Below are 288,358 nucleotides of genomic sequence, written 5' to 3' on the forward strand. Positions count from 1 at the left end.
TTGACATAATTGATTTTCAATCTAGCTGTATAAGTTTGCACTCCCACCAGCATTGGAGGGATGTTCCTCCTATTGTACATCTTCTCCTGCATGAGCTGTCAGTTGTGTCTTTGATCTTAGTCTTTCTGACAGGTGTAGGATACAATCTCAAGAATCATTTTGATTTGCATTTCTCTGATGACTAAGAATATTGAACAGCCCCTTAAAGTGTATTTGGGCCATTTCAGATTTTTTTTCTGGTGAGCATTCTCTGTTTATATCTATGCAACATTTTTAATTGGATTATTTGGTTTGTTATATATTTTGGGAACCAGCCCTCTATCAGATGTGGGAATGGTGAAGATCTTTTTCCATTCTGTATGTTGACATCTTGTCTTATTGATGGTGTCCTTTGCCTTACAGAAACTTTTCACTTCTGTAAGTCCTCATTTAATAACTGTCAAGCTTAGTGTATATACTATTCAGGCCAGGTAGGGGACATTATTACCTCAGGTTCAGGATGTTGGCCTGGCCTCTGGATATTGGAAGACTTCCTCCACAGGTGTGGGCCCAGATCATATATCAAGGAAAAGTAAGGTACTTGGGAGTTATGCTGGGTGGGTGGGACAAGTGGGTGTTTGATGGAGTGGGCCTACCTGGCCTGTCCTCGTATGGGATGCAAGGCTTTGGCAAGGGTGTGGGCCAGGATATGGTGATAACAAAAGTTTGAGGCAGTTGGAGTTATGCTGCATGAGCAGAGGCTGGGTGCCTTGCAGTATTACCTAGGATTTAAGACACTAGCTTGGCATTGAGGGATGGGCGGCTTCCTGCAGAGTTGTGGGCCTAGATATGATAATGACAAGAAGAAGAGGCTCAGTTGGAGTATGTTAGTTTCAGAATGCTGGCCTGGCCTCTGATAGAAGGCTCCCTTGTGGCTAATTCTTAACTAGATTCCACTTTCAATAACACATTAGGCTACTGTAATTTACACTTGTTGTTGTTCTATTAATTTAACATATGAAAAACAGGAAGATGGAGCAGAGTTACATAATTGTGATACAGAGCACATGGCATAAGCTGTCTTGTATTTTTCCTAAATACTAGATGTTTGTCAAGGCTTTTGTATAAGCCTGTATATAGTCATTCCTTATTGAGGGAGCTGCAGGCTAGTAGAAAACCCATTATCAGATTTTCCCTCTATTTTTCCCTTTGATTGGAAATAGATTTTCTCATAAAATATATCTTGATTACCCTTTTCCTCCTTCTAATATCCCCTGTTCTTCTCCATTTCCCCTCCCAGATCCACAAATTTTTTATCTCTCATTCGAAAACAAACAGGCTTCTAAGGGATAATAATAAAATAAAACAAAAACTAACACATTGAAATAGGACTACACATAAGCAAATAGAAGTAAAAGATCCCAAGAAAAGGCACAACAAATAGAGATCCACTTGTCCACACACTGAGGGAATATTATATATACATGGTACAATGGTAAAACGTGGGGGAAAGTCCTGATGACATTATGAGACAAGGAACCTACAAATACTTTGAGCTTGTTTACCATTCTCCCTCTACTGCTGGACATGTAGTTTATTTCTGCAATAAGACTCCCTTGTAGAAAACTAAATTTTCATCTTCAAGTGATTATCAACTGGAGATAGCTTCTGCAATAGGGATGAGTCATGTATCCACTCTCCTTTGAGCTCTAGGACCCCTTTATTTCTTAAAGGAATGTTCCTACTTCATCAGAGCTTGAAAAAGTCTTAAATTAATTAAGGAAAGGGATTGTTGACATGTTAGTGAAATATTATAGGATTGACTTTATGACTTTATTCCTACAAACAGAGATAAGAAAGGCTTATCAAATTTATCTGTGAAAAAGTTTCAAGGATATGTGATAGGTTTTCCCTAAGTGATTTAAGTAGCATTCAAATAACTACTAGTACAAATCATCTGAAATAAGTGTTAATGCAGTTAAAAAAGAGTTTGTTTCTTTGTTTTGATTTTTGCTTTTCTTTCTATAGGAATTGATAGGGGTAGTAACATCAACATGAGGCACAGTAGGGAAAAATTAAAAATATTCATCATTTTGCATGTTATCAGCATTTCATGTAATTAAAAGTGCAGAGTGTTGCTTTTTGTGACAATCTTCTTCTGCTTAACTTTGAATTTTAGCCAGCTTGCAGCAATACTATTATTTCATGCCAATTTAGAACCAAATAATATTTTTATGAATTTTATTTAAATTAGAAACAATTGTATTTTGCATATCAATCCCAGTTCCCTCTCCCTCCCATCCTCCTATGTCCCCCACCAACAGCCCCATTCCATCCCCTATCCAAACCCAGGGAGGGTGAGGCCTTCCATCAGAGATAATAAAATCTGTCAAGTCATTTGGCACAGAGCTTAGGCCCTCCCCTGTGTATCTAGGATAAGAGAGTATCCCTCCATGGGAAATGGGCCCCCCGAAATCCATTCCTGTATTAGGGATACTTCCTGATTCCACTGCCAGAGGCCCCAAAGGCTACCCAGTCATCCTTCCTGACACCCACATTCAGGGGGCCTATGTTGGTCCTATGTTGGCTCACCAGCTGACAGACTGGGGTCCTTGAATTCCCATTTTCTCAGTTCAGCTGCTTCTACTGGTTTTCCCAGCATGGTCTTGACCCCATTGTTCATCACTCTTCCCTCTCTGAAACTGGATTCCAGGAGACTGGCTCAGTGTTTAGCTGTATATTTTTGCTTCTGCTTCCATCAGCTACTGGATAAAGGCTCTAGGATGTCATTTAAGGTAGTCATCATTCCCTTTATAGGGGAAGGGCATTTAGCCTCTCCACTGTTGCTTAGGTTCCTAGTTGGGGTCATCCTTGTGGACCTCTATACAATTCCCTAGTGCCAGATTTCTCTTTAAACCTACAGTGGTTCCCTCTATTGATGTGTCCCTTTTCTTGCTCTCCTCTATTCCTCTCCCCACTCAATCTTGGCCCCTTATGTTCACCTTTCCCCTCTTCTCCCCCTCCTCTTTCTTCTCTCTCCCTCCCCATTCTCCCCATGCTCCCAATTTGTCCTGGGGCTCTTGTCTTATCCATTTCACTGGGGTATTGTGTATGTCTCTCTTATAGTCCTTCTTTCCTAGCCTCTCTGGGAGGTTTGGACTGTAGGTTGATAATCCTTTGCTCTATGTCTAATAATCATATATGAGTGAGTACATGCCCTATTTGTCTTTCTGTGACTGAGTAACCTCATTTATGATGGGTTCTTCTAGTACTATCCATTTGCCTGAAAGCTTCAGTATTCATGCTTTTTTGTTTTTTGTTTTTTTTCACTGAGTAGTACTCCATTGTATAAATGCACTACATTTTCTGTATCCATTCTTTCATTGAGGGGCATCTAGATTGATTCCAGGTTCTGGCTATTACCAAAAAATGCTGCTATGAATACAGTTGAACATATTCTCCTTGTTGTATGAATGCGCATTATTTGTGTATATGCACAAGAGTAGAATTGCTGGATCTTGAGGTAGACTAAAATTCATTTACCTGAGAAACCACCATACTTATTTCCAAAGTGGTAGTACTAGTTTGCACTCTCACCAGCAATTGAGGGTGTTCCTCTTTCTCCACATCCTCTCCAGCAAAGACTGTCATTGGTGTTTTTATTTTAGCCATTCTAGCTGGTGAAATAGTTGTTTTGATCTGCATTCCCTGATGGCTGAGGAGGCTGCTGAGTGTCTTTCAGACATTTTAGATTTCTCTATTGATAATTCTCTATTTAGTTCTGTGCCCCACTTTTTAATTGGATTGTGTGCTGTTTTGGAGACTAGCTATTTGAGTTCATTGTGTATTTTGGAAATCAGCCCTCTGTCAGATGTGGGGTTGGTGAAGATTTTTTTACCATTCTTTGGGCTGCCCTTTTGCCTTGTTGACAGTGTCCTTTGCCTTACAGAAGCTTCTTAGTTTCAGGAGGTCCCATTTATTAATTGTTTTATGAGGCTACAATTACTTTGGTACCCAAACCACACAAAGACACAACTAAGATAGAGAACTACATACCAATCTCCCTCATGAGCATTGATGCAAAAATATTCAATAAAATACTGGAAAATTTAATCCAAGAACACATCAGAAAAATCATACACCATAATCAAGTAGGCTTCATGCCAAGGATGCTGGGATGGTTCAACATATGAAAATCAATGAAATTCATCATATATATAAAATGAAAAAGAAAAACCACATGATCATTTCAATAAATGCTGAAAAAATCCTTCAACAAAATTCAACACCCCTTCATGATAAAGGTCCAGGAGAGATCAGGGATAACAGGAACATACCTAAACATAATAAAGGCAATATATAGCAAACTAACAGCCAACATCAAACTAAATGGAGAGAAACTCAATGTGATTCCTCTAAAATCAGGAACAAGACAAGGGTGTCCACTATCTCCATATTTCTTCAGTTTTGTACTTGAAGTTCTTGCTAGAGCAATAAGACAACAAAAGGAGATACAAATTGGAAAGAAAGAAGTCAAACTGCCACAATTTGCAGATGATATAACAGTTTACATAAGTGACATAAAAGATTCTTCCAGGGAACTCCTACAGATGATAAACAGCTTCAACAAATTGGCAGGATACATGGTTAACTAAAAAAAATCAGTAGCCTTATTCTATATAAACAATAAAGGGACTGAGAAAGAAATCAGGGAAACATTGACCTTTACAATAGCCACAAACAACATAAAATATTTTGGGGTAACTCTAACCAAACAGGTGAAAGACCTGTATGACAAGAACTTTGAGTCATTAAAGAAAGAAATTAAAGAAGAAACCAGAAAATGGAAAGATATCCCATACTCTTTGAAAGGTAGGATCAACATAACAAACATGTCAATCTTACCAAAAGCAATCTACAGATTCAATGCAATGCCTATCAAAACCCCAGAACAATTCTTCACAGACCTTGAAAGAACAATAATCAACTTTATATGGAAAAACAGAAGACACAGGATAGCAAAAACAACAATGTACAATAAAGAAACTTCCAGAGGAATCACCATCCATGATTTCATGCTGCACTATAGAACTATAGTAATGAAAACAGCTTGGTATTGGCACAAAAACAGACTGATAGACTAATAGAATCAAATTGAAGATCCTGATATTAACCCACATACCTTTGAACACCTGATTTTTGACAAAGAAGCTAAAACTATACAATGGAAAATAGAAACCATCTTCAACAAATGCTGCTGGAATAACTGTATGTGGACCAGTAGAAGATTGTAGATAGATCTGTATCTATCACTATACACAAAACTTAAGTCCAAATGGATCAAAGACCTCATCATAAATCCAGTCAACTGAAACTCTTAGAAGAGAAAGTGGGAAGTACCTTTGAAAGAACTGGCACAGAAGATTACTTCCTGAACAAAACACCAATAACACAGACAATGAGATTGTTAAATAATATTTTATTATAAAACACAACTTGCTTCTTTCTTTCTTTCAATAGTTCATGAATCCCTGGGTGTTTTTTCACTGCTTTCAAAATGAAATATTTCACTCATTGAGTTAAGGAATGTAATTTTCAAACATTATTCCTTAGAGTCACATATGTTAATTTGGTATAATACGTATGAAGTTGGCAATACTATTATGAGGCTGTAGTTGTTGAAAATCAAGAAAAATGAAAACTGTTTAGCAATAAATTTTAAGTATAAATATATATCTTCAATGTCTCCAGACAAAAGTTCCTTCCAATTAACTTTACACCTATTGATGCCAATCATCATAGGAAAGACTGGAAAGAGAACTGTATGAAAATGATTCTTTGTCTTAAATAGTTCAAATATGGTGTGCTATTTAATTTGGAAAATATTTTAAAAGGCATAAGCTGGACTGCTAGTGTATCTGAAGAAATTATTTTTAGAAGTTATTTAAATTTTTCATTATGTCCAAAATCCAAAGTGATTCTTTATTCCTTTTCAGTATTTATTTTTCTCAAAACCGGCATTAAAAAAACTTTTGAATCCTCATAACTAAAATGATATTTCTAGAAATGTCAATATTTGGCATTATCAAGTAAAATCATTTTCATCATAAACAATATAGTTATAGGAGAGAACAATCACATTTGTTTTCCTAAGGAGACATTGATAAGAATAAAAAGTGTGAGAAGGTGGAGGGGATAGGAGTGCGGTCTGGGACAGGAGGATGGTAGTGAGTGGGAACTGGGATTGATGCATAAAATAATACTGTTTCTAATTTAAATTAAAAATTTTAATTAATCATTACCACAGTTATTGCAGTGACATAGTTTCCCCAAGTGCATAAAGATTAACAACATTAACAAAGAATTAAGCAACTAAACAAACATTTTAATTCAGGTATTTTAAAAACCACAGTTAGGAAGCATTTATAAACTCTGATCGTTAAATGTACCATTCTCTGTAAACCTTGTACAACCCATTCGAACCTCTGTGGCTTATATTTAAGTCTCTATGGTTTTGACCATTTATATTTTTATTTTTAAGGAAAGAAAGCTACCTATTGTATATATGTGAGATTCATCTTTACCTAAATTATCTAAAATTTTATTTGTATTTGTGATATAGCTTTACAATTATGTCCTTTGTAACATTTTGTATTTTATTGTTTTGCATAAATTGACCCAAATAATATTTTAGTTAGTTTGCTCAGGATAGTTAAATGTTTCCTTTGAAAATTATTTAACTTTTCTGTTATTTATTCTTTGTGTCTTTCATATCATGCCTTCAAATCCCTCTTTTCTTTCCCCCAAGAATAAAACAAACTAAAATTTAAGAGAAAAAGGAAAAAAGGGGCAGGGAGGAAAAATCTCATCATGGAAGCTGCAGTGACATTATTAATCATAAAATTTTTGCTATATTTTTAAAAATTTCCATAGCTAATAAAAGTTGTTTACCCTCTTAAAAAGCTAATGTCGGCCATTTGAAACAATAGGGATGCAACAGGAGTACATTAAAGTAAATGAAATATGCTGTTTACAAAACAATCACAATGTCCAATGCAAACAGAAAGGGGAATGTGATTTCCAGGGAACAGGGTTGGGGTAGAACAGTAATTAGATGAATACAGAGGATATAACAGCAGTAAGCTACAAAGAGCAGGTCTTCATGAGCTAATGTAAGACATGAGACCACGGTCAGTCAGACTTTATTGAATAATGGCAATTTGATAAAAGGGTTGTATCTTGAAAGACAAGAAATATAATCCTATGATTTAATATGTATACTTTGTATTTGTATAACCTATTATTCTCACTATAAGCCAAAAAACCATATTGTAATATTAATAAACTATATGAAGGGAAAATTTTCTTCCTTGTAAAAAAAAACCATCATCTTATATTACCTTTCTAATTAAATAATCAATTCATCATTTTACATGATATGTTTGAATGAGGTATCAGGAACTTACTATTTATATATTCAGACATTTGTACACTTATAAAGATTGAACTTTTAGAAATTTTGTCATTAATAGCAAGAAACCAGACCTAACCAAGTACTGAATAACTTGTCTGCCGGTAACGTTGAGGAAGATGGAGGGACAGACACCTGGAAGAGATGGAAACACTGTTTTCAGAAGGACAAATAGGAAAAAGTAAATCTCAGAGGATGAATACGAATGCTTACCACAGTTAAACTGATGTAGAGGAAGAAATAAACTCCCTGAAACTGTGGGACATAGACAAGGACATGTGCAGCAACAGTTCATTTATTTGGACATTTTATTCTGAAAAGAAATGCAAAAACAGAAATTCTAGAAAAAATAGACTATGTTAAACTCAGAAGCACAAGCACATGGCATGTGTCTTAAGAAAGATGTAGAGGCACTGCAGAGTCATCCCTAAGAAACATGCCGCTAAATGTTTAATTTCGTTTTGAATTTCAAGCTACTGATAGTTTTATGTTTAACATGAAAAACAAAATCCTCTTTTATTATGTTCCAAGTACTCTTTAAAAAATCCAGCTAAGTAATATATTAGTAATACTCAAGAACACTGTATCTTGTTATTTTGTAAATTTGCATCAAATTTGTTTTCATTTCACACAATAGAAACATCTACCTCTTTGGAGTGGTAAGAGGGTATCAGATTCATCTCCTTTAAGGCATTTTGTTTTTTTCTCAATATATGTTTTATTTAAATTAGAAATGTGAATATTTCACATGTCAGTCCCAGCTCCCTCTCCCCCTCCTCCCTTGTTCCTCCACCAGTCCTCCAGCCCCCCACCCAATCCCCACATCATTCCCCAGGGAGGGTGAGACCCTCCTTGGGGGGATCTCTAAAGTCTGTCACTTCATCCTGGGCAGGACCTAGGACCTTCCCCTTTTGTCCAGGCTGAGAGAGTATCCCTCTATTTGGAATAGGCTCCCAAAGCTCATTCATAAACCATGGTGAACACTGATCTACTACCCAAGGTCCCGGTGATTTCTGTGGCCTCCTCCCTGGCACTACATTCATGGTGTATAGATCAGTCTCCTGTTGGTCTCTAAGCCATCAGTCTGGGATTCAAGAGCTCCCCCTTATCCAGTCAGCTGTCTTTGTGGGTGTCATCATCATAGTCTGGATCCCTTTGCTCATTACTCCTCAATCTCTGTCACTAGGTTCCAAGAGTTCAGTTCAGTGTTTAGTTGTGGGTATCTGGCATTTTCAGACTTTAAAATATTTTCCACTTCAAAACCATTTTCATAATACTGTGTTTATAAAATGATGTGGACATGTAAATCTGCATGTATAATAGTGACAGCTAACTTTAATAATTTAAGGCTGTTTACCATGAGAATTAGAAAGAGAAAGAATGAAGAGCTTTAAAATATGCAACAATTTTTTCAAATTGAAGTTTGAATTCAGGTATGGAATTTTGTACACACTTCATTCTTGTCCTTCATGCTCTTATTTAAAGTTGGAAATCTGAAGAGACCCTTGTGAACTCATTAAGTGCTTCAAATCGCAAAGCAGCTAAGCATTTTTTACTGATAGCCTTTGTTTGTATTTTAAAGCTGTTGAAAGGTACATTTTAAAGATGTGTAGGGTGTTAAAAGGTACAGGCATGTTTTAGCTTTATTGGGCATCTTAGTGCTCTACTGCTGTGAAGAGGCACCACGATCATGATGACTCTTATAACAGAAAGCATCTGGTCAGAGATTGCTTACAGTTTCACAGATTTAGTCCGATATCAGCATGGCAGTTGGTAGGCAGGCATGGTGTGGGGAAAGAGCTCAGAGTTCTACATCCAGACTCATAGGCAGCAGGAAAAGAGAAAGTAACTGGACCTGGTTTGGGTTTTTTTAAAAGTCAAAGCCCACTCCCAGTGACACACTTCTTCTGGAAAGGTCACATCTACTCCAACAAGGTCAAATCACTTATTAGTGCTCCTTCCTAGTGACCAAGTATTCAACTCTATGAACCTACAGGCTGTTATTATTGAAGACACCACACTGGAAATTTTAATTTTAAACATTTTACTTGGCTTCAGTATTGTGAAACTATAAATATTATTTCAAAGACATTCTAAAAATTCCTGAAAATAAAATATTGTAGAAGAATAATTACATTTAGTAAATTCTACAACTATAAAAATTTCATGTAGTTTTGAAACATTTGTTCCACATTTACTGTGTTAGTCAAAGTTCTCTAGTAAAAAAGAACTTACATCTATGAGTTTTTTTCATTTTTAAATGACTTACAAGCTGTGGTCCAGCTTATTCAACAGTGACTACCTATGAACAGAAGGTTTAATAATCCAATAGTTCCAGTCCATGTGTCTGGATGTCTCAACTGGTGTTCAGTGTAGGCTGCAACCGAAGAAGTTGTCTCTGATGACAGTGATAGTATGGTTTTGATAAAGACAGCAAAAGCAAAAAGGCAGAGAGAGAAAGAGAGAGAAAGAGAGAGAGAGAGAGAGAGAGAGAGAGAGAGAGAGAGAGAGAGAGAGAGAGAGAGATTCTTCCTTCAATATGCTGTATGTAGGCTGCCAGGAGAGGGTGTGCTCCACATTAAATTGAATCTCCCCACATCAAAGATCAAGAATAGAAGTGGACTTCCTATTTCAAATGATTTAATTAAGAAATGAAATCCCTCACAGTTATGTCCAGTTCTTTGGGTTTAGTTATTTCCAGATTTAGTCGAGTTGACAACCAAGAATAGCCATCCCACTTACCTAAATCATCTCCCAAGTCATTCAAGTAGTAAAATTGTTATATCTTACTTTTTTAAAATATCCTCTAAATAATAACCCACACACCTATGAATACCTGATATTTGACAAAGAAGCTAAAGTTATACAATGGAAAAAAGAAAGTATCTTCAACAAATGGTGCTGGCAGAACTAGATGTGGACATGTAGAAGATTGCAGACATATCTATCGCCATGCACAAAACTTAGATCCAAATGGATCAAAAACCTCAATGTAAATCCAGCCACATTGAATCATTTATAAGAGAAAGTGGGAGGTACCCTTGAATGAATTGGTACAGGAGAATGCTTCCTGAACATAACAGCAGTATCACAGACATTGAGCTTGACAATCAATAAATGGGACCTCCTGAAACTGAGAAGCCTCGTTTAAGGAAAGAACACAGTCACTAAGACAAACCGGCAGCCTACAGAATGGGAAAAGATCTTCTCCAACCCCACATCTGACAGATGGCTGATTTCCAAAGTATACAATGAACTCAAGAAGCTAACAACAAAAACACCCAATAAAAAGTGGGGTGAAGAACTAAATAGAGAATTGTCAATAGAGGACTCTAAAGTGGGTGAGAGACACTTAAGAAAGTGTTCAAATTCCTTAGTCATCAGAGAAATGCAACTCAAAACAACTCTGAGATACCATCTTACACCAGCCAGCATAGCTAAAAACAAAAACAAAAAAACACCAATGACAGTCTATGCTGGAGAGCATGTGTAGAGAGAGAGGAACACTCCTCCATTGCTGGTGGGAGTGCAAACTTGTAGGAGACCACTCTGGAAATCAGTGTGGCGCTTTCTCAAGAAAATTGGAATGAGTCTACCTCAAGGTCCAGCAATTCCTCTCCTGGGCATATATCCCAGAAATGCACATTCATGCAACAAGGACATATGTTCAAATATGTTCATAGAAGCGTTGTTTGAAATAGCCAGAACCTGGAAGCAACCTGGATTCCCCTCATAGCTAAACACTGAGCGCAACTCCCTGAATCCAGTTGCTGAAAGGGAGGAGAGATGACAAAATGAACCATGGTGGAAATGGAGATACCCGCAGAAACAGTTGGCGTGAACTAATGAGAGCAAGCAGACCCTAGCTGTAAAGTGGGGGAACCAGCATTGGACTAAACCAAGGCCTCTGAATGCGGGTGCCACCTAGGAGGCTAAGGCAGGATATGGAACCTCTAGCAGTGGAGCCAGGGTTTATTTCTAGGTCACAAATGGACTTTGGAAGCCCTTTACCCATGAAGGGATACTATTGCAGCCCAAATACAGAAAGGAGGGCCAGGGCCCTCTCCAAAATGATGTGATGGACTTTGATGATCCCCCTTGGGAGGGTCTCACTATCCCTAGGTAATGTGGAAATATTAAACTACATAAAATAGGGATGTCCTATGATATTTTATTGAGGGAGAAATCACTTATGTGAGAAGCCAAGAAATCCGGGAACCAAAGGTCTGCAAGCTGCTCTCCAGGCCCCAACCAGAACCCAAAGAGAAAGTGTCTCCTCCCTCTCCTCTTTTATTCCCCTCTATGTTCTAGGAAACTGTGACCACACCCAAATGGTGGGAAGTATGGGGATGTGGATATGTAAATAAGAGTGTTTCTAAAAATAATAAAAAATAAATTAAAAAATATATCCTCTAATTTTTTTTCTACAAACTTATGTAACATGTCAGTAGTTGCCTGTGTTCCAGAGCCTGCAGATCCCCTGGGAACTGCACAGAGCTCCCAATCCCGGCGGGAGCCAAGCACCCCAGACTCCAGATCTTCTCTTCCACCAACAAGACCAGGAAACTAGAGGAGGCTGGGAGTACAGGAAAGTAGCAGTCCCTCCGGCAGCATCAGGTAAACAGGCCAGCTTCCCGGCCTGTGTTCCAGAGCCTGCAGATCGCCTGGGAACTGCACAGAGCTCCCAATCCCGGCAGGAGCCAAGCACCCCAGACTCCAGATCTTCTCTCCCACCAACGAGACCAGGAAACTAGAGGTGCCAGGGAGACCAGGGGAGTAGCTGTTCCGGATCAGGTACAACAGGACCCAGCATAGGGTCCAGGGGACCAGGTAGGAGGCTAAGCGCCCCAGATTCCTGTTCTTCTTCTCCACCCACGGACCACCATTTGGACAAGGTATAGAAGAACCAACAGATTATTGGACTTGCTAGCACCCACCAAAAGGGAACTCTGGTCCCCAGACCAGTAAGGGGCTCTTTCTGCACCCACTAGAAGAAGAGATGGGAAAGAGACAATACAAAAACACAGTCAGCAACAGAAAAACAAATATGACACCGCCAGATTCTAGAGACTCCACACCAGCAAGACCCCAACATTCCAATGGGAAGGAAGCAGAAGAGAACGACCTTAAAAGCACTTTCATGACAATGATAGAGGCCCTAAAAGAGGATATTGGAAAATCCCTCAAAGAAATGGAAGAAAAAACAAACCAAAAAATGCAAGAAATGGAAGAAAAAACAAACCAAAAAATGCAAGAATTGGAAGAAAAAACAAACCAAAAAAGGCACGAAATGGAAGAAGAAATGAAGCAAAAAATGCAAGAAATGGAAGAAAAAACAAAGCAAAAAATTCAAGAATTAGAAGAAGAAACATACCAAAAAGGCAGGAAATGGAAGAAGAAACAAAGCAAAAAATGCAAGAAATGGTAGAAAAAACAAAGCAAAAAATGAAAAAAATGGAAGAAGAAACAAACCAAAAAAGGCAGGAAATGGAAGAAGAAACAAAGCACAAAATCCAAGAAATGGAACATAAAGCAAACCAAAAAATGCAAGAAATGGAAGAAAGAACAAACCAAAAAGTTCATAAAAGGCAACAAACAGACAAACAGATAAACAGAAAATTGCAAGAAGCAATGCAAACGCTGCAAGGGTTGAAAACTGAAATAGAGACATTAAAAAAACACAATCTGAAGAAAGGCAGAAAATAGAAAAGCTGGACAAGCAGTCAGGCACTACCAATACAAGCATTACCAACAGACTAGAAGAGATGGAAGAGAGAATCTCAAGTGTTGAAGATACACTAGGAGAAATGGATTTATCAACCAAAGAAAACCTTAAATCCAACAAATCCTTAACACAAAACATCCAGGAATTATGGGACACCATGAAAAGACCAAACCTAAGAATAATAGGTATAGAAGAAGGAGAAGAAATCCACCTCAAAGGGGCAGAAGGCATATTCAACAAAATCATAGAAGAAAACTTTCCCAACCTTAAGAAAGACATGCCAATGAAGGTACAAGAAGCCTACAGAACACCAAATAGAGTGGACCACAAAAAAAAATCCCCTCGCCACATAATAATCAAGACCCCAAACATACAGAATAAAGAAAGAATATTAAGAGCAGCTAAGGAAAAAGGTCAAGTAACATATAAAGGCAGACCTATCAGAATTACACCTGATTTCTCCATGGAATCTCTGAAAGCAAGAAGGTCCTGGATAGATGTTCTACCAACACTAATAGACCATGGATGCCAGCCCAGACTACTATACCCAGCAAAGCTCTCAATCACTATAGATGGAGAAAACAAGATATTCCATGACAAAACTAGATTCAAGCAATATGTGTCCACTAACCCAGCCCTACAGAAAATTTTGGAAGGAAAACTCCAACCCATGGAAGCTAACTACAACCAGAAAAACATAAGCATTAGAGAATCCCTCTCTACCAACAGCCAAAAGAACAAAGGGGTGAAATTCCACCCATAATTCCACCAACAACAACCATCGCAAATCGAAGAAGGATGAGCAATCAATGGTCATTAATATCCCTCAATATTAACGGCCTTAACTCACCCATAAAAAGACACAGACTAGCAGAATGGATTCGAAGACAGAACCCTTCCTTCTGCTGCATACAAGAAACACACCTCACCCTCAAAGACAGACATTACCTGAGAGTTAAAGGTTGGGAAAAAATTTTTCAATCAAATGGACCCAAGAAACAAGCAGGGGTAGCAATCCTAATATCTAACAAACTAGACTTTAAAATAAAATCAATCAAAAGAGATGAAGGAGGTCATTACATACTCATCACAGGTGAAACCCACCAAGATGAAGTGTCTATCCTGAACATCTATGCCCCAAATACAAAGGCATCCACATTCGTTAAAGAAACATTATTAGAACTTAAATCTCATATAGTGGGAGATTTCAACACAACACTCTCACCACTAGACAAGAATACCAGACAGAAACTCAACAAAGAAGCAAAGGGTCTAATAGAAGTAATGACCCAACTGGGATTAACAGATATCTATAGAACATTTCATCCACATAAAAAAGAATATACCTTCTTCTCACCACCACTTGGAACCTTCTCAAAAATCGACCACATACTTGGCAACATACCAAACCTCAGCAGCTACAAAAAAATTGAAATAACTCCATGCATCTTATCAGACCACCATGCCTTAAAATTAGAATTCAACAACAACACAAACTGCAGAAAACCTACAAACTCATGGAAATTGAATAATGCTCAACTGCACCATCCCTGGGTCAAAGAGGAAATAAAAAAAGAAATTAAAGACTTCCTCGAATTCAATGAGAATGAAGACACAACATACCCAAACCTATGGGACACTTTGAAAGCAGTGCTACGGGGAAGTTCATAGCAACTAAGTGCCACAAGAAGAAACAGGAAAACAGTTATACCAGAGAATTAACATCACAGCTAAAAGCTCTAGAACACAAAGAAGCAAACTCCCCCAGGAGGAGTAGACGCCAGGAAATAATCAAATTGAGGGCTGAAATCAACAAAGTAGAAACCAGGAAAACAATACAAAGAATCAATGCAACGAAGAGTTGGTTCTTTGAGAAAATCAACAAGATAGACAAACCTTTGTCCAAACTTACCAAACAGCAGAGAGTGAACATGCAAATTAACAAAATCAGAAATGAAAAGGGGGACATAACAATAGACTCTGAGGAAATCCAGAGAATCATTAGGTCATACTTTGAAAACCTGTACTCCACAAAATTCGAAAATTTAAAGGAAATGGATGACTTCCTGGACAGCTATCATTTGCCAAAACTAAATCAAGAACGAACAGATAAGCAATTTAAATAGACCTATAACCCCTATGGAAATAGAAGCTGTCATCAAAACTCTCCCAACCAAAAAAAGTCCAGGTCCAGATGGCCTCAGTGCAGAATTCTACCACAAATCCAAAGAACAGCTTATACCAATTCTTCTCAAAGTGTTCCACACAATAGAAGCACAAGGGTCTTTGCCAAACTCTTTATATGAGGCTTCAATAACCTTGATCCCCAAGCCACACAAAGATACAACCAAGAAAGAGAACTTCAGACCAATATCCCTCATGAACATTGATGCAAAAATACTCAATAAAATACTGGCAAATCGGATCCAAGAACACATCAAAACAATCATTCACCACGATCAAGTAGGTTTCATCCCAGGGATGCAGGGATGGTTCAACATACGAAAATCCATCAACGTAATCCACCATATAAACAAGCTGAAAAACAAAAATCACATGATCATCTCACTAGATGCTGAAAAAGCCTTTGACAAAATCCAACACCCCTTCATGATAAAGGTCTTGGAGAGATCTGGGATAACAAGGACATACTTAAACATAATAAAAGCCATATACAGTAAACCAACAGCCAACATCAAACTAAATGGACAGAAACTCAACGCAATTCCTCTAAAATCAGGAACAAAACAAGGCTGTCCACTCTCTCCATACCTTTTCAACATGGTACTTGAAGTTCTAGCTATTGCCATATGACAACAAAGGGGGATCAAGGGGATACAAATTGGGAAGGAAGAGGTCAAACTTTCACTGTTTGCAGACGATATGATAGTTTACATCAATGACCCAAAGAACTCTACCAGGGAACTCTTACAGCTGATTAACACCTTCAGCAAAGTGGCAGGCTACAAGATCAACTCAAGAAAGTCAGTAGCCCTATTATATACAGATGATAAAAGGGCTGAAAGAGAAATCAGAGAAACATCACCCTTTACAATTGCCACAAACAACATAAAATACCTTGGGGTAACGCTAACCAAACAAGTGAAAGACCTGTATCGTAAGAACTTTGAATCTCTAAAGAAAAAAATTAAAGAAGCCCTCAGAAAATGGAAAGATCTCCCATGCTCTGGGATAGGTAGGATCAATGTAGTAAAAATGGCAATCCTGCCAAAAGCAATCTACAGATTCAATGCTTTCCCCATTAAAATCCCAGCACAATTCTTCACAGACCTTGAAAGAACAATAATCAATTTTGTATGGAAAAACAAAAGACCCAGGATAGCCAAAACAACCCTGTTCAACAAGGCAACGTCCGGAGGCATCACCATCCCTGACCTCAAGCTCTATTATAGAGCTATAGTCCTGAACACAGCTTGGTATTGGCACAAAAATAGACAGGTAGACCAATGGAATCGAATTGAAAATCCGGGTATTAACCCACACACGTACGAACATCTGATCTTTGACAAAGAAGCTAAAAATATACAATGGAATAAAGAAAGCATCTTCAACAAATGGTGCTGGCATAATTGGAGACTGGCATGTAGAAGAATGCGGATCGGTCCATGTTTATCGCCATGCACAAAACTTAAGTCCAAATGGATCAAAGACCTCAACATAAATCTAGCCACACTGAACCTCATAGAAGAGAAAGTGGGTGGTACCCTTGAACGAATTGGTACAGGAGACAGCTTCCTGAACATAACACCAGTAGCACAGACAGTGAGATCAACAATTAATAAATGGGACCTACTGAAACTGAGAAGCTTCTGTAAGGCAAAGGACACAGTCAGCAAGACAAAAAGGCAGCCCACAGAATGGGAAAAATATTCACTAATCCCACATCTGACAGAGGGTTGATCTCCAAAATTTACAAAGAACTCAAGAAGCAAGTCTCCAAAACAGCAAAGGACCCAATTAAAAAGTGGGCTGCAGAACTAAATAGAGAGTTTTCAATAGAGGAGTCTAAAATGGCTGAGAGGCACTTGAGAAAGTGCTCAACATCCTTAGCCATCCGGGAAATGCAAATCAAAACAACTCTGAGATACCATCTCACTCCTGTCAGAATGGCTAAAATCAAAAACACCAATGACAATTTATGCTGGAGAGGATGTGGTGAAAGGGGGACACTCCTCCATTGCTGGTGGGAGTGCCAACTGGTTCAGCCACTTTGGAAAGCAGTATGGAGATTCCTCAGAAAAATGGGAATAAACCTACCACAAGACCCAGCAACTCCACTCTTAGGCATATACCCAAAAGATGCCCATTCATACAACAAAGATGTCTGTTCCACTATGTTCATAGCAGCTTTATTTGTAATAGCCAGAACTTGGAAGCAACCTAATTGTCCCTCACCCGAAGAGTGGATAGAGAAAATGTGGTACATCTACACAATGGAGTACTATTCAGCAGAAAAAAATAATGGAATCATGAGATTCGCAGGCAAATGGATGACACTAGAAGAAACCATCCTGAGTGAGGTAACCCAGTCACAAAAAGAGAAACATGGCATGTACTCTCTCATATATGGATTTTAGACATAGATCTGGGGAGTGCCAGCCTACAATCCTATGGCCAGACAGTCTGGGAAACAGAAACTACATTTAGTGGCTGGTTAAGTACTGAGCTGAACTCAAGAAAGCCAGTATCAGAGAGGGAGGACTGATGATCAAAGGGATTAAGACTGGGCTGGTTTAACCCCCAGAAACAGCTGACCAGACAAAGGTTAACTCTTGAATCCCAGGCATCAGCCTGGGAATCCAGCATGGAACTGATCAAGACCCCCTGAATCTGGGTGTCAGTGAGGAGGCCTAGGTAATCTATTGAGCCTTGGGCAGCAGATCAGTACCCATCCCAAGTATACACACAGACTTTGGACTCCCATAGAACAATGTGAGGTGCACTCTCACCCTGAACTCTTGGGGAAGGGTCTAGGCCCTGCCCTATATGAAATGACAGACTATGGACACCCCCATGGAGAGCCTCACCCTCCCTGGGGGAATGAGGGGATAACGGGGGGGGGGGGGGATGGTGGGAGGGCATGGGAGGAGGGGAGGGAAATGGAGAGGGACCTGGAACTGACTTGTGAAGCAACCTTGTTTCTTATCTAAATTTTAAAAAAAAAGAATAAAAAAAAAAGAAAAAAACATAATTTTTTTATTTCTTAAATGATTTTGCTGAGGAAAAAATTAAATGTATTGCAACTGCTAAGAACTCAATGTGATGCGAAGGAAGGCCAAATTGGTATGTTTCCCTAAATTTAAGCCTACTATATTTGGATAGAACTCATCTTTCTCAAGGTTCTACATCCTTAGCTTTGTGAATTTCAATGTGACAGAAATATGTACAAGGCAAGAAGCAGATCAATGACACTAAATGTCGATTTCAGTTGTGAACTTTAGACCTAGAAAAGTCTCAAAATGGGCTTCTGGGAAAGTATGATGGGAATTATCTTGATTACGTTAATTAAGTTTGAAGACCTGTAGTCTGTTGTGGCACTGTTTATTGGGCTGGAATCATCCTGAATTACATATGTAAAAAAATAAATAAATAAAAAAGAAACACAAGAACCTAAGAAACAAGAAAAAAAGAAGCTCCTTCTTTCCTTCTTCTCCAACACCTCTTCATTCTTCCTGGGAGTCATGGTGTGTCTGCATCACACATATACCCTTTTGTCCAATCAGCTTTAGAAGCAAATGCCCATTGCAATGGTTCAAGGCTTCTGATTTCCGGATTAACATAATCACTGGATCCTACCTCCTCTAGGATATCTCTCTGCCACCCCAGTCATGCTAACACTTTTGTTGTTGTTGTTTGGTTTCTTTTCTTTTCTTTTTTCTTTTTTTTTTTTTTTTTTGCTGTATTTTGGCTTATTTGTGGGGGGCAGGGGACTTGTTTTCTTCATTTTTGTTTGTTTACATGCTTGCTTGCTTTGTTTTTTCTTGATTTTTAGACTTTCTTTGGGGGTGATGGGAGGATAGGGAGGAGACCAGGAGGTGATGAGCACAATGAGTGTATGATGTGAAATTCCCAAAGAATCGACAAGGAAATTATGCTTTAATAAAAGGAGAGGATTGGATGAAAAGAGAGGAATATAAAGACAATGGCTTGAAACAAAGAAACCCCTGAAAAGCAGTTGTCAGTATTTGAAAGTAAGGATATGCTTCCAACTGTTCTTTAAATTCTAACCTTGAGATAAGCATAATAAATATTACCCAGAAGGGAGCTATTGAAACATTTTTTAAAGATAGGACAGCTGACCACAAACATTTATGTTTGCTTATTGATCGTAGGTGTGATCTGCCTCAGTCTTTTCATACTAAGACTTCTCTACCACATCACATTATACCCAGGAAGTATGTGTCAAAGAATCCAGAACACATGTAAGCCATGTATGGTGTCATGCATCTGTAATCTGTGTCCCTCCAGGGACATGGGAGTGAGACTGGGAATCACCAGGCAATTCTGAGAAATGCATGGGCTAGCTTCCCTGGTGTTTGCAGTTGTAAGCAATATGAAGGTCTGCCTCAAATAACATGAAAAGTGAAGTCTAACACTGGAGGTTGTCCATAGACTATTACGTACGCTATGTGGTGTGTTGCTCCATATACACATATATGAATCCATGTACAAACACATACATAACACTCATTTTTTGGCAAAATTCAGTGTCCTAGAAGAAAGTAAAATTTAAAGAGGAAATGTTGAGAAAAGGCAAAATATTTTTCTTTCCAAAATTTCCATGTGGGGACCTTGCTAAAATTTTGACAGTAGCTAACCTATAAACACAAGTGAAGGTTGAGTTCCACCCAGATCCTTGTGTAACTTTGTAGAACAACTGTATACTAGCAATGAGTCTTGTTTCAGGAGGTAAAGCATTGTTACTTTGAGATTTGCATCTAATATATATTGTTTTAACAAAATATGTAATGTAAATGATGCTTTTCAAGGAGAGAGGAAAGCATACCAGACTTCTTCCGAATACATGTATCTGTCAGGACCTGTCAGGCCCCCATCGGAGTATCAGGGTATCTCTGAGTATTATCCTTTCTTGGGAAAAATGTGAGGTGTGTCTGGGAAGTTCTTTAGAACAAGGAGTACAGTAATCTCAGGTCCAGCTCAAAAATCATAGTTACTGCTATTATGATGGACCCTTTGGAGGTAAGAAAGTACTGGATGAATATGGGTGTTCCTAAGAAACTAATGCATGGGGAGAGGGTTAAGAAGTACATGACTAGCTCATATGTAAATATAGTGTGTGTTACTGTCCTAAGGTTATTTTCATAATCTTATTCTTTATGATTTTTTTCTCACAATAATTTAAGAACACTTGTAATAAATAACTATGATTTCATTTAATTTTCAAAATGGTTTTATGAAGAACTGAAAGTTTTGCTGAATGGTCAAATGTCATCTTATCATGTTTCAGACCCTGGGTTTGCTCTGGGACACCCTCAAAACTGTCCCGTATTACAGTATCACTACCATTTTATATCACAGGGAAACACATTTTGAGTTGTTTATCTCACCTGAATCCAAAATGGCAATAACAGAAAGATATCTGGGATGTAAAACACTTTATCTGGGTCCATGGGCATTTTATTCATGTATAGTGAGGCAAAGAACATAAACTCTACTACATTTATACATTAACAATTGAGATTTAGGCCCTTAAAGTAGTATGGTCAATGTAATACTCTTGGCTTCACACAATAATTTATATGTGAGACACAGGATTCATTTTAAACATTGGTAACAGGAAAAACATCCAGACTTTGAAATGTTTGTAAAATTCATGTTTTGAGAAAATAGAAACAATTACTGTGCTTAGGGTGACTTTGATCACCACAGTTTTTAGGGAAGAATGATAATAAATTCTGAACTTTGACATATATTTTATAAATAATTTAGTGTCTATCTTTAAAATTTCTTAAGTAACTAGCTTCCCCAAGGAATACAAATCTTTACAATTATTTTCAAGCGAAAATCAATCAATGGGGGAATTGATTTTATGCCTCTTTAGGGATGTACACTTTAATTTAGTGACAAACTGTAAGGCGCAATGCAAACACATGGAAGTGGATGCCTTTCAGTCCCCAGAAAGCTGGGGAAGAAGAACAAATTCTGACCTTGTAACACACTCACTGGACGAAGCTAGAACCACACTAAAGAGTGAATGATAGCTGATTTGAGTAACCACATGGGAGTCAGAAAAGGTGCTATGTGTGCTAACAAACCAAATAAATCAAGTAAACATGGAGGAACCTCAGTCCATGAATGGCTTAGCTGTGCTGAGTGAATTGGATGGTACCTAGTATGGTTTGGAGCTGGAACTTTATCCATGAGCTGCATTTGCTTTTATTTCTTCACCTAATAACTTAGGAAATTCAGGAAATTGGCTTGAGGTTAAGAGGACGATGGACAGAAGGATGTGCATGGAGGTAGTATGAAGACATACCAAGTCTACAGTAGTGTTCATAGATGTTGGGAGGGTCTTTGATGGCCAGATAAACAGCATTTGGAGGTGGAATGGATAGGAATGGCAGAGAGCTGTGATTTAACTGGGCAGTAGAATATTTTTTACCATGTGTAAGATTCCAGTCCTATCTCCCACACTCTAAAAATGAAGGAGGGAAATGAGGAGGTCAGAGTAAAAGTACTTTGTTCTTTTTCTTTATTTAATTTTAATCAAAGCACAATTACCTAATACAATGTAAGCAGTAAGAACACTGAGAAAATCATAAATACACAGCCCATACACTAGGCGCACCAATGCATCTCTAGATCCTTTCTTTCTCTAACTCCCTTCTCATCCTGTTATGTCAGTTTTTCATCTCATATTCATGATCAGAATTTCCATGTCTCTCCAAGGATTGCTTCTATTTCTTAACTTTACAATTGTATGTGATACCCTTATCTCCTCATGTTTTGATTCTCAGTGTTAAATGTTCATATGGTCTACTCCCTTTTCTCTTTGAGTACTTAGATTATTTATTTATTTATTTATATGACCATTCATTTTATATTTAATTGAGATTTACTCTGTGATTCACAGATTTAGAAGTAGGGTTTTTAGTCTCCAAGTTTTTTGAGTTCTCTGCCTTCATATTAATGTCTGGTATGATTCTGATGTAGCCATAGAACACTATATAATCATTTCTGTTAAATTTATTGACTTTTGCTCTAGGCTGTAGAAGATCTACTGACAATTCTTTCAGGAGCATTTGAAAAAAAAGTGTGCTTTTTGGAGTTTTTGAATAGAGAATTCTATGAATATTGATTAGCTCTGTTATTGATAACGCTGAGTTCTGTGTTCTTTCCAATGCCCTGGCCAGTCATTCTATAAATTATTGAAAAGGAGTTATTTATATCTGTAGTTGTAACTATAGATTTACCAATTTTATTTCCATCATTTTGGTTGATTTCACTGTGTGAAATTTTTGCTTGCTTGCAGCTCTTTTTTATTATAAAATAAATACATTTATTTAAAGATTTTAAATTTTAAATGAAAGAATGTATTATCTTAAGCTTTTTTAACCTTCTTCCTTTCTCATTTGTTGTGAACATCTGCTTAAGAGTGCCATTTCTTTATTCTTTTCTTTTTCCTTTCCTCTTTTCTGTTTTTCTCTTGGAGATAGAGTCTCTGTATGGTCCTGGATGTTCTGGACCTTGTTATATAGACCTATCTACATCACACAGGCATTCAATGGTCATTTCCTTAGAAGTGTTGAGGTTAAAAGTGTGTGCCAGTGTTGTGTGGGAGACTTTTCTTGTGGATATACAACACACACATACACACACAGAGAGAAAGAGAGAGGTGGGGAGAAAGAGAGAGAGAGAGAGAGAGAGAGAGAGAGAGAGAGAGAGAGAGAGAGAGAGAGAGAGAGAGAGAGAGAGAGAGAGAGAAAGGGAGAGAGAGAATACAACTACTCACTCCAAAAAGACCAAAGTATGGACACCATCAAAGTCTGATTTGGTGATCCAGTGAGTTTAATTGAGGTTACTTACAGAAGCATGGGTCAGGGGTCATTTACAGGAACACAACTGACAGAAAAATAGCAACAGCACCAAGGTTCATGCTGAGTGACAGCTCACAAAATCTGGAAACCTAGAGCATAGAGCACAGCCTCCAGGAAGCTCTGTTCCTCTTAAAGTGTCATTTACAGTTGTGTCAGCCAATCTAAGCCTCTTCTACACAGTTTTACAGATTTCTACTTTTTCAGGATAGCTAGGCTCTGCGAGTTTTCTCTATAGCTGGGTTTGTCTGAGATTAACTCACAGAAGTCTTTACTCTTTACTCTCAGAAAAGGCCAAATGAATATAGTCAGTTTCAGGGACTTCCAGGAGCAATGTTGGCTTGTTTACTTTCTGGGTTAACAATCATTCCTGCCAGATAGGACAGTTCAGTCTTGGAGGAACCTGCTATACAAGAGTCAACATATAATATAAATCTTTCTTCCTGATAGATTTATTTCTTTCAGATACAATCCATATCTTAATATAACTTTGTAAGTAAACCTTATTATATCAATAGTTACCAGATTCCTTTGATTAACAACTACTATTTATATATTACATGCTTATGCATAGAATATAATAAACCTAATCATATTTCAGTTTATATTTGTCATTGTATTTTAAGAGAAGTTGTTTTACACTGCTTAGAACTTTTCAAATATTTTGTCCATTTTATGAATTTACTTCTTCAAATGTATACAATTAATGTAATTTAGGATATCATAGCATTTGATTCTAACATTTAAGATTCTTCTTTATTTTATTGATTTACTTTTATTTTATTGATTTACTTTTTATTTGTGTGTCTTTTTATCAGTATGATTTATTTTATTGATTTACTTTTTATTTGTATGTCTTTTTATCAGTATGAGTAATACTTGTATGCAGGGCATACTGAGGTCAGAAGAGGGCTTCAGATTATCCGGAATTGAAATTACAGGTGGTTGTGGATCTCTTTATCTTTTGTAATTTCAGCAATGCTGCATCCAGTCTCTGAACCCTGTGTTTTAGTTTTTACATGGTTATGTCTGTCGCTGGGTTATAATGATGCTGTCAAGGACTAATTTGATGTATTTTCTTTCCAAGTTTTGTCATTTTGTAACTTTTATGGTGACTGTTGATACAGTTAGATAGATGGATAGAGAAACAGATTATAGAAAGATAAACAAAGATATATATAGATACATATATATGTACATATATACATACATACATAGATATTAGATACCTAGATGATAGAAAGGTATTGATAGATAAAAATTGTCACTTTCATTGTAGTATTATTTTTGTTTGCATTAGTTAACAACATAACTGAAGCTGAATGAAGTTAAAGTCAACAGAATCATTTGAGATTAGAGTTATGGTGCAAAATGTGTAACCACATTTAGGTATTTAATCAGGATATATACTCAATGACATATTTTAAACCAATAACGATGACACCTGTCCTCATGTAGTCAGACACTAGTAACATCCGATATCTTCAACATATGATTGTTCATATGCATATGGCTTCTAGTCAGAAAAGAAATATGCATGTCAGTAGTGATTGTACTTTCAAATCTCAAGGAATGATTTTCTACCAGTGAGTCACATGGAGATAGAGACTAATTGTCAGTGAAGTTTCCAGTGAGGAGTAATGTTGCCATCTTCATCTTAACCCATGACAACTATGGCAGAGTTCATATGTTGTTGTTCTTTAATCTCCTTAATTAGGCCTGTTGAGATGTGTTAACCTTTAAAAATGCTTGTTCCTCTTCCACAGGACCTGAGTTCAGTTTGTAGCACCCATGTTAAATGGCTCACAAACACCTCCAACTCTGCTAAAGGGAACCTGACATCCACTTCTAGCTTTTCCTTAGTAACTTTCACACATTATATGTAAACCAAGAAGCATATAAATGCACATAAGAAGTAATAAAAGTTAACTGTTTACAATCACCAGGTTTGCAGCAACTGATTTCAAGAGCAATGATTCTAATGCATTCATTTTGACCTTTCTGATACTTCTTCAACCTCGGTGGTTTCAATATCTTTTGAGCTAAAACTCATATCTTTCTTTTATTCTTAGGATGATATTTCTCATCCATATTTTCTACTGAGATTTAAAGACTCATTTAATCTACAATGTTTAACAAAAATGTTTTTCTGCTTTTATTAACCCCGCTAATTTCTCAGGCTTTCATCGTCCAGAGAGCTTTAACCACAGGGTGATGTTGTTCACTATAACTCCCCTGCATCAGGACTGCCTGAGACAGAGACTGTGTCTCATTCCTTATCTTTAACAATTGCTGGCATCATGTGGAGTCTTCTTAAATGAGGGAAATAAAGTTATTACCAATTATATTTCAACTTTGTTTATACAATTAATACTTCATAAATTTTATACACACCTTGTTATTTTAAAATTTATCAGTTGATTTGGTCAGACATATGGAAAACTATTTATAGAACAAATACATCTATTTTTCTCGCTACCTAGGCATCTAGGCAGACATTTATCATCCTATCATCCAAATCTCAATTGCTATTGCTGTGAGTTAACGTGATTAATATATGATGTAAGCTCTCTTGAAAACATAGTCTAGCTATTACATAACTTCTAAAATTATCAGTATCATCCAGAATAGCTGATTGTTAATTTTCCTCTTGAAGACCTTTTTTGTCAAATTTGTTTACATAAAGAATGACCCAGTGTCTTACAACATAGAACTGAATAGAAGGCCCATTTTAGATGAGTGTCATACTGAAGAAAGCAGTTGCAAATTGTTCTGGATAAAAAGTTACTAGACCTCAAGTACAGTATTGAACAGATATGGAGAAAGTGGACATCCTTGTCTTGTCCTTGGTTTTAGTGGAAATACTTTTAGTTTCTCTCCACTTAAAATGATGTTGTCTTGGGGATTGTCAGAAATTGCTTTGTTGATGTGTCTCTGTCCTGCCTGGTCTCTCCAGAACCTTTGTCTTGAAGGGACATGCTGTTTCTTTCTGTCTGTTTATGTGGTGGATTATATGTACTTATTTACATGTGTTGAGTTATCCTTGCATTTCTGGGAATTAAACAAATTGGATCGTGGTAGATAATATTTTTGATGTCTTCTTGAATCAGGTTGCAAGTATTTCATTGAGAATTTTTGCATCTATGTTCATAAGGGATATTAGTCTATTCTTTTTTTTTGAGTCTTTGTGTGGTTTTGGTGTCAGTAACAGTAGTCTCATAAAAACAATTTGAGAATGTTTCCTCAGTCTCTATTATGCAGAATAATATTTTCCCTTTTGATCATTATTCACATGTTCTAATTGTGAGTTTCATTCTATGATATCTAGATTGTTTCAGATTAATTTGATTTACCTTATACTAATATGTGGAAATAAAACCCATCTAAGGGTAATAGAGATGGCTTAGTGGATAAAGGCACCTGCCATTAAGCCTGACAACCTAAGTTCATGGTGGGAGAAGACCAACTGCCCTCCCAAAGGTTGTCTTCTAACTTGCCTGCCATGACACACACTACCCCCCCACAAAATTAATACAAATAAAAATGTTTTAAAAAGATATCTTAATGAGAAAAAATGAAGCTTATTTAGCTGATGAGAGCAAAAGAGTGTCCAGTATCACAATCAAAGGCAAGCAGAGGACCACAGAAGCTTTAGCACAGAGCAAAGGAAGCCTCAATGTGGAGGCTGTTGGCACAAGTTAGCTTAGCCTGGGCTTACCAGACACAGGAGATCTTATTTGTTTGATTTGGAAGCATTTGGTCTTGTATGATTGGTTCTGAGTTTGGAAGCAGGAACTGAAGAAAAAGTATGTAATCTGACGAAAAAAAAAGTTACTAGAGCAGCGCTCTCTAATGCCACAAATGACTCAAAGAGATTCAAATTACCATACTGAAATAGGTAAGCCATTGGAATCACTGCTTTGTGGATGTGGGATTTTTTAAGACCTTTGAATATAGTTTAGACATCAGAGTGAAGAGCTGGCAATGTAAATTTAAATTCCAAATGCAAGCCTACGTCTCTGGTAAGTTTTATAAAATAGTATTAATTATATTAGAAGTTGTTTCTGTAACCATTCCGGAATGTATCTGGGTATGTCAGAACTTCAGTACATTTTATGAATTTCATCTCTAGTAATACTAATTTTTTATATCTGCAAGTTCTAGAGGGAGTTATTTCATAAAATGTCCAACTGACATAGTGGAAAATACTTCAGGAAGAATGAACTTAACCTTTTATTTTAAAATAAATAGCCTTCAGGGTATAAAACACATTCATATAAAGTATGATAAAGTAATTTTATGATGATTTTAAACATAATAAATAACTCATTCTTTTTCTTATACACACTAAAATATTATTGGGTAAAACTTTTAGGTTTTATATGCTCTGTTTTCTTTACTCTTCAGTGATATAACTAATAATGTAATCACACTCTAAAATACAAAGTATCTTCTCCCCACCAGTTAACAAGTAATATGTCTTTACAATGACTTTCAGAGAAGGGTATTAGAAAATGACATTTTTGTTACCGTGGTAAAGTTTCGTTGATGTTTTTGACCCCAATTTAGGGATTTATGCTCTCAGGCACTGTAAGTCATTACCCTGATGCCTTTCAGAAGACTGCATTGGATTTGCTGCCTTTATAGGCAATGTGGAGTAAAGGCTTCCTTGAAAAATGCATATGCATGCTCCTGTGTAGTGTGGTGTGGTGTGTGTGTGTGTGTGTGTGTGTGTGTGTGTGCGCGCGCGCGTGTGCACACTAGAGGAGAGTCTCAGTTATCACTCTCAGTAACACCAACTATTTTCTTGAGACAAGATCTCTTCAAATGGCCTGGAGCTCTTCAACTAGGCTGTATTGGCTATCCAGTGAACCCTAGGGATTCTCCTGTCCCTCCCTCCCAAGTTCTCCATTTCAAGTGTGTGGCAACCTGCCCAACACTTTCAGATGGGTTCTGTGGACCAAATGTGAATCTGTAGGCTTGCTAGGCATTCTCTCTACTGACAGAGCTATATGCTCAACTGTAGACCTCCTTATCAATGACACAGAAATGCAGAGCGCCATTACCTCTTTAAAAGTGTTCTGCTTGCATGTGGAAGAAAGTGAAATAGAATTTTATCAGAGGGCAGATTGTTTAAAAGTACATCTTTAGATTTAGCAATCTAAATCTTAATAAAAAATTGCATCAAAAGAATTCAATCATGTCTACTAAAAAGATAGCATCACTTGGTGAAATTAAAATGAACACAACCACATTCCTGTTATAAAGAAAAATGCTTATCAGATAAAGATGGTATTACAGAAATGAAATAAGTAGAGGTCAGTAAACAGCCTAAATAATCATTGTATCATATTATTTGTTATGAAGATAAACCAAATAAATGTATAATCTTATGACCAGAAAACTAAGATTAGATATTTATGTATGTGAATTTGGGCAAATGAAATATCATACCTAAGCCACACTTAGTTAGAAATAGTATATCTACATCATGAATAATTTTAGTAAGATTTAAATTAAACTTATGGAGTTTGTTATATAGCATATTACACTATAACATCTAATTAATGAAAGCAATTATTAACAATAATAATGAGGACAAAAAGCTCTCTTGCTACTTCTCATGTATCTATATCTTTACTTTCAAACAGAGACAAATCTGGAGCAATAGTAACAGAACAGTCTACAGTTTGATATTCACACTTTTTCTTGGTAGAGGAAACTTTATAAGCTCATACCTCACTAATCCATGGATGAGTGTCCCTAATGGTGTGTGTCTTCAGGGATAAGTCACCAACAGGGGGACATAAGATCACCCAGAAAGACAGTCATGTTTGGAAAGCTTTCTTGCAGCAGAAACACGTAATTATTTATGCATGGGCATAGGTGAGTAACTGAACATTTCTAGGGTTACCATAATGTCCTTTCTCTGTACAGTTCTACCCATATTTGAGCCCGATGCTCTTGAGATTTACTACAAAGTAAGATAGACTAAGTAATACTTATCTCCAATAATCTATATAGCCCAAATATTTTGCAAATTAGTAATACCCAAAAAATTCTTCATTTGAGGTAGAGCCTCTGTTTACAATGTGCAGCCCTGTTTCAGATAACTTTGAACACTCTGTCAAAGGAATCACTGTAGTGATTTCTACCCCAAGATACCTCCTTCTCCAAAGTATACAGTGGGAATCTCCTGTACTATGTGCTCAGTCTCAAATGCAGCATTTGTCTTTCCATCTTTGTTCTTCTGAAAACACCAACTTAATACAAACATTGCCACTTACATTTGAGTAACATAGACTGAGTCCAATGATATAGTTTCTCTTTTTCCCATTGTCATCTAAGTACTGTAGCTCCTGATTGATAGCACAGTTTACATATGTTCAGATCTGCCAAAGCCTCTCTGACTTGGCTAAGAACAATCCCCACCATGAGACGAGGTGAAGCCTGAAAAACATCACACCAGAACCATTGTGCCTCATGAAACACCATTCTAGCCCAGGGGCACTGAGAATCAACCTGCCTTAACTCCTCAGTGTACACAGTACTATATAGGTGAGTGAACTAGGTAGCCAATACTACCCCAGTTATCCTGTATTGTCTCTGCCATGCCTGTGCTTCCTCTGTTGCCTTCTAGTCCCAGATATTTACACTGACTCCAGCTGGTGACAACTGGGTCTTCTTCACAGTGATTCAAAGAAAGTAGCTCACAGGGGACAGATTTTCCTCATATCGTCTCAAATTATGCAGCCTTGTCTCAAAGACAGATATGTTGTACTATTATGTTTTTTTCTGAAAAATAACTCTTCAGAGACTAAATTTACAAGACCTTACAACCAAGTTAATAATATACCTTGAGATGATTTATTACAAGGTATTCAGTCTACTATCCTACTGTGTGCTTAGTCTGTTTAACTTTAGCTTGCCTTTAAGAGAACAGTGTAACCAAACATACTATGACCTGCCTTTATCATGTATTTAAATTTTACAATCTAAACTAAATGTGTAGCTTCATTTGTAAGTTGGATGCTCTTATTTACCCATGATCCAGAATATATATATATATGTGTGTGTGTGTGTGTGTGTGTATGTGTGTGTGTGTGTGTGTGTGTGTGTGTGTCTTGGGGTAATCATTTGATGAATGCAACCAACAGATTGAAAACTACCTTAGCCAAGTACAAATTCTATAAATGCAGGTAGCAATATGTAGATACAGTTTGATAATATGTTTGTGATTTTGATTGCCATCCTGGATCAGTCAAGCATCTCCTCCCCTGAAATCTTTGTTCCTTTCCCGTACTATGCTTTCTGTGCAGTTCAATAAGTAGAAAGCAGAGCCCCTCATCCAGAACACGTACTGAGGAAACACATGCAACACACAACTCACAGACCTGTAACCACAGAAGATGTTGGGAGAGAAATGGAGAATTCAAATTAGGGCTGCTCTTAGTCAAAATAATTCATGGAGAATTTTCCATCTTCAATATTGACTGTGACATTCACACAATGGTCTTTGTATCACTCGGTTTCTCTATTTCCATTACTCTCAGACTGCCCCCATTTTCCTGCTCTTCCTGCAAGTTCACAAGCCAAGCTGAGAAAGACTCTTTCATTGCATTTTAAAAATGGTCTCAATTCAAAGAGTTCAAAGTGAAGTTCCTGCATATAACAGTTCCTTCCTCTCTTCCTCTTTCTTTTTCTCTTTTATTTTAATATTTTTTAATAGTGGATCCTTGCTAAGACTTCATCTGCATCCTCAAGCTTGAAATTTTCTTTCCTCTGTGTTGAAGGTCAGAACCAAGAGATCATCTTCCCTCACTCTAGCATGTGGTTTTTATCTTCAGTGCCTGATTCTGCTTCCCGTGTGCTTCAAGTTTTGGTATTGTAGGGAGGGTTTCTTAGCTCAGATCTAACTTCCACATCCATTTTCTTTCATCTCGATCACTGTAAGAATTTGCTAACTAACATCCCCATCTCATCCTCTCCTTCTTCCTCTTTACTACTATATCAGAGCCAATGCAGTGGATATTCTCTCTCTCTCTCTCCCTCCCTCTCTCTCTCTCTCTCTCTCTCTCTCTCTCTCTCTCTCTCTCTCTCTGTGTGTGTGTGTGTGTATGTGTGTGTGTAAATTCTCTTTGGGGAAATCAGTTGTACAATGGCTGTACAACTGTTGGAATTGATTTATAGAGAAAACATAGCATCATATATGAAAAATAGGAATATAGTCATCCTGGAATTCCTACCAAGGGAATTTCCATTTCAGATATATAAGCCTTGGTTGCATGTCTTATCAACCATTGCAGCAAGGAGACATGCTATCCAATACTACACAGAGATACTCATATACTGATTGCCCCAATATATGCTGCACCCTCACATGGGTCAGTCTGCATTGCATAAATCAAGACCAATTGCAGAGGCTATAGAACTACTCTTATCGAATTAATTCTTGATTCTCAGTTTCTGCCCTATGTGTGTCATGACTTTTCATGCAGAGATGTGAAAAACAATGTCTATTTATGCCAGGTAGGACATCAATGACAAACCAAATGAACAATTCCACACAAACTTGCTGATTCAGTAACGTCATTGAGGTGTTTACAGAAGTCTAAGTAGCATGTTACTTACACGAGTATGGGTGGTGTGAAGGCAGCCATATGACCAAATTTCCCACTCCAGCCTGAGTGATGACCACAAACAGCTGTATCCCTCCCTGCTGGTTGCTCGATGTCCTTGCTGCAGCCATCATTAATTTCTGCATAGCCTGGGGGAGTGTTCTTGTGAATTCTGTAAGTTTCAGTACTTTTCTGAAGCTTAGGAATTTTGTTTGCGTCCTGAATCTTGTAGAATCCATTTACCATCCTTCTATGCCTTCATATTCCTTCCAGGAGAAATGGTGAATTCCAAGAAAATAGCTAAACAAAATGCAGGGGTTTAAATAAAAGGGTAAAAGTAAAACAGAGGAAAGAAGAGAGAGCGCTACCGTTTAAAAGTAATCTTATTCTGAATATATGTTGAAAAGCACTTAAATCAATTCCAGACACAGGAAGCCTGAAATTGCATGATTTCATTTCGATAAAATTTACCATGCTGAACTCTTGGAAGTTTGAAGCCATAATAATTGTTACCAGAGGCTGGAAGTGAGGAAAGAGGAAATGGATAGTTTTTATCAAAGGTTAAGAAAGTTTCAACAGAAAATAGAACCGAGTCCTGAAATCTTTGAACAAAAGGGTGAATATATTTAATAACAACATCTGTATGTTTCAAAATAAGTAAGACAGTATATTTCAAATGTTCCACAACAAAAACAGAGAGATAAAAGGGGCTACTATATGTTGATAATATTATTTTAATCATCCAAAACTTGTTTGCATATATAAAATTTATGTTGTATTGAAGTATTTTAAATATATTGCTAGGGATTTATATAAGATAATATAAATATTAGTGGAAAATAAATTGTACCCTTCTGTCGGACAGCTGACTTATGCTACTAGAAAAGTTTAAATTCCAAGATAAAAACAAATAAAGTTCTTCTCTGAAGAGAAGGCATACCTAAAATTCTTCAAAACTCCTTTTCCCTTTCAGAGGATATCATTGTGATTATGGGATTATTAGATAATGATTTTTAATGTGTTATGAGTTCAAAGACACATATTGGCCACTTCCATGCATTATGACTTGATATCCTCATAACAGACCAAGACAATTGTGTACATTACAATCATTAAAACTGCTGTATCATACTCTTGTAATTAAGACTGCATTGTATTAATGGAGACACACATATATTTAAATATATGAACTATTTCCCTACATAGAGTAAACTGAGTTAAAAGAGACACTTTATAATAAAATCAGCTCAAGATGAATCATTAACAGAAATGTAAAACAAAATCTCATAAAAGACAGATTAAAAACAAGTGAAATTCTACATAATTAATGGATAGGTTAAATTTTATTAGATTTTACAAAGTATAATATATATAAGACACAATTTGTATATAGAGGTTTGTTGAAAGAGGACATTTTTATTCTCAGGAAACTTAATAAACAAAGGGAATAAAAGAAAAGATAAAGAGTGGAAGAAAATACAAGGAGAACAAGTGTACAATAAAGAATGATTACTTGGAATATGTAAAGAGTTTTCTAAAGCTTCAAACTAAACCAGAGAACTATAAACTGATCCAAGACTTCCAAAAGAGCTGCCTAAGAGCAGAGTGCATGCTAATGGCAGGTAGACACATGTAAAGTTACTTAGTGCCATTGACAGGTGAAGGAAATGAAGACTGTAGTATACTGATGGAAATCTTCTGTTTCTTCAATGTGTGAATCCACATTTACTTATTGTGATATTGAATTATTTATTTTCTCATATTTATTTTATCAAATTGATACAACAAATGATCTATACTATCTATCCCAAATGCATGTTAATGTAGTATCTCAAAGTAAATTGTTTATTTACAGCTCCTTAGGGATGTTTACTTAATATATCAAGTGTTATAAACACATTTCAATATGAAAAGTTTAAGTGGATATATAAGCACTCTTCAAAATACAACTAAACATTGGAAAACTGCAAAATGCTTTGATCATCTCATTTAAAACTTTATTAAGCTCTTCCTCTCCCCATCAGACTTATGGCATTGTGATATGCACATTAGGCAGTGTGTTCATTTTTAAATATCTCCAACAGTTACTGTTTCCCCAAATATCCTAATGTGAAAAAGCTTTGGTCATTTTATAACCAGATCTTTTTATTATTTCATTTTCAGGGAGATATTGTGGGGTTTGAATTCTGACCCTAGTTCAGTATCTGATCCCTGATGAAATGATAATGAACTGATAGATGAATCAATGAATTCTACATTAATACAAATACCTGATAACTTAGATAACATTTGGAAGAATAATCTTCATTTTCCACTTACAACTGAAGAGAAAAGAAAGACTTTATATTCGCACCTACTATCCAGAATTTTTGTTTGTGCTATCAGTCTTTCCAATCCCACAGGGCTGACTGTCAGAGAGCCAGAGTTTCTCATTCTATCAGAAGCTACTTTTTTAATGGAAAACAAAATTTGAAATCCTACATATATACAGTTAATATTTATATTTGTCTAGGTTTTAACCACATGATTTTATTCCAAATATTATGGGCATTTTTTTGACTCAAGAGAAAGTGTAACTAGTTTTGACATATGTGATATAAATGTGGGGACGCAATGGCTCTATTGTAAAATTCAAGAGAAATATCTCCAGCGTTTAGATGGTCCTAACGAACAGACATTTATAATTTCCTGAGGCAGGATTGATAGTAGTTGGCAGAGCTTGAAGCCTACTGCCCATCCCAGCTACTGTGGGTTTTTTATAAGCAGCTCCTGTCGGGAGACCTTTTTCTTTGCTTGGTTCCACACATGCATTCATTCTAGGCAGTAGCTCTCAATAGAGCATCCAGAGTGTAGATTGCTGGGCTTCTGTCCTTTATGGTGGGCCCCAGCCATGTGCATTTTCTAGTTTGCAGAAGATATTGGGACTGCTGGCCTAGTCATTGTGATTTTCAGAATCTCTACTCCAGAGTTATTGCTTTTTTTCCATATTTTTCAGACTAGTATTTTCTAAGAGTGAAACACACATTGATATTATTCAAGTTCAAAGACTTACTGCCTATAAACACTTAATCTAGTGATATTTCTTACAGAATTTATTATAATTATTTAAGCAAAAGCTTTTGTACATCATTTATTATAATGTAAATATCTTTTCAAACATTTTTATAACCATAAACCCAGGATACTGAAAATACTGGAATCTAGCTTTCATAATGTCAAATTACCTAGAAAATATATACCTTTACTACTTAATATTTTGTTATGACTGTCAATGTTATATAGTCTACACATAATGCCCTTAGCAAATAATTATTATTTAATGTATTATGAAATAGAAAATTCTGTTATTTATACGTAAATCATTTTGACATAGCAAATCTACTTAAAGTTTTTGTCTTTCAAATATCAGAACCCAGTGGATATCCCAGCATTACGCTATTATTTGGAATGTGTTCTGCAATTGCATCTCCCTGAAAAAATCAGTTTATACACTCTTTCTTATTCTGGACCTCTTATATGGGGTAATCTTTTATCTATGAATATAAACTTGAAGACCTCAGTGTATCCAGTGTATCCAGAAACCACTGATAATTGAGGCCTAAACATTCTGCAGTTTTCGTGTGCTCCATGAACTCTTCCACTTACAGAAGAATTGCTAGAGTTGATCATTTCTTCCATGTTCTAGACTCTGCTATATCTTTTGAGTAATAACTCTTAAACTGGAGGACCCTGTAAAGTAGGGTAAGAGTTATCAAAAACAAATTCTGATAGAGGAAGACGGTTTTGTTTCAAATGACTACTAGAGCTCTATTCAAATACAATAGGCAAGGAGTAATTCCTTTTTTAAAATTTATTTAAGTTAGAAAAAAGCTTGCTTCACATGTCAATATCAGCTCCTTCTCCCTCTCCTCCTCCTCTGTGACCACCCCCAACCCGTCCAACTCCCAGCCCCCATCCATTCCCCACTCTACACTCCACGGAGGTTGAGGCTCTTCATGGGGGATCTGCAAGGTCTGTCATATCATCCAGGGCAGGGCCTAGGCCCTCCACCATGTTTCCAGGCTGAGAGAGTATCCCTCCATGGGGAATGGGCTCCCAAAGTCCATTCAGATGCAAGGGATAAATATTGATCTATTACCAGAGGTCCCAAAGATTGCTGAGGCCTCCTCATTGATACCCACAGTTAGGGGGTATGGATCAGTCCCATGATGGCCTCTAAGCCATTAATCTGGGGTCCTTGAGCTCCCCCTTGTTCATGTCAGCTGTTTCTGTAGGTTTCATCCACCTGTTCATGACCCCTTTGCTTATCACTCCTCCCTCTCTGCAACTGGTTTCCTGGAGTTCAGTTCAGGGTTTAACTGTGGGTGTCTGCCTCTGCTTCCATTAGCCACTGAATAAAGACTCTAGGATGGCATACAAGATATGTCAATTTCATTATCGGGGAAGGGCATTTAAGGTAGCTTCTCCACTATTGCTTAGATTGCCAGTTGGTGTCATCCCTGTAGATCTCTGGACATCTCACTAGTGCCAGATCTCTCCTCAAACCTATGGCTACTCCCTCTATTATGTTATTTCTCATCCAGCTCTCCTCTATTCTTCCCCCAGCTCAAATTTTCTGTTCTCCCATGTCCTCCTCTCCCATTCTCTTCTCCCTCTCACTTTACCCCAGTTCCGTGTCCCCTCCCCCCAAGCTCCCAGTCCACTCAGGAGATCCTGTCCCATTCCCCTTCTCTGGGGTACCATGCATATCTCTCTTAGGGTCCTCTGTGTTTCCCAGACTTTCTGGCAGTGGGGTTGTAGGCTGGCACTCCCCTGCTTCATGTATAAAATCCATATATGAGTGAGTACATACCATGTTTGTCTTTTTGTGACTGAGTTACCTAACTCAGGATGGTTTCTTCTAGTGCCATCCATTTGCCTGCATATTTCAAGATTCCTTTTTTTTTGCCCTTCACTCTTGACATGAGAATTTTAATTACTGGGCTCACAAACCCAGAGGCATACTGCTCTGGGAACTAATACCTAGCTATTTATAGCTCCAGACCAGAGAGACCAGAAGCTCACAGTACTAAAATACAAGCTTTGCATGTTTAAAGCCAGAGTCTTAAACAGTTCCAGGCTCTGAGCAATGGAGGTTTATGTCTCCAAATAACTAGAGACATGTGGCATTAAGATCACTTGTCAAAGCTTATTTCATTCATTTTACTTTGAATGTCAGTAACCCAGTACATAAGAGCTAGTGCCCCAGTCACTGGGTTTGGGGAGCTGAAGGCTCAGTTCTTTAGAACAACTGCTTTAGCTTCTGGGTGTTAGGACCTTAAACCATCGTGCCTGCTCTTACATCTTAGCAGTTGTTTGAAAGAATCTTTGCACCTACCAGGCTCACCACCACTTCGCTGCCCACTGAACAATCTTGACTGATGCTTTGCTTTTGATTTTAAAGGAACGTTTATGATTAAATAAATGGCTTGTACAGAATACAGCAATGCCTTTAAATGTATGGGGGTATTTATCTCCAGCACTACAGACTTCCCAAAAGGCTGAATTCTGAATCAAGTCTGGGACAGATATGTATAAATTTTCTTCTATACTTCATAAACTAAAATGGGGTTGTTTGATTTGTGAATAATTGTCCCAAAAAAGGATAGCACAATCTAGTTTGTCCATATCTGTTCCTTGTTCTTAATAGGATCTTTATCAAAATCTCAGTATTTTATTTGACTTTGGTAGATGTACAAGCGACATCATTTGGTATAACTAAAATATCCCTTTAAGGATATAACAGTTGTCTGAGAAAAACATACCATGTTATTCAGTTTGGCAAAATGAAAACATCTGGACAGATATGTGTAACCTTTTGGTACATATAATCTTGAATTTGAAGAATGACTCATCCTTTCCCTGGTGAAATTGTCCCTCATTTTACAGGTTGACAATACTTTGTAGTGTAAGATTAAAATGATTGTTAGAATTTCAGAACCTGGAGGAAAAGGAAAGAAAAAAAAGCGAGAAAGCCAAGACGGGGCTTGTGAGAGGGCTCAATGAGCAAGAGCACAAGTTATGTGCGTATCAGCACTTTCAGCACTCACATGCAAAGCTGGGCATGACTACTTTTGTCTTCAAACACACTGCTCAGGGATTGTGGGGCATTCTCAGTTGCCTGTTTGATCCAAGTTCAGAGAGAGAACATGTCTCAAAGAATCAGGGCAGGAAGTGATCACTCAGGACATCTGCCCCATACACACACACACACACACACACACACACAAACGCACACACACACACGCACGCACGCACGCACGCACACGCACACACACAGGCATGCATATAAGCACATAAATGTATATAAAAGAGAAAAACATAAAAAAGGAAAAAAAAAGAGAAATTGTTTACTCTGTTACACTTTGATGTAAAAAATGCCCCCCCCAAGCTAGGCAGTGGTGGCACACGCCTTTAATCCCAGCACTTTGGAGGCAGAGACAGGCAGATTTCATTAAGTTTGAGACCATCCTGGTCTTCAGAGCAAGTTCCAGGACAAGCTCCAAAGCTACACAGAAAAGCCCTGTCTTGGAAAACCAAAAAGTAAAATGTATCCCCCAGGTTCAAATATTTGTACTCTTGTTCTCCTACTGGTCAGTCTCATTTGGAGAGGTTATAGAACCTTTTAAAAGAGAAACTTAAATGAGGAAGTATATTATGAGGGCACTCTATGAAGTTTATAGCCAAGACTCACTGCATGACTTTTCTTTCTACTAATGTTGCACTGAGATGGAAGACATACGCATACCCTTCCACACCTAGCCAATGCTATGAGATTAATGCAGTTATGCCTTGCCTGCCATAATGGACTGAATCAACAAAACTTTGATTCAGATTGAACTTTTCATTCCTTAAGTTTCTTCTTGACAAGCAATTGGCTACAGCAATGAGAAAAATAATTATCAAAGAGAATAGAAAGAACACAGAGTGTGTTTTTTTTACAGAACGTGGTTGTATCCAAAGATATGAGATATTTCAATAAACCACACATTATCCAAACACAAAAGGAGGGTTTCTATAGAGGCTACTGCAGTAAGGATGCAAGACAAGGACTAGGTCAGAATCTACCTCTGTCTGAGCAAAGTGTGGAAACATTGCTAAGTGTCAGGTATGAGATAGGAGAAAAGCCCCAAAGGAAGTGGAGAGAGAAGGGTCCATGGCATTGTGCAAGTATACTGTTCATGTGTGAGCATGGGATCCTCTATATGACCGGCTGCACTGTACTGTACTTGATCATTCATGACACAAAGTGGTTAGACTCTCCTGCCTTCCTAAGAGATAAGGCTTTATCATCCTTGATGATGAGTAAAAGGCATGGGTCCAGGGTTTCTAATAATGACACCCTTACATTGCTCATCCAACAAGAGGCAATTAAAAGGGCTTATATGAATCTTTACATCTCAAGATGCAGAGGAAATATTAGCAATTGAGAAATTTTTAAAGGAAAGTTCCTCAGAAAATAGAGGTCAAAGTCCTAGAGCCAAGAAGAAACCTACCTACATTTTGTTAAAAGGGGAAAAGAGTTGTTAAGACCACCAGGAGGGTGGTTTTATACTTGGCATGGTTTTATACTTCTTTAAAAATGAAATGAATGCATCAAAGATCTTTACTCCCCAGACTTTCCAAAGGGGAAACTCAGTGAAGAATACCTTAAAGTGTAGAGATAATGGCAGATGCCTTCCCTGAAATGTGCCTCTATTTCAAGTTCTCCATTTCTGTGAGCTCCTTTTGTAGGCTGACAGCCACTACTGCACTACAGGGCTACTGACCTAACCTGGGGCTTGAACATGCTACCAAACTCTATCATGACTGATGATATCCACAGTCCCATACATTTTTATATGAAAATCATCACATCCTGCCTCACTGCTCATAGTCATATAGAATGCTGCCACTTGGATGGAAATATGAGTGGCAGGAGACCCTTGCAGTCTTGAGTTATTTACAGTTCTGTTTCTTCCGAATTTGTTAGATCCTCAAAGTTATCTCCCAAGTCCGGAATTCTACTTTCTTACTAACTTGTGACAATGACTGCAAGAGGAACTTTGGTTTCACCAGAGCTTTCAGTTGTCCCTATACTTGAGAATTACACTTAATTCAGCAATGTGCTGAATTCATCCTCATTTGCTGTGTATTTGGCAGAACCCATGCTCTGTTTTTTAAATTATTTTTCTACATTTAATAACTTTATATGTCCATTCTCCCCCACCCCTGTGCATTATACAGCAGATAGTGCCTAAGTTGGATAACATCACACATTTGTATTATTGTCGTGGGTCCTTTAAATATATATGTCAAATTTTTACCACAATATCATATTGTATAGCCTAATTATAACTCACTGTTAAATTAAGAATGAATAAAATGGATTAACTTTTATAATAGTGCCTAGAACTGTACTTGAAAAATTCTAGGTCAGTAGTAGATACCAAATATGTGTATGTGTGTGTGAGTGTGTGTGTGTATGTGTGTGTGTGTATTCTGTCTCTTTAGTACTGAGGGAGTGATACTTGCAGGATGCTAAGGAGGATGCACACAAATCATTAGAGGTATTGCAAGGTAAAGTAAAGCTCTGCCTACTCTGGTTAGCATTTTGCTTTACCAATATATAATAGAAAACATTATTATCAGAAGAGCATGCCAACTATGATGGCCGGCAACATAATCAACCAAATCTCACAACAAAAATAAAAAAAACTTTGTGAGACAAAATCAGCGTTTCTGATTACATCAGCCTTTGTTGCTTTGCAAACAATAAATAGCATTTGTCCTTTCCCTTAAATAGGTATTAGCATAAGCTACTCATTAATTCTATTAGCCTCAATTTGGATGTCATAATGTCTGGCATAAGAATTTAAAGGAAGAAAGATTTGTCTTGAATGCAACACTTTGGGAAACCCAACCTGTCATGGTAGGGAGGACCTGGAAAAGGAGCTTATATCATGACATGCAGAAAACAGAAAGTAGATGTACAGGAGGGAGCTGAGCAAGATGTGACCTTCAAGGACACTCCTTAGAGTCCTACTTATTCAGTACATCCTGCCTCACACTTTCCACCACCCTCTAATAAAGCCACCATATCATGGAACCATCAGGTTTAAAACTAGTGACTAACACAGTGTCCTGTAATCTAGTCATCATTGGAAATGCTGCTGCAGACACATCAATTATTTGTGTCATGAATTTCTTAGGTGTTTCCTCGTCCAATAACCTAGAAACATGTAACTGTCACACCTCCATCAGTATAAACCTTGTAACACATACAAACAGAAACACACAAGAGGATGGAATAATTCTGCTTTCCTAAACTGTGTGCAGCAACATTATAAATCATATACTCTTTCCCTTGATTACAAGCATGCTTTGTGATGGTGTAGACAAAAAGAACAACGTCGATCTCTAAAATTTAATTCTTTCTGTTATTAAAAATACTATATAAAAGGAGCATTTTTCCAAGGTAGATAATATGGTATTCTAATAAGAAAGGCAATGATTTAAATGGACACATTTGGTGACACTGGTTGAGATCCTAAGTGTCCAGGACTCTGAAAGACGTGAGAAACCAGGTAACTTAACTTGGTCCCTGTATCTGTACTATCACTAAAGTTATTTGTATGTTTGTTTCTCTATGCTCTAAGCGATGCCAGTGCTGAGAAATGTACACTAGTTGGGATTAAATTTATTGAATTCTTACAAAGTTCAAATGAATCTTACTCAATGGTATATAGCCTCAGTAAAAAGATTGGGGGAAAGTTAGTCAAACATTACATACCTAAATATAGGACCCTCAAAACCTGAAGAGGGGATACATTTAAAGAAACAAAAAACAAAAACAGAAAGAAAGAAATAATACAGTATGTTTTCTAAGAAAAAAAACTTGTTTTTACATCTTCATATAATATATCTCACCCTATACTGACTCATTTGCTCATTCTGACGTTTTCATTTCTAAAACATAATTAGAGACTCTTAAGTTCAATAAAGTAAGTACATGGCATAGGTGTCATTGCAAAATAGTAAGAGGGCCTTTGTCCTTACTTATACTTGGGAGCAGTTCCTATTGTGTGGCACCCAGATGCTTGGAAAGACTATGTAAATGCACTCAGACAGCTACCATCTATTATTTCCCTTGGGACTCTCTGCTGTATGTTGTTACTGGTCTCCTGTGTTTATATTATATAATTTGACCCTAGTTCTTACTTGCCCTTACATATACAAACAACCAACAACCATACTGTTTTGTTTTTCTCTAACAAACTACCTTCCTCAGATTGTTCTATATTATTGTGATAAGAATATGTTGGTTAGGAAGTCTCCATTTATTTTAGGCCCCAAAAGCATCTAATATTTTAATCTGTTGTGCTAAAGTAATAGTTTATTACAGAAGTTCAGTGTTAATGAAACAGAAATGTGATAATGGCATTAGAATTCATGGTATGACCCTATGTGTGAAGAAAATAAGGAGTGGCATGCTTCCACCTACAAATCCATGCATAAATATTTCTGGAACATATAAAATGAAAATAGCAATGGCAACCTCTTCAAGAGACAGAGTGTGAGTAGAGAAAGAATTAATTTTCTGAAGGCATTTTTGTAATTTTAGTGACATAAGATATCAACTAATAAAGAAATCAATATATCTCAAATCAGTTTATGTTTGGTGTAGATTTTTAAATGTCTGCAATTAAGTGTTAACATGACAATGAATAGTTCACAAAATAAGAAATATTAATGGTTAGCAAACAGCTTTTAAAGTGTTCAGTATCTTTAGATATTATTTAGAGATTCTATTTCATCTCAGTTGGAATAGCTGTAATCAACAAAACAAATAATAAAAAAAAGTTGATCAAAATTTCAGAAAAGGGAAACCAATATCCACTTCTTGTGATAATATAGACTGGTGCAGTCACTATGGAAAACATTTTAGAGTTTAATTTAAAAAATAAAGTATAGTATAGTATTGTATAGCCTAGTTATGTTGCTAATTATCGTACTTTCTATCATTTTTTATTTAAATTATAAACAAGCTTGCTTCACATGTCAATCTCAACTCCTTCTCCCTACGCTCCTCCAACACATCCCACCAACCTTCCCAACTCTCCACCCAATCCCTACTCTTCTTCCTTGGGAAGGTGAGGTCCTCCAAGGGGTGTTGGGGGGATGTCCTGTGGATTTGTCAATAAAGCACTGCTGGCCAATAGGAATCTAGATAGGTGGGACTAGGAATCCAGGAGAACTCTGGGAAGGAGAAACACAAGGGGTCAAGATATAACGCCATGGGGTAGGAAGCCCGGAACTATTCTCCAGTAAGAGAAATACTTAGATTAACAATTATGGGGTAATTACTTAAGTCAGAACTAGCCAGTAAGAAACAAGCAAGGCCAACAGCTTCATAATTAATATAGCCTCCTGTGTGCTTATTTGGGACTGATGCGGCTCTAGAACCAGGCTGGCGGGAAAGCTTCTCTCAAGAAAAAGTTTTCCCTTTACAAATGGTGTCAGAGCAGGATTGAATTTCCACATAGAATGACACAAGATTAAAGGAATTTTAGAAACAGAAGAACGGAGAGAAGCACAGATTTTTGGTAGCAGCATTTTCTAGGTGGGCTCTGTTATTCTAGCGGCAAGCAGAGACTCGCAGCTTGCTTAAGGCAGTCATCCTAACTTAGCATTTAAAAAAAAAACCAGCAAGGTTGTTTTAAGAGGCTTTTCTATCGATTTAAAAGTTGTATGTACAGCTGGAAGTGGCAGTGACCACATCTCCAAGCCGGCAGCTGCAGTCACGCTTACGCCCGCCATCTTGGAAAAAAACGATAGTTTAAACAGCTGCGGTTTTAACAGATAAGACATGTGGCCAGAAAAACATAAAGATTTACAGTAAAGTCAGACTTGGATGAAGAAAAACCTCTAAAGGTTTACAGTGTGTTTAAAAATATACGTAAGATTATAAAAACAAACAAACAAACGGCCAGGCTGTGGTGGCACCCGCCGGTAAGATTTGCTGCAGAGGCAGAGGCAGGCGGATTTCCAAAGAGAAACCCTGTCTCAAAGAAAAAGAAATAAAAGTAAAAGAAATAGAATAATAATAGATAAATAAATATGCCACATAAAGATGGAAAATACACAGAGAGTCTGGATACTGTAAGCTATTATGTTTTTCAGTTTTTTTATTGCTCAGGAAGGAACAACTGCTAAAGTACACTTGATTATAAATGCTGCTGATTATATCCAACTTCTATCTTTTGAAAATGCCTTGACTTCAAAATTTAAGTAAAAGGATATGTTACTTGGGAAAGGAGATTTTGCTTATGTTTCTACAGAAAATGAAAAGCTGGGGATTCCTTCCAGGCTTCTGTGGTTTGGTCAACCAAGACCGCCGGAAGCAGTGGACCAGGTGTTCCAACAATTGAAACAGCTAAGATGATGCAGTCTTACAGACCCCGAAAATACTGACTTATACAGGTTTCTGAGTTTTGTCATGATCCTCATGGTATGAACAGCACCCCCTTCCAGCACGAAGCAGTTTGGAATGAGCGACGTCCCAATTCCCATCTTGGTTATAAATCTTTGTTTTCATTTAAATGGAATTGTTTATAATTGGTTAATGATCACAACCTATCTCCTTTTAATAGTAAAAAGGGGAATTATGGTATGGGTATGGTTTTTCATTTATTGATACAAATTCAAGGTCAATTTTGTGATGTGTATATTTCTACTCTTGATTAAGTATTGCGCTTATACAGATCTTTTAAAACGTAATGCATAATTGAATACAGACTATAGATAATTACTTATAATAGAATTTATAGTTAGGTAAGTTAGGTTTTCTAGATATACTTGAGATAGATAAACAGTCTTCAAACCTCTCAAAGACCTTCAGAAAATGGCATTTAAAATGGTTTAGGGTTTTTCTTGACAATGAGAAATGTCTGCTCCTGGCAGCACCAATTATGTATGAGAGGAAGATGGGCATTGAAGAAACTTGTTATGGAATTTGCTTTCAACATGGCAAGATTAGCCATTTGGGCAAGAAACTGCTCTTGCCTGTACTGCTTGACTGTTGTTGTATAATCTGAACATGCAGGACCCACAGGAAAGTGACTGCTGAACTAAGTCTTACAGGGTTCCTGCTTCATGGAAGAGTCTAAGAGACTTTCTGCAGGACACAGAGAAATGACTGACAGACTGCCAATGCAGATGGACAGTTTGAAATTTCCTGCTTTGCTGAGAAATCTTCTGGACACATTGTGGCCTATGGGCTGAAGATGGATGCCCCAACGTTACAGAGGAACTTCGGGTGACTGTCCAGGCAGTAAGATACTTCTGTCAATCCTAGTGTTTATATAATATCCTTCTGTGGTCTTTGATAGAGTTGAAGGTAGATAGTTATAGTTTTCCTTAGTTCTTAGTTATGATAAAAGATATGCTACATATAGAACTTCAGACTCACAAGGATGGGATGGATGATATTTTCTTTAAATCTTGCTAAAATATTGTAACTATGTTCTTATTTGATAACTGTTCTGTTATATATAATTTGACTGTGTTAAAGTTAAGACCTTTCCTTTTGTTTAAATAGAAAAGAGGAGATGTTGGGGGGAAGTCCTGTGCATATGTCAATAAAGCACTGTTGAGCCAATAGGAATCTAGATAGGTGGGACTAGGAGTCCAGGAGGACTCTGGGAAGGAGAAACAGGAGGAGTTGAGATGAAACGCCATCCGGTAGGAAGCCCAGAAAGTTCTCCGGTAAGAGAAATACTTAGATTAACAATTATGGGGTAATTACTTAAGTCAGAGCTAGCCAGTAAGAAACAAGCAAGACCAACAGCTTCATAATTAATATAGCCTCCTGTGTGTTTATTTGGGACTGATGCGGCTCTAGGACCAGGCTGGCAGGAAGGCTTCTCTCAAGGAAAAAGCTTCTCTTTACAAATGGTCATCCTTATGTGGTCTTTGATAGAGTTGAAGGCAGATAGTTACAATTATAGATTTTCTTAGTTATGATAAGAGATAAGCTACATATAGAACTTTGGACTCACAAAGATGGGATAGATGATATTTTCTTTAAATCTTGCTAAAATATTGTAACTATGTTCTTATTTGATAACTGTTCTGTTATATATAATTTGACTGTGTTAAAGTTAAGACCTTTCCTTTTGTTTAAACAGAAAAGAGGAGATGTTGGGGGAAAGTCCTGTGATTATGTCAATAAAGCACTATTGAGCCAATAGGAATCTAGATAGGTGGGACTAGGAGTCCAGGAGGACTCTGGGAAGGAGAAACAGGAGGAGTTGAGATGAAACGCCATGGGGTAGGAAGCCCGGAAAGTTCTCTGGTAAGAGGAATACTTAGATTAACAATTATGGGGAAATTACTTAAGTCAGAGCTAGCCAGTAAGAAACAAGCAAGACCAACAGCTTCATAATTAATATAGCCTCCTGTGTGTTTATTTGGGACTGATGCGGCTCTAGGACCAGGCTGGCGGGAAGGCTTCTCTCAAGGAAAAAGCTTCTCTTTACAAATGGTCATCTTTATGTGGTCTTTGATAGAGTTGAAGGCAGATAGTTACAATTATAGATTTCCTTAGTTATGATAAGAGATAAGCTACATATAGAACTTAGGACTCATAAAGATGGGATAGATGATATTTTCTTTAAATCTTACTAAATGTTGATAGACAAAATATTGTAACTGTGTTCTTACTTGATAACTGTCCTGTTATATATATTTTGACTATGTTAAAGTTAAGACCTTTCTTTTTGTTTAGACAGAAAAGAGGAGATGATGTGGGAAGTCCTGTGATTATGTCAATAAAGCACTGTTGGGCCAATAGGAATCTAGATAGATGGGACTAGGAGTCCAGGACGACTCTGGGAAGGAGAAACAGGAGGAGTTAAGATGAAACGCCATGGGGTAGGAAGCCCGGAAAGTTCTCCGGTAAGAGGAATACTTAGATTAACAATTATGGGGAAATTACTTAAGTCAGAGCTAGCCAGTAAGAAACAAGCAAAGCCAACAGCTTCATAGTTAATATAGCCTCCTGTGTGTTTATTTGGGACTGATGTGGCTCTAAAACCAGGCTGGTGGGAAGGTTTTCTCTCAAGGAAAATCTGTTCTTTACAATGGGGAATCTTGAGACTCTGTAATTTTATCCAGGGCAGGGCCTAGTCCCCATCCAATGTGTTCAGGCTGAGATAGCATCTCTTGATGCTGAGTGGGCTCCCAAAGTCCATTTGTTTGCCAGGGATAAATATTGATCTACTACCCAAGGCCCCATAGATTCCTAAGGCCTACTCACTGACACCCAAATTAGGGGGTCTGGATCAGTCCCATGCTGGCCTCTCAGCCATCAGTCTGGGATCCATGAGCTCCCCCTTGTTCAGGTCAGCTGCCTCTGTGGGTTTCACCAGCTGGGTTCTTGACCCCTTTGATCATAACTCCTCCCTCTCCGCAACTTGTTTCCAGGACTTAAATTCAGGGTTTAGCTGTGGGTGTCTTCCTCTGCTTCCATTAGCCACTGGATGAAGGCTCTAGGATGGCATGTAAGGTAGCCCTCAAACTCATTATTAGGGAAGGGCATTTACAGTAGCCACACCAATACTGCTTGGTTTGCCAGTTGATGTCATCCTTTTGGATCTCTGGAAATCTCACTAGTGCCGTATCTCTCCTCAAACCTATAATGACTCCTTTATTATGATATCTCTCATCCTGCTCTCTATTCTTTGCCAAACTCAAACTTCCTGCTCCCCCATGTCCTCCTCTCCCCTACTTTTCTCCCCCTTTCTTTTTCCTACCTTCCTCTGCCCTCTCCCCATGCTTCCAATCCTCTCAGGAGACCCTGTCCTTTTCCCTTTCTCTGCGGTATCATGCATATCGCTCCTAGGGTACTCCCTGTTTCCCAGACTCTCTGACAGTGGGATTGTAGACTGACACTGACCTGAAACATGTCTAAAATCCATATATGAGTGAGTACATACCATGTATATCTTTTGGTGACTGTGTTACCTCACTCAGGATGGTTTCTTCCATTATCATCAATTTGCCTGCAAATTTCAAGGATCCATTGTTTTTGATTTTCAGCTGAGTAGTACTCTATTGTGTAAATGTGCCACATTTCCTTTATCCACTCTTCTGTTGAGAGGCATCTAGGTTGCTTCCAGGTTCTGACTACTATAAATAATGCTGCTATGAACATAGTGGAACAGATGTCCTTGTTGTATGAATGATCATCTTTTGGGTATTTGCTTAAGAGTGGAATTACTGGATAATGTGGTAGACTGATTCCCATTTTCCTGAGGAATCTCCATACTGATTTCCAAAGTGACTGTAGGAGTTGGCACTGGAGGATTGCTCCTCTTTCTCCACATCCACTCCAGCATATACTGTCATTGTGTTTTTGATTTTGCCCATTCTGACAGGAGTAAGATTGCATCTCAGAATTGTTTTGCTTTGTATTTTCCTAATGGCTAAGGATGTTGACTGCTTTCGTAAGTGTCTATCAACCATTTTAGACTCCTCTATTGAGAATTCTCTATTTATTTCTGTACCCCACTTTTTATTTGTATCCTTTTGTGTTTGGAGACTTGCTTCTTGAGTTCTTTGTAAATTTTGGAGATCAGCCCTCTGTCAGATGTGGGGTTAGTGAATGTCTTTTGCCATTCTGTGGACTGCCTTTTTGTCTTGGTGACTGTGTCCTTTGCCTTACAGAAGCTTCTTAGTTTCAGGAAGTCCCATTTACTAATTGTCAATCTCAATGTCTCTGCTGCTGGTGTGATGTTCAGGAAGTATTCTCCTGTATCAATTTCATTCAAGGGTACATCCCACTTTCTCTTCTAAGAGTTTCAGTGTGGTTGGATATATTTGAGGTCTTTTATCCATTTGGACTTAAGTTTTTTCATGGCCACGGACATGGATCAATCTGCAGTCTTCTACATGTGAGCATCCAGTTAACTAATTAGCATAATTTCTACACTATTCACAACAGCTAGAATATGAAAAGTGTGATACAAAAGGAGGAAGTGCTTTAACCAAACACACCAAGGCACAGAAACAGATGGTGCCTTAAAAGCAGACAGAAAAAAATATAAAGGCTGAAGATTGAGCTGCAAAATGTCAACTTCTGGACATGACACATCTATTCAAATCTTGAATTCCCAGCAGCTCTCTGCACTGGGCCTGCCCAAGACCGTCTCTATTGATAATCCTGAATCATGTAAGGACTTGTGAGCCCTGTACCTCACGGTTGAGCCACTGAAAAGTTCAAGGAGAAGGGAAATTTTTCCTTATTGTATACTCAATGGTGATCCCACCAAGTTCAGATGGGTCTAAGTCCATGATTACACAGGTGCTCTTGATTAAACTCAATGGGCTGCAAAATAAAACAAAACCACATTCATGTAGGAGATTTTTAAGGAGGAAGGGAAACTGAAAGAGGTAGGAAGTGATAGAAATTACAATGTAGCTTACATGTGTATGAAAATATCAAAGAAAGTATTTACATAATAAAAATAAAGTAAATAAGATAGTCAATTTTCTATACATAATTTTAAAAAGATGAAAAAAATACACAGGGACAATCACTGTCTGAGAAGGATAGGCAATGACCTAAGTTGGCAAGAGTAGAAAGTATGTTCAAGGGCAGAGAAAAATCCACAGTCTCTACATGAACACTTTATTCAATTTGGTCACCTTAAACAACCTTCACACCAAAGAAACATTTGAAAAAGCATAAAGCAAGTAATATTACTCTCTTCTTTAAAGTCTTTTCAGCGGTGTCCTGCCTCATGAATACCTTTTCACTTCTTGAATAAGCATGTTGCCTTTGTCTTGCTCCAGGATATTAACTCACAATGTTCCTTCCCTTTGTCTCTATTGGTAATTCTGCGATTTTTTTCTAGGCTATTTAATTCTCTTTTTGTTGCTATAAACAAAGAACTACATATAGAAGTGTTTATGAAAACGTAAATGTGTTTGTCCCAGGTATGGAGTCTGGAAAAGTTGAGACCCTCCCTGCATTATGATGGACTCTTTTTTGGGCATCATGCCATGGTGAATGAGCCAAAGTAGCTCTCTGGGATCTCTTTTATTTGAGCATTAATTTCATTTATGCAAATAAGATCACTTCCCAAAGGCTTCATTTCTAATAATCCATTGTCTTTGGATCAGAATCTCAACATATAGATTTAGAGAAGACACAGACACTCAGACCACAGCACCAATAAAGCCAAGTCAAATTCAGATCTCAGTAAAGGCCATTTATCTGACACAACATTCACTAGCTTCCTCAAACAAAGCCAGTGGCCTTTGTTTATGTTCTCTTTCAGCAGTGGAAAAGCATCCATTCAAGGATGCTGTGGAAATTTTAAAGCATTTCTCTTTTTTTCCTCCATCATTTTTATTCTGTCATATTTTATATCCCAGATGACTGCAGTTTCCCCTTCTTCCCCTGCCCCCAAGCTCTTCTTCTACCTCCTCTCTCCCACAGATCCAATCTTCCTTCCCCTGTCTCCCCTCAGAAAAGTGCTGGCCTCCCAGGGATATCAACGAAACACAGTATAATATGCTGCTATAAGACCAGAGAGAGACTATGAATTCAATGCTGAATGAGGCAACCCAGTAGGAGGAAAAGGGTACCAAAAATAGACAAAAGAGTCAATGACTTCTGCTCCCACTGTAAGAATCCCATAGAAACACCAAATTACTCAGCCAGAGCATATAAGCAGAGGACCTCGGTCATACCCCAACAGGCTCCTTGATCTCTACGAGCCTCCATGAGTCCTGGTCAGTTGATTCTGTCAACCATGTACTTATGGTGTCTCTGACCCCTCTGGTTCCTCTAGTTTTCTCTCCTGTTCAAAGTACTCCTGAGCTCTGCCTAATGTTTGGCTGAGGAACTTTGCATCTTCTCCCACCAGTTGCTGGAAGAGGTCTCTCTGGTCCCTTTGAAGAGGATTCTGCTAGACTCTAGACTCTGGTCCCAGAGGCAGGAATGACAAGTAACTGGCATCTTGGGGTAAATCTAGGCAACACTGATTTCCTTATATTTATATTGTCAATAGGAGATTTTTTTTGATGACCATTTAGGCATGCAGATGAAGAATATAGAAAGTAATGGCATTTTAGATTTAAAAGGAGGGATCTTTCCTTGTAAATTCTAATTGAGTATCTATACTTCATTATAAGAAACAAACCACTTCTCAGCAGTTATTTGGATTTTAATTAAATGAAGATTGATGCCAGAAAATGATAAATTTGATACATTGCAGCTTCTCATTTGCTAACTTTATAATCAAAAAGAAAAACAATAAGAGCAACCATCATGTAACACTAAACTGGAGTGGGTGGAAATTGGGGGCTCCCAAGTCACCTACCTTTTGTTTGTTTATTTGTTTCGAGACTGGGTCTTACTATGTAGTCCCAGCTGACCTAGAATTTACAGGGATTCATCCACCCTTGCCTTCTAAATGCTGGGATTAAGAGCACTCTTCACTATGCCCAGCACACTAATTAACTTTCATGCCATAAGTGTCTGCACTTACTTACTCAGCTTATGGGTTAATCTCATTACTTCCTAGATTTTCAACTGATTACTGTCTTACATTGGGAGAGGATTCATTTCTTTGTTCTTTCATGATTTGAAGGAATTCTAAATACATTTACAATAAATACAGCACACAATTACAAATTTTCTATAGATGTCAGTTGTAAAATTGTTTTTTTGTGTGTGTTGGGGGTATTGTTTGAAACTTTATGCTTTGACAGAGTAAGGATGTTTCTATAAGAAGTTTCACTCCATAGAGGAACATGAGGTTCACCTAATTTAGTGATGACCAAGGGTAGAGAGGGAAGAAAGAGAACAAAGGAAATGAAACATCTTGTAATTCACTAAATTATTCCTCTTATTTTTGTCCTTTTAGGTAAAGAAAAAAACCTAACATTCTGATTTTCTTCATAGCCCACTGTGCCCCAGATCACAGTGACCTCATTAAGCTCCCAGGCACATCCTTAATGACTAATGTGGTTGATGGGCTGCTCTGTTGGTTTTTCTCAATGCAGGTGCTGTAAGGATGCAATTTCAATGTCACCCTGTGTTTCCAACTTCTAGTGCCCATCATGTTTTGAAGAGGGCAGGGACTGGAAACTGAAAGGCAGAACTTAGAGCAGCAAGACTTCAGGTCTGTGAATGCACAAGGCTGCTGGCCATCTGGCTCTCCCAGGGCCTGTGAACACTCCTGGGGACACACAGGAGTATAGAATTTCCACAGACATTCACAGTGTTTCAGCTCTGTGTGTAGAAACAGGATTTGCTTTCAACCTTTAAAACGCATTAACCTCAACATAGGAGAAGGTGAGAAATCTTAGTTATGAATGTTCCTGTTATATGTGTCTTTTTAAAATTAGCAATAAAAAAGTTAGAAGTTAAATAACAGTGAAGAGAGATCTGGGATATTGGAAACTTATAGTAAGCAGTAAAAAGAACTTGCTATCATTCGGCTGAGAATCTCTTATTACATGAACAAACACACACACACACACACGGAAATCTTGAGTCCAATGAAGTCATTGAGTCCAAAGATATCAAAATAATTTGTCCAATACATTCAGGACTTTAAGGATTCATAGTTCTGGAGTGAGAATCCAGATCCTGTTACCTCAAACTCAGTCCCATGCCTACCCTATTAGAACCAGATAATTCTGAAAAGAAAAAATGAAAAATTTGAAGGAATATAAGACAATACAATTGTGAAAATTGTTATTAAAGCATATATTCCCACATTAAATTATATGTGCATGATATTCATCAGTGCAAATGAAATAGTCCAATCTAATTTCCTTAATATGCATTGATCTAATATTTAACATGCCTACAATTTTTTAAAATAATGTGAAGTAACAGTAAAGTGTTCTAATTCTATTTAGGAAATTTCAAAATAAAAGCAACTTCAAAATAATAAAATATTTTGTTTTTGTATGGTTTATTTAGTTTATATTAATGATTTTATCTGTAAAATATGGCTTGTTGTTTTGCAAGTAAGACAAACTTTTAGACAAATCTAAATTAGATTGATTTATCTCCTTGCTTTTTTTTAAAGTTTTAAGGATGCATAAATATACCAAATGCACTAGTTAGTAAATGAAAATAAATTCACTTTTCTGTATCTGATTTTATAAATCCTCTGAAACTTTCCACTTTAAGGGCAAAAAAGATAGCATACATTTTATTTTCTTCTGTAATATTCTGACATTACTATTGATCTGAAATTGCAATATAATGTCACTATATTATAAAAAATATAATTTTTTCCCGGGCGGTGGTGGCACATACCTTTAATCCCAGCACTCGGGAGGCAGAGGTAGGCAGATCTCTGTGAGTTCGAAGCCGGCTGGACCGACAGCCTCCAAAACTCTGCAGAGAAACCCTGTCTCCTAAAACCAAAAAAAATGTTCATATGAAACTAAGACTGTTTCCCAATCTTTACTTAGGTAAACTGAGCAAAGAAATGGTGTGATGCATACATCCTTTGACAATCACTGTCAAACTAATGAAACACCCATCATCCACACATATCCTCTGTGTGTGTGTGTGTGTGTGTGTGTGTGTGTGTGTGTGTGTGTGTGTTGAGAACACTGAGAGCTGCTTTCAGCACATTTTAAATACCCAGAGAGTCATTACACCCTGAGCATTGGAACTCTGGAATATCCTTATTCTGTGTGACTGGCTACACACATTCATCAGCACTCCTCTGTACCCCATTTCTCAAACATTAGTAGCAAGGATGCAGCACATATCTTTCTCAATCAAGTTTATGCCACTTAGTATCAGTCCTTTAGGTTCAAGTGTGCTGTCACAAAAACCAGTTTCCCATAAGTGAAACTGAAAAATGTGTAAATATCAATCCATAATGTTTCCAAATACTGAAACATAGAAGATAATGGAATGAATGTATTATGAGGACAAGTGACTTAAGTTTTAAGGTCAGTGTGTTCATAATTAAAATAAAGATGCATTTGGAAGTATGCAGGTCATGCTTTCTGCTATTAATTCTGTAAAATTGACTGCAAACAATCCTCAGAGTCATACACAGTAATATTTTTCTTATTTTTATGTATGTAAAATCTAATGAATTACTATTTCTTTCACTTGCTACAAGTCATACTCCTTGTTCAACTGGGAGACATGGACCATAACAGAGCATATGTTCAGAATTTCACAGGAGAAAGGAAACTGTAAATGAAGTAGTCAGTGTGTAAAAGGAAGCATAAAGAACCATGTGATATATTTTACTTTCACTGAGAGACTAGCTATTTGGGGAGTTTTAGTAACTCATTCCACTTTAAATCATTTAAAAAATTAATTTGTTCGGGCTAATTATTTTCCATTTCCTCTACCTTGTTGAAATAAAAGCTATAAAGCTTCTATCCCCAATATACTAGTGAATTAAAATCTTTTAGAATTCCATATTGAGTACCACATATACTTCTTTTCCATCCTTTTTCTCACCTCTAACTCTCCCATGATCCTTCCACTCCTCAAATTTATGAACTTTTCTTCTAAAATTATAATTTTTACATAGGCGTATGCATGCACACACTGAGCACTTTTAGTGTTCTTTTTATGTACATGTATGAATTCAGGACTGACCACTTAGGACTGGCTCTCAGTTAGGGGGCTCTTCTATGGATAAAAGGCTCACCTTCTTTCTGAAGCCATTAATCAGTTACTCTTCACCTAGGGATAGAGCCTATTGAAATTACCTCTATTGACAATGGATGTCAATCAATGTTGCCATTATATAGGTCTTGTTTAGGCAACACTATTGTTGAGATTTTTTGATGTTTAGAGATCACTGTTTAGCAACAAATATCCTGGTTCTGTGCTGCTAGCAATCATTCTTGCCTTACCCTCTTCTATGATGTTACCTGAGGTTTAAGTATAGGGTTTGCATTATAAGAGTACCAATTGGTGCTGGGAACCCCATGGTCAGTAATTCTCTGCATTTTTACCAGATATTTATTTCTATAAATCCTCCCATCAACTGCAAAAAAGAAGCCTCTTTCATGAGAGAAAAGGTGATACTTATCTGGAGACATATGAATGGATAAATATAAAATGCATATAAAAAGGCATTGGTATATGAAAATTTCAATAGTAGGTTTGCCACTAGGGCCTATGTTCTCACCAACCATGAGCAATTGAGTTTACAGTAAAAAGTGTGAACTCCCTCTTATTCATCAGTCCTCAAGTCCAATTAAAGAGCCAGTGGCTGTTCTCATGTTAGAAGTGCCACTATGGGAAGCTTCTCTGGTTGGTTATCATTGTTTTTCTCGGGCTTCTCAGCTGGGTAATAGTACAGGTTGTTTTTCTCTCTTGGCATCTTGCCTAACACCTTCCAATACTAAGAGTTAGCCTTCAAGGAAGAGTTTCCAGGTCATTTGTACCCTGCTTCTTACAAATAATGTGTCAAAAATGGCATCTTCAGCAACAAGGACTTGCCATCCAGTTCTAGGAGGTCATTGCTGGCAATGGAAGTAGTTTATATTTAATAGAGAGTCTCTTGAAATCCTCTAATCAACTTTTAAATGGAGTTTTCTCAAGGTGATAATGGCATTTTTATAGATAATCTCTTCTCTTTGGTGAGCATTATTGCATACCAAATAGTTAGCCACTACCAAACAGTTATCCTTAAAATCATACATACAAGAAAATTTATTCAGATGAACCCAAGGGAATTATGGGAAGGTTTTCAGGGAGGAAAGGGAATGAAGAAATATTTTAATTGTATATTATAATTCAATACATAATATAAATTGCATAAATATAATGATATTTATAATTCAATCATAATTATATTATAAACTCAGAAAATAAAGTATATATTTAAAAGATGGGCCTGCTCTTCTCCTCTGATAAAGAGGTTCCCAAGAAACATATTACTTTATAATGTTACTTAGAATGCATAATATGTATTTTTTATTTCTCTATGTGTGGGGACATATTATTTATGATATAATAAAGCTTGCCTGAGTGTTCAGAATACAAAGCTAGTCACAAACCATAGAGGTTAGGCAGTGGTTGCAGAGGCACATGATAGTTCAAGGTCATAATGAGCTATATGAAATTGATCCAGTCTAAAAGAGGAACAGTTTACACAAAGGTGATCTCAGCACTTGGGATCACATGCCTTTAATCCCTGCACTAGAGAAGTATATAAGAAAGAAGCAAAGTCAGATCAACAGTTAATAAAGAGGACCTTCTGAAACTGAGAAGCTTCTGTAAGACAAGGATACACTCAATAAGACCAAATGGCAGGCTACAGAATGGGAAAAGATCTTCACAAACACCACATCTCCAAAATCTATACAGGATTCAAGAAACTAGATACCAAACTACCAAACAATCGAATTAAAAATGGGGTACAGATCTAAGCAGATAGTTCTCAGCAGAATAAACATAAATGGTTGAAAAGCATTTAAGGAATTGATCAACATCTTTAACCATCAAAAAAAAGGCAAATCAAAACAACTCTGAGATGCCATCATACACATGCCAGAGTAACTAAGATCAAAATCACTGATGACTGCTTAAATGTTGGAGAGGATGGAGTGTAAGGGGAACATTCCTCCATTGCTGGTGGGAGTGCAAACTTGTGCAGCCACTTTGGAAATCAGTATGACAGTTTCTCAGAAATTTAGGAAACAATCTATCTCAAGACCTGGCAATACCACTCTTGGGCCTAAACCCAAAATAATGCACAATCATAGCACAAGGACATCTGCTCAACTATGCTCATAGTAGGATTATTTGTAATCGGCAGAGTCTGGGAACAACATAGATTTGAGAACATCTTGACCAATGAGTTGTTTTTCTTCTCTGAGATTAGTTTTCCTAAGTTGACATACTTCTTGTTTTTTTTTTTTTAGTAGATGTAAATGATTCTTTTTTTTTTCATTTCTTTTTTTTTAAATTTTAAATAGCTTGTTTTACATGTCAATCCCAGTTCCCTCTCCCTCCCCTCCTCCCGCACTCCCCTTCCACCCTCCCTCCCACCCTATTGCCAAATCCTTCCACATAGGGGATGTCTAGAGTCTATCATTTTACTCTTGGTAGGGTCAAGGCACTCCCCTAAGAGTCCAGGCTGAGAGAGCATCTCTCTTTGTGCTATAGGCACATGAAGACAGATTGTATACCAGGTATAGACACTGATCCACAGCTCAGAGCCCCATAGGTTGTCCAGGCCTTCTCACTGACACTCACATTTGGGGGTCCAGATCAGTCCCATTCTGGCCTCCCCCTGTCGGTCTGGGGTCCAAGAGCACTCCCCTGTTCAGATCAGCTGTCTCTGCTGGTTTTGCCAGCCCATTCTTTGCCAATTTGCTCATCATTCCTCTCTCTCTGTCACTGGGTTCCTTGGGTTCAGTTCAGTGCTTAGTTGTGTGTTTGCCTCTGCTTCCATCAGTCCCAGGATGAAGGCTCCCGGATGGTTATAGACATCAAGTTCATTATCAGGAATGGGCATTCGAGGTGGTCCTTCCACTATTGCTTAGCTTGCCAATTGATGTTATACCTTTAGATCACTCGAGGTCACTCTGGTGCCTGATCTGTCTTCGATCCTATGATTCCCTCTTCCCCCTATTCTACCCCCACCCCCTCAACTTCCTGTTCCCCCATGACCAACTCCCTTCCTCTTTACCCCCTCTATTCTTCCCAGGTCCCACTACCCCGCCCCTCGCCCTGTTCCCCATCCATTCAGAGGATCTTGTCTCCATCCTCTTCTCTTGGGTACTATGCATATATGCATATCTTTTAGGTTCTTTCCTGTTTCCCAGACTCTCTATCTGTGGAAGTGCAGACTGGCACTATCCTGATCCATATCTAAAATCCATATATGAGTGAGTACATACCATGTTTGTCTTTTTGCGACTGGGTTACCTCACTCATGATGGTTTCTTCCAGTGCTATCCATTTCCCTGCGAATTTCAAGATTCCATTGTTTTTTTCTGCTGAGTAATACACCATTGTGTAAATGTACCACATTTTCTCTATCCACTCTTCAGTTGAGGGGCATCTAGGTTGCTTCCAGGTTCTGGCTATTACAAACAATGCTGCTATGAACATTGTGGAGCAGATGCCCTTGTTGTATGAACCTGCCTCATTTGGATAAATGCCTAAGAGTGGAATTGCTGGGTCTAGTGGTAGATTAATTCCCATTTTCCTGAGGAATCTCCATACTGATTTCCAAAGAGGCTGTATGAGTTGGCATTCCCACCAGCAGTGGAGGAGTGTTCCTCTCTCTCCACATCCCCTCCAGCATAAATTGTCTTCGGTGTTTTTGATTCTAGCCATTCTGACAGGAGTAAACTGGGGCAATAGACATGTTGCTGTTTCATGGTGTCCTTGGACAATAACTTCTAGGATGCTCAAGTATCTTATGTAAAACTGAATAGCATTTGCATACAAAGTAGAAATATCCACTGCATACTTTCTGACTCTTCTAGTTTAATTATCGTAACTAGTAAAATTAAATGCTGTGGAATAGCAGTCATATACTGGAAGAAATGAGGCCATGAGTATACATACTGCTTTTATGGATTTTTTTCAAAACATGGCTTCAAATTACAGACTCAAAAATCATAGCAAGAAATGACGTATTGTCAGTTCTTTGTGTGAAATAGTGATTTTTCCTAAAACATCTTTTAATTACAAGAAAGCATTCAGATACTGCCTTATTTTAAAACTGAGATTTGATTAAGAAGTCTTTTAGTCACTGGGCAGGACTGAAATTCTGAGAGAGTACTTTTTAATCAATGAGCTCTAGCCAGCAGAATGAAATGAAACATTTGTCAAAATTCCTGAATTTCTTTCTCCGAGTAAGGCTGCTGAATCAACTCTGAACATGACTACAGAATCTTTCTTGTGGATACTTTTTTATTGAGATGTTCATGCACGGAAACCTGGGTCGAAGACACACTGGAGCATTTTGAGACTTGTTATCACAGAATAAAATAAGATACTTGGGATAATAGAGTGCAAAAATTGATAGTTTAACTTATATAACATTCTCACACCAAAAATATTGGCACTTTCATGTGGCTGAAAATATTGTCTTTTTTTCCTTATCTGAAATTTCACCTTCAAAAAATTGTATGCAGTGTCTCATTACAGTCAAGTGCAGTGACTTGAAGGTATGACTCAGGATTGCAAAGCTGTAGCAGGTGAAACATCTCCTACTTAGTCTTCATTCACAAGTGCACAATGCACAAACACAGGTATGTTGTAGACATCAGACGATCTATTCTGAGGCTCTAAGTGACAACATCATTAGAGACTTGTACTTGTGAAAACTGAGGTTAGCTATTCACAGCTCTAATTAATCACACGCAGGAATTTAATTAAGGATAAAGAAGGAAATAAGGACAATAACAAAAAAGGTGTTGTTTGGAGGCTTCATAAATGATAAGTGTCTGATATTGATGTGATTATACACAACCTGATGCAAAGAAAGTAGAATCAGAGGCATTTTTTTCCTACAGTGCCTATAGAATTTCCTACAAAATGCACATGGAATCAGAGGCATTTTATTTTCCTACAGTGCCAGCATTGAGTCCTCAGTCTCATATCCTGTTCAGTTGTTCAGTTTGTATCAGCTCAACTTCCTCAGTTTTATAAATGTGTATTTAAGATTTTTTAAATGAACCTTCTTAGATATGTTTTCTAAAATCTGTTGATAAGGATTGCATCATATTTAACAGATATTCTGAATGTATCTATGGTCTTACATTGTTTATTGACTTTTCCTTCTTCCTTTCCTTTTTTTTTGGGGGGGGGTATGGGTGGAGGATGGGCAGCATCTTTCTACATTTTCCCGACTGTCCTGGAACTTACTGTGTAAACCAGGCCAACCTCAAAGTCATAGAGATATGCCTGGATTCTGAGTGCTGGGATTAAAATCATGTGGCACTACCCCCTATTTATTGTTTACTGACTAAACATCCCTATAATGGGATCATTCATTGAGGATCTTTGAGGAGTGAAGAACTCTCTGCTAGTGAGCCTTCTGTGGCATGCAGCTGAGGTTTTTATGCAATCTGCCTGCCTTTGTTTTTCAATTGCATCAAAAATTATGCCACTGATAAAATTATTTACTATCTCAGCACTAAGCCATCTTTTTGTAGCTTGAGGGATTATATGCACATGAGAGTATGAAGTATATGTGTCTCTCTGATGAATTACTGTGTATGACTGCTGTTAGATATAATCAGGACTTTGTGAACAGAATTACCTGGAAAGAGAACAAAAAAATCTTATGGTTAATAATCTACAGGGTTGACAAATTAGAATATTGTGACTGTGAAGATATGAAATGCTATATACCCATTTGTTCTCATTATGGCCATACTTTATATATCTCTGTATCTCAGGTACTTTGAGGAGCAAGAGTTCCAAATGAAATCTTAGCACATTGCCATCTTATACCAACTACAAAGCAAACAATCAGATAGTACTGATTCTAATGCTATGGTAGAACAACAAAATAGAGAAATATGATGAATGTGCTCTTAACTGGACTCCCAACATCCCACTGCTTCTGTCTCCCTGGGCATTCTCTGCTCCTAGAGAGGACCCGCCAATCCCGGGAGGATCACTCTGAGTCTGGCCATACCTCAGTCTTCAGTGCCCTCCATTCTCTGCCCTGTGCTTGAGCCCCTGTCCTGTGCTTGGGTCTTCAGTCTCCTCTGGCCTCTGCCCTGCGCTTTAGAGTATCTCAGACCCACATGTATCCATTGAAGTACTGGGCCTGCTTGAACACACTGGAAAGGATCCTTAGACCCAAACCCACCAGGAGAGGATGAGACCCCAGAGCTCCCACTGAAATAAAAGATGGGAAGAAGGCAATATAAAAACACAAGCAAAAACAGAGGAACCAGTATGACACCACCAGTGTCTAGAAACTACACCAGCAAGACATAAAAATACCAACACAGAAGAAACAGAAAAGAATGACCTTCAAAACAACCTTCTGAAAGTGATAGAGACCCTCAAAGAGGATATGAGAAAAATCCCTTAAAGAAATGGAAGAAAACACAAACCAAAAAATGCAAGAAATCAACAAATCTCTTAAAGAAAACAAGGAAAACCAAGAAAAAACAATCAGATGACAGAAACAATTCAAAGATTTCAAGACCGGGCTGATCTGAGCGGGAGAGAGCTCTTGGACCCCGGACCGACGGCGGGGAGGCCAGCGTGGGACTGATCTGGACCCCCCAAATGTGGGTGTCAGCAGGGGGGCCTGGGCAATCTATGGGGCCCTGAGCAGTGGATCAGTGTCTATCCGTGGAATGCAAGCAGTCATCGTGTGCCCATGGCACAGGGAGGGATGCTCTCTCAGCCTGGACTCTTGGGGGAGTGCCTGGACCCTGCCCAGAGTGAAGTGATGGACTCTGGATGTCCCCTATGTGGGGGGAATTGGCGATAGGGTGGGAGGCTGGGGGGAAGGGGAGTGCTGGAGGAGGGGAGGAAGAGGGAACTGGGATTAACATGTAGAACAAGCTATTTAAAATTAAAATAAAAAATGATAAAAAAAAAAGAGTTCAAGACCTAAAAAAAACACAAACTGAGGTAATGCTGGAATTCGAAAGGCTGAATAAATGATCAGGAACAAACATATTCAAGTATAACTAACAAAATACAAGAGATGGAAAACAAAATCTCGTGCACTGAAGATAAACTAGAGGAAACAGATTCATCGATAAAAGAACGTCTGAAATCCAACAAATCCTTAATACAAAATATCTGTGAAATATGGGACACTGTGAAAAGAACAATTCGAAGAATAATAGGTATAGAAAAACGCAAAGAAGCCCAGCTCAATGGTGCAGAAAACATATTCAACAAAGTCATAGAAGAAAACTTTCCCAACCTGTGCTCTCATTTTTAAAGCCATAAATTATATTTTTATTGAAATTATATGCTGTGGTAGTTTAAGTAAGAACAGTCCCTCGAGGCTCATATGTTTGAATGCTTAGTCACCAGAGAATGGTATTTAAAAAGAATTGTTTGTACAAGAAGGATTAGGAGGTGTGGCCTCGTTGGGAATTGTTGGGGGAAGTATGTCACTTTCTCTCTCTCCCTCTCTCTCTCTCTCTCTCTCTCTCTCTCTCTCTCTCTCTCTCTGTCTGTCTCTCTCTCTCTCTTAATCTCTCTTTAACTCTACCTGTGGATCAGGATGTAGAACTCTCAGATCCATCTCCAGTACCATGCCTGCCTGAGAGCCACCATGTTCTTAGTCATGATAATAATGAACTAAACCTCTGAAATTGTAAGCAATCCACCAATGAAATGTTTTCTTTTATAAGAGTTGCATTGACAGTAGTGTGTCTTTATAGCAATAGAACAGTGATTAAGAAACATGCTTAATCCATTTAAGTATAAAATGAAAGCATAGATGTCAGACTTTCAACCCACATGTCTATTATAACATAATTTAAATATTTAATAAATACTCATTTAAATTTGTTGATAAGAACATACAAAAATGGCTTAGGCTGTTAACAAGTTTTGCCATGTCTCTTTTAGAATTTTCTGGATTTCAATTAAATATGAAAAGTTACTAATAAATGCTTTTTCTACATTTTGAAAATAAGTAGAAAAACTATAGAATATAACTGGTAAGTAGCATAAGATATATAAACAGATAAACAGTTCTAAATATATAAAAATATGCTTTTGAATGAGAATGTGAGGAAGGCAAGTTTCATGGTAAAATACGTTTTTGTCCTGTATGATAAAACGAATGATTTTTCCAAAATGAACAAAGAAGTTGCAAAGATAGAACAAGCTTAACATATGCCATAAAAATTTTTGTCCTAGGGGCTGGAAGGATTACACAGAAGTTAAGACTGCTCTTCCAGTGGACCAGTGGTAGCTTCCCAGAATAGTTCACAACCATCTGTAACTATAGTTCCAGAGAATCTATTACCTTCTGGATTACATTGCTACCAGGCTCACATAGGATACACAGGCATACATGAAGGCAAAATACCTATAAGAGAAAAAGAAAATTCCTGATAGAGGGAGATAGTAGGCACAGGTGATATGAAGGGGAAGAGGGCAAAATAGGGACAACTAGAGGAATCAACTGAATATTTGGAAGGAAGAATAGTACAGGGGGGGGAGAAACAAGAAATTAAGGATATATGAAAAAGTCACAGGAAAACATTATTTTCTAAGTTTACCTCAAAATGCATTATAACTAAAGTATATAATATATATCTGTGTATGTGTTTAGGCAGATAAACTGATAGAAATACAGACACAAATGATAGACAGATATAAATACACATTCCTATCTACCTACATACATGTATGTAACCATAAATCTAAAGATGTTATGAATTTAAAAGCCATTAGAGTAGCATAAAAATGATATGCATTTATATCTTTAAAATCTCCATTATCAAAACTGACTAATGTCTTTGATATTCTGAGCTCAAAACTCTCACTAATTCTTCTTAATCAAAGATCTTCTTTTCGTGAATACATCAGTGATTTTACAAAATAATTACTAGACAACTTCTACAGTGGAACCGCATGAGCCACCTATATGGCAAGTCAACATTATACACTAAGTCAAGTGATAAATTAATATTTAAATACGGTTTTTAAAAAACATCTTTCCTCGGTGAATCCTGGGCGGGAAGAACTAATTAAACTAGAGTCCTAGCCAAGTGATGTCATCAATGGGAAAAAGCGGCTCTGATCATTGAAGGTTCTTTTCATTCTGGATGGGACATTCTGTCACATGCTGTCAACTACACCTGTGCTAAATTATCCTTCAGGACATGAGCTCTTGGGTTTGTATTCATGACCTCAAATTATTCAAGAGCTTTTTCTTTTTCATGACAAACACATATGAACTTAAAAAAAATTGAGAGCTATGTGGCTTCACATATTCCCACAACTGAACACACCATATAACACTGCACCATTCTGACAACAGTTATACTAACCCTTATTCTGTCTCACGATACACCTTCATTCCCTTCATAGACAGCATAGATTTTATGTTGTCTGAGGTAATTGGGGTTTGTCTTGGTATATTTTTCTGAATTAATTGAAATAATTTTAGCCTTGGTTTTAATATACTTCAAATGAGGATGTTGTTAGTAGATGTTCTCATGAATCATCCCCTCCATAATGGCTGTTTATTCAAACCTTCTACTCAAGGCAATTTACATCTTTGCTCACTAGCCATGGCTACTCATATTTGGTTCAGAACAAAGTATATCTTCAAGGTGAGCATTCTCCCTTTGCAATGAAATGCTATTGTAACTGCAATATAAAAGTTAAATTCAATTATATGGAATAGTTATACTTCTCTCCTATTACTAGCAATGAGATTATTTTTAGGTGTGAAGAATATCAATAGGTAACCTTTATTTTCAGCTCTTTGTGTGCCTAGCTCACTTCTAAATTTCCATTTATTCACACACTGGAGACTGAAGAATTTTATTAATCCCTTAACCAAATTAAGAATAGCAGAGCTTTCAGAGTTGTTAATCTGGTGCCTGGGCTTTTGCCTGGTGGGCTTTATTTCCTTTCCCACAGCATGGGCAGACTTTGTGTAACAGTATACAAGTAAGCAATTCTGATGTCCAGTTAATTTTGAAAACAACTAAAAGTAATTTAAAGTGTGTTCTTGAAAGAGCCCCCTCTAACTCAATACTGGGTGACATGGTGCATTTAATGGCATTGACCTTTAACTTGCATGCTGCATGCTTTTGCTTCTATTTGTACAAGACAGATTTGGGAGAAGGGCTGGGTAAATGACTCCATGGCTACTAGTACCCTGGTCCAGCAGCTCACAGCTGTATGTAACTCTAGTTATAATGGAACCTGATGCCCTCTTATGACCTCAGCAGGCTCCCTTATGCATATGGCTTGCACACACACACACACTCACATATACACACACATTCTAAAAATGGAATAGAGCAAATTTAAGTTCGCAAGTTAAAAACCATGGAATTCATGAGTGTGAGAAAGGAATGGGAAAAAGTGTTTATATTTTCTGCAGCTCTGAACGGCAACCATATTATTCAGCTTCTGTTTCTGAAAACAGAGCCCAGACCTAAATATAACCTTCCAACAGAGCAGCTGATTAAAGAAAACAATCATTAATGTAAATACAAAACTTATAGCAATTAGAAGATGCATGCTGTGCCACTTTGTTATACATTAGTTAAACCTCTCTAAAATCTGGTTTCCTTGCTGGTAAACTAGGCGCAGTGCTTTGCACAGGAAATAATGGCTAAGACTGAAATCACTCTGAGTTGCTACTATGCCTTATATGAGTCATTTATCACTAGGACAGTAGATGTATATACATTTCCTAGAAAAATATGTATCTTATTCATATTTTTTTCATGAGCTTTTGATATTCACGGCACATTGATCCAAGGCTTGGAGTTGGTTGGCAGGGAGGTTGGAAAAGTCTGGGAGTACTTTCAGAATATGCTGTTTGGGAGAAAAGCTTATTTAAATAAAACAAGACAGAAGAGGTTTTAAGCTTTGGTTGTTATCGAAATTAATTTATTTGGGCACATTTCTTCTAGTCAAGACTAAAGAAAGATCTCAGAATAAAGGCTCTCTCATTTTCATTTTTTCCATTTTCACATTTGGTCAGGCAAACTGTTCGTATTACAAAAAACAATTGTGATTTCGAATGCAGCTAGTGGCAGCCCATTGTCCCTCACCAACCTGCAGTGGGACATATATCATGATTATTAGCAGTTTCAGGTACTTTCAGAAACAGCAACACTTGTCTGAGACTTCATCCAGAATTTGAGTTCATTTCACCATCTAATATCACTAAATGTCTCTAAATAAAAGGTACCATTATGTCTAACTATTGCACAAAAAGCAAGAAGAATGATAAATGTTTCCATAGTTACAAGTCTGTAAGAAAAAAAGCATGCTGAGATGTAAGTCAGCACAAGGATGGCACAGGTGCTGAGGACATTCTAAACAACTCCACATAGAGGGATACTCCCTCAACCTAGACACATGGGCCCTGGTCCAGATGATATGACAGACTTTCAAGATCCCACATAGAAGGCCTCACCCTCCCTGGGGAGCAGAAAGGGGATGAGATAGGAGGTCTGTGGGGGGGCAGGGAAAGAGGGGAGGAGAGGGAACTGGGATTGACATTTAAAACAAGCTTGTGTATAATTTAAATAAAATAAATAACTATAAAAAACTATGCAAAATTACATATGGCTGTGAGATATTCAGGACAATAGTACTTTCACCAGCAGATTCAAGAAAATGTATAAACAATAGAAGTGATGCAGCTCACACACATATATGTGGTGCTTCTCTGACTTCCTGTCTGTCAGCTGTGGACATGGATCAAACTGTAAAGTGCTTGCCATGCATTTGTGAGGCCTTGAATTTGATCCCCAGAATCCATATACCAAAAACTGGGCACAATAGTACCTTTTCATATTCCCAGCACTAGGTATGTGGAGATGGGTAGACTCCAGGGCTTGCTGTGTTATGCCCAAATTCTGAACCCCCAAATCACCAAGAGGCCCATATCGATGCGAAAGCAAAGAGTCTTTTATTGTAGTTGCTTAACGAGCTAACACCATTAACTTGGGCCTTACATCCACTACAGCAGATGGCTGGAGAAAAGACCCGGAGAAACCATAAGGCAGATATCTTATAGAGCAGCTTAAGGGGAGGGTCTAGGGGTATGCAATAGTCTCAGAATTGGTGTGCTTCCAGGCTTGGACAACCTGCCCTGTGTTGATTGGTCAGCTGGTTGTTATGGCCCATAGCCCTTCCCAGGGCAGTTGCTATGCTCTGCAGGTCACTATTGTTCACTTGTCCCTAAAGCACACCCAGAGCCACAAAGCACAGCCCTGCCAGCTAACTTCTGATTGGTTCCTTGCCATGGGTAAGGCATCTGACCTCCTAGTGGCCAGGACAGGAGCAGCAAGGTCAAGAAAGCACATGTTAGTCTGTCATGGTTGCTAAAACATGAGGGAGGGTGTTTGGGAGGGTGCTGGTCCCTTCAACTGGTTAGGCAGCAAAGCTTCCCTGAAGACTTCCAACCCAATTGGAAACTATTTTTCAAGAACAACATTCGAGGTGGACTCTCCACTATTGCTTAGCTTGCCAATTGGTGTTATCCCTTTTGATCACTCGAGGTCACTCTGGTGCCTGATCTGTCTTCTATCCTATTATTCCCTCTTCCCCCTATTCTACCCCCACTCACTCAACTTCCTGTTCCCCCATGACCAACTCTCTTCCGCTTCACCCCCTCTCTTCTTCCCAGCTCCCACTCCCTCCCACCCCTCGCCGTGTTCCCCATCCATTCAGAGGATCTTGTCTCAATCCTCTTCTCTTGGGTACTATGCATATATGCATATCTTTTAGGTTATTTTATATTGCAGTTGTTTAACTCTATGAAATAGTGTGCTGTGCCTGTCTAAAATGGTTGATATGTCTAATAAAGAGCCAAATGGCTAATACCTAGGCAGTAGAAAGGATAGATGGAGCTGGCAGGCAGAGAAATGTATAAAGAGAAAAGGAGAGATAGAGAAGCAAGAAAGATAGGAGGGATTAGAAAAGAAAGAGGAGGACTCCAAGGGCTAGTTATCCAGCTATAAAGAAAGCCACTGAGTAAGAAATGAAGAAAAACAGAAATGGAGAAAGGCAAAAGCCCAGAGGCAAAAGGTAGATGGGATAATTTAAGAAAAGCTGGCTAGAAATAAACTAAGCTAAGGCAGGGCATTGATAAGCAATAATAAGCCTCCATGTGTGATATACTTGAGAGAATAGTGACAGCCCCCTCAAAAGAAGTAAAGAAAACAAACAAACAAACAAAAACAACCAACAGCACATAAGTTACTTAGAAATTAAATGCTGAAGATAACCTGGACCAGGTGAAGACTTCCAAAAGGAAGAAATCATAGTTTTTCTCATTTGACTATTACTGCTGATATAATGAGGTGCCCAGGAGCACAGGGACATCATATGAGAGCTACTCCTGAGAACCAGCTACTGGTTCCACCTGTTTGGAGATCCAGGTTGTTCTTTCTAACATTGACCTACTGAAATTTCGAAAAGTACAAGAGTAAGGTACTGTTCCACTCTGAAGTGGCGTTGTCTGATACTAGCTTTCAGGCTATCATAATGAAAAGTAAAGATGTGAGTGGGCTGCAATGTGTATGCAGACACTTACAGTGATGGAACCTAAGAGGGTACATCTGTGTTTCTATAGAATTTAACCAACCTATTACAGATTAGTTTTTCTTTAAAATCTTTTTCGGAGGTCTTCCTTTTGATTTAAAAGAGGATATCATGTTCTGAAGATCTGAAGGTGAACACAACAGCTTATTTGCAGACAGCCAAGTAGGGAGATGGTCATCTCCCTACATGTGAGCAAGAACACTCACCCCACACACTCATCACCTTCTTGTGGTAAAAGAACTGACTCCTGAAGGCTGCCTTCTGGCCCCACATGCATGCTGTGGCACCATGTGTGCCATATACACACATACATGCATGCCGTACATGTACACAGGAAAAAAAAAAGAGAGACTTCTGAATCTGTCAGACAGTAACAAAAAATAAACCAAATGTAATTGTAGAAATACTTAGAAATATGCATTTAGAACTGCACTGCAGGGAAATTGTGGGACAATATTCTTAGATTCTCTGGAAAATCTAATGCCCGAGGAAAGTTCTGTTGAGACAGATCAGTAGAAAACCACAAGGAAATTAAATTCTCTTGCAAATAAGGGTAGGTAGTTGTCTGTGGATAGAGTTAAAATAAATGAAAATGTTACAAAGAACTCTGAGAAAGCCAGAATTATCATCTAAGCAATACAACGAATCAACACTTGAACTTCTCAGAGAACAAGGACAGACTGAAGAACTGTGAGGTGGATCTCACATGTCATGGCCAGACTCCCCCATGCTAAACAGAGCACTGTTCCCTTGAGGGTAAGTTCACCCAGATTCTGCAATAATAGACTTCAAAGGGCAGGCAGGAAAATTGCAGGCTTGCTTTAGATTCTGTATAAACTACATAAAAATACAAACACAAAATTTATGAAGTGAAGACAAGTGTTAGAAGTAATCAAACAGGACAAAACTCACCATGAAAATAAGGAAAAAATGGGTCACCAAAATAACTACAAACATAAAATAAAATAACAGTAAAGACATTTTGGAATGGTTAAAACACACTTTTAATTAAAAATATCAACAATAACCTTGAGATATAATTTAGATTCCAGATCATGATAGAATTTGGGCACTAAGGATATATGGTAGTTCATTCTAAAGATCGTGTTGGAAATATATTCTTGGAAATTGAGAAAGAACACAGCATACACTTTTATTACTTTTTTATTAATAGAGTTACTGAATTAGAAGATAAAACTTGAGTAACTACTTCAATGATAAAACAAAGAATCAAATATATGAGCATTTGTACATGGTATATTTTAGGAAGAAATACTAAAATTACTCACAGATTTCAAGCATAACATTAGAGATTGCCTAGTGATTTCTGACAACAATGAACAATTTTTATTAAAATTACAAGAAGCAATTAGAATACATACTTTTAAACATGCACTGTATCCCATGTCTATAAAGTACAACCGTGCTAAAAATTTATCTATATTTCTAAAAGTCAGAAAGTTAATCCCACTGTGGGGAGCTATAATAGGGGGGAGTATAGGAAGACCTTGGGTTCCTGGTAAAATTGGTTCTTAGTGTGTTTCTGATAGGTGGGAACCTATTCTAAGCACACAGCATTGTTCCCCATGAACTTTAAAATTAAAGATAAAATTCTGGGGGATAAATGATGGGAAAATAGATTGATAGATATATTTTTAATGAACAAGACTTTCAAATGGCTTGCAAAAAATCATCACTACAATATGTTCATTTTTTCAGGGAACATAGGTTAAATATAAATCCCTATTTAAAAAAAAGAAAAAAGAAAGCTAGTTGGGACTATTATAATCTCTAGAGGTTGGGGCAGGCTAATTAGCAACAGCCTGAGCTACATAGTGAGTTTTAAACCAGTTTTCATTAGAGAGTGGGCCGCTAAATTAACAAAACAAAAGTAATCAGCAGGGTTGTGATGTTCCATGCCTTTAATCCCAGGATTTAGAAGACAGAGGTAGATGGATCTCTGTAAACTAAAGGTTAGCCTGGTCTACAGAGTGAATTCCAGGATGACCAGCGATGTTATGCAGATAAACTGTGTCTTGAAAAAAACTAAACCACCCCTTCAAAACAACTAATAAATCAGTTGAAAATTGAGACTGTTAAAAAATGAACTAATAGAGCCGGGCAGTGGTGGCACACGCCTTTAATCCCAGCACTCGGGAGGCAGATGCAGGCAGATCTCTGTGAGTTCGAGGCTAGGCTGGACCGACAGCCTCCAAAATAATATAGAGAAACCCTGTCTCATAAAACCAAAAAAAAAAAAAGAACTAATAAATCAGTTGAAAACTAAGGATGTGAAAAAATCAACTAATAAATCAGTTTAAAACTAAGAATACATTTATTTTTAAATTTAAATTAGTTTTATTTAGCATAGAGAGCAATGGGCATCAAAATATATCCTTATATTTAAATGTCATCTTATTGTTTTCTAAGAAATTTTATATAGATATCATAGTTGAATAGGACTCAATCAGCTCAATTTTGTGTGTATACTGTGTATATTGGACATTTGTATAGACATAAATTTCAAAACATATGTCACAACTAAACAAAAAGTTGCTGTAAATAATAATTTCCTTATTGAAAGGCTAATCTGCCTTCATCAAACTAGATGTAATTTGTTCAGTGAAAAGAACAACAGCTTCACTAAGATACTGTTTCATAAACAAGCCAGTCACGGTGCCAAACGTGTCAAGTGAGCTTAGTCAGTTCTGGTGATTTCATAGTAGATAATATTCCTCTTAAATTTTGGTGTAATAAAAACTCCTTCTTGTCTTCCAACAGTTATCCACTTCAGGTCAAAAGAGAAACACTGTAAATGCTTTCTTCAGGTCAGTACATGCTCTTGTTTCCACAAGAATATTACTTTAACCTGCTGGCTCAGTCCCTTGTCTTCATTTTTTTAGATAGCCTCATAATGGCTTAGGAACATATCAATGGATTATTTATGGACTAAATTCATAATACATGAACATGATAAAATTATTGTAACAATGTTCTTACTATTCCAACCCTCTGTCTGTGGGTCTGCGTTCTACTATGACAGCAGCCATTGTAATTCTTCTTGTTATATGTCTTTCCTCGTACCTTGTGTGTAATGTGAATACCTAGAAATGGTTGTGACTAAATGTATGTTGGTGTTATGTTTTAATTAATGGTATTGTCTCTGCAACTATGAGGAACTTTTGTTGTTTATGACCACAGAGGTTTGTAACTTGTTGATTTTCATAGTGCAACTTAAGGTATGGAAGTTGAAAGTGGTCCTATTTTAGTAGTGTGGAGATGCACGGGTTAACAGACAACACTGAGATGCCTCACATCAGTGCTAGGAACTGAGCTGAGGTCCTCTGGAAAAACAGCAAGTACTCTCCAATCACTGAGCCAGCTTTTCTTCTGTTGCCTTCCTCATTAATTATTATATCAAATTTTGCTTTGTATTATTCATTTATTCACATAAAATGTATAGTTTTGTATTCTGTTTAAATTTTTTTATTTAGGGGTGGCCCTTTAGCTACATTTTCCCTTTGCTTTCTCCCTCCAAACACTCCCTTTTGTCTTTCAAATTCATGGCCTCTTTTTCCACTATTAGTTTTTGCATGCACATATGTGTATGTGTGTGTGTGTATATATATATATATAACCCCTTTAGTCTCCATAATTCTATCTGTATATATGCTGACCACCTGGCATTGGACAACAAATTGTTGGTTATTCCCTGGGGATGGTTATCTCTCCTGTTCCCATCTATATTTCTTTGTGTAGTATTGATGTCTCATGGGCTTTTCCCACGCAGTTTGGCACCTTCATTAGTGTCGCCCTGTTCAGCTCATGTTTGGGCTACTGTGTCAATGAGACTTTTAGTTTCTGATAATGCTAGAAGACACAATCTCATAGTACTCTCCTTGATGCTCTGCTCCCTCTTCCACAATGTTCACTGAGCTTTTCATCTGGATTCTTATAGATATATGTCACTGGGATTGATGTCCACAACTGTGCATTGTGATTGGTTGTGGTTTTATGTAGATGTCTGTGTCTGTTCCAAAGAGAAGCTTTCTTGATAAGGGGTGAAGACTATACTTATCTGTGTGTGAGGAGGTTACAACTATGGTGTAGGTAGACTCTTCTATTTATTAAAAGATGATTTATGTGCATGTAGGATATTTGTAACAACTTATAGAAAAAGAATATATACTAATAATGGTTAATATAATTTAATTTTGTCATTTTAAAATATCTGTGCGCATGTATGGCGTTCATAACAAATTACATAAATTTTATAAATGCATCTATATTGCTTAATATGATTTGACTTTCTGATTGTCCATTGAAAAATACATAATTTTTCCATAAATTCCTCACAGAATTCTCATTGTATAGAACATCATTTCACAACAGAATTTGGTCAATAGGCAGTCACTTATGTTCAGCGAAATTTTAAAAAATCTATTTGCTTCTTATTTTCATTCTATTTTAAAAGGAACACTATAAAGGTAGACTACAAAGACTGTTCTCCTTTTACTCTGTGAGTAAGGAAAGTCATTGTACCTATGTTTGCTTCAGTTTTTCATTTGTAAAGTATGGATAATAATAAAATCCACACCAAAATAATAATTTTTAAAATACATTATTATTTTATAACTTATTAAAACATATTTAGATCACATTCACCTCCAACTCCTCGTCTTAACTCCTTCCAGATTCAGCTTGAAATGCCTAGCCATCCATTTTTCATTAAAAAACTCATCAACTTCAATTTGTGTTTTTCGTGTATTTTGGAGTTGGGGACATCCAGAGCATGGTCGATCTACCAGGAGTCATGCCCTTTCTCTTCTACAAGTTCTGTCCATAGATCTTCAATTATATGTGAGAACTCTTGAATTTCCTCCCTCTCCACGCTAGAAAGTTTACTGGCTCTATCTTATTCAAACAACCAAAACTTCTGTGAGTTCATGATGTTCAGGAGACACTGTTTTGCACCAGTTCTTTCCTGTCTCATGTTCTCGAGACATCTGGGATGATATAGACGTCCCATTTGTGGATGAGCACTCCATGGTTTGTTACATGTAAAACAAAACTTTTCTGAAGAGGTCTGATGAATTTGGATGGTGGTCTGATGCTGATATTTATTTAGCAAAATAATGGTAGTAGAGGCCTATTTTTTAAAAATAAAAAAGGCCAATACTGCCAGGAGTTGGTGGCATGAACCAACATACCTACACATCTTTAATCCCAGCACTTGGGAGGCAGAGAGAGGCAGATCTCTGTGAGTTCGAGGCCATCCTGGTCTATAGAGCAAGTGCCAGGATAGACAACAAAGCTACATAGAGAAACTCTGACTGGAAAAACCAAAAAAAAAAAGGCCAGTACCATTCATAAAAAAACATATTCACACTAATTTAGATTTAGATCAGTTAGAGAAAAATTAGCAAAAATTCTTTCACAGAAAGATAAGAATGCAGAACACATGGACATTATTAGGCATGAGAATAGCTTTGGGGTTTTCATGAACAAAACTGGAGATTAATTTCAAATGAAATGCCTTACAAGTTCTGAGGGAAAATGTTTTCCTGGTTGGAACTAAGACTTGCACCAATCATTAAACCCATTCACAGATAATAAAAATCACTTTCAACCAATTTCCTAGCTGCTAGTCTTTTTTTAGGAAGTGGTGACAAATTTGCTTCATTAAAATGAGGTCAAAGAAAAATAAAGATAGTAGTAATCCTTAGTCAACATTGGATTTGTCTTATAATGATATAATTGGAAAGAAATGAAGAAAATAAAGGATTCTGAGGGATGCCGAATGTCAGAGACACCTGGTAGTGTGATGTAGGTTTTGTATATTTTATACATTCTGTCATTATTGATCATAATTTAAAGTATTTCAATTTTTCAGATAATGTGTGAATAAAGCATCTACAATTATTAAAAGAAAACATAAAAAACCACTGTATCTTGTAAACAAAGAAAATAGTGAATCACAAATAGAAAGGGATAGATCATGTGTTTTTCTCCTTTCAGGTTGTTTATATGGTGGATTACATTGACATATTTTCATATGTTGAACCATCCTGGCATCTCTGTGATGAAGCCTGCTTGATCATGGTGGATGATCTTTTTCATATGTCCTTGGATTTGGTTTGCCAGTATTTTATTGAGTTTGTTACTCAGATGTTAAAAAACAAAGATATCAAGAAATTCGAAGGCAAATACATGGAACTAGGAAAAAATCATCGTGAGTGAGAAACTGAGACCCAGAAAAACAAATATGGTATCAAGCAGATATTAGCTGTAAAGTAAGGGATAAATCCATGCTACAATCCCCAGCACAGGGAAGCTAGTTAACAAGAAGGGGCCAAAGAGAGATTCATGGATTTCCCTGGGAAGGGAAATAGAAGAGATCTCCTAGGTAAACTGCAAGCAAGTAGCGATGGGAACATGAAGGATCAGTTTGCGGGCTGGACAGAGTGAGGGAATAAAGAGAGATGTCTTGATGGGTGGTATTTAGAGATAAGGTAGAAATTTCATGAAAGGGAAATGCCTCTGAATCCACGAGGATGACTCCAGCTAGGACTCCTAGTAATAGTTGATATAAAGCCTGAAGTGGTTACCTGCTATAAGCAGATTGGTAACAGTGACTACCTTAATTGTTATCAGAGGGCCTTCATCCAGTAACTGATGGAAGCAGACAGATGCCGAACTCTAGAGCCAAGCACTTGACCTGTTGAAGAGAGGGATGAAGGATTGAATGAGCTAGGGGGTCAAAGTCATCACAAGGAAACCCACAGAAACAACTAATTTGGGTTTATAGGAGCTCACAGATTCTGGAATAATGGCTAAGGTACCCACATGCAACCAACCTAGGCCCTCTCCATACGTGTGACAGCAGTATAGCTTGATCTTCTTGTGGGACTCCAAGCTGTGTGGGAGGGTAGAAGTAATATAAAGATGAAAAGTTCAACTAATTTGATTAAGAGCTGAGGAAATGTTAAAATGAATGCAAGTAGAGACACATAGAGAAATCAAAACTCTGTCAAAAGTAAGTAAAACAAAACACATTGTAAAGCTAGTTCATTGAAAGATTTTGTACAGGCATTCATGTTTATGTTTAAACAGAGTCATAATTCTAGGTAGCAATTTTATCATATTCCATAAGTAAAGAACACCTCAACAACTGAAAAAAATCAACAGATACATCTATCAATCATCTATATTATGTTCTGTAAGTAATACTAAAGGTAAGGAAATAGTTGAAGATGAAATTACATTTTGCAGAGACGTTAGGAGTTAAAGGGTTCTCTCCTTATTTTTCATTAGTTGACCTTGAATCACAAATATGTATTATCTTGATAAAAATTCAAAAAGTTACTCAACTAAAATTAAATTTTATATCAATTTTGAAATACATAAAGATATATAACATTGAAATTGACATCTAGGAAAAAGGATACTTTCACAGCTTAGTAGAGGAAACCATACTTCTAGGTAAATTATAAACACATATTAATGAAAGTATGAGCACACAGCAATAGTTCATTCAAACGATGATGTAGACTGACTCAGGAGTATAGCTAGAGAAGGCACATGGTGATAGAAAAAGAATAAAATATGAAGTAAAATCAGTGAGACAAAAATATTCACAATTATCTATTAGTAATTAATATATACATATAATTCATATGGTCTGTTGTGATTTACTTTGTACTATGTCAAAAGCTACATTTCTAAAATTACTTGAGAGAAACTAAGTAATTATCCCTGGCATACAAATGGACTTTGGGAGCTCATTCCAGATCAAGGGATGCTGTCTCATCCTGGATACATGGGCGAGGGCCTAGGCCCTGTCCGGGATGATATAACAGACTTTGAAGATGACCCACGAAGGCCTCACCCTCCCTGGGGAGCAGAGGGGGTTCTTGGGGGAGAGAAGGAGAGGGAGAGTGAGCTGGGATTGACGTGTCAGACAAGCTTGTTTCTAATTTAAATAACAAAAATTTAAAAAGCTTAAAGACAAAATTACAGATCTTTCCATAGAAGTCCTGGTAACACATTTCACTCCCACAGTGTTACACAGTTGAACAAGAGCAGATAAGGAAATCCCAGTGATCTGATTGATTTAGACAATAATCACACATATCTGTTTGAGCAACAGTGCCTAACTCAGTAATACTGTGTTTGCCTGGTTCAATCTTTTAACACCACATATTTTAATAAGGATACAGTTATTGTCATGTATGCAATAGGAGTCATTTGGAAATATACTATTCACATAAAAAACAATCAATTTTGGTATTAGCTACATTTGTATAAGAGACTACATGGAAGGCATGTGAGCAGAACATGTCTTTTCCCCCCAGGTTAACAAACAGTGAGGAAGAAGGGCTGTTTGATGGCAATTTTTCAGACATTCCTGTTATTTTGCATTCTCACCCAGCTATTCTAGTAGATTCATCAAAACTTGTTTCAAGTGTTTTTTTATTGAAGAATTTTACTAATTTGTACAGCAAAAGATGGTTAAAAATCTGAATATACATTTTACAGCAAAGTTTCCTTTCTTCATGTTTCCTTACTAATGTCAAGTCAAAATTTGACCTCTAAGCATTACTTATATGAACTAAACACATATCAAGATAAGTAGGCTCCAATAAAGGAAATTCTTAATGTGGATCCACTCTCTTTGTTAGACTAATGCTTGCTCAGACATTCCCACAGATTCATGATCTTTCTTGGATTGTGAGCACAGAGTGCAAATGTGTCAGTGTCAGCTTTTCTTAAATGTGCATCAGGTACTGGTGGTGCTTTTCCCAGTCTGACAGAGCAGATCCATGCTCAGGAAACCTCGACTAGACTCAGAGGGCATCACTCCCCGATAGACGTTATGCACATCTGTCTCTATGTCTTGGGTGCATACAGGTTTTTGGTACTGTACTGAGACCCTTGCATTAGTTGACCTCAGCTCAACAGAAACTCTCAGAGTAATATTACATTGGGGGATTTAGGAGCTTCAGATTTCCAGGTAAGTACTATATGGAGCCTGTCAGCAAATTTCTATTCAGACAAATATTTAATGAATATTAAGATACTTTCAGTTTTGTACATTAGAAATGCAAGATGTTATTTGTGAACATTAACTTTAGTTAAATTAATTTCGCAATTCATATAGATACATATTAACAATAATGCAAGTTACATTACCAAAATTATCTTCAAAAATAGGGAAAGACATTAAATATCTATTACCCTAAACCTGATCTAGTTCATCTGTTAGTATGGGCTAATTTTCGCTGATGTAACTAAAAAGAGCACTGTTGCTCTGGCTTCACGTAATGCTCCTTGTTTTGTTCATGCCAAATGCTTCTTGCTGATTGGCAAGGGGAACACCTGCATTGTATCATCAGTGACCCAGTTGACATAGTTTCCATTAAGATAAGCATAGGGCTGCAAGGGCTAAGCAAAGAGTATAACTTAAAGTGGCTCTTTAGTAATCGCCAGAAAGTGACAAAATGTTTTATTTTCTCAGTGATTTTCCATTTCCTTCACCAAAGCAAGTGACAAGGTTGCCTCTGATTGAAAGGAAAGATGGCACTGAAATCCTATAATATAAACAGAAGAAAAACATTGAGGTTATGACCAAATCTGATTATTCCTACTCTACTGTAGCCCCACAGCTGCCAGCATGAGCTACAAGAAAAGAAAGCATGGTCTCCAGACATACTTAGGAACCACTGAACACATCATGCTCTGATGAGAGAATGCAGAGAAGATGAGGGGAGATCAACATGAAGGTGTGCTGTGTAAAATACTGTGATACATAGACTGAAGGACAGCCTCTTCCATGGGAAGAAATAAGGATTTACTGCAGATTGTTCCATTACATGGATTTGCTCTCCCATTGGTGAAGAGAAGAAAAATTTGAAGCTATTAGAAAGAATCTCCTTCCTACAAGAAATATAGAATGTGCAAGGCAGATGGTGGTCAGTTTTATGTACTCAGAGATTTGTAAATCTCTTAGGCATTTGTCTTTCAATATGATGATCAACATGTTAACCATTCACTAGCTACTACCACTTTATACATGGTTTGTATTGCATGTCTCACAATAATGCTACTTTAATATTCTTCATATATATAGATATGAGATTAAAAGACTGAGAAAAAAGTACTTCTCTATGTAATGGACGCACAATGGGCAAAGATAGAGTTAAAGTCCCATTCTTTTTTTTTTTTTTTTTTTTTTTTTGGTTTTTTGAGACAGGGTTTCTCTGTGGCTTTGGAGGCTGTCCTGGAACTAGCTCTTGTAGACCAGGCTGGCCTCGAACTCACAGAGATCCGCCTGCCTCTGCCTCCCAAGTGCTGGGATTAAAGGCGTGCGCCACCAATGCCCAGCTAAAGTCCCATGCTTGGCCTTAGGTTGTAGGGAGAACTCTTAGTAGGTACCTGTGGCGCTGACCACGCCCATTTTGGCGTGGCCACGGGTGCATTCAGGACATATGGGGTATAGACCTGAGGAAAGGCAGGTACAGGCACTCTTGAGGTTCTCGTGAGATCTCTGAGGGCGGTTGAGATTGGATGCTCGGAGTGTTGATGCTAGGTTATTGGTTTCTCATCTAAGTGATTTCTCCCCCAATAAATTTAACCTACCACACCCCTATCCCATGTATGGTAATCTTCTTCCAATATTAGGTAATAATGTTTTACCATAAACTGTATTCCAAATATTGGTAATATTTTAGATCTGGAAGTAGCCCAAGGGTTACTGAATTCAATATTTTATGAGACAAATAAATTCAATTTGGCAATAGATAAACTAGGAACACATGCAAAAACTGCCAACTGGCATGGATTTGCTCTCCCACTGGTGAAGTATTGGTGTATTTTGAAGCCATTGGAAAAGGATTGCCTTCCTACTAGGAACCTAGAATGCATAAGTCTATACTACACACTTAAGTGTTTTTCACAAAACACACTATACTACACACTTTAGAGTGTTTCATACTACCCTCTACACAAGAATATATGGATGAATATGAATATCAAGGAGGAACCCAGCCTATATATTTCACAAGATCTACAACCTGAAGTATTAAAGCTGGAGAAAATGTGTATTAAAAACATAATAACCAAACTTTCTATATTTTGGTGATATTAATGTGCTGAACTTTATATTTCCTTATTGTGGATAGTGATCCTACATTTTAGTAGCATCCATAAACTCCATTCAGTAGCTGGTAGCAATGTCTCTCAACCTCTAAATATAGTAAGTGGATACTGTCTCACGCAGTAATATAAGCAGAGCAGCGTAGGCAAGAAGTTAATATGAGATAACCGAGAGAAACTACAGATGCATCTTTGTAAGCATGTCTCTTATAGTCAGAATGCCACCTTTGGACCTAAATATGCTTGAAATATGAGTTAAGTTTTTCCTGCTCTACCAGAAATGTTGGTGCTTGGGCACCTTCTTAGCTGTCTCTCATATATATACATATATATGTATATATATATATGTATATATATACATATTTCTTTTCATGAAACCTACAAGGTTTCTTCAAGATTCAGCAAACTAATGGTCTTCCTTTAAATTTTTGCTGGCTGCCTCTCATCTCCAAGTCAGAACTGGAGATATCTGCAGAAATAGTTGACCTGACCTAATGAGATAGCACAGACCTTAGTCGTAAAGCTCAGGAATCAGCATTGAAGCGAACCAAGCCCTCTGAATGTGAGTGCCAGCTAGGAGGTCAAGTCATTCTAGGGAATCTCTTAACAGTGGATCCAGTGTTAATTCTTAGGTCACAAATGAACTTTGGGAGCCCATTCCCTATGGAGGGATACTATTGCAGCCCAGATATGCAAAGGATAACCTGGGCCCTTCCCCAAATGACGTGACTGACTTTGATGATCCCCTATGAGGGTCTCACTATCCCTGGGGCCTGGGCAGTGGGTGGGGGTGGGTTGGGGTGTTGGGGGGAAGCATGGGAGAATGGGAGGGCAAGGGAATGGGGGGATGGATATGTAAATAAGAGTGTTTTTAAAATCAAATAATAAAAAGATGTGTCTCCTCAGACACAAACAGGCTTCAATTGATTGAAATGATGAATAACACCTTTGAGGAACATTTGAAGACATATGATGCAATTCCCTAGGAATACAGCTGCAGACACATATGAAAAAAATGTCTTCTTTGCCACAACAACCAAACTTAAGAACCAAAAGGCACCCTAAATTTCCAATAATCATAATGTGGTTAAATGAAATACTGTACATTCTTCATGTGTAAAAATGGAGTGTTCACTTAAGGGAACATGAACAAATACATCTGAGACAATGTATTTCATAAGACAGGAAGTCAAAATGCCAAATGCAGAACCATATACTCTGAGTTCACATGCAAGTATACAGGGAAGGGGAAATGGACAAGAGAAAGGTTAAAAGTAAATATATGTAGCTCAGAATGCTTTTCAGTTTGGATTTGTGGATATTTAAAATTAAACAGGAACAGAGTTTTATTTGCCATAATAAAAAAATATCTGTTTTTTGTAGCAGAGGACAAACGGTTCCGCAGGTAACTTAGAAAGATACCTTCATACTTGTGAACTAATTATTGTAATGTGTAATAAACTTTAAATTCCAAATATGCTATTATCAAATGGAAATGGATATTCAATCTATAAATTATCAGCCATTTTCTAAAAATCATTACCTCAGTGGTAGTCTCTGGCAAACTGGAATGTCTTGCAGTGATAATGATGTTTCAAATCAGCATTGTGGAATCCATGACAATTATTGCATTTATTTTACTTGAACAAAATAAATTCAAACTATTATTTCAAAATATGTAACAGGTAAGTCCTAAGTGAAAACACGATGGTAGTCCACAGTTTTCAGATCTAGCACTGACTTCATTTGGTTTTTAAGTATCAAACATGTATATGTTAAACAAAATGTATATAATATCCGTCTGTTAGGTTGTATAGGAATAGACCATCAATAAACTATAGCAGTCTTCTAACTCTATTTCGAACTTTTTCAAGTTACAACAATAATATTCACTTGACAAAGCTTGAGTGAGTGAGCATTTTACCCATGATTAAGTGATTTCAATAGTAACATCTGTCAAGGTTACACGAGTGAAAGCAGATGGAAGAGTATTTCTTCCTGTGCCTGATTTATTTTATCTTTAAATAATAACATAATCATTTTTATTTCAACGTCTTTACATTGTGTGACTGCAAAATGGTTTTATTCACCTGGCCTTTCTCCACACTTGTTAGTGCAGCTCTCTGTGTTCTCACCATTAACAGAAGGCTACAGAAAAGCAGTTCCCTAAGAGTATGTTCTATTCTGTATTGTATTGTCACAGGTTTTGCTACATCGTATGAGAATTGCTAGCTTTGAAAATTCAGTGTGGCTACAGTTATGTGTATATTTGTCTTCCTTGATAACTCAGGCATTCAGAGTATGCAGCTGGGAAAACAAAGTTCGCACTCTCTATTTCTACTTCAATTAACAACTATATTAAAAACTGACAGATAACTAATGAAAAATAAAGCATTATAAAAATGCAATAGCTCAATTGAATGGATTGCAATTAAAAGCTTATCAATGACCACTTTTTAACATCATTCTGTGGTGCTTCAAAACCTCCAGGATGTAATTAATATTTCATACAATTCACAGCATCTAAATGAAGTTGTACATTACATCAATGGGCAAAAATTAATTAACAATAATCAACAGAGTGCATAATAATTCCTTGTTTACACAGAGATTATTGTCCAACTCGACTTTAGAAAAATAATTACCTGCTATACACTGGGGAGAATTTTACATTGCTGTGAAGGCAGCCACATGGATGACTTTCTGAATGAATTATTGTTAAACAAACTCTTGGGGAGTTGGAAAGCCTTGTCCTACATGTAATATCATTTAAGAGAGTTAATGAATATCCTGTTTAGAATCCTAGAGTGTAATACAGTATATAAGGTGCATGTACTACAATCAAAACGTGTGCAAGTCTCCATGTAATAGCCAAACCATGGAACTGTCAGGATTTATAAGTAAATAGTGTTTCTTTTTAAATTGTAATCAGAGAATAATTATTATTCCAAATAAACATCTTAATTACTTAATCTGATCTGTTCTGCTCTGATATTGACTCTGAAAATTGAAAATACTACACTATTAATAAGTACAAACCAGGTCAAATTTATATATTCATAAATTTTTGTGATACATTTATATATATATATATACACACACATATATAATATATATACTTATTATACAGGCCAAGATAAATCATTTTGTGAGCATGGCAGAATGTAAGAAGCTAGGTCAAGAGAGACACATTCTGGCAGTTGAGAGACTGGATAGAAAAATGATGGATATGCCCAGTTTTTTAATGACAGTGCTTCATGATTGAGAAGCAGAACTAAAGTTACAATAAAAAGAAAATCTAGGTTTTTGTCACACAATTGCATTACTTTCTCTGCTATATTTACAGAAACAAAATTCATTGACACATGAAAAGTCATACACTATTCTCTGAAATTTTTAATGTTGTTTTAAATCATAGTTTTAAATTATCATCAAATTCTATATTTGATTATATATGAACTTAATTTGCAACGGTAAATGTCTTCAGTAAGGAAGTTTACACTCATAGAACATTACATTGTTTTTCATAAACATGCTCTTTGTAGTAGTGACTGTAAATCTGATCTTGTGAATTTGCTCTTTCGAGGATGTAAAGTTTTTCCAAGACACTCTTTTGAATATATTTTAATATTTTCTAAGACTTTCCCTTTAAGATATCAAGATTTCTTGTTCCATGTTGTAGTTAGTAGAGTCTATATTAAGCCTTGGCATAAATGGAAGTTGTTATATAGGATTCATAGTATCACTTTAACTTAGCCTAAACTCTGTGTGGCAGAAGAATTAAAAATTAATTCTGACCTAGGCCTAACCAATCAGCTTCTGCTAATTTACATGACAGTTTAATTAGAGGTATTCAGGAGGATTAGCTGTTACAATTACATCAGCATGCAGATGTGCCAAAACTGCCTAGTTTGAGAAAATTACAGAAAAAAAGTCAAAAAAATATTAAGCAAGAAGAACAAGGTGCAGTTGTTTTCCCAAGCTTTACCCCTCTACCTTGTATTGAATATTCATACACAATTTATAATGCCTCAAACTTCATTATTGGAAAACAATTTAAATAAATATGATTGAAACTGTTGAAGACATAGTTAACACAACTTTCTTCTCTCAATTATCTATACTGTATCCTTTGGTTGTGGTTTATTACTGTGTCCTTCTTTTAATGGTGATACAGTCCTTGGCATCTCTCTTCTCTCTCTACCACTTCCTTTCCAACCCCCAATATGTCTCCCTCTCTCTCCTTTTTTATCATTGTGTTCTTTCTCATTATAGCCTATGAGGTAATAATGAAGTGTGAATATGAATACGTCTAATTATTTGCATAGATTATCCTGTAGTATTCATTGAATATTGTCTTAAACTTAATCATTCACAAAATTCTCACTTGACAAAACACTTATTTAAATGTGTTTCATTACCACATAAAATCTAATGAGTAACTGAATATTCAGTGTGCACCCAATATTTATAAGAAATAATTACTAAATAAAACAGATAAGTCAATTAGTAAACGTTTCCTTGAGGGGTGTACAACCTATATAAGGATGAAAAATCAACCTATGTCTGTTAACATATGTAGCGATAGTTGAAAGAAATACATGTTTGGGGGGATTTATTTTTTGATAAATTCCTGTGTTCCTCTATATAATCTTTCTTTTTAAAAAACATTAGTTTTGCTCTCTGTACTTTAATTTGATATGTTATACTATATTGCATAGATAGAATTAGCCTCTTTAGAACTATCATAGGCTGTTATGAGAGCATAACATATATAGATGAGGTTGTAATTGTAAGAAGATTATTAAGTGTATAATTTCCTCCAGATATTTTGGGACTGTGAGCTAAAAAACATGCCCCCCCCAAAAAATATGCTTTGCTAACAGGATTATACTTCTTAGAATTTTACCTTTATTCTATCCTTGACTTATTCTTACAAACATGGAAGTTTTCATACTTTAGAAAACCACAGAACATTGAAGACTATTTTCTTAATGCTAAAACTAGTATTTGACATCTATTGCTTTAATAACTTGATACTAAAATTTAAATGAATTGTTTATCCCAGAAAGTCTAACATTGATTGATAGATTACTTTTGCAATCTCAGAGCTATATGCCATGTCAAGTCCAATTACCTAATTGTGTAATGTACACATGTGTGCCTTGTCAGAATAACAGCCCAAATGGCAGACTGAGTCAGTATAAGCCCTCAATACCCAAATGACCTGCTGTAGAGAAATGGAGATATACCTGCAGGGATGGAGATGTGTAGACCTTATTGTGAGTTAAGAAGTACTCATAGACATCTATAATTTCAAAATCATTTCTCTGGGTCTCTTAGAGAGCTTAATTAGGAGAATGGGACATTTTACTTCATCATAAGATACACTATTTTATTTTTTATATCTCCTATTATAGTCAGATTCAAAGGTTCTCTTACTTTTCCAGGGTGCAGTTGTGTCTCCAATATTTTGGACATCCATACAGGATCTATTATTTAGTTGAAAATAAATCAGCCAGTACTTTAATATTTAAAAATAGTAAGAACTTCTGATCAAAATTAAAGACATTTTGTGCTCCAATGTACCTCACAGCCTTTTAAAAGTACTATCTGCTTAAAATATCTGTAAACATCTGGTTGACATTTCTTCAAGCTCGTGAATTTATGACTTTCTGGTAAAGCCTACTTTATATGTGGAATCTTTCACTACTCCAGTAGGCCTCCTCTGTGCAAGCCTATCTCCTACAATCTTCCATGCTTTTATATTAGAATTTGGAGGCATCCATATTAATTACTAGATGATTCCAGGGAAAATTGGGACTGCTTCTGGGAGTTATAGTATAGGTAATAAAATAATAAAGAATGAGCTAAATGTAAACATAAGGCCAGTTATACCAGAATACAAAAAAAACAACACAGTGAAAAAGTTCTAAGTCTCATCAGCCACTCAGAGAAAGAGAATAGTAAAGAGGAGGAAAAGGAAAGCCAAGACCTTTACAGTAAACCAACATGGAGGTCAGCTGCACGATGTCATGAAGCTTCCAGACTGGGGGGGGAAGAGGAGTGTGCTTTAGTAAATGAGTAAGGAAACCAAATGCACCATGTAGTGCCTATTAGGTTCTAACTAACATCGAAAGGAAAATACAAATAGAACAGAAGAACGATAATAGTTTCACCTTTTAGAATTCAGATAGGCATCAATTCCTTACGGTATCTTGTGCTGTAGAGACTGTGTTGGCTATGCAATTCTGGGGGTCGGAGGAGTCCACTATCTCATTGAAGAATTATTTTTATTCATCCTATCCTTTAGCATAGCTTATGGTAAAGCCATCTTCATCCCTAGAGGGGTAAGACCTTACCTCCCTGAGATGGTCTCTTAGCCAGGTCATTGACTGTGTTCAATTAGAAAGGTGTTAGTCAAAGGGGTCCCATGGGAACCCCAAACAACCCAGGATTTTGCCAAGACTATTGGTTGTTCTCCACAAACTGACAACATTTTCCCTCTTCTGACAATAACTCCTACACAGCTAGTATTTTCAAACTACATTTAATAGAATACCTAAGAAACTAGTCGCAAGTAAATATTAAATCTGTGTCGTAATAATAAACATATTACAGTAGACTATCATCTCTTCACAATATCTTATAGTGAGGCAATTAATAGTTTCTTATTCTCATCTTCATCACAAAAGTAACCCTTGAAATTAGATAGGATGAATGCTGAGCAACCTACATGCTGCTTTCTGAAGTGCTACCTACTAGTTATCCACTCAAGAGAACACCTGAAAACTTGGCCTTTCTGATTAAGTTTTTAAATTAGGATGATACACTGGCATATTGCACATTGCTATTTTCAAAATGACTTAAAATATGGCTATACATTTGACACCTGCTTAATTACATACTCTAGATTTTTTATTAATCATTTTTGTGAAGTCCCTAGAAATGTCTCAATTATATACAAATTGGCTTTCTACCAATAACAATTCAAAAATGTTCTTCAAATTCATTTATAATTGGAGTCAAATGGTTAATTTTATTATTTATTAATTGTACCTCAAACAGAACTAAGTAAGGAGTATTAAGGGAAATATATACATATCATCCCCATCTTCTATAATCTAGGAGCATAAAGAACCATCCACAGTTTCCAAATACAATGGTAGTAACTGGATTCAAAACGCAAGTTTATCACATCATTTTATTTGTATTTGTATTTATTATCATGTTACTCTGATGCCTTCATGGCCTGATTATACTGTAGTGCCTGAGATCCAATATCTTTCTATAAGTCTGACACAAATATTAACTCTATTGTCTTATCAAGTTCTTCCACTTAGCATAATACATATTTTATCTTGTATCTGTGACAAAATACCTGAGAACAGTCACTTAATGTAGAATGATTTGCCTGGAAACAATCACTTTAGGTGGAGTGCTTTATTTGGCAATAGTCACTTAAGGTGGAATGGTCTACTTGCCAAAAGAATTAAAAAGTACAGTCCATTTTGGTAGTGAAAGCATGGCAGTAGTAACAAGAGGCATTTGATCACATTGCATTCCTACTCAGGATGAAGAGAGATAAAGAGCTCCTACTCAGATGGTTTCTTCCTTGTGTTCATCTCTGATACACCAGCCTCTGGGATCCTGCTGCCTCTTTTAGGGTAGACCTCCCTACTTTACTCAACCTAAACTATACACTTCTTCACAGACCTGCACAGAAGTCTGTCTGCTAAGGTTTTCTAGATCCTTCCAAGACATTCCCAATAACATTAACCACACAGCCAACTCATTTCAGTGTTTCAAAATCATTTTCTTCTTGTCTAAGTGGTAACTTTCCTTCACCTTACCTCATTAAGTATCCAAGAATTCTTACTACTTATTTTAGTTAGTTCATTCCAGGAAAGCAGAAGTAGCTAAATAGACAAAAGTTATGCAAGGATTTTCATTTTGAACTCAAAATTCTGGTTATTATTTTAAAATAAGAATGAAAAAGTAAAAACTCATAAATTAATCTTCTACAAGGTTGCCTCAGAAGTTAATATGTGGAACAGTACTCTTAAGCTTGAACAAGAAAGAAGATAGATTTTTGTGAGGAATGGAAAGATGATGGGACAAGTCCTTTTGTGTATATGTTGTCTTACTGGTTGATAAATAAAGCACTGTTGGCCAATAGGTAAGCAAGATATGTGGAAGTAGGAGTTCAGGAGGATTCTGGGAAATGTAGTCAAGAGAAGATGATCACCATGTGATCCCAGGAGGAGAGGATGTAAGTCTGATGTTCTCAGTAAGATAAGACTTTATAACAATATATATTAGTAATTATGGATTAATAATTAAGTCATAGCTAGCCATTAAGAAACCATAGCAAATAGCCAACAGTTTCATAAATAATACAGCATCCTGCATGTTCATTTGGTACTGCTACAGCTCTGGGCCCAGGCTGGCGAGACAAATACATGATGAAGAAAGAAGACTCAACATTGAAAAAAAGAAAGGGTTTTATAAAAAAAAATCTTTAAATATCTTCATATTCTTAAATATTTTCTGTGTTTGAAAGTACAGAGTAGATGATTAAAAACTAAGTAAGTGATATATTATGCACATGCTTCAAATACAGGTACATACAAACATACATGACATATTTGAATATAATGGTAAATAAAAAGCTATGTTTCATTAAAGACTATAGATCTGGTTATTTTAGAACAAAAACTGGAAAAATTCACATTAACCTAATTTTTATATCTGTATTTTATTTAAAATATTAACTGAATGTATATTCAATTAATATTTGATTATAATTTTAATATTTAAAAGTTGTAGAAAAGTTCAGAAATGTTTTAGAGTAAAAAGTCATAGGGAAATAGTGTTTTGCTCCATGTATCTTCCCATGTTTGCATATTTGGACTAATTTTCTCTGATTTGATAAAGCACATGAATTTGTCAGGGGTTTTTCTGATGCCATCACTGTGATTAGGAGATTTGTAGAGGCTGGTACCTCTTGAGCATAGAAGTTACACTATAGGAAATGAGATTGACCAGGTCAAGGGATTTATACTTTAGGACTCTATTGTTTTGTAATGACCAATGAGGTCATTTGGTTTTATAGATAGACCATCAGATATGAAGGAAGTACAAGTCATATTTCTGACTGCTATTTTAAACACTATATTAACTTAATCAGTTTTCAGTGTCAGAGTCATTAAATATACGTGAATTGTTCTGGTTGCTTTAAACTCCTTAGGGACTAAGATTTTGAAACATACTCATGTAAATAATAGTTGCTATTAAGTCTTCTACATTACAAAGATATCAGTAAGTAATGAGTATTAAAGGTCTATTTCAAGTAACTCTCTCTTCCTTGAAACTCTTTGCTGAATATGGATGTATTACATTGATTTCTAGAGTAGATCCTGAGTGCTAATAATGCTTCTAGATGTTTCTAACCATCTCACTTTACAACACCTTACATTTTCTGAAAGATAACAATGTAAATGAGTAGATTCAGTTCAAGTGGTCAATGATTGGTGTCAAGTATGGAAGCTTCCCAACCACCACTCCTCTCTGTACATTTGGAAGAGCATGGTCAAGACCAATCTTAGTCCTTCAGTCAGGGCTGTCTCTTGGACAAAGTGTGAAGCTTTATATTCAAAGAATAGTACATTTCAAATAACAAAATCTTGGAGGGTCTTCATTGAATTTGACATTTCTGAAGTTTAACTTAGTTTAGTCTCACTCTTCTGTAGTATATGAAAATAGACTTAAATTGCAGTGGTCAAGTCACAGTATTTTGCTGCACATTTTTCCTGAGAAAAATCAACTCACCATCTCTTTCAGTAGGGCTTTTGGTGTAGAACTAATCCAATCCCCATTTTTTAAAATTTCTATTTCCCAGGATTTTCCTTTTATGATGTTATGGATCATTGATACTGTTTCTATTGGTATTTGAGTATGGTTTCTTATTGTAGGAAATTTCTAAATAATCTAATATTCCAATTTTTGAAAGTTGGTTTTATGCTTTCTAAAACATTTTGTTACTTTTATTTCAGCATTTGCTGTTTTTGTTTTTTATTTAAAAGTTTATGCAATACTATGAATTATATTTATTCACCCCACCAAATTTCTAATCCTTTCTATCCCATTACAAACCAAACTTTATTGTCTTTCTCTCTCAAAAAATCAAAATAAACAAACAAAAATATCAAAACAAAACACACAAAAAACCCTAAAAGTATGAAACTTTGGAGACTTTTAAGTTGGTCAACTACTCCTGAGCATGGGGAGTATGGTGTATACAGTCACAATTCGCTGAACAAAACATACTTTCTCTTTGTCAGATGATATTAAATGCAAATAGCTTTTGGTTTTTTTTTCATGGTGGGACATTGTGTCCACTTCCTGTTCTCAGTGCTGGTATTTTGTCTGACTAGAACCTATACAGGTCTAATGTGTGTTGTCATCGTCTCTATGGATTCATGTGTATCACTTCTGTCAATTCTGGGAGATCCAATTTCCTTTCAGTTATCCAACATATCTGGCTTTTATGTCTACCACCTTTTATGAGTATATCACTGAGCCTTGAATAGAGGGGTTTGATAAAAACATCTCATCTAGGACTAAGTGTTCTTAAGTCTTTAATGCTATACAAATTTTCCATATGTGGATCTCTGAGTTAATTGACATCTACAATAAGAAGAAGCTAATGAAAGTTGAACGATTCATTGATCCTTTTGTCATTGGGAGTGATTTTATTTCTGTGTTCCTTTATCAGAATAAGAGTAGTAGGTTTTTTCCTCTAGTTCTTGAGTCATCTAGTCTCAGGTTCTTAACCACATTACCAGTGTCATATATTGATATTGTCTCAAATAATGGGCCTCAAATTATATTAAAATATGGCTTTGCAATCCCATAGCATTTGTACCATTATTGCATCAGTTTATCTTGCAGGCAGATTGGTTTTGTAGCTCTCAGGATTTGTAGCTGGGTGATATTGATCATACTTTTCTCATCTGATAACATGCAGGCAAAACACCCATACAGTTTGATTTTATTTTTAGTTAAAAAGTTAAATTATGAAGTATTACTCTCAGCTAAGAAGCTATCGTTAATTTTTAGGTGCTGGGAGAGGAAAAGGCAGTTTTCTTTACGATTATTGCCAATAGTAGGTTAACCTCACAAGTCCCTGAATATATGGACAACACAAATTGAACTTGGTAGGAGAAAAACAGAGCACAAATTTAGATGGGTAGCAAGGAGAGTAGATCTGAGATGAGTTGAGGTAGGGTTGAATATGATCAAATCTCATTGTAAGATTGGTGTTGGTGGCACACGCCTTTAATCCCAGCACTCGGGAGGCAGAGGCAGGCAGATCTCTATGAGTTCGAGGCCAGCCTGGTCTACAGAGCGAGCTCCAGGACAGCCTCCAAACCAATACAGAAAAACCCTGTCTCGAAAAAGCAAAAAAAATTGTATAAAATTTACAAATAGCTGATTAAAAATAAAAGGAAATAAATATAGATAAAGTTCTTTCCTCTGCTGATGACTGATATAAAAACTATTTTACAAACCACCACCCCTTATCAATAAGTTTATATATAGCATTTCAAACAAGTATTAGCCTGATGTGAGTGACCAAATGGAAGTATTAACTCAGTAAATTATTACTTAGCAAAACAGGATCAAATTAGGCAATGGTGATATCAACATTCAATTTCCAAGATTTCCTTCTATGAATATCCATCATTCAGATATAGATTAAGCAATCACCAGGACTCTGTGATTATACTGACTATCCCATCTGCAAGTCCCTCTGAGATGCATATCTTCTCTATGATTTGGCTAACATCAGCTTAGGTTGCCATCTGATTTCCTTCCCCTCTGAGATTCAATTTTCTTTTGTATGCTTCAATGTGTGTCTTTTGATTTAGTTCCTTCCATTTTATTCACTAAATGCATAATGAATCCCACTATTCGCTTTCAGTGAGTCCTTGTCAACAGCAAACAAGGACACCTGGCATATGGTTCTGAGATGCAGTTTTTAGGATCACACAATACCTAAGGGGATACTTAAATCCAGTGAAGAATATTTTGGAAATGATAACATATATCATGTAAATAGTCGTGACTTTGATAGTTCTCAGTGATAATGGTATACTAAATTCAGAAGTTTTATATTTGCCTTGTAACATCAAAGAGAGAGGGACAACATCTCCGAGTGGTGAAAGACCTAGTTGTTAGTTCATTGTGGTAGCAGTATCTTGAGACAATTTGATAAAGAGAATTTTTCAGTTAAAGTTCTACTTTCAGGTGACTTCTTTATTTAAGCAATTCATAAATAATGTCATATTTATAGCCAACTGCTTTTTAACAGCAGGTACGATATCAAGAAATTTGAGGTATGATATTGTGGTACTCATATGGTGCTTACAATTTGGATATTCATAAGCAAAACTGGCGAATTAGATCTTTGTTCATCATCAATTGCAATTTTTAGCTAAAAAGAGATTAAAGATTTAAGGATTATAGAAAAACTCTGAACTACTTGACAAAAATTAAGGAAAATACTCCAGGGTGTGGGTATGCACAAAGTGTGTAAGCAACAGAAACGATAGCTGGAAAATGGATCAAAATCAAGAAAAAAGGAGTCCAGATACCAAAGAAAATAATCAAAAGCCCTAGAAACTTACAGAGCAGAAGAAAGTGTTTAGAATGTTTGCTTCTGCAAAGGTCTTACCTAGCAATCCTCTTCCTTGATTTAGATCCAACAGAAATGGGTGGTAATTATACTAGTTTTATACCATTGTATGATAAACCACTAGGAGCAACATCAACTTATGGGAATAAGCTAACCTTTCAGGTCCATCATTCAGAGATATCTGTGCAGGAACACAAGTATGGACTTCAAGCAGAAATCTTACAGGAATGTTCCCTGCTCTCATGTTCATGCTCAGGTTCAACTGGCTTCCTAATACAATACAGGGACACCTGATATGGAATTTGCCATTTATAGTAAACTGGGCTCTGCATATCAGTCAGCAATTAAGAGAAAACCTCACAGAAATGGAATGTGCTATTTTGATCTAGGGAGCTTCTTGATTGGTACTTTACTCTCAAGTGTTTTCCAAGTTGATAATGCTACCCAAGGAGATCATAAGCATCACAACACTTGTATAATGGCGTTGTGGACACATTGTAAATTTCTTTCTGTAATAAATGTCATTAATATACTGTTCCTGGAATGATGCATTGTACATTAATACAAACATAAGTTCTGCATACATTAAGCTATATAAAACAGCCAGACTCATAGTACATATTATACAATGCCATTTATATAAACTTAAACAATAAGAAAAAAGTGATTTTTAGTTTGTTATACTACAGTGATTATCTCTGAGGTGTAGGTAAAATTTAAAGCCTTTGGATTTGTGAAAGTGCTCAATATATTGATTTGATTAATGATGATATTGATGTATACAAACTTCACTGATATGTTTCACTAAGAAAATATATAATATTATTAGTACAGCTACATCTTGTATATGTGTATCATCAATATAATTGTCTAAGTCATTTATATACATATCTCTCTTTATAGATATATACCTATATGTATATCATCTGTTCAGATCACAACCATGTGAGAAAAGTAATAGAGTTGTCATTTGTCCCTTGTCTTTGTATTTTTTACATAGCTATATTTACCTTCTCACCAAGTAGGTCTGATTTTTCTTTCTTGGCTCTTCCAGTAAATTCTGAGTCTCTGGTTTATTTTACTGCTGATCAGCTTTTTGTATTTGTTTTTCCCAACAGCCTGATCACTGAGTGACTCTGAGAATCAAACAGCATTCCCCATCACCTCCAAAGCCCATATTTTCCTCTGAACTTTCCTAACTTTGTTCCTCATTCCTGAAGAGATTCCCTTTTCCTCTTTGTTTATCCACAGCCTATTTCTTCCAAGTATCCACTGAAATGCCATGGCTAATACTCTTTCTGTGAGGTATGTACCATGATCATATTTGTGCTATATACTGAGTGGGGTTTTTTGATATCTCAGGTACTTTCTGGGCTTACATTTTCATCACATTCGAGTTTTCCTCAAATGTCAAACATTCTGCTGTCTTTAGCTGTCAGCACCTTAATTAAAACTAGTGATGCCTTGCCTTCCCTTATGCTTTTGAATGGCTTTTTTTCTCTGGTATCACACACATGAGCACAAGCACACAAAAACATATACACACACATACACATTACAAAAGCACACTCATACATGAATATACATTGGCTAATGAAAAGTAAATTTAATAAATGGTTTAATTTTATTAAGAACTAAGGTTGTGTACTTTATACTACAACTGATTAGTTTCAATTGCTAGTATTTTCATTTACATACATACTGTATGTGTATTAAATATATTAGCTCGTTTACTGATATTTGTTCCTCTTGATATTTAGGAATTTCAATATAGCATTGTTATAATTTCTGATAATCTTTCCATTAATATGCATCTAATATACATTTAAATTTTTTGATTTCACATTTGGTTTTAAATTTGAGAATTCACTAGAGACACTCAATATCCCTTGAGGTTCAAACTAACTTCCAAAGAAAGGCTGGCTGTCTTTGTGCACAAAAAGAGCCCAGATATGTCACTTATCATGCAGATGTAAACAGTATCACCTACTGGTCCTCATGCAGTGGCTACAGGGGAACTGTAAAAACCTGAGTTGATGTTGAGATGAGGATTCACTGAAGGCCATCTTTAGGTGAGTCGGAAACTAAGCATCTTTGCCTACAATGGGATAAGAGTGATGTGGTGAAATTCAATATAATTCTCAATTCAAGTATTTGTTCAAAATTATTTGGGTAAGATTCTCAGAAAGCTGGTACTAATGTGGTGCTTCATTGTAGAAAAGAAATAGGGTGGCAGATGACAGAAGTATTTGATATAGGAATATGCAGTATTCAGAATAAAAGAACTCATAAGATAATCATACTCTTCCATAAACTTTTTGCTAACTCATGTTGTTTCTAGATCACTTCATCTCCCACTTTTTTTGTTGGAAAAGTATATTCTTGACTACTATTATTACCTTGAAATTTTAAAATAATAATGTTTATGAAACAATCAAAATTCCTATTTTTCTTTAGATAAGGCTCTATTGATTTAAAACCCCGATACTCAAGAAGCTGAAAAGGAGGAACAAAAGTTTAAACCCAACCAAAACAACATAGAAATTTCAGGTCAGTCTAAGCTATCCATAGAAGACTAAAGGGCACTCAGAGCTACATAGTGAGAGAGTAACTTCAAATAGAAAATTATGTGTTTTCAGCATAAGGCAAGATTATATTTTAACAATTGTAAATAATCTGTAGGAATAACTCAGGATTATTCTAAGCATAGGAAGTCGAGGAAACTAGTTGAGAATCAAGCACTGCTCATATTAAACATATTAAGTCGTCCTGTAAATAAACAGTTTGATATAAAAACAAAGCAAAAATTCTCACTGTGAACTTAAGTATTTCTGTCAGCTTTGTGAAAACAATGTGCACTGATATTGTGACAGATATTCTCAGTAGCGATTTTTAAAGTTGCACTGATATTTTAATTAAAATTAAATCTGTTGTTTTAAGTCCCTGCAAATATATAGGAAATTTACAGTCTAAGTGGCACCATAAAGAAAAACTAAGTTATACAACAATAAATATAACTATTGATTGCTGATTAATTAAAATGAAACTTGTGAACACTTTTCTGGGACAGATATCCTAACACAGATTGTAAGCCATATCTACCTTCCTCCCTCATGCTTTACATTTTCAAGTTCTAAGGTTTACTATTGTAAATAAAATGTTATAGTAAATTTGACTGAAAAGTGATGCTAAAACATACCAATATATGTGAGCTTCGAGACCATCTTCCTTTTGTTTCATGAATGTGCTTTTGAATGAAAGCAAACAGCACATCATGGAGGGGAGCAGTCAGAACTGGCAAACGAAAAGATGAATGAATTGGCCACCAAATCAAAAGGAAATGCTTTAAAATGAAATAGTTGGTGCCGTTTAAATTGCAAATGCGTTTTTATCCATGCCTCTTGTGCCTCTTTGGCAGCTTTGGATAAATGATGACAGTAGCGTCCTGTTCTCACCACCACTGTCAACAGTCTGGGCTGTGAGAGAATTCATTTTTGTTCTCTTAAAAATGTTGCAGAGGGGTTTTTTAAGAATATGTTGAGAATCTTTATTCACTTGGGAGTAGAAATAATAATTTTATACAACACATAATACCCATTTCAATACAAAGTACAGAATTCATGAGCATGACACTTAATTCCTAGCTATTGTGACCAAGTTTGAGCTTATATTGAGCATTTTACATTGGCTTACTAAATATTTGAAGGGTATTGTTTCCCAGTCCTGTCATTGCCCTTTCTCTGTGATAGAAAATATCGCATCAGTTATTCAAAGCATATTATTCAATATCTTTGATCTTCGTTTTTGCTAAATTTACACAATCATTGTCACTAATTGATATAAATATGGGGAAAGTTTAATCAAATTTATTCCTAGATCTTTGTTGGGAAAAATGTATAGGTGTTTGACTGTAAAAAAATTACCATTGTGATTTATTGTCAATATTGCTTCACTGACAACTTACTGGGAATTGCTAAGAAGATGCTCCTTAAAGAAAACAGAAAATGGTTAACTTTAGTTACTCACAGAAGTTAATGAAGACTAAAGAGACCTAAGGCATTAAATTCCCTAGTTTCAGGCATGTTTTCTTTTTTCATAAAAAAGTCTCACCTCATCCACATAATACCAACTTTGAAAATGTATGCTAAGTCAAAACTTTTAATCCTCCCTGTGACTCACACACATGTAGCCAGATAGAACTTCATGGTTCATTTCAGTTCTAAGATAGCCATAGCAGTTAATTTGATGTACAGTACTGTGAACAGCAAGCCAAGTCTGCTTCTAACAAGGTTGAAGGTAAGGAACAACACCTGAGATTGTCACCTGAGCTCTCCACCTTACTCATCACACACATGCACATATGCACACAACTCATACACACACACACATTTACATCTGTCAGAGTTTAAAAAAGCAGAAAGAAATTAATGAAGTAAGGAAGGGAAGGAAGGAGGGAAGGAAGGAACAAAGAGAGAAAGAGAAAAAGAGAGAGAAGAAAGAGAAAAAAGAAAAGAAAGAAGGAAAAAAGGAAGGAAGGAAAGCAGGCAGGAAGGAAAGCAAGTAGGAAGAGACCATATCAGCAGCCTGTGTAGACCAAGAAGTTCCATGGGCTCAGAGGGGGACTTTCTGCCTAGCTGTGGCTCTGCTTTCTATTCTTCATTAAGGAGTATGGATTCTAAGACTTAGGATGGGGCTCCCAAAAAGGAGAAAATGATGACTTAGCAGATTATCTTAAAAAGAATGCCATTGCACTTTTTGTTGCCTGTCTAAACTTGTCCCTGAGTCCTTCCAGAGTGGCTGGACAAAGAAAATTAGTTTACAAATTATTTTAAGAATTTTCAAAATATAACATTTCCATTTCTGTGTGTCATAGCACACTAAACTAATTTTCTAGACTGTATTTTATCATAATTTTGGTGTATGTTATTGTATACTCAGTATTTGTGGTAAAATGGAGACTAAAACCTAAAATATAGTTATAAGTAATGTTGTATTTTGGATAGACAATGCCCCACACAGGCTCATATATAGTTATTTGGTCCCCAGTTGAAGAAACTGAGGAGTATATTCGAACCTTTGGGAGGTAGATCCTTGTTGGAAGAAGCATATCACTGTGAGTGTAACATGATATTTTATAGCCTGACCTCCATTTCACATTCTTTCTCTGCCTTCTGATCTTCAGCTTGGTGATCTGATCTTCACTCCTGATGTTATGCCTTCCCTGCCATGATGGAGTATATCTCTGTCTTGCCTTGACATTTATCAAACATTTGAACTGAAGAAATCACTAGAATCTGGAAGCAAGAATGAGTGTTAATGAAACTGACTGTCCTAAGAAACCATGTTGTGGCCATGCCATTTGGGAGAACTCACCAGCCTGGACTCAGTCTTTCCAAAAACTTTCAAAGATCAATTCACCTAACAACTGTAAATTGAGGCATTCTTTAATTTTTGTGTCAACTGTTCAGTAAATGTAATTTTCTTACTATCTAGAAAATATATTTTGAAATGTCAGATGACAGATTTTTGCATACCTTGTGATAACTACATAAGCTTACTCTATGAAACAATTAAAATAAATCTGTGAGTTTAGATCATTAACATCACCTTTCTATAAATGTAAAGTTGGCCAGCACATAGCAAATAACTGAGTTTTCTTAGCCCTAAAGTCTCATATATTGCCCCCAAACAGTCAAATTTTATTTGCAAAAGCACTGAAGCCTCTTTAATACATGATGAATCGAATTTCAAAATCGCTTTTGCATTTTTAACTCTATGAGGAAGAGAGTAGAAAGCTTCTGTCTAAACAAGATGAGTACAACCCAAGAGAACTCAGAGACGTGTAAAGTGTCTCCTCCTCAGCTGTCCTTTTTTTTTTCCATTTTTCCTAAGTCACAGAGACACTGGCCAGTGAGCAGCAAGCTTGTCCAAAGCTTTTCAATACCATTTAAGTTGAATTCCCAGGGCATATTTTTATTGTGTTAGCCTCCTGAAGTAGGCCATTAGTAGATGAATTTATGGAAGAAAGTTCCCTTACAAAGACCACCGTAACAAAGCTTTAACAAGATTTGCTGAGTCCTCATGAGTAATAGATTTAAGGAAACAGACTTTTTGTAATGTGTACTGTGTAGAATTTTATTCCATCAGTACTTTGGTCCCCATGTGGTAACCTTTAAAAACTTTTTTGAGCAATTTCTTAAAACTGCTTATTGAATTTAGATACAATAGAATGTTACAATGCTTTGTGTCATTTTTTCTTTATGATAAAATTCAAAATCTCTGATTAGCATGCTCTGCTAAAACATAATTCAAGTAAAGATCAGAAGAAAAGACCGTGGCATCTTGATGTGGCTTTTTAAAAAATTTCTAAGCATTTATCTAAAAATAAGTTAAGTTTTAATTGTGAATGTTTAATTTGTATTTTTATGTATTTGACCTCGACACAACACCTCTCAAAGGAACAAAAGTTAGTTGTTTTCATGAATGTTAAGCATATGTTGAAGTCTTTTATTTACCTTGTGCCTTAATTGGTTATTAAATTAATCTTCCATTCAATCAACATTTCTAGGTTCTAAAGAGATTTTGCTGAGCAAACTAAGCATGTGTCTTGCTTTACTTGAGTGAGGAAGCTAGCTATATGTCAATGGAAACATAACATCAGTATATAAATCTAAGTGTGATTTATGATATGAATATGAATCAAGACACACAGTATCCATATGTCTTTATAGGAATTGTGTATTGTTTCTTTGGTGGATACGATGTTGGAAGAATAATGATGAACTATAGTTTGCATGAATTTAAGAAAAATAAACTAATGAGCAAAAATACTGTGGCCAGAAGAAGAGTATGGTGAAATTTCCTGAGCTAGGAGGACCTATAAACTTCTAAACACAATGTGAGTACAGCCAGCACAGTAGAAAACTAGACAGTATATATAGAGCTGTAAATGACCATAGGGTGCTTGGAAATGGTCTGATCACAGAAAATATTATAAACCACTGTAAAGATGCTTCTGCTTATTATGAAATAATAAGCCACCAAGGAAATCTTTAACTTGAGCAGAAGATAACTTTACAAATTCATCTTGCAAAGACAATGGAAACCATATCATAAGAATTCCAACTGAGAGTAGATTAAAATTAGACATAGAGATATTTTATTAAGAAATAACAGTAATAATGTAGATGAAGGTGGTGAACTGCAAGCTACAACATCCTCAAAGAAGGAAGGAAAGGAGTAAAAACTGCTTTTAGTTCTTAGGGCATGAACAATGTCTAATTGGAAGTAGCTGACAGACATTTTAAGGATGACTATGATTTCTAGTTTGAGTGACAGGTTACATGGCCAGGACAAATAAAATACAGTCTCAGGGTTAGAGTATTGCAAGAGATTTGTCTAAACATCAAGGTACATCTGAACCTTGAACTAGATAAGATGAAAAGGCATTTACAAATCTGTCTGCTGAGATGGACCCAGGATTTGATAGTAATGGGGAAGTCCTGTATATATGTCAATAAAGCACTGTTGGCCAATTTTGAAGTCAAGGCATTTTCAAAAGATATAAGTTGAATCAATTCAGCAGCATTTATAATCAAGTGTACTTTAGCAGTTGTTCCTTCCTTAGCAATCAAAAAACTGAAAAACACAATAGCATACAGTATCAAGATTCTCTGTGTATTTTCCATCTTTACATGGCTTATTTATTTATCTATTATTATTACTCTATTTCTTTTATTTATCTATTTATTTCTCTGAGACAGGGTTTCTCTGAAAATCTGTCTGCCTCTGCCTCTGGAGCAAATCCTACCAGTGTGTGCCCTGACAACCAACTTCTCTGTTTATCACTATGTCTTTTCTTTTTCTTTCTCAATCTTGTGTATGTTTTTAAACACACTGTAAACCTTTAGAGGTTTTTCTGTATCCAAGTCTGACTTCATTGTAAATCTTTATGTTTTTCTGGCCACATGTCTTATCTGTTAAAAGCACGGATTTTTAAACTGCAGTTCTTCCAAGATGGCGGTCATAAGCATGATTCCAGCACACAGTCTATGTTGACATCCAGCAAAAGCTGCCGGCTTGGAGATGTGGTCACTGCCACTTCCAGCTGTGCATACACACCTTTTGATTGTTAGCAGAGCCTCCTAAAAGAACCTTGTTGGGGTTTTTTTTCTTTTTTCTTTTTCCTCTTATGCTGAGTAAGGAAAACTCCCTGAAGCCAACCATGTGAGTCCCTGCTTGTCACTAGCAAAACAGAGCCCACCTGAGAAAAATGCTGCTACCAAGAACCCATACTTTTCTCCATTCTTTTGTTTCTAAAATTCCTTTAAATCTTTTGTCGTTCTACGTGGAAATTCAATCCTGTCCTGTGTATATGTCAATAAAGCATTGTTGGCCAATAGGGAAGCAAGATAGGTTGGACTAGGAATCGAGGAGGACTCTGGGTAGGAGAAACACAGGGAGTCATCATGTAGCTGTAGCTGCATAGGGGTAGGAAGTCCAGACCTTTTCTCCGGTAAGAGAAATACTTAGAATAGCAATTATGGGGTAAATACTTAAGTCAGACATAGCCAGTAAGAAATCAAGCAAATGGCCAACAGCTTCATAATTAATATGGCGTCTTGTGTGTTATTTGGGGACTACAATGTGTCAGAGCCCAGGCGACTGGTGGGGAAAAACCAAAGCAGCAGACAAGGAAAAGTCTTCACTCAACATGATAGGACTTGAGTCATCTCTGTAACACTGAACCCTTTTTATAAAGAAACTCATAGAAATTCCAACTAGAGGGATTCTAGAACTTCAAAGCTGAGTAAAGGAGTGTGGTTTCTTATCCTCTCAATTCTTTCTCGAATGCATTTCTCTTTATCACCATCATCTAGTCCACTCTCATGCAAATCTTGGTATCTCAGCCTAAGATGATAAAGCCAAATTCTCCTGAAATCCCCACCTCAGGAATGTGTCATTCCATGCTCGTTGTTGTAGGATTCACCATATTTGCTTACATAGCCTTCTGGTTTCTCAATTTCTGAAAAATAAGGATTGACCTCCTAAGTGTAGCATGAGATCTGATTCTACACAATAAATTTGGGCTTTTGAACCTCAGGATTAGTTTTCTGTCAGCAGAATATGGAAAACTCCAGGGATAGAGAAATGGCTAAATATATTGCCTGCTCTCCAGCATCTCACACATAGAGCATCCAAATTCAGGAACATCTAAATTCAGTGACTGTTTACTATACTATGAAGTTGAACTGTAGTTGCATTAGCAAATAATGGTGTTAAAACCACTAAATATTCCCAAAATTCTACAGAAAAAGTCTAGAAATTATCACGACATTCATCCTTTTTTAGTAGATGGAGACTATTACAGAAATCACAAACTGGTCAAATGCCGAAAACAAGTGACTGTGAAATATCCAATCAGAACTTATACATACACAAAACAGCATCCTAAGGCTCAGAAAACCTATGTTAAGGGGGGAGCAGGAACCAGTATTACATGCTATAAGATGGTGTCTTCTATATAAAATGAGGAAGATAAACCCAAGGAATGTCACAAATATTACAGTTGCCTAAACAAGACCTGATCAAGAAAGTCAGTGGACATGCTAACATTGATGGGGGAAATCTCACAAGGCCTTACCCACAGATTAACAGCTATAGGCAATTAATGGATACTGAGAAAGGAACAATCAGTTTCCTCCAGGAATGCATCCCTGGATAGGTTATCCAATCTGAAACCGTCAGCTCAAAACAAATACATATAGGAGCAATACCAAATGGACTCTTCAGCCTCATTCTCTCTCTGTCTCTGTCTTTTTACTGCCATCTCTCTCATTCATGTGTGTGTGTGTGTGTGTGTGTGTGTGTGTGTGTGTGTGTGTGTGTATGTGTGTATGTGTGTATGTGTGTGTGAATAGTTGATGAATTCTAGAGGAATGGTGGCAAACACAGAAGAGTTTGAAGCAGGAGAGGGAGAAAGGAAAATAATGTGGACATAATGCTAATGTACAAAATTCTCAAGAAATTAAATTAAAATTAATATATTGATATTTGACTTAAACTTTAAATAAAACCACAATTCCTAATTTTTCAAATATTTTATTTCATTTCATACCCTCTGTTGTTTTCCAATTGAACACAAAGAGAAGAGTAAAAGTCTCCAAAGTCATTTTTAGCACCAAAATCATCCTAAACACATAGTAAAAATTTCAGTAAGTATATTTCATCAAGTCAGTGTCCAGGATTTTTTAATATAGACAGACTTCCAGAAGGATGCTTTGTCAGTTCTTCTCTTGTGCACTGACATCTTACACTCATTGACATAAACTCAGGTTGATAAATGATCAAAGCTGTGAAGCCAAATTATAAAAGGGGATATCATTTTTTAATGCTGAATAAGAAGGCTTTTAACAGGAACAGCTAAAGAAGGCATACTAGTGTTGTTATATTATCAAGGAAAGCTTCCACAGTTACTTGCTTATTCAAGGGCCACAATGCATATAATTTATGAGTGATTAATGTCTTTGTTGGTACAATGAATCCAGGTTGAAAAACAGACTATAAATTCAGAAACAAACTTTAAAAGTCTATTCAAAGTTGATCAAAGTTAAAAGTGTCACTAGTCTTTGTATGATCAGTGTCTCCTAGCAACTTAGGATCTCATATATTTTATCTGAATGCGTGCTCAGTTGTCTCAGATTGCTTTATGATTGTTTCTTCTCTTGACATTGTTGACAAGCTGTTTTATATTTTATCTTTGCTTCTTTTCCTTAAGAAACAATATCTGTAGATCTTTAAGCTGCTTAAATTCCTACATAGAAATTCATGACCTAGTCTGAGGGTAGCTGGCAATTTCTGTGAAAAACATTTCTGTCAAATTCAAATAAAATGATTAGTTAGCAGAGAATATGTTTTAAAGGCTTGCAAAAAATTAAGGGAGTTTTATTTTTATTTCATTTCCTGAAAACATAATAATCTAAAAATGTTTATGTCTCTATATATGAATGCCTGCTAAGCACCATCAATCTCTGTTCTTAGTCATGACCAATTCTAAATTTCAACTTAATCATCACCCCCCAACCATACTAAGTCTTTATTTTTGAAGTTATCTGAAAATAAAGTCCGTGTTTCATTTATATATATCCCTTGATTTTATATATAATGTTAACAAGACCGTGAACTTATCCTGTCCCTTGATTTTTTTCTGACTCTTTGAATTACTGTTGCTGTTGTCCTTACTTCCAGTCTTTGCAGGATTAATGACCTGAGGCAGAAACAACACTTTACTTCTGGTATTAAAATTGTTGCAGATCTGGAAATTAAAATTGGGGATTTCAATAGCACTCAATCAAGGCATATTTTTATTGCTAGCTATAACAGTAAAATGTTGTGAGTATTTTTGTATATAATATGAAGCAAGTATATGATAGCCTTGAAAATGACATTTCAAAGTTAACTCATGTCCTGGTTCATGCCAATACACAATTGTCACATAAATTATCAGGAACCTACTTATTTAACAAATTTATAGAAATATCTTTGTGCCTTTTAAATCATAATTAGACACTATTTCTTTGTAGCTGTTATCATTGCCATTAGAAAAAATATATTAGGCAATTGGATAGGTGAGACCTGGTTTATATGTGCAACTACTGTGAATTTTAAAATATCATATTAATGAAGAATTATAGAGTAGGTAAAAAATGCCATTGACTTATTGCTGCTCTAGATTTTAGTACAGGTTAATTAATTTCAATATCGCCATGTATGTGTTGGCTCATACTTTTATATGAAAGCCAATTGATGAACTTGATACATGTTCTAAAATACGTGTTTCTTTAAAGTGCTTTATAGAAATCACCTGCATAGGCTGGGCGGTGGTGGCACATGACTTTAATCCCAGCATTTGGAGGCACAGGCAGGAAGGTCTCTGTGAGTTCCAGAACAGGCTCCAAAGCTTCACAGAAAACCTTGTCTCCAAAAACAAACAAAGAATGAGAGAGAGAGAGAGAGAGGAAGAAAGAAAGAAAGAGAAGGAGAAATCTCCTGCACAGATTAAATATAAAAATGAATTTGCATACTATTAATTTTCTCTAATATTTTCAAATACAGATAGAAAAAGTATTTGCTCATTAATTTAAAAATGACATTAAATTAAATGCACTAATATATTTTATTTACTATGAGAATAAAATAATAATTTTCAATTTTATGGTATTCACCCAAGCTATTTGCATATATTAAAATTTCACGTTTTACCACTCAAGTTTGTATATTTTTGAAACATTTTTATGCTTTAATTAAAATATATTTACTTTAAGGAAAGAAAAATATTTTTGAAATTTTATCAGAAATATAATAAATGTTACTTTTAGAATTTTAAAGTATAATAGTGAATTACTGAAATCAAAATTTCTAAAAATGATAATTATGCATCTGGCTTTCAAAATTAACAAAAACTAAAAGTTTACCTCTAATATTTATAATTTTGTTCTTACCAAGAACAGAAATAAAGATAACCAGACTGGTACAAGATGAATTGCATCACATTGTCTTAATATTAAAATGTACTCAAGCAAGATTATGTTAAAATTAAATAAAACAGAAACATATAATATGAGGTCCAGTGCAGTATTCAGGCAACTACAGAGCTTTCAATTTGTAAGAAATGTTCAATGTCAATTTGAATAAGCACATTGAAGGGGGTATCTTTTCCAAATGTCCATTAATGCTTGTAAGTAAAGAAACCAAGACTGTCAGAATTCAACTAATCAGGAGATGTCAGTGGTGGTTCAAGAGAACTAAATGTGAAAGCAAATTTTATACACTTAATAATAAGTAGGAGGTTATTATGTGTGATTTTATCTTAATTAGTTTGAGAATTAATTGGGTGGTAACAAAAGCTGCCATAATGCTGTTCATTTGAACAGGACAATTAAAAACCCTAAAAGATTTGGACTTTATGATAACCACTCTGAAAATTGAGTTAATGGTAATGAGTAAGTAGTATATGCTAGTTAGCTCGGCATATTTAAACTTTTTAAAACACATTTCTTTGGACAAGGTCAAGTCTGTACAAAACTGATATACTAATAAGTGATTCCTGACAATGATTTTGTCTCATTTAAATCAATATTAACAAAGATTCAATGACATAGCATTTATCACCTTCTGTCTCAACAGCTGGATTACCTTCTGTGTGTGTGTGTGTGTGTGTGTGTGTGTGTGTGTGTGTGTAGTGGGTGTGTGTGGGTGGGTGTGGGTGTGTATGGGTGTGTGGGTGTGGGTGTGGGTGGGTGTGGGTGTGTGTGGGTATGTGGGGGTATGTATGGGTGTGTATGGGTGTGTGTGGGTGTGTTTGTGTGTGTGTGTTTTCATTTGAACACTCTGCAATAGTGCTAGAAAATGAGTTCAATTTATGAATAACAATCCTTTCACCAACAGTGAAAAAAAAAGAAGAAGAACAATAAAATGAAGATTTTTCCCATTGATAACATGGGTAAATCTGTTTGTTAAGTGAAATAGCCAGATATAAAAAAGAAAATTCATCTCATTTTTCCTCAATATGTTTTTATTTAAATTATAAACATGCATGCTTCACATGTCAATCCCAGCTCTCTCTCCTACCACTCCTCTCTTGTCTCTCCACCAGCCCCCGGCAGCCCCCCACCTTAAATAGTATTTTAAAAACAGATCTTATATAGTAGAAATTGGCATCATGATTTTTAAAGGGTGAAGGAGTGGGGTTTGAGGTTATTATTGGTCCAAGGGTAGAAATGGCTTTTAAACAGAAGAGTAATGACAAATGTTGTCAACACAGTGATTATAGTTAATAAATCTATAAATTAGCTTTGATATCATATTTATAACATTCTCACAAAAAATTAAGCAGTGAGCTGGTACAAATATTTATGAGCTCAATTTATCAATGTCTAAAATACATACATTTTAAAATGTAATAGCATATGCCATAAATAAACACATTTTTAAATTTGTGACATAGGAAGGAAGGAAATGACAATTATTTTGGGATTTGTATGTCTTATTGGAACAAACATACTTATTGTAACCTAAGGGATTAATTTCTTAATGTTCAAATCAGGCAGTGCCCTACTCTGGGTTAGTTCCTACCCTATACCTTTGGGATTTTAGGCTGTGTCTTCACATGAGAGACTCATTCACAAGCAGCATTTTACTTCATTTTTAGAGTGCAGAACGGTTGTGAGACTGAGCACCTGCAAAGACCACCATTTATGAAGCCCATCCCATGTAGCACAGCCATTTACTGTTGCAGGGAGAAAGAGTGCTTCTACCTAAAGTGATTGAGGTGAACTGAAACTGTACAGAACATAGACGTATTAAAATCATACCAGGGAAACCAGTTCAGAAAACGTAGGAAATTGTGTAACTCGCTTATTAGCACTGTGCCGGCCATGGCCCACACTGACCTGTGAGACCTGGTGCACTCCTAAAGGATGAGCAGGAATAGAGCTCAACACGTCCCTGAGGCTTCAGCTCTCCTCAGACCTTTCCTGGTGATGCAGCCTATTTGAATGCTGTCTTCCTGTTCATCTGTTTACCTTCTTTTGGACATGAGCCCACTGTTTCTACCCTCAACTGGTTATGTGCATTCAAGTCTCAGCTATAGTAAACTTTGTAACTTCATTTCCCAACCCTGTCTTGAGACTACAACTGATGTTTCTTTTTTCAGCTATTTTTGTTTTTGTTGTTGTTGTTTAATTTTGCAGTTTTGTTTTTTTCACTTATCAATATAGACTCTATTTTTATTTCTATCACTCCATGTCTGAAATTTCTTGAATTTTGCTGAAGCCTCTTTAACTTCTATTCCTTCTGTAAAACACACAAAGATTAGATAGACAGAAGATAGATAGATAGATAGATAGATAGATAGATAGATAGATAGATAGATACTAGATGGATGGCAGATAACAGATTCACTATGTGATATATAATTGTTGTTTGTGTTGTGGAATACTTGTTTAATGATGCAAAGATATTCTGCATTCTTTTATGTTGCATTTTTTTAACTCTTTTAAGTTGTGTTACTTTGACTGTCAAAAATACCTGATTGGTCTAATAAAGAACTAAATGGCCAACAGCAAGGCAGGAGAAAGGGTAAGTGGGGCCAGCAGATAGAGAGAATAAATAAAGGAGAAATCGGGGAGGAGAGAATCTAGAAACCAGAAAAGAATAGAGAGGCCTCCAGAGGCAAGCCACCCAGCTTCACAACAAACCACAGAATAAGAAGTAAAGAAAGATATACAGAAATAGAAAAAGGTAAAATCTCAGAGTCAAAATGTAGACTGGGTAGGCTAAGGTAAGAAATGCTGGCTAAAAACAAGTCAAGCTAAGGCTGAGCATTCATTCAAGCCTACATGTGTGGTTTATTTGGAAGCTGGGTGGAGGTTCCCCTGTAGCTGGACATTTCTCTCCCACTCACCAGTTCCTGAATAACCACTCAGAGGCTTATTAATTAAAAACTATTTGGTCTATTAGCTTGGGCTTATTGTTACCTACCCTTTACAACTAAATTAACCTATTTCTATTAGTCTGTATTTTACCAAGAGGCTCGTGGCTTGTTACCTCACAGTGCCTCCTGACATCTCCCTCACTCCTCCCTTTTTCTCCCTGTATCACTGCTTGGATGTCCTGTCTGACTCTACTCTGCTTGACTATTGGCCAAATCAGCTTCTTTATAAACCAATGGTCATAAAACATATTCACAGTGTACATAAATACATCTACATCAGCCCCACCCCCAAAGGGTAAAATGTAAAAAGAGTAAAAGTCATCAGCTAGATGTGACACTATAGTTAACGTTAGTAAGTAAGAGTGGCATAAAAGAACCTGAATCCACCTAATCAAGATAACTAAGGGCGTTGGAATTATCTCACAAATTGCTGCCATTGTAATTGATGCATTTTGTGCATAAATTATGTCATGGTGGAACTACACAAGTGTGTTTATTTTTGTCTCTGCCTTTGCACACTAATATCATTTAGAGTTTCAAGTCATTTTTAATTCTAACAGTTAAATCAAAGAAAGATGAATTCTTGCCCTGCTGTCTGTAAAAGTTAAAATGTTTTGGATGAATTCTAATTTGTCAGGAACAAAAGTTCAATGTTAATCACTCTAGCAATTACACCTATCATTTACTTCTAGAATTCTAAAATGCTTAAGAAGGTGTTTAAGGTATTGATGAAACTATTGAGGGTTTTGGTGTTATTCTCAATCCAATATTAAAAAGAAATTTGAATACTTCTTTTAGTCTGTTCAGCTGATTTTTAGAGATAATTAAAATACAATATGCCTTCATTTTGTCCTTTCAATTTTTAGAAAGGAGTAATGATGCATTGTGTATCACCCGATTGTTATCCAGATAACAAAGGAGTAAGAAAGAAAAATGGTTTCAGCCCTCACATAAATACAATAAATTAGTCTTATTCCACTAATAAATACCCAGTGTGTGTTTCCTGTAAATAAATGAAAATTTTGATAAAGATATTTTAAAATAAAGAATATTTTCCAGTGCAGATTTTCTTCCAATTAAAATAGGTTTATAAGTTTTGTTTTTACATATAACAAAAGAGAATTATATTTGTGATAAATCGTTGCTCAGTTAAGTAACATTTATCTCTCACTCATGGTAACAGAAGTGTCATCCAGTAGAAATTGAGATTATATAAGTAGATAAAAAGATCAAAGTGAATAGGCAGGGGAGATAACTCAGCAGGTAAGCACATTTGCTGAACCTGAATTAATTTCTTACCAGTTACATTGCGTTGTTCACAAGACTTGCAACTCCAACTCCCTGGAATATGCTGCCTTCTGCTGGAATCCACAAACACTGCACTCATATGTGTACACACACCCCAAACATACACACATGTATACAAAACTATTAATTTAAAATGATCCAGAAAAAAGATAACACAGTAGGAGCCATTATAGGTTTAAAGAGAAACCTATAATGTCCAGAGATCTACAAGGATGACCCCCAACTAACAATCTAAGCAATAGTGGAGAGGTTACTTTCAATGCCCTTCCCTGATAATGAGATTGATAAGTACCTTATATGCCATCCTAGAGCCTTCATTCAGTAGCTGATGGAAGCAGAAACAGACACCCAGAGCTAAACGCTGAGCAATACTCTTGGAATTCAGTTGCAGAGACAGGGAGTGACTAGCAAAGGGGTCAAGAAATGGTTGGAGAAACCCACAGAAGCAGCTGACCTGAACAAGGGGGAGCTCATAGACCGTGAACTGATGTCTGGGCCACCATCATAGGACCGATCCAGACCCCTGAAATTGGGGGTCAGTTAGAAGATGTGGGTAACCTATGGGGCCTCTGTTAGTAGAACAGTATTTATCCCTAGTATATAGGAATGGACTTTAGGAACCCATTCCACATAGAGGGATATTCTCTCAGCTTAATCACACAAGGGAGGGTATAGGCCCTAATCCAAATGATATGACAGACTTTGAAGATCCCACATGGAAGGTCTCACCCTAGCAGAAAAGGGATGAGATAGGGGGTCTGTGGGTGACGGGATGGAAGAGTGGGAGAGGGAACTGAGATGGAAGTGTAAAACAAGCTTGTTTCTAGTTTAAATAAAAACAGAAAAAAATCATTAAAATATAACAGTAAAATTTAAATTAATCATTATAATATAATATATTATTATAATATAAAAGCAAGAGTTGACTGCACAAAGGAGCATCATGTGTATCTTCTAAACAAAGAATCTTAGATCTTGTATTTTGAAACTTATTTCATGATAGATTTTTGTGATCACCCACGATGTTTGCTTTCCCATTTTTATTGTCAGTCTGAAATCTCTTGTTGCTTTTTTGTGGTAATGAAATTCAAAACTACCTTGAAATTCTCCTTAGTGAATTTGGTAGTATAGCGATATACTACCAAATATATCGCTATAATAAAGAACAGTAAAGTATTATGCCTTTAAAACTGTGCTAGTAAGCTTGACTAGAGTCTTTCTATCTCATTACCCATCAGACTTCTACAATACATAACCTTCCACAGAACAGTTTGCCAGATTTTTCTCATGCAACCATTTGCAGTAGAAGTTTTTAAACCAGCAAGCCTTTTACTTTTCATATATACAATAGTATATAAAAAAGAATAGCTTTCTGCCTTTAACCTCACTCTAACATCTAGTCTAAACAAGCAAAACAAAAGTGGTTGCTTTTAACCTTCAAATGTAGGAGTTGGTTATGTTGCTGGGGGAAGCCAAGTTTTTACTGAAAAGAACATTACCCCAAATAAGCTGCTAGCTTTCTCTTACCTGTTGAGCCTGTAAAAAGAAACAGTCTTCTAGTACCATGGTATGATGGAAATAGAAAAGGGAGAACACAAAAAGTAGGGGAAAAGAAAGGAGACATTGTCCTTATTTGTTGATTTCCTTTTCTTCAAAGGCAGGGCTTGAAATTCTTTGGGCATATCTCTTACATATCAGGTTTATTCTGTGCTTAGGCACCTCTGACAGGAGGCAACTGTCTAGAGATACATCTCATTTCTCTATAATTTTTGCCTCTAACAGCAAATCTTTCCAACCTAGAGACTGAGCAGATATTAAGTCTTGATACTTCCCCTTCTGTAATCATCTAATTCTGCCCATTCTTGCTATTTCCACTTATGTCTTGGTGGAAGGCTGCTCTTGTCTTGTCCTAAGTGTTTTGCTTACATAAATGTTGCCTTTCCCTAGGAAGGTAACCTCCATTCTAAATCCATCAAGATCCTCTTAAAAGGCATGTCAATTATATCAGTCCATATTTAAGAAAATCCTTCTAGACTACTTTTCACATAAAAGTTAATTCCCCAAATAGTAACATTAGAACTTTTTCCAGTAATAAGAATAGTTTCTGAACTTTCCAATATACTAACTACTAGATCATAAATCTTTTAAAAAAATGCCTGCTTCAACCAAAGAACCGAATCCTTAATTTTAGCTCATTTATACTCAGATTCAAATAACCACAGGACCTCATGGCTTTTACATAGCTCATAGGAAAAAATACCATTAAGTCTGTTTGATAACTCCTCAAGTTATCATTGTTTTGTGTTTATCTAAAATTTATATACATATATATGATTAAGTTAAATGTATATATTTAATTTATTGTCATTATAATAAAGCAATTTATTATCATTTTTTAATTTACCTAAAATGTATATATGAAGTTAATTAAATGCCTAATTAAACTATATATATATATATATATATATATAATCATAGAGTAACAAAAGCACAGTACCAGGCATGTGTAACCTTCCTTTTAAGGCTTAGCTAGAATAGTCAAAGTGATTCCCCAATTAGAGATTATCAGTATAACCCTTGGTTCCTTCAGGTTGAATATTGGTCCCTATTGCTGAAGACATCACACACTTAGAAAACAGAGCGGAGTTAATTTGAGCTGGATGTGTCCAGAAAGGCTGTGGTCTAGCTTCCATGGTTCAAGATCATATGTAAGCTACTGACGAAGTGAAGCAATTAAACAGTCTCACTCAGCTGCAACACCTGTAAACCATGTTTATCAGAATGGCAAAATAGTAGCAAAACTGCAATAAGTGGTGCTCACATGATGTTGGTAACCAATATCTGTCAAAGTGGATTCAAGTCACCCTCCATAGGAGGGAAGTGATGGTGTCTGGAAACCTAGCCAGCTTCCTGGGAATAGAAATGTCATGAGCCTTAGAACAGAATCTACTGCTACCACCTTGCTAGACTAGCGTAATTCCCTACTATGTTTCAAATATCTCTATAGCACAGGAGTTCAGATACATGTAGTAACTGCCCCTTGCACACACACACACACACATGCCAAATTAGACACGATCCAGAGATGAATAAATAGTGAGGATCCAAGTCTCAGTGGCTATATATATGTCAGAGCTTCACTTCTATGGCACATGGGAACATGGTTTAAGAGGGAGCTAGAAGATGCTAAGAGCCAGAATACCAGGAAACCTGCTCTAAAACAGTCTTTCATTGAAATGTTTGAACTGCCTATACAAACAAGACAGAAGCAATGGCAGTGTCAGCATACACAGTAATATGGAAGGAGGGGAAGTATCTGGGACCCCATCCCTAGCCAAAGATTTATAGGCAACTAATGATAGCTGGAAGAAGGAGAATTAGCTGCTCTCAGGAATGAGCCCCTTTTGGGTTGTCCATAATATATGTGTGTGTGTTTATGAATATACATGTATGCATATATAATAATGATAATGAAAGAAACAGTACATTGACTAGAGATATCTGGGAATGGTTTAAGGAGGAGCTGGGGAGGAAAGACAGAAGAAAAAGTGGTATAATTTAATTTCAATTTAAAACATATTAAAAACTGTGTTGAAAGTTCTTGCTGATAATGAAAAGCAACTCTTCATGCAGATCCTCACATTTTTTTCTGTGTAGTGTGCACTCCACTATTTCTTTCTTTTAAAAAACTTATTAATTAGTACACCGTACTTCATTTTAAGCTTTCCTCCTCCTTCAACTTTTGTTCATGTATCATTCTGTTGCTCTAAGTCAGCTATATTCCTTTGTTTGTTTGTTTGTTTGTTTTTGAGACAGGATTTCTCTGCGGCTTTGAAGGCTGTCCTGGAACTAGCTCTTATAGACCAGGTCTCGAACTCACCAAGATCCACCTGCCTCTGCTTCCCTAGTACTGAGATTAAAGGCATGTGCTACCAACGCCCGGCCAGCTAGCTATATCCTTAATCTCTGGTTCAGTTCTATATATTGCAAAATGTTTGTGCATGCTATTCTACAGTGGAAGACCTTCTCTTGCCCTTTTTATTTCCTAGTTAATATCTACTCTTCTTTCTAAAGATTTGCAAGTAAAGTGACTTTCTTTGGGCAAGCCTTATCTGGTCACTCAAAGATTCAAACTTTAGAAGCTCATACCAGCATTACTTATATTTTTCATTGTTCTTCCCACACCTGCTAAATTTACAATGAACAGTCCATAAAGGTATAGATAGGTGCTGCATAGTGATTATTCTTGCATTCAGCATAGTCTCACTAGTGTGTAAATTTCAATTACAGAGGGATTCTTTATCCTTTGTTTTTCCACCATTCAGCAGCCTTAGTTTGATTTGAATTGTTCTTGGAATGTTTTGGTGGAAATCTTTATATAAATGTTAAGCATGCAAAACACCAACAAAAGAAGGCTTATTCGGTTGCCTAACTCTTCTTAGACCAACAAGGAAATGGAAAGCTTCCTTGGCATTTAGTGACATCTAAAGGGAAAGATCAAACAAATAGTGTTTACTACTCCCTCATTTTCCCATAACAGCTGAAACTACATCCAGGCTGACAAATTAGTTAAAATAAAATCTCCCATAATTTCCCCAACAACCAAGTTTCAAAACTCTCTTTGCTCTTTGTGTCTTAATTTAATCCTTTTCAGGTCATTTGTCCCTGTTACTGGCATTTTTATCTTCTTATGTGTTCATGTTTATCCTCATTTCATACTGGCTAGCAGCACACTGTTAACACAGCTTAATGCCTTCAAAGAGCCGTGCATACTTTTACTGTAACTTAGATTCTTAAGCTGCTTTTCGACGGTCTTTAAATTTTAGACTTTTCCCCCCACGGTGACATATTCAATCCTAATTCCATAAGTACATCATTTTTAAAGGGACAGACTTAAGAGAACAATCTGTGTTATCCAGCTTGTCTCCCACCTTGAATCAAAAGCACTCACCCCTGAGTTCCCTGAAGGGCATGGAAGACTGAACAGCGGCTCTTCCTTTGGATATCTGACCACAAAAACGGTTCAGTATCCTACTTGCTTTAATTCCATAGAACACTAAAGACTTTGCTATTCATTTTATAGCACTTCCTTTAGTCAAATGACAAGCATATGAAAGTATATTGAGAATGTTCACCTAAGTCCCTCTTCTATTTAAGCTAGACTAGATATTGTAAACTTAGAGCCAAAAGTGTGAATTTCAAATCCATAGCATACCAATCCTCAGGTAACACCTATGCCACTGCCCAGAAATCAGAATCTTGCTTCCTGTAATTACAATAAAATATTGAAATCATTAATACATGAAGTTAAAAGGTTAATTTAGGCTTCAGGGATTCTGACAGATAAGCAGTTTGGCCCAGCAGTGAGGCAGAACATCGCAACAGAATCATGTGGCAGAGCAAGCCACTTACTTTACACACAGGAAGAGAAGAGGGCCCCAGCCCCTTTCAACAACATGCTCACAATATTCTAATGGTTTCCCATTGGATCCCGCCTATCAAAGATGCCAGTACCTCCCAACAGCACCGAGCAGGAAACCAAGTCTTTCAACATGCCCACCATGAAAAACATTTAGGGTCTACATTAGAGTACATCGCATCAATTATAATACAATCTCGTTTTTCCAAAACTTACTCATATGGAATCAATTAATCAAGATCATATACTTAGAGTGGGTTTGGCAAAATTAGTATTCCCTCTGGCTGAAAGCATTCCATATTGCCTTCCCTGTCAGAATTTTCTCGCGGACCACAGCACAGTCTTCTCGTGAAAGTGGTAATGGCAGGTTCTTTCAGAATCTTCTGACTATCTACTTTTTATGTTGTTTTGGGTTTTTTGAGACAGAGTCTCCCTGTGTAGCCCTGAGTATCCTCGAGCTCACTTTGTAGACCAGACTGGCCTCCAGCTCACAGAGATCTTCCCGCCTCTCTCTCCAGTGCTGTTTGCCAGCAATGCCAGCTCTGACCATCAATTCTTATTAACTAGAAATATAAGTATCAGATACTTTAAAGTGTGGCTAGAGCTTGTGGAACAGCCAACCTGTGAAGCTGTTCAGGCAGTCTCTAAAGCAGTCATGCAAGGCTAACTCTCAGCATTCTGCATTACTATTTCTCATTCCAATTCTCTATTACCTTTGAAGCATGAACATATCCATGACTAGAAAGGTACCTAGGACTTTCACAACTTCTGCCTAGTAATAGTACTAAATCTGCAAATAGTAGTCTTATTTCAGTGGAGGACTGATTTAAGCTATACTCTTTTATTCCATCTGATTTTGTGTCTTCAGTGCCTTTTTGAAATTTTGCTTATACAACACGTTGGGGCTCCTGTTTCCAGATGATGTGCACCTGATGACTATGCTCTGGAATATCTAGCTGCTGTTGCTATTTCTATAATAATTACCCTTGAAGTCTCTCTCTCTCTCTCTCTCTCTATCTATCTATCTATCTATCTATCTATATCTCTCTCTCTATCTATCTATCTATCTATCTATCTATATCTCCTCTCTCTCTATCTATCTATCTCTCTATCTATCTATCTCTATCTCTATCTCTCCCCCCTCTCTCACACACAGACACCTTTTTTTTGAAATGCTCCTATTTCAGAGTTCAGTGCCTCTCTCTGAAACCTATAAGTGTGCCTGTTAGGATGGAAATACTAGGAAAAAAAAGGAATCAAGCTGAAAAAAAATCTAAGAGAAAAAAGCCATCTTTAATAAAATGTCACCATGGAACATCATAATAATCAAATAATAAAAACAGGGCACAATTATCCCAGTAGCAATTGTCGACATGCCATTTTGAAACCAAGGAAAGTAAGTTCATTCACCAGGGAATGTTATTTTAAGAATCTTAAGACTGAACTCTCTCCCCTCCCTCATACTTCACACCCAACTACTTAATCCTCTTGGGCAGACAAAAGGTTTCTTTGGTTTGTGTTAATTTGATAACATTTGAACAACAGCTGACCTGGAAAATCTGGCAGACACAGTCCTCTCAGTCTGATGGCATTTTCAGGTAAAAGGCCTGTGCTCTGGACTGAAGGCAGCATCTCTCAGCTTGGCTGCCTCTGAAATGATTCTCATGCTCTGCACTGCAATTCCTGATTCTAAAAGCAACTTGTTGTGAAACTGTCACTCTCTCAACATACTTTTACATCTCTAATGTTTTAGACCATCATTGTCACCGAAAGGTAGATCCTTTCCATTTGTAAATTCCAAGAATTACTGACAAATTTTACCTGTAAACTATGAAAATTATTAGTTCATTTAGGACCAAAATGGTAAAGGTTAGAGAGAAAGAACTGTTTTTAAATAAATTGAAAATTCTCATTAAAATTTCAAAAGGGACATAATATGCCTTGGTTTAGGCCAACATTCATTAAAATAATTGTAAAAAGCAACTCAAAGGTTAATGCATTATTTAATGCAATCAAATGTTCCAATAGCTGAATTAAATATAATCAAAATTAAGTATTTATGATAAATATTTTATAATTTTTAAATTGTATTTATTTATTTTTGGTATTATAATTACAGCTTTTCAGCCTTTTTTTTTTCCTTCAAGACCTCTTATACACCCTTCATTGCTCTCTTTAACTGGGTGGAGGTGAAAATGTGGTCAGAATGAATGTTTGAGAAAAGAATAAAAATAGATAAAATGTATAAATTTTTCAACATGATGGGCATTACAGTGCATTTGTTATATATACATATTTACATATATACAAAATGCAAGTTTATTCCTAAATACATAAATAACCCTACTCAGTCTGTATAATGTTACTTGCATGTATATTTTCAGTGTCTACTATTTGGTATTGGCTAATTAATTGATGTGTTTCTCCTATAGAAGACTAATTTCTCATAATATTAACATTGTTTACTTGTCTGTAATTTTTTTGGATGTGTATATGTGTGTGTATATGTGTAGGGTTGAGACAATCCACTTTAACATGTCTATTGTCCTTTTTCAGCTCATGCTCAGGCAGTCATGGTGCTAATCAAGATGTAGCTTCAAAAGCTCTAAAAAGAAATACTTTGGAAAAATATCTACTCTAAATATTTTACTAACCTAGTAATAAATCCAAGAATATTTATTGCATGTGAGTAACTTGTTTTTTCTTATAAAATCACCTGCATCATCAGTGCATAGCTGTATTTAGAAAAAGAAAAAGTTTCAATAAATAAAAACTCAGAATTGAGCACATTTTATATTTTTAAACATTCTTCTGTTTATAGGCTGTTTCTTTCGTATTTATTATCTCATTCCATACATTTCCTCTGATATGAAATTTTTTCAACATGACTCTGATGTTAAAAGTTCTTGTTGTTTTACTTCTTACTAGATAACTCAGATATGTTGTCAGTACCCAAATTGTGTGGTTTATGCCAGCCTATTACTAACTCTAGTTCCAGGGGATCTGATGCCCTTAGTCTCTGCAGTTGCCTGAACATGCATTGTGCAAAACTAATGCAAACACACACATACACATACATATAAATAAAAGTGAATAAGTAAACCTTGAAAAACAGATCTTCAGCAACACTATTTTAATGAAATGAATAATATCCTCTCACTAAGCATGTTACAATTCGTATACTTAGGGTATTTATGGTTTATACTTTCCTGTAAAAACAACCAAATGAAAATCCTGCACATAATTCAGAATTACAAAATTCTTCTCTTTTACTGGCTTCTAGAAATGTAGCTACTGTTAAAATTCTTATCAATATTTTTCATTACTCAATATATATGGAAATGTCATTTTGATAATTTTCACAGATATCCATTTTTATGATTGTGTGAGAAAGCTCAGGTCAGTAAGCAATCTTTATCTTTGAGTGTTAGCTTTGAAAAATATCTTTACCAACTTAAAACATTGAAATAAAAGATGCATATGCCGCTATATGTGTGAACCTTAAAAGTAAGGAAACTAATAAACAACATTGTTCCAAACTTCAGCAAGTTTTTATTGAAAATGTATTTTTTACTGTCATATCAGTTGCATATCACCATCAACATTATTTCATCTAGCTGTTCATTTATCTGCACAGAAAACCAAACCTAGTTTGATATAATTTGAAATAAACATTTGCCTAAATATCCATTTCTTTAATTTTATTTTTTTCCATTTTGGGAATTTTACATCATCTTATTGAATTTTTTCCTCTTGTTTTATTTTACTGTCACATTTTTTCACTCTTTATATGTTTTTAGTCTATAAAGAATTTAAGTTAGTGTGAACTGATCTCCAGATTAACATATTTTCCATGCTCTTAATCTTCTACCTACCTCACACCCCCATTTTTTAAGGGGGAGGGTTTAATCTAATTCAATTTTTTAAGCAGGTTCCTGCTTCTTAGGCAAAGGTCAGAACAGTGCAATATTTGGTTAAAGTGTATATTTCTGTACTTCCTACAATGGATGGAACACAAAGAAAGCACTAATAGGCTCATTCATTCGTCCAGTGGCCAACGTCTGCCTCCTGGTCTTGCTGCGAACATCGTGTGTGGAAGCTTGTCAGCATGATGGAGACATACCTGGCTTCAGCATTCATTTTCACCTACTCAATACAATACTAAGATGAGGTCCGATTTGAAAGTCAGGCTCTACTCTCCCTGAAGTGAGGGCAACAGGAACAAGTAGCTTATTGTGTCAATCTGCATTAAATCCATTTAAAAAATAATTACATTTCAGGAATAGTCTACTGCATCTCAGACTGAAATGCTTTAAAGTCAGAAATTAATTTAGCTACAACTGACCTATTTACAATATTCGGTCTTTTCTGTACTACAACATTTTCCTTCACTGATTTTAATTTCATCCTGAAAATTTCAGCTAAGATGAAAATTTTTAAATAAATGTAAAAGAGTATTCATATTAAGCTGTTTACCCAAGATAAGATTTGGCCTTTTAACACAATAATGAATTGAAAATAATTCCAATTATAATTTCAATTGCTTAAATATAATATAAAGAAAAGTCATTTTGGCCGGGCGGTGGTGGTACACGCCTTTAATCCCAGCACTCTGGAGGCAGAAGCAGGCGGTTCTCTGTGAGTAAAAAAAGAAAAGTCATTTTAATGTACTGATATAGGTGCCAATCAGATGGTTGAGTGTGTAACATCTCTTACTATCAAACCTAAGTAAAATCCCCTGGACCCTTATGATAGCAGGAAAGGACTGACATTATTGTGGTGTTCTCTGACCTCCAACAATACACTGTAACATGTGAATATAAACACAAACGTGTTGTGGGATATTTGTACATAGTGTGAAGATGTAGTATTGTGACTGTTGTAATAAAAAGTTGAATGGCCAATAGCTTAGGCAGGAGGTATAGCTGGGACTTCTGGACAGAGAACTTTGGGAAGAAGAAAGACAGATTTTGCCAACAAACTTTCAGCAAGTCAGACAGGCAAAACTGAGGAAAGGGAAAAGGCATGTAGCAAAATGTAGATTGATAGAAGAAGGTTAATTTGAGTTATAAGAGCCTAAGCTATAGTTCAAGCCTTCATAATTAATAGTAAGTCTCTCGGTCATTATAGTGACTGGCACTCCTGATGAGAAAATACTACTACATGTGGTGTCCAATGGGGAACCATGTATATTCACATAGATCTGACAAAGCTAAAAAAAAATTAAGTTTCAAAAACATGGCTTCCTGGAAACCACAGTCTCTTTGTGTATAGAGTCAAGGCTCTTTTTAAGAGACCCTGCTGTGCAGCTGAGCACTTGAGCAGCCTGCACAAGTTAAACTCCTGCTGCAGGTGCCTGCTGAAGTTGGATACAAAAAAATTGCCAGACCTGAGGTTGGTAAATTTCCCTCCAGGTTGGTACCCACCAACATGAGACTAGCGTCCTGCAGAAGTGAGGGGGTTACAAAGCGAGTTTGTAGTCTCACCCACTGAAGAAAACATCTAGAAAGGTACAAATAGTTCAAAAGCTACTTAGGTATTGAAGAAAAGAAAATGGGTATAGACAATTATAAAAAAAGTGTAAAAATCGTGAAGTTTTTAAAGAGAGAGTAAAGTAATAGAAAAGAAAAAAAAGCCGCAGCAATAAGGGAAGTAAACAGGGTGTCTGGATACTATTGACTTTAAAACTTGTAAATGCTAGTAAACATAAACAATCGCTGCTGAGAAGCATTGGATTATGGAAAATGCTAAATTAAATGAACCTATATATTTTAAAGAATGTCTTAACTCCAAAATGGGAGTTAAAACATACATTGCCTTGTAAGGGGAGGTTTTGCTTTTGTTTCCACAGGAAACAAAATCCTAGGGATTTCTTCAAAATTAATAAAGACAAGAATATGATTAGGGAGAACTCCTGAAAAATCTTGGCTACTGATACAAAAAAAATTACGTGACAAGTTATGCTTCTTCTTCCACAAGAGAACAACTCTGAAACTAAATGAGACATGATGAATCTTGTTGGTTACGGAGTCCTCATGACAGTTTAGTTATGCAATCCAAACAGACTTATAAAGTTGACAGAGGCCTTTTGCCTGCTGAAATAGAGAGGGGAAATCATCTTCAGCTGACTTGTCCATAACATACATTCCATCTTGTGTTAATACAGGTATGTGTGTTACCTACAATTTTTAACTAAATAAGTTTGTAACCTCATTAAATAAATACATTAATAAACCTAAGAGCTAATAACTATCATTTAGATAACCTTGTTTTGTGTATAACACATTTCATTAATCTCTTGCTTCATACTTAATGGATTAATCATCACAATAAAATCATTTAGTACAAACCTACTTCAGTTTGAGGAAAATTGGACATATTGAGATTTAACAATTTTCCTAAGGTCACATTAGCAGTATTTAGAGATCAGGTACATGTGGCTGATACTTATTTTAAAGGCCAGATTCTCAATCCTTTACAGAAATAACAATAGAAGTTTCCTAAAGATAAAACACAAAAGTAAAACCTGTGGTTTGTTTGTGAATCTTCAGTGTATGTAAAATCAGAGACTTAGATTTCCTATGTTAGGGCAACAGTTAGTTTTAATTGACTTGCACTGATTGTTCTATGTTCAGAAGAAAAGGAACAGAATTGCAAGAAAATATGTGAGAGTGAATCACTTTATTATTTGAACTGTACACCTGTTTAGTAATTGGACAACTGTGGTAAACACAGACTTTAGCTCCAATCAAAATTTCCAAAAGTAAAAGTATTTATAAAACATATTAATCACACTTATCATTAAGTTGTCCCATTTAAAGAAAGTATTGTCTTTCTTCCCCAATGTTTGCATTAATGACTTTCATAAATATCAAAATTCACAACCTACCTCTGTGTAAAATGTGGTATGGGCCAGCAAAGAGAATTATGTGATTTTTACCTCTTTTAGTTAGGACAATTCATGACATGGTTAATATGTTAAAGTTTCCTTTGGAGTGTTTGTTGCTTCAAAGTACATAATGGGGTCATTTATCTGAAGGTGTTTCACAAGGTGTTTGTCTTCAGAATCAGCTAAACATAAGAATTAACATAGTCAAACTGTGTGTTCTACAAATCAGTATTTGGGGCATATGCCACTTTCTAATGTATGGATATGCCCTAGTTGGTGTTGACAATGCTACCCTGATCATCAATTAACCATTAGGAGCCTCTGTTCATTGGCATGCCCTTAGTTTTCCCCAAAATATGTGCTTATTCCAGGTATCATTTGTCAGAGTTATTTCCCAACTAATTTCAATTCATACCATGCATAGCATTCTTTGTTTATATTGAGTGGCATATATTTAGTTTTCAGAATTGGTTAATGTCATGAGTCATAAGCATAAACAAACACAAACACATGTGCGTGTACAAGTATGCAAGCACACTCACATGATGAAAGAGCAAATGAATGAAGGAATCTTCCCCAAAGTAGAAAATGCTGCTTTTCAATTCTCAGCCGCCAGAGAAATATCAATGCAAGCTACACTGACATTATATCACCCACCATTTAAAATGGCTATCACCAATAAAGGAAACTTCCATGAATGGCTGGTGAGAATGTGTGAAAACAATCTATGCATTCTGGTGAAAATATAAACCAATGTAACCACTATGGACATTAATATGGGTGCTCTCCAATAAACTAACAGTTGAGTTACCATACATGTAGATACTTGTACATTCATGTTTATTGGCATAACTTCTTAATGAAGTTAAGCTATATAATCATTCTAAATCAATAAAGGTATAGACAAAGCAATGTGGCACATAGACACTATACAGTCTAGTCAGCAATAAAGGGTAAAGTTATAATATTTGATAGAAAATGGATAAGGTGGAAATGACTTAGCCCAAACTCAGAAAGAGAGGTGTTATATTTTTCTCCTATATGATTAATGTAAATGAAGAGAGTGGTTGAGGTCTAAGTCAGGGGAGAAGGGTCTGACAGAGGAAATCCTTCTGTGTATATATTGTCTTATTAGTTGTTTAAATAAAGCACTGTTGACCAATTGGGAAGCAATATAGGTGGGAGTAGGAGTTGAGGAGGAGTCTGGGAAACAGAGGCACAGTCAGTCATGATGTGGACACCAGAGAAGTAAGAGGTCCAGACCCTTTCTCCGGTAAGAGAAGACCATGTGCAAATACTGAGATTAGCAGTTGTGGGTTAATAATTAAGTCAGACCAGGCTGATAAGAAACCAAGCAAACAGCTAATAGCTTCATAATTAATATAGTGCCTCGTGTGTTATGTGTGGGGTAAAGCACCAACAGGACCGAGATGGGAATCCCACAATAAGGGTCAAGGGAGGGCAGAGGGACTTTCAGTCATAGATGAACACGATTTTTGTTGTTGTTGTTGTTTCTGCTGCTGCTTTGTTTATTCTCTGTAACTTTGGAGCCTGTTCTGGAACTTGCTCTGTAGAACAGGCTGACCTCGAACTTACAGAGATCTGCCTACCTTTGCCTCCTGAGTGCTAGGATTAAAGGCATGTGCCTCCACTACCCAGAAGAATCTAGTTTTAAATATATGTATATACAGAGATATGAATGCATATGAAAGTATATATAACATGAAATCAGCTTTCCCAACTTTTACATTAAAATATCTTTAAACCCAAAACAACACTTAATCATTTTGTTAACTTGGCCAAATGCCGAGCCATGTACATCCTATCTATACAAAACTAAAGGTGACGAGCAAAGGCACACATTTTCAAGAACACTATTGTTCAAAACATACATACATAAATAGGGTGATCTGACTCCAATTTCTGTCAGCACTGAATTAGGACAGCTCCTGAGTTCTGGAGTGACATGTGGCATCCCCAGATAAGAAACCTGGGGAGCATCAACCCCCAAAGAATTTTAAAGAAAATTATTTGAGAAAAAAATGGTATTTCCAGGAATAATCACATCTGACCCATTTATGATTGACAAAATGAGACTAAAACTACCAAGAAAAACATCTCTATTACTAGAGAGAAGACAGCATGAAGGCCATGTGGTCCCAGCAATACTCTGTACTGTCACGAAGTCCACCGCACTTGTTATGTGAGACTGTGGGCTTTTGCCTCATCTGGAGACCCACTGGACTAGCATTTATATACTAGTCCAAAACAAGACTGTACCTCTCCCAGGAAGAATTCAAGAAGAAAAGTGATTGTTACTACTTAAAAACAAGGGATTAAGCATTTTCAGCATATATCAAAAATTTGTTATCGATGTGACAAAGCAGAACTTTGGACCTTTTCTTCATACCATAACCAAAAATAAATTCTAGCATTGTAGAAAATTTTATTTAAAAGTATAAACTATGAGCTCAAAAGATGGTTTAGCAGTTGATAGAGTATAGTGCTCTTAAAGGAGGCCTGAATCAGTTCGCAGCATCCATTTGGGGTACTTCACAACCACTTTAATTTCAGCTGTAAAAATCTGAAAGCCCCCCTGGCTCTGAAGGCGCCGGAAAACTCATGAGCAGTCATCATGCAGACAAGCATGTGTGACCATGTACACACATGCTCATGCACAAACACCACACATAAATACACTCACACACACACACACACACACACACACACACACACAAAGAACAAGCAGAACTCTTTTTAAAGTATGAAATAAGTTATATTTTTTGCAGTTTGTTTATATGGTGGATTACATTGATAGATTTTCTAATATTGAACCATCCCTGCATTCCTGGGATGAAGCCTACTTGACCATGGTGGATGATTTTTCTAATGTGTTCTTGAATCCGATTTGCTAGTATTTTTGAGTATTTTTACATCAATATTCATGAGGGAAATTGGTCTATAGTTCTATTTCTTAGGTGTGTCTTTGAGTGGCGTGAGTATCAAGGTATTGTAGCCTCGTATAAAGAGTTTGGCAGTGAGCCTCCCACTTCTATTGTGTGGAATACTTTGAGGAGTATTGGAATTAGCTCTTCTTTGAATTTCTGGTAGAATTATGTACTGAAGCCATCTGGGCCTGGACTTTTTTTGGTTGGGAGACTTTTGATAACTGCTTCTAATTCCTTAAGGATTATAGGTCTGTTTAGATTGTTTATCTGTTCTTGATTGAGTTTTGGCAAGTGATATCTATCCAGGAAATTGTCCATTTCCTTTAAATTTTTGAATTTTGTGGAGTACAGATTTTCAAAATATGCCCTGATGATTCTCTGGATTTCCTCGGAGTCCATTGTTATGTCCCCTTTTTCATTCCTGATTTTGTTAATTACCATCCTCTCTCTCTCTGTCTTTTGGTTAGTTTGGACAGACATTGGTCTATTTTGTTGATTTTCTCAAAGAACCAACTCTTTGTTTCATTGATTCTTTGCAATGTTTTCCTGTTTTCTACTTGATTGTTTTCAGACCTCAATTTGATTATTTCCTGGCATCTGCTCCTCTTGGGTGAGTTTGCTTCTTTTTTCCTAGTGCATTCAGCTGTGCTAGTAATTCTGTAGTGTGACTATTCTCCAGTTTCTTCATGTGAGCTCTTAGTGCTATGAACTATCCTCTCAGCACTGCTTTCAGAGTGTCCCATACGTTTGGGTATGTTGTGTCTTCATTCTCATTGAATTCCAGGTAGTCTTCAATTTCTTCCTTTACCCAGGGATGATGCAATTGTGCATTTTTCAATTTCCTTGTGTTTGCAGGGTTTCTGCAATTTGTGTTATTGTTGAATTCTAATTTTAATGCATGGTGATCTGATAAGATTCCAATTTTTTTTGTAACTGTGGAGGTTTGCTATATTTCCTATTATGTGGTCAATTTTAGAGAAGGTTCCATTTGGCACTGAGAAGTAGGTATATCCCATTGTGTTTGGGTGGAATGTTCTATAGATATCTGTTAAACCCAGTTGGGTCATAACTTCTATGAGTTCTTTTGTTTCTTTGTTAAGTTTCTGTCTAGAGGTCCTGTCTAAAGGTGAGAGCAGAGTGTTGAAGTCTCCCACTACTAGTGTGTGAGATTTTATGTGCGATTTGAGCTTTAGTAATGTTTCTTTCACAAATGTGGGTGCCTTTGTATTTGGGGCATAGATGTTCAAAATTGAGACTTCATCTTGATGGAATTTTACTTTGATAAATATAAAATGTCCTTCTTCATCTCTTTTGATTGATTTTAATTTGAAATCTAATTTGTTAGATATTGGGATTGCTACACCCGCTTGTTTTTTGGGTCCGTTTGATTGGAAAATCTTTTCCCAACCCTTTACTCTAAGGTAACGTCTGTTTTGACATTGAGGTGTGTTTCTTGTATGCAGCAGAATGATGGGCTTTGTCTTTGTATCCATTTGGCTACTCTGTGTCTTTTTATAGGCAAGTTGAGACCATTGACATTGAGAGATATTAATGACCATTGATTGATGATTCTTGTTTGTGCTTGATTTATTGGTAGTGGAGTTATTGTGTATAGGTTCTCCTCCCTTTTTATTTTGGTGTTTGGTAAAGTGGGATTACCTATTGCCTATGTCTTTGTGAGTGTTTGGATCATCTCACTAGATGCTGAAAAAGCCTTCGACAAAATCCAGTACCCCTTCATGATAAAAGTCCTAGAGAGATCAGGGATAACAGGAACATACCTGAACATAAGAAAAGCAATATACAGTAAATCAACAGCTAACATCAAACTAAATAGAGAGAATCCCAACACAATTCTTCTAAAATTAGGAACAAGACAAGGTTGTCCACTCTCTCCATATCTCTTCAATATTGTACTTGAAGTTCTAGCTAGAGCAATAAGAAAACAAATGGAGATCAAAAGAATACAAATTTGCAGATGATATGATAGTTTACATAAGTGACCCAAAAAAATAAAGGGAGTCATAGGTTAGAAGAGAGATCTGGCACCAGTGAGACCTCTAGCGATCTAAAGGGATGACACCAACTGGCAAGTTAAGCAATAGTGGAGAGACCGTCTTAAATGCCCATTCCTGATAATGAACTTGATGTCTATAACCATCCGGGAGCCTTCATCCAGTGACTGATGGAAGCAGAGGCAAACACCCACATTTGAAAACTGAACTGAACCCATGACAGAGAGAGAGGAGCGATGAGCAAATTGGCAAGGAATGGGCTGGTGAAACCAGCAGTCACAGGTGTTCTGAACAAGGGGGAGCTCTTTGACCCCAGACTGACAGCTGGGAGGCCAGCATGGGACGGGTCCAGACCCCCTGAGTGTGAAAGTCAGTGAGGAGGCCTGGGCAACCTATGGGGACCTGGGCAGTAGATCATTGTTTATCCCTGACATACAAACAGACATCGCGTGTCCATAACACAAAGAGGGATGCTCTCTCAGCCTGGACTCTTAGGGGAGTGCCTGCACCCTGCCCTGAGTGAAATGACAGACTCTAGATATCCCCTATGTGGAAAGAAATGGCAATAGGGTGGGAGTCTGGAGGGGATGGTGGGGGTGCGGGAGGAGGGGAAGGAGAGGGAACTGGTTTTAACATATGAAGCAAGATATTTAAAATTAAAGTAATAAAAAAAGTTTTAAAAAGTTATATTTTTTATAAGTCTTTTTTTTCCTAATGAGAACCTAAAGGGTAGTAGATATGAATAGAGGAGAAATGGGAAGAGAAACTGTAACTAGGATATATTATGTGAGAAAAAAAATCTAATTTCAATAAAAGGAAAAATAATAAAATCTCTAAGGAAGTTTCAAAGATATGTAGGATTGTACAGAAGTCATCTCTACTTAATGAAGATCAATAAGAAAGCTACAAAACTCATGCTTTTAGAATAACTTAAAATATTACACAATCAATTGTAAGATAAAATATAAACATAATCCAATAGAAAATATTTCCAGGTATTATACAATTTAAAATACAGAACTCACAAATAATAAAATCCAATTAATGGATGAATTCATAAAAGGTATTCTAGCAAATATTTAATAGGTGACAATTCTACATTTTACAATGCAATTATATTTCTTAAACATGAAATTTGATAGTATTAAGAGTGAGAGAAAGCATGTTGATTTTTAGAAATGACACTAGGATGCTCACACACACACTTACTAGAAATATAGATTGCTATCAATATTTTGAAAGTGATCTTTCAATAGTTATTTAAAGCAAAAATAGGATGCAATTTAGTCATACAATTTTATGAGCTAGAAAGTCAATCTCACAGACATAATACCATAATTATGTAAGGGTATTACAATAATCATTGTTTACTTCATATTATAAATGGACAAAGGAGATAAAAAGTAGAAATTTGATTATATGGTCTGATTGAATGTTACATTATATTAATACAATAGGATTATTAAATAATCTTTGTGAAAGGAGTTTTAGCTTTAATAATTCAATCATAGAGTTAGCTGTGGTGTAGGGGAAAAGCATAATGCAGGGGAAAGTATGTGTTATTATTCCATTTATATACAATACAAACTTAGCAAGAAAATACCTAGGCAGCACAAATCATGCGAAACGAAGACCAATCCATATGCAGAGACAAGTTATCATGAGGTGCCCAGCTCCAGCTGATCCATCAACAAAAGAGTTTCTGCACCTAAGGCTCAGGAAACACCACTGGAAGAAGGGGTAATAAAATTGTAAAATGGAAAAAAGAAGGCCGTTTGACAGTGCATCTCCTAGAAGTCTCAGGGAAGCTACACACATGAAGTCTCACTATCATTTCTGCCAACACAAGGCTTGAAGATGGATGAGGGCAGCAGACTTAATAATATGGAAGGGGAAAAATATCCTGAGAACTCGACTGTTTAAAAAGAACTACAGGAAACTAAGGAATGCTGAGTGTATAATAACTAATCTTCCCCAGGGAAGAACACCCTAATTGGCTATCCAAAAAAACATCAAGTAATCAGCCCTGAAATCATAGGTGCATACATATACAAACAATTTATGTGATGAGTAGGGGTTAGAGGGAATAAGAGGAAAGGGAGATTAATGTCATTATGTTTTAATTTCAAAAAATGGTGCAGGATAAACAAGAAATTTTGAGGTATATAATGCTTGGTTTTTCCAATTCTTGACTGATTCTTTTTCATTTTTATTGACCCACAGTCAATTCAAAATTTCCGATGACTAACTTAATGATTTTGAATTTCTAGTTTGAAGTAGTTGATGATACTACTTTCAGTGTCCACCCTGGTCTTTGCTAGCTGCAATAGATATCAAGACCGCAACACTTTATGGCACTACAAATCACAAGTGGAAACAAAATACGTATTCTCTATAACAAGCTATGATAGCAGTCTCAAATAAAATTTCCAGAAACCAGATCATGATGAAAGAACTAAAAAGTGAAATTTTAAGAGATGTAGTGTTTCTGACCAAAAATGAAGTCAAAAAGCGAAAAACTTGTTTTAGTTCCATAGGATGATGTTGCTTCCAAATTTACTTCCCGTGAAGTAGTTAACTGCCTAGTCATTTGCATGAACAATTCCAAAAACATGTGATGAATAATTGCTACTTTAATTGGATGATTAAAGTGAATTTCACACTAATGTTTCCTCTTTTGATAGGTCTACTAGAATCATAAAATAATTATCAGCACTACAACAACACAATAACTTCTGGACCCCAAAGATGCACTTTGGTATTCACAAGAGCCATATTCTCTCTCTGTCTGTCTGTCTCTCACTCTCTTTCTCTCAGTTCTGCTATAATATATTTGACTTTAATCAATGTCATTTTTTCACTAGTAGAAAAGGACACAATCTTCATCTCCCTATATCTTCTTAATTTTAGCTGACTTCAGTGAACTTTTCTAAAAGTTTCCTTTCTTGTTCTTTATTGCTATCTAAACCAGCACTGTGACATAGAAGATTAGATCTATGACAGAATGACAGGTGCTTATCTGGATCCACATCTAAGTCTTGCTAACATGATAACGGGGAAGGAGATTTCTTATGATATTTTAAATACTACTCTCTCTCCACTGTTCCTTCAAGATGTACACAGGCTCATTACTGGTCAAAAATACTTCAGGAGAGTTGCCATATTTAATGTTTGTCTATCTTTTTGGTCATCGGCTATCTAGCTATTTGAGTATAGGTTTTTTGGTTCAATTGTCTTTTGGTTCCTGGATTTGTTTTGGTTTGTTTTGGTTTGGTTTGGTTATTGTTTGTTTTGGTTTTTTTTGTTGTTGTTGTTTTTTATCTTATGTTGATTTTGGCAATCTTTGAATCACTTCCCTCATTAAGTTCAAACAAAAGTGTTATTTTGTCATTCTATTTCTCCTTTACTTTTATCTGCAAATTTTACAAACAGTAAAGACTCCTCTAAAGTACTTAGCTATCTTGAAGTGCATTTCTGAGACAAAGGCTGAATGAATGCTTGATTCTTTCCTTTTACTAGACAAATCCTAGATTAATGTGAAGATTCCCTCAATTCTACATAAATGATCATTCTTTTTGTTTCTTTTCTTCTTCATTTAGTATGAACTTTGAAATATTTGACAGACTTTTGATATCGTCTAATCCATATGGTAGTTGGAATGAGAACTGTCTCCCATAGATGGATGTACTTGAACACTGGTATCTGGGTGATGATGCTATTTAATGAGATTATGGAACTTTTTGGGTGGAGCCTTGCTGGAGGAAGATCATCATTTGGAGTTGGCTTTGTAAATTATAGCCTTGTTCCTCTTCTGGTTCTCTCTCTTCTTCCTCTGTGCATTTGAGATGTGACCCTATAGTTTCATGCTCCTGTTGCCATGCCCTTCTTAGCATTATGACCATTTAGCCCTCTAGATACTAAAGCCAAAAAGGAGTTTTCTTTAAGTTGTTTTGAGTCAAAGTATTTATTACAACAACTAGTTCAATCTGTTATGCTCGTTGATTTTTCAACTGTTAAAACTTGAGCAGTGAAAATTCTTCAAGTTTGTTCCTGTCTTGTGTGAGGGAAGCAAAATATGTCTTTCAAAAAACTCACTACATTTCAGGTAGGTTATCAAATGTGTTGACATAGAATTTCTCAGAAAATTCTCTTCTTGTCCCTCTCTCTCTCTCTCTCTCTCTCTCTCTCTCTCTCTCTCTCTCTCTCTCTCTCTCTCTCTCTCTCTCTCTCTCTCTCTCCCTCTTTCTCTCTTTCTTTCTCTTTAGATAGGGTTTTACTGTTTAGCTTTGCCTGTCCTGGGATTTTCTTTGTAGACCAAGCTGCCCTTAAATTCACAGAGATCTGCCTGTCTCTACCTCCCAAGTGCTATGACTAAGGATTTCTGCCAATACTGCCCAGCACTGCCTTTTATTTCTAATATTAGTTGTTTATGCTATTTTTCTTAATTAAACTGCATAGAGACACATTGATCTTTGTCAATTACAGTTTTGTGTCTTGTTGATTTCCTTGCATCAGCTCCCTATTTTAGCGTACATTAATTTCTACTCCGACTTTCATTATTTCTTTTCTTTTCCTCTGATTAATTTGATTTCCTATTTCCCTTTGCTGAAAGTTTGGAAGATTGATTACAACCTTTCATTTCTAACTTATACATCTCATGTTAGAAATTTCCTACTAAACTTTTCTTTAGTTCCATTTCACAAATTTTGATAAATTGTGTTTTTATTTCCTTTATTTATAAGTATATTTCAGTGGCTCCAAGGATTATTTTGGTTGCCCATGTGATTTATAGATGTGTTTTTAATTCTGTAAGTGTTTTGGAATTCTTTACCTGTCTTTTATTATTGATTTCCTATTTAATTCCATAGTGATCTGGCAGTAAACATTGTACAATTTCTACTCTTTTAAATTTCTTGAGTAGGTTTTATAGTCAGCTTAGGGGTTGTCTTGGTGGTCATTCCAATTGAACTGAAGAAAAAAAATATGTGTCACTTTTGCAAGAATTGTAAGTCAGTAAAATTTCTGCCTGATGGACCCACCTGTAATTTGATCATGTTCAATTGGAAAGCTCCACATCCAAGATTATATAGTTAATACAAATTGGACATGTTTAGATTAAAAATAGAAAGAGAACACAACATTAGACAGTTATAGAAATGGGGGTAGATCTGCAAGAAATTTAGGAAGGGAAGGAGTGAAAATATTCAAAATATGTTATATAAAATTCTCAAGGAAGTAACTAAAAAGACAGAAGTGATTTGTGGTTGGGGTTTTTTGTTTTAATTGTTTTATTAAATTATTTTTTACATTTCAATCCCAGTTCCCCCTTGCCTCCTCTCATCCAAATTCTACCACTCTCCCCTACCTCACATCTGCTCCTCAGAGAGGGTAAGGCCTTTCCTAGGAAGTCTTCTAAGTCTGTTCCATCATCTAGTTGAGGCAGGACCAGGGCACCTCTCCACCCCCACATCCCTGTCTCTAGTCAGAGCAAGGTATGCCTTGATATAGAATGAGCTCCACTAAGTTAGCTTGTGCATTAGTGTTAGATTTTAGACCTACTGCCAGTGGGCTCATATATTGTCCCTGTCACACCATTGTCACCTATATTAAGGGAGTCTAGTTCAGTCTTATGCAGGTTCCCCATTTGTCAGATCTGAGTCAATGATCTCTCAATAGCACTGGTCAACTGATTCTGTGGCTTTCCCCATCATGGTCTTGACTACTTTTTTCATATTATCGCTCTTCCCTCACTCCAATTGTACTCCAGGAGCTTGGCCCATTGATTAGTTGTGGATTTCTGCATCTGTTTCCATCTGTTTCTAGAAGAGGGTTCAAGTTCCTCTGGGGTTGTGGATTTTAGGTTGGGTATCTTTTGCTGTATGTCTGGTATCCACTTATGAGTTAATACATACTATATTGGTCCTTCTGGTTTTGGGTTACCTCACTCAGGATGGTTTTATCTAGTTCTATCCATTTGCCTGTTAATTTTAGGATGTCATGTTTTCTTACTGCTGAGTAGTACTTCATTGTGTAAATATACCGTATTTTCTTAATCTATTCTTCAGTTGAGGTGCATCTAGATTGTTTCCTAGATCTGGCTGTTATGAATAATGCTGCTTTTAACACAGTTGAGCAAATGTCCTTATGGTGTGAATGTGCCTTCTTTGGGTATATGTACAAAAGTAGCATTTCAGGGTCTTGAAGTAGGTTGATCACTAATTTTTTGAAAAATCACCATACTGATTTCCACAGGGGCAATGAAAGTTTGCACTCCCACCAGCAGTGGAGGAATGTTCCCCTTTCTCTACATCCTCTCCAGCATAAGCTTTCATTGATATTTTTATCTTAGTCATTCTGCTTGGTATATGATGGTATCTCAGAGTGGTTTTGATGTGCATTTCCCTGATGACTAAGGATGTTGGGCATATTATTAAGTGTCTTTCCACCATTTGAGATTATTCTGTTGAGAATTCTCACTTTTTAATTGGATTATTTGGTAGATTAATATCTAATTTCTCGAGCTCTTTGTATATTTTGGAGAACAGCCTTCTGTCAGATGTGGGGTAGGTGAAGATTTTTTCCCGTTCTGTAGGGAACCATTTTGTATTGTTGACCATGTTCTTCTCTTTACAGAACCTTCTCAGTTTCAGGAGGTCACATTTGTTTGTTTGTTTATTTGCTTTTTCAAGACAAGGTTTCTCTGTGTAGCTTTGTGACTAGGCTGTTCTCGAGCTCACAGAGATCACCTTGCCTGTGTCTTCTTAGTGTTAGGATTAAAGGCATGCACCACCACTACCTAGCTCAGGAGGTCTCTTTATTAATTGTTGCTCTCAGTGTCTGTGCTACTGGTGTTTTATTTAGGACATAGTCTCCTACCCTTATATGTTCAAATGGCCCAGGTGATTGAATACAACTAGGATGATGCAGCCTTGTAGATTCAGCCAGGAGTTGGCCATTATTATGGGTTTTCTCAGGATCCCCATGGGATTGACAGCACCCACAAACAGCAGGAAGCAATTTGGAAAGACTAACACCCAAATATTGTTTGTTTTCATTTAAATAGGGTTGGTTACAAATGGTTAATGATCACAGTCATTCTCTTTCTAAAAAAAGCATATAGTATGAATACTTTTCATTGGTACATATTTTAGTTTATTGATACACATTTAAGGTAATCTTGTGCTATGTATATCTCTACTCTTGTTTAGATATTATGTCTATATAGCTCATTTAAAAATGCAATGTGTATTTAAATACAGGTTATATAAAGTCACCTATAACAGTTAAAACTTACATTAGTTAGATTTTCTAGATATACAGAGATATATTTCAAATGGATAGGTATTCTTCAAAACCATTCAGAGACTTACAGAATATGGCATTTTAAATGGTTTATCATGGTTTTTCATGACAATGTGCTCTTAGCAACACTAATTACTTAAAGAGGATGATGGGCATCAAGGAAGTCCTTATGGAGTTTGCTTTCAATATGGAAAAACTAGCCATTTAGACAAGAAACTGCTCTTTCCTGGACTATTTGACTGAATGCTGTTTAAACTGGACATGCATTACCCACAGGAAAGTGACTGCTGAGTTTGCCAAAACAAGATGGGACAGTCCATCAGGGTTCCTGTTCATGGAAGTGTCTGCCAGATATTCTGCAGGATACAGATTGACAAACTTCCAGTACAGGTGGGACAGTTTCAAATTTCCTGCTTTGTTAAGAAGTCTGCCCAACACTCTAGGTCTATGGGTTGAAGATGGAAGCCCCAATGTTACAGAGAAAGTTTGGATGACTGTCCAGGCAGAAAATATGTCTGTCAGTTTGAGAGTTCATATATTATCCTTCTGGGATCTTTGATGGAGTTAAAGACAAATAATTATGGTTATGGTTTTTCGTATTTATGATAAAAGACATATAAAACTTGACTCACCAAGATAGGACAGATAACAGAGAATTTTCTTTAAATTTTGCCAAATGTTAGTAGACTAAATATTGTCAATTATAGTTCTTGATTGATAACTGTTTTGTTATATGTAGTTTCACTATGCTAAAGTTAAAACCTTCCTTTTTTAAGACAGAAAAGAGGAGATGATGGGGGATGTCCATGTGCATGCTGTGCATACATGTTTCTCTTATTGGCTTGTAGTCAGGCAGTAAATATAGGAGGGGCTCCAGACTAGAAAAATTTGGGGAGGAGGAACACTGAGAATAGGCCAGGAGAGAGACACCATGTAGCTTGAAAGGCTCAGGCATTACACTAGTCTGCCCTGTTACCTGGCAAGAGGCACTCAGGCAGCACTCTGGCCAGCGCTGAGTCCTGTGAGAACCACACAGGTGCAAAGGACACCTTTAAAGGACTGACCCCTGCCCACTTATGCTCTTTTACTCTTTTACTCTTGTTTTACTCTCATCTCCTCTCTCTCTCTCTCTCTCTCTCTCTCTCTCTCTCTCTCTCTCTCTCTCTCTCTCTCTCTCTCTCGCTATCGTATCTCATCTCTCTCGGCTCTGCACTGGTTGGTTACCTCTCACCCACCTTTCCTTTCCTTTTCTGTACACCAATAAAACTCTATGTGGGATCATTGAGTCACGGTTTGTGTCTCATTACTGGATAAACCTAGATATTTTAGCAACATAGCTGCCAAACATCCTGGAGCATTATGGGAAAGCCACAGTCTCCTGGCAATACATAGTCTAATAGAAATGGAGCTAGCCAATAAGAAGCCTGAGCCATCAGACAAACAGTTTATAATTAATAAAGCCTCTGTGTATTTATTTGGGAGTAAGAGCCGCTGGACCAGGTGAGACAGAAATTTCCATCTACACAATATTCTGTCATTTGAAACTTTATTTAAACCATACAGCTGCTACACTCACAGTTTATAATAACCAAATCTTGAACAATATTGATGGAAGCTGAACATATGAACAGATATGAGAGTGAATTCCCAAAGTTAGAACACTATGCTGGAAAGAGTGAACCCTATCAGAGAGTCCTCTAAGACAGACTGGAGATAGAAAATCTCTATGTGGATTAATTGAACTGGGTCACTTTTATTCCAAATTTTCTGAAGAGTTTCCATTATTTATATAGACTATATTTTTTATCAACTCAGATATTTCTGCTTACCAGTTGCTAAATTATGAGAAGTTTAGATCCAAAACTCATAGGGTCACAGAGAAAGGGAATGAAGGGGAAAACACAGGAAAATGGATCCTTATCAATGCTCTGCATAAGCAGGATACCATGATTTTTATAATAAAATTGTGAACTAATGCATAGATGGAAAACTTAAATAAATGGCATTGACACAGTTCGATCCTAGCAAAGGTCACTTGTGTATTATTAAACTGTAAAGTTTCGTACAAACACAAAATAAAACAATGTAATGTATTGTATTGAAGTCCCGTTCAGGAGCATGAGCTTCTCCAGATGCAGACAAGTTATAGGAAAAGGATCTACTTAGGAAAGCAAATTATTTTCTAGAAACTTTTAGAATATATGTGATTATCTCCTAAACATCAAAATTCCCCTTCATTTTCCCATAACCATTGATTAGCAATGGGAATCCAAGGCTCTGTGAAGGGAACAGACCATTAATAAGACATCACTTACAGGATTTCTATGTAGTCTGAGAATATGTATGTGAATTCCTAAGTAAATCCGAGTTATAAATGTTAGTTATTAATTACACTGATATGAAATGTCAACTATTAAGCATATTATTTCAGATGAAAGGTTTCATAAGCCATGTTCCTACCCCAAAGCCATTTGTTTCATATTGCTGTCTGTCACTGAGCTTCCTAAAACACTAGTAGATTATTCTATATGACCCATTCTCGAAATATACAAATGGGCAATAACTATATGAACAATATATCCTTTCATATATGTTTCTTAAATCATGAAATTTGAAACTTTTACTCTATTAAATAAAGTGTGTCAAATCGATGCAAACTTGTCACCATTTTATTACATTTTTAAAATAAGATTTGAAACTGTACCTACTTAATTTGTTGACAATCCGCAAACTAGATATTTGACAAGAAAAGTGGAGAGAATATGTTTTGCTGTTATGAAATGTGAGCATGATTAGTGTTCCTCTATAGTTATTTGTCTTCCAACAAAGTCTGTCTTTTCAGAAGGTATTACCTTGTTTTACACTGTATTCATAGAGTGTGTGTTGCAATACAAACCATGTTCTTCAGCATGCTGATAGAGAAGGTGATATTGCCCTATTGTGTACAAGACAGCAAAATCATGATTGGTTAGTACCAGATAAAACCCTTTTGACAATACACTTCTTTGTCCAAAGTTATTTGTTGTCAGGACCCATATATGGAAATCCATTCCATCCTGCCAGGAGGTCAGAGAGTTTAAGTCACTCCTATTGTCTTTAAGATATTAGCTTAAGGGTTACATTCACCTGGCCTTGGTGGTGAATGGCTCCTATCTAAATAACAATAGACTTGAGCCCAGGCAAGTTTACTCTTACCCTGAAGGCAGTTATGAAGTGCCTGAAAACCAAGTAGTATGTGAAGCTATGGAGTATCTGTAGGATTAAGGGAAATAATTACTCTTTTCCCTTTATGCATGATAATAGAAGTCTTCTGTCATTGTCCCCACTGTGGATTGGGTACATAAGATCAGGAAAGAATAAACTAGAAGCAGCCTTCAGTAGGGACTGAACCTGCCCTCCTGACAGATATCCTGTCTCTGATTCTTAACTCTTTCTGCTAGCCTTTCCCTCATCCACACTCAGAACAACTGCTGGGATTGCTGCCTTGTCTCGACTGCAGTCTCCAAAATCACAACAAATATTTGTTCTCAATATTTATTCCAAATACTCACATGGTCTCAAATTAAATATCTCATGGGACAGGATGTGGGGGCTGTTCACTTGCCAAGACTCATAATCATACCCAGTTGCAATAAATTCTAGGCCTGTCTTAATCCATTACAATGTGTTTAAAAGATAATTCACAAATAATTAAATTATTCACATTCAGCTTTGAATATCTAGATCATTTACTGAGATTACGCAAAGCAGACATCAGGAAAAATATGCAAATATACTCAAAGTATGGTCAGAAAAATACACATTGAAATTTTTCACGATATGATAAAAATGAGAGTAAAAGTCACCTAAAATACAACTAGAAAAATGTTGCTAATTGTAAAAAGCTACATGTAAGAGGTATTTTGCCTATGTTGATAATTCTATTCTCCATCAAATTTTAACTGTATTTTTAGTAATGCTACCAGAATCTTTGAAAGTTAAGTTCAGATATAATGTCAATCTCTCATACTTGGTATGCATCTCAAAAGTAGCATTTTTAAAATTCTACATCAAAATCACTCCCAAGATGAATACTATTCTTAAATATTATCCAATATCTACTCTACTATAAACTGGACTGGCAAAACTTATTCTTGTGCAGCCAATTCATTCAAAGTGGGCTCCAGGTAAGTCATGATACTATATTTAGCTCTTACCTGGGCTCTTTGCTCTTAATCCAGGAATGTTGGTGTTTTTTCTCAGCTATTGGTAGTTTAGCTTACATATTATATTCTTTTAGTAGCCACAGTAAATATCCAGCAAATAGAAGGTTATTGCTTTCTTGATGAAATAATTTACTGTGTTTCATACTTTGCTGGAGCCTGCGTTAATTAAGATGATTTTCCTCTTTACTGTTTGGCAAAACAAAACTGCATAGGAACCAAAGCCTGTTGTGTACTATGCCTCACCAGTAGGCTCATTCTGTGTATTTATCACACACATGGTAATGATTATGATTTTGCTGAGTGAGTTTAGGTGGTGACAGCATAAATAGTTCCAAGTATGGTTCTTAATAAATCTTTTACCTAATGATTTTACTACCCATTAGCAATTTGTCTAGATTGACTTATTCATTGCTGTGAAAACTGTGACATTTCGCATTTTGTCAGCATTTAGTTTATTAGATGGAATTACTTTCTTTCTTTTTCAGATATATTTATTTTTCATACCAACTACAGTTTCCCTTCCCTCCTCTGCACCTGTTCCATCCCCCTACCTCCCTTTTATCCCCCCATCTACTCCTTCTATCCTCCATCTCCATTCTGAAGGGACTGGGCTCCCATAGGAGTCAACAAAGCATGACATATCAAGTTGAGGCAGGACCATACTCCTCCTGCTTGTATCAAGTCTGGGAGGCATCCCTCCATAAAGACCAGGTTTCAAATACCAGCTTGTGTATCACAGACAGGTCCTGGTCACACTGCTACAGGTCCCACAAATTGACCAAGTTACAAAACTGTCACCCAGATGCCAAGGCTCTAGGTCAGTCCCATACTGGCTCCCCCTGTGGGCAGGAATGTAGAATGGAAGGGATAGGACATAGGAACATGAGAAATATAGATGATCAAGTTGGTAGCAGGACCAAGGGGGAGAATAATGAAAGAGATATATTGACAGAGTGGGTCATTGTAGATTAGGAAGAAAACTGGTGCCATGGAAACTCCCAGGAACCCAAAAGAATGACCCTATTTAAGATTCCTAGCAGTAGTAGAGAGGATGCCTGAACTGGCCTTCCTCTGTAATTAAACAAATGAAATTCTTATGTCTATTTTATAATCCTTCAGGCTATTTGGATAACCCAAGTATATGCTATAGTAGATATTAATTCTTTACCTTAATTGTAGATTTTATACTTGATATTCTTTTATTGTTCTGTTAGTTATAAATCCCAGGTTCTTTCCCATGTCATCATGTTTTTTCATTTTATTGTTGAAACTACCAAGCAAAGCACTTCAAGTTTCCTCTTTCTTTTTGGAGTAACCCCATTAGAATTTACATCTCTTTTTTCATCTAGTGTTGAGGTTCATCTTGTCAACTTCTTGATATTTAGTTATGAGTAAATGTGAATCTAAAGGATTCAATGATATTCACATTCATTAAAAGTAAAAAAAAGTATACACTTACAGGCTGATGACTAAATTGTTAGTTGGTGAAGGTTATTACATATGTGTTTTCCCCTTTTTCTTTTGTATTCATTTTATTTGGTATTAATTTTAATGTTTTTGTTTAAATTTAGTTTTGTTGGCTGATTATATAATCATACAATTTGAAAGACAATTAGGTGTATTCTGAATCTTAGCCCTATCCTTCCTACTCTGTTTTCTCTCCTTTCTATGGCTAATCATTTTTCAATAATGTTTTATATATCTATTTTTTTATTTTACAAATACATATATTCATATCTGTACTATAGCATCTAAAATGTTGTGTTCTTTAAAGTCTATCAATTGACAGATGTCTTCCTAGATTTTCCCATCAGCCTCATGGGAGTCAATTACAGTATTTATTATTATTACACCATTCCTCATAAACATATATATATATGTATATAGCTATTTTCCAATATTATCTTTTAAAACCCTTGAATCTATTTTTGTATGTTTGTGTGTGAGTATTATGTGTGTGTGGTGTATGCGCATGTGATGATATGCTATATATGCTTGAGAATACAGTTGACAATCACATGCATGTACGTATGGAAACCAAAAGAGGATATCCCGTTTTCTCCCATCATTCCTGGACTTATGCTTGATGCAGGGTATCTCACTGAAGCAGAAGCTTACTATTTGGGTTAAGGTGGGTGGACAAAGAGCACTCATGATCCCTTGCCACTTTCTGCAATGGAGGGCTTACAAGAATCATGATTATGCCTGACAGCTTGCATGGACACTGGACATTCAAAACTGTTTCCTCAAACTTGCAAGGACTCTTGTCTTCAGGATATATTCCCAGACCCAATCATTTTAATTAACAAAATATAAAATACTTGTGGTATGCTTACTGTACCTTTGGGATGATTCCTAGGAAAGGGATTATGTTTTCTGAATGTGAATGATTTTAGAAAATCATATCAAAGTAATTTGGGAGTTCATGGATGCTAGACTGACAGCTAAGGGAGTCTTCAGGTGACTGACCTCGGCCCTCTGCATGTGAGTGACAGTTGTCTAGATTGGTCTGTTTGTGGGGCTCCTTAATTTTTGGGAATTATTCCCTACAGTTGGATGCCTTGGTCAGCCTTGATTCAATGGGGAGGAGATTGGTCCTGCCTCAACTTGATATGCCATGCTTTATTGACTTCCATGGAAAACCTAACCTTTCTGAGAAGTAGATTGGGGTGCATAGAAAGGATTTATGGGGAGAGAATGGAGAACAGAAGGGAAGGGAAACTGTAGGTGATATGTAAAATAAATTTAAAAATGTAATAAAAAGGAAACCTTTTTAGATTCCACCTATGAGTGAGATCATACAGCATCTATCTATCTATGCCTGTTTTATTTCACTTAATATAATTACCTCTATTTCCATGTGAGATTTCACAAATGACATCATTCCATTTGATTTAATGGCTAAATTGCATTCCATTATATTTCAATTTATTTAGTCATTTATCAGTTGATAGATACTGGAAGTGTCTCTATCCCTAGGCTGTGGTGAATAGTGTTACAATGATAATGAGACCACAGATATCTCTAAACATGGTCATTTTTTTTCTCCTTTCGATACTACCCAATAGAGAACTTATAGGACCATTAATTCACCTTTGACTTTTGACTTTGAATATCTATTTATTCATATAAAGTGATTTGATCATAGACATGCTTTGTCTAGTGATAGATTGCCTATATGGTAATTAAAAATCCTGCAAAGTTCTGTAAACTAATGATCTTCTTGCTGTCATAATGTTTGTTATAGCAATGTTATGAACAAACTTTATTTATATGGCAGTCATATTAAGTATACCACACATAACCATATGTAATGATGATCATACTATCGCTTCATTTATATGACCATCCTTATTTAGAATATTTTCTATTTATATAACATGTACAGTGAAATGCTCTATCACATCCAGGTTGTGTAAGTACCCTTTACGATGTCTATGAGATGATGGAGTTATCTTTTGTTACATTCATCAAGACATATTCTAATTGTTCAATGATATATGACTACATATTAATCTATTTTCATTACCTCATCTATTTTAAATCTTATCTAGGAAGGTTTTATTACATCTTGTCACAAAATTATTGCCTATTGTTTCCCTGAGAACTTGTTGTGACTTGATTTTTCAATAGTTACATCTCTGATCCATTTAGAACTTACATTTTTCATGCAATAAATGATAATGTGCTTATATCCTAATCAAATTGTTCAAAATATCAACTTGTGTTCTATGTCAACTTTGTTTTAAATTATTAAATTTGCTTGAAATATTTCTTTTTTTCTTTTCATTTTTTAGATTGATCTAGGTAGGATGGCATACAGCTTTTTTGTTAAAATAAATTATGTCTTAGAAACATGCATGCATGCTTCACATGTCAATCCCAGTCCCCTCTTCTATCCCTCCTCCCCTGTCTCTCCACCAGACCTCTCCCAGCCACCCACCCAATCCCCACACCATTCCCCAGGGAGGGTGAGGCCCTCCTTGGGGGAATCTTCAGAGTCTGCCATTTCATTCAGGGCAGGACCTAGGCCCTTCCCCATGTGCCCAGGCTAATAGAGCATCTCTCTATGTGGAATGGGTTCCAAAAGTTCATTCATACACCATGGTAAACACTGATATATTACCCAAGGCCCCAGAGATTTCTGAGGCCTCCACACTGACACTACATTCATGGAGTCTGGATCAGTCCCCTGTTGGCTTCTCAGCCCTCAGTCTGGGGTTCAAGAGCTACCCCTTATCCGGTCAGCTGTCTTTGTGGGTTTCAACAGTAAGGTCTTGACCCCTTTGCTCATCACTCCTCCATTTCTGTCACTGGGTTCCAGGAGTTCAGTTCAGTGTTTAGCTGTGGGTATCTGTCTCTGCTTCCATCCGTCACTGGATGAAGGTTCTAGGATGGCATATAAGGTAGTCATCAACCTTATCATCAGGTAGGGGCTATTAATGCAGTCTTTCCACTATTACTTAGTTTTCCAGTTGGTGTTATCCTTGTAGATCTCTGGAAATCTCACTAGTGTCAGCTCTCTCCTCAAGCCTGTAATAACTCAATCTATTATGGTATCTCTTATCTTGCTCTCCTCGATTCTTACCTCGACTCAACCTTCCTGCTACCCCATGCCTTCTTCTCCCCTCCTCTTATCCCCCTCTATTTTTCCTGGTTCCCTCTCCACTCCACTGATGATCCCAATCTCCTCAGGAGATCTTGCCTTATTCCACTTCTCTGGAGTATCATGCATCTCTCTTGGGAAACTCCCTGTTTCCCAGACTCACTGGCACTGGGATTGTAGGCTGACACTTCCCAGGTCCATATCTAAAATCCACATATGAGTGAGTACGTACCATGTTTGTCTTTTTGTGACTGGGTTACCTCACTCAGGATTGTTTCTTCGAGTGCCATCTATTTGCCTGCAAATTTCAAGATTCCATTGTTTTTTTCAGCTGAGTAGTACTCCAGTGTGTGAATGTACCACATTTTCTCTATTCACTCTTTTGTTGTGGGGCATCAAGCTTGCTTCCAGGGTCTAGCTATTACATATAATGCTGCTATGAACATAGTGGAACAGCCATCCTTGTTATGTGAATGGGCATCTTTTGGGTAAATGCCTACGAGTGGGATTGTAGGCTGACACTTCCCAGGTCCATATCTAAAATCCACATATGAGTGAGTACGTACCATGTTTGTCTTTTTGTGACTGGGTTACCTCACTCAGGATTGTTTCTTCGAGTGCCATCTATTTGCCTGCAAATTTCAAGATTCCATTGTTTTTTTCAGCTGAGTAGTACTCCAGTGTGTGAATGTACCACATTTTCTCTATTCACTCTTTTGTTGTGGGGCATCAAGCTTGCTTCCAGGGTCTAGCTATTACATATAATGCTGCTATGAACATAGTGGAACAGCCATCCTTGTTATGTGAATGGGCATCTTTTGGGTAAATGCCTACGAGTGCAATTGTTGGGTCTTGTAGTAGATTGATTTCCATTTTCCTGAGGAATCTCCATACTGATTTCCAAAGTGGCTGTACAACTTTTCACTCCCACTAGCAATGGATAAGTGTACCCCTTTCTCCCCATCCTCTCCAGCATAAACTGTGATTGGTGTTTTTGATTTTATCCATTCTGACAGGAGTAAGATGATATCTCAGATTTGTTTTGATTTGTATTTCTTAAATATGCTTTTTCTTACATTAGTCTGTCTTCATTCAATATTTTAGCCACAGAAACCTTATGAAGTGTAAATATTTCATTAATATTTTTTGTTTTTGATTATGTATAGCCTAGCTATTTATCTTTATTTTCCACAGAATATTTAACTGTGGTGATATCTTGCTTGTACAAATAAAGCGTATTTGAAAGTTAGAGAATGGAGCTTGCCACTAGCTAACCATAGTGATCTGGAGGTCTGTACAGACAGATAGGAAGTGAGATAGCTGGGCAGAAACAGGATATAGGCAGTGATAAACATAAACTCATTCTTGTCTGCTGAGACACTAAGGAGGTAATGTGTGGCAGTGGCTTGCTCCTTCTCTTTAATATCTCAGCATTTCCCTCTACATCTGATTCCAGGTTTTTATTATCTAGACCAATTAGGAACTCAATTTACATCTAACAAAATACCTCATGTATTAGTTTTACAAAGATAGATTTCTGATATCTTTTGGTTATATAAAATTTAGGTATAAAATTGTATAAGATTATCAACTTGATAATTATTTTTTAAAGACCATGGGTACTTTTTCCACATTAATTTAATCTGAAACATTCAGGATTTCTCCATCAATAAGACAGTTGAATTGGTTGCGGTTATTTGAAATATTCTTCCAATTTTTTACTCTGTTGGCAATTACCTTTAGATAAGAAGTTATTAATTTTTAACATAAAAATCATAGTTTACTTTTTCCAACTAGCTTCATTAAAGAATATTGAATAAGGCAGACGAAGTGAAAGAAACTAAAGCAGAGTTTAACTGCTTGGATGAGGAAATGAGAAGAACTGGTGAGTATTAAAGATTAATGGCCAGTGTTTCAATGGCCAGTCTGCACTGAGGTTTATTTAGGACATCTGGGTTGATAATCAGTGCTAACAGAAGCAAGGCTTCTCTGGCTTAGAGTAGAGGGTCCCTGTCTTTACTAGATGATTATATTTCAGAGGTTGCTTCAATGCCATTTTCAATAACTCTCTTGGGATATGGCTGGCAGAGTCTGGGAGAGAATTTATATTTCCCAAGAGTGGAAGAAGTACAAACTTTGCAAAATATATGCTAGAAAGTAATGAACATCAGATACTAAAGGAAGAAGAAATCCAAAGTTTAATCAAACTTATGTAAGTGCTAAAGTCATCTCATTTATTAAAGTTATTTGTTATCTTTGTCTTCATAACAAAACTTGTTTTGGACAAGAGTATTACATTAATATATGACATCATGTTTACCATCTGATATTTTTTGATCCAGTATTTTTTAAAATTTGTCTTACATTTTTAATCTTTCCTAGATTCTATGCAAGCCTCTATTAGACAGGAAGGTCTAAGGTTATTTTCTTACATGGCAGTTTAAGTATCCTTATTTTGTTATAACCATTAACTATTCAAAAATTGGTTGTGTTTGTATAACTATTATTTATTTCACACCTGAATATGGAAACCCTTCCCCAATCTTTTGTTTTTTCCCTACTCACTGAGTTTCTTTCTGCATTTCTGAGCTTCATTGTGAGTAATGAAATACCTTGGAACTGCAACTTATTCAAACAATTAATGTGCTTCTCTACTTGGTCCTGACAATTGTGTTATGTCTGGAACCAAGAATCACATGTGAATGAGCTACCTGATTTCTTAGAGGTTTTACATCATTGCAATGCAACCAGATTAGTAAGACTGCAGAGTTATTCCCCATCTATTCACAGTGAGTGAATGAATATTTTTCTATCTAGCATCAGAGAAAAATTTAATAAATCCATGTTCAAAGAAGTGGCAAAAAACAATGTACTTTTTAATGTGCTGTTTCCTTTCATTTGTGTCTGCTTCAGTCTTTTTAGTATTTCTTCCCATGTGGCAAATGTTAATAAACGGTGCAATGTTTAGCCACAGTAAAACACATCTAACTGGCATTGCTCTATGTTCTTAGTAAAACTGAGAAACATAAAATTTGTTTTCATACTTCACAAAATACTGGCATTTTTGTATGTGTGTAAGTTCAGGTAAAAGACAAATTTTGTTGATATCTTAAAGCCTAGGCCTATTTCTAGACAAATTCATGGTTATATGACTAATGAGGATGGTATGTTAATTCATCCTTCTATCTGGTTGCTTGGTATCTGATAACCTCATTATTCTGCTCCAGCCTGTTCTCTATCTAATTTAATCACTGGTCATATGGGATGCTATAATTTATAAGCCACATCAGATAAACAACAGGTTACCTGTGTCTTAATTCACAAGCACAAGGTATGATTTTCTAGTCCTTCTAACTTGCTGTGCTTTGATGTGTTTTCCCTATTCTATTCATCATACATATATGTGGGTATGTCTGTGGTGTGCGTGTGTGAACATGATATATGTATTTGTAATATACAAATGATATATGTGTATACACATATATATGTGGATATATGTAAAATATATGTGTATATGTATATTTTGTGTGTGTGTGACTGAGATACAAAGGGACCATAAGTATTTAGTTTTATCAGGTTATTTTCAAATCATGGCTTCAGAAATAATATGTTGTGTGGCCTTGAAGGTTATTCAATTTCTCTGATATTATTTGCTTTTCTGAAAAACTCAATATATATATCTTGCAAGGGTAGTTCTATGAAATTAGATTTACAGTATAGTTCTCATTCCATCTTATTATTATATAGATGTTTGCTTCCTTTCAATCTCTTTATTCTTAAATTTCCTAACATTAATAACATCATTTTGTGGCTTAAGATACTTTTTATTCACTCTTCTATGCAATCCTATAAATATAAACTTCCATTTACCATATGTGTTATGTTTACTATATGTGAAGAGTAGAGAGGGAAATAGTTGATTTATTCATTCAAGTAATTTATTGGTCATATTCTCACTCTGTGTTTCCTTTAGGAATAACAGCTGGTTGATAATGATACAGATTTAGATTCAATCTTCTAAAATAGACTTCCATTCCAGAAGAAGTCCAAATTGAGATTGCTTTGTTTTTATTCTGAAGTCATAAGAAATCTTCCCTTGAGATCTCCATATTCTATATCTAGTACTTTACATATGAAACATAGGGAGGTCAAAGATCAATGGGACACCTGAATGCCTATTTAGCCTGAATGTTTTCTTATATTTCATGGAAATGTCCAACTGCAAAAGAATCTAGCTATCTTGTTGATTTTCTCAGAGAACCAACTCTTTGTTTCATTGATTCTTTGCATTGTTTCTACTTCATTGATTTCACCTCTCAATTTGATTATTTCCTGGTGTGTACTCCTCCTGGGTGAGTTTACTTCATTTTGTTCTAGAACTTTCAGGTGTTCTATTAATTCTTCAGTGTAGCGATTCTCCAATTTCTTCATGTGAGCACTTAATGCTATGAATTTTCCTCTTAGAACTGCTTTCAAAGTATCCCAAAGGTTTGGGTATGTTGTGCCTTCCTTTTCATTCAATTATAGGAGGTCTTTTATTTCTTTCTTTATTTCTTCCTTTACCCACGGGTGATGCAATTGAGCATTGTTCAATTTCCATGAGTTTTTGAGGTTTCTGCCATTTGTGTTGACATTGAATTCTAATTTTAAGCTGTGGTGGTCCGACAGCTTGCAGGGGGTTATTCCATTCTTTTGTATCTGTTGAGGTTTACTTCACTGCCAAGTATATGGTCGATTTTAGAGAAGGTTCCGTGTGGTGCTGAGAAGAAGGTATATTCTTTTTTGTTTGGGTGGAATGTTCTGTAGATGTCTGTTAAACCCAATTGGGTGATAACTTCTGTTAGTTTCATTGTTTCTTTGTTAAGTTTCTGTCTGCTGGACCTGTCCAGTGGTGGAAGTGGGGTGTTAAAGTCTTTCACTATAAGTGTGTGGGGTTTAATGTATGATTTGAGTTGTAGTAATGTTTCTTTTATGAATGTTAGTGCCTTCATATTTGGGGCATATATGTTCAGAATTGAGATTTCTTCCTAATGGATTTTTCCTATGATGAATATGAAATGACATTCTTCATCTCTTTTGATTAATTTTAGTTTGAAGGGAGTTGGTTGTTTGAGAAAATCAACAAAAAGACAGAGAGAGAACATGCTAATTAACAAAATCAGAAAAGAAAAAGGGCACATGACAAGAGACACTGGGGAAATTCAAAGAATCATCAGGTCATACTTTGAAAATCTGTACTCCACTAAATTGGAAAATCTAAAGGAAATGGATGATTTTCTGGATAGATATCACTTGCCAAAATTAAATCAAGAAAAGATAAACAATTTAAACAGATACATATCCCCTAAAGAAACAGAAGCAGCCATAAAAAGTCTTCCAACAAAGAAAAGTCTAGGGCCAGATGGTTTCAGTGCAGAATTCTACCAAAAGTTCAGGGAAGAGCTTATACCAATACTCTTCAAATTATTCCACACAATAGAAGCAGAAGGATCACTGCAAAACTGTTTTTATGAGGCTACAATTACATTAGTAGCCAAACCACACAAAGACACAACCAAGATAGGGAATTGCAGACCAATCTCCCTCATGAACATTGATGCAAAAATACTCAATAAAATACTGACAAATCAAATCCAAGAACACATCAGAAAAATCATACACCATGATCAAGTAGGCTTCATCCCAGGGATGCAGGGATGGTTCAACATTAGAAAATCCATCAATGTAATCCACCATATAAGCAATCTGAAAAAGAAATACTACATAATCATCTCACTAGATGCTGAAAAAGCCTTTGACAAAATCCGACACCCCTTCATGATAAAGGTCTTGGAGAGATCAGGGGTAACAGGAACATACCTAAACATAATAAAAGCTATATACAGCAAACCAACAGCCAGCATCAAACTAAATGGAGAGAAACTAAAGACGATTCCTCTAAAATCAGGAACAAGACAAGGATGTCTACTGTCTCCATATCTCTTCAATATTGTATTTCAAGTTCTAGCTAGAGCAATAGGACAACAAAAGATAAAGGGGATACGAATTGGAAAGTGAGAAGTCAAACTCCAGGAAACTCCTACAGCTGATAAACACCTTCAGCAAAGTGGCAGGATACAATATTAACTAAAAAAAATCAGTAGCCCTATTGTATATAGACAATAAAAGGGATGAGAAGAAATCAGAGAAACATCACCCTTTACAATAGCCACAAACACCTTAAAATATCTTGGGGTAACTAACCAAACAGGTGAAAGACCTGTATAACAAGAAATTTGAGTCTTTAAAGAAAGAAATTAAACAAGATATCAGAAAATGGAAAGACCTCCTATGCTCTTGCATAGGCAGGATCAACGAAGTTAAAAAGGCAATCTTACCAAAAGCAAACTACACATTCAATGAAATCCCTATCAAAATACCAGCACAATTTTTCACCGACCTCGAAAGGACAATCCTCAACTTTATATGGAAAAACAAAAGACCCAGGATAGCAAAGGCAACCCTGTACAATAAAGGAACTTCCGGAGGCATCACCATCCCTGAATTCATGCTCTATTGTAGAGCTATACTCCTGAAAACAGCTTGGTATTGGTACAAAAGCAGATAGGTAGACCAATGGAATCAAATCAAAGACCCTGATATCAACCCACACACCTTTGAACACCTGATCTTTGACAAACAAGCTAAAACTATACAATGGAAAAAAGAAAGCATCTTCAACAAATGGTGCTGGAGTAAGTGGATGCTGGCATATATAAGACAGAAGATAGATCCATATCTGTCACCGTGCACAAAACTTAAGTCCAAATGGATCAAAGTCCTCAACATCAATCCAGCCACACTGAATCTCTTAGAGGAGAAAGTGGAAAATACTCTTGAACAAATTGGTATAGGAGACCGCTTCCTGAACATAACACCAGTGGCACAGACACTGAGATCGACAATAAATGGGACCTCCTGAAACTGAGGAGCTTCTGCAGGGCAAAGGACACAGTCAACAAGACAAAACAACAGTCCACAGAATGGGAAAAATTATTAACAAACCCCACATCTGACAGAGTGCAGATCTCCAGAATTTACAAAGAACTCAAGAAGCAAGTCTCCAAAACACCAAATGATCCAATTAAAAATGGGGTACAGAACTAAATAGAGAATTCTCAAGAGGAGTCCAAAATGGCCAAGAGACACTTAAGAAAGTGCTCAACATCTTTAGCCATTAGGGAAATGCAAATAAAAACAACTCTGAGATATCATCTCACTCCCTTCAGAATGGCTAAAATCAAAAACACCAATGACAGTTTATGCTGGAGAGGATGTGGAGAAAGGGGTACACTCCTCCACTGCTGGTGGGAATGCCAACTAGTGCAGCCACTTTGGAGATCAGTATGGATATTCCTCAGGAAAGTGGAAATCAGTCTACCACAAGATCCAGCAATTCCACTCTTAGGCATATACCCAAAAGATGTACCCTCATACAATAAGGACATCTGCTCAACTATGTTCATAGCAGCATTATTTGTAATTGTTAGGACCTGGAAAGAACCTTCATGCCCCTCAACTGAAGAGTGGATAGAGAAAATGTGGCATATTTACACAATGGAGTACTACTCAGCAAGTAACAGGTCAAGAAGACAAAATAAGATATAGGACAAAATGGTAGCAAAAGAGAACTGCAGGTGTTAAAAGCACTGAGCATACAGTGTTCACAGTGTCACAGGAAATTAGCATATTGCAGTTAATCAGTGAAATCCTGCCATAGGAACCCTTTAGGACAGAACTCAAAAAAAGACGTGAAGGGCCCAAATCTGTATAGATATAAAAAAATATGCTTTTCTCAAACATCAATTGATAGTTTAGTGGGTGATTGTCATGAAAATTTCATCACAGCAAACACATTTAAAAAGTGCTCATAAAGGATTTTCAAAAAATTCAGAGGACTTGATGTCAGGATTTCATAGATTCAAAAATTAAAATCCAAATGCCATATGGCAAAATTCCATTTGAATTCATGACCAAAGAAAGAGAGTGTAGAATAGGGTTGACTTTCTTTTTCTAACAGCAAGTAAACAATAAATGTGGCACCCAAATTGTACAGAAATAGCAAAAAGTCATCTGGTGCAATTTCTTCGAAAATAATGGTGACATATTTGTCAAGTACAGCCCAAATGTCTCTTTTCACCACACATATTTTGTTAATGTTGACCCTGAGAGCATCCCTCTGTTGATAAGGACTTTAAAAATGTCCCAGACTGATGCTTGGGAATCCAGCATGGGATTGATGAAGACCCCCTGAATGTGGGTGTTAGTGAGGAGGCCTAGGTAATCTATTGAGCCTTGGGTAGTAGATCAGTATTTATCCCGGGTATACAAATGGACTTTGGACTCCCATCCAACAATGAGAGATGCACTCTCACCCTGAACTCTTGGGGGAGGGTCTAGGCTCTGCCCTGGATGAATTGACTGACTATGGACACCTCCATGGAGGGCCTCACCCTCCCTGGGGAAATGAGGGGATTTTGGGGGGGTTGGAAGGAGGGCATGGGAGGTAGGGAGGGAAATGGAGAGGGACCTGGAATTGAAATGTGAAGCAACCTTGTTTCTAATTTAACTTTAAATTTAAAAATAAAAAATATAAAAAAATGTGCTTCGGTCATTTTCTGGCAAGACTATCCATAGCATATTAAAGGATAGCTTCAAACTAATGTCAAATGTAAGTGATAAGAGAGGTGTAGTTCATTTGAAGATCTTGAGTGTTAACAAGTTATCTACTCTGAGGATAACATCTGGGAGTAAACTGACTACAGCTAGGGTATAAGCTTGAACAGATGGAAAGTGAATTGTTAGTCATTTTCAAATTATGAAGTTTTACTGGGCACAAGTTGTCTGAAATATTGGCAAATGAAGGCAAATACATTATCCAGAAGACAAATCTACTGATGGTCCTTACATTTTGGACACTCTATAGATGGCAGATCTTTAGCACAACACTGCTGTGTTTTCTTAGGTGCTTTCTTAACTTTGCAACTGAAGGTGATGAGTACAATGTCCCTTTAATTTGCTCCTATGGTACCCATTATTGTCATTTTATCATTGTAATCCTGTTGTGTATATGTATGCCTCTCCCCAAATTCTATTGTCTTGTAGAAACAGTGATATTGAGTTGGTTGCTCTTTTGCCAATGTATTCATCTTAATAACTGATATAAAGTGAAGATCATGTTTAATGAACAGGTGGAAATGAAATAATATGAAGACCTCAAAAATGCGTACACCCCAATTCATGTTCCATTCTCAACCTCATAATTTTCTAATCTTTTCAGAGATACTACAAATTTGGTATGAACTTGGAAAAGTTTCAACATAAAGAAAAACTCAGCAAAGCATAATGACACATGCCTGTGATTATTTACATGTGGCTGAAGCTGGAGGATTAAAGTTGGACATCAGCCTAGACTATATAATGTGGTTTTAAGAAACACACACTAAAAAGAAAGAAGGAAAGAATAAAAGAAATAGAGACAATGGAAAATAATAGAATAAATAATTTTATTTGGAAAATCAAGATAGTTATCTAGCATCAAAAAGGAATAAAAAATGATTCCTTCTGAAATCTACCTGTCTACCCCACACCAGAGTATCAAATTGTCCTGGAATTAGAAAATTCTGTCTGGAAGCACTGAGAATTTATAACAAGACTTTCTCATTAGGTTTGTGTCCTTTTTCACAATTGGCTCTTGAGTGTTTCATCCAAAACTATTGTCCAGCCTAAAGAGTGCACTAGAAACTGAATAACACAGAAAGACATGTATGTAAGAATTAGTGACACAAGCCCCAGAGAAGCTAGGTATCAAGGAGAACCCAAAGAGGCACATGGGCTTTCCTGAGAAGGAGAAATAAAAGAGATTTCTATTTAAACTGAGGTCAGTGGTGGTATCTGTGGAGGTATGGGAACATGAGGGATAGGGTTAGGATGGTTGGGATCAGGAAGTATGGGCAGAATAATGAAAGAGATAAATTTATGGGGGATGGCATTTGAGGGATAGGGAGAAATCAGGTGCCATGGAAACTCCAGGAACCCACAAGGATGACCCCAAATAAGACTTAGCAATAGCGAAGATGGTGACTGAAATCGGATTGGTGATTATCCTAATTGCCTTCAAAGAGCATTCATCCAGTAATTGATAGAAGCAGATGCAGAGATCCACAATCAAGGACTGGACTAAGCTCCAGGAGTCCTGTTGAAGAAAGAGATGAAGGATAGTAGGGGCGGTCAAGATCATTACAGACACAGACACAGCTGATCTAAGCTTGTGGGAGCTCACAAACTCTGCACTTACAGCTAGGGAGTCCACATGGGACCAACCTAGGTATGCTTTCCAACACAATTTTAACAGGAAATAAATAATAATATCCAATTTGTCACAGTCAGTGTTTATATATACAAGGAACATCTCAAACAGAGAAGAAATTACCACAAGAATTTCATGGACCCACATAAAGACTTTAAAACTAATCAGTGCTTTGTGGTTTTGAAAGACTCCAAGTGAATTAATTTAATTTACCCTAATTTCAGGCCTTCAAATTAAAGCCTACGACACCATTTTGGAAAATAGGTGAAATATTAACCAATTGTTTGTTATTTCATAAAATTATGAAGTTTACAAAGAAAAATATTTACAGATATAAGTAGATACTACTGCAAAGGGATAAGCTAGTAGTAGCACCATAGATATTAATAATTGTTAGCTCTTCAAAAAAATCGGTGTTTGTGGCTGAAGAGAAGGCTCAGTCATCAAGAGCAATGGATGCTCTTCCTGAGGACCTGGGTTCAATTCCCAGAACTTGCATGGTGACTTACAACCAACTCTAACTCCAGTTTCAGTGAATTCAATGCCTTGCTTTGACCTCTGAGGGCATCAGACATATAAGTAGTACACAGATATATATGCAAACAAAACATTCATATACCTAAAATAAAATAAATAACTCTAAAATAAATAATTTTATTGATTTATCTTATAATTTCAGATAATTTGATGAATAGTAATACAATAATCCCTACTTTAAATTAATTGGTTCCCACCAGAAAATTATAAATATTATTAGGACAAAATATTTTCATTGTGGTGTGAAACTTACTACTCAGCAGTAGATTGAGCCTGTGTTTTATATAAATACAAATATTATAAAGGGTTCCAGTATCACTGTGAGTTAGGAGACAGCGTAAGATTGTGAATCCCAAATAATGTGGGTTTATGCCTTTTGTTTACAAGAACCAGTGCCTAAAACTTGTTCTTTCTAATTCTTCCCATCTGTTGAGCAAATCCTTTGATAAGATATGTACATAAATCTCATATTTATGAGGAAATTTACAGTGAAAGATATGAGGATGGGATCAAGGGTAGAGTATGGCATGCCTGACATATATGAGATCATAGGTTCAATTCTTATCACTAACAAAAAGTGAAATTCATATACTAGCACCACGCTCTAACCAACTGAGCTAACCAGCTAGCCATGAAATATATATAATCGTTGTGGGCAACAGTATGCTGTTATTTGTTTACATGATGATGTCATCAAATTCTTGTCTAATATTAATAATTGAAGATGTTGCTGAAAACTTGACTATGGAATACCATTTCCTGTTTTTTTATTTAATTTTTATTTTAATTTAAGTGCCTTAATTCCTTTCTACTTAAGTGTTTCTATAAAATCTTTAACTCAATGTGAAGTCAATAATTGATATGTCTGAATGGTCAGTATTTATTGTAAAAATGTATTTGTCAAAATTTGTAACTACTTTATTTTATACCTTAAGAGATACCCCCAACATCATAAATGGAATGATGCTCTGAGTTCAACCGGTTTTAGTCACTATAACTTTAAAGTATGTTTTGTCCCCCTTATACTAAAGTAATAGAACTATAAAATTGAAATTATATTTACTTTATGCAATTGCTATGTACCTTTAGAGTTAATATAGCCTTGTCTTTGAGGGAAATTCTATAAGGTTGTATTTTCCATAATTTCATATAAAATATTGATCCTATGTATTTATTATAAACAGTACAACGGGTCCTTTGGGTGATATATTCTTTATGATTTATTCAAAACCACTGGATATCAAAATAGCAAAGCTGGTACGCCCTAGAAACCAGGCACACACCTTTAATCCCAGGACTCAGGATTACGGGGTAAACAGATCTCTGTTAGTTCAAGGCCACACTGACTACACAAAATTGATCCAGTCCTAAAAGTAACAGCTCACACAAAGATGACCTCAGCACCTGGGGTCACACGCCTTTAATCCCAGAACTAAGGAGGTAAAAAAGTAAAGGGTCTCACACGAGTTTGGTTTTCTAGCCACACTGAGGAAAGGCAGCAGTCTGAGGCTTGGTGAAAGTCTTTAGAAAATCTGAGGATTTGTGGAAACATGATTGCCATTTCACCTGGGTAGAAGTAAGATCTAGTGGCTTGGCTGCTTTGCTTTACTGATCTTCAGCTTGAAGCTTGAACCCCAATATCTGTTTTTTTTTATTGGACTACAGGTACTGTTCTATAAGTGTATGTCCACAGATACAGCAAACAGTATGACAACCCCATTAGTAAATATGTTTAATATTTGTTTCACATAACTAGGATTCTTTTGCATTCAAAAGAGATGTGCTCTGGTGGATACTGATAGGTAAGTTATTTGAATGTCCTTGAAACAAAGCCATTAACTCCCTCTTGTGTTGATAGCATGACAAACACTGAACCTTAATTCCCAGGATGCGAAGGAGATTCTTAAGCCTTTGAAGGGAAGAAGGAGGCATGAGGGGACAAAGATCATGCTGTTAAATTGCATCTTCACTCACAAAATACAGAGATTAAGGATGTCTCAGGATATCAAATGATTATGTACAAAATGTATGGATTTTGACTGAGAAACAGCTCAACACCTTGAAAGTATCTATTATTCATGAAAAGTCTTACCTACTCATATATCTAGAAGATGGCTTTAAATTTACTGAAATGGTGTACATATGTAGCTAATATGTGAATTGATCATGATATTAAAAGCTGTATCTCTGATATGTCAGCTTGTACACAGATGAACAATGATAGAATTTAATTAGTCTGTTCTCAATTTGAAGTCAAATGGATTTCAATCTTAATACCAAAACCACAAAAAATTTCAAACTTATTACTCAAGTATTTTAAACTGCTAATTACAATGTTAAATTAAGGTTCATATATATGGTTCACAAAACTCAATTAAACCTACACTTGTCTTAATAAGCACATAAATTCACACTGTCAGAATCTCTTTTTGTGATGATTTGAATGAGATGACCCCATGGGCTCATATATTTCATACTGGGTCCAATTGGGCCAACTGTTTGGGAGGGAGTAGGAGGTATGGCATTGTTGGAGGAGGCATGTACCTAGTGTCCAGGTTTGAGGTTTAAAAAGTCCACGCCATACCCAATTAACTCTCTCCACCTCTTGCTTGTGGATAAAACATATGTTCTCAGCTAATGCTCCAGCTCTATGCCTGCCTACCTGCCTGCCTGCCTACTGCCATATTACCTGCCATGATGATCATGGATTCATGCTCAGAAACTGAAGCCCCTGGGGTAAATATTTCTCTTATAACTTACCTTTCTAGTTGAATCTTATCAGAACAATAAAAAAATCATTAAGACACCTTATAAATTCAGGATTCCTGGAACTTTAACTTTTTCAGTTAGCTCCAAATTACTTTCCCATAACAAACATTCTTACATGATTATCACATGATTATTATTTGAAATAAAAGCATGTAAAGTGAAATGATCAGACCAAAAGTGTGAAAATTAATATGCATGAGTAGACTAATACAAATTCTTAGATGTTGATGAGAAGCTGAGCACTTTCATGAGTCTACGAATGAAACCCTGACATCTTTGAATCAAACCTCCTGTCACAACACTCTTGTCTAAAACATGTGCTAAATTTCATCCACAAAGATGTGATTGACACAATTTCAAAATTATAGGAAAGGAATCAGAAAATGCCCTTTCTTTCTACTAAAATGTTCCTTTATTGATGCACCATATTCAATCAGATAACTGCACTGCACTCTGGAAATCTACACATTGGCTCATAATCACTGAACTCATTTCAAAATTTGTGATATTGCATGAAAGATTGGTACAAATATATATCAACTGATATGTACCTTTATGCAACTGAGGCTGCTGGATTTTCTATAGCCTTCCAGCATTGTGAAGCTATTTCCCTCCAACTGCTAGTGTCCTCAGTTTGTTTACCTTGAAGAAAATCAGGATTATTTTTAGATGCCCTTATTATACATGATGATCATGTGTGATTTTGGACACTTTTCTAATAATATGACGAATGATACTAGTCTTTACATTTTAAGCCAATTTTGAGTTCAGAAACTAATCCTTTCTTACCAGTGAGTTGTTCTTTTCAGAATGAAGATATTTGCACTTGGAACAGTTTTCTAAATACTTTATTATCAATATCTATGAGAGATATTAATTGTTCATTTTCCTCCTATCTATGAATTAATGATACCAGGGTTGTGATTGTTAAACTAAATAAAAGTGATCTTTTTATCTTTTCTGAAAAAATTTCCACGAATTTTGTATTATTTCTTTCAAATCTCCAAGAGTTCACTACTGAAATAATCCATGCCTAGAGGGTTTTGGATAAAATGATTTTATAATTAATTAAAACTATTTAATGATAGATACTTGGAGTTTTTATTAATGTTTTTGTAATTTTGGCACTATGTCCATGGATTTTTAGTTTTTATCAGTTCTTCAATGAATTACCATAAAATTATATCATAACTGCCTTTGTAATGCCTCAGGTCTGAAGCAATCTATTGTATTGACATTCGTTTCATCAGTCATTCATGTTCTTTTCTATTTTGCTCTGTGTGTATAGCCAAGACTTTCTCTGATATTATTATACATTGAAAAACAAACATTAGTTATTTACTTCTTTCTTGTTTATGTAGCTGCTAGTATTTTATTTCTTCACATTCCTTCATTATATTTCGTTGCATAAAATTTTAATACCCTATTTTTAAAAAGTCGTATCACTAACTTTATTCCTTTATATATTTCAACTTATTAAAAATAAATATATAAATATCCCTTTATAATGTGCTGTTAGTTTTATATTACAGTGAATGACATATTGTCATTTTTGGCAAAAAATAAATCAAGATATTACATCTTAACTATGTGATTATTTCTTTGACTGTGTTTCCTAGAATTTAGAAAGTAACTTGATCAACCAAGAAATTGATTATTAAAATATGCTGCATTAATACAATGGAATATCATTTGGCTGAGAAACATGAAATCATGAACTTCACATGTCAACCCCAGCTCCCTCTCCCTCTTCCTCCCCTCCTCCTAAGCCATCCCACAAACCCACTCTCCTAATCCCCACTCCCTTCCCCAGGGAGGTTGAGGCCCACCATGGGGGATATCCATAGTCTGTCATTTCATTCAGGGCAGGGCCTAGGCCCTCCCTTAATAGTCCAGGCTGAGAGAGCATCCCTCCTTGTGGGATGGGCATCCAAAGTCCATTTGTATGCCAGGGATAAATGATGATCACTACCCAAGGTTCCATAGATTGCCTAGGCCTCCACACTGGCAACCACATTCAGAATGTCTGGATCAGTTCCATGCTAGACTCCCAGCGAACTCTTTGAGGTTCAAGAGCTCCCCTTTTTCAGGTGAGTTGTTTCTGTTGGTTAAATAAGCCCAGTCTTGACCCCTTTACTCATCCGTCCTCCCTCTCTGGGTTCCTTGAGTTCAACGGTGTCTGCCTCTGCTTCCAACAGTCATTGGTTGAAGGTTTTGTTTCCCAGACACTCTGGCAGTGGGATTGTAGGCTGGAACATCTCTGATCTATGTCTAAAATCCATATACGACTGATTACATACCATGTTTGTCTTTTTGTGACTGGGTTACCTCACTCAGGATTGTTTCTTCAAGTGCTGTCCATTAGTTTGCAAATTTCAAGATTCCATTGGTTTTTTTTTTCTGCTGAATAGTACTCCACTGTGTAAATGTACCACATTTTCTCTATCCACTCCTCAGTTGAGGGGCATCTAAGTTGCTTCCAGGCTCTGGTTTTTACAAATAATGCTGCTATAAATACAGTAGAACAGATGTCCTTGTTGTATGAATGTGCATCTTTTGGGTATATGCCCAAGAGTGGAATTGCTGGGTCTTGTGGTAGACTGATTCCCATATTCCTGAGGAATCTCCATACTGATTTCCAAAGTAGATGTAAAAGTTGACACTACCACCAGCAGTGGAGGAGTGTTCCCCTTTCTCCACATCCTCTCCAGCATAAACTGTCATTGGTGTTTTTGGTTTTAGCCATTCTGACAGTAGTAAGATGGTATCTCAGAGTTGTTTTGATTTGCATTTCCATGATGGCTAGGGATGTTGAGCACTTTCTTAAGTGCCTCTCAACCATTTAGAGTCCTCTATTGAGAATTCTCTATTTAGTTCTGTAGCTACTTTTTAATTGGATCCTTTGATGTTTTGGAGACTTGCTTCTTGAGCTCTTCATAAATTTTAGAAATCAGACCTCTGTCAGATGTGGGGTTAGTGAATACCTTTTCACATTCTGTGGGCTGCTTTTTTGTCTTGTTGACTGTGTCCTTTGCCTTACATAAGCTTTTCATTTTCAGTAGGTCCCATATATTAGTTGCTGACTTCAGTGTCTGTGCTACTGGTGGTACATTCCCGAAGCAGCCTCCTGTACCAATTCGTTCAAGGCTACCACACACTTTCTCTTCTAAGAGGTTCAGTGTGGCTGGATTTATGTTGAGGTCTTTGATCCATTTGGACTTAAGTTTTGTACATGGTGATAGACATGGATCTGTCTGCATTCTTCTACATATTAGTATCCACTTCTGCCAGCACCATTTGTTGAAGATGCTTTCTTTTTTCCATTGTAAAATTTTAACTTATTTGTCAAAGATCAGGTGTTCATACATGTATGGGTTAATATCAGGGTGATCAATTTGATTCCAATGGTCTACCTGTCTATTTTTTTTGCTATTACTAAGCTATTTTCAGGACTACAGCTTTACAATAGAGCTTGAAATAAGGAATGGTGATGCCTCCGGACATTGCTTTGTTGAATAAAGTAGTTTTGGCTATCCTGGATCTTTTGTTTTTTCATATAAAGTTGATTATTATTCTTTCGAGGTCTGTGATGAATTGTGCTGGGATTTTAGTGGTAATTGCATTGAATCTGTAGATTGATTTTGGCAAGACTGCCACTTTTACTGCATTGGTCCTACCTATCCAAGAACATGGAAGATCTTTTCATTTTCTGTTGTCTTCTTTAATGTTTTTTAAAGACTCAAAGTTCTTGCAATACAGGTCTTTCACTTGTTTGGCTATCATTACCCTAAGGTATTTTATTTTGTTTTTGTCAAATGTAAAGGGTGATGTTTCTTTGATTTCTTTTTCACCCGTTTTATATAGTCTGTACATAGAGGGCTACTGACTTTTTTAGTTGATCTTGTATCCTGCCAGTTTGGTATAAGCTGTTCTTTGAATTTCTGGTGGAATTCTGCACTGAGGCCATCTGGGCCTGGGCTTTTTTTAGTTGAAAGACTTTTGATGACTGCTTCTATTTCCATAGGGGTTATAGGTCTATTTAAGTTACTTACCTGTCATTGGTTTAATTTTGGCAAGTGATAGCTATCCAGAAAATCATCCATTTCCTTTAAATTTTTGAATTTTGTGGAGTACAGGTTTTCAAACTGTGACCTGATGATCTCTAGATTTCAGTGTCCATTGTTATGCCCCTCTTTTCTTTTTTTTAATTAATTTTTTTAATATATTTTATTTTCCAGTTTAAATTTAGATAAGAAACGAGGTTGCTTCACAAGTCAGTTCCAGGTCCCTCTCCCATTCCCTCCCCTTCTCCCGTGCCCTCCCCCCAACCCCCCCCCCGTTATCCCCTCATTCCCCCAGGGAGGGTGAGGCCCTCCATGGGGGTGTCCATAGTCTGTCATTTCATATAGGGCAGGGCCTAGACCCTTCCCCAAGAGTTCAGAGTGAGAGTGCACCTCACATTGTTCTATGGGAGTCCAAAGTCCCTGTGTATACTTGGGATGGGTACTGATCTGCTGCCCAAGGCTCAATAGATTCCCTAGGCCTCCTCTCTGACACCCAGATTCAGGGGGTCTTGATCAGTCCCATGCTGGATTCCCAGGCTGATGCCTGGGATTCAAGAGTTAACCTTTGTCTGGTCAGCTGTTTCTGGGGGTTAAACCAGCCCAGTCTTAATCCTTTTAATCATCAGTCCTCCCTCTCTGTTACTGGCTTTCTTGAGTTCAGCTCAGTACTTAACCAAGGGAGTCTGCCTCTTCTTCGATCAGCCACTAAATGAAGCTTCTGTTTGCCAGACTCTCTGGCCATAGGATTGTAGGCTGGCACTCCCCAGATCTATGTCTAAAATCCACATATGAGAGAGTACATGCCATGTTTCTCTTTTTGTGACTGGATTACCTCACTCAGGATGGTTTCTTCTAGTGTCATCCATTTGCCTGCGAATCTCCTGATTCCATTATTTTTTTTCTGCTGAATAGTACTCCATTGTGTAGATGTACCACATTTTCTCTATCCACTCTTCGGTTGAGGGACATCTAGGTTGCTTCCAAGTTCTGGCTATTACAAATAATGCTGCTAACCATCCCTGCATCCCTGGGATGAAACCTACTTGATCGTGGTGAATGATTGTTTTGATGTGTTCTTGGATCCGATTTGCCAGTACTTTATTGAGTATTTTTGCCTCAATGTTCATGAGGGATATTGGTCTGAAGTTCTCTTTCTTAGTTGTATCTTTGTGTGGCTTGGGGATCAAGGTTATTGAAGCCTCATAGAAAGAGTTTGGCAAAGACCCTTCTGCTTCTATTGTGTGGAACACTTTGAGAAGAATTGGTATAAGCTGTTCTTTGAATTTCTGGTAGAATTCTGCACTGAGGCCATCTGGACCTGGACTTTTTTTGGTTGGGAGACTTTTGATGACAGCTTCTATTTCCATAGGGGTTGTAGGTCTATTTAAATTGTTTATCTGTTCTTGATTTAGTTTTGGCAAATGATAGCTGTCCAGGAAGTCATCCATTTCCTTTAAATTTTCGAATTTTGTGGAGTACAGGTTTTCAAAGTATGACCTAATGATTCTCTGGATTTCCTCAGAGTCTTTTGTTATGCCCCGCTTTTCATTTCTGATTTTGTTAATTGCGTGTTCACTCTCTGCTGTTTGGTAAGTTTGGACAAAGGTTTGTCTATCTTTGTATTGTTTTCCTGGTTTCTACTTTATTGATTTCAGCCCTCAATTTGATTATTTCCTGGCGTCTACTCCTCCTGGGGGAGTTTGCTTCTTTGTGTTCTAGAGCTTTCAGCTATGATGTTAATTCTCTGGTATAACTGTTCTCCGGTTTCTTCATGTGAGCACTTAGTGCTATGAACTTCCCCTGTAGCACTGCTTTCAAAGTGTCCCACAGGTTTGGGTATGTTGTGTCTTCATTCTCATTGAATTTGAGGAAGTCTTTAATTTCTTTTTTTATTTCCTCTTTGACCCAGGGATGGTGCAGTTGAGCATTATTCAATTTCCATGAGTTTGTAGGTTTTCTGCAATTTGTGTTGTTGTTGAATTCTAACTTTAAAGCATGGTGGTCTGATAAGATGCATGGAGTTATTCCAATTTTTTTGTAGCTGCTGGTTTGATATGTTGCCAAGTATGTGGTCGATTTTTGAGAAGGTTCCATGTGGTGGTGAGAAGAAGGCATATTCTTTTTTATGTGGATGAAATGTTCTATAGATATCTGTTAATCCCAGTTGGCTCATTACTTCTATTAGACCCTTTGCTTCTTTGTTGAGTTTCTGTCTGATATTCCTGTCTAGTGGTGAGAGTGGTGTGTTGAAATCTCCCCCTATAACTGTGTGGGGCTTTAGATGAGATTTAAGTTCTAATAATGTTTTTTTAACGAATCTGGATGCTTTTGTATTTGGGGCATAGATGTTCAGGATAGACACTTCATCTTGGTGGGTTTCACCTGTGATGAGTATGTAATGACCTCCTTCATCTCTTTTGATTGATTTTATTTTAAAGTCTAGTTTGTTAGATATTAGGATTGCTACCCCTGCTTGTTTCTTGGGTCTATTTGATTGAAAAAATTTTCCCAACCTTTAACTCTCAGGTAATGTCTGTCTTTGAGGGTGAGGTGTGTTTCTTGTATGCAGCAGAAGGAAGGGTTCTGTCTTCGAATCCATTCTGCTAGTCTGTGTCTTTTTATGGGTGAGTTAAGGCCGTTAATATTGAGGGATATTAATGACCATTGATTGCTCATCCTTCTTCGATTTGCGATGGTTGTTATTGGTGGAATTATGTGTAGAATTTCATCCCTTTGTTCTTTTGGCTGTTGGTAGAGAGGGATTCTCTAATGCTTATGTTTTTCTGGTTGTAGTTAGCTTCCTTGGGTTGTAGTTTTCCTTCCAAAATTTTCTGTAGGGCTGGGTTAGTGGACACATATTGCTTGAATCTAGTTTTGTCATAGAATATCTTTTTTCTCCGTCTATAGTGATTGAGAGCTTTGCCGGGTATAGTAGTCTGGGCTGGCATCCATGGTCTCTTAGTGTAGGTAGAATATCTATCCAGGACCTTCTGGCTCTCAGAGTTTCCATGGAGAAATCAGGTGTAATTCTGATAGGTCTGCCTTTATATGATACTTGAACTTTTTCCTTAGCTGCTCTTAATATTCTTTCTTTATTCTGTATGTTTGGGGTCTTGATTATTATGTGGCGAGGGGATTTTTTTTGTGGTCCACTCTATTTGGTGTTCTGTAGGCTTCTTGTACCTTCATTGGCATGTCTTTCTTAAGGTTGGGGAAGTTTTCTTCTATGATTTTGTTGAATATGCCTTCTGTCTCTTTGAGGTGGATTTCTTCTCCTTCTTCTATACCTATTATTCTTAGGTTTGGTCTTTTCATGGTGTCCCATATTTCCTGGATGTTTTGTGTTAAGGATTTGTTGGATTTAAGGTTTTCTTTGGTTGATAAATCCATTTCTCCTAGTGTATCTTCAACACTTGAGATTCTCTCTTCCATCTCTTCTACTCTGTTGGTAGTGCTTGTATTGGTAGTGCCTGACTGTTTGTCCAGCTTTTCTATTTTCTTCCTTTCTTCAGATTGTGTTTTTTTTAATGTCTCTATTTCAGTTTTCAACCCTGGCAGTGTTTGCATTGCTTCTTGCAATTTTCTGTTTATCTTTTCATCCGTTTGTTGCCTTTTATGAATTTATTGGTTTGTTCTTTCTTCCATTTCTTGCATTTTTTCGGTTTGCTTTTTGTTCCATTTCTCGCATTTTGTGCTTTGTTTCTTCTTCCATTTCCTGCCTTTTTTGGTTTGTTTCTTCTTCCATTTTTTTTTCATTTTTTGCTTTGTTTTTTCTACCATTTCTTGCCTTTTTTGGTATGTTTCTTCTTCCAATTCTTGCATTTTTTGCTTTGTGTTTTCTTCCCTTTCTTGCATTTTTCGCTTCATTTCTTCTTCCGTTTCCTGCCTTTTTTGGTTTGTTTTTTCTTCCAATTCTTGCATTTTTTGTTTTGTTTTTTTTCCATTTCTTGCATTTTTTGGTTTGTTTTTTCTTCCATTTCTTTGAGGGATTTTCCTATATCCTCTTTTAGGGCCTCTATCATTTTCATGAAAGTGCTTTTAAGGTCATTCTCTTCTGCTTCGTTCGCATTGGAATGTTGGGGCCTTGCTGGTGTGGAGTCTCTAGAATCTGGCGGTGTCATATTTGTTTTTCTGTTGCTGACTGTGTTTTTGTATTATCTCTTTCCCATCTCTTCTTCTAGTGGGTGCAGAAAGAGCCCCTTACTGGTCTGGGGACCAGAGTTCCCTTTTGGTGGGTGTTAGCAAGTCCAATAATCTGGTGGTTCTTCTATTCCTTGTCCAAATGCTGGTCCCGTGGGTGGAGAAGAAGAACAGGAATCTGGGGTGCTTAGCCTCCTACCTGGTCCCCTGGACCCTATGCTGGGTTCTGTTGTACCTGATCTGGAACAGCTACTCCCCTGGTCTCCCTGGCTCCTCTGGTTTCCTGGTCTTGTTGGTGGGAGAGAAGACCTGGAGTCTGGGTGCTTGGCTCCCGCCGGGATTGGGAGCTCTGTGCAGTTCCCAGGCAATCTGCAGGTACTGGAACACAGGCTGGGAAGCTGGCCTGTTTACCTGATGCTGCCAGAGGAACAGCTGCTTCCCTGGACTCCCAGCCTCCTCTGGTTTCCTGGTCTCATTGGTGGGAGAGAAGATCTCTAGTCTGGGGTGCTTGGCTTCCGTCGGGATTGGGAGCTCTGTGCAGTTTCCAGGCGATCTGCAGGCACTGGAACACAGGCCAGGAAGCCAGCCTGTTTACCTGATGCTGCAGGAGGAACAGCTGCTTCCCTGAACTCCCAGCCTCCTCTGATTTCCTGTTTTCGTTGGTGGGAGAGAAGATCTGGAGTCTGGGGTGCTTGGCTCCCGCTGGGATTGGGAGCTCTGTGCAGTTCCCAGGCGATCTGCAGGCACTGGAACACAGGCCGGGAAGCTGGCCTGTTTACCTGATGCTGCCGGAGGAACAGCTGCTTCCCTGGACTCCCAGCCTCCTCTCGTTTTCTCTATGTCCCCCTTTTCATTTCTGATTTTGTTAATGTACATGTTCACACTCTGCTGCTTTGTAAGTTTCGAAAAAGTTTTGTCTGTCTTGTTGATTTTCTCAAGAACCAACTCTTCATTACATTGGTTCTTTGTATTGTTTTCCTTGTTTCTACCCTCAATTTCATTATTTCCTGGTGTCTACTCCTTCTGGGTGAGTTTGCTTCTTTGTGTTCTAGAGCTTTCAGTTGTGCTGTTAATTCTCTAGTGTAACTGTTCTCCAGTTTCATCATGTGGGTACTTAGTACTATGAACTTCCCTCTTATCACTGCTTTCTAAATGTCCCATAAGTTTGGGTATGCTGTGTCTTCATTCTCATTGAATACTAGGAAGTCTTTAATTTCTTTCTTTTTTTAGTTAGCAATCCTAATATCTAACAAATTAGACTTTTAAATAAAATCAATTAAAAGAGATGAATCGGGTCATTTCATACTCATCACAGGAGAAATCCATCAAGATGAAATTTCAATTCTGATCCTCTATGCCCCAAATACAAAGGTATCCACGTTTGTAAAAGAAATATTACTAAAACTCAAATCACACATAAAGACCCACACACTTATAGTGGGAGACTTCAACACCCCACTCTCAGTAATAAACAGGACTACCAGACAGAAACTTAACAAAGAAGCAAAGGAAATAATAGAAGTTATGACATAATTTGGATTAACTGACATCTATAGAACATTCCATCCAAATAAAAAAGAATATACCTTCTTCTCATAGCCACATAGAACCTTTTCAAAAATTGATCACATACTTGGCAACATATCAAACCTCAACTGGTACAAAAAAATTGGAATAATTCCATGCATCTTATCAGACCATAATGGGTTAAAATTAGAATTTAACAAAAACACAAATTTGAGAAACCCTACAAACTCATGGAAATTGAATAATGAACAATTGCACCATTCCTGGGTCATGGAAATTTCTTTTCTTCAAGCTAGATATCTTTGTTTTTAGAAGTTACTACTCATACTACCAGAAGAGAAAATTAACCACCATTTTACAAAGGGTTCTGCAAGCTACAGTAAAGATTGGCTTGGCAAGATGTGCCCACTGGTACAATAGTGATATAACTGTTATAGGAGTAATCTATTACTGTGTTTGGATCTACAACCCATTTCATTCAAAGAAACACATTCCCAGCTCTGTTAATATGATCAAGAATATGTAATGACTCATTGCTATACATGTAGACTAATGCATCTCTCATATCCACATCAGAGAAGCTTCTTGTGGAGTGATCAAACCTGAATGGAAAATACAGGTAATATCCTTCTTTTTCTTTTTTAAATTTATTTTTCAGTTTAAATTTAGATAAGAAACAAGGTTGCTTCACAAGTCAGTTCCAGGTCCCTCTCCCATTCCCTCCCCTCCTCCCGTGCCCTCCCCCCAACCCCCCCCATTATCCCCTCATTTCCCCAGGGAGGGTGAGGCCCTCCATGGGGGTGTCCATAGGCTGTCATTTCATACAGGGCAGGGCCTAGACCCTTCCCCAAGAGTCCAGGGTGAGAGTGCACCTCACATTGTTGGATGGGAGTCCAAAATCCGTGTGTATACTCAGGATGAGTACTAAATCTCACTGAAGAGGTAATTGAAAGACTGAGAGCCAGAGGTAGATGATAAACTCAAGGACCAGCATTTTCTGAACACAATTGCACATATAAACTCAAAGCAATTGTTAAAAATGCACTTGTGAAAGCTGAAGTTAGACAAATCCCAGCATAGAGGGGGGGGGGAGATGGACCTGAAATCCTGTCACCAGCTTTCATGATTTAGCCACTGGTAGGTCAACCATACTTCAAGGCTGGGAATAAGTAGTTCAACAACAGAAGTAAACTCAGTAGAATAAGAGGTGGTAAGTGAAAAGAAAACTTGAATTAATCTCTAATTTACTTTTATCAAATGTCTGCTGTTGTTGATTCATTATCCTTTTATGAACTTTTGTTTTTTTAAGCTGGATAAAAATATCATTTTCAGTTTTCCTTTTTATATAGGACATAAGCTGCAATTCTTCGTATATTTGTTCCAGAATGGATCTAATGAGGTCACAAAAAATACCTATAATATCTACACAGAATACACCTATGACAAGCATGTAGAGCACAACACTAAAACATTAAGAAACAAAATTATGATCCCATTTTAAAGCATTTTCATTTTACTTTCAAATATATATCTTAAATCATGATACTATGTTAATTTGTTGTTTTAAATAGTCATATTTTGAATATTAAGAAAAGAAATGAAAAACAAATGCTTGATGTTAGTTCAATATTAAGGATTTGTAATGTTCATCATATTTCCAAGTACAATTTGCCATGCTTCTTAGCCACTTGATACATCTCTGTGAATTTTCCGCATCTTACTCTTTGGATCTGATGGGCACCAGTTGTTGAACTCTCTCAATTCATTTTCTCATCTCATGTTTTCTACTTAAAACTTTTGTCACTTTTACATGTAAATCAGGTTAGAGTCTGCTTGCATTCCTAATAACTTCTCTAATAACAATATCTCTGTATGTGTTTTACCCCTATAAATACAACAAACATTAACCCAAGTGTCCATTTTAATCCTGTGTGACCTCACTAGATGGCACTTCTCTTACTTAAGTAAAATATCAAGTTTTCAGTTTCTGTATCTTTTTGATGAAAAATTATTTTCATCTCCTAGTAATTGAGATGAAATACCTAGGACTATGTTAGGACCAGGAAGCACTTCTCAGAAGGCTATAAGTGAGTAGGTCATAGTATTAGATGTTCTTCAGCTAGAAAATATGCTGGTTCCCAAATCATACCTTGCTGGGTGCCTGTATGGAGCCTGTGCTGGTTCCTCCTTCACTGTAATCATTTAAGGGTTGTATCGTACAGAGTTACAACTCTTTTGTCAACCGACCTTCAGTTCATCCCCACTTACTAATAACTATTTTTGCTTCTCAGACATTTTTCCAGTTTTTACTTCTCTTGGAATTCAGATGTTATTTTCCAGCTAAAATTGCCCCAAGTGCAAAACTGTGACAAGTCCTCAGAGAAACATTTCAATTCAGGCCCTAGTGACATCTTGTTCTTTTGTTTCTTAGATACTAGGTGCATTTTTCAGTCTCATGTTTTTTTTCCATTGTATTTTCTATAAACTCACTAGACTATATGGAAATTAGGTAATTTTTCATACGTAGTAGAATATTCAGTTTTCAACCAAATTATGTTGAACATAATTGAAAATTTTCTTGATTGCATTTTGGTGCCTTAGCACATGGATTCAAATTATATGTCCTCAGATAAACTTTAAGATTTATTTTTATTTTTGCAGCATATTATTTTGATATTAAAAAGTAGAAAAACAAAATTTGTTTTCCTAGTACTTGTGTATTTTTAGATATGTGTTTTCTGTTTTCATTATAATTTCTGTGTATGTTATTAACCTGTATACAAATATTTTCTCCCATTAACTTACAATAAAATACTGTTTTCATATAATTACATTGAATACAATTTACTTTCATTGGTTATACTTTGATGTCTATACATGAATTCATCACATATATTTCTAAATACATTTTATGTCTATTTTAGATAAAAGCTTTTTGTTTTATTTGTTTTACATTCCAAGTAAAATGGAAAGAAAATTTAGTTAAGCTGAAGTAATTACTATTATAGACTGTAATAAACTAGGAAGTCTAGTAGGAAAGCTTATGAGATATAAAATCTCCGTGATCTTGGAGGAAATGGGATAGGCAGGTCAGGTAGACTTTACAGGTGAAGAAACTCTTCATGTTTATGGACTAAAATAGAGAAGCAGTAAAGTAGCCTGATGACTGTCTTGTTGTACAAGGGACAAAGGAGAAACAGCATCTACCTAAGTCTCGTACTTCTTTTTTCCTTTTCTTAAATTTAAATTAGAATCATGCATGCTTCAAATGTCAATCCCAGCTCCCCCCTTCTCCCTCCTAGCCCACTCCCCACATCATTCCCCAGGGAGGGTGAGTCCTACCTTGGGGGAATCTCCAGAGTCTGTCATTTCATTCAGGGCAGGACCTAGACCCTTCCCCATTTGTCCAGGCTGAGAGAGCATCCCTCCATGTGGAATGGGCTCCTAAAGTTCAGTTGTATGCCATGGTGAACACTAATCTACTACCCAAGGCCCCAGAGATTTCTGAGGCCTCATCACTAACACTACATTCATGGAGTTTGGATCAGTCCCCTGTTGGTCTGTTAGCCATCAGTCTGGGTTTCAAGAGCTTCCCCTTGTCGAGTCAGCTGTCTTTGTGGGTTTCACCAGCACAGTCTTAATCCCTTTTCTCATTACTCCTCCATCTCTGTCACTGGGTTCCTGTGGGTCATTTCAGTGTTTAGCCATAAGTATCTGTCTCTGCTTCCATCAGTCACTGGATGAAGGTTCTAGGATATCATATATGGAAGTCATCAATCTTATCATTAGTTAGGGACAATTAATGTAGTCTCTCCACATTACTTAGATTTCCAGTTGGTGTTATCTTTGTAGATCTCTAGAAATCTCACTAATGTCAGCTCTCTCCTCAAAGCTATGACTCCAACTATTATGGTGTCTCTCTAATCCTGGTTTCCTCTATACTTACCCTGACTCAACCTTCCTGCTCCCCCATGTCTTCTTCTACCCTCCTAAGCTACTCTCTCTTACTTCTTGACCACAGCTGATCTAATGAATTGAATGAGATGCTTCAAGACTAAATATTACCTCTTCATAAAATGTAATTAAATTGTGAGGTGAAATGATCTAAAATAAAGATCATTGCTAGTAGAGACCTGTTATTTTTGCTTATATCCATGAGATATATTGTATAACAGTTGTTCCTACATCTGGTATCCTAATCAGGTTTTGGTGTTAAGATGATGCTGGAATCTTAGGATGACTAGGAAAAGGCCACTTCCCTAATTTATAGGGAGTTTTCCATAGAATTAGTATGATTTTCTCTGTGCATAAGTGATAGAGTGCAATAGTCCAGGCATAATATACAAGTGGTTTCTTTTTGAAGGTAATGAATGGTTAACGCTAGTAGGTGTAGGCTTATTCAGCTCAATTTCTTCTCCATTTGGAACTGGATATATTGTGTTTTTAATAAATTATTCTATTTATTTTTTATTTTGATTACACAAATATCTTCATGTTTTATTACACATACATATATGTATAGATAGAAAATTTGTAGAGTTTATACTGTTCAATATTATGCATGTAAATAATTGTATACCATGTTTACTACTACAGCTTAGCCTAACATAGTGATTTCATGTGTCCTGTTTCTATGGTTTGCATTTTTATTATATATGAGGAAAAATGTCTCTCTACTCACTAATATGTCCCTAAGATACAAGGCTAGTTAATCTATCGAAATTGATTCCATGATGAGTTTCTCATGAATCTTAAAAATATTCATTTACAAAATACAACATTCTTTATTTAATCATACACAAATCATATTTTAATTCTTAAAATATATGGAGTTTTCAGTGATATTTACTTTGTGTCAATTTTATACTGATGTACAAAAGAAAGTGGCAGTTTCTTTGGAGCACTGTGTTCATCATTTCAGTTAAAAAAGCTTATTTGATTAAAATAATGTTTCTTGACGTACAGGTCAATATGTAGTTATTTTATGAATATACCATCTTACAATATAGGTGTTACCTAATGAAAACATTCAAATGTGCATCAGGTATGTGAAGTTTCTCAACACCAAGAAAAGGAAATCAGAAGCACAGTAGGATATGGCCTGATGGTGGTTGGGATTTTTATTGTCAAAGGGAAAACAGATAAGAAATTCTGGCAAGGTTACAGAGAAAAGGGAACCCTAGCACACTGTTGATGAGAAGACAAATTAATAAAGTCATTATAGAAAACAGTGTGATACCTCCTCCAAAAATTAAAAATAAAATTGTCTTCAGATTCCATAGTTTCACTTTGGGCACACATGCAAGGAAACAAAATCAGTTTGTAAAAGAGGAATCTGGACTTCCACATCTGATGAATCAATCACAGAAGCCGAGCTCAGAAACAGTTACATGACCACTGGTGAATGTGTATATGACAAACTGTGGTGTTTATTCACATTGGTGTATCATTAGCCTTAAGAAAAAAGATGCTACTATTTTCAAAAAATGCAAACCTTAAGGACATTAGTTTAAGTGAACAAGCCAGACATAGAATGACAAGTTCCACATGATTCACATATTTCTCTGATTTAAAATATCCCAGAAACTGACAGAATGATGGTGGTTTCCAGAGACTTAGTAGATTACTCAGAAAAGGAAAAAGTGGTTTAATGACCTTAAGTTCCAGGTAGATGCTAGCAAGAAGCTTGTGTGTACTACTAACACTGTGCTGACCATGATAAGAAAAATTAATTATGTATTGTTCCAGCAACATAGAAGAAATGATTTTGAAAAGTTTTATGGAAATATATGACAAACTTTAGATATCAAAAACATACTTATAACTATATTATGCATCAAGTATAATATCCCAAAATAATCATAACATTTGTGTTTTAATGTAGCATTTAAATATTACTATAAGGAGCAAACAACTGAAAACAAATGCCTAGAAAATACATGAAGTAATGGTTAATATGGCCTTCAGGGAAATATAAACCAAAAGTCCATAGAGATATCATACCTGTTTAGATTGTAGATATATTGATCTATCAAATTATATCTTATCTATATTTATAAAGCAATCCTAGCAAGTTTGTAGAGATAAACTTACACTATTCAGGGGAAGAAACATTAATGCAACAATTATGGAGAATAGTCCAGGTGCTCTTAAAAAACTTCAGAGCCAGATCTATCATATGTTCTAACTATAATTCTTTAGGAGATGGCAGTTTGAGACTCTAATGGCAGCAAATCTAACTTCTCTTATCACATTCAAAGTTGGAGTTGTAAGTTGTCAAATGCTTGAGCTAGAATTTTTTGATGTAATGTATAGTCATGTGGACACTCTGTAATGAGATACATCAACAGCAAGTTTCATTTAAAACTTAGGAGCAAATTTGTGTCCATTCTTCCTGCTGAATACTTCCTGTCATGGAATAGCTATCTACTAGCACCATTCAATGTATTGAAAATGTATATTTCTTTAAAGTATCTACAAGTAATAGCATTTTAAAAATTGTCTGTAATATAGGCCTGATACCACAGAATACTTATGAGTTTTATATGGCATTAAAAATTCCTTGATTATTTTGATTTTTTTATCACAGGAATGTTAGCTATTACTGTCTGATTCAGGAATTCATCAACATCTTATTCATCTGAACTTGGTTTCCAGACATAATGAAATAAGAAAATCACTACAGAGCCCATGCTACCATATTGATCGTATGCTATTGGGGGTAACAACCAAAGCTCTGAGGTAGATAATGTTGCTTACACTTCTCCCCATGACAGCTAGGCTAAGTCCAGCCCAGAATTTTCATCAGTAAAGAATGCTGACCTGGGAAGTATGTGGAGGGGGACAAGAGACATTTAAAATATCAAGGGTCCACTTACCCTTTATTCTAGCAGTGGCTGAACTAATAAAAGTCAAGGGTTATTGAAAATATATCTTTCTATCCAGAGTATTTTTCCACAGCAGTTATCACCACTGGGCCTAAGGGCTTTGACAAAGGAGATTTTTAACATGAAAACTGCAAGAAGCAAGCCCCACAGCTGATGAGTTTGCAGGCCCAAGTGGTGCTTCGTAAAATAAACTTGGAGGTCATTAGGCATTTGTGTGCAGGAGCCTCTTCCCCTCTGGGTCACAGATGCAACCTGCAGACTTGTTTTCTCTTTACAAAGGATGGTGAGAAATGTGGCCAAATAAGGTGATTCTCTGAATGGCTATTCGGAACCCACCACCTCCTGTGGTGATGACTCTCTGAGGAAATAAAAGAGGAGAAGTAAATAGACTCAGAAGTGAAAATGAAGAAATAAAATAAGGAAGAGAGTTGGGGTAGAAATTTAGTGGAAATTAAATTTCTAATTTAAAACCTTGTAAATTTCAAAGTCTATCTCAAAATTCTATTTACAACATGGACTAAGAACAACTGCATTCTCAGTATTCTTAATTTCTTTTATGTGCAATATGTATATATCTGTGTGTACACATGTGTTCAGGGTTGTTTGTGGAGTGGAGTGAATGTGTGCATACGGAAGTCACAGATTGATGTCATATATCTTCATCTGTTGTTCTCCTTGGCTGTTTAGACAGGATCTCTCACTAAACCTGGAACTCATCAATTGGCAAGACAACCTAGCCAGGCAGCCTTGGGGATCAGTGTAGCCTCCTATGATGACAGAAATATGCCACTACTGTTGGCACTATTGACTTTCTATATGTATGTGTAAAAAGCATGTCGAGCACTTTACATACTGAGTTATCTCACATCTCACTCTTGTATTTCTTCATGATTTTTCAAATCCAAACTGGAAATGGAGGGTGATTGTACAAACCACCTATAAGGTCAACGCAAGTGCAAGAGCTACTTGACATGAATGGTAATTAGACAGGTCAGTGTGCAAGGCTTTCATCTACGTGATGTGTGGCCTCCTCCACCAGCAATGACTCATGAATTCATTCTCTCATTTCTTTCCCTTTGATTTTTGGAGAATTTTATACATAAGTACTGTATTTGCAACATCTCTACTCCTCCTTATTTCCCCTCCAAATATTCCTGAGTACCTCCACTAACTCTCTAATTTATTCTTATTTAGTTATTACACACAGACACACATATATGTATATAACATGTTAATCTACATAGTGTTCTTTTACATGTTTACAGTTGAACACTTGGGATTAGAAAACCCAACAAGGAGCTCTTGGATGTAGGAAACTGATTCTTTCTCCCTCAGTAGTCATTAATTGCCTATACTACAGTTCTTCATCTAAGGGTAGAGCCTGTAAAGGTTTCGCCCACCCAGGTTGGCACAACAATCTTTGTTCAGGTCTTATTTGGGTAGCCATATATTTTTCATGATTTTTATGGATGCAACTTCACTGTTAATGGTACCATCTCACAGCAGACTACCTAGTCCTTTGGCCCTTTCAATTTTTCCATACATGTTTCTTTTATTTTCCCTGAGCTTTAGATGCAGGGATTATGTTGTAGATTTACCACCTCGGGGGTAGATACCCCAATGCCAGTTTGTCTCTGTGTTTTGAGCAGTTGTAGATTTCAGTGATGGTTTCCATCTGCTGCAAAAGAATCTTCTTTGATGAGAGATGAGAGCTCTTCTTATCTTTGGCACAAGGTTATTTAGTATAATACTCAATTTTCAATAGTTGGGGATTCTACTGGTCTAGGAAAGTGGTAATAGTAGGCTCTTCTTTAGGGTCCATGATCCCACTAACCATGGAAAACTGTGTAGGTTTACACTACTAATGTAAAATTCTCTCCTAATTCTAATTAGACTTTGTGTATAATTAGACAGATGCTCTAATTATGTTTGCTCTAGAAACCTAAGTACCATTCTTGAACTCTTGGTGATATCTTGCTGTGCTAGTTATTATTGTGGTTCATTGGCATCATATCTTGAACGGGCAATTGATTATTTTTCTTCTTTGGCACCTTGAATAGCAGAATCAGCTACTCCTAGAGCTAGACATCACAGAGGAGGAAGCTTCCAGATTAGTTTTAGTTCCATTATTTTAAGTCCTGTGTCCAAAGTGTTCTACTACTTCCTTTTCTTTATCTCTGCTGTCTCCCACACATAATTTTCAATTAATAGATTGGGATTTCTTGTTGATTATGAGAAGTTTACTAGTCTGTGGGCCTCTGTAGGAGTACCATGCATGATTCAACCCCCATCATTTCTCTTCTTTCTGTGTCATGTTTATTTATTCCCATCTCTCCACAAAACATACATGAAAAGCAATTGTACTTCTGCTCTCTCATTTACATTCAAAGAGACCCAGAGAAGGAACAATTGTTACACACACTGTTGATGGGTGGATTTATCATTCAAGACAGTTGCTTCTAAGCAAGATCACCTTTAGTTTTTCAAGTGATTACCTTTTCTGAAAACAAATAGTATCTCTTCCATAATCTGTGTAAACACTGCACACATTAATTAGTATTGGCAGTCTGCAAGGCTGAATTAAAACATCTCAACAGGAGGGATTTAGCAGAATTTCCCATCTGAGAGGACTCAGGATCCTTGTCAAACAGGAATTCCTTTTATTGCTGTCTCATGCATGATAAGCCACATCAACCTCCCACTGGTATCAGTGCAACTCTTAGAATTAGAGATAAGGATACCCCCAATCTCAGAAAAAAATACTTCATTATTTAATAATTCCAGTGGCTACTAGAGGCAGTTTAACAAAACAGAGTAAGTCCATCAGACTCAAAGAATAATAAATATAAAAGTAGAAAAAATTTAATTTCATCTGTATATTTCTGTGGAATATGGAGGAGTTGTGAGCTTTGATTTCTACTTATAAAGAACAATCATTTCTATCATATATGACTCTCTATAAATAGATACATATGTATCATCTACAATGTGCTACATTTCATAGAAAGCACATATATTATCTCATTCAATATCTGTAATTTTTCTGTAAAGTTGTATGTTTTTATGGTTGAAAGTAATGCAAACTAGAAAAAGTGTGTAACACTAAGGCTTATATGAAAGACAGGGCCATCTGAATACAGTGTTTTCAGATTGTCCTTCCCCATATCAGGATGGATGCAGTATTACTCTCATACATTAATATAATATAATAGTTAAATTATACAAAGTGTATAATACATAGTACAATAGTTAAATCAACACCTTCCAGGCGTTTCCATATCTAGTAATTATTGTATCTGCACGAATTAAATGATTTGTATGCTGTCAATGTGTAAAACATTAACAACTTATCACTGAACGCTCTCATTTTTACTTCCTTAAATATTATTTTACAAGTTATTATAATTCATTTATTTACTCATGATAATTATTTTTAAGGTAGCAATTATTTGCTTTAGCAATTTCCTTGTGAAATTTAGAATTCATGAGAAACAAATTATTATATGTAACTATTAATATTTGAGTAATAAATATTTTTCATTTTTGATAGAATTCTTTTACTTCCTTCTAAATGCTAATGTACCCTTTTATACAAACTAATAGATAAAAGTTAGTACTTAGATGGTATGTTTAATGAATTTTAAATACTAATTAAGTAATCAAATATTATTCATTGAAAAATTGGTATTCAAAAATTCTCCTGGATTTCTAGTAGCAACAACTTCACCTTTCCCATGTAAATATAAGGTTAGATAAATTTGTTTCCAAAAGTTTTCTAAATACACAAGGTAATTTGGTTCCCTAATAGAAAAACATTTAAAACCTATTTCTTTGAAAGGATAGAATATAGGAAAACGAAGTTGACAATAGCAGAGGAGGTATTAAAGTTTTTTACATAGCCTCGACAAGCAACCTGAAAGAAAAGCAGTAACATTTATCAAAAGTTTTACAATTCGGTGGACCTTATCTCTGAAAATTACTGCTAAATGTGTAATTCAGAGAAGTATGCATAAACACAAGCATATTACCATTTATTAGAAGATTGATATTAATAGTGAAAACTGTGGACAACAACTCAGTGTCTTTCAGAAAGGAACAGAAAAGGTTTTGGATATGAAAATAACTGTCAAGACAATAAAAATAGCCACAGAAAATGTTCCCGAGTCACAGATTGGAAGATAGTAATGCAATTCGAGTCACAATATTCAGGATATTACTTATCAGTGGTGGATGAGCAACATAGTGGGGTACAAATCCAAAGTGGAATTTTATTCTGTCACAGAGAAGAACAAAATTATGTCATTATTAGGAAATGAACGGATGGAAGATTGTCATGTTAGGTAAAATATTCCAGACTCAGAAAGGCAGATTTCATATTTTCTTTCATGCATTATATTCCTGTGTGTGTGTGAGTACTTAAATGCATATAGGAGTCTGCAACATGAAAGTAGAATGTTAGACTTTTTAAAAAAAAAGAGGAAGGAACTAGTGCAGTTGGAGGGGAAAAAGAGTAGATAACGGGGTAAATATGAGCCACGTACATGACTTGCCTGTATAAAGAGCACACAGTAAAACCTGTTCTTTGTAAGGTCATGAAATAACTAAAACGATGTTCGAGAGATAGGCAAAATGTGAACTCTGGGTCAAGGGAAACCTCTGCTACTATATGGAAGACAAAAGTAATTGAAGAAGACACCCCGATGTTAATCTTGAGATACACATGTGTATGTAGACACAGACACTTGCTCACACCTGTGAATATGTATGTTTTCACATACTCTGTATACATACACACCCAATGAAAAGGGGAAAAATAGTATAACAAAGAGAAAAGTGAAGAGCAGCATATGGAAATGTGGAACACTGTAAAAAAGGAAAAGGAAGAAGGGGACAAAAGAATCAGAGGAGGAGGAATAAATACATTGGCCAGATTACTGTTCGTGAAAGATCTACTAAAAATTTATCAGTTTGGAAGAAAAAGGGCCTTAGCACCCCTAGATGCAGAAACAGAGGAGACCAAGTGAACTTGTGTAGATGTCTGATTGTTTTTGATCTGTGTTTTCCATTTGATCGTGTATCTGGAAGGCACACAGTAGGGATTTCTGGTCAAGGAAGCCAAAATATGCCATTATGCTCTCATTTTCCAAGAGAATTTATTACATTTTTTAGGAAAAAAAACAGTCCATGTTACTGGAGCTATGACCATCCTCTTTCCTTTTGTGTGTTTGTCCTACGCATTCATACTGGTGACTCATTGGGAGAAAACAATTTTCCTGTGGTTATTTGGTCAGGAAGCACTCTCTCAAGGTAGTATGTCCTTGTCTCTGGGGAGATCATGTGAACTACCATCTTGACCAATGTGCTATAAATAGGAGGACTAGTCATCAGATTCAACTGGAAATTCTTACTAACACATGGTTTTCTTGATCTGTCTTTTCATGACATGATGAGAGAGGTAGCATTAAGTGGGCACCTTCTACATTTGTGAGTACAAGGAATGATAACCCAAATTGCAGCCTCTATTTCATCCACAAACAGTGTGTAAATGGAGTGAGAAATGGAAGAAACTCATTCTGCAAGCATGCAATTATTAAGTTTATACTAGTCCTCATCACACATGATACAAGGAGGTAAGAAGCAGTAACACAATAAATGTCAGTATTATTAGTATGCATTTCTATAGTATTATAGTCCCACGGAAAAATATTCAGGAGGATCAGAAGAACCAAAAAGTAGGGGGTATTGGAATAGGCTCTATTGAAACATAAGACTTGTGCAAAAATTAGGAAGACACACTAACTGAGTTGCAACCACATGAGCTGAGGCCAGATGCTGGAGGTATGGACTGTTACTCATCCTGTTTACTGTGAATTTTTATAAAGTGGTTTAGAGACTGACTAGAGATAATCTCAGCAGATACTTTGTTTATTTTTAAAATTATTTTGTGCATAATAACACTTTTATCTATAATGTAAAACCAACCTAAACTCTTACTGATTGAAAAGAAAAAAAATCCATATACTTCTGTGTAGTATCTATAATAGATTTTATATACCATTGCTTCCCTGGCAAGTATTGTTACTTGGCCAGATAGAAGCCAAGAGTCAAGCTATTGTTAAGTGTGCCCTACATTGCTTCTTTGTTGTTTTGAAAAACAAGTAAACAAATGTGACTTGTGAAGGGAAGGATTTATCTACCAGTCTTGATCCCAGTGGATGCCTGAGGGAGAAACTAGGTGAATACTGCTTACTGTCTTGCTCTGTGGCTCAAGTCAATTAGATTTCTTATGTCTCCGAGGACCTCATGCCCAAGGGTGATATGAACCACAGGGGGCTGAGACATCCCATGTCACTCACTAATGAAATAATAATAATAATAATAATAATAATAATAATGGCGCACGCCTTTAATCCCAGCACTCGGGAGGCAGAGGCAGGCGGATCTCTGTGAGTTCAAGACCAGCCTGGACTACCAAGTGAGTTCCAGGACAGCCTCCAAAGCCACAGAGAAACCCTGTCTTGAAAAACCAAAAAAAAAATAATAATAATAAATAATGCCCCAAACTTGCTTTCAGGCAAATCTAAATCTGGTAGGAGCATTTCTGTAATTGAGGCTCCTCTGTTGTGGGAATTCGATATGACAGCCAATTGTACTGGCACAGGTTGGCCCAAAGGGTGTGGTCTTCTTTGGATGCATGGCCTAAAAAGAACTATAAGCAAGGGATCACATGCTCTCTTACATGGTGGATGAGCCGGCAACAAGCCATGGCTTGGAACCTCCCCATCGCCTCTTGGGAACAAGTTTTGCAACAGAAACAGCAGAGAGCTGGTCCTTCAGCAGAAACAGTAGAACAGCTTATGGGACAGCCCTGGTTTCCTAGTTCTGTCTTGTAATCATTGTGCACAGATTTCAATGTTAATAAAAAAGCAACACAATCCCAAAGTTTCCCTCTTTACTCCCTCTTCTCATATAACCCTAGCTTGTGGCCAATCTTTTAATGAAAAACTAACTTATATTAGATTGCCTAACCTCTTGAATATTCTAGGAAAAATTGGTAAAGAGATATATGTACCAGTTGTTTAACTATATTAACTAACTTCGTGTCAACTTACGAAAACATAAAATTATGGGAAAATGTGTACAAATATTTTCATAGAAATATGAGCTCAAATTTCTGCCCTTGCCACATCTAGTTTTGTGTACAGAAAGAGTGGTTAGATAATTAAACGATTTTGCAGTCCCAAGTATTCCAAATGACTCAGTAATATACTAATGGACTTGAGACAAAATATCTTAGTTCAGTATTAAGGAATGAGAAAAAAACAGAATGAAAGTGTAAAAGTTAAAGGAATACAGCTTAACTGTGTTTATTATAAAAGTTCAGGAAACCACCATTTAGTGCAGGTGTCTATGTCCCAAATCAGATGTATAACTTTCTAAAGTGAGTGGATGAGCAACCACTGATGTTCATAAAATTCTGCTCACTTCATATTACACTCCTTTAACAAACACCTGCCCTTGAGAAACAAATACAAGGAATCCCAAATCTAAAACTTGAGTTAATGTTCATTATCAGAGTTACAAGCAAAAAACATATTTCTATAGAAAACCATGAACACTAGAATACTACTGAACCATTTTTAGGAACTCAGTCAAACGTGTTTTCATTCTTTTGAAAGTATTCCCAAGGATAAGCTGGCAAGGTTGGTTCCAAGGGGAAGAGGGCCATGGACTGAGCTGTGTCCTTGGCTTTTCTTTGCTCAGCTGGGAGAAAACAGTTATCAGAGAGGTCTGCAGCCTTCCTCTACCACGGCATTCCAAATGTCAGCCATAGATCACCTGTGACAATATTTAATTATTTGTCTCACCAGGGACAATGTGCAACCTTCTGCCAGAACTGAGGTGTTTTGTTTCATTTTGAAGCAGCCAACAACAGCTGTCTTTTTGGTTTTGAAATAAACTCTTGTTGCATTTAGAATCACCAGCCCTGTCTCTAACCAGCTCTAAAAACAATGCCTGTTCCATTGGTATCCATGTAAATCCTTATCAACTCTTTGACATGTATGATTCTTCCTGCCATACTAATGTTCTTTCTTCGTTTCTCCTAGAAATCTTTAAGTAGACTTGTACCTTTGTTCTTGCAAACAGAATGAAATATTAAAATGAAATAATAAAAGAGGCAGGGCAAATGTGCTTCTAGTGAGAAGAAAATACAGATTTGAACAAACAAAACAGTAGTGGTTATAGGAGATAGCTGAAATATGCAAATTATATCCTAGTTATAGATGGGATATTAAGTAATTAAAATTCATTCTACTAGTCTGACAAGAATATATGCAGAATTAATAAAAAACCTTGCTTATCATTTTCCTTACCACTGACAGGACAGGGTACCTCTATACCTAAACCATGGCCTGTTCACAGAGCCATGCACCCTGCTTCTTTGGTGTCTCCAAATGTTGTTCATCTTAATTAAATTTTAATCTGTGGTGTAATGTTTATTAAAACTCATAAATGTCTAAAATATTGTTTCATTTCAAATTTTAAAAACTAACAAATAAAACGGCGGTATATGATATGCATTTTGTTGCTGGAAATGTATTGTTAACATTTTTTAAACATGTTAAGACAGCAATGTTATCAAACCATATATTTTATCATGGTGTCAATTTAGATGTTTGAGGCATGGAAAAAGAAATTATAGTATTTATTGCTCAATCTTGAATATAGAGTGAAAACAAGAAAATGTTGAAGTGTTGTAACTTTCCAGTAGAAAAAGATTTTCATTTGCAGAAATTAATAGCTTTTAAAAATAAGTTATTTTGACATTTGTAAAATCTCTGTGTGGTCAATAGTAAATAGGATAAAAAATTATATGGCTGCATGTTGTACATGCAGCTGTGTAAACTCACACAAAAACATGCTCCAATACTGGCGGGACCCAAGCACCCCAGATTCCAGGTTTCCTCTCTCACCAACGAGACCAGGAAACCAGAGGAACCAGGGAGACCAGGGGACCAGCTGTTCTGGCAGGTCCAGTGCTTGGGGATCGCCTGGGAACTACACAGAGCTTCCAATCCCAGCGGGAGCCAAACACCCCAGACTCCAGGTCTTCTCTCCCACCAATGAGACCAGGAAACTAGCTGATCCAGGGAGACCAGGGGACCAGCTGTTCCCGGCTTGTCCAGGAAACCAGAGGAGCCAGGGAGGCCAGGGGACTTGCTGTTCCAGTGGGTCCAGGGACCAGAACGAGGACAAGGAATAGAAGAACTACGAGATTATTGGCCTTGCTAGCACCCACCAAAAGCAACTTTGGTCCCGTAACCACCAGACAAGTAAGGGGCTCTTTCTGCACCCACTAGAAGAAGAGATGGGAAAGAGACAATACAAAAACATACTCAGCAACAGAAAAACAAATATGACACCACCAGCTTCTAGAGACTCCACACCAGTAAGACCCCAACATTCCAATGCAAATAGAGCAGAAGAGAATGACCTTAAGACCACTTTCATGAAAATGATAGAGGCCCTAAAAGAAGATATAGGAACATCCCCCAAAGAAATGGAAGAAAAAAAACAAATCAAAAAATGCAAGAAATGGAAGAAGAAACAAACCAAAAAAGGCAGGAAATGGAAGAAAAAACAAAGCAAAAAAATGCAAGAAATGGAACAAAAAATGCAAGAAATGGAAGAAGAAACAAACCAAAAAAGGCAGGAAATTGAAGAAAGAACAAACCAAAAATTCATAAAAGGCAACAAATGGACGAAAAGATAAACCAAAAATTGCAAGAAACAATGCAAACAGAGCTAGGGTTGAAAACTGAAATAGAGACAAAATAGAAAACTGAAGAAAGGCAGGAAATAGAAATGCTGGGCAAATGGTCAGGTACTACTGATACAAGCATTACTAACAGAATAGAAGAGATGGAAGAGAGAATCTCAGGTGTTGAAGACACACTAGGAGAAATGGATACATCAACCAAAGAAAATCTTAAGTCCAACAAATTCTTAACACAAAACATCCAGGAAATATGGGACACAATGAAAAGACCAAACCTAAGAATAATAGGTATAGAAGAAGGAGAAGAAAACCACCTCAAAGGGGCAGAAAACATATTCAACAAAATCATACAAGAAAACTTTCCCAACCTTAAGAAAGATATGCCAATGAAGGTATAAGAAGCTTACAGAACACCAAATAGAGTAGATCACAAAAAAGTCCCCTCGCCACATAATAATCAAGAACCCAAATATACAGAATAAAGAATATTAAAAGCAGCTAAGGAAAAAGGCCAACTAACATATAAAGGCAGACCTATCAGAATTGCACCTGACTTCTCCATGGAAACTCTGAAAGTCAGAAGGTCAGTAACCCTACTATATAGAGATGATAAAAAGGCTGAGAAAAAATCAGAGAAACATCTGATGGGGGAAGTCCTGTGTATATGTCAAGAAAGCACTGTTGGCCAATAGGGAACCAAGATTGTTGGGACTAGGAGTCCAGGAGGACTCTGGGTAGGAGAAACACAGAGAGTCAAGATGTAACGCCATGGGGTAGGAAGCCCGGAACTATTCTCCGGTAAGAGAAATACTTAGATTAACAATTGTGGGGTAATTACTTAAGTCAGAGCTAGCCAGTAAGAAACAAGCAAGGCCAACAGCTTCATAATTAATATAGCCTCATGTGTGTTTACTTGGGACTGATGCAGCACTAGAACCAGGCTGGCGGGAAGGTTCTCTCAAGGAAAAGGATTCCCTTTACAAACATCACCCTTTACAATTGCCACAAACAACATAAAATACCTGGGGGAAACACAAACAAACAAATGAAAGACCTGTATTGCAAGAACTTTGAATCTTTAAAGAAAGAAATTAAAGAAGCCCTCAGAAAATGGAAAGATCTCCAATGCTCTTGGATAGTTAGGATCAATGTAGTAAAAATGGCAATCCTGCCAAAAGCAATCTACAGATTCAATGCAATCCCCATTAAAATCCCAGCACAATTCTTCACAGACCTTGAAAGAAAAATAATCAATTTTGTATGGAAAAACAAAAGACCCAGGATAGCCAAAACAACCCTGTTCAACAAGGCAACGTCCGGAGGCATCACCATCCCTGACTTCAAGCTGTGTTGTAGAGCTATATTCCTGAAAACAGCTTGGTATCGGCACAAAAATAGACAGGTAGACCAATGGAATAAAATTGAAAACCCTGATATTAACCCACACACCTATGAACATCTGATCTTTGACAAAGAAGCTAAAAATATACAATGGAATAAAGAAAGCATCTTCAACAAATGGTGCTGGCATAACTGGAGGCTGGCATGTAGAAGACTGCAGATCGATCCATGTTTATCACCATGCACAACACTTAAGTCCAAATGGATCAAAGACCTCAACATAAATCAAGCCACACTGAACCTCTTAGAAGAGAAAGTGGGTGGTACCCTTGAATGAATTGGTACAGGAGACAGCTTCCTGAACATAACACCAGTAGCACAGACAGTGAGATCAACAATTAATAAATGGGACCTCCTGAAACTGAGAAGCTTCTGTAAGGCAAAGGAAATAGTCAGCAAGACAAAAATGCAGCCCATAGAATGGGAAAAATATTCACTAATCCCACATCTGACAGAGGGTTGATCTCCAAAATTTAAGAACTCAAGAAGCAAGTCTCCAAAACACCAAAGGATCCAATTAAAATGTGGGCAGCAGAACTAAATAGAGAATTTTCAATAGAGGAGTCTAAAATGGCTAAGAGGCACTTGAGAAAGTGCTCAACATCCTTAGCCACCTGGGAAATGCAAATCAAAACAACTCTGAGATACCATCACACTCCTGTCAGAATGGCTAAAATCAAAAACAACGACAATTTATGCTGGAGAGGATGTGATAAAGGGGAAGCATTCCTCCATTGCTGGTGGGAGTGCCAATTTGTTCAGCCACTTTGGAAATCAGTATGGAGATTCCTCAGAAAAATGGGTTAAACTACCACAAGACCCAGCAACTCTAATCTTAGGCATATATCCAAAAGATGCCCATTCATACAACAAGGATGTCTGTTCCACTATGTTCATAGCAGCATTATTTGTAATAGCCAGAACCTCGAAGCAACCTAGATGCCCCTCAACCAAAGAGTGGATAGAGAAAATGTGGTACATTTACACAATGGAGTACTATTCAGCAGAAAAAAAAAAAAAACAATGGAATCCTGAGATTTGCAGGCAAATGGATGACATTAGAAGAAACCATCCTGAGTGAGGTAACGCAGTCACAAAAAGAGAAACATGGCATGTACTCTCTCATATATGGATTTTAGACATAGATCTGGGGAGTGCCAGCCTACAATCCCATGGCCAGAGAGTCTGGGAAACAGAAACTTCATTCAGTGGCTGATGGAAGAAGAGGCAGACTCCCACGGCTAAGTACTGAGCTTAACTCAAGATAGCCAGTAACAGAGAGGGAAGACTGATGCCTGGGAATCCAACATGGATCAAGACCCCGTGAATGGGGGTGTCAGTGAGGAGGCCTAGGTAATCTATTGAGCCTTGGGCAGTAGATCAGTATTCATCCCGAGTATACACATGGACTTTGGACTCCCATCCAACAATGTGAGATGAACTCTCACCCTGAACTCTTGGGGGAGGGTCTAGGCCCTGCCCTGGATGAAATGACAGTCTATGGACACCCCCATGGAGGGCTCACCCTCCCTGGGGAAATGAGGGGATAATGGGGGAGTTGAGGGGAGGGCACGGGAGGAGGGGAGGGAAAAGGAAAGGGACCTGGAACTGACTTGTGAACCAACCATATTTCTAATCTAAATTTAGACTTAAAAATAAAAAATTAATAAGAAAAAAAGAAAAAAAAAGCAGAATTACTAGATTTCATAGCATTGTAGCAATTTTGATTTAAATAATCACCAGCCTGGATGCTCTGATATTGTCAGGAAAGGTACTTGGCTTAGCTTTTGTTTGCAAATGCATGTTTGTATAAATTATCTGTTGTGTTTTAAATTTTAGATAATATTTGTAATTACAGTATGTCTTTTACATAATAAGTTTACAAAGTAAATGTAAAACCTTTAATTTAACTTTAATTTGTATTCTTAGATTTAAAGGTACTCTCTCTTTAATTTCATGATCACATTAGTTTGCCATGTATTGTTTCTTCTTTACATATTGAATTGCCTGGGTGTTTACGCAAAGCTTCAGTTAACCACACATAATAAACTGTTTGGAAATTTGCCACCGTTCTGGTGGCAGCCAATTTCAAATATGTTTTCTCTGTTAAAAGGAGTTGCAAGTGTAAGAGACATATTTTCTGTGTGTTAGGTGCTGACTACACCCCTGACCTTACCATACCACTAGGATTCATGCTAGAATACATGATGGCATTTGCAATAATGTTTTCAAACGGAACATATCCCCATGAGGCAGGTTTTATATGTGCTGTAGATATTGGGAAGAAAAGCATCGAGGGGCATGTTACTCAAAGTGAAGCTGTCATCGGGTAATAGAGTACTACAGTACTTGAGTGAAATGATACAGCTAGACTTATTTCATTTTCCAGTGTGGACATTTTAAGATGACTTGCTCTTAAGAATCTGTAAATTTCCTAAGCAGGAGAAAAAGCATCAAAGCTGATAAAATCATAAATTGCTTTCACATCACGGCTGAAACCCTAATTTTCTTGCTTATTGCTTGAATTGATAAAAAAAAATAAAAGAAGGAAAATCAAAGAGAGATTTCTTTAATATGCAAAATGAATTCCAATGTACTCTCCTGCTGGTGGTTTTATGGAAACCCTGACTACACAGTAGACATGGGATGGAGAAATCTGCATTTAGATAGAAATATTATAAAATGCATAGTATGGTACAAAGTCGGTCTCTTAATGGAGATGGGAAAGTGTTACATTTTACAGTTGACTGAAAAGAGAGCATGCATATAGGTTTTCATGTCTTTGGTAGAAAAGTGACTTTTTTTTCTAAGAAGCCTAGATTATTTTGAATCCTTGACAAATATTGATGAAGAAAAAAAGAAAAAGAAAGAAAGAAAGCCACTTCACATGAGTGAGATCTCCAAGTTCAAGTTTAGTAATATTGATAAGATATACTTGTAGTACACACATTTTTCTATTTGTTTTTTCAAATGCTTTTAGTGACAAAGATTTGTTCTGTTGGGTGGTATTCCATTGCACATTAGACTGAGAAACTAAGCAGTATCTAATAGTTATAGTTAAGCAACAGAGCTCAGGAATAGTTAATTTAATTATCATGACTGCACTGTGTTAGAAGCTCAGGAATTTCATAGTCCTTCTATAGCACAAATGTCATATTTCTACATGTAGAGATGAAAGTTGCCTCTTGTCAATTGTTCTTGAGTTTTAAAGGAAGAGCAAATGAGTTGACATTTCTGTAGCTATTGGAAATACTTCAATAAATATTTCCTTATGCTGTCAGTAGAATTTAGTGCTACTGAGTACGTGTAAGATAATCAATAAATGAAAATGAAGCTAGCTAGTGCTATGGAGACAAATTGTTGGAAAGAATTATTGATTAATAATAATTATAAGAGATCATTAACATTAGAGACATTTCATAATAGAACCATTTTTTAAATATACATTTTATTTATGTATATTCATGGAGTCCCTAAGAGTGAAAAACAGATTAGACAAGCATGATAAAAAAATTTGTCCTGTGTCTTTTTCTTTTATATTAAAATGTTTTTAGAATTTTATATGTGAATACTGTATTGAGAACATTTCTGCTATTCCCTCTCCCACTTTCAATACCTTTCTTGCCATCTTTATTCCTTTTAAAATTCATGACTTCTCTTTTAATTATGATAGTTATACTCAAACTCATATATATATGCATGCATATATATACATATATATATATAAATTATCACCCCATTGAACCCATTTAGTGTTGCATGTATTTACATGTGCTTAGAATTGACCAATTGAATAAACTATCTGGGATCTTTTCCATTGAGAAAGCTGATTATCCATCTCTCAGCTGCCTTGAATTGTCTGTAGGTGAACTTTTTGGATAGCATCCATCCACATCAGCATACTAACTGACAAGGCCATTATTCAGGTCTTGTTTGTTTATGAAAACACATTGTTGATATTTCATTTATATAATATTCTAATACCAAGGTCAAGTAAAAGTGCAACAACAGAATGAACTAGAGGCCAATTATCTCTAGATAACATAGATGCAAGAATTACAGATTAAATGCTTGAAAAGTGATTCCAGGTGTATAGAAGAAATGTCATCTGCCACGATCAATTTGACATTATGCTGAAAATACATTTATGGTTCAACATAAGTTGATAAACACAATATATATAAACATAATATATATAACTGAACATAAGACAAACTAATATATAGCCTCAACATATACAAAAAGTTCTGTTTTTCAAAATCCAACATGTTTTTAAATAAAATTCCTTGAGAGTATAGGACATTTGGAACGTACTTCAACTTAATGAAGCTTACATATGACCAACTGCAGCCAATATCATCCTATGTGGAGAAAAATTTTGAAGCTAAAATGGGGAAAGAGACAGGGTGGTCTAGTCTTCTACAACTTTTCAATGCAGTCCTTTAAGATATAGATGGACAATAGAAAGAAATTAAAGGGATACGAATAGAATAAGAGAAGTTAAATTATCTCTATTTGTAGGTGATATACATAAGAGAACATCTAAAATTCCATCACAAAACCCAACAAATATTGAAAAATTTCAGTAATGTGGAAGGACACACAGTTAAATTACAAAAACCAGTAGCCTTTGTAGATACCAATAACAAAAATTATTAGAACAATTTTCAAAGGAACAAAAATGGCAAGGAAATATCTAAATTGTTTTCAGAATCCTTAAAATGGAAATGCAAAGTGAAAGCCTTTTGAGATTTGATCTTACTCCAGGAAGAATGGCTCAGCTCCAGAAAAGTATTGACAACTGGTTCCAATGAGGATGAAAAGAATGAGGAATATTCAGTGATGGCTAGTGGGATTACAAACTGATAAAGTCACTCTGGAAATCAGTGTGAAGACTTCTCAAAGAGCTAAAAATGGATCCAACACATGACCTAGACATGGCATTTCTTAAAACATGCATAAAGGATTTAATACCCTACTATGGAATTACTTGCCTATCCATGATCATTGCCACTTTGTTTGTAATAAGCAGAAAATTTAAGCAACTATGACATCTTTTAATTGATGAATAGTTAATAAAATGTGGTACATTTACTTAACTGTAAAGAAAAATATATCATGAAATTTGAAAGCAAATAGATGAAATCAGAAAATATTTTACTGTTTGAGGTAACCCAGACTAAGACATGCATGCTCCCCACCCCACTTAAAATTTTTATTACATTTTTCACTATTTAAAACAATTTCAAATATATTACTTTGATCATATTTTTCTCATTCCCCAAGTTCCTCCATATTCCCTCCCCCTCCATACTCACCTAATATTAATTTCTTTCTCAAAAAGGAAGCAAAAACACAACAATACCCCCAAGTAAACAAAAATACAATCATACTACATCTAAAAATCTAAAAAGAGAGGAAACAAAAAAAAAACTATAAGCACACTCCAATCCCCGCAAAAATAAAAAAACAAAAACAAAATAAGCAATAGCAACAATTGAGAAGTCCAATTATACGTTGATCAACTACTCTATCCTTCAGCCTGAGGGTTGTCCTGGAGTGATCGATATAGCCAGTGTCACTTTATTGGAAAAATCTGACTTTCTTTCGTTCAGCAGTATGAATGACAGTTCAATCGTTTACCTTTATGTTAGTAGCTAGGTTGTCATTGATTAATTCATTCATTCATTTTTCGAATTAAATATATTAAGATTAAGTAAAAGCTACTTCCAAAAAAAAGAAGGTATAAGAATCAGAAACCCACTTGTTTGTACATTCAGGAATACCATAAAAGCACTAAACTGGAAGTCATAATATATGTGCCAGGTGCAGATCCATGCAAGCCCTGCGTATGTTACAAGTCTGCTTATGTTGATTTAAAGAGCTTTGTTTGTTTGGTGTTCTCTATACCCCCTGGCTCTTATGCTCTTTCTGCCCCATCTTTTGTGGGAGGGTTTGGATATCCCAGTTATTACTGTGTCTTCCAAACCACTGGTCTACAGCATAACACAATATCATTAGAAGTCATTTTATACCTCCTTCAAAAACAAAAATAACAACAAAATACTATTACTTATTTTACCCTAGGTCTGTAGGCTATCTAGTCCCAGGTTCATTCTCAACCAAGCAACTTTGGGTATGGCTTCCATCTCATAAAGTGGGCCTTAGATCGCAATTCTCTCCTATTGGACCCTAATAATGAATTTTTAGATTTTACTGGAGCTACTGCAAAGTTCAGGAAAGTAGAAAAGGACCACAATGAAGTAGGCATGGGTCTGTGTTCTCCTCTGAAGTCTTGCATATTTATAGACAAGAAAATAAGAGATCTTAAAATTGCACAGGAACAATAAGAGTAGGATAAGGCTTGCAGTGTGAAATTTTGGAAGCTGGAAAATGTGTATACAAAGGACAACTCTCTGTCTCAACAGAAATGTATAAAAGTTATAGAAAGAGAGCTAAGATAACTTGTAACAGAGAACCCATCAAAAGACTCAGGAATTCTCTCCTGAGGCTGTCATATAGGAGACTCCAATTATGTAATTGGTTGGAAATTCATAATGAGCAGTTAACTATTAATGATAGTTCCTAATTACTATGTAAATACATACTTTTAAAATGAAAAAAGCTCCAATTATCTGAAAGACAAAAGACAATCACAGATATCTAACTTATCAGAGCAAACACATAGTAGTTCAGCTCCATAGAAATGGAATCAGAAGAAGCCAGGATCTGAAACTCAATGTTTGCTTAAGATGGAAAATGTATCTTGAAAAATGGGAAACTAAATACTAAAAATGTAACTTCATTAAAATGTAATGATAGCTTTGAAAATGAGCTAGTAATAGTCATTGTAATATGATTTGAAAATATGGAGGAAACTACTTGGCATTTAAAAACATCTGCGAGCATAATTTTCAAAAAGCTAAAATTGGTCTAAAACAAAGAACCTATGACATTGTTTACATATATATATATATATAAATATATCATAAACCAGGAATGTATGAAAGAATAGCACAATGAAATATTCAGCAATGAGCATCATACATTTAAGTACAAAATCCAAAGGATCTGGCAAAATATTTTTTATACTAAAAGTATAAATGAATTAAACAAAACTTCCAGTGCTGAGTCACAGATCCCTCATCATGAGTTATTAATTGATCAAAGGGCTATTTGTGGAAATAAGAAGGCATTCAGAAGTAGTGAGAGGAGAACAAGTAGGGCAAACATGATCTAGATAAGTTATATACATATATAGGTAAGATATATATGTATATAACATGTATACACATGTATATAAATTATATACATGCTAGAAATTGTCAAAGAATAAGAAAGAAGGTAGGGAGTGGTGGCTCACACTTGAAATTCTAGTACTTGGGAAGCAGAGACAGGCAGATGTTTAGGATTTGAGGCCATCTGGTCTACAAAGCAAGTTCCAGAACAGTCACAGCTGTTAAAAAGAGAAACCGTGTCCCAAAAAAACAAAAAAAAATCAAAGTGTAAATAAATTAAAGCCATCAAATTTGTTCTACAGGAAAAATCTCTTGCCAACAAGCTTGGAAAGTCTGATGACCTTAGCAGAGAAGCAGAAAATCAGCATCTTCACATTATATTATGTTATCAATATGCATGTAGCTGCATGCAGACATGTGCACACCCACACAGTAATAATAAATATATTTTTAAAGAATTTAAGAAACAATGAATCTTTTCCTTGGTAGAAAGTCTATTTATTCTTGAAAAAATATTTTACATTAAAAACATATTATTTTTCTTTTAATATATTTTTGCTAACAAACACATACAAGTAAATACACTCTGTATGACTTCATTTAACTTTTGATTTGAAATTTCACTTTGCTTTTAAAAAAGAATAATATGGCCAAACTTATAATTTTAACTGCATTTACATGGTTAGGCTCACACTCATCATATAATAAAGATATGTCTTTATAAACAGAGTACACACTATCAGTACACAGTAAAAAAAAGGAAAGAACATTTGTATAGGCGTTTTAACAAAATGTACATAAATGAGATAAAACATTAAGGTAGTTTAAAATTTTCTGACTTTAACTCTGAAATTATGAAGTGGTTTAGTTCAGTCATGACCAAAGATAAATCACACAGAATTACTCACAAGCAGCTTTGTCATTTGTCTCATGTTTTATATTTTATATTCTCTAGTCAGTCTTAGTGTGCCTCCCACTAATAAGATTGTTAACTCTAGAATCATTTGTTAATTAGTAATGCCTACCATGGGATGTCAAGAAAGAAATTAGTGGGTGAAGCATTTTTGTAATGCTCCAAGCCTTTGTCTCCCTGAGTTTAATGGATTAGTACACACTAGCTGAGTTACAAAAAGTATCCTTCCACAGGTACTACCACCTGGGCAGGCACATTTGCTAATGGCTATTACTATGCTGTATTCTCAACATGAAATTTCATGTTCAGGCATGACTTGCTGACTAATGTTAACAGCTATTGACTTCAAGAACAGATCCATTTTAGATTATAAATATTTTCTTGATTTTTCTAACTTAGAAATTTTGCTATTTTCATTCTTTTAACAGTAAAAACTGTCAAGGGGTATATTTTGTTCCATAAATTAAAATCATTATGGAAGCAAAAGTGATAGGGTCTAATGTATCAAATATCCAGATCTTGCAAAACAAAAACTTGAAATAACAGTAGTATTAAAGAAAATTGTTTATGAAGAACCCTAAATTTCATTATCTGTATTAGGTTCTATTAATTAGATTAATATTAGTATTAATGAATCTTGCAGGAAATTGTAGATAATTGAAGCAGGAAAAGGCTAACATTATTGTGGACTCATGAAGCATATTATGAAATTAGATAATTAAACCTTCTTAAAAGTCACTATCTTTGAATATACTCCTAGGCATACTTAATAGAGTTAAATATTACATCATCCACATACATAACCAGCAAAATGCATTTGGAAAATGAGAGATGGACTGGATGGATTATTACTAGCATTTTCCACTGCACATCTCAGCTTCCCGTATAAAATACTGGATATCCACTCTCAGAGTTCATTGTTTCACCCAGATTTTCCATCACTGATCACGTGAGTGCCAAATACGATCTTAGTCTATGAATTGAATTTTGTCTACACTAATTGTCACTGTCTGATGCTATAATAAGAATCAGCATGAGGTTATATTCCTACTGTGCTAGTATTTGAAGACACTAAAGTTGTCTTCAATTTTCAAGTATGAATATACATTGGTATGAAAAGAAGACTGCTTTACCGAAAGAGTGGGTCTCAGAACAACTCATTTCTTCTCTGGGTATAATTTCTTTTACAAGATTCATTTAACATGCCTAGGTTTATTAATACTAAGATGAGGGTAGTCTTCAGCTATAATTAAATATGATTTTCTAAAAGCCAAATGCCTTAAACCATTTCATTGCATTTTCTTTCTGCTAATGCAGAAATTCAGTAATAATTGGCAATGTGATGGATTAGTGACTGATCATTTTCCATGCTACTATTGGCAAGCTGTAGTCAGAGCCCTGCATTTATTGCTATTCATCTCTCTTCTCAGACATATTGAATGCAGACAAACTTGCTTTCCTTTTCTCTGTTTAATGGGCTGGAAGGTATTGACCTGGACTTGTAGCCTGTTCATTTATTTATATGATTGATGTATTTCTACTGAAATAGTGTAGATTCTGAAAGTAGTTTGTGTTGCTGTTGAAAATAGATTTAAAATAGATGTGGCATATCATTAATCCTTTAGTTCATATTTCAGGTTAAAAGAACATAGCAAAAATCCTCTTAATGGAGAGAAATAGCATTTATCTATCTAGTACTATTCTTTCTATACTAGAAATGAATCTGAAATTACAGTTTTAAATATAGATATTTATTTTATTGGAGTCAACTAATAGAAATTAAATCGGTCATAGACACTAACCAACCATTAAAAATCCCCACTTTATCCCACTGAAGCCTCTGTCTTGTAAGCAAAAAGACCCATAAATATTTTCTTTTTACTCTGTTTTAAGATTAGCAGGTATACTACTAAATCTATTTTTAAAATTATGATGTTGCTTGCTCTGTGAATGATGGATTGGAGTCTAAGAGACTCTGAAGGCAGAAAGACAAGCGGGGAGGTGTTCCAGATGAGAGGTAGAGAGTGGTGCTTAGAAATGGGAAGTATTGACCAGAGCCAGCAGCTCTGGAAAAGCAGAATGGATTGGATGAAAGAGAGCTTGAAGTAAAGAGAATAGTGCCTAAAACCAAATAGTTATTTGCACATGAGTTTATGGAATTTGTGGCAAGGGCAGGGGTTAGAAGGCAAAGGGGAAAGAGAGAAAGGAGAATGTTTGAACTAACTCTCATCATACCAATTCAGCCTTCTGAAAGGAAATGTGGCTCAGTTGAGGTCTCTGAGTTGTTGCCAGTATCTTTCTGTTCTTTTTAATGAAAGAAGCATTTTTTTGTATTTATTGTCTGCAACCAGATGCAAGTACAAGATATACATCAATGTTTTTCGTCTGTGACTCTGCAGAAATCAAAAGCAAAGCTGTTTGCAGTAAGTTTTCAGCCTTGAAAGAGATACCGAATTACAATCAAGGAGATATTCACCTAAATGAAAATCTCGAAATTATTTCTGCACTGTGTATGCAACTTCTCGCTGAGTATTTGGTTGTAAATAGCAGAAGAAAGCAATTTAACCAAAGTGAATTTCAGAAAATATAAAATACAAAATCATTTACTAGGACCCTCCATCTCCCAGTGCTATCAATATTTGGTTTACAGATAACAAAATGTCTCTACCTTAAACACTGCTTCCCTTAAAGTGAAGAGAAATTGTGATGTTGAACAGAAAAAAAAATAGAGCTGAGAACTCTCTTTCTACAATGGCTCCAATTCCACCTAAACATCAAAATAATCGTTTTGTTTCAAGCCTGTTGCCTGTAATTAATCATTAAAATACTTCCCTTCTGCCATCTTCTCATCACCACATGGAACCTTCTCCAAAAACTGACCATGTACTGGATCATAACAAAAGTCACAACAGATGCAAAAAAAAAAATGAGATACCCTCCTCTATCTTGTCAGACCATCATGGATAAAAACTTGATTTCAATAACATAAACAACAAAAATTCAATAAACTCATGGAAACTAAACAACTCTCTACTGAACTCCCACTGGGCCAAGGAAGAAATAAAGAAGTTAAAGACTATAATTCAATGAAAATGAATGTATGCCATACCCAAACCCAAGGGATACAAAGAAAACAGTGGTAGGAGGAAAGTTCATGGCAATAAGTGCTTTCATGAAGAATTTGGAGAAATCTCAAACTAGCAGCTAAACAGCATACCCGAAAGCTCTAGAAAAGAAGCAGACATACCTAAGAGGAAGCACAGCAGGAAATAATCAAACTGAGGGGTGAAATCAATAAAATAGAAACAAACAGAATGATACAAAGAGTCAATGAAACAAAGAGTTGGTTCTTCAAGAAAATCAACAAAATAAATAAAGCCTTATCCAAACTAAAAGGCAGAGAAAGAATATACAAATAAATAATATTAGAAACAAAATGGGGAATTTAACAATAGACACTGAGGAAATTCAGGCCATACTTCAAAAACCTGTACTCCACAAAATTGAAAAATCTGAAATAAAAGGACAAATTTTTTAATAGAGACCATTTTCCAAAATTAAATAAAGATCAGATTAACAATTAAATAGAAGCAGTCATTAAAATCTTCCAACTAAAAAACACCAGGGCCAGAGGGTTTTAATGCAGAATTCTACCAGACTTTCAAAGAAGAACTAATGCCAATATTCCTCAAATTAATTCACAAAACAGAAACAGACTGAACATTGCTGAAATCTTTCTATGAGATCACAGGCACCTTGACACCAAAACCACATAAATTCCTCAAAGAAAGATAATTACAGACCAATTTCAGTCATGAACATTGATGCAAAAATATTCAACAAAATTCTGGAAAACAGGATCCAAGAGAACATCAAAAGGTATGCTCGCCACGACCAAGTAGTCTTCATCTCACATATTCAAGGATGATTAAAAAAACAATGCCCTGTCAATGCAATCCACCGTATGAAAAAAATAAGAAAAGTACATAATCATCTTGTTAGATGCTGAAAAAAATTGACTAAATCCAACAACCTTTCATGAAAAAATTCTTGGAGACATCAGGGATACAAAGGACATACCTAAAAATAATAAAATCAATATACAACAAATTAAATAAAGAGTAACACAAAGTAATTCCATTAAAATCAGGAATAAAACATAGTTTTCTACTCTCCACACCTATCCAATATAGTACTTCAAGTTCTACCTAGGGCAATAAGAAAACTAAAAAAATCAGGGGATATAAATTGGAAAATAAGAAGGCAAGGTATCATTATTTGCAGATTATATGGTGGTATACAAAAAGCAACCTCAAAGACTCTACCAGGGAATTCCTGTAGCTGATAACCATGTTTAGTCAAGTGGATGGATACAATCTTAACTAAAATAAAAAGCAGTAACCCTTCTATATACAAATAATAAATGGGATGAGAATCAATACTCTTTACAATAGCCTCAAACCAAGCAAGTGAAAGACCCATATGACAAGAATTTCAAACATTTGAAGAAATAAACTGCAGCAGATATCAGAATATAGAAAGACTTTCCATGCTCATAGATCCATAGGATTAACATAGTAAAAATGACAATCTTACCAAAAGCAATCCAGAGATTCAATGAAATCCCCATCAAAATTCTAACACAATTCTTTTCAGATCTTGACAAACAATACTTCATATAGGAAAAAACCAGGATGGCTAAAACAGACTTGTACAGAACCCCCAGAGATATAATCATCCCTGATTTCAAGGTCTATTACAGAACTATGCTAGTAAAAACCTCATGGTATTGGCATGAAAACAGACACATGGATCAATGGAATCAAAGTGAAGACCCAGACATATAATCCATATACCTATGCACTCCTGATTTTAGACAAATAAGCCACAATTTAACAATGGAAAAGAAGAGAAAGCATCTTCAACGTATATTGCTGGTCCACCTGGATGTATGCATGTAGAAGAATGTAAATAGATCCATATCTGTCAGCCTTGCATGAGTTTCAAGTCCAGGTAGATCAAAGACCTCATCATAAACCCAGATACATTGAACCTGAGAGGAAAGAAAGGGGGAAATAATCTCGATCTCATTTAGAAGAGACAACTACCTGAACAGAACACTGATAATACAGGCACTAAGGCTGACAATTAATAAATGGGATCTCATTAAACTGTAAAGTTCCTGGAAGGCAAAGAAAGCCATCAATACAACAAAAAAGAGGCCTGTATATTGGGAAAAGATCTTCACCAACCCCACAAACAACACAGTGCTGATTTCAAAAATCCCAAAGAACTAAAGAAACTAGATATCAACAAACCAAATAGTACAATTAGAAAATGTGGTACAGATCTAAACAGAGAATCTCAACATAAGAATCTCAAATAGCCAAAAAACAAACAAACAAACAAACAAAGATGTTCAGCATCTTTAGCTATTAGGGAAATGGAATTCAAAATGACTCTGAGATACCATCTTACAACTGTCAGAATAGCTAAGAATAAAATCATAATTGATGGCTTATGCTGGAGTGGATTTGGAGTCAGGGGAACACTCCTCCACTGGTGGTGGCAGTACAAATCTGTACAGTCACTTTGGAAGTCAGTGTGGCGGTTCCTCGAAATACTGTGAATCACTCTACCACAAGACCCAGCTATGCCAATCTTCGGGATATACCCAAATGATGCTCAATCATACCACAAAGACACTTGCCTGACTATGTTCATAACACCTTTATTTGTAAAAATCCAGCACTTGGAAACAAACTAGATGTCCCTTAACTCAGAAATGAATAAAGAAAATATGGTACATTTACACAATAGGGTATTACTCAGCCATTAAAAAAGTGACACCAGAAAATTTGAAGGCAAATTGATGGAACTAGTGCAAACCATCCCAAGTGGGGTAACTTAGACCCATGAAAACAAACATAGAATGTTCTGATTCATAATAGTTGTAAAATAAAAATAACTGTGCAACAATCCACATACCCAGAGAGATTGGGTAACAAGGAAAGTTTATGGGGGCATTCCAGGATCTAGCAGGGAAGGTTGAAATAGAAGAGTTTCTGTGAGTAGACTGAGGACATGTGGGAATGGGAACATGAGCAATCAGGTTGGTGCAGGAATTGGGGTGGAATCTGAGGTGGGGGTATGTAGGAAGACAATATTGAACAATAGTACTTGAAGGGGGGTACATTGCAGGGTCAGATAAAAACCTGGCACAAGGAACTCTCCAAGGATTCTATAATGATGACTGCAGCTAAGACTCCTAGCAGTAATGGATTCATAGCCTGAATTGGCCTACTCCTGGGACCAGATTGGTGCCTATTGTCATCAGAAGCTTCATTCAGCATCTCATGGAAACAGATGCAGACCCACAATCAAACATGAGGTGGGACTTCAGATAATACTATAGAAGAGGAGGAGAAAGGATTGTAGGAGCCAGAGGGGTTAAGAAATCTCACAGACTCAGATAATCTGAGCTCATAGGGTCTCAAAGAGGCTGAACTGACAACCAGGGAACCTGCATGAGACTGACATAGGACCTCTGCATATGTGTTAGAGTTGTATAGCTTGGTCCTCTTGTAGGGATCCAAACAGTGGGAGCAGGGGTTGTCTCTGACTCTTTTACTGGTTTGTGGGACCTTAGTCCTCATACTGGGCTGCCTTTCACAGCCTTACTATAAGGAGAGGTGCTTAATCTTACTGCAACTTGATATGCCATGTTTTGTTGATACCCATGGGAGATCTGCCCTTTCCTCATAGAACCAAAAGGGAAATGGATTGGGGAATTGAAACAGAGGGGGGTTGGGGGAAGGACTGGTAGAAGAGGAATGAGAGGAAACTGTAGCTGGGATGTAAAATAAATAAATAAATAGATTTATGTATTTTAAAAATCCTGAAATTTCATTTGAGGTTACCTCCCACTTTCTTTTCTAAGACATTCAGTGTGGCTGCATTTATGTTGAGGTCTTTGATTCATTTGGACTTAAGTTTTGTGCAAGGCGGTAGATATTCATCTATCTGCAGTCTTCTACATGCCAGCATCCAGTTATGCCAGCCCAATTTCTTGAGGATGATTTCTTTTTTCCATTGTATAATTTTTCTTTGTCAAAAATCAGGTGTTCGTAGGTGAGTGGCTTCATATAGGGGTTTTCAATTCAATTCCATTGGTCTACCTGTCTATTTTTGTGTCCATACCAAGCTGTTTTCAGGACCACCAAATGAGAACTTTTCCATGCCCTTTCACCACGTTGAAGGCATAAGATTCTATAGACCTCACTGTGCACCTTCCATGGTTGAGCTGATGTATTCATGCACATGACAGAAAGCAGAATCAGGCCCTACTTGTCAGAGGTTATAAACCATGCTTTGCTCTGCTGTGCAATGCTATCTTAAGGTTAGATGTTCAGATGATGCTTTGCTGTAGAAATACCTATGTATTTTGGGAAGGATGTATTTCTGTAATTTAGAGATGGAACAATAGAACTAAATTCTAAAAGTAAATAATGTTTTTCTAAATGTAAAGAAAGGGTCAAGTGATGCCTTCCACTAATCTTCTATAGGTTAACAAAGGAACTGTTTTCCTTAAAGAAGCAAAAATACAATATATAAAGATTCATAAAACAGATCCTAATTCTGTGCAAATGTAAATCATCAGATGCCTACTAAAGAAACAAGAACAACTTTGTCTGTAAACCCTGGCAATTACATAAGCTTTTCAATTGCAATACACAATGTCAAGGAATCCACAACACCAGCAAAGGAAACATGAGAATTATTTACCTGTATTGTCTTTCCAAAACATCAATGTCATTGTTTGTTTAATTAGAAGGCAATTATTTCCAATACACTTCACAAAAGATAAATTGAGCATCTAAATGAAACTAGTATGACACTAAAAATTGTAAATCACAGTTGGTAAAAATATTTTCAATTACTATAGCATATTTACTAAAATGCCAATATAACCATTGATTATATACATTATTTAGTTATGTAATATATTATTTTGTTAATATTAATTTCTTCATCTCCTAAAATTATTACTATATTGTGGAAAGAAAAATCATTGTACATAGTTAGAGAATTAAATATAAATGCACATCTAAAAGAACCATCACAAGAAACTGCGTGGCTGGAGACAAGGGTCTGTGAACTCCATTCAGGAGAGACTTGATGTAGATAAATCACACATTGCAGTCTTCAATTTCTGGAGGGTTTAAATACTTTTCTATGCATTTCTGGATGTCTAACTTATTATATTAGGCTTTTAAATATTTTTACAACCTAATGTAATTGAGAACTTAAAAACATGTTTTCAAAAAGAACATAGGAAAGAAAATAAATTGCAGGTATCTTCACAGCATTTTTAAAATTTTTCATTAAATGTTTTAAACATTATCTCACAAATACAGCTAATTGTGCTATTCTTTTTTCTTATTCATTAAAAGTTTAGCATGTTAATAATCTGCTATTGAAACACCAATGACAATTTATGCTGGAGAGAATGTGGTGAAAGGGGGGACACTCCTCCATTGCTAGTGGGAGTGCCAACTGGTTAAGCCACTTTGGAAATCAGTATGGAGATTCCTCAGAAAAATGGGAATAAACCTACCACAAGACCCAGCAACTCCACTCTTAGGCATATATCCAAAAGATGCCCATTCATACAACAAGGATGTCTGTTCCACTATGTTCATAGCAGCTTTATTTGTAATAGCCAGAACTTGGAAGCAACCTAGATGTCCCTCAACCGAAGAGTGGATAGAGAAAATGTGGTGCATCTACACAATGGAGTACTATTCAGCAAAAAAAAAAAAATAATGGAATCATGAGATTCGCAGGCAAATGGATGACACTAGAAGAAACCATCCTGAGTGAGGTAACCCAGTCACAAAAAGAGAAACATGACATGTACTCTCTCATATATGGATTTTAGACATAGATCTGGGGAGTGCCAGCCTACAATCCTATGGCCAGAGAGTCTGGGAAACAGAAACTTCATTTAGTGGCTGATCCTCTCCTAGTACTTGGGTTGAACTTACTGTGTCTGGTAATCTCCAAACTCAGTTCTTATCATTCCAGAGGCTTCTTATTTTCACCTTACAGTAGACACTTCCTTTCTCTGTTTCCTGTTGGTTAACATAGTAAATCTTTAAACCAGTCAGTCAGGCTTAGCCATTCATATGCAAAAGAGAACTTTGGAAATTAGAACTTTTGTTTTTCTTAATAAAGTTAAGGTAAAGGGAAATTGATTTTTTTGGTTTTTCCACTTAAGGAATAATAAAAGCCAGAATGAATTGATTCTATATTTACACTTAAAAAATACTATTGGTCTTTGGACAGAGTATTAAATAAAAGAAAGGTCATATATGAAGAAGTTAGCAAATTGCAAACAAAAACTATAACAATTGTAAGAAAGTACTCCCTCCTCCACCACTATTGTATAAACCCAGCAACACTATAACTTGACTTTTGTATAATATACACATTTGTTGGTAATCAATGAGTGATCATTTCTTTCTCCTACAGGTTAGAGTGTATGTAGGTATGTGGTAGGCATTCAATAAATCTTTGTCTGGATTAGCTTAAAAATAATCTGCTATTGACATCTTTATTAAAATAAATCATTCTTCTCATACATCTAATGTATTTTCCTTCATGTTCCTTTCAAATATGTTTGACTATGGTAATTAGAAATATCCTAGTGTAATTATTTTATTAAATAAGGTTGGATTTTTCACTCTGAAGAAAAGGTTTTTAACACAGTGTAAGCATGCAACTTGAGGAACCTGGATAAAAAATATACAAAGTAAAATAACCCAGACTTCTACTCACATGTAGATCCTAACTCCAAATCTATAGGTTTGTGTTTACCCTGGAATACCTGTAAAAGTCAGAATTAGAAAGAGGCCTTTGTGGGAGCAGTGCAAAACAGAGCTTAATGGAGGGGAATAATAAAATATATGTGGTAAGAAGTGGGAAATAGAAGGAATGCTAGAAAAAGTATTTAAGTAGGGAGGGAAGTGAGAGGGTAGGACAGAGAATAGGTTGGAGAACAATATTTAGCACTTCCATATTTAATAAAGTAATATACATTCACATAATAGAGCTAATTGCCCTCTGAAGGTTGTAAGTTGCCAAATAAAAATCCTTCTCCTCCCAAAGTGTTGATCATAGGTGTCTCAAAGACCTTGAAAACAATACAAGTTATTGCTATTGTTCACAGTTAACCATAAGAACAACATAGAAAGGCCATATTTATGATGATTCCACATATGCCAAAGAACAGGGAGAATTAAAAGTGTTACTGACAAGTATGCTTGTTCATTGTGGGCTAGCTCTCATTATGACAGAAGATAGTATGCAGGCTACTGTAGAAGAATAAATCCCAACATTCTTATTCACTTGGAACCCAACAAGCTTCAGTGATTGATCACACCAGATATGGCCATGTATGAAATAGAGGCACAAATGTTATGGGGTCACCAACCACTTTCAGATTGGGTTCAAGACCTACTCTATAGAAAGAAATGCATGTGCTGTAAATTAGGCCTGGAGAGTTTATAGGCCCCTGGGGTGAACCTACTGCTATCATTTTGCTAAATGCAGTAAGTATCAAACTGCTTTTCAAGTATGTATTTCTCTACCATAGATTAGTGCAAATCTCAGTCTTCATTGATAAAGTTTCTCAGTACAATGAATGATGGTTATGTAGAAATTCATAAATGATCAAAGTGTAGGGAATGAGTGCCTATGACGTATTCATCCATAACTTGAAAATCTATATAACACCCCTTTCTCCACCGCTCAATGATCACCACCAAAATGGCATTATAAAGATGAACAGAGCCAAAGGTTTTGCAACTGGTGGGGAGAGAACCACTATCTTCTGGATATAATATGAGTGCTGTATTCCTGAACTTGTAGATATTGTTGCCTGCACAAACTTACATAAGGATAAGACAGTCAGCTTTTCAACTTAGAAGATGGAGACATTCATTAACTGACAATCTCCTGATAGCCGATGGCCACTAGGTGTCAGAGAGTCAGTCTTCTTCAAAGGTGTTGCCCACGGTAGGTCAATCATACTTCAGTGAGTCCCTATACCAATGCATTTATGGGCAGCATACATTGAATTTAGTGGGTTACTGACAAAATAATTAAAAGAACTTTAAGTTGGGAGGAGAGGTTTATGTAGATCTGGGAAGAATTAGGGGGAGGAATGTGAAGTTAATAAGATAAAATGCACTATGTTCATGTATGAAATTCTAAAAGACTTAATACCAATATTGAATAAAAATTAAATGTTATATTATTAGGAATTTTACCTATCAGTCAAAATAAAGAAAATGAGCACATTGAAAAATATTTTAGAAAAATATAAAATATTTTGAAAGACTCCCATAGAACAATGTGAGGTGCACTCTCACCCTGAACTCTTGGGGAAGGGTCTAGGCCCTGCCCTATATGAAATGACAGATTATGGACACCCCCATGGAGGGCCTCACCCTCCCTGGGAGAATGAGGGGATAACGGAGGGGGGGTTGCGGGGAGGGCACGGGAGGAGGGGAGGGAATGGGAGAGGGACCTGGAACTGACTTGTGAAGCAACCTCGTTTCTTATCTAAATTTAAACTGGAAAATAAAATAAAAAAAAAAAACATAAACTTTCTTTTTCCCTGAGAGTTAGAATATTCAGTTTCACACACAAGCAGAAAAATCTTAAGCATATAAAATTAAAATTTGTGTTCAGCATCCCAAAGCAGCCATGTATTTTCCCAACATGTCAAGCACCAATGGATTTTGAGCAAAATATATACATATATATATATATATATTTCATTTTTACACCTAACAACATAAGCAGAATAGATATATACAATATGTTTTTGTTAATTTTCTCAATTCCATGGCAAAATGCAAGATGTATCGTAGGAGACACATTTTTTTTTGGTTTTATGAGACAGGGTTTCTCTGTATTTTTGGAGGCTGTCGGTGCAGCCTGGCCTCGAACTCACAGAGATCCGCCTGCCTCTTTCCTCCCGAGTGCGGTGGAGGAGATACATCTTGATTCTAGCTTACATTTTGATGGTGTTCATTCCATCGTGAAGCAAGAGACATGATCACATGGCACCTTCAGTCAGAAGGCAAATGCAGAAGAGGAAGTGAGACTGGGCTATAAAGTCTCAAGGCCATCTCCAGAGAGGTAGTTCTTCCAACAAACTTTGCCTCCTGCAGGTACCGCAACATCCCAACCAATCAGAGAGCAGGTGTTCGAACATGAGCCTATAGCAGATATTTCATTCCAAACCACAACATTCTTTCTTACAGCCATCTCATATCTCAAAATGCATTCGTTCTACCTCCCAAGTCTCCTTACTCAACACAACACGGGTCAAAATCCCAGTACAAAGTTTCTTCACAGATTGAAGGTGGTCTCTTAATAGTGAGTTCCACTGGCATCAAAGCAAACAAGCATGTAGTTCCAACATATAGTGGCAAAAGACAGGCATTCCCTCGTCAACAGAAAAGAGTCATCAAGACTGAAACCCAGTGGAACGGTATCACGTCCCACGGCTCCATGCTCAGCATCTGGACCTTGTGACAGATCACTGGGGCTCCAAAGCGCTTCAGTAGCTTGATCCCTCCAGTTCTGCTCTCAGCATCACGTCTCTAACATCCTGGTGTTTCCATTTCAACTTAGGCTTCACCTTCGCTGTTTTATATGTGGCTGCTCTGTTCCTACCACAGGTTCTCTGGCCTCAGTGAAACATAGAGAACACTCTAATCATGCATCTTTCACTGCCTTAAAACCAGTAGCATGTGGGTGATGCTGCCAGGTTCTGTTGGCAGCTTGGTATGAGGCTTGATCCTCTAGGAAAACCTCTATGCCTTAATTATTAATCTGACAAGCCATTTTCCTAGAAGCTTTGTATTTGTATGGGAAATTTCTCTTAATCAAAATTAATATATAATGGTTACATTATAAAATGTGTGAATTTTAAGAAATACGACAGATACAGGACTTATTTTTCTTATGACTACAACAATGTGTAAACAAGAATATTCATTTAATATTTACTTGAACATTTAGAATCAATTAACTTTAATATTTATTACTAGAGAGTCTGTTAAAAAGCTGTTATCTGCAATTAACAAAATTCTAAGCAAACAAAACATTTTAAATATTGTAAGATATATGATGAAGAGAATGTTTATAAATCTCTTATGGAAATATTAAAAATAGACCAGTTATATGGCTTATCATGTAAATGTGTTTGTTATGAAGCTGATGACTGGATTTTAAGCCTTAGGCATCACATGGTAGGAGGAGAAAACCTATTTCTGTAGGAAGTCCTCTGAGTTCCCCATATGTGCTATGGCAGACATGTGCCTAAACACACACACACAAGAAAGCTAAACAAATAAATAAATAAAATATAGTTTCATTTAAATTTCTTTATTTTGTTTTATGTGTGTGAATATTTTGGCTGCATGTATATATGAGTACCACTTGTGTTCCTGATGTCTGCAGAGTTGAGAAAAGGGACTTACATACTTTGTGACTGAAATTGCCAATGGTTGTGAGCCATCTTGTGGGTGCTTGGAATAGAACCGTGGTCTTCAGTAAGAGCACCAAGTGATTTTAACTGCTGAGGCATCTCCCCAGTCCTCAAATATACATTTTTAAATAAAACAAACTAGAAAAAATATGTATGTTTTGCCTTGAAGAACTCTTTGTTGAATGTCTGAAAACTATAGACTGTTTTGGAAAACAAGCCTTGTTTTCAAGCATAGTTAATGTATTAGTTTAGTCATCTGAACACATTTATCTTCCATGTGCTTTAAACAATACATTTTTAGCAATTCATGTATCTGTGAAAATTTTCTTAGAATTTTGATTATTCCCAGATTTATAAATAAGATGCTACACAGAAAAGCATGAGTTTTTCTTTTGTGATTTCATCTCCAATATCCCTAACAATATTCATTCATATGAATGGTAAATTGATAACATGATTACTTTCCAGTATTCATGTCTCTTTGGGCATATGCCCTGAACTAATCACTTTAAGTAGCTTTTTACTCAGTAGTAGAGTTTAAATGCATGTGAAGGACTAGTAAGTGTCCTCAGTTGCACCAGAAAAAGTCATCCTATAGTGGACAGAATCCATGATCCAATGCACTATAAGCAAGCACTGTCTAGATCAGTGTGACATTTGGTGATATCTGGCTACAGTGTATAGGGCAGAGGCAGATGCAGATTCCAATGGGAAAGCACTTGCTAAGTGAGTTCACAGACCTAGTTTTCATCCTTAACATGTCGCAGGAATGAAGAAGCGGGGCCTAGATGAACACGAACACATGCTTAGCAATTAAACAAGTTCCACACATTGTATGAGAGGTCATTATAGTCCATCACTAAAGATCTATAATGGTTTGCTATGAAATATTATAACTACTATACTACACATAAATAAGAAAAACTATTATCACTTTTAGAGTTTTATCCTCCACTGAGATAGATGTTTTTAATTCTCAAAATAAGAAAAAAATTACAATGAACAACTTCTGAAATTGTGCTGCACATTGATATGATTATAGTTTGCAATAAACATTTATGTGGTTCATAAACTAGGTAATCTATTGAGCCTTGGGCAGTAGATGAGAATTCATCTGAGTATACACATGGACTTTGGACTCCCACCCAACAACGTGAGATGCACTCTCACCCTGAACTCTTGGGGGAGGGTCTGGGCCTTGCCCTGGATGAAATGACAGACTATGGACACCCCCAAGGAGGGCCTCACCCTCCCTGGGGAAATGAGGGGATATTGGGGGGGGCGCTGGGGGAGGGCACGGGAGGAGGGGAGGGAAAGGGAGAGGGACCTGGAATTGACCTGTGAAGCAACCTTGTTTCTAATCTATATTTAAATTTAAAAAAAATGGGTTCATTTAAATTATAAAAGCTAGTGGGATGAGTCTAAGTCTAAGCTAAGGTCAAGCTTTCATAATTAATAAAAAGTCTCCACGTTCCTTTCCTTAGTAAAAAAAAAATCTGAAAGAGAACACTAGAGGTCCAAAGTATAAACAAACCTTCTGTTGTCTCAAACCATATGACCTGGAGGACAGTGACCTGGAACCATGTTGTGAGAAAACATACTATTAAAATCTGATCTGTCTCAGGGATCTGATGAGGACTCATCACAGCTCAGGGAGTCACAGGTTCTATTGCTGCAGCCTCTGAGAAAGGAACAGAAGAGGCAATTGTAAAGAGCAGGAGAGTCAAACCATAGCAGAACAGAGCACAAGGCTCAGGAAGCAGAGATCATGCTGGGAAGTTTCTAAGAAAAGATATATTCACTGCTAAGGTAAAGAATAGAGCATGTCAACTGAGGAAAACCTTGGAGTTTAATACCGTTTATCATTTATCCCGAAATTATTGCATTTGATAGAATATCCTATACTTGTTTTGTCTTTTTTCAATTTTAAAGCCATTGATGGTGTAGGCTACAATTGATTTTAAGTATATTTCTACATCTTGTTTTGTTTAATGTTGTTACTGCTGTGGTGGTATATTTTCTCCTCTCAGAATATGTTAATGGGATATCAAAATTAGGCTAACCAACTAGAAGTCACTCATCTAACCAGAAGAGATATCCATACCAACATATGTAAAAATCACAAGACATAAGAAGAAAAAATTTGGAAAAAAAAGATACTATGACCCCTCCCACTATCCTCCATGTGGTGTTACCTGAATTAAAATGTTCTGCTCAATCAAGGAAACAATCACAAGTATGGAAAAACCTATCTGCGGGAAGAAACCTTTTCTACTGAGTATCAGAGAAGATATTAATATTCAGAATATGTAAGGATCTGCAAAAATGAAACACTACAATTAAATTAAGTATTCAAGAAATAGGCTAATATAGTTCTCCAAAGGAAAATGCAGATGACAAGTTTATACTTGGCAAGTGTCCAACATCCTTAACCATCAGGAAAAATGCAATAAAACTACCTGGTATTTCATCTCCTCACAGTTAGACTGGATATTAAAAAAAAAAAAAGATAACAACGAATTCTGGAAAGGATGTTGGGGAAAGAATCACTTGAATCCCTTAAAGCTGGTAGAGATGTAAATTCGTGTAACCATTAAGGAAACAGGAAAGGATTTCTCCAACTTGACACCTGAACAACTATAGCAGCCAGTCTCCTCCACTCTTTGGATATACTCAAAGGACTCAAAGAAAAAACACATCACAGAGATAGAAGAAAGATATTTACACATGTGTAAATCTATTTTAGTCACAATAGGGAGAAACAAATGAATGTATAAAGAAAATGTATAAAGAAAACTTAAGTGTAGGGAGAGATTTTCACAGGTTGGGGGAGGAGACTCTTATTCTTTGGGTTTCAGTTTCTACCCGGAGAGATGCATGTGGACCTTTGGTTCTCGACTTTCTTGGCTTTTCAAGTAAGTGATCTTTCTTTCAATAAAATATCATAAGACATTCATATTTTATGTAGATTAATATTTCTGCATTATCTGGTGTCAGTAAGTAAGCTTACCCAGCCTCCCGGTGCTCTGCCTCCCTCCCAGAGGCTCTCCTAAGTCACTAGGGTTTCCCAACTCAGTCCGGTTCTCCTGCTGGGCATGGTTTTCTTCTGATGAAATGGGTTCCAACCCTTTTATTCATCCCGCAACAAAGACCGCCTCTGTTCCCAGAGACCTCGTGTTTCTGCAGACTTCCCTCCCACCCAGAAATCAACACTTCCACTGCGGAGGTCCGACAGGCCCTGGCTCCCAGGAAGCTTGCAGAAGAGCTGCCCTGAACAGCCGCTAAAAACCTCGGCTTCCCCTGACAGCGAACTGCCTCTATCAGCGGCTGCCAAAAAGTGAGTTCTGAAAGCTACCCAGCATTTGCTTTCCTTCCTGCCCTTAAGGTTCTGCAGCACTCCAGAACAGCAGATTCCCACAATCTGCATGGGACTTTTTCCCTTCCTTTTAATAAAAACCTCCTTGCTAATTTTTGCAAAAGCTACCTAGCATTTTTCAGATTCAATGGGGGAAATACAGAGCACCCACAGACCTGTGTTTGGCGGCACACCTGTGCCTCCTGCTGACTAAGCATAGTCATTGCAGGTAAACATCCTTTTCTCAACTGGAGATCATTGGAGGTAAATTTTGCATTCTGGTAGTTAAGTTTGTGACAAGATTACCCACTTTATACCATGGGAGATAATCTAACAATGCAGAATATTAACGATCTCCGTCCCCATTTCATGGATGATATTTTGGGAGAAGGGTACAACATGATTCAGTTGTATTTATGTCTACTGCTAAAAGTCAGCTTCATATTCCATATAACAGAAAACAGGGAAATTGTACAAGTGATGGAAAAGTTAGAGTCAAAAATTCAGAATCTTCAGGAAAAGGAGGAATTGGCTACCAGAGTAGATAACTTGGAACTTAAACAGAACAACCTTCCAGACACATTTAATTCCATGTCCACTGGATTTCTGGCCAAAATGAGTCCAGTCAGGAGGAAGCTACCAAATTAGCAGGGACAATTCATTTTGTGTCTGAAGACAATGACCGTTTAGCAAATAGGATATATTCCTAGAAGGCAACTTACACATCATTCAGGCCTGTAGGGAAAATAGTATTCAATGCTTGGAATCATGCATAAATGAATCCAATAACAGATCATATTCTATGCAGTCCTTAGAAAAATTCCTGACCCAGGAGATCCAGTCACTAAAAGACACAATAGTTGTAAGACTGCAGGTCTTAAATGATGTACAATCTGACACATCAGATACAGAAGCACTAGCCACAGGTCATGACAGGGGTTCTTCTATACCCTTTAGACAGCATGAGAAATTTCCTAAGGTTGTTAAGCCAGACCACATGGCTTTTCCAGTAACCATGAGGGAAAGTCCAGCAACACACAGGCACAATAATGGGCCCATCACTTACCAATGGGAACCTATACAGATGAAAGACCTGAAAGAAATAAAGCAGGCTATAGGAGTTTATGAGTCCACAGCCCCAATGTCAAGGAATTGCTGAATTCTTGGGCAATAATAAATAAAATCATGCTCACAGATTGGAGACATTTAATCTCAGTGGTGCTGGACAACTCTTCCCAAATACAATGGAAGGCTTTGTGGAGACAGGAAGCCAAGATGCTCGAACTTGAAGGCCTACAGAAAGGTTTTGAGGCTCCCCAAGATAAGATTCTTGGTGAGGTGAGTATGCTGATACATGGACCCAAGCTGAATTTGATGACCATATACTATCTTTATGCCATTCAGCAGCTCTGAATGCTTTGACTAAGGTTCATGAGCCAGGAGAAAAATTACAAATGCACACAATGGTGGTACAGGGTGCAAGAGAACAGTTAACTCAAATTTTGGAAAGGCTGTCTAGAGCAGTAGAATTACAAGTACCTGAAAAAGAGTCTATCAAAGTCCTTATAGCATCTCTAGCTTATGAGAAGGCAAACCCACTATGTAAACAAATACTCTGGCTATTAAAAATTAGATTTGTGCTATTAGATGAATGGCTTTTACATACAGCAAACATAGAGTGTAATGGTCAAGAGACAGTAACCTGGGTTGGAGAGGCCATTTCTAAAGGCCTAAAGAGACACCAAGAATACAAATCCCCTAATCTTGAGGAGATACAGACTTGGGTTGAAGAAACCATCTCCAGAAGTTTAAAAAGATATCATAATACCAGATGTTTTAATTTTGGTAGAATAGGACATCTGGGTAGGAATTGTAGGCAAAGCATTCCTAGACATAATACTCAAACAGAAGGCCCCAGCCTTCTGGATTTTGTAGGGCATGTGGCAATATTGAAGAATCTACCAGTCCATGGAATTCTCCTATATTTGTTATCAAAAAGAGGTCTCGTAAATGGAGAATGCTTACTGATCTGAGAGCCATCAATAAAGTAATTCAGCCTATTGGCTCTCTACAGCCTGGGATGCCATTACCTTCTCTGATACCTAAGGGATGGCCAATTATATTAATACATCTAAAATATATCTCTGCCTCTGGAATAGCTGTCATCATTATCAATGGCTCAGCTACCCTCATGCCCTCCCCATGTATCTCTGCACAGCTAATCAAAAGTTTTGCCATCATTGATGTCTTCAAGCGCCTTTCCTCCAGGTCCTTTAATCTGTACACAGATAGTGCCTATATTGCTCATTCTGTTCCCTTGTTGGAGACTGTCCCTTATATTAAACCCTCCACCAATGCCTCTCCACTCTTTTCCCAACTACAACACCTGATTACAGAGAGACAGTATCCCATTTTTATTGGACACCTTAGAGCTCACTCCAACCTCCCTGGCTCTTTAACTCACAGCAATGCGTTTGCTAATGCCACCACCAGGCTTACATTTCCTGTCCTAACCAGCTCAGTACAACAGGCCATCAAGGCATATCACCTTCATCACCTTAATTCCCATACCCTTTGCCTTCTTTTCAAACTTACTCACAATCAAGCTAGACAGATGGTGAAACAATGCCCTGCCTGTGCCAGCCTTTTGCTTACCCCTCACTTAGGGGTTATTCCTCATGGGTTACTCCCTACTGGAGTCTGGCAAATGGATGTTACATTCCCTCTTTTGGTAAGCTCAAATTCGTCCATGTCACCATAGACTCTTTCAGTGGCTTTATCTATGCCACGGCCCACACAAGAGAGGCTTCTAAAGATATCATTTCCCATGTCCTTCGCTATCTGACAGTTATGAGGCACCCGCAGTCCATCTAAACAGACAATGGACTGGGTTACACAGGATGTAACTTCCAACATTTTTGCCAACAGCTTCAAATTAAACATGTTCCCTAGATCCCATACAATAATAAGGCCAAGGCATTGTTTAAAGAGCCTAAGCTCATGCTCAAAAAATTACATATTTCCCCTCCACTCACCCAAGCCCTCCCCTGACAATCTCTTTAGTCATGCCCTCTTTGTACTTAATTTCCTCTTCCTTGGTAATAACAATAAAACTGTAGCTGACTGCCTATGGCACCCAAGCACCAGCTCATCCTTTGCTAGAGCTCTCTGGAAAGACCCCATTACTTCCCAATGGAAGGGACCAGATCTGGTCCTTATATGGGGATGAGGCGCAGTTTGCATATATGACACAAGCGAGGAAGCTGCCCGCGGCTACCCAAGGGCCTTGTAAAACAGTTTGACAATCCCACCGACAACACAAACCCTGACACCCTTCCCAAGGATGGAACCACCCTTTCCTGAGGAATCCTCTCTCCTTTGTTTTATTTCTCCAGAAAAAAATGCTGCTTGCCACCAATGGATCCTGTGAGCCCTCCTCCTACTTGCCCCCATTTCAAAGGCAGGCTTTGGAGAGCCTATTGCCAGAGACAAACTTCTACCAAGGCTATACACGGCCCCATGTGATTGCAGAGGAGGCAAACAGCTCAAACCAGGACACTATACTCAATATACTGATTTTGGAGATAAAACGTCTTACCTAATGCCTCCACATATCCCAGTGGGGGATTCACTCAGAGCTGGATATGTGTTAAAAAGCCAAAAATTATCCCCACTTTCAATGGGTGGCTAGGACCATGTCCATCTGGATGTAATTTTATAGACGAAATGAATGCCATATGCTATGACATGTACACATGGTGACATTACCTATTTTATGGCCATACCTCATTCCTCCTATGCTGGTAGCATTGAAACAGATTTGTCTACTGTCCCCCTGGTCCTTGGCAATTACAATTATGCCCTGGCCTCCTGCCACATCACTCTGGGGAAACCAGCCTGTTGGAATAAATTAGCTGCCATTCTTGTCTCTGAAGGAGGTCCCTCCGATGCAGTGTGAGAAGTTCAGGTTCAGACTCAGATCCAACACATGATTTATTCTGTGATCCCACAAATTCATATCCACCCTCTGTTACTCCTCAAAGCTAGATCCTCAAACCTTTGATGCCTTGACTGCTACCCATTCTGCCTTAAGTGTATGTAACCCTCAGTTGGCAGAGTATTGTTGGTTTTTTCTGGGTTTAGGAGCTTCCTTACCATTGGCCATTCCACCCTATAAAATCCTTCTGTTAAGGTACTACCACCTCCTACTAGCTGTTCTCCTGGTATTCTCTTTAAGATTCAACCCACTGGGTTTAATTTTTCTTCCTGGTTTACAAACATTTTCAAAATAATAGTTTAGACATATGTAGGGGAAGCATCACTCACATCCTGTTCTTTGGTGACTAAAGTCACCACAGCACTTTGTCCTGGGTTTGGGTAGATTTTTGCTTGTGGAAATGGAATGGCCTATTCCATATTGCCCAACAACTGGGCAGGATTATGTGTCTTCACCATCCTCCTTCCTGTTGTAGACCTATTTCCGGGAGATGAGCCCCTTCCCATACCTAGATTGGATTGTTTTATACCCAGACATAGAAGAGCTATTCAATTCATTCCCCCTTCTTATTGGGATCTGTGTGTCTGGAGCCCTGGCCACAGGTACCTCTAGGGTTGGAGTTGCCCTCAGTACATACTCAAAGCTCTCCCAACAACTTGCTGACAACGTAGAAACAATTTATAAGTTAGAACAAGACCTTCAGTATCAGGTTGATTCCTTGGCTGAAGTAGTCTTACAATATAGAAGAGGAAGCAAGGGACAGGGAGAGGGACCTGGGACTGACATGTGAAGCAACTTGTTTCTAATTTAAATTTAAAAATAAAAATTAAAAAAAATAGGAGAGGTTTAGACTTATTTCCTGCAGAAAAGGGAAGCATCTGTTTGACTTTGCAGGAGAAATGCTCCTTTAACATCAACAAATTAGGCATTGTTTGAGACTGAATCAAGAGACATCAGGAGGAACTCGAAAAATGCCTCAGAGAACTGTTCCATCGGCCCATTTGGAGTGCCTGGAGTGGACTTCTACCCTATCTCCTCCCCTTGCTTGGCCCCTTGCTTGGCTTACTAATCCTCCTGTTGCTAGGATCCTTTATCTTTAACAAACTGACGGTTTTTCGTTAAAACCCAGATTGATGCTGTGACAGCACAGCGTATCCAGGTACACTGTCACAGCTTTGATATGACTGATATGGTATACGGTTGTGATGAACCTTAGTCACATATTGCCTGGAGAATGGCTATAAAATCACCTTTGATTCATCACCTCCTTGGTGAGCTGGGCTGGTTAGCCAGTGACAGGCAACTGGCGAAGGACACAGGGTGTTTCATCTCAATAGCCCCCTAAAACAGGAATGTTCAACATAGGATGTCATCTCCAATAACAGAGAGAGGTTTTTAAACACCCCTGGTCCATGAAATCCCCTGACCTAAGACATGCATGGCCATCCTCAAGGATATCCCCACCTATATGGCCTTTTTTATTCCGTACCTGTAAAGGGCGCTAATATATGGACAAAATCATAAAAGCCATCTTAATACTCCTACTGAAATCCTAATAACTAACACCTACTTCCTATCCCTCTACCAACTCTACAGTCCAGACTCCTCTCTTTCATTAATAAAAAGTAAGTGAGGAGATGTTGAGGACCACTTCACAGAAAATCTCTATTTCTTACCCCAAGGCACTTCCCAAAACTCAGGAGCCTTCCCACAGATGGCCTGGCACCATAGAGATAACCCATCACTTAACAATGCTTCCGTAACACCTGGATGCACTGGTGAAATCTCCTACTCATTGCATATCAAATGCTTCTTTCTCCTAACAGCCCCCTGCTCCACTTCTCAGTATTTACTGCCTAACAACCTCTGCTCCATTGGCAATGCCACATTCCTCTACATAAGCTTGTACAAAAGCCTCAATAAACCGAGCTTTATCAGCCAGTTTGTCTTGCTCTCATTCTCTGTGTCTCCTGTCCCCCAGGGGTTGAAGTACCTGATGATACAGAATTAGCCTCATTGTTTCTACAATTACAGAAAACCATCTTCCAGGTCCTCTAGCACAAGGTAATGATGAGATTGATTGTTTATTAATATGAAGTGTGTTGGAAGCTTCAGAATTTCATAAGAAACACCATGTTAACAGCAAAGGCTTAATGAAGGATTTTTCCATCACTTGGCACCTAGCCAAGGAAATAGTAAGAAACTGCCCCACTGGTTCATTCTATAATCAAACTCCATTACCAGCAGGCAGTAATCCCAAAGGTATTCATAGAAATGAAATTTGGCAAACGGATGTATTTCCTTTTTCAGAATTTGGAAGTTTAAAATATATACACCATACCATAGACACGTTTTCCAGTGAAAAGTTTGATTCTGTTATCACACACCTCCTAAAGGTAATGGCTGTTATGGTTACAGCTGCACAAATAAAAACTAACAATGCTCCTTCATATATCTCCAGCAAATTGGAAAAATTTTTCAAATATTATAACATAATACATGTAACTGGTATTCCTTATAAACCTACAGGACAAGCAGTGGTGGAGCGATCTAACCGTACCTTAAAAGAAATGATTCATAAACAGTCAGGGGAACAAAGGCCCCCAAACACAGATTATATAATGCTTTACTAACGCTTAACTTTCTTAATGCTGATTAGAAAGGACGAATAGCTTCAGAAAGACACTAGACTACAGAAAAAACTTCTGAACTAAACCAACCGGTGTATTTCAAGGATGTTATGACCTCAGTTTGGAAACCAGGATATGTGTTACATTGGGGAAAGGGTTTTGCCTTTGTTTCCACAGTAGAAGAGAAGCTTTGGATTTCATCAAAATTGATCAAGATTCTATCCAAACAGGAGAAACCTCAAGAGGAGGAAAGATGACAGCTCATCCATAAAGTCATATTCTATAATCCTTAATGAAATTTCACAAAAGGAAAGGGAAGTGTTTTGTTTTTGTCTTCATAGGAAAACCCATCTCAAACAGTGAAAACATACTGGACGTAGGGACACCTGAAGAAAAGACTATAGATACCCAAAGGACCATCAAACAAACAAGAATCCACTATGTGGTATCAATTTCTAACTCTCTCTATCTTATTCTTATAATATCCATTTCTCCTTGCTTTTTAATACTCTTTTAGTCCCAATTTATTTAACTGAAGCTGGCTTTGGAGTTAGATTGGCTCTCGTCTTCAAAATCCAAGCATGTTGCTAAAATAAAATTCAGAATTTCTATATTATATCAAGGAGCCATTGATATGAGACAGAGGAAAACAAAACTAGGAACTGTCATCTGTTTATATTCAGTTTCCTTTCTGAAAGTCTAATCTTACTCTCCCTCACATTTATCATCTTTGTTATTGTTGCATTTCCTGGTATGCGTACATATAAAGGTTAAAAATTCCTCTGTTAACATTACCATTTCAGTCTTTCACAGAGAACAAGGAATTTCCTGACAGCAATCTTCAAAAAACTTTGGAAAGAAAATGGGGCCTCCACCTGACAAGTACCATCCTGAAAACTGGTTTTGAACTACATGGCTTGACACAACTCCAGACCAGTGAACTGACATGGTGCACCTTCTTCAATCTGGCCAGAGCCTCAGCCCAAAGTTTCAATAAACATCAGAACTTCAACCAAGCATATCCTGCCAACAGAGATAGAATGCAAATGATATTTTTGTTACACTAACATTTCCTTCCCATAGGATCCCATGAGGTTGTTTTCCCATTTCAGCAGGAAGTAATTTTGACAATACTACACACCCTTTCCCTACTGTTGATATTGCAGGATAGTTTACACCTGTGTTAGTTTTCAATTATTTAGGGTTGGGATTGGAAGGAGGTGTTCAGACTTGGGCTTAGGATAGGATATAGGTAGATTATAATTTGTTCATCATCTTCTATGTATATATGCTTTATATATTTGAGACATTTTGTATATTGACACAATTTAGTTTTGTCTTCAGTCTAAATCTTTATTTAGACTAAAATGGGAATTCTAGGGAGAGATTTTATGTATCCATAGCACTAACCACTCGTGTGTGTGTGTGTTCACTGGTATGCAGAATATAGGGGGATAAATAGAGCTGGGGGGAGGAGATTCTTTCTCTTTGAGTTTCGGGTTTCGACCTGGAGAGCAGCATGTGGACCTTTGGTTTTCATCTTTCTTGGCTTTTCAAGTAAGTGATTTCTCTTTCAATAAAATACCATAGGACATCCATAGTTTAATATTTCTGCATTATATATGCTTAATGGAATGTTATACAACTATTATACAAAATGAAATCACGGCATTTTCAGGAAAATGGATGAAAGAAACATAGGTATTGCATGTTTTCTCTCATATGAGCAATTTACATTTAAGAATCTATCTATCTATCTATCTATCCCCTCACTATGCGCATGAGTGAGTGCGTGCGTGTGGTGTGTGTGTGTGTGTGTGTGTGTGTGTGTGTGTGTGTGTGTGTGTGTGTGTGTGTGTTTGATGATCATGGAACTAGAAAGTGGATCATGACAAGGAAGAAATCTTAAGGGAGGGGGAAAACAAAAAGATAATAGAACATATTAAACATGACACAGAACATAGCAGTGATAGTAGAAGAAAAGAAACCAACGAGGTCATAAGTAGAAACATAAAGAACAGGAAAGTAAAAAGGGTAATTAATGAGAACCAAATATGACTGATAGTTACGAAGATTCCATGATAAAACTCATTTCTTTGTATGAAAACTAAATAAAACAGAATTTATAAAAGAAACTATGCAAAGTGAGATTCACTTAACTGGCTATGATCAATGAATAGTGAATCCATGTGTAGAATACCATGTCATGGCCCATTACCTCATGTGATTAACCCATGTTAGGTTCCTTCCTCCCACAAGAAATACAGAGAATTAGTTCAGTGAAAAAAAGCTCCTCTCAATTTTTCAAGGCCTTAGCTTGATTTCTATCATTTAGAAATATTAAGTAAAAACCAGAAACAACATGCAACTAAAATATATTCCTTTTGTTTATTTAAAGCTTTGAAAAAAATACGTGACTACCTTGTTTCACTGGGGTTTCCTTGACATGATGATGTTTCATACAATAGGATCTAAAAGCAACTTGGATACAAATTAGCTTTAATGTTTCAATTAGCAAGCCATGTTTTTGTTTCTACACATAATGCATGACCCAATTGTACAATTAATTTGCAGAGATTTGAGAATGAAAAAAAGACGCATCACTTGCTAATTTTGTCTCAAAACAAGAAAATATTATGTGGCCATGTTAATATTTGTGGTTATTAAGGAAGAACTGCAGCTGCCCAATGTTGTCAGGTGCTCACAAGTGAGAATTAGAATGGATAGGAGGTACCTACATCAGAAAAGTCTAACTATGGCTGATAGTTTTGTATGCAGTTGTTTCAAAAGATACTTTAATGAACACATTGGTTAAGATTATATGCACCAAATCTAGAACTAATCAGATATGCCATTAGTTCATCATTTGTTACTACACAGAAGACAAATGATCTAATGTCAATAACATTTTAGTCAGGGACATCTGGGAAATTTTCATTTTAACCAATTAGTAAAGGAAACAACAATAAGGTTACTCTTCAGAAACTGCTGATGCTATTTTACAATTGCGGGCAATATATTAATATTAAACATGTAAAACCATACATACCTATTAATATATTCCATAATAAAATAGTATTTCAGTTTTATAGATATTTATAATAATACTTGAAGCTATATAGGGAAAACAATATATTTATTTACCAGAGAGAGAGAGAGAGAGAGAGAGTCGCATAGACCAGGAGTTAGAAGCCTGGCTGGCTTCCAGGAGAAAAGGGAAGCCCCTTTTCCTTTCACTTCCTTTTATCTCTACCTTGACCCCACCCTGTTGGGCGGATAGTTTTGTGGGGTTCACTCCTACAGATATTTGCTCATAAATGTCATGAATTAAAGAAGCCTTAACAATAGTATTGGAAAATTTAGTCAATATTAACACTCAAGTACTATAAATAGTGAAGGAAATATAAAATCCAAAATATAAACTTCTAGTACTTCCTTGCATAACTTACTTTAAAAAAATTTTTATTTAATATTTTATTGTGTGTGTTAGTGTATCTTGCTGTGTGTATGTGCACTTGTGTGCTGGTTCCCATGGAGACAGAAGGGGACATCAGATCTTAGCTGCCCTATGTATGTACTGGAACCAAACTCAAGTCCTCTACAGGAGCAACAAATACTCTAAATCATTGAGTCATCCCTCCAGGGTCTGCTTACATAATGCTTATGCCACCATGGTTTTATTAGCACACTTAATATCAAAGTCAATAACAGCATAGAAAATCTGATAGAAATGGAAAGATCCTCTAGACTGTGGAAATTCAAAAAATTAGATGGAACAAGGTAAAGTTTCCATTATTCACATGTGACATGTATCAATATTAGAGGTAGAAATGTTAAAACTAGGTCCTATCAAAATCACAGACTTGAAAATTATCTTTCTCTCTACACTGCATCCCAATTTCACCCTATGTCATTTTTCTTAAACTTATTTAACATGTATTTGTGTCTCCTATTAAAAGTGTATTAAATAGAATTTAATGTAACCTTAGCCATTAATAAAAGCCATAATAATGGAACAAACATATCTGCCATTAGCCTTGGAAAGCAATTTTTAAATGAAACAATAGTAATGACTTTGACATATTTCAGCAATGAAAACTGAATTTCTCATTTGGAAATCCCTTTCTTCTTGTCTGAACATATTCTAAGGAACAAATTTCATGTTAGTTGTAAGCTATTTTGGTTAAAAACCTGCTGAAAGTGGACTTTATTTTTATCAGTGATTTAAGAGAAAAAAGTCACAACTTTATCTGTAAGAATAAGAGTCAGCTAAATTACAGTGAAAACTATTTTCCACAACAAATTTCAATTTGATGGTAGAGCTGAATCTAATTTGCTTTCATTAAATAGAAGTTAAGTCTCCAGGAACACACCACTTTTGTAAGAACAATAATTTCAGGAATATTTTGAATAGTAAGCCAGAAGCTGTATGGAGGGACCATTGGTCTCTTGGCTCTCTTTAGAATAACATCTGACACAATGACTGCTTGTAGTGATGCCTTGAAATATGGCTGAGTCAAGATGCAGAAAATAAGAACAACAAACATTTGTTGAATGATTATAATTATAAGGAATGTAGAAATTTGACTCTCAAACATATTTTGCTATCTAAACCCAAGTACTTTAATATTTAGCATTTTCAACAGGAAAATCATGTGTAGCGAACACTAGATTAAGATGCTCAAATGCATACACTGATAAAAAAGAATACACCTATACTCTAACTTTGAATAGGCACAATTATTGCCAGTAATTGTACATGATTGTGCCAAAGTAAGGATCTTGAAAGTTGTTTGTTATCTAGGCTTTCAGTACAGAATATCTTTTATTAATTACTAACCATGTGGCCCTTAGGTTAATTTAACATTAATGGAGGGCAATTGAAATTAGCATTTGAAAAAATTGAACACACAACTGTGGCATCCTACACTCTCAGGAAATCCTCCGTGTTATCACCCATAGCTATTTATTTAGCTGGTTGCTGCCACTTCTTTCTTGAAATATAAACTCATGTATTTTTTCTTCTCCACTGACACCACAGCCATAAAATATCTTTAAGCATTAATACACTGAGTTACCGTATCTATCAATATTTCTGTTACTCATCTGATTTTCCAAACTACCCACCAGAGCCATGGTGTTTTACAAAAATAGCATGTTACTGATAACATGCAAATCAAATAAGTAGGCAAACAGCTTATCAGAGAAATCAGGAAATAGTAAGCCTTCCATGAATGTTGTCTACCGGCCACAGTGGTCATGAGCCTCCTGACAATTACCATACTGCAGATGGAGAGCCTACACTGCAGAGGAGCTATTCTGCATAGTCAAGGAACAACAAAATAACAAGCAGGACTTCAAAACAAGTATGCCTGAATATTAGTTTATATAAATATCTGTGCTATTTAATCCTTATCTCCTTTAAAAACTAAATTTAATACAACTGATATCTGTAAGAAATTGTGAAGTATGCAATCTATGTACCTCTTCTTTAAGGAAGTTTTCTCTGTGGCAACTATAACATATACCCATGTATATACTAACTAATATGACAAACTGATAAGCATGCTAATCCAGACTTTTACATACAAAGAAGACTGATATTATGAATTTAAATATCAATAATTTTATTAAGTGAATTGCAAAAATACATCTGCAATTTCAAAGGGAATGATAGTTTACTGTGGAGCCAAACTTGAGTTACAATAGCCTGGAAATATAGACTTATAGTCACCCCAAATTCCACATTTCAACATTCAAGATATCTCTGAAACTCTTATAGCAACAAAAAAGGAAGTCATCATTCAATGTGAATTTAAAATATATTATTAGAGATATCAAATAAATGGGCAAAACAAGGAAACTACTGCTATAAACCCCAATCCTATCTGATGATATTCTTAGCATTTAGATTCATGGAAGCCAGTGATCTGTGAGTACATTTCAAAGGGACTTATTAAACAGTCTCAAGGACACATGTTAGACCGAATCCAATAGCAGGCAAAGAAGGACTCTCAAGTGAGCTAAATGTAGTCCAAAATAGTTTGCTGTAGAACTGAAAGATTCCAACTCTCCATAATTACATCAAGTTCCGTAATCAGATGAGTTCCCATTGTAGAGTCTTTGACTCAGGTGGGTTTCTTCTTGTAACTTCAGTTCACAGGTTAGGCATAAAGACATTATATAATAACTTCCAGCCAGGAATTTGACTTGTTCATTGATGCAGCTTATTTGTAGTAAGATCCATGTTTCTGACTGGGCAGAATCCTTGCACTTTATGTGAGCCTGTATCAGCAGTGATGAAATATCCACCTTCTGCCCTCACTGTGTCTGTGGTGCTTCTTTGTTACTTGGGTGCCTGCACCTGGACAGATGCTCTGTATGAGAGAGGGTGTAACCTCAGAAAAAAGAAAGCACTTTACTACTGCTAGCAGGTTAAGTGATCTATTTGATCTTCTCCCGTGTCCTTTGCAAAGTAAGAGGAAAAAGAGCCATAATGATAAAGTTTCATTCTTTCAATGGGGATTCTTATTAGATAGTTATAGACAGTGAGTACCACTTGCCTGGGTAAGCTAGCCAATGCAAGATGGAGGGTAATCAATTCAGATAAGTTAGTGTATCAGTTACTTTTCTCATTGCAGTGACAAGAAGCAAGTTAAGGAATGAGTGATTTATCTTTGCTCATAGTTGTAAGATATAGTTAGCCATGGTGGGGATATCATGGCAGCAAGAACCAGAAGCATTGGGTCACATTGCATTACACTGCATTGACAGTCAGAGAGAAGAGAGTGAGGATGGTACTTCCCAGCTCATTCTCCTTTCTTCTTTCAATTTAGGTTCCCATGCTTTTGAAGGGTTGACCTCCTGTAATTAAGGTCAAACTTTCACTGTTTGCAGATGATATGATAGTTTACATCAATGACCCAAAGAACTCTACCAGGGAACTCTTACAGCTGATTAACACCTTCAGCAAAGTGTCAGGCTACAAGATGAACTCAAGAATATCAGTAGCCCTACTATATACAGATGATAAAAGGGCTGAAAAAGAAATCAGAGAAACATCATCCTTTACAATTGCCACAAACAACATAAAATACCTTGGGGTAACGCTAAGTGAAAGACCTGTACCGTAAGAACTTTGAATCTTTAAAGAAAGAAATTAAAGAAGCCCTCAGAAAATGGAAAGATCTCCCATGCTCTTGGATACGTAGGATCAATGTAGTAAAAATGGCAATCCTGCCAAAAGCAATCTACAGATTCAATGCAATCCCCATTAAAATCCCAGCACAATTCTTCACAGACCTTGAAAGAACAATAATCAATATTGTATGGAGAAACAAAAGACCCAGGATAGCCAAAACCACCCTGTTCAACAAGGCAACGTCTGGAGGCATCACCATCCCTGACATCAAGCTCTATAATAGAGCTATAGTCCTGAAAACAGCTTGGTATTGGCACAAAAATAGACAGGTAGACCAATGGAATCGAATTGAAAACCCTGATATTAACCCACACACTTATGAACATCTTATCTTTGACAAAGAAGCTAAAAATATACAATGGAATAAAGAAAGCATCTTCAACAAATGGTGCTGGCATAACTGGAGGCTGGCATGTAGAAGAATGCGGATCGATCCATGTTTATCGCCATGCACAAAATGTAAGTACAAATGGATCAAAGACCTCAACATAAATCCAGCCACACTGAACCTCTTAGAAGAGAAAGTGGGAAGGTACCCTTGAACGAATTGGTACAGAAGACAGCTTCCTGAAAATAACACCAGTAGCACAGACAGTGAGATCAACAATTAATAAATGGGACCTCTTGAAACCGAGAAGCTTCTGTAAGGCAAAGGACACAGTCAGCAAGACAAAAAGGCAGCCCACAGAATGGGAAAAAATATTCACTAATCCCACATCTGCCAGAGGGGTGATCTCCAAAATTTACAAAGAACTCAAGAAGCAAGTCTCCAAAACACCAAAGGACCCAATTAAAAAGTGGGCTGCAGAACTAAATAGAGAACTTTCAATAGAGGAGTCTAAAATGGCTGAGAGGCACTTGAGAAAGTGCTCAACATCCTTAGCCATCCAGGAAATGCAAATCAAAACAACTCTGAGATACCATCTCACTCCTGTCAGAATGGCTAAAATCAAAAACACCAACGACAATTTATGCTGGAGAGGATGTAGTGAAAGGGGGACACTCCTCCATTGCTGGTGGGAGTGCCAACTGGTTCAGCCACTTTGGAAATCAGTATGGAGATTTCTCAGAAAAATGGGAATAAACCTACCACAAGACCCAGCAACTCCACTCTTAGGCATATATCCAAAAGATGCCCATTCATACAACAAAGAATTCTGTTCCACTATGTTCATAGCAGCATTATTTGTAATAGCCAGAACTTGGAAGCAACCTAGATGTCCCTCAACCAAAGAGTGGATAGAGAAAATGTGGTACATTTACACAATGGAGTACTATTCAGCAGAAAAAAAAATGGAATCCTGAGATTTGCAGGCAAATGGATGATACTGAGTGAGGTAACCCAGTCACAAAAAGAGAAACATGGCATGTATTCTCTCATATATGGATTTTAGACATAGACCTGGGGAGTGCCAGCCTACACTCCCATGGCCAGAGAGTCTGGGAAACAGAAACTTCATTCAGTGGCTGATGGAAGAAGAGGCAGACTTCCTAGGATAATTACTGAGCTGAAGTCAAGAAAGCCAGTAACAGAGAGGGAGGACTGATGACCAAAGGGATTAAGACTGGGCTGGTTTAATCCCCAGAAACAGCTGACCTGACAAAGGTTAACCCCTGAATCCCAGGCATCAGCCTGGGATTCCAGCATGGGACTGATCAAGATCCTCTGAATGTGGGTGTCAGTGAGGAGGCCTAGGTAATCTATTGAGCCTTGGGCAGCAGATCAGTACCCATCCCGAGTATACACACGGACTTTGGACTCCCATCCAACAATGTGAGGTGTACTCTCACCCTGAACTCTTGGGGGAGGGTCTAGGCCCTGCCCTGTATGAAATGACAGACTATGGACACCCCCATGGAGGGCCTCACCCTCCCTGGGGAAATGAGGGGATAATGATGGTGTTGGTGGGAGGGCACGGGATTAGGGGAGGGAAAGGCAGAAGGACCTGGAACTGACTTGTGAAGCAACCTTGTTTCTTATCTAAATTTAAACTGAAAAATAAATTAAAAAAAAGGTGGATCTTCCAATATACATAGACCAATTTTAGATAAACTTTCACAGGCATGGTCAATGTCTAAGCAAACATAGATACTTCTCTACAGTGGTACACATATTCTTGTATCTTGGGTGATTTCTAGATCCTCTCAAGTTGCTTCCAGTATCAATCATCACAGTTAGTAAGTAAGCATAGATTGAAGGGTTATGATTCTAACCCTCTTAGAATTTTCCATTAAATATGTTCCAAATCCAATGATTTTCTCCAGGTAACAGTTAAAAATACAGCTCTATTTTGTTGTCTTTGGGAATGTGTTGCATACTCATGTTACTCACATAAGTACACATTCTGTCAGATCGTCTAGAAGTGTGATCACTGTCAGTACCTAGACATCTCATGTTTTGTTTACTGCCACAAGTTGCTATCATTTCTTCTTTAAATCAGAAAAGGTTTTTATCCATATATATCAAGAACTTTTGCCATCAAGCTTTAAAGCATCTTACATTGTTCAAATGTGCTCCCAAAATTCGGATTTTACAAACATTATTTCAATTATATTTTCATAACTTCATATTTCCAATAAATAATCTTTCCTCACATTATTTCCTATTCAACTCAAGTAAACTATGTTCCTATGTGAGTGTATATAACTAACTAGTTTACTTTAATAGGGCCTTTTATACTGGGATAGTATCAGCATTTTAATTATTCAGAAATTTTACATGTGGTATTTACAATATATTTCTTTGTTTAGCTTATTTCATAAATCATACAAATTGAGATATAATAAAACATACAAAGATATATTCACTACAGAAATAATATAAAAATTCTTATTCTGAGATCATCAAATTTCTAATATAATGTCTACATACTTGTTCAGTGCTGTAGTTTTGATATATTCAATTTATTGATAATTATATTCTTATTTTGTTAAAAAATACAACCCTCAGTCTCTCTGGATAACATTCTGAAATCACAACTAGTTTTAAGACCTGACATAATACACTAGAAATGTGGACATGGGTCAGTGTTGACTTCCTCTGATTTTTGGAGGAATTGTGCCACCACGTTTGTCTCTAGGCTCTGCCAACTTTTAGCCCCCTTGATTCCTTTGCTCTCTTCAATTTTGTGTAACCTTTCATTTGCTATTCTTACTCATGATTTTTAGTTTAATGGTTTTGCTTTATTTAAATGTTGCTATAAGATACTTACATCACTTCACACTTCACTTATGAAGAACTATTTTATCCAGCCCCCTAAATTTGTGTATCAGTGAGGAGGCCTTGGCAATATATGGGTCCTTGGGGAGTAGATCAGTATTTATCCCTGGAATACGAATGGACTTTGGGAGCCCATTCCAAATGGAGGGACACTCTCTCAGTCTAGACACATGTGGGAGGGACTAGGCCCTGCCCAAGATGAAATAACAGACTCTGGATATCCCCCATGGAGGGCCTCACTCTCTCTGGGGAGCAAAGTGAGTATTGGGTGGGGGTTAAGAGAGAGGGTGGAGTATGAGGGGAGTGAGAGGGAGCTGGGATTAACATGTGAAACAAACTTGTTTTTAATTTAAATTAAAAAAAAGAAAAAACACAATGAAAAGAAGAACTATTTTCAATGAATGTAACATCTAAAGTCTCTGAAATCAAAGGACATCAACAGAATGTTGACACATTATCTACCAATGGTCATACACACAATAAATTGTAGGTGGTGTTATTCTGAACTAAAACATTGCTTATTCTTATTTCCAGTTAGCCTCCTTTTATAATGATTACCTTTCTATTATCTAAACTTAGAAAGTCATTAAAAAGCCTCAATGATTAAAGAAAATTACCACTGTAATGCAAACAGCATTGGCAACTTTGTAAAATATTAATAGGTATTATAAAATAACAATGCTTATTTGCATTTTCAAACTATCTATTTATTATGTTTAATAGGTCTGAACAAAAGATTTAGTAATAGAAAATTAAGGTCATTTGGCCAATGATCTGGAAGTTTGGGTCATTAACATCTCTAAAACTACTTAGTAGATGGAGAAATTCTAGAACCTAGTGTTCAAATCCCCAGGAGCTTTTCAAGATAATTTCAAAATTCTTCAAATTCCTTTCCTTTTGTATACCTCTTTTCTATAAGATAGACAAGGATACTTCAGGAAATCTGTTTCTACTTTCTGTTACTTATCTGCTAATTTTATGACCAACGATGAGTATGTCAACAAGGTTATAATCTGGTATCCCCTGGGCTGCCAATCTACATGTTCTCCACTTAGTGAATTCAGACACAAAGAGATCACTTGTAGTAGATGAAGAGAGATTTATACATGGAAAAGTGGAGCACCCTTAAGAGATAGAAATGTCCGAAGGTGTCACACTTGAAGGAGAGCGTTGCAGAGAAAGGTGCCAAGTCATAGCAAGAACTTCACTACAGGAAGACAGGCAGCCCAATACACGAGGTGTTTAGAATAAGAGATTTCAGTCCTTCCAGAAAACCTGAGATGACTCCTTAAGGCTTCTGAGAAGATGGGGGATCCTGCAATGTGAGGACTCATACTTGGTTAATATGTCACCTATCTCTTATGACAGGTAAAGAAGCAAGACTCATGTGACTTAGTTTACACAGAAGAAGTGATAATCTTTTGGGGTAGAATGATGAATTTAATGTGTTATCTGCAATATGTGTCTCCAGTCAGGTTGCTTTCAGTCACACAGCTGTCAGGGTGTGTTCTCATTCTGCTGAAAGCTTCTTTTACATAGGTCCTAAAGGAAGAGGGTACTCTAATAGAAGAGATCATTATAAAAGAAACTCTTATGTACTAAGACTGGACAATGAGCAGAGAGGATCTACATGTCAGTCTGTATGCCAAGCTATACACTATTGTTCTAAAGTTTCTAAGTGGAGATGGTTGTCCTGAGGGTTGTTTTCCAGGACAGCTTGTTCTTGAAGCCATTTGGATAAGCCTATAAGGGTTGAGACAATACTGTACTTTCTTCTCTCCCAGAAAGCCTCTATAGTAATCTTAGGGTCTTTGGGGTCTCAGAAAAAAGCAGTATGACTCAGATACCAGTCTTTGGACCATACAAACACAGATTTTAAAATATTAAGGAAAGACCATTTTAAAAACTATAAAGTAAACCATGCATTACCAAAGGAAAGTAGCTCAATATAATCTACAACTTGCATGGATTCATGTGTATTCCATCTTCAGACAAGGCAACTGTAATAATTATTCCCTTTTCTCAGGTGTGATTTCAAATTATATGTGTTGAGAATTGTGATACCTTCTGTTCCTTAAGATTTGTTTGTTTCAGGAGGCAGAGGCAGGCAGATCTCTGTGAGTTCAAGGCCAGCCTGGTCTACAGAGTGATAGCCTCCAAAACAATACAGAGAAACCCTGTCTTGGAAAAAAAGATTGGTTTGTTTCCAGGGAGATAGTAGGGTTTGAAGGTAATGCAGGAGCTTCTCCTCTATGCCTGATAAGACTGCTCATTTCTAATAAGCTTCCTAACAAAATTACAATATCTAAATATAGAGAAAATCAATGTTCATGTTAGATGAAAACACATGGAGAGAGATAGAAAGAGACAGACAGCTGACAGACAGACAAACGACAGATACAGAGAGACACACAGAGATCAAGAGAAGCAGAGGAAGGCAGAGTGGTCAATATACTGCTTCCTGTGATCATGAAAAAGTAAGACATTAATCCAATGAAAACTAGGTCTGTTGTCATGGTAAGGTATTAATATCACATACTATCAGGAGGGAGAGTCACAGGACTCTCATTCTAGGTTCTGATATTGCATTCCTCCTCCCTGATACTCATGGTCCACAGTGTGTTTTAGATTATAAAGGAAGTTGGTGGTTAACTGAAGGCCTGATTGCATGAATGAAGCTGTCATGAGAAGATATCAACAACCTAGCTTGGTGTGATGTGATGTAGCTTCTTTCTCATCATCTCTGTTTCTGTAAGTAAGCCCAACAAATCCTTGGCTTACTTACAGGTAGACATAATTAGGCTTGTTCCTTGGTGGTTATCTGAGTGATATTCATTCCTTTCTCAAAGCAAATCAATGTAACACATGCTTCTGAATGACAAAAACTATTCCAGGTAAATGAGAGAAAGAGGCAGTCTTCTGGAGAAGCCAGAAGTTGAAAATTAATGATAGACATTTTGTGATATAAAGTGTGCTAAAGGATATCACAAATATTTACCACATTGTCTGAATAAAATAGAATCAGAACACAACAAAGATGGCTGAAGAATCCTCCTTTTTTCATGTTTAAAGTGTAAGAAGTTGAATTTAAAAAGAGCTTTGCAGAAACTAAAATAAAAGATAACATTTTCTAACATGTTCTGAAGGGACCAGCCCCATGTTTTAGCAGCCATGAGAGGCTAATGTGTGCTCACATGACCTTGCTGCTCTTGTCCTGGTCATTAGGAGGTCAGTTACGCTTCTTGTGGCAAGGAACCAATCAGAAGTTAGCTGGCAGGGCTGTGCTTTACAACTCTGTGTGTGCTTTATAGACAAGTTCACAACAGTGACAGTGACGTGCAGAGCATAGCAACTGCCCTGGGAGGGCCTATGGGCCATAACAGCCAGTTGACCAATCAACACAGGGCAGGCTGTCCAAGCCTGGAAGCGCACCAATGCTCAGACTTTTGCATACCCCTAGACACTCCCCTTATGCTGCCCTATAAGATCCCTGCCTCATGGTTTCTTGGGGTCTTTTCTCCAGCCATCCACTGTGATGGATTGATGAAAGGCTCAAGGTAATGGGGTTAGCCTGTTAAACAACTACAATAAAAGACTCTTTGCTTTTGCTTCCAAGTTCTGGCTATTACAAATAAAGCTGCTATGAACATAGTGGAACAGACATCTTTGTTGTATGAATGGGCATCTTTTGGATATATGCCTAAGAGTGGAGTTGCTGGGTCTTGCGGTAGGTTTATTCCCATTTTTCTGAGGAATCTCCATACTTTTGCATCGAAATAGGCCTCTTGGTAATTTGGGAGTTCAGAATTTGGGCACAGCAGTTCTTTCACCACTTATATGGCCATTCTTGTCAAGAGTTAGTGTCAACACCAGATAGAGAGGTTTAGTTATATACAATTCAAGACTTATGGTCTCCTAATCACTGTCTTAGGGGAAAATATAAATAGTGAGAAAGACAATATAAAATGGGGAAAGCCTACACACAGTCATATCACTGCATTCATCCTCCAAGGTTTTCCATTCCTTTCATATTTTCTATCATTAACAGTACTACCATTATAATTTATTCAAGACAGCCAACTAAAATCCACCAGCCTTCCCTACCCATTCTTTACTTGTATTAGATGTAGGTTATTCAAATCATGTCTATCTCCCCTCACTGGTGCCTTAAACTCTTCCTTACTGAGACTGGAAAGGAATGTGGAGTTAGGTACAAAAGGACTCTCCCAAAGGTTACAAAATTAGCATATGAGGAAAATCTGTTGTCAAGGAACAGGCTAGACTAGCACCCAGCTTAAAGCCATATTCATGAAACAATGAATGCAGGCAAAAGAAGAAATAACTTAGGGATATCCACAAGAGGGATTTGCATCCAAGTATCATGAATGGTTTAAATATCATCTAGAGGATGAGTAAGTCTCAAAGAATTAGGGGCTTACCTCAGTGTTTTTAACACCCTTCTAGGCTATGTTGTGGTTTACAGGAAACTCTAAAAATCAATGAGGAAATTTGGAGATGCCATAACCATGATGTCCTGAAAAATCTGCAGGTGGTGCTTCCAGAAGTCTTCTATTTCTTGTCTTTCCCCTTAGGAAATTCAGTTCCTTATGATTTACCTATATCATTAAATCAGAATTCGAATAATACTGATATTTATTTGATACCAAAAGAAAAATAGGCTGTCCTAAATGAACAAGGTTGATACAATTATTCAAAATGTTTCAGTTCATTCAGAAAGAAATACTAATATTTACTGTGATTCTGTCTTGCCATTATATATACTGGGTGGTGGGTGTTTGAGCAAAGGATAAAAGGGTATACACTTATTCTTACTTGTACATATGGGGAGAGACAGAGGATCTGAGAGGAAGCTTAGAGACATTCAAATAGATTATTTACTTAAATCCCACTGGGGACACAGACACTTCCAGATTAGGGAGATTGCTTGAGATTATAATACCCCAACAGAGGTCCACAGATGTTAGGTGCTGTTAGGGGCCTTTCTCATAAGAATCAAAACTGCATTGCTTACCTGCTATCTGTGATAAGAACAAGGGAGATGAGGAAACAGGGGAGGGAAATCCTGCCTGATCTCTCAACAGGCTGACTGAGGCTTTATGAAAGTTAAACTTGCTCATTAGGTTCAATTTCTGCAATTTATTCCTAAAATTAGGAAAGGGATTAACCTGAGTGTATACAGTAAGCTTTAATCTTTATCCCTTTGCTTTTAGGAGGCTTTTGTTATATATCAAAGATGTAACGGTATAAACATTTAACTTAGTTGTGAAGCACACCGGATTAATGTAGTTTTGTGTGTGCTGATGATAGATGTTTGCAGGTAATTTTTCTTTTATGTGTGAATTGGATTCTAAAACAGTATGGTCCCTATAATCTATAAAAGTAATAATTAAGTACCAATATCTATGACTATTTTATTTTTGTCATACAATATTTTTATTAGTGTTTTTCAGAATTTCATAATACATACAATTTATTTTGGTCATATTCACTCTGACTCCTCACCCTAACTATGCCTGGGTCTACATATACCACAGCCCCATTTTAATTCTATGTCCTTTTTTGGTAACAAGCCATTTAATCCAATTCACATTGTCAATATACCCATGGGTGTATGGCCAACAACTAGGGCATGGTTGACCTCCAGGAGCCATATACTTATCATTGCTACATGAAAATGCAAGTTTCAAATAGAAATAGACGATTGAAGAATTCTGCTGTTTAGAGAAACAAATGGTGCAGCAGTTGAGATAGAGGTGACTCTGTTTCTCAACGATTTGCTGAACCTACCAGCTGAATCAACACATCATAACCACAAATGCTCTATAGTACAAGATACCTCAGAATGGTCATGAATGACAAGACTATCACCCTCCACTGATAGCTGCAGCCATACACTATGTCTCTCTCCTTTGACTCAAATTTCATTGTAAGACTAAGGACAAAAAATAACTTTAACCTATGGACCTTGAACAGTCTGAAAAAGCTGAAATTCGTGTGCTCAAATATTCTTTCATCAAAAGAAGATCAAAATCACCAGACTGTAATTTTGTATGTCTACTGAAAACTTTAAATGAAAAGTCAAAGATTATATTAAATTATATCCCTTAGAGTATTGTTTGGAAGTAAAAGAAAAGAGTTAAAAATTTGCCCTTGACTGTGAAATTGTCTAATATACTGAAATGAAATACATTCAAAGCTGTATTAACAAAAAAAGAATCCCGTTGCAAGTGTTAAATTATTTGAGTATGGGATAATAGGGATTTTTTTTGAGATCACATACTTTATGAAACATTGATTCCCCCCTCCCTTTCTTTCTTATTTTAAATTATAGGACACAATGCCTTTGTCTTCCAGTCTGGGTTTGTTAAAAGTGGGCAACTGAAAACTTCAAATTCCAGCGTCTGTGATGAGTAATAGCTCTGAAAGAATTCACTCAAGTCATGTAAGAAGGCAAGGAAGTAGCCGAAAAAATCACCTGCCAGGAGGCAGTTCTTATTAGTTGTAAGTTGTTTCCTTGCCTTGCAACTAAAGGCAGGTTGGATTGCTGATGTTTGACTCTGCCAGGGGGTTGGTTTTTGAAAAAGGGCAGTTTTGGTAAGAAGTCATTGTCATGAAAAGCATCCACTTTACATCCTCTATTAGACACAGAGTACTGAAATGTCTGCATAGCCTAGGACCTACTTGTTATTTGGCCTCAAAGTAGTCTTACTTTTTTTCTTTTACTTTAATTTTTCATTAGTCCTTCCTGGATCAGGTTTATTTTGCAGAAATTCCCTCATAGGGATCTGTGCTCTTTTTTCTCAGTAATGGTCTTTATTTCACACCAGTTAGTAAGTAGATAAATGAAATACATTATGCCTGTATAGCAATATTATTAGTAATAAAATGAAAAATATTGATATAAATAACAGCTTGAATTAAACTCAAAAGAAATTATGAGATAAATTATTTTTAAAAAATTTGAAAGAATTTTTTTCAAAAATGCAGTGTAATACATCTAAATACTATATACACAGTACATATGTTTTTTAAGGTGATCACATTTACAATATATAACATTATATATAGATATAGATATATATAGAGAATTTAGTACTGGTAGATATACAACATGAGCAATGCTCATATATAAATATAATAAAGACAGAAGTTATCAAGCTAAAGGAGAGATTCCAAAAGGGAAAAAAATCTATCAATGAAATTTTCAGAAATGATGTGATGAAAAGATTATATATAAACTATTATTGTATGATATTGTAAATACTATATATAAAATGTTTAAGCATCAAACCTACCAACCCCAAATTCCCTCCATTGGTTCTAAAATTCATGTCTTCTTCAGAGTATATTTTTCAGCTTGATAAATTTGATTATAAATAAACTGAAATTTGACTGAGTAAGCCTTCAAATTTCCCAGTATCTTATAATTATTAACATTTTTGGGGTATGGTGAAATATGAAAATAGATCTTTCGTTTTACTTTATATACATAAAATGAAAAAATATTTTTAATAATCTTTTAGGATACCCTGTATGCATTTGAGAAAGTAATATGGAAGAAACTAAATTGCACTTATAGAATTTATATGGAATTTGATCATTTCTGTGAGAAATCTATCAGTTTTTAAAAAATCAGATATGTAAAGCATATAATACTGTAAGTCTGATGTCAACCTCTGGTCTTTGCATTCACATGTACACTCACCCACATTTAGCATACATGGAAATATATAGACTCACAAACTCAGAAGGAAAGTTCATAAAATACTATCAGGAAATTCAAAATAGACTGTCCACAGTTAAGTTACATGCTTTATAATACAAAATTAGTTGATAATAGCAATTTCTTTAGGGAGAAAACATCCACAAGTATCTGTAATTCATTGATTAAAATGAGCCTAACTCAGTGGGAGTTTGGGTCTCCATACTTATAATTCCATAACTCAGAAATGACAGCATGAGGATGAAGAGTTGAAGGGTAGTCTGGGCTATAGAGAAAGAATGAAGTTTATTTGGATACATAAGACTTTGTCTAATAGATCCAAAATACAAACAAACCAAAAAAATCAAAAAAACCAAAAACAAATAACAAAAACAAACAAAAAAGCTTGCTAGTTCTGGTAGAAAACCAAAAAGATTGGTAAGAAACTATGGTGTGTGGTAACTTTGGGCTCTACCTGAGTAAGAGATTGTTAAGAGGTCTCCCATTCCTGGAAAGGAGGTTTTTGCTTAATGACTCATGGATTTTTAGAAGCAAGATTATCCAGTCCTGCTCCCTGCTTCCATCTCCATCCCTACCTTCATCTCTGTCTCCATCTTTAGCTCTATTTATTGCTATTGCTATTTTTCCTTCTTACAAGACAATAGGTACCCATTAGGCTTTTTCATATACATTTAAGTTATCCTTCCCTCCCTACCTCCTCAACTCCATCCATGCATTTTCCCTGATTAAATTTGACACCTCTAATAATCCTACTCTCTACTTTCAAATCACCACTGTTCCATATTCCCCCTTTAAGGAAATTACTACAAAATATGTTCCCTTCAAATGAAAGAGTAAATGAGGCATTTTTCTATATGAGCCTGAGTTATCTCACTTTTAAGATTTTTCAGTTTTGTTTAAGTAATTATAAATTGCATAATTTCATTTTTCTTTGCAGATAAATGAAATTCTATTCTATTTATCATCTATCATACAGATAGGTAAATAGATTTATATGGTTATTATCTACTTATCAGTTGGTGTACAACTAGGTTGATACTTTTTCCTGGCTATTGTGAGTAGAGCATCAGCAAACATGGATGAACAAGCATTTCTCTAGTAGGTCACAAAGTCTTCTGGGAATATGCACAGAAGTGGTACACCTGGGTCATATGGCAGTACTGATTTCTATATCAAGAGCTGCAGTTGATACTCATGTCAGCAGCTGAGTAAGAATCTTCTTTCTCCATACTGTTCCAATGACTGTTCCTGTTTGATTTCTTTATGATAGCGGTTCTGACTAGGATTAGATGGAGTCACAAAAAAGGTAGAATGTGAATTTCCTGAGAGTTGATGATGTTCAAAACTTTTTAAACTGTTCATTAGCCATTTGAATTCCTTCTTTTGAAAATTTTCTTTCAACTTCATGAACCTATATTTTAATTGGTTTGTTTTTCTTGATGTTTAGTTTGTGTAGTTTGGATAACTGGGAAAGATTGTCTCCCATTCTTCTCCCACTATACTGACAATTTCCTTTACTACAATTAAGTTTTTAATCTCATGCTGTACTTTTTGTCAACCATTGACCTTATTTTCTGAGCGACCAGAGTCAATATTTATTGCAAGAGATACAGAAATCAAGCAGGAACTGACCTCCAGCTGTTCTCCCAGGGCACAAGCTTTTGTGATGCTGAACTGTACTGGCTGATGTGCAGGGAAAAATATCAACAGTGTTACCCAGCAGTGAACCCTACATGCTACAGCATCAACCTGCTAATCGAGATGTGCCCATTGGTGTAATATTATTTTTATGGTAGTAGGTAACTACTCTCTGATTGGGTTTGTGGCCCACTCCACAAGAGGGAATTCATGCTTGACAATGCAAATCTTGTCAGAATTCATGGCTAAGGAAGTCTTAGGCCCTAAAGGAAGAATTACTACTGTTAATCATATAATAGAAGATACTATTGTTATTCAGTTAAATGACTTGATGCTCTCCTTCATGTATATCCATACACAAAGACACTGATGGATATAGATAGGACAGCTTGTATGTCATCCAGCAGAATGCATTTTACACATGTATGAAGTTGTCAAATAACAAGTTCAGCAGCCATTCAAAAAGGTATCTACTTAAAGACCCAAGATATCCTTGAAGCTCACTGCGCACTCTTAATCAGAGAAATGATTCTTGAATGTGACTCACTGTGGATTTGATTGTGAAAAATGTGTCAAAGTTTCCAAACTACACACAGCAAATGGTTATATTAGACTGAAAATAATCATTTCCCTTACCTCTCATTTGTACTACATTTCCATTATCTCTTTGAAAATGCAGAGACAATTATATTAATTTTTTTCTCTAAGGACATAATGATATTAACAGTAATTTTTATAATTCAATTCTTCTCTAATTGTGTTAAAATTTAATGTAGTCTGGCAATGGTAATTCTAGCAAAAACATAATCTACATAAAACATGAGGCAGTGATTTGGAAGGAATTCAAGATTTATTGTAGTTTCATGTGTGGAGCCCCCCCAACACACACACACACACACACAAACACACACACACACGCACACACACACACACACACACACACACACACAAACACACACACACACACACAACTCAGAGGTAAGAGTTTTATTGTCTCAATGAGTACCAGACATATGTCTGTCTTCTTTGTCAGTAACCCTAGGTATTTGGGTTCTAGATAGAGAGAGATACTCAGGGAGCATACTAAATCTGATGCTTCTGAGACAGTTTGCAGGTCGAATAAGCATGAATCTAAAAATATATCATTTGTGAGTTTTATATTAAAGATACTTTAACATTGAAATAATTTTCACATTCTTAAATGTGAGTGTTTTTTTGTTGTTGTTGTTTTGTGTCTGTTTCTCAAGACACAGTTTCTCTGTGTAGCTGGAGCCTGTCCTGGAACTCACTTTGTAGATCAGGCTATGAGTTTAATGAATTTGATTATATCATGTATCTATAGAAATTTTCAATGTGCTATATTAGTCTAATTATTATGAGCAAATAACAGCCCATTTTATCCACAGTATTCTTGATGTGAAAGAAAGAATACTGAGCTTTAGGAATCCAAAAAATCATTTTAAGACCTACTATCTGAATATTTTTTAAAGACAGGGTGTATTTAAATATACAAATACTTAAGTGGGAAAGTGATAAACTCATTCATGTGTTATGATCAATCTTGGTTACCATGTTAATGAGGTGTGGAATCAACTAAGAGACACACAATTCAAGGCTAGCCTCTTAAAGACACTTATTTGAAGGACTGACTAAGGGGAAGAAAACCATTCTTCAAATGGGGCTGTATTTTATTGCAATGTCCTAGATATTTGGCGGTTACAGTGAGAAGCTATGGCTCCTGTCTTTCCTTTTTCACTCCATAATGGTGACTGCACTTATTCTGTTGTTGTTGTTGTTGTTGCTGCTGCTGCTATTTTTAATGGCAATAGAACTCTCTGGCCATCCCATGTGGACTTAGACAAATGGACCTCCAGGAATCCTCAAGGCTCTTTCTGCCACACAGGCATCCAACCTTGTGTCCTGAGAAGTTACAGGGACTGAATTTCTCCAGTATGAACCCATTGTTGGACTACCAACCATGTATTGTGTTAAGTCATTTTAGCAATCCTTCCATGTAGTATTTATAAATGTGTAATGTTTCCATCCATTCTATCAGTATCGTTACTCTGGAGAGTCCTGGTTAATAGATCACCATGTCTTTGATATAGGAATGGTTTGGAAACATTTTGTATCTCTCCTCTCATACTAAAAATAAAACAATTCGTTGCCCACATTGGCCATGTGGTAGCAATTAGCTGGGCATTAGTGGCACATGCCTTTAATCCCAGAACTCAGTAGGCAGAAGCAGGTGGATCTCTGTGAGTTCAAGGCCAGCCTGGTCTACAGCGAATTCCAGGACAGACTCCAAAGCAATACAGAGAAACCCTGTCTCAAAAAAAATCCAAAAATAAGTAAGTAAATAAATAAAATAAAAATAAAACAAACAAAATTCATACTGGCGCCAAACTTACTCAGCTGGGCTTTAAACTATTTTATTATTGTGTGATTGGCTTCCAGGTTGTCTATAAAAGTAATTGTGGTGGCATTTATTAGGTTTTCACTTTAAATTAAATCTATGATTCACACAGGAGACCTCCTGTTCTCACAAATACAGTTTTCTTTGCTACCTTAACTTTCTTATGTATATAATAAACCTAATTCTTAGCTGTTCCTGAATATAATAAGTCAACATCAAAAGTTTGCTTACACATTTTATTTTATTCCCAAGAGTCAATTTTCCAAATTCCGAAATATTTAGGTAAGAAAGAATCCCATGTACCAATTCCTCGCTCTCTAGCTCAAATTTTTAGGAGATACCAACATGGGCAGCAGTCATGTTTATGGATGCCCATACTTAAGTGAGACACTTTGCAGAGTTCTTTCATAGCAGATATGTTGCTATGTTATTCAGTTCATAAAGGAGAGGAGAGGCTGATCCAAATCTGCTAACTATCTAGTGATGCTACAAAGTCCTCGATGAATACTGGATCTCGGTGAGTCCTAGGCTGTTCCTACACCCTTCCGCTGTTTCTTATTATTAATCCTTGAGCAAGACCCAAGGAACAACTGGTACTTGACTGAATGGCAAGGAGATGCCTAAGGAATTACACCCCTGGTTATAGTTTTACAAAATTTACTAACATCTATAAAGAAGTGGGTTGCTGTAGTCGAAATTATAATTTACAGGAGGAAACAATGCAATATGGGGATGGATTTTCAGCCAGGGATGAAAAGGATGCCTGTGGAGCTGAGCAACCATAAACATTTCTATCAGAAGTCTCAAGATGACCTCCCCAGTGGGAATATCTACTGTTATTCAGTATCCACCTGACTTCCACAGGAGTATGGTGAGTGTACACAGAGTTGTAGCCAATGGAATTCTGCATTCTTTCCTTGAGGGGCTACTTCAAGTTGGGCTTATTTTCCTGTGGGTCCCAAGGGATGACACTCATGTAGCACTGTTAAGGTAAACACATGATAGTGCTTGTTGTGCTGGGTAAAGCCTCCATCTAAAGGAAGAAGTCTCCCAATATGAGCATATTCTAGGCAACTACTCAAAACTAAGGAGAAGCTGTAGTTATAACAACATCTACAGTTCATATGAAAACTACTGACAAAGCTATGTTGTCAAATATGTTCTATCTACTTGAACCTGAGTGCTTACTGTATGCTAAACAATGTATTAAGTCAGAGTCCTATTTATAAATAGAATGATAGAGATTTAGTTAAAGCTAACTTTTGCAGCAGCAATAGAGCCAGCGTCTGTGGGAGCAGACTTTCCATCAGGCTGCTGCTAATGAAACAGGCTGGTCACTGCAGAGCAGCAATTGCTGTCTGATATCGCATAGATTAAGGCACAGCCATGGTGCTGAAATTAAAACAACACTTTCCTTTGTGCCTCTGCTCTCTTTACTGGAAATAATGCCCAGTAGAACTCCTTATTTTTCATTTACTTGGTAGCAAAGTTATTACCTTGGTAACCTTTTTACTGAGTACATCATAATTCTCACTTCCCCACCAAATGTTTTATTAAAGTGTTCCATACAAAGTACATCCCTGACCAGGCATCAATTTTCCTTCAGCTGTGAGCATTTTAATTCTAACTAGAAAATTAATTACAGAAATCCTTGTAATTCTGCAAGCCTTAGATCTCTTCTTTCATTGCTCAAATGTAATTGTAGGCAGTTGCTAGCCTACTGGTTATTTGGCCTTTTATGTTGTTTGTTTGTTTGTCTTAATTCTGATACCACAAAGAAATCTAGATTCCTCCTGCCCCCAACGATATTGAAAAAGCAATCCCATATGCCTACATGATAGTAGGTCTTGCAGACTCCCAACTCACAGTAGCTCTGCCTTTCCTAGAACCAGTAGACATGGAAAAGGCTCATGGGTAGTGCCATTCTCATAAAGATACCATCCTCAAAAGATTGTATTTTAAAATGGATCAAATGTGTTTCTGTCAAAGAAAATGTACTCCAATTCAAAACATTAATCTAACTTATTGTAAAAAATATCTATTCATCCATGGATATTGGTATTTTCTGATATAAAACATGGGAATGACATAATAATTTTAGGATCAAGGGGAGAACCAAAGTTCAATCAATAGAGAAAAAATCAGCAATAAATTAAACAATCATGAACCTTGTTGTCAAATTTATATGATTTCACTTGTCCTTAGGTATTTTTACAAGTTGTTTTCATCTAATAGGTTCTTCCCATGCTGTCGTGACCACCCTCGACCAGCAAGAATGACGCGGCAACGAGGAGTCTTCTCACAGATTATTCAGGAAACTTGCTTACAGGGAGCGGCCCTGACCCCAGGAAGTCGGGGCTTAATATACTCAGTGATAGCCAATCAACTACACCCAGGTGGCACGCTAGGATAGGTTGTCACCAAGCAGATCTAGAAGGGTAAGTGGCCTTACTCCTAATAAGGAGTTGTTTACTTACTGAGAGCTGGCAGAATGAGGAAACTGGCGCCATCTATAGGCACGGTACTCTGCAGCTCCCAACACCATGCCATGAGTTTTATTAGAGTCTTTTTCCTTTACATTATTTTATGGTGGGGTATAACTTAAAACATTTATTTTGATATCTTGGAAATGTTACATTTTAAGTACATGCTCATGATAAGTAAGTTGGCCTTAACCTTTAAAACACACTTTAATCTGAAAATCTTCCTGTGTTTTTCTGAATTTAGTTTAGGGTCATTTTAATGACAAAGTAATGTAACAAACTATATTTTTGCTGTATTTTATTTTTATTCATTTTATTTAAAACATAATCACTTGGTTTTCCCCTTTATCTCTTCCTTCCAGTTTCTTCCAAGTTTTCTTCTTTCAATTACTTCCACCTCACCAATTAATAGCATCTTTTTCTTTATTATTGTTGCACACACACATATATATGAGTGTGAACATCACTGTGAACAAAATATATAGTACAACCTGCTGAGAATATTTTTATTTGTGTGTATGTTCACGTATGTATACACACACACACACACACACACATACACACACACACACACACACACACACACACACAGAGGCATACACACAGGCCCATATCCTGTAAGAAGATATGCCCCCTGTAGGCTGGCAATGTTCTTCACACAAACCATAGACCAACAAAAATCAGAGGCACAAGAAGCCTCTGTTTGAATTGTCTGTCAAGGTAGTTCAAGTGACTCCCAAACAATATAAACTATTACAGTTGCCCTTAAGAGTTTAAAAGTAATCCCCTGTTACTGAAGACACTTCACACTTTGGATACAAGTCTTGGATGATTCCTGCTACCTCTAACCTAAAATCCTCCTTCTTGAGTCTATTTTCCATTGTATCAGAAAATATTATGCAATCTGCCAAAGGAATGAAGCAATTAATAGCTCTACACAACTAGAATATCTGTGAATCACAACAATGCCCTGCATGGCAAGATAAATATAATGGTGAAATAATGTAGTGGTAACCAAGGCTTGCTGTCTACTCAAACTTAAGAGTCCACTCAAAAGAAAGGAAATTAAATATCACATTTTCAAGTAAAGTAAACTTGAATCATTTTGTAATGTTTCCATTGTCTGTTCCTATGACTGGCCCAAGATTATGAAATCATGCATCCAGAAAGGCCAATGAGAAAATTTTCTGTATTTCCATTCTCTAATTTCACTGAGTTACAACAACGTGCATATTTGAGATAACATGCTCTCAAAGTCCCATTGCTTCAGATGCTTCCATTTTGGTAGTTTATGCTAAAATTAGATTTCATTACATAATTATTAAATTTAGTGCTCCATTTAGAATTTGTGTTAGATAACCCCTATATTTTTCTAAAGCATTATTCTTTCATTCTCTGGAAAAGAAAGCCATCAATGAAAGTCAGTTTGCAATATTTTTCCAATAAGCCATATGAAGATTTGTCTAATGTGGAGTAACTGCTTTGGTGTTCAGTTTTATTTGTTTGTATGTTTGTTTGTTTTCATTACGATTTACTCTCCCACAGATCTCAGGACTACTTTTTAGTCAATCCCAATCAGAAGCAGTGTCTGACTAAATTGCTTTCTCTAGGACCATTGGGACAACTTCATTAGTGCTTCAGTTCATGGGCATAGTGTAAGTGCATTTTCAGGAAGTCTTGACAGCTTAGCTAGAGCCCATTTGGACACAAAGGACACAGGACTCAAAATTGCACACAGTTGCAAAGTTTTGATTGCATGAATTTTACATGAGGGGTGACCAGCCATTTGTGCTCAAGGATGTTAGCCAATCAGCACAGGTGCAGGACAGAAAGTAAATTGGGGTGAAGGAAAATCATAACTCAGGAAAGCACTTGTTCTTTTGGTCTCTGCCAGCTCACCATATGACATTATAAATCTTGACTGAGCACATTATACCACTTTACATTTCTAAGGTAGATGAGGAAAAGAAATCAATAGGCAAGACAGGGTACAAAAGGAGAACCAAATCCACAAGAATTCACAAACTGTTGCTTGCTGTCTATGATGGGTGGAACCTGAGCCTCTAGGAATTTGTGTCACTTTGTTGAAGACAAATCTAGGCTTGTACCAACTGATCCTCTGTTCACTTTGTTAAATCAAAGAATTTTACTTCCATATTTCTAACTTATTCTAAAATGGAGAAAGGTACAATAATTTTTCTACATGATTACAATCAGTTTACTGGCTTTTCAGAAAGAAAAAGAATACTCTTTGTATATTATTGTGATTGTCCCTATTATTGTGACTTGTACTTTTTATCAAACAGGTCAAAGATATTTGTGTGATAAAATATATAGAATGAATTGTAAAGAGAAATATATAGAATGAATTGTAAAGGAAGCTGCATCTCTCTCTCTTATCTTATCTTATCTTGTCTTATCCATGCCTTTTGTTTTTCTCTTGCTTAAAATGATATCAATTCCTTCACCTTCTAGTTGAGACACAAGTTTGTCAACACTGCAAATACCAAGATGTCATTCGGAAGCACAGCGCTTTTTTTGTGAAGTTGCAACAATGAGATGATTTGTAGAGAATACTTCAGGGCTCAGCATTAGACATGTTGGGGAGGCTGATGATACTAAAGACCAGATGAAGCAGAGAACAAAGAGGGAAAATACTCTTTGTGAGGACTGATGGTGAATGTTCTGGTGGACTCTCCTAAGCCTTAAAGTAATCCTCATTCAGTTTATGGTAGATCGCTACACAATGAGGTTAGGCACAGCCAATCAATTCAGATATGATTGCATTTTTGCCACAGTCATATTTCTCCTCAAAATGTTTCCAGTATCAGCTATTCATTTCCTAAGAACCCTGACTCCTCAAACCCTTCCTCTCCTGCTCTACCCTGTCTTCTGTTCAACAGCAGTCCTCCTGGAAGAAAATTAGGCAATTGTCAAGTCTACTAAGGAGATGGCTGCAGCTACATAGAGTACAGTAAATTGCTTTCATCAACTAAAAGGACAGATACAATTCCATCTCTACAAACAGTATTAATAAACATCCTAATAAAGCTATCTACATATATCAGTAGATATGTTATGAAACAGTATTTTCTTCCCTTTAGCAACTATATCATATATTGATATTTGTTTTTGGAGACAAGCTCTCCCATAGCCAAGGCTGACCTTGAACTCATTATGTGGCCTAGGATGACCTTGAATAAATATGACTCCCCTGCTTCTATTTCCAGAGAGCTGAATTTGAAGGCTTGCATTATCTTATCCAGAACCTACAAATGCTTACTAATAGTTAATACTGCTGACATTGTTTCCCCAAGCTTTTTCCCATTGTAACCAATTTGGTACTTTTTCAGATAACATCCCTTGGTGGGTCATTTCCTACAACAAAGAATTATACAGAATCTTTGCATTACCTGGGGACTAAAGCAATTGCCCTGCTGCTTTCCTCCAGCTTCTGTTTCTCTACTCATTTACTTATCAATCCATGAATACATGGTTTATGGTACCTTTAGCTTTTCTCAATGATTCTACGCATTTGCAATTGTATATAAACTCTGTTTTTAAATGGTTGGGGGCTTCAGGTATGGATCAAATTAAGCACATTAAAAAATATCTAATATAGTAAAATTAGTTTTCCTTGGGGGTATATCCCCTTTCTACCTCGATCCCAGTTGCTGTCTTCCTTGTTTCCTGTGACATCTTGAAGATATATTTAAAAAATAAAATGACTGTACTGCTTACACAGCATTTCCTCCAACCTTGATCTCCAAACAGAAAAGCTACCCTCTCTATTGTCCATGAAGTATTTATGCCAAAGGCATCAAATATTCACTGCTTTGGGACAAATCTTCTTGAGCACTAAAGTTTTGCCTTTCAAAGAGTCTCCTTCAGGCCACTTCTGTCAACTCACTGCTAACTCAAGCAAGAACTCACTTGAGTAGACACAAGCCCAAACACGACAGAAGCTCAAGCCACCATTTCCACAATTTGAAACAGATACACCCCAGCTGAACCGCAGATGTAGGAATAAGAAATGAGTAATAATTTCTGTGTGTCACAGAGATTTTGTAGTTGTTTGTTATGCAACAAAAAGTGATTAACTCAAAATTGGTCCCAGAAGTCTGGAGCTGTCGTAATTAAAACTTAAAATATGTGGCAATGATTCGGGGAACTGGCAAGAGGATGGGAAAATTGCTAAATAAAGTTGAGAACAATAATGTGGGTAATGTAGTGGCAAACACTTGGTAAAACTGATGCTAGTCGTGGTGTGGAAAATAAAAATATCTACTGAGAAAACATCTATCTACTGAATTTACATGGGTGAGCTAGAAGATGTCAAAACAGTACTTGAAAGTGGGAACTGTTTCCTACCAAGGACAGTAGATAAGACATAAGAAGAAGATGATGAGTCAAAAGAAATTGATCTGTCATCAAGTAATGTTCAGGAAACACAGAGAGAGTACAGAATTGATCGAGTTGAACAATAAAGCTGCTTCTGAGTTAAAGTTGAAACTTATGTTAGAACCCTGAAAGAACTAAGGTTTTAACAGATTTCTTTAGCTGAACCAAGACCATATAGCACTGTTCAACAAAATCAAGCACACATTCACCCAAATTATTGTAAAATCAATCTAAAAAGAAGGTCTGGAAAAAGTTTCAAAATAGTCTTACGCAAATAAAGTTAAATACAAATTAATGCATAGAAGATATATGACATTTTCATTAAAACTATAAATATGCAAGGGAAAAGAAATCAAGATGACTTGCAAAATTTCTAGTTTTAGCCAGGCGGTAGTGGTACATGCCTTTAATCCCGGCACTCTGCGAGTTCGAGTTCAGCCTAATCTACAAGAGCTAGTTCCAGGACAGCCTCTAGAGCCACACAGAGACCCTGTCTCGAAACTCCCCCCCAAAAATTCTAGTTTTAAAAATAGACTTTGAGAGATGGACATTTTCCAATGACTCACATATTTACTTTCTAATGCTTTCTTTAGAAATGTCCAGGGAAACACCAAATAGCACCATACTCAGAAAGAGATTCCAAGAACTCTGGGAAAGTGTAGACTGAAAAGGGAAGGTGTTGGGCTGTAAATGGCCCTCCCCTGCTGTCTTCACAGTGCATCCAGGAAACAGTTCCTCAGGTAAGGCCCTTCTCTCCCTGTAAGGCTGGCAGCCTGATACTTCCCCAGGTTAGGGACTGTCTCTCACTGTGAGGCAGCATATTTCCTCTGCATAGGTTTGGAATGCTGCGGATCACTGATCACTGTTCACTGCTTTCTGGATGAGTTAGATCAGGGAGCCTAGGTGGCTCCATTCCATATTTATTATGAACAACATTGCTTTTGGCCATCTATGACAAGAGGAAGCTTCTCTGGTGATGGCTGAGTAAGGCACTGATCTATGAGTGTAGCATAAAGCCATTAGAAGTCATTTTATTGCTGTGTCACTTTAGTAGAACAGTAGTATCTGATTTTCCCCCTAGGATTATCTAGTCTCAGGTTTTTAACATCAAGCAGTGTTGGGAATGGGTTTCACCTCTTGGACTAGGCCTCAAATCCAATCAGATAGTGGGTTGCTTGGCAAATAAATTAACAACAGATATAAAGCAACAAAACTGGAAAATATAAATAGATGGATGCACTCTAATAATTACTTGGCCTTCAGTGGAATGAAGACACAGGAAAATTGAACTTCATTTTGTAAATTGAAAGTATATTGGATATGAGCTACCATCTGAAACACAGCTGCCCTAGGGCAAAACCATACACAAGATCTACAACTGAAAGCAAATCTGTAACAAGTGAGGAATAGACAATCAAGAAACAGATGAGGCTGACATGTGAAACAAGATCGTTTCTAAAATAAAAGTATATATAAAGAAACAGATGAGATACTTTCCAGCACTATGTTACATTTCCCTTCCTGGGAAGATTCCCAGATCAGAGACAGGTAGAGAGTGAGAGACTATGGATAACACAGTCCTTAATGTGATGTCTTCATCATATCTCTTTCCTCAAGACATAGAGATCTAAGCAAAAAAGAGGACAGACAAATTGTAACAGCCTGTGGTGATGGGGGCCCCAAGGAAACAGTGTTTTCCAAATACAACAGGGCTTATGGACAAATGAACTCACAGAAATTGTGACAGTATACACAAAACCTACACAAGCTCAAGTGGATAAAATCACAGCTTGGAGTAGAGGATGTGGACACTAACTAAGAAGCTATTTTCAATTGATAGCTTCTCGGGGAGGGAAAATCAGTTTTTTCCCCGAAGAGGGGACTCTGGTTATGTTACCCACAAATCCAGGGCAGGCTTCATGAACAGTAGTATGTGGACAATGCAAAACAGGTTCCACAGTTGGTGTTGTTTGCTTGTTTGTTTTATTTCTAAGTTAGAGAAAGAACATAAATTTGGGTGGATGGTGATGGGAGAAGGATCTTAGAAGAGTTGGGGAATAGAAACTATGGTTAAAATGTATTGTATGAACATATAAAACTAAAACTATAATAATAAGAGGAAGTAAGTGTTATCTGGGCATTAGTTCACATCTGTTATCTCAACACTAGGATAGTAACATCAAGAGCCATAGGAACTACAGTGTAAGTCGCTGTTAGAAAGGTAGTGGGCTTTCTAAGATGATATGCTACTGCATTTTTACACATGTTTGTGACACTGTGAAATTTAGCTACTAATACCTCTTGTTTGTATGAATCCCACACTTTAATTTTGCGGTTTTCCTCAATCATACTGAACAGGATTAAGTTGCCAGTCCTTGGTAGTAATAAATGTCTATGCAGTTAAGCCCTGCATTATTTACACTGTATAAGAGAAGATAAAGGATCCATTTGCTTATTGAACTCTTCATATATATTTTGATTCATTTATATGATTACCTTCCAACTCTGTAACCTCCAGTCCTCAAACAAACTAAATGTATGCAACTAATAATTTAGTTGTGACAAAAATACATTCTACATAAGTAATATGTGCAACATATAGGAACAATATATTAGATGCCTATAGTTTATTACAAAAGAAAGCATTCAAAACTATTTTAAATGAATAACGGATGACTTATATAAGATAATACTGTGTTATTGTAACTATAAGTAAACATAGAAGGGTATGGGTCATTTTCAGGAAATCTGCAGCTCATTCTAGCCACTACGTACAACCATTATGTATGTTAAGTGCTTAACAGTATCATGGACTTCAATTACATGCAGTTATAAAAACCTGAGTGAATAATTGAAAGAGAGAATTATAAAAAAAACATATTTTCAAAATTGTGACTGATTTTTTTCTGTGTGAACAAAGTCCTTAACATACTTTAGAGAACAATGATCTTTCATGCAAACTTATGATTTCTCTATATATGTTTCCAGACAGCAGAATCAGTCATAGTCTTATTTTTCTGAATGCCTCCTTTTCTCTATTGGATTACTGATATTCCTTTACACAAAACCACAGATACTTGCCAGTCACTAGCCTCTGGCCTTGAAACTGATAGCAAACATGATTTCTTTAAGCTCACATAGCAGAGAGCCAAAGGCCTTGGAACTGCTATTTTTAAAAGATCAGTACTGTCATTAAAAGATTAGGAATAATTTATGCTTTGCCCCAATTTGTAGTATGAATTCAAATTCTTCCCATTTGGATATAAGGGACTTGAAGTTTTAAGGTTAAATGACATTGTAAGAATAGGGCGATAATCTAGTAGGATGAGAGACCTTATGAGAAAGGAAAGAATGAACACTTGTACTGACAGTGACAAAATCAAAGGCTAGAAACAGAGATCAGAATGAGAAGATTGAGTGCTGTGATGACAATGACATCATTGCCAAAGTCCGAATAAGGAACAGAGTAGCAGGTGTGTAGACTGACATGGGGGTGACTTTTTTATGAGTGACTCTATGACTGAAACAAACCTGAGCTTAGTACTGTGTCAATATTGTAAAAATAACATTAAAACATCATATAAACTGCTTTACTAAAAATTCTAACCTTTACATTATGATATCATCAAATTGAGTTAGCAAAATAGACTATTACAACAGATGTTAAAAGAGAATAGTAACTATGCTTTGAAGATAAAAGAGTATTCATGTGATCCCGTGAAACAAAATGTGTGATGTCAAACATGAAAGCATGTTAAAAAAGAATATATTGGGTAACAATGGTTTCATACATCTTCCTTCACTTATACAAGACATTGTTTTTAATAAAAAAGTTATTATAGGCTTGTTGTGCCAGCCATCAGAACCAAGAGATGTGAAGCATGTACATATGTCCATATTACCTTACTCTCATTAGATAATCACTCCTCAGACCCAGGGGACATGGAGCATCACTTCACATTTGTCCTTGAAAGCCTGACCAAGATACATACTGTAAATAAAGTAATCCACATGTCACCACTGCTGACTAAAATGTTTACTTCTATATAATAATATGCTTGAAATGTAAAAGGTGAGATCTTTATAAGACCATAATGTCTAGTTCTCAGTTACAGGTAATAAGAAATTTGTGTTAACGTCTTTATATATTTTCTATTCATTGTGAATATTATGGTAAACATTTTCTCATAAAGTAGAAAATAATGAAAGTTATATGCAGAGTTTCAACTGTGACATCTATCAGGTAATGAGTCTCCCTAGTTGTTGAGTTGAGATTTTTAAATCTGTTTAGGAGATAAAATGCTTTTCATGGAATTTCTTACTGCTTCCAGTAATTAAGTGAACTTTGTGGTTTCATTATATACTAACATAATACCTTGGTGAATAACATTTTATAGAAAGAACTTCAATAATTAACTTTGTCCTGAGATTGTTCTTGTAAATGTGATGACTACTTTTGGTTGTCAAATTGACTAGCTATGGAGGCAACTAAAGTTGAGCTACTGGACACTCCTGTGCGGGACTTTTATGAACAAATCACTTGAATTAAGAACACTTTTGTTATATGTGTGGAAATTTCTGATGGAGCCTAGATAAAAGGGTGTGGAAGACAGGAGCTTTGGGTTTTCTGTTTGTTTGGTTTTTGGTCTTCTCTTGCTTTCTTTCTTGCTATGCAACTAACCTATTCCATCTGCAAAATAAGTTTCCTTCAGCTTCCAATACAGACTAAGAACTAAGTATCTCTCTAGGAAAACTCTAGACTTTCACTACTAGATTTGAAATACTGTGATATCTGGCATTATGTATTTAGAAATTCCTGAATTTTTTGTCTCTCAGATTGAAACATGCATTGAATACTCGACCATATTAATGTATAGTGATATAACAAATATATGGAATGATAATAAATAAATATTAAATAAATAACAAATATGTGGTACTTTATAATATATATATGTTTTATATATAATATACAGAAATATATAATATGTAGGAAAGCCTGATGAGTATAGCAAGGAAAATAAAATTATGCATGAACATTGTTAGTAGTTGTCAATGTAAAATAAACCACATGCTTGATGAGGATATAGTTAACTATTTATTGTAGAAGGTACTTACAAGAGAAACTGGCAACCCAGGTGAGTCAGCAGCTTTCTGATACTGGACAGGAACCCCGAAAGAGCATGTGTCTCTCCTGTACAGCCTTTTATTACCACATCCATATGCGCCTCTAGCAATCTCTCCCTACACAGAGTATGTGATTTTTTTCCTTTGTTGTGTTAATGGTAGATGCCAAATTCAGTGTAGTGTAGTGGATAGAATGGTTCACTCTGTTTTCAGCATCTTTCCATTTAGTTCACATTGTTTAATACAGGTAAACAATGTACAGTCTCAGCATTACAACATGGGACTTGAAGCTGGCTCAGAATTTCACTAAAGACCAAAATGTTTTGGCACATTTAGGATTCATTATGATACTAACTAAGGAAGATTCTTACAGTTAAAGATACTGGAATTAACCTGGCCTATGTTTAAAGTATCTCTGTGATTTAGTAAGGTTTATAGCTTGATGATAGTATGGGTTGCAGTTTTAGAAACTGTTATAGGCCACCATTCCCTAGTAATAAATGGTACCTATTAGAAAATAACAGTCAGGGGTCCTAGTGTCACCTACACCCACCTGGAGAGGTTAGTGTGGGCCTTTCTCCATCCTTCCTTCCCCTCACTCCCTTGGAGTTTCCTGAACCCAGGGACTGTGTGCTTGCCTAGTAGACCTACCCCAAGAGCCAAACCACCCAGACACTGATGACATCACAGTCCTAGTCCTGCCTACAACCACCTGAAGAGACCCACTCCACCAGGCCAAACCATCCACACTCTGCCCACATTAGAGTTATAGACCTGTGTGCACCCACTGGAAAAGTCTTAGACCTGCCTGCTCCCACCAGGAGAGCCATTTGAAACTTGAACCTGCCTGTAGCAACAGGGAGAGAAGCCTGAACCTTTATCCACCAGGAGAGTAAGAGACCCCACCAGCACCCACTGGAAGAAAGGATGGGAAAACAACAGTATAAGAAGACATTCAGCACTCGGGAGGCAGAGGCAGGCAGATCTCTGTGAGTTTGAGGCCAGCTTGGTCTACAGAGCGAGTTCCAGGACAGCCTCCAAAACAATACACAGAAGCCCTGTCTCAAAACACACACACACACACACACACACACACACACACACACACACACACACATTCAACAATAGAAAGACCAGTATGATACCACCAGAGTCTGGGGACTCTACACCAGCAAGAACTGAACATTCCAAAGCAGATGAAACTGAAGAGAATGATCTTAAAAACAACTTCATGAAGGTGATAGAGACCCTCAAAGAGGAAATAAAATGTCCCTTAAAGAAATGGAAGAAAAAGCAAACAAAAATATAAGAATTTGAGGAGAAGACAAACCAAATACATCCAAGAAATAAACAAATCTCTTAAAGAAAGCAAGAAAAGACAAGATTTAAAAACCCAAACAAGTGAAGGAAACAATTCAAACAGTTCAAGGCTTGAAAGCTGGACTAGAGTCAATAAAGAAAACACAGAATGAGGGAACTCTAGAAATGGAAAAGCTGTGTATTTGATCAGGAACAACAGATGCAAGCATAGCCAACAGAATACAAGAGATAGAAAAGAAAATCTCAGGTGATGAAGATACACTGGGGAAAATAGAATCATAAACCAAAGAAAATCTTAAGTCAAACAAATCCCAAACACAAAATATCCTGGAAATATGGGATACCATGAAAAGACCAAAACTAAGAATAATAGGTATAGAAGATGAAGAAACCCAACTCAAAGGTACAGAAAACATATTCAACAAAATCATAGAAGAAAACTTTCCCAATCTAAAGAAAGACATGCCTATGAAAGTATAAGAAACTTAAAAAACACCAAACAGACTTGATCATCAAAAAGTCCCATCACCATATAATAATCAAAACATCAAACACAGAGAATAAAGAAAGAATATTAAGAGCAGCAAAGGAAAAGGGCCAAGTAAAATATAAAGGCAGACATATCAGAATTACACCTAACTTCTCAATGGAAACTATGAAAGGCAGAAGGTCCTAGATAGCTGTTCTACAAATGCTAAGAGACCATGGATGCCAACAAAAACTATACCCAGCAAAGCTTTCAATCAATATAGATGGATAAAACAAGACATTCCATGACATAAACAGATTTAAACAATACATATCCACTAATCCATCGCTACAGAAAGTACTGGAAGGAAAACCCCAACTTGAGGAAGGTAAGTACACTTACAAAATCACAGGCAATAGATAATTCCACTTTACCAAAAACCAAAAGAAAAATTAATGGGGGGAATCCACACATAATACCACAACCACCAACAAATCAAGAAACAAAACAATATTTAACAACTAATGGTTATTAATACCCTTCAATATCAATGGTCTTAACTTCTCTATAAAAAGACATAGGCTAACAGAATGAATGTAAAGACAGAATCCATCCTTCCTCTGAATATAAGAAACACACCTCAACTTCAAAGACAGACATTACCTTAGAGTAAAGGGTTGGGAAAAGATTTTCCAATCAAATGGACATAAGAAACAAGCTGGTGTGGCTATCCTAATATCTAACAAATTAGACTTAAAACTAAAACTAATCAAAAGAGATGAAGAAGGTCATTTAATATTCATCCCAGGAAAAATCCATCAAGATGAAGTCTCAAATCTGATCATCTATGTGCCATACAAAGGCAGCCACATTTATTAAAGAAACATTACTGAAACTCAAACCCACATTAAACCCCACACACTTATAGTGGGAAACTTCAACATCCCACTCTCACCACTAGACAGAAGAATCAGAGACTTAACAATGAAACAAAGGGACTAACAGATGTTAAGACCCAACTGGGTTTAAAAGACACCTGTAGAACATTCCATCTAAACAACAAAGAATATACCTTCTTATAAGCACCACATGGAACCTTCTCTAAAATTGACAACATACTCAGGAACAAAGCAAATCTCAACGGATACCATACACAATGGAATAACCCCCTGTGTCTTATATGGTCTTAATAGTTTAAAGTTAGAATTGAACAACAATACAAATTTCAGAAACCCTACAAACATATGGAAATTGAACAATGCTCAATTGCATCACTCCTGGGTAAAGGAAAAAATAAAGAAAGAAATTAAAGACTTTCTAGAATTCAAAGAAATTGAAGAAACAACAACCCAAACTTATGGGACACTTTGAGAACAGTGTTAAGACAGAAGTATAGCACTGAGTGCCTACATGAAGAAACTGGAGAACAGTCACTCTAGAGAATTAATAGCACAACTGACAGTTCTAGAACAAAAAGAAACAAACTTCCCCCAGAAGAGCAGATACCAGGAAATAATCAAATTGAGGGCTGAAATCAGCAGAGTAAACAAAGAAAACATACAAAGAATCAATGAAACAAAGATTTGTTTCTTTGAGAAAATCAACAAGATAGACCAACCTTTATCCAAATCAACCAAAAGGCAGAGAGAGAACATGCAAATTAACAAAATCAGAAATGAAAAGGACATAACAACAGAGACTGAGGAAATCCAGAGCATCATCAGATCATACATTGCAAACCTACTCCACAAAATTAAAAAATGTAAAGGAAATGGACGATTTTGTAGGTAAATATCAGTTACCAAAATTAAATCAAGTAGAGATAAGCAATTTAAATAGACCTATAACCCCTAATGAAATAGAAGCAGTCATGAAAATTCTCCCAAATGAAAAGCCCATAGCCAGATGGTTTCAGTGCAGAATTCTAACAGAAAAGAAAAGCTAATAACAATACTCCTCTAAGTGTTCTGCACAACAGAAGCAGAAGGTCATTGCCAAACTCTTTCTATGAGGCTAAAATCACCTTGATACCCAAACCAAACAAAGACACAACTAAGAAAGAGAATTACAGGCCAGGCGTTGGTGGCACACGCCTTTAATCCCAGCACTTGGGAGCCAGAGGCAGGCGGATCTCTGTGAGTTCGAGGCCAGCCTGGTCTACAGAGCGAGTTCTAGGACAGCCTCCAAAACAATACAGAGAAACCCTGTCTCGAAAAACCATAAAAAAATAAAAATAAAAAAAGAAAGAGAATTACAGACCTATTTCCCTCATGAACAACTGATGCAAAAATACTCAATAAAATACTGGCAAATTGAATCCAAGAACACATCATATGGTTTAACATATGAAAATCCATCAATGTAATCTACCATATAAACAAACTGAAAAAGAAAAACCACACGATTATCTCATTAGATGTTGAATCCACCTTAATGATAAAGGTCGTGGAGAGATCAGGGATAACAGGAACCTACCTAAAAAATGTAAAGGCAATATGCAGCAAGCCAACAGCCAACATCAAACAAAATGGAGAGAAACTCAAAGTAATTCCTCTAAAATTCAGAAAAAGACAAGGTTGTCCACTCTCTCCATATGTCTTCAATATTTTACTTGAAGTTCTAGCTAGAGCAGTAAGACAACAATAGGAGATCAAGAGGATATGAATTGGAAAGGAAGAAGTGAAACTTTAACTATTTGCAGATGATATGATAGTTTACATAAGTGACCTGAAAAACTCCACTAGGGAACTCTTGCAGCTGATAAACACTTTCAGAAAAGTGGCAGGATTTAAGATTAACTGAAAAGGATTACCAGCCTACAATCCAAACCTCCAGAGAAGCTAGGAAATAAAGAGGACCCTAAGAGAGACATACACAGTCACTTGTAGAAGGGGAAAGAGACAAGAGTTACTAAGCTAATTGTTAGCACAGAGAGGAGGGGAAAAGGAGGTAGGAGAAAAAGAAGGGGAGAAACAGAGAGAGGAGGGAAACATGAGAGATTAGGAAGACTGAGTTGGGGGAAGAAGAGGGGGAAGAAATAAAAGTGATACCCTAACAAAGGGAACCACTATAGGTTTAAAGAGAAATCTGGCACCATAGAAATGTCCAGAGATCCATGAGGGTGACCCTAACTAAGAATCTAAGCAGTAGTGGAGAGGGTGCCTGAAATGCCCTTCCCCTATAATGAGATTGTTGACTGCTTTGAATGTCATCCTAGAGTCTTCATCTAGCAGCTGATTTAAGCAGAAGCAGATATCCACAGCTAAGCACTGAGCCTACCTCCAGGAATCCAGTCATAGAGAGGGAGGAGGGACAAGCAAAGGTGTCAAAACCATTGGGTTGAAACCCACAGAAACAGCTGACCTGACTACACAGGAGCACATGGACACTAGCCATATTACTGGGGAACCAGCATTTGACTGAAGCAAGCCTTCTGAATGTGGGTGTTAGCCAAGAGGACTGGGTAGTCTATTGGACCTCTGACAGTGGATCCAGTATTTATACCTAGTGCACAAATGGACTTTGGGATTCCATTCCTCAGCTTAGATACAGGGGGAAAGGCCTAGGTCCTGGCCAACTTGGTCCACATACAGAGATCCTGTCTAAAAATTACTACTGTCTGAATGGTTTCCTATATATTTTCATAATAGCATATTCTCTAAAGCAAACTTGTCCTTTTAATATAAGCACGTTAAATTTTGTCTTGTGTGCATATATCTGTTCCTGTGGGGGTGAGGTACACATGGAAGTCAAAAGACAACTTGGAGTAGTCAGTTCTCTCCTTCCAAAAAATTGATCCCTGTGATCCTAAAGTCACATTCTTAAATGTCTTTGAACTCCAAGGCATATTGTTTTTTTTTTCTAATTTCTGAGGCTTGATCTATTTACTGTTTCTCACACAGTTTTTTGTTAAAAATGGGTTATAAGTCAGATCCATACAAACAGCAGGTTTCATTAAATTAGGAATGTAGCTATTACTATTTCAACTAGTAAACTAAATATAAAAACCTCCTGAGTCACATTATATTTTAAATAGACATATTGAGTAATGAGCTCTAATAAAAATGTCTACTTATTGTAAGCTATCCAGTATATTTTCATGACTTCAATAATACTAAAATATTAACTATAACAACTTAAGTAAAACAAAACATCATGAATTTTTAGAGACAAAAATGTACACTGCAATTTTTTGATTAGATTGAAATACAAACCATACATTTCTTTGGTTCACATATTCAACACATTAATTTCAACTGACTTTTACCATAGAGAAACCGGAATGAATAACTGTAATACTCCTCTGCAAGTAAATAGATGAAACTGATCATTATGTTAAATGAAATAAGTCAGACAAAAATATAAGCAATATACTTTGTAGAAAGATATCTGCAAAAAGGGGATACATGGAAGCAGGCCGGTGGACAAGCAGAGACAGAAGAAGGTAAATACTTACACTGTATTATTGTTAGAAAATAAGATAAAAATTCATATTTTATACAATTAGTAAGTTAATAAAATGGGAGAAAGGAATTAAGAAATATATATGGGTAGATACTATTATCTTTAGATTTCAGAATCTAAATCAAGAAACAGAAATATTATATTACTTCAATAAAGTTATCAAGAAAGATTTTCAGACAACTCTAACAAAATCAACCTAAGGAGACAATAGTGCAATTACTGTCTCCCTATCACATGTTTATTTGATATTACTTATGACTCAATGCTTGCCAAATACTTGCAAAGTTGTTTTTATCAAGAATTTTCTATGATTTCATTCATAGCTATTAAAGACTGCAGCACAGCTATCATCTAAATTGAAGCCTCTGGTTTTTGTTCAGTGTTCTAAGAAGGAATCTAGGGGGTAGATATCCTAGATTAAGAGTTCATAAATTATGGTTCAACATGCTGAAGTTGACCATTGCCTGGATTTATATAATCTGCCAGATAACAATGTTTTCCATATTTTTAAGTTTATCAACATCAAAATAGCATGTCAGGATGTGGAAATTATATGAAATTCAAATTCCAAAGTTCATTACAAATTTTTAGCAGCGTTGTCCTCTTCATGTAATTACATATCATCTATAGGGAATTTCTAGGCAATATGACAAACCTGAGCAATAGCAATAGAAAGTTTATGGCCTAAAGCCCTAAAGTATGTAACATGCAGTCATTTACAGAACTACCTCACACCTCTAGTCTTGGAAGACTGAGATAATCCTTTATGCTATAAATCAACCCACAATGACCAGTTCATAGAGTTAACCACCAGGGAATGTGCTCCGGTGATCATCATTTTGTGATCATATGATCCTTCCTTCTATGGGAGAAATGTTCTTATATCTAACCAAATTATCCTTAACTCTCTTCTGGTTCATTCTCCAACAATAAGTTGGGCAAGCCAGGAATGTAGGAGCTGTTTTTAATTGCTCTCTATCACAAACCATTTCTACTCCAACATCACACTGACTCTGTGTGTTGTCCTCTCCTCTCCATCCACATGACTATAGTCCTAGCCTAAGGGGAATATGTTCCTGCTTTCTGACAAGGGCCTTTTAACTAGTATTTTCCATGTTAAAACTTTAAAATTAAAATCTTTTAATATAAAAATGAGATAAAATCATTACGAAATACAGAGGGGAGTACGAGCAAAGAAAGACAAAAGTGACTTCAAGTCTCTTTTTGAAAGACAATTATTCTCTGGTTGCTGTCCACTTTCTTCTTTTGGTTTCATTCCATGTTTCTTTATATTGTGTTATCAATTAATGCACATGTCAGTAAGAATCCAAGAAGGAAATACTTTTGTTACCTTAAAAAAATAAATCTGGGCATCATTACCACAAGAAAAATAGTGTTGACATGACATTCCTGGGTTGTCCTGTTTGTCACTAAGCACAGTAAGATGGGTGCTTAAGTATTAGGCTCTCTGCTCACATTTTCATAAAGTATTATTTTTTAACCTTTTTTATTTTGAATCTGATAAAATGCGCTACTTTATTGCGTTTGTAATTAATGTTGAGAGATCTAAAAGGGAATATGTGGATGTGGTTAAGGTCTTATGAGAAAAGGGCTCTTAACATGTATCTATATCTTTTTCTATATGCTATACTTATATTATTTAATTTTATTGTTTTTAAACTTTCTTTTTATTTATTCTTTGTGTCTTTCATGTTTCTACATCATGCATCCCAATCCCTCCCTCCCCCCATAAAGAAAATACAAAATTTAAGAGAACAAAGGAAATAAAGGAAGAAAGAGGTAATCTAACCCCTTCATCCATACATTTTTACATATAGACATTCAATCCAAAGAATCATTGGTCTGGTTCGAAGGACCTGGTCTCTGCTACACCATTGATGATAGGCTCTTCCTGGGACTTTTCCTGAACATCCCATTATTGCCCTGTGTTATAGAGATCCTGAAGCCCTCGGTCCACGTGACGAACCTCCATCCCAAATGCTCCAGGAGATCACAGAAGGGTTGGATATTGGGATGGACCAACACATAAATCTAGGTCTCTGCCTTGGTAGTTGAAATGTTGGTCAGCCCACCAGCTCTTCCCTTGTCTTAACCAGCAGGGTGAGCTCTTCAGCATTGACATGGCTATGCTAGTTCACCCCTTGTCGATGAGCAAGTGTATCTGTGTGTGTGTGTGTGTGTGTGTGTGTGTGTGTGTGTGTGTGTGCTGGTTCTCTCATACCTACACCTTCAGGGCCAGCTCTACTGTGTTGCTCAGGAGAGGTGTAGGAGCCACTCTCCTGAGTGCTGTAGCTGATGAGGGGCAGGAACAGCTCTTCTACTCTTACAACCTCAAGGCCAGCTCTCCAAATGTCTCAGTTGTTGAGGAGGGTGGGCATCTCTCCTTTGGCCATGCCTCCACATGACAGATGAGTATGGGAACAGCTCTCCCATGATCACAACATCAGGATTGGCTTATCCGCACCTAACTGGGCAGCCTAGCTTGTGCTGTACATTTCTGTAGCTTTTCTTCCTGAAAACCACTATTTTATTTTTTTAATACCATATATATTGTTTATCTTCCTGCAGAATTCTGAATCCCTCAACTATTTGGTTCAAGTTTATTCTACATCTGAAAAACATTTTCTTCTGTTCTTCAGTGGTTTCATTATTCTGTTTGCTTTGTCTTTCTAAACTGTGGTCTATACAATTGTGTGCCCACGCTATCTTACACTTTTGGGTTTGCTCATGTTTGATTGTCCAGGTCCTCAACCTGGTCTTCATGATCAGAGATTGGGTTTGTTTTAGCCAACCTTGATACATTCTACAGATACTTCTTTCTGTGGATCTTCTTGTTTGGCTCATGTTTTCCTTTTCCAGTCTCTCTGATGGTTCTGCTTCAGTCTTTCTCCTTGTGAACTCCCTCCCTCAATTATTTTGCAGCTCCTCCATATTTCAATGGTTTGTCTTTGCCAATAGGAGCTAATTTTCTTCTTTGAAGATACATAAACATTCTTTTTTTAACAATATAGCATCTTTTTTATTTTAATTTTAAATAGCTTGTTTTACATGTCAATCCCAGTTCCCTCTCCCTCCCCTCCTCCCGCACTCCCCTTCTCCCCCACCCTCCCACCCTATTGCCAAATCCTTCCACATAGGGGATATCTAGAGTCTGTCATTTCACTCTGGGTAGGGTGAGGCACTCCCCTAAGAGTCCAGGCTGAGAGAGCATCCCTCTTTGTGCTATAGCACACGATGACTGTTTGTATTCCAGGGATAGACACTGATCCACAGCTCAGGGCCCCATAGGTTGCCCAGGCCTTCTCACTGACACTCACATTTGGGGGGTCCAGATCAGTCCCATGCTGGCCTCCCCACTGTCGCTCTGGGGTCCAAGAGCTCTCCCCTTATCAGATCAGCTGTCTCTGCTGGTTTTGCCAGGCCATTTTTATCAGTTCTCTGGGATTCAATACAACTCACTGTCACTGGATGCCAGTATTTTAGGATTAATAATTTTTAGAGAAGTTATGTTGACCTTGATTTTTGTGTTTCTTATGTAACTACATTCATGATTTTTGTATCCTGAAATATCTCTTTGCTGAGGTTTTATATTTTTACCAACTATATTCTTAGTTGAAGTATTTATAATGTTCACATGGGGATATGTGTGGTTTGGCTGAGCCAGTAATTCAGGAAATTTTTCTCAGTCCAGGAGGTCAAGGTGCCGGGTGCAAAATATTATTCCCTGTATATGTTATTAACTACCTCTGAGAGCAACCACAGCTGCCTAATGTCACCATTATGGGAATGTCATATCAGCCAATTAATTACTATGCCCCTTTGACTTTAATAATTGTTAAAGGATAAATAGCCAAAGATAGCAAAGAGAATACAACCCTTTACTTTTCGTCCACTGGGAGTGGAAAGGAAGTATGATAACCAAGGGACTTTGGAAAGAAAAATATCAAAGATGATAAAGTAGCTAGAAGGGGACATCTGGGACATTTTTAGGGTCACAGATTTTAGAGATTGATAAGGTTATGCCATAACCCAGGCCAAAACTTCTGCTTTCAACTTATATAAAGGACATGGAAGAAGAAAGGGTTTGCTCTATGTCTGCTTATCCTTGCTCTGGATGGCAAGATTATTCCTTCACTGGCATTAGAGCCTACTTCTTCAGGAATCCAGAATATACTGAAGAACAGTTGAGACAGCCAACCTCATGGAGTGAACTGGTTTCTGGGACCTTCCATCAAGAGATAGTCATTGTTGGAATAGTCAGACCATAATCTTGTAATCCATTGTAACAAATACATATATTTATGCCATAGACAGACAGATGGTAGATTCATTCTTTCAGTTCTGTTTATCTAGAAAATCCTGACTAATATAACCTGTGATAAATACCTGGGGCCCACATTTTCGGAGTATCAGGTAAAAATGAGCCAGATGTCACCATGAAGAAGTAAAATCAGGCAAAACACCTGGTACACTGCAGAAGGGAATTGAGCATTGGTGAATGTACTTCCTTAGGACCCACACTGCACTTTTCTTTCTGTAACTGTATCTATTACTCACTACATACGTTTTAATGTCTACCAAAAAAGGTGTCTCCTTCCAATCACTGATAGGGAAGCATTAAGTATGTGAGTTTATTTCACTGGTTACTGGGGTGGTTTTGTTTTTGTTATTGTTAGAAATGTGGCAAGTGTATTTTCTATTTCATAAGTAAAATAGAGAGAAATTGGATTGTGATTGGCCACATGGGTCAGCAGAAAAAATAGTTTAGTACCAAACCTGAACATCTGAGTTCAATCTCTGGGACCTATGTGATAAATGGAGAAAACGACCCCTTCAAGTAGTTATCCTCTGTCGTCCACACACTCCCTGCTCTCTCTCTCTCTCTCTCTTTCTCTCTCTCTCTCTCTCTCCTATTAAAGTAAAAGGGAATAAATGATAATGAACATTTAAAGCTTACAAAAGCCCACTGACACTTTTCAGATTTCTGTATTTAATGTCTTTCATCTTGCTACTAGTGAACATAGCTAGCATAATAAGAACACATACATGTACACACACACACACATATGCCTATTTATTTAAAAATAACTATCACTACTAAGCTAAATTAGTTAAAATTACATAAAAATAATGATTTCACAAACTTTTAATATTTGAAAATTAAGCTCCAAGGCTTTATAATATTTATAACCAGATCAAAGACGAAAGTAGAGAAGCAAAGTAAAACAGTTTGTTGAATTGTAAATAATAGAGTCTGCTCAGAGCTGAGCTAGCATTATGGACTGCCTATATGTTGATGGTGGGGGGATTTGTTTCTACCTGTATTTTAAGTGCACCCTGAACTTTGATTCCCTTGTCTCAGTCTAAACTATGATGAGATTACAGGCATGTGCCAACACATCTCACCAAGAAATGCAATTCATGAGGACTCTGGTAATAAGAAAGCAGGAGATATGTGTTGACAAAGACATTTTACAATAATATCTCCATTACTGTGGACTTTCCAGATTTGACAATGTGAGAGAGAAGTAGTAGAAATACCTAATCCCACCATGCTAATCCCAGCATGCTTAACCCAGATGACTCCTCCTGGTTTGAATCTAAACACAGGTACACTGGTGATAGCCTCTCCATAGGTTATAAGTGCTTTTTCTTGACAATAGATTTCGAATTGATTGAAGTAAAGATTGGAACCTTGAAATAGATAAGAGAGAAAAAACTTAAACTAATTCAAATGAAAATACTGAAAATGAACAAATTAACCCAGTATTTTATGGTGTAGAAGGCATATGAATTCAGATAGGACCCTTGGCGAAGAATATAATTGTAAGTGTTTTAATGTTTCCTGACACTTATGAACCATTATATTATAGGATTTTATCTAACTCAGTGAAATACCCTGTACACTTCTCACCTCAACACATGTACAATCTCTTTCATTCACAAAATCCTTTATCATGGTAGTGACACATGGTACTTGGACTATGATGATAATGGCAGGTATCATTTGCCTCATTAAAAATACATTGTATTGGCCTACTTTTTTTTCTCTCCTACTCCTCACTATTTGTAACCCAAGTACTGGAATTAATCATGTGAGCCACCATTTTCTCTCTTTTATTCCTTTTTCATTTAAATTAGAAACAAGCTTGTTTTGCATGTCAATCCCAGTTCCCTCTCCCTCCCATCCTCACTGCTCCTCACCAGCCCCCTATTCCATCCCTTTTCTGCTACCCAGGGCAGGTAAGGCCTTCCTCAGGGGATCTTCAAAGTCTTTCATATCATTTGGATCAGGGCCTAGACCCTCCTCCATGTGTCTAGGCTGAAAGAGTATCCCTCTATGTGATTGGGCTCCCAAAGTCCATTCATATAGAAGGGATAAATACTGTTCTATGACCAGAGGCCTCATAAAATCACCAGACCTCCAAACTGACATCTATATTCAGGGTGTCTGGAAAAGTCCTTTGCTGGCTTCCTGCTATCAGTCTGAGGTCCATGAGCTCCCCTTTGTTCAGGTAAGTTGTTTCTGTGGGTTTCTCCAGCCTGGTCTTGACCCCTTTGCTCATCACTCCTCCCTCTCTGCAACTGAATTCCAGTAGTTCAGCTCAGTGTTTAGCTGGGTGTGTCTGCTTCTGTTTCCATCAGCAACTAGATGAAGGCTATAGTATGGCATTTAAGGTAGTCATCAATCTTATTACTGGAGGAGGGCATTTGATGAGGGAAGACCTTCTGTGTATATGTTTGTCTGACTGGTTGGTAATTATAGCACTGTTGGCCAATAGGGAATCAAGACAGGAGGGGAAGGAAAGGGAGAGGGACCTGGAACTGACTTGTGAAGCAACCTTGATTCTTATCTAAATTTAAACTGAAAAATAAATAAAAAAGATGGTTTCTTCTAGTTCCATCCATTTGCCTGCACATTTCAAGATTCCATTGTATTTTTCTGCCGAGTAGTACACCATTGTGTAAATATACCACATTTAGGGGTATCTAGGTGGCTTCCAGGTGCTGGCTATTACAAATAATGCTGCTGTGAACATGGTTGAACAGATTACCTTGTTGTATGAATGTGCCTCTTTTGGATATATGCCTAAGAGTAGAATTGCTGGATCGTGTAGTAGACTGATTCCCATTTTCCTGAGATACTGTCATACTGATTTCCAAAGTGACTGTACCTGCTTACACTCCCACTATCAGTGGAGGAGTGCTTACCTTTCTCTAGTTCCTCTCAAGCATAAACTGTCATTGGTGTGTTCGATTTTAGCAGTTCTGACAGGAGCAAGATGGTATTTCAAGGTTGTTTTGATTTGCATTTCCCTCATGGCTAAGGATGATGAGCACTTTCTTATTTGTCTTTCAGCCATTTAAGATTCTTCTATTGAGAATTATCTATTTAGTTCTATGCCCCACTTTGTAAATGGATTATTTAGTGGTTTGGTGACTAGCTACTTGACTTTTTAGTACATTTTGGAAATCAGCCCTCTGTCAGATGTGGGGTTGTTGAAGATCCTTTTCCAGGCTTTGGGCTGCCATTTTGTCTTGTTGTTGACTATATCCTTTGCCTTACAAAATCTTCTCAGTTTTAGGAGGTCCCATTTATTAATTGTCAATCTCAGTGTCTGTGCTACTGGTGTTACATTCAGCTGTAGGAGTTCCCTGGTAAAAGTTCTTACATCATTTATATAAAGTATCACATCATCTTCAAATAGTGAAAGTTTGACTTCTTTTCCAATTTGCATACCCTTGATATCTTTTTGTCGTCTTATGACGCTAGCTAGAACTTCAAGTACAATATTAAGATGTATGGAGAGAGCAAATGGCCTTGTCTTGTTCCTGATTTTAGAGGAATGCATTTAGTTTGATGTTGGCTGTTGGTTAGCTATATATAGCTTTTATTACATTTAGATATGCTCCTGTTATCCCGTCAAAGACTTTTTCCGCATCTAGTAAGATGATTATATGATTTTTTTCTTTCTCGGTTTGTTTATGTGGCAGATTACATTGATGGATTTTCATATGTTGAATCATCCCTGCATCCCTGGAATGAAGACTACCTGATCATGGTGGATGCTTTTTTTCTGATGCATTCTTGGATTTGATTTGCCAGTATTTTGTTGAGGATTGTTGCATCAAAATTCACAAGGGATAATGTCTGTAGTTCTAGATCTTACTTGTGTCTTTGTGTGGCTTGGGTAAAAAGGTAACTAATTGTAACCTTTTAAAAAGAGTTTGGCAATGACCCTTCTGCTTCTATTGTATGGAGTATGGTGAAGAGAATTGCTATTAGCTGTTCTTTGAATTTCTGGTACAATTCTGCACTGAGGCCATCTGGCCCTGGCCTTTTTTGGATTGGGAGAGTTTTGATAACTGCTTCTATTTCATTAGGGACTACAGTTCTATTTAAATTGCCTATCTGCTCTTGATTCAATTTTGGTAAGTAATACTATCTGGAAAATTGCTCATTTACTTTATATTTTCTAATTTTTGTGGAGTTCAGGTTTTGAAAATATGACCTGATGATTCTCAAGTTTTCCTCAGTATCTGTTGTTATGCCCCCATTTTCATTTCTGATTTTGTTAATTTGCATGTTCACTCACTGTTGTTTGGTAAGTTTGGGTAAAGGTTTGTCTATATTGTTGATTTTCTCAAAGAACCAACTCTTTGTTAACATTGATTATTTGTTTTGTTTTCGTAGTTTCTACTTTATTGATTTTAGCCCTCAATTTGATGATTTTCTGGCATCTACTCCTCCAGGGTGAGTTTCCTTCTTTTTGTTCTACAGCTTTAAGTTGTGCTGTGACTATTCTCCAGTTTCTTCATGTGGGCACTTAGTGCAGTGAACTTTCCTCTTAGCATTGCTTTCAAAGTGTCCCATAAGTTTGGATATGTTGTGTCTTCATTCTCATTGAATTCTAGGAAGTGTTGAATTTCTTTTTTTTATCAATTTCTTCACTGTTGAATGGTGCAATTGCACATTGTTCAATTGTCATGAGTTTGTAGGTTTTCTGCAGTTTGTGTTGTTGAATTCTAACTTATAACATGGTTGTCTGATAAGATACAGGGGGTTATTTCAATTATTTTTGTATGTGTTGAAGCTTGCTATGATACCATTATGTGATCAGTTTTAGAGAATGTTCCATGTGGCACTGGAAAAAAAGTATACTCTTTTGTCTTTGGATGGAATGTTCTACAGATGTCTATTAAAACCAATTGGGTCATAACTTCTATTAGTTCCTTTGTTTATTTATTATTTTTCTGTCTGGTGGTCCTCTCTAGTGGTGAGAGTAGGGTGTTGAAGGCTCTCATTCTAAGTGTGTGAGGTTTTATGTGTTATTTGAGTTTCAGTAATGGTTTTTTATAAATGTGGATACCTTGGTATTTGGGGTATAAATGTTCAGAATTGAGGTTTTATCTTAATGGATTTCTCCTGTGATGAATATGAAATGAACCTATTCCTCTCTTTTGATTGATTTTTAGTTTAAAGTCTAATTTGTTAGATATTTGGATTTACTACACCTGCTTGTTTCTTGGATTCATTTTATTGGAAAATCTTTTTGCAACCCTTAATTCTGAGGTATTATCTGTCTTTGAATTTGAGGTATGTTTCTTGTATGCAGCAGAAAGATGGATTCTGTCTTCATAGCCATTCTGTTAGCCTGCATCTTTTTATAGAGTTAAGAGCATTAATACTGATGGACATTAATGACCACTGATGGCTCATTCTAGTTTGTTTTGGATTTGTTGTTGCTCGTGGTCCTGTGTGGATTTCCACCCCTGTTTTCTTTTGGCTTTTGGTAAAGTGAGATTATCTGTTGCTTATGTTTTTCTTGGTGTAGTTAATATCTTTGGGTTGGAGTTTTCCTTCCAGAACTCTGTAGATTAGTGGATTAGTAGATACAAATTTTTTTAAATCTGGTTTTGTCATGGAATATCTTCCTTTTTCCATCTATAGTGATTGAAAGCTTTGCTGGGTATAGTAGTCTGGACTGACATCCGTGGTCTCTTAAGGTTGGCAGAATCTGAAGATTCCATGGAGAAGTCAGGTGTAATTCTGATAGATTGGCCTTATATGGTACTTGCCCTTTTTCCTTTGCTGCTCTTAATAGTCTTTCTTTATTCTGTGTATTTGGGGTTTTAATAATTATGTGGCAAGGGGACATTTTGTGGTCCACTCTATTTGGTGTTCTGTAAGTTTATTGTACATTCATTGGCAAGTCTTTCTTTAGGTTGAGAAAGTTTTCTTCTATGATTTTGTTGAATATGTTTTCTGCACCTTTGAGGTGGATTTTTTCAACTTCTTCTATACCTATTCTTCTTCAGTTTGGTCTTTTCATAGTGTCCCATATTTCCAGGATATTTTTGTAGGGATTTTTGTTCTTTGGTTGATGAATCTATTTCTCCTAGTGTATCTTCAATGCCAGAGATTCTCTCTTCCACATCCTGTATTCTGTTGGTTATGCTTGCATTTGTAATTCCTGATCATTTACCCATCTTTTCTATTTCCAGCATTCCCTCAATTTATGTTTTCTTTTTTGTCTCTATTTCTGTTTTCTGGTCTTGAAATGTTTCTTTCATCTATTTGATTATTTTCTTCTTAGATTTCTTTAAGAGATTTGTTGATTTCTGGTATTATTTTTTCTTCCATTTCTTTAAAGTATTTTCTCATATCCTACTTGAGGTCCTCTATCATTTTCATGAAATTGTTTTTAAGGTCATTCTATTCTGATTCATCTGCATTGGGATGTTCAGGTGTTGCTAGTGTAGAGTCCCTTGACTCTGATGGTGTCATGTTGGTCTTCCTGTTATTGAATGTGTTTTTATATTGTCTTCTTCCCATCCCTTCTTCCAGTGTGTGGGGAATCTCTTCCTCTCCTGATGGGTACAGGTCTGACATTCCCTTCTGGTGGATGCAAGCAGGTCCAATAATCTGATGACTCTCCTCTTCCCGTAGATGGAGACAGGACTAGTACCAGGGCCTGGGCAGTCTCTGGGTAGACTGGACCACCAGGATGGATTCCTTAGTGTGCAATCCCCATGCCTCAGGAGGCTCCGAGCAGGGCACCAGAAGGCAGACTACCATTTTATTTTAATTGATAAATTTGAGAAGTTCTTTGTATAGGTTGAGTAACTATCCTTTATCAGGTGTTTTGAAAAGTTCTGATTCTTTAACCCCTGTTTTCATTCTCTTTCTCAAAGAGTACTTCAAAATTCTATGGAGACCACCTGGCCAACATTTTCATGTTTCATAATTTTATCATTATATATTAAAAATCCATATCCAGCTTCACTTCCCTAGTATCCTGTATTGCATTTTAGAGAGTTTATCATTGGTGCTATATATATATATATATATATATATATATTATTTCAAGTTACTAATAGTGATAGTGTAAGATCCTTGCTGTAGAGTCTTATTTTGTCTGCATTTGGATATTAAATTCACCTCTTATCACCTGTTGAATTTGCCTTTTCTTTACTAAGTTGCCTTTGCTCTTTTCCTGAAGGTTAGTTAACTCTATTTATATGGATCAACAGGTGTAACATGTAGTCTTCCCGCCAGCCTGGTTCCAGAGTGTGTCAGTCCCAAAAGAGCACACAGGAGGCTATATTCATTATGAAGCTGTTGTCCATTTGCTATTGTTTTTCATTGGCTAGCTCTGATTTATTTATTGACCCATATTACTAATTTTTATAAGGTCTTATCTCACTGAGAACACAGACTTGCATCCCCTCTTCCCAGGAATCACATGGTGATGACTCCTTTCACTACATTCCCCAGAATCTTCCTAGATTCCTATCTCTCTTCCATTGGCCAATAGTGCTTAATTTACATATGCACAGGACTTCCTCATCATCTCCTCTTTATTGTCTAAATGAAAATAAATGTTTTGACTTTAACATAGTCAAATTTCGTATAACAGAACAGTTATCAAGCAAGAACTATAGTTACAATATTTTCCCATTAATATTTAGTAAGATTTAAAGAAAATATCATCTATCCTATCTTTGCCAGTCTAAAGTCTTAAATGTAACTTATCTTTTATCCTAATTAAGGAAAACTATAACTACAACTATCTGTCTTCAACGCCATCAAAGACAATAGAAGGATAATATATAAACATTAGAATTGACAGAGACATCTTGCTGCCTGGACAGACAACTGAAGTTCCTCTGTAACATTGGGGCATCTATCTTCAGCCCGTAGACCAAAGTGTCTCACAGACTTCTCAGCAAAGCACAAAATTTTAAACTGTCCATCTGTATTAGCAGTTTTTCAATCATTTTTTCTGTGTTCTGCAGAAAATCTGGCAGACTGTTCCAAGTAGCAGGAACACTTTAGTACTGTCCATCAAGTTCAGCAGTCACTTTCCTATGGGTCCTGTATGTCGAGTCTATCAAACAGTAAAGGCAAGAGCAGTTTCTTGCCCAATGGCTAATCTTGCCATGTTGAAAGCAAACTCCATGAGGAGTTTCTTCGATGCCCATCTTCCTCTCAGATATAATTGATGTGCCAGGAGCAGACATTTCTCATTGTCAAGAAAAACCCGAAACAATTTTAAATGCCATTTACTGAAGGTCTTTGAAAGGTTTGAAGATTATTTATCTATCTCAAATATATCTCTCTATATAGAAAACCTAAGTAACCTAACTATAAGTTCTATTATAAATAACTATCTTTAATCTATATTCAATTATGCATTACATTTTTAAAATCAGTATAAACACAATACTTAAACAAGAGAAGGAATATACATATCACACAATTGACCTTGAATTTGTATCAGTAAATGAAAATCCATTCCAATACAAAATATTCATTTTCATATCATATTCCCTTTTTTCCCTTTAGAAATAGATTGACTGTGATCATTACAATTTATAAGCAACCCTGTATAAAAGAAAACAAACATTCAAACAATATTTGGGAATCCAGGCATTGATTATTCCAAACTGCTTCATGTTGGATGGGGGCGCTGTCCATACCATGGGGATCATGACAAAACACAGAAACCTGTATAAGTCCTTGTTTTTGTAGTCTGCAAGGCTGCATCATCTCAGCTATTTCAGATTCTGGACTGCCTGGATATTTCTTCAGTGAGTCTTGCCTCATCAAGCCACAGAAACCTGGAAGGAATCCACAGCTTTCAATTTTCTGCAGAAACAAAAGCAGAAATTCCTTTCCCAAGTAACCTGTGCTTATATTTAAATTTATAAGTCAAAGTGTTTTCAAAATATATAAGTTGGATTAATTTAGCAGCATTTATAATAAAGTGTACTTTAGCAGTTGTTCCTTCTTTAGCAACTGAAAAAAGGAAAGACTACTCTATAGCATACAGTATCCAGACTCTTTGTTTATTTTTCATCTTATATAGCTTACTTATTACTCTATGATTTTTACTTTTATTTATTTATTTTTTCTCTGAGACAGGGTTTCTCTGCAAATCTGCCTGACTCTGCTTCTGGAGCAAATCCTACCGGTGTGTGCCACCCCAACTGGCTTCTCTATTTCTTTTACCACTATCCTGTTTCTTTTTCTCTCTCAAGTCTTCATCTATTTTTATAATTATAAATAAACCTTTAGAGGTTTTTCTTCATCTGAATCTGACTTTAATGTAAATAATTATATTTTTCTGGCCACGTATCTTATCTTCTAAAAACTGTGAATGTTTAAACTGTGGTCTTTCCAAGATGGCGGGCATAAGTTTATCATCAGCACTGACCTTGGAAGTCTGTGTTTGTCTCTAGCAAAACAGAGCCCATCCAGGAAAAATGCTGCTACAAAGAAGCCATGCCTCTCTCTGTTCTTTTGTTTCTAAAATCCCTTTTAAGCTTTTTTCATTCTACATGGAAATTCATGATCCCACTTCTGACAACCATGTGTAAGGTGTAGTCTTCCTGTCAGCCTGGTTCCAGAGCCGCATCAGTCCCAAATGAACACACAGTGAGCTATATTCATTATGAAGCTGTTGGCCATTTGCTATTGTTTCTCATTGGCTAGCTCTGACTTAATTATTGATGCATAATTACTAATATATATTTTTTCCTCAATATATGTTTCTATTTAAATTAGAAACATGAATGCTTCACATGTCAATCCCAGCTCCCTCTCCCAACTCTCCTCCCTTGACCCTCCACCAGCCCTCCCAGCCCCCCACCCAATCCCCAAATCATTCCCCAGGGAGGGTGAGGGTGAGGCCCTCCTTGTGGGGATCTCCAAAGTCTGTCATTTCATCCAGGGAAGGACCTAGGCACTTCCCCATGTGTCCAGGCTGAGAGAGCATCCCTCTATTAGGAATGGGCTCCCAAAGATCATTCATATACCAGGTAAACACTGATCTACTACCTAAGGCCCCAGTGATTTCTGTGGCCTCCTCACTGGCACTACATTCATGGAGTCTGGATCAGTCCCCTGTTGGCCTCTCAGCCATCAGTCTGGATTCAAGAGCTCCCCCTTATTGGGTCAGCTGTCTTAGTGAGTTTCACTATCATGATCTTGATCCCTTTGCTCATCACTCCTCCATCTCTGTCACTAGGTTCCAGGAGTTCAGTTCAGTGTTTAGCTGTGGGTATCTGTCTCTGCTTCCATCAATTCCTGGATGAAGGCTCTAGGATGGAATATAGTGTAGTCATCAACCCTATCATCAAGAAGGGGCTATTAATGTAGTCTCTCCACTATTGCTTAGTTTGCCAGTTGGTGTTATCCTTGTAGATTTCTGGAGATCTCACTAGTGTCAGCTCTCTCCTCAAGCCTAAAATGACTCGATCTATTATGGTGTCTCTCATCCTGCTCTCCTCTATTCTTACCTCGTCTCAACCTTCCTGCTCCTCCATGCCTTCTTCTCCCCTCCTCTTATCCCCCTCTGTTTTATGAGGTCTTATCTTATCAAGAACGCAGACTTCCATCTCCTCATTACGGGAATCACATGGCAATGACTCCCTTGACTACATTTCCCAGAATCCTCCTAGACTCCTAGTCCTACCTGTCTTGCTTCCCTATCATCCAACAGTGCTTTATTTACATATACACAGGACTTCCCCATCAAATTGCTGTTTCATAAAAATAAATCTCTTTATTAGAGAGCAAGAAAAGAGATACCATAATAGAGGGAGCCTGAGGCCAAAATACTGTGTATATGTCAATAAAGCACTGTTGGCCAATAGGGAAGAAAGATAGGTGGGACTAGGAGTCCAGGAAACACGGGGAGTCAAGATTTAACCGCCATAGGGATAAGAAGCCCGGAAACTTCTCTGGTAAGAGAAAATACTTAGATTAGCAATTATGGGATAAATACTTAAGTCAGATTTAGCCAGTAAGAAACAACCAAGTCCAACACCTTCATAGTTAATAGTGTCTTGTGTGTTATTTGGGGACTACAACGCCCAGGCGACTGACGGGGGAAAAAAACTAAGCTGCTGGCAAGGAAAAGGCTTCTTTCAACAGGAGCCATTACAGGTTTAAAGAGAAATCTGATTCTAGGGAAAAGTCCAGAGATCTACAAGGATGACCCAACTAGCAACATAAGCGATAGTAGAGAGGACACCTTAATTTCCCTTCTACGATAATGAGATTGATGACTACCTTATATGCCATCCTGGAGCCTTCATCCAGTAGTTGATGGAAGCAGAAGCAGACACCCACACCTAAACACTGAGCTGAATCCAGTTGTAGAGAGGGATGAGGGATGAGCAAAGGGGTGTGTACCAGGCTGGAGAAACCCACAGAAACAATTGACCTATACAAGGGAGAGCTCATGGACCCCAGAATGATAGCTGGGAAACCAGCGTAGGACTGATCCAGACCACCTGAACATGGCATTCTATGGGGCATCTGGTAGTGGATCAGTTTTTATCCTTATTATATGAATGGAATTTGGGAGCCTAATCCACATAGAGGGATACTCTCTCAGTCTAGACACATGGTGGAGGGCCTAAGCCCTGCTCCAAATGATACGACAGACTTGAAGATCCCCCATAAATGGCCGCACCATCCCTGGGGAGCAGAAATGGTATGGGATGGGAGTTGGCGTGGGGAAGTGAGGAGGGGAGGAAGAGGGAACTGAGATTGCCATTTAAAACATGCTTGTTCCTAATCTAAATAAAAAATAATCATAAAACTGAAGCTTAAGAAAAAGTAAATATAAATCTCTTTACCAACTTGTCTTGGTTACCATATATTTACAGTAAGTATAGATTGATATTAGATGGCTTGATGATAGTGAGCTGGTTATTCTGTGTATTTTCCCCTTTTGTGTAAACTTTAAAGTAACTGTTAAATAATTTTCAGTGATTGTGGATATTTACTTTTATAAGGAAAATGCAGTGATTGTGATTCAGAGAATAAATAATTAGAGCATTTGCAAGACTTGTGATCCTGAGTGCTCTATACATGCCCTGACCACCTTTCAATTTAACCTTGGATAAGAAAAGTGGAAAGTAATTACAGAATGAATGAATAACAAAAACAAAATATTCAGACATGCATTCTATCTGGGATACAACTCTTAATTCCAAAGTGGCCTGAAATAAAAAGAAGTTTACCACATCAGGACAGCTATGGCTATGTATTTGAAATTACTGAATTTAGATTACAATTGAGAACAAAATATATTATGGAAATTCAAAGACAAGTCTATAATGGATAAATGCTAATGTTATGTTTAAACAATAAAGACTGAATAGTGAAGCAAACATATAGCTCTAATCATATCTATGTTAATTGAAATGCTTCAAAGCTAGTATAATTTTTATTGAAGGAGTTATAACATTTTATGCTTTGTTTTTGTTTTTGTTTCTGCCATTTTTATTTTGTTTTGTTTTATTTGCCAGCTACCAAGAATGGCTTTGTAAAACAAAAGGTGGTACAAACAGGAAATTATTTTATGTGTTCATTTTGTTTCTTTTAATATCCAGTGTTGTTTGAGCAAATATATCTTTGATATATCTTTGTGGACTCTCTTCAAGATTTATTCTAATTGTATTTTAGTACAAAGAAATCAAAATAATTTCTTTGTTTAGAAGACAGCCTAGATTTCCTAAGAGGCAAACAGCATGGAATTCAAATGCAAATATATAAACATGATGATGTTCGAGAATATAGCTTATGCAGAATTTGCCTTGTTCCAAATCAACAAATAATCATTTTGAAGTAACTCAGGAAAAAATTTGACATTCAATTAAGCCTAAAGCATATACAAATCAAGTCTAATTAGTCCAGTCCTCTAAATATGATCTGCAATTATGAGATAAATCTACCCACTGAGATTTATTAAGTCTTATCATTTTTGAACTGAAACTTCAATGAGTCTGCCTTTAGCTGCACCCTGCAGTGACTGGCAAGGTTTTCCTAATCCTTCTGGTTCCCTAGGTACATGTTCCAAATGAAATATTGTGTTAGTACAGCCACTAGAACTAGATTCTGTTCATTAGCTCCCTTTTATGTTTCTGTCCTGTGTTTCTGCCTTTCCATTTTCCTAAGCAATGATAACTGGAAAATCACACTTGTGGCCTCATTATCTGTTGGGACAGTGGGTCTATGGCTCTGGCATTTAGCTAATTCAACCACAAAGGCTGAGACGCTGTACCCAGCACAAGTTCTCTCCAAGGGGCAGATAGCCATAGACAGTGTTGTGATAAGTATTCCTACTGTGTTGAGTTCCCAGTGACTTTGGTGCCCAGAAGTCTTGCATTGTAAAGTTAACAGCAGTCTGAAATGTATGCTGCCCAGAGAAGTAATCTTGAGGAAGGAGCATGGCAAAAACAATTGTCTGTTATTTCATCTTGTCTCCCCACCCCAAAGCACAATCTTAAAACATTGTCAGATGCTCAATTCAGACTTTCCTTCCCTGATCAGAGGATAAATTTGCCCATTTGTTTGCACTTAACTCTATTTCCAGGAAAGCAACTTTTTTCAGTGCTATGATTTTCCTATTAAACTCCTTTAGTCATATGTAGCTAAATACCACCAATTACGCCTTGCTCACATAAGCCAACCAAAATGGTTCTCCCAGTTCAACTTAGCAAGGTGTTTCTCATTGTTTTGTTGGCTGCTAAGATACTTCATTGATGTGTTATTCCTTTTTCTCTTTTGCTCTCTAACATAAGTTAAAGATAATGCAAATTCAAATAAGGTATATATGCAAATCATGGGATAGAACTAATTTTATTCATAACATGAACCTATGACTGTTTTATATTTATTTATTTATTTATTTATTGTAATGGGCAAGTAAGCATCACAACATGCTTGGGAATGCAACAGCCTGTAGAAATTAGCTTGTTCTGTCCATCCACCATGTATATTCTTGGAATTGAATTCAAGTTGTAAGGCTAGGCTATAAGGCACATTTACCTACGAAGCTATCATGCCATCTCATAATAATCATTGAAAAACTGATAACACAAAGAGTGGTTTCCTTGATGACTGGTGAAAAATTGCACCTGTCTGTGGGCATAAGAACAAATCTTTAATAATTGTTGTTAGGGATGATGATGATTTAATAATTTAGAAACTGTTTATTCTTCCACAATAGCCACGACATCACAAGTACTGAATAATTAACTAGTTTTCAATAATAGGGATGGTTTCCTTCTCTTTGAGTGGGTCTTAAGTCCAATTAGAGCTGTTGGTTACTGCAAACCTATGCATGCTACTACTGCACTCTTGTGATCCTTGTACCATGCTGGCAATGTTCATAAGGATCATAGGAGAGTGAACAGGATGACATCAGTGAACATTCCTTACTGGATAAGGAAAACCCCATGAGATCAACCTTACACACACACAAAAAAATGCACAGGTAACTTAGAAAAGCTGAGAGCAGTAGAGATGGTCTTCCCTAGAGAAGAACATATCAATTGGTTGTTCAATGTCAAATGGTAAGCTCTCAAAACATGCATACAAGTAACATCATATGGGCTGAACAGGTTATATTGATAAATATATGTATATATTCAACTATATCCATATATGTAATATATGTGCATATAATTGCAATTAGTGAAAAGGGCCTTTTATTTAAAGGAGAGCAGGAAGGTGAATATGGGTGGGTTTAGGGAAAGAAAAGGGAAAGAGGAATAATGTAATTATGTTATAATCTCAAAAAAAGCAAAAAGACCTGAACATACATAGATGTCCAAACATTACATTGGAACATGTTTATAAATAAATAAATAAATATAAATGACAAGCAACAGATTCTTTTCTCCCTGAGGATTAGCTGCTTAACTTGGGCAGTGGTGTTCATGTGAGTGCTCCTGTTAGCACCACTGAGGTAGATGTTTCACATCCTGTGTTAATGGAACCTCTATCTATACTAGCATTGAGGCTGTTATGCAAAACATGATATTAGCATACTATACACAGAGCATCCATTCAGCAAACCCTTCTGTTTTTACTGATGATGCTGACAAGATAGGAGAGTCCTGCACATTAACATTTCTATTTCCCTGTCATTATCTGGCTGAATCATCTGAGAAAGCTGCATTTTCTTTCCTGCAAAACATTTAGATCACTACTTATTTGACCATCCTGGAGAGAATAGGTATGAATTCTGTTCACATTGTGCACTACCCTGCCAGAATTGTATTAGTTTAAAAATTGGAACATGTAGTAGATGTTATAGATGCTGAAGATTTTGATGTCTGCTATTACCAGGACATATTGATTGATTCCCTTAGACTACTTCAACAGCATTTTAAGTCTGACAGCACACAAAACCCTCCACAGAGAGAAGGGCTTAAGGAACTTTCACTCCATAAACTACAAGATTAGAAAAATGATCATCTTGATTGTCTGACTTTTTTGTTGTATTTCATGTATTTTTCACAACTTCCCCCCAAAATAAACTCTGGATTTTTATATTTAAATCAAACATTTAAAGAATAGAATGTATGGGCACTGTGATAAGCTATGGGAACACTGAATCTGACAGGTGTTGTAACAGATATTTTTACACACATGCACACACATACACACACACACACATACACACACACAAAGGCAACATGAAGACAGTTACTTAGTTTTTCATTGTGTCTGTATTCATGGTCCATGATAGTAAGCAAAGCTTACTTAAGGCAAGATTATACCAGACCATGTAGTTGTTGTATCTCCAATTCTGCATGTAGTCATCTGCCTTCCTTCCTTCCTGTCTATGAAGAAAGCAAAGCCTCTCGGCATGTTTTTTTTTTGTGATGTTCGTTCGGAACTCTTGTTTCTATCATTCATTCCTCCTTCCCTACTGGTTACCAAGTGTCTAGAAAGAGAATAAAACTCATGTGAGTTGCCATATTATAGCTATCAAAGTTTATTTGTTCCATTATTGCACATACTCTATCTTCAGGGGAAATGCATGGAAAACACAGCAAAACTCCTAGTTGATGAACTGGGAGGCTACACTTGGCAATACAGTAATACAAAAGGAGAGAAAAAGTAGCACTTTAGGGAAAGTGATAAAAAAGAAACCACAAACACACTGAACTCTGTTGACTTAAGAAGGACATTATATGCCACTGAACTGTAGCCCAGGGCACATACGGGGAGATCAGCCATATCCTTCCAGGTCCTTCATTCAACTTTAATGTGAATCAATTGCATTCTTGAGTCCATGAAAAGAGTGGAAGGATTACATAGTAGGGGAGAAATAAAAGTAGATTTTTTTTAGGCAGAAAAATCTTAGCCATGTAGAGGCGGTGGTGTCATGTGGGTGGGAGGTGGAAATGGGGAGACTGGTTTTCCCAGTGTCACTATAATACACATGAGAGGTTGATGGAGTATTGAACCATAGGAGTGACAAGATGGACAGAACATGGAAAAGAGATGAGTAGGATACATGTTAGTGTGAGACAGACCTGACAAGAACTGGTTACATGGTTATACACAGCGGGTTAAAGGCAGAAAGGGGCTGGAATGTCTGCGATTTTCTGATTGGAATAACCAAAAGTACAGTTTCTCTGACCACAGCAAGGAATTTTAAAGGACTACCTTGAAAGCAGGGAGCTGAGTTGTGTTTCAGAGCATGTTGCTTATAGTTGAATACAGCTAATGAGTACTGCAGGGTAGTTTTGCTCACTGGCTTCTAGAATGCTGCCCTAGTGAGACTCACTTGTCCTTGCTCACAGATCCAACTGGCACCCAAGAGTTTGTGCCATGATTTAACCAGTAATCCCTGCAATGAAGACACATACTGTTGTCATTTGCCTTAGAGTGGTCTTTTAGAAACAACCTCCAGGTTAAGACATGCTAATAAATGGTAATAGTTGTGAACAAGTGAACCAACCTACTGATTTTCTTTGAACTGGTTAATTAGTTTTTGGAAGCAGGCAGATTAGAACACACAGAAGAATACCGCTGAAAAGATGGCCATCGTCTTTAGAGAAAACGATTCTCACTGGAACACAAGCTAACAGAAAAGCACAGAAGCCTGGAGCCTGTGCTGGTTTCAATAGTGTCCTTCCTAAAATTCATGGTTACCTATAAAACCACAAAAATATGCCCTTATTTAGAAATACATTATTTTACATTTTCATCATTTGAATATCATCAGAGTACATTGTATACATATATACAATTCTTAAAGATTTACCAAAATATTGTGTTTTCATGCAATAACTTTATTTGTAAGATATCAAAAAATGGATTAGAATGAACCATTTACTTTAATTCATGTCCTTAGATCAGATAGCAGCAGCAGGAAAGAGAGACAGAGGCAGAGAGAGAGAGAGAGGCAGAGAGAGTAGAAGGACAAAAGGAAAGAGGATTAAATTCAATAATGGTCACCTCCACTATATTGGTAAGCAGCACCATGCTACACCATTTCCTGAGTCAGATGCTAAATGATTTCCATATATATTGTTCCCCACTAGGGTTCAGAAAAATGTCACGATGTGAGCACCATGGTGCCCATTACATGAAGGTAAGAAAGTTTGTGGCAAACCACTAGTCTAATGAATGTCCATCACCACAAACAAGAGGATTCTGTTTCCAGTTTTCACATCTAAAGCCAACGTATCAGAACAGCACAGGAACAGAACAAACATCTAAGAACATCAAAGATGTGAAATATTTATAGATGGACCTTGATGAGGTATACCCACACTGAATCCTTATGTAAACATAAATGAGTACAGGATGGCAGGTCAGGGGATATTTATGAAAAGTGAGCCACAGTGATGCCTTGAACAGATGTCAGCAATGAAATAAATGGTAGATATCCAAATGAATGAGATATTAGTGTATTAGTGGCATGGGATAATCTGTGTCCAAATGTCATATATTGACCTTTTTACTCCAGTTTAACAGTAATTTCTTTAACTATTTTTCCTAGAAGTCATGATTAAACATTTTAAAAACTAGGTCACAACTGCCATTTGTTTGATTAATTTATGTTTTTTGTCTGAATCAGATTAGAAATTTGCAGTCAAAGAGTTTCTCTCATATCAGTTTAGCCATATGTTCTGAAAAGCTAATAACTACATTGTCAAATGCAAACTTTAAAATGAAACCTAATTATGGAGACAATCCACCATGCAAGACTGGCAGGTGTCTCAACATCTATGTTGTGGGACACCTGAGGATAGGTTCCCTGAAATCCTTGTTACATGTTAGAGATTATTTTTATTAAAGCAGACTAAGTATAGCTAGTGGAAATAGGTAGAAAAAATAAGTAGAAATTCCTACATGAACTAAATAAATATCATTGTGAAAAATATACTAATGAAAATGTGTTTACATCCATACCAACTTAAAGTAGATATTTTGTTTAAGTTGGAGAAAAACTGCCAACATATCTAAACAAAAATTATCCCTACATATAAAATTAAGAAATAAAAGTACTAGGTAGATGTGACTCTAACCACAATAACAGTATTTTGTCAGTGTCGTTCAAACATGACATTGTTTGGTGGAGTTTCTAGGTGTTGTCAAAAGTTTAGTAAGAAAGAACTCATGGGGCAAGTCTTTAGGTATCCAGTCTTTAATCTGAAAGCTAATACGTTCATAAATATTCATTCTTAGTAGACAGAGAATTACATGGCTCAACGTATTTGATTTTAGTGTTTGTATCGAATGACTTATCAAGGGAATCACTGAAACTGCACTTGCCACACTTCGCCTAAGAAAGCAAAGTCAAAACGTTTCACATAATGATCAATGTAAGTCCCTGAGTGTTGGGCTCACATGGCATGAAGGACGGTCATTATCCAATGGCAGAGGGGCAGGATGCTTGGTCCTTCTTGACAGAATGACCTTGTTCAATGCCCTCTGTGCCACTCACTCCTCCATTCTTGATCATCAAGTTCCATTTATCATTCTAATTAGGCAGCGTCTTGCCAGCTCAATCAGCCTCAATTACTTTAGGCCTCATTAGTGACTGACATTCTGTAGCAAGTGCATCTTTAAAAGAGGAAGGTCAGATAACAATGTTGAGCACAAACAGAGTAACCTCATATTTATTTCTATACAGGGCCCTTAATTTTATAAAGCATTCATAATATAATCTAACTCTGAGGAGTTTTATTTCACGGTTAGATTATCACCCTTGGGTCAAAGATATTTTTGTTTATATTTAGCATCAATGATGCTGAAAGAATTTGAGTTTCAAGTCTCTGACCAGAATATTTGGTGGTGCCCATCAAAGAACCTGTTCCTCATGATACTGAAGTTTCATATAAAGTGACATCATAACATTAATTAAAAAAAGAACAAAATACAATTTAGAATCAGGGTCAGTGGATAAATGTACCCATTTCCATATATTTAAATATAGAAAACATATTAATATATCCTTGTAGATGGGACATGAGAGATGGTTCAGTTGTTAAGAGTGATTGTTGCTCTTGTAGAACACCCAGGTTTCATTCCCAGCACTCACAAGTTGGTACACTACCATCAATAACTCCAAGTTTAAGGGATCTAACACTCTCTTCTGACCTCCACAGGTACTAGCCATACACATGGTGCACATACACACATTCAGACAAAATGTTCTTATACATTTAATGAAATAAGTAAATGCAAAAATAAGAGATAAAACAAAATAAGAATCTTAGTATTTAGAAACTTGTATAATATCAATATTTGTAGGAAATTTTATATTTCATTGAGTAAAAATTTATCTATTTAAAATATGACTACATATAGAAGTTTGTAGAAAGTAATGTTATAAAATTTTAGAGTACTGTTCTTGATTTTTTTTCTGTTTTATTTAAACAAAATTATAAGGTTAAAAATTTATAATGTTTCCATGTTGTTAGTTTTTCTTTCAGTTTGGTCAATTAATACTATAGTCAAGGCAAGTATTTTTGTTTGTGTCTTTATAGTTCTATTTTTAAAATCTTTTAAATATATTTGATTTTTTTCTAAGAGTAACTAAATGTTCTCGCGGCATTACAGCACTCTGAAACCCAATAATCTGTTGATAAATCTTTTCTACTTGTGAGGAATTAGGAGTTGGAATAAATATAAAACAAAACCTTTGTCTTTCAAGGTCACAGAGATAAAATAAAAGAGATACACAGGGTAGTAATGGAAGTATAATTTGATATATGCAAGAGAACATAATTGGAATACCAAGGGGTAAAAGCTTATTCTGCTCAAAGTTACCAGAGATAGAAATTAAATTTATTGAAACTTCCAAAGATAGAGAAAATTTCAATATGTACATAGAGGTAATGGACATATAATTCAGAAATAATCAAATCAGCAAATAAACACTGGAATTAAGTAACAATACAGATCAAATGGACATAACACATATTTATACAGTATGCTTTTCCATAGCTTTAGAATATAGCCTTTCATTAGTGGATGCAACTTTCTCTAGCATGGGTTATGTATTATAACACAAAAAAGTCTTAAAAATTTTACAACAACTATAAATATCTTTCATATCTTTGCTGGGTACACAACAGAATAAAACTAGAGATCAACATACAAACTTAAGAAACTCTGGAGATACATAGAGACTGAAAGTACACTTGGAATAAACAATGTTACTAAATAGATATAAAAGATAAAGTTAAAAACATTCTTGAATCAGAAACAAAAACAAAACATTCAAAAGTAATGTATAACCCTCCTCCCAGAGGACTAGCTGTCATGGTACAAGAAGGTAACCTTCAGGCTTCTAAAGGAAGGAAATAACTAACAATCTTACCCAGTTATGATGTCTATCAACCACAACAACCATGAAGGCACAATGATTCTTAGGGCGCATTAATGGCAGACATACCTTGGCAGTTACCAAGAGTTCTCTAACTGGATTTAAGACCTGCTTAACAGAAGGAACATTGTATGTAGTGCTAGAAATTTGCCAACTACCCAGGACAAGCAAAGTCATAAATCTTGTGGGAGAACCTACAACCACCATTTTACTAAATCAATATAGTCTCTAACTACATTCTAATTTGTCCTTATACCCACAGTTAAGTGTAGTCCTCACACCATATAAAGGAAACTTCTCTTTGCAACAGATGGGGATCATTAAAGAAAGCCACAGTCAACCAAAGTGCAGAGTTGTAGATCCTAGTCTCTGTAAATACATATACAAAACAGTCCTGCGCCTAAGCTTTGGGAATCATTGGGGAGGAGCAGGTAAAAGCCAGAAGATCAGGCAGTTTGCTGTAAGATTGTGTCTCCTAGGAATGTAAGAAGCTATACCCATAAGGTCTCACCAACATGCCTGCCTAACATGAGTTAAACGGTGAAAACATCAATAGACACACCATAGTGGATGGGAGGAATGGTCACAAGGCCTCAACCATACACAAAGAATTATAGTAAACTAAAGAACGCTGAGAGCAAGAGAAATTGTCTTCCCTAGAGATAAGCACACCAACTGGGTATCCAGTACCAAATGGTCAGCCCTGAAAACATACATACAAGAAATACTATAGAACCTGAGCAGGATATATTTAGGAATATATTTATATAGACATATGTGCATATACCAACAATTAATTTAAAAATGCCAAGAATTTGAAGGAGAGTGAAAGGGGATATATGCAAGAGTTTAAAGGGAGAACAAGGTAAAGAGAAATTCTGTAATTATATTACAAACTAAAAATTAAATATAAAAGGAGAATACTTAAGGATAGATTTAGTTATCTCAGAAAGAGAAATATTTTAAGTAAATAGTCAAGTAATTATTTCATAGTCCTAGAAAAGTAAGAACAAACCCAACCCCCAAGCAAATAGATAAGAGAACACAAGACTAGAAGAAAAACAAAGCAAACAGAAACTAGACAAAAGTCATTGTGGAATGAAGAGTCAGATTTGGGGGAAAAAGTAAATTAACAACCACCAAAAAAAGAGGGAAATAAAATCAGGCATGAGAAGAGAAGACACTACAGCCAATACACGGAAATACAAAGGATAGTCAGGGACCATTATGAACAACTGTATACTAACAGATCGGACATCATTAAAACAGATACATTTCTGGAAACATCTAACCTACTGCTTTAGAATGGTATAGATATAGAACCTCCAGTTGGACCAATAACAGGTAACAATATTGGGGTAGAAAAAATTAATACTGCCAATCAAGTAAGTTCTACCACCAAATAACTTCACTGATGAATTCCATCAGATATTTGAGGAGAGCATATGCCAATTTTTCTAAAAGCTATTCTAAAGAATTGCAAGGGTATGAGAGAGTTTGAAGGGAGAACAAGATAAAGAGAAATTCTGTAATTGTATTACAAACTATTCCAACCCCATTTTTCAAAGCCACATTTTGCTGATGTCAAAGCAAAAACAGACACAACAGGGAAAAAACAGATGAATTACCCAAATAAACTGTTTCAAAAATCATCCCAAAGATCAGTCACCATAAGCTCTTCGGGTTTATCTCAAGAATTTCAGGGGCATTAATCATATGACTATCAATAATTGTAACACAAGGACTAAAAAGTCATAAGAATCTCCTGAAAAAAATTTAGATAAAATTAAGTACAGCTTCATGATAAAAATTCTTAGTAAATCAGACAGACTTCAAAGTCTGTCACATCTTTTGGAGCAGGGCCTAGGTCCTCCCCATGTGTCTAGGCTGAGAGAGCATACCTCTATGTGGAATGGGCTCCCAAAGTCCATTTGCGTACTAGGGATAAATACTGATCCACTGCCAGAGGCCCCATAGATTCCCCAGGCCTCCTAACTGATACCCACGTTCAGGGGGTCTGGGTCTGTCCTATGCTGGTTTCCCAGCTATCAGTCTGGGTTCCATGAGCTCCTCATTATTCAGGTCAGCTGTTTCTGTGGGTGTCTCCAACCTGGTCTTGATCCCTTTGCTCAACAATCCTCCATCTCTGCAACTGGATTCCAGGAATTCAGCTCAGTGTTCAATATGTTGAATAATACAAGGTTGTCTTCTTATACAATTTTTATTTAGTATAATACTTAGCCAGAGGAATTAGGAAAACAAAAGTAATAAAAGCATAAAATGGGAAGGGAGAATATGTAAGTAAACCTAAATATGATACTAAAATACTATTAAAACAATAATTTTAATGAATCCAGTAAAGTTGTAGAACACATACCAATAGTGGAGAAACTGAGAAAGAAATCATGACTGCAAAAACAATCAAAACTATGAAAGTAAAGTAACTAGGAACAAAATAATAGAGGTGATATACTTTAATAATGAAAATTTAAGGAGACAGATAAAAGGAAATTAGACACAGAATAAATGGATTTGGAAAAAGCAGTACTGTTAAAATGACCATTTTATAGATTCAACATAATTCCTCATCTAAATATTAATGATGTCACACATTGAGAAATAATAATAAAAATCATATGAATTCATAGAAGATCCTGAATCACCAAAGCAACCTGGAGCTAAAGAAGCACAGATCTAGAGGTATCTCTGTTGGAACCTGACATTATGCAGCTCAGAGGGTCCTGCATTGTGTGACAACATCATGGCTATGTCACACGCAGACTACAGAAGGACTCAGTATGCATGTGCAAGCATGTTCTCACTCTCTCCCTTTGTCTCTCTCCACTTCCCTCTCTCTCTCTCTCTCTTTCTCTCTCTCTCTCTCTCCTCTGCCCCTCTTCTCTGCTTCTGTCTTTTTCTCCACCCCGATTGGCCAACATCTCCCTTCTCTTTTTCCCTTTCCCTTCAATAAACTACATGTGGGTTTGTTGACTTGTGGTTTGTGCTTCATTTCCCGCCGATGCGGCAAAAGAACAAGGATCACTATATCTGACTTCCAAACTACAGAAATGCAATAGACAAGCTAGTGTGGTTCAGGTATGAAGTCAGGCATCCTGATAAAAGTAAAAAGATGGAATTTGTGGAGACAAACTAACATATCTACAGTCACCTGATTCTCTGAAAAGGAAGGAAAAATATACATTGTAACTCAGGACAGCCTCCTTAACAAGTCATGCTGGGAAAAATGGATATCCATAAGCAAAGGAGACACTTGACCCCTGCCCTGTACAAAAGTCACATGAAATCTACCAAAGTTTTAAAGGTAAAATCACAAATACTGAAAGTACTATGGGAAAATAGAAATCTCATTCCTAACATTGGTATATGAAAAAGACTTAAAAGCAGAAGAAACAAAAGTAAATTTGACAAATAGGATCATATCAAAGGAAAAAATTCAACAGACAAAAGAGAACACAGAATGGTGGAAAATGTGTAACGAGTGTCATTATCTATAAGGGAAAGGGAACTCAAAATAAAAATTATCATCTGATCCAAGTTACAATAGCTTTCATGAGAGAGAGAGAGAAATTCTGATGAGAACAGAAAAGAATCTTAAGTCCTCTAATTGACAGAAATTATGGATAACAGTATAGAGGTTCCTTAAAAACATACATGTTAATCTACCAAATGATTCAGCGAATCATGAATACAGAGCCAAAGGCTATAAAATCATGATATCAGAGAGATTTGTAGCTATCTACATTTCATTGGTATGTCATACAATAAATAAAATGTGGAATCAACCTAAGAGTCAGTCAATAAACAGATCAATAAAATGTTCTTTAAAAAATGGAACATGCTTCAATCATAATAATGAAATGCATTGCTGTCTTTTGAAACAAAATGTGTGGAACTGGAGGACTATGAGAAATATATAGTTAGCAAACCAGGCCTAGAAAGACAATGCTCACATATTCCCATTCTTTTGTGGGAGTTAACAACAATCAAGTACAATGGAAAATAATGATTATTAGAGCTTAAGAATACAGAGGGTTAGGACCAAAGAGAGGCTACACCTGTTCAGTACACACTGTGCATATTTATTAGAATAAAATGGAAATGCTATAGTATCTATAAGTAATCCATAGTTATCAAAATTAAAAATGTTAAAAATAAGAATGTAAGAGTAAAGGAAGGAAGGAAGGAAGGAAGGGAGTGAGGGAGGGGAGGAGGAAGGGAAAAAAGGGAAGAAGGGAGGGAAGGGAGGAGAAAGAGAGGGAGAGAGGGAGAGAGGGAGGGAGGGAAAACTTAATGGCTGCATGGGTAAAAGGAACAACAAAGAATAAACTTTTCAGGGTTAAGGGATGGAATGAAAGGTACAAGGTTGGCCTCTACCAGATGAAGAGTGTGAAACAGAATGGCACTAAGAAGCTTTGAATGGCAGCCAGATATGAATGCCTTGGGCAGGAGACTGAATCCCATTTGTCCTGATTCTTGTTCTCTGGAGTAGACAGACTCATTACCTAGAAATACAAAACAATCTCCAAGTCTCTCTAGTGTTTGCTGCTTAGTCTTTCCACAGTTTCTACTGTGTCATTTGCCAGACACTGGCCATTTACACATAGCCTGGCCGTCTGATTTAGGCCTAGAGTCTACATATAGGTTGCTTGTTTCACATTCTTCATTCAGGAATCAACAGGACAACTCGGTCTCAGTCTGGACACTGGTTGAACTTCATGTTCCCTCACAAGCAATAGAGGTTTGACTCTTCTACTGTAAGAGTCAGCTGGGACCCACCTTTCAGTTCACCAATGGTAGGCTGTGTGCACATAGCAAGTTATATTATGCAGTAGTGACTTGTATTGTATAGTCCAGTTCAACTTGAATGCATGAAATTGAAGAATACGCATCTTCATTAAATAAGGTTAAACAATATTTTAAAACTTTATAAAGAACTCCATTCACTATCCCCATGAAGACAGCAATTATAAGCCAATCCTTCTTCAGAGGTTGTAATTGTTGTGTTAAGAAAGTGTGGCATCCTCAGAAGTGTGGCTCTGCCTCAAGAAAGCTAAAATGCATTGACAAGCTTATAAATACAGAGTTAACTTTCTCAGAATAAATCCCAGATATGATAATTTATGGAAACTTTCGCTTTTGTATGAAACTAATTTAAACATGTTTTCAATTCTCTCCTAAAAATGAGTTGTACATATGCAAATACACCCTCTTAAGCAGAGGATGATTCTAGAATAATAAGTATCATGTGCCTAAGAATATTTGCAGTGAGATGCTATACCTACACAATAGTCATATTATCTTTCCCAACCACCAAAACCACACCTTTCAGTATGTGAAACTCTTCTAAATAATAAATATGATGTTTGAAAAATGGACTCAGTTTGGTATTTTATCTAACGCTAACAAGAAATTTAAGTTAGGTAAGAGTTTATTATATATTACATTTATTAAATAAACCAACACGCTACTTAGTTATCACTCATCACTGCAGAAAATGTTTCTACAAGTGACATAAACTTTGTTCTCTCTAACAAGCATGTCTCAGAACAAGTTTTGAGTGCTGACTAAAAAAAAAAAAGGTAATATTTTTTGCCACCCTCTTCTATTGTTCCTTTCCATTTCAAGTCCTGAATCTGACCTGTGAAAGCATGGTTTTCACTGTGTTCATTGTATTGTTTTCTGTACTAGCAGCAGGGCCTTAGAAGCTAGGCTGCCTTTCTCCTAAGCCCTTGCATACTAATACTTAATTCCCAGCCTTCATAATGTGGCCATCATTTTCTTCTTTCTGCCATGAAATGATCAACGTGATTCCCTGCTAACCTGTGAGGCCACAAAAGGTGTGTGTGTGTGTGTGTGTGTGTGTGTGTGTGTGTGTGTGTGAGTCCAAGTAAATAACACTTGAAAGCCTGCAGTATAGTTCATTTTCAAAACCAAGTATGGTCCTGGATGAGAAAATACATTGGAACAAATCCAGCAGTGTATATCAATCAATTCTGTTCAAAACTGTGAGAAGGAAGTTATGTGAAACTTCTCAAAGACACACACACACACACACAGAGAGAGAGAGAGAGAGAGAGAGAGAGAGAGAGAGAGAGAGAGAGAGAATTACAGTAAAGATGTTTCTGTTCCTTGCACTTCATATGTAACAAAATGAGAGGGAATACACATAAAACTGCAAAATCACAGTCAGAAATGGGCTTCCCACAAACAGTTGTTTATTCATTTAATTTGGGTTTTTTTGATATCATGAATTTTAAATCATTGTTCTATAAAATATTACCTAAATTTTCTTTATATCTTAAAGAGTAAAGTATAAAGAATACAAAGAAATTATCAAATTGTGAACTCCTATATATAAGGTTAAGTGTTCAAAAGTTTGTATCTATTTCTAAAGAACAACATTAGCTGATAATAGATTTCAATTGAATTTGAATTATTATGGAGTATTTTAAGTCTTAGAAAATATTTTATCTAAATTTCTGCTATTGCACACATCCCAATTAAGCACTGAAAAAAATAATATAGTAAATTCTGGGCTTACATGAGCCAGTTATCCAAAAAGTTCTTAGCACTATCCCAAGGCCATCTACTTCAGTGAAGTTCTGAAGGAAGGCCCCAGGAAACACCGTAGTTTTTGCTAATACATAATAAATTATTTTCTCAGATGTTGGATAAACTTTCATAACATTTTCATCATTGGAAAAACAAATTGTCACTATTAAAAAACATTAAGTATCTGCTCTATATTAGTACTATAGTCAGGAGGCAAATTAAGACACACAACGTTGGAGAGTGACAGTCAACATCAGGAAGAGAGAGTAAATTCATCTGCTGCTGCAGAATGCTCAATGGGTTGTGGTTCCTGGTAGCTCATCGGCTCTTGCCAACTTTCCCTTGGAAAAGTCTGGCTCTGTTGCTAATGTCTAACAGTGACATGTGTAGGCACAGCTGAAGATCTCCTGCTTCCATATTTCTAATAAGATATATCTTTAAAGACCAAAATTGTGCTGGTTAGTTCTCATTGTCAAATTGACACAGCCAAGTCACCTGAGAAGACAAAATATCATTGAGCAATCATTTAGATTGTGTTGGCCTGTGGGCATGTCTGTGGGAAACTGCCTTGATTGTCAACTGACCTAGCCCTTTGTATGTGGCACCCTTTCCTGGGGGTGGGCCCTGAACTGTACAAGTTAAAACAAAACAAAAACCTACCTGAGCAAAAACTGTCCTTGAGTGTACAGTAAATATGCAGAGCAAAACTGAAATTAAGGTATAGTAGGGAATCATGAACTGAGATAAATAAGAAAAAAGATTTA

The sequence above is a fragment of the Mesocricetus auratus genome, unplaced genomic scaffold (assembly GCF_017639785.1).
Source record: "Mesocricetus auratus isolate SY011 unplaced genomic scaffold, BCM_Maur_2.0 Super-Scaffold_100018, whole genome shotgun sequence".
NCBI lineage: Eukaryota > Metazoa > Chordata > Mammalia > Rodentia > Cricetidae > Mesocricetus > Mesocricetus auratus.